The following is a 252909-nucleotide window of genomic DNA, read 5'->3' as shown; positions in this document are numbered from 1 at the left end:
GAGAAACTGACAAAAGCTTTCCTAGAGGCTGCCAAGGCTGCTTAGCCTCTTTGCCATCCCCCTCAGCCTCTTTGGCTCGGGTGGGAGCTGGGTCAAGGTTGAGCAGGGGGCTCTTTGCCTCTCCAGAAGGTGGGATAGAACTACTTTGTTAATTTCACAAGTGAAATGGAATTTTTCTTGAAAACCCTTCCTATGAAAACTTTTGTAGTTTTAACATTTCAACCAAATTTGGGACAATTTTTTTTTTCAAAAGTGTTACAATTTCACAGAAGTTATTTCCATTTTCTGGCCAGCTCTACTATTTACTGTACAAATACTTCTCACATCATACTTGTTCAACATTTTTTGAGGCTCTCAAAATGCTTATACATCAGTGATTTAGGCCTCAGCTGCCCTATCAGATAGGTATTATTATTCCTGTTTTACAAATACTGAAACTGAGGTACACAGAGTGATTAAGTTAATTGCCCAAGATCACACAGTGGTTAAGTGGCACAGCTGGAATTAAAACCCAGCTCTCCTAACTCTCTCACCAAGATACCTGAGCTGGAGCTGACTACTTGGTTCTGGTTTGTGAAGTTTAGGTCAGAACTACAGAGGGGCAGTCTTTAATTTTGTGTGGCTTATCTAGTGTTTGTTAGAGTTTTGAGTTGACTGCTCTGTTTCCCATGAAGGGAAATCAACATGAGGAGCCTGATTGTCCTCTCAGCCAATGCACACAGAAGGAAGCCAGCTAGGACTCATCTGGAGTGTGGAAATAGTTACTCTTTCACAGAATCCCCTGGAAGCTAGGTGCCCTGAAGGGAGAGGACTCTGAGTTGTGGAGGGGTGAGGCCATAGGGATAGTAGCTGTCGTGAGGCAGCATCCCTCCTTCATGACCCTGCAGGAGCTGTGATGCATAAGTTAATGATGATCCTTGTCTCTCCTTCCTTTAGCAAACTGCCATGAAGGGTTTTTGAAGGCAAAGGTGGAGGGGGGTGCGGGGATGCATGGCTTTTGAGGGGCTATTCTGCCATGGGAGAAAGGGAGTGTGTCAAGGAGTTCTGCAGATATGGCCCAAGATATGTGTGTCTCCCATCACATGTGTGGTTCTAGGAATGTGTACAGGTTTGGCGGGCCCTATCACTACTTGAACAAATGCTCTCACCTGATGCAGTGACCGTACAGAAGCTCTGCAAGTATAAACTGAGAGTTTATGTAGTTAATTTCAGAATGGGGAAGATTTCAGAATGGGGAAGACATAACTCCAGTTTACTCTCCTCTTCTCCCTTCCTTGTGGCATGACTGTTAAACACTGGATGAAATGAAGACTAACTGACTATCCTCTCTTTTGCAAGCCAAACAGAAAGGGAAGTTACTCAAAACTAGTATTTCTGTGGAAAGACACTTAAGATACTGTGAGGCAAATCCTGATGTGTTGATGCAACAGAAGTGATTGCACAACAAAAACTTAAGAAACAGTATTTCATCTCTTTTTGTTTCAGAGTAACAGCCGTGTTAGTCTGTATTCGCAAAAAGAAAAGGAGTACTTGTGGCACCTTAGAGACTAACCAATTTATTTGAGCATGAGCTTTCGTGAGCTACAGCTCACTTCATCGGATGCATACCGTGGAAACTGCAGCAGACTTTATATACACACAGAGAATATGAAACAATACCTCCTCCCACCCCACTGTCCTGCTGGTAATAGCTTATCTAAAGTGATCATCAGGTTGGGCCATTTCCAGCACAAATCCAGGTTCTCTCACCCCCTCACCCCCCTCCCAAAAACCACACACACAAACTCACTATCCTGCTGATAATAGCTCATCCAAAGTGACCACTCTCCCTACAATCTTCATGATAATCAAGGTGGGACATTTCCAGCACAAATCCAGGTTTTCTCACCCCCCCCCACCCCCATACATGTGTGAGAAAACCTGGATTTGTGCTGGAAATGTCCCACCTTGATTATCATGCAGATTGTAGGGAGAGTGGTCACTTTGGATGAGCTATTACCAGCAGGATAGTGAGTTTGTGAATGTGGTTTTTGGGAGGGGGGTGAGGGGGTGAGAGAACCTGGATTTGTGCAGGAAATGGCCCAACTTGATTATCATGCACATTGTGTAAAGAGTTGTCACTTTGGATGGGCTATCACCAGCAGGAGAGTGAATTTGTGTGGGGGGGTGGAGGGTGAGAAAACCTGGATTTGTGCTGGATATGGCCCAACCTGATGATCACTTTAGATAAGCTATTACCAGCAGGACAGTGGGGTGGGAGGAGGTATTGTTTCGTATTCTCTGTGTGTATATAAAGTCTGCTGCAGTTTCCACGGTATGCATCCGATGAAGTAAGCTGTAGCTCACGAAAGCTCATGCTCAAATAAATTGGTTAGTCTTTAAGGTGCCACAAGTACTCCTTTTCTTTTTATCTCTTTTTGTGTGGTCCTTGATTAATGCAACATAATTACTCATTCTGTGTACCATTACATTAGTGACTTCCTCAAGGGCTCTAGAGTTAGGAAGCCAGCAGATGGCAAGAAGATGCTCACCTGCTATTTAGGATCATCCTGAGACATTGTAAGGACGTGAGACAGTGATTAGGTGAACTTACTTCAGGTAAAATGGTAAGGGCCTAAGTGTATTTAATCATGTATTTAATGGATCATATATATCATATAATAGCTAGCACTATATAAGCAAGTGCATAACCAATGTTATGTTGGCCTAATTTTTAGGATGGCTTTTGAATAACCCTTTTTGGTAAGGAGTGTAAATAAAGCTATTTGGCTTACTAGGCTTTGGCTCACTAAGTATCCAGTTACTCAGTTTTGGAAATGTCCTTGGATGTAGGTACAGGACAAGGATGAAGTTAATGAGAGGTTATAATGAACTCGCCAGATATAATCAGGATAAACAAAGAAAGTCCCCAAAGTCCCTGTCAAATATTAAGAATGATAGTTCTGTTATTGTTAATAAACAAGTTATATAAACTGGTACGTAATACAGAATCTTATATTTGGTCAGAACTGTTATTAATTATCATTATGTAACAAACCGAAGGAGAATGATGTTTATAAAAAGCATGGTGTCATCTTGGGTATAAAAGGGTTTATGGAGACTTAAGTCATTGCCTTTGTTTATAAGCAGCCTTTGTCTGTATATACTCAGCCGAATCATTGGCCTGACATATCACAATTGATCACTGGGGTATGGCCCTTTGTACCTATGCTGAAATAAACCTGATCTTAGGATTTCAACTCTGAAGTTAGATATGGTTTTCGTCTGCTACAGCAGTCAGTGGCTGTCTGCTTTGCTAGGTTAATAAGGTACCCTACAGGCCTGTTGATAGGCCTGAAAACATCCTTACAGGCATATTATGCTATTTCTACAAGGGTTCTCCTTTAGGCAGATATAGTTAATTTGTATCAGAGGGGTAGCCATGTTAGTCTGTATCCACAAAAACAAGGAGGAGTCTGGTGGCACCTTAAAGACTAACAGATTTATTTGGGCTTCTGTGGGTAAAAAAACCCCACTTTTTCAGATGCATGGAAAGTGAAGAAGTGCATCCATCCATCTGAGGAAGTGGGGTTTTTTTACCCACGAAATCTTATAGTTAATGTGCTAATTTATGGGAGTTTGTTAATCCTTTTCTGGCACTTGCTGTGGACTCCTAATGGCTGCATTGCTCAAGTGAATTATTCTTCCTCTTTCCATTTTGAGAATAAAACAAGCAAGGTGACCAAAGGGTAAAACTACTCCTGTGCCATGTCATAACTTCTAATATAACCAACTGTTTATTCATAGACCTCATTTTCAGTGTGAAGCAAATGCATCCATCATAATTGCTAGGTTTGTTGGCTGAAAAAGAATTCTGAAATTCAGAATAAACCTTCTAGTAGAGAATTAGAAATGGATCTGGCAGATAATTCATCAGCAGTGATTATATTTTTAAAAGATTATATATAATTACATTTTTTAAAAATCTATATTCAAAGGACATCCAGATTGCAAAGTCAAGCACTCAAAAGTTAGGGCCTGTCAGAATTAAGGTTGCTTGTGCAAACTTAATTTTATTCCCTTGTGCACGTGCATTATGATACACAGTGTTTCGTTTCATAATTACATCCTATTTTTATTTGTGTGTATGCAAAGATGGTGCTAAGAAATGGAGCAGCTCTCATTTAACCTGGCTGGAATGGAGCTGGGGGCAGGTTTACTAGAGCATTCCTCCTCTTCGTGCACACTTGACTTGACTCCCTTGTGCTGGCTCAGGTTCAAGCACTTCTGTAAAATAATGTCACTATTGGTACTACCTACCCTCCTGTCTCAGAGAGGGCCATGGCCCTATCACCCACTTTGCCTCTACCAGCTAATCTGGCCATTCATGGAAGGAGAACACATGACACCTTGGAAAAGGGTGACTCTGTGGTTCTTTTCAACTTCTGCTTCTGAAGCCATTGTCATTCGAGTGCTGGCAATTTACATAAAGCCTTTACCATGGAAGCCTGGGCATTATACAATTTATTGGTCAATTTTAAAGTGTTATCCATCTTGTGTAAAATAAAGGATAAAAAGTACTTTGGACCAGACTTGTGCTCACCTTGTGCCAGCTTTGGGACTATCAGATAGTCAGTTGTCTACTTCGCTGCTCAGCTCCAGTTTTGGATGTAGGTTAAAGCAGCCTGGGGGCTGATGTAATATGCACCAGCTGACTGTGAGAATACCCAGAGTGCCGGACACTGCAGATATTACTCCTGCACAACCCCCCCTATCTGCAGAACACGTCCCTATGCCAGGCTGCAAGGTGGTGCTGTGGAAGCTAGCTTTCAGCATCCTGGGGATGCTGAGCTAGATCTGCTCTGTAATCCTCCCATACCTGGTGACCAAGCAGGAACACTGTTAGCTTCAGCAGGAAATTTGACTTATATGTTGACATTTTCTGTCAATAAGCAATGTAGGTTTCAGAACTTTTGCAGACCTGGGGTAGATACCAGCCAGCCAGCCCAAATTCCCCTGAATGACTAATTCCCCATAATAAGTTTATGCTCCTCACACCTCTCCAAAGCACAGCGCCTTCTAGTGCTCTGCCTGTGTTAGTGTGCCCCATACCTATCTAGCACTAAAGGATTCCTGCAACCTCAACCTCAAAGCACAGTCTAGTCCTCTAGACTCCTCCCATGGCATTTAGTACTGCATCCTACATACACGAGCCCTGGTCTCATATGGATCTTAATTTTCCATTCCTTATTCACCCAGTACCCCCTCTGAAGACAATGAGAGTTGTGACTCCAAAAGGAAAAGAGGATCAGGCCCTGAGATGGCATGCTAGCTCATTAAAAATCAGTGAAATGATTTGTTCAATAAGAAGGTTGATTATTGGAACAATATTGTTTCAGACTTGAAATACTTCCTAGTGCTCCTATGGGCCAAAGTAATGTGTATACATATTACATGCAGAGTAAGGCTTAGCTGTACAAACAACCTTGTGACAAGAAAATCCTGCTGAAATTAAATACTCAAAGAAGACAGGTGAGTGGCGATTTTATGAAATAAACAGTGATTGAGGACAGAAGAGAAAACAGTAGGGCTCTGCATGAAGCAAATTAATTCATGCTGGAGTTTTATATGCTTCAAGAAATTAAATTGCCCACTTCCTAATCAACAGAGCTCCCTGGTATATGATTTCTTTTCCTCGTACTCCTTTCCTCTCTTTTTTTTTAGTGTGATTTGTTTTGTGTGAAAACCCCATCATTTATTTTGTTACTATATTTTAAAATTATTCTATATGAGGCTGCACTTGTTTATAGTGCTTTGAGGAATTCAGTAAGCAGTCACGTCTTTTCCTCCCCTCTTTTGTTGTTATTGAGAAAGTCAGCTCTGGGCTTGGCTACACTTGCGAGTTAGAGCACATTAAAGGAGCTCCGGGTGCACGAGCTCACTACCCATCCACACTGGCAAGGCACATAGAGTGCTCTGACTCCGCGGCTAGAGAGCTCCTGGTACTCCACCTCGGCAAGTGGAATAACGTTTGGTGCGACCCCGCTGGAGCACCCTGGTGCCAGTGTGGATGCCCTGGTCTGTAAGTGCTCTCTGATCGGCCTCCAGAAGTGTCCCACAATGCCTATTCTAGCCACTCTGGTCATCACTTTGAACTCTACTGCCCTGCACTCAGGTGACCAACCGTCAGACCTGCCCTTCAAATTCTCTGGGAATTTTGAAAATCCCCTTCCTGTTTGCTCAGCCAGGCGTGGAGTGCTCTCAGCACATCTTTCCAGGTGACCATGCCTCCACGCGCCAGGTGATCCTCAGTATGGAGCAATGGCGAGGTGCTGGACCTCATCAGTGTTTGTGGGGAGGAAGCTGTCCAGTCCCAGCTGTGCTCCAGCCATAGGAATTACGATACTGTCGGGCAGATATCAAGGGACATGATGGAAAGGTGCCAGGATTAAATTGAAGGAACTGCAGAATGCCTACCGCTAAGCTCACAAGGCAAACAACTGCTCCAGTGCTGCCCCTGCGACCTGCCATTTCTACAAAGAGCTGGACGCGATACTTGGGGGCAACCCCACCTCCACTCCGAGTACCACCACGGACACTTCAGAGCCCAGTTCAACAAGGCAGGAGGAGGAGGAGGAGAAGGTAAGCGGGAGTGAGGGTGCTGAGGTGGAGGAAGACACCCTGGAATCCCTAGATGCATGCAGCCAGGAGCTGTTCTCAAGCCAGGAGGAAGGTAGCCAGTCTCAGCGGCGGGTGCTTGGGGAAGGATAAACACCGGAGGAGGTTCCGGGTAAGCAGCTTTTATTTTGGGTAGGAAGTTATTCAGTGTGGGCTCTTGGGGCGAGGAGGGTTAGGGCTGCATGCATGCCTAGATGCAGAATAGGACATTGATGTGCTCTCTCACATCGCGGTAATCAGCCTCAGTGATCTCTTCAAAGGTCTCATCCAGAACTTGGGCAATGCGCTTTCGCAGGTTTCTCAGGAGAGCCACTGCGGTCCTTGTCCCAGTGTCATAAATATAAAGAGAAGGGTAACCAAATCCCTCCTGGCCAGAGGCAACATCCTGTTACCTGTAAAGGGTTAAGAAGCTCAGCTAACCTGGCTGGCACTTGACCCAAATGACCAATAAGGGGACAAGATACTTTCAAATCTTGGGGCGGGGGAAAGGCTTTTGTTTGTGCTCTTTGTTTACGTGGTTGTTCTCTCTTGGGACAGAGAGAGGCCAGACATTAATCCATCTTCTGCAACTCATCCTAATCCAAGTCTCCAATATTGCAACCAGTATAGGTAAGCCAGGCAAGGCGGATTAGTTTAACTTTTGTTTTATGTGAATTTTCCCTGTGTTAATAGGGAGGTTTATTCCTGTTTTCTGTAACCTTAAGGTTTTGTCCAGAGGGGGATCCTCTGTGTTTTGAATCTGAATACCCTGTAAAGTATTTTCCATCCTGATTTTACAGAGGTGATTCTTTTACCTTTTCTTTAATTAAAATTCTTCTTTTAAGAACCTGATTGATTTTTCATTGTTCTTAAGATCCAAGGGTTTGGGTCTGTGTTCACCTGTACCAGTTGGTGAGGATTATTATCAAGCCTTCCCTAGGAAAGGGAGTGTAGGGCTTGCGGGGATATTTTGTGGGGAAGACATCTCCACGTGGTCTCTTTCCATGTTCTTTGTTTAAAACGCTTGGTGGTGGCAGCATACTGTTCAAGGACAAGGCAAAGTTTGTACCTTGGGGAAGTTTTTAACCTAAGCTGGTAAGAATAATCTTAGAGGGTCTTTCATGTGGGTCCCCACATCTGTACCCTAGAGTTCAGAGTGGGGAAGGAACCCTGACACCCAGTAAGGCTAACTTATTTGCTCCACTGTGCCGTGAGGGGCCGGGGGACCATTGCTGCACACAGGCAAGCTGCATATGGGCCAGGGCAGAAGCTGCATTGCAGTAGAAGACCCTCCCTTGCTTCCCAGGTCACCCTTAGCAGTGAGATATCTTCCAGGACGAACTCCTTTGGAAAATTTAGGGACAGTGTTCAGTATAGGGGCCATCTGCTGCTGTTGGCTCTCACCAAGGCACAGAAACCCAGAGGACAGTACAGCCGTGAAACAATCAGTCACTCTTGATCCTGTGCTTACTCACCACGGGGCTCCCATGGGTTATGTGTGCTCACTTTGGGATGGGCAAATTATGCTATTGTGTAGACTGCTTGCCTTTAAGTATGGCGGAATCATTGCTCTGTCTGGTGTGAACAATGCTGCCTCTGTTAAGTGTTGCATTTTGCCTTTACAGATGCAAACTTGAGATCTCAGCCGTCCATGTTACCACAGGCCGAAAGACTCCAAAGAATCAGAAAGAGGCCACGTAGAAACAAAGAAGACGTTGCATGAAGTAATGCAGCATTCAAGTAATGAAAATCAAAAAGTGCAGGAGTGGCTGGACAGTGAAAGGAGGATCCGCTAGCAGAATAAGGAGCGCCAGCACAAAAGCGCAGTGCTCCGGCAGCAAAGCAAGGATCGGCTGATAAGAATCACGGAGGGTACAGCACGCGATTATAACCGCGGGGATGCTGTCATCGGCCAGGTCCAGCTTCCCATACAGAGAATGCCAGTGGCCCTTTAAACGGCCCAAAGCACCATCCACAGTCATTCTGCACCGGCTCAGCCTGTTGTTGAACTGTTCCTTTCTGCTGTCAAGGCTCCCTGTGTAGGGTTTCATGAGCCATGGCATTAAAGGGTAAGCGTGATCTCCAAGGATCACAATGGGCATTTTAACTTCCCCTATGGCGATCTTCTGGTCTGGGAAAAAAGTTCCAGCTTGCAGCTTCCTGAACAGGCCAGCGTTCTGAAAGATGTGTGAGTCATGCACCTTTCCAGGCCAGCCTGCGTTAATGTCAATGAAATGCCCACGGTGATCCACAAGTGCCTGGAGAACCACAGAGAAATACCCCTTCCGATTAACATACCCGGAGACTAGGTGGGCTGGTGCCAGAATTGGAATATGCGTGCCATCTATCGCCCCTCCACAGTTAGGGAAACCCATTTGTGCAAAGCCATCCACAATGTCATGCACGTTACCCAGAGTCATGGTTCTTCTGAGCAAGATATGATTAATGGCCCTGCAAACTTACATCAACACGATTCCAATGGTCGACTTTCTCACTCCAAACTGGTTAGCGACCGATCAGTAGCTGTCTGGAGTTGCCAGCTTCCAGATTGCAATAGCCACCTGCTTCTCCACCGTCAGGGCAGCTCTCAATCTCATGTCCTTCCGTCGCAGAGTGGGGATGAGCTCACACAGTCTCATGAAAGTGGCTTTTCTCATCCAAAAGTTCTGCAGCCACTGCCTGTCATCCCAGACTTGCATGACGATGTCATTCCACCACTCAGTGCTTGTTTCTCCAGCCCAAAAGTGGCGTTCCACAGTGGTGAGCATGTCCGTGAATGCCACAAGAAAACTCATGTCATATGCGTTACTCGAGTCGATATCGTCGGAGCCCTCACTGTCACTTTGGATCATAAGAATAACTCGATTGCCAAACGTGGTGTGCTGGCGAGACTCGTCAGCATACTCCTCAGCAGTTTGGGCTCCATTCCCGCAGACTGAAAGGGAAGACAGATTGCGCAGTACAAAAAACTTTGAAAGATGGCACCAAACGTGGACGGAAGCACAGGGAGTGCTGGGATGTGAACCGATGCATCACGGGGCATTGGGACAGGACCCAGAATGCTCCACAACCCCTGCCCCCTTTCTACAGGCCACAGCGCTGGAATGGAAAGAGGTGCTCTGTGGGATAGCTGTCCATAATGTACTGCTTCCAATGCCGCTGCAAGTGCCGCAAATGTGACCACGCCAGTGCGCTTGCAACTCTCAGTGTGGTCAGACTGCAGCAGTTTCCCTACTGCGCTCTCCAAAGGCGGGTTTAACTCAAAACGCTCTACATCTGCAAGTGTAGCCATGCCCTCTGTCTCTGCCGTTAGTTTCTTTATTTCTTCTGTCTTTACTCTCTGTAAAGTTAAATTATGGGGCTATATCACTTCTACCTCTATCTAGTATGATAATATTTGATATCTCTTTTGGTATATCAAATATATAAGAGAATACTAGATATGGACCCAAATATCAGACTTTTTGCCCCTACCTCTGAACTTTGTGGGGCCTTGTAACAGGGAGGCTTGGAGGGGCAGTTGGCCTAGTAGTTGGAGTGCTTGACTTCCTGCCCCCTGCTTCTATGGTCAAAGTGCCTCAGTCTTTAAGGCGGGAGTGGGGTAGGGGATCCTAGCCCAAGGCCCTGTGTAAATCAATCCTTGAACAGGGCAGCTACCAGCAGGGAGTCTATGTCCACTGCCATGGACTACTTCCTACTGTTGCCCCTTCAATTTGGGGCATGTCCCCTATAGTCCAAGTGACTTGTCTCTATCAGTGCCCCATCGTGGACCCTGGGGGGCAACCTGCTGTGGTCCCAGCTTCCTCCAGGTAGGGCAACTGTAAGTTTGGTGGGGTCAGAACACCGCAAGGTCTCTGTGCTTCAGGCACCCCAGTCCCTCTTAGGCTGGGTAGTCCTAGGGCTCTCTTGGCCAGGAAGACAGTACTTGGTTCCCAGTGGCTGCCTTGGCTGGCAGGCTATTGATCCTTCCCTCACATAGGGTGGTAGCTAGCTCCTGCCTCTTTGCCAGTCAGCCCTGAATTGTGCCAGGCTCCCTCCTTTTCTCTCCCCTGCAGGCCTGGCATTGGTTGCAGGTATAATGGGGTGGGGCTAGCTGGCCCCAAATGCTCTCTTTAACCCCTTACATGCTGGTGGGTATTTTTTCTGCTTTGCCACAGGTCTCTTTCTCTTTTTATAACAGGCTTATCCACAACATCATTAAGTATTATTATCCCTCATTTGGATGATCCCAGAATTAAAGCAGCACAAGTATGTAATGTGCCACCTGGGTCAACTGGGTCAGGAGCTCTGGTCTAATGGTCGGGGGTGTTTGACAGATGGGCTCCCTCCCACCTCTGTTCTGAACAATCTAGTGGGGCACAGGTCCACTGCTCTATCTTGGCATGTACCTTTCTGCCACTGATCCCCCACAGCTGGAGAATTGGATTGACCTAGAGACCCAGGTGGATGGGGCTGCTCCAGTGTCTTTCACTTCAGGAGAGGGTGCTGGTCCTCAACCAGCTGGTCCTATCCATGTTCTGGTACTGGTTCAGCATCGTGAGCCTGCCCCTGGGAACCTGGCCAGCAGGGGCTGAACTGGATCTCTGGGTACTTGGAGCCTCATTCTGTGGGAGGGCAGACAGGGCATGGTCTGCATCTGCAGCCTGATACATTTCCAGGCCCTGCAGGTACTGCTTTACAGTGCAGGTAGTCCAGAACAGAGCACGCTGGCGCATGCCTTTCTCCACCTGCCTCCAAGGGGTCCATTGTAACTGGGAGCTCTTTTATCTTCACCTAAGAGGCCTCCCCCAAAACCTCTCCAAATTGCTGGTCTTCTATCAGGACCTCCTCAGGATCTGGAAGCTAGTTTCCGCGACAAGGTTCATAGTGGCCATTGAGGAGGATGATCTCGCAGAACCCCTGCTACACAATCCACACTTTAGTGTGATGCTCGTGGAGTCCACCTTGGTATGGCAGAGCATGGTCCTGCCTGGTGCCACCAGAGTTGGAGAGCTCCTGGACTATGGTCAGAGGGACTGGGCAGGCCCCATGATGCTTGGCCAGCCCATAGGGCTGCCCATCCTGTGCGTTTCCTGTCAAGTGCTTCAAGAGGTGAGGACAACCTTGCCTCCTGCTTCTTTTGCTTTCCTCAAGAGGGTACTGCAGGGTTGTGCTTCCCTCTGACCCCTTACCTGGCCCTCCAGACCTCCTTACCCCTGCCCCGTGAATCTTCCTGGCCACATATTAATTGGCAGCTCCTCTAAGGAGCTATAAGCATGGACATTCACCTGGCATAGTTCACAAACTCCCCTGACACCTGTTTCTTCTGTAGTGAGAAAGGGACCCTGGAGCCCATCTATGTAGGGTGCATCAGGTTGCAGCCCTTCTTACGGCTCCACTAGAATCTCTTACTGAGGTTCTGGCTGCATTTCTGCCCTCACCTCCTTATTTATGCCCACCTTATTCGTGGCCCCACAAAATCGCGAGACTGTCATCAATCTCCTCTGGGCACTGGCCAAGATGACCATCCTTCATTCCAGGAGGAGGAAGCTGGATGGGGGTTGCTCTGTGACTGTAAGGCCTATTTCTGGTCCTTTATCCAATCATGCCTCCGGGCAGAGTTTCTCTGGGCAGTGTCCATGGACTCCTTAGATGCCTTTGAGGAGGAGTGGGTATCATCTGAGGTTCTCTGCTTAGTGTTCCCCTCTGGAATCCTGATTTTCAACCTTTGACCTCACTCCTCTCTCTGTTTTTTCATTTGTCCCCAGAATTTAGTTGTGGCCTGGGTCTAATGGCTCTTCCCCTTCGGTTTGAGAGGGGGGGCCTTTAGCTTTGGATGGGCCTAGACCTATGTCTCAGTACTCACAAATAATACAAGTATGTTAAGTGCAGTCCATTGTTTTAAAATGGTAGTGGCCACCACAGAGAGAAGACATGAATACTCAGTATAAGCTATAAAGAACCTTGGGGATAAATGGCAGTACTTTGGAAATGCCATCAATGTACGCTCTGAGCTATAATACAAGCATTATGCTACAGACAATTCTTTCAATTTCTTTTGATTGTTAAGCATTCTCAAAATAAATCCTGTTATACTTGTCCTCAACTACTTTGCATAAATTACTACACTCATTATCCATTATTCAGAAGCCAAGGTGACAGTCACAAATCTTTCAGTAGACAACAGATATTATTTGTGGGCATCGATCACATGCCACTAAAACATAGGAAGCCTCTGGGTTGGTTTCCCATCAGGCCATGATTCAGGAAAGCACTTAAGCACATGCTTAAGTCCATCTCCATTCAGAAAAGTACAAACTTATACACATGCTTACTGTGGCGTGACACTCCATATTCTTCATAGAAATATGCTTAAAATATGAATATGGCATAACTAAGATATACTTCATGAAAGATGGCTCATGTAAGATATCATTGGAAAGGTTATAATTTACTGAATGTAATTATCCAACTTGCATGCATGTATCATTTCTGTATCTGAAGTTAGGAATATTGACTATGTACTCCTTTTCTTTTTGCGAATACAGACTAACACGGCTGCTACTCTGAAACCTGTAATTACAGTTGTGTGTGTACTTGGGGAAATGCCCACCAGACAGTAAGCAAACGTCCTGAATGAGCCATTTAAAGGACAATGGAACTTTGGAGATACTAATCTCCCACCATCCTGAGGAGTTTCCTGGGATGTTGCTTTAACATGGCAGGCTCATCTGATGATGTCAGGTAGTAAGTCCCACCTTAGTCATTGCTGGTACTTTTCCACTGGAAATAAAGGCTTCCTGCCTTATGTAAATGCTATTTAAGGCTGGGAAGGAAGGCTTTTAGGACTCTCCTCCATTGTCTACCCAAGAAGAAAGTACCTGAAGAGACAAAGGAACTAACCTGAAGGAAAGGCAGGGGTGAGTCCAGACTGAGATAGGGGTCCAGTCTATAAGAAAAGATAACTGGAACTGTAAGCTACAGAAACTCTGCAACTTGCCTAAAATAACATTTAGGTGAGAAATTACTTCCTGAAGACAGTCTCTTTAAGATCTTAAGTTTATATGAGTGTTTTGTTTTATTTGCTTAGTAATCTGGTTTGCTATCCCTTATACTCATTTAAAATCTGTCTTCTGTAGTTAATAAACTTATTTCTTCTTATTCTTTTCTGGTTTATAACATAACCCAGTTTGTGCAATTCATATCTGGGGTGGGGGGCGGGGGAGGCAAGGAGCTGTGCATATCTCTCTTCCCATTGAGGGAGAGGGCAAATTTTTATGAGTTTGCGCTGTTTAGATCTTTTTTATATAGCGCAAGACAATATTATCTGGGGTTTTACCTCTCCACAGTGGGTGTGCACGTGAGTGCTGGCTGAATCCTCTCACACAGATCTGATTGAAGTCTGTGTCTGCAGCTGGGTGTGGTCTTGCCTGGGTGTGTGCTGGAAAGGGTCTTGAGAGCCTGGCACAGCAACCCAGTGCAAGGGAAACCCAGGCTGGCAGGGCCGGATGGCTGAGTGGAACCTCCGCACATCAAGTGGCATCCTGGACAGGGGTGGTGGGGTCCAACCCATCACGTTATACTTAAGCATTTGTTTAAATGCTTTGCTGATGCAGGGCCAAAGTTCTGAGCAAACTTAAACCTCTTTGTTGTTTGATGGGAATACACTCCTTATGCAGCATTCATTTTTGTCTGAACTTGTGAGATTTCCACCATTCCACAGGCTGTTATTTTTAGCTGAAATCTTGTGACAACAGCTCCCCAGATTTATGTGCCTATGCATCTAACCATATTCCTGATCTGGCTTCAAGCCCAAACACTAAGCCTCATCTTAAACCTGATCCAGATCTGTATCTGCACATATCACTGCCTCATCTTGGATAATAAAATATAGACACTGAATTATTCTGTAACCCATAGAGGTAGTTTATCCAGGACAAGGATTGAGGTACATTGTGGGATACTGTGTTGTGGAAAAACAGAGCATCTGTCTCCAGGGCCATCATGATTGCATCTTCCCAGCACTAAATTCCTTTAAAAAAATTTGCACTGCTAACCTTAAAGATTCAGCGTCATAAATGTGAAATACACGACAAATGGGTTAGTTTTACTGATTAATTTCCAATTCTAATGTCATAGTAAGCCTGAAATTCCGTAAGATGTATTCAGACTACTGTAACACAAGTGACTTTTGCTAGGGACTGGAATAGTGTTAGCAGTTTTTCTTCAGGCTACTTCACCTCAACCCTTCACCTCATGTAAACCTTGTTTTATTTTTCTCAGTGAGGAGAGCTGCAACTGCCTTCACTACTTCTTCCCTTTCTGCAGAAGGAGAATAAATAAAATGGTGAATCTGACTGGTAGCCACACCATATCTCTTTGCTTCATTCTTTATTCTTCTCTGAGCAGCTAAGAAGGAGCTAGCTCTAAATAGCCTGCCTTCCCATTTCTGTGGATATACTGAGGATTACTTCAGGTGGCGGTGTCTTTTATTCTGAGAGGTAAAATAAACAAGACGAAATGATAATATTTGTATTTAACACAGTCAAAATGAGTTGACCTTCTGCTTTGACCTTTTCTTGTAGAGCAGCAAGTAAGGCACCTATCTTTTTCACAAGTACAATGCTATGCTTATAGTACTTCTGTCAAATCTTTTAAGATGAGGAACAGGCAGGCTTTTTTACTGTTGTATACAATGGCAGACTTCCCAGTTTCTTGTGCCTATACTTCATGGTGTCTCTGAAGTGTGTGAGATTTCCCACTCTGAAATCTCTTGTCAGAGGTATGATTCCTTATGGACTTATTGAGAAATTGTATAACTGAACATCTCTGACCTCCCAAATATTTTGCAGGTGGAGAAAGTAGGTGCAGGTTTACATGAATGTGTATCCTATATTTTATTATGTTTTAGTGCTAGGTGTTAAGTTCTGTTCCTCACAGTGTATGTATGAGGCTTGACTGATTCCTATATATGTGGCCCATTGATTCTCTACAGCTTTAATTTAAAATTTGCATTTCCAAAAGCACAAGTTTTTTACTATCCTCTATTTAGTCTGGCATCATTTTACTAATATCTTCATAATATGACATCAACTACTAAACAGCAATAAAGGTGTTCAAGTGGCCATCTTTATAATCTCAATAAAGGGTTTAATATTTTAGAGGTTTTGTCTTCCTTATATCTTTGGCTTGAAAAACAGATTTGTTTTGAAAATTGCCAGACTGACTGAAAGGAAAGGCGAATGGACCCGCAACAGTTGAAGAAAACTTATCAACATGTTTTTGAATCACAGGTCATTTAACCTGATTTGAAAATGACCTTTGTTTAACATTTCATTGCCTCTCTACCGTAGTTAACCTGCTTTTTACTACCCCTTTAAGCTTTCCATGTAGTTACATCTCCAGGAACACGCACCAGCTATAGTTGAAGAAAATAGATGTTATTTATGCAACATTATTCATATTTTTTGTGTGTGGATAGTTCGGTGTCCAAACTTCCTCCCACTAATTCAACGAGAACTATGGTCCTGATAATGCCTCCACTAATATCAAAGAGAGACTTTTGCTATTGACTTAAGTTGTAGCATGACTGACCATACTAGCAGTAAAGGCACAGTAATTCAGGTTAGCGGCTTGAGTTACAGTAGCGCTGCTCTGGGGGCTCAGACGGCTGGGTGGCTTAGTAGTTAGCACACCTGACTTCCAGCTCCTTGTCTCTAGGGGGAGGCACTGTTGAGGTTAGGCCAGGAGTGTTTTGACCTCCAGCTGCATCTGGGCCTTTGCCCTTAAGGGAGCTGTTGGGATTTCCTCTGAGACCTTTCCTCTTGGCTTATCCAGAACAAGTCATCCAGTTATGGAAGAACACTTCATCCAGTTCTCTGGGATCCAGAAAACTCTGTGTGATTCCAGCAAATCACTCAGGTTACTTTCTTAGGCACATAACAGCTTTTTGTCCATGCTGGTCAGGCCCAGTTGCAGGAGGCTGAGTACAGGGCGATACCACAATTCTCGTTCATGTCACACACCACACAGTTTACATACCTAGCTACTAACAGCCACACTTCTTGCATGTAAAGACCAATTGCTTTGTTTTGCGTACCCACCAATCACTTTTGCAGATTGTGTAAGGCTTGCCTATCAGTTCAAGGTTTTTCCTGACTACTTTACTATAACATACCCACAAGAGTTAGTTTAGTTAGTTTCTCTCTCCCTTATTTACTATCAACATATTCACAGTAAGCTTGAAGTTGGTCCAGTGCAAGATATTGTCTCACCCCCCTTGTCTCTCTAATATTCGCAATAGTTAGTTCTTTCACCAATTACCTTTCCACGGAGTCCCAGCCCAAGGCCCTGCAGAGAGCCTAAATCTGCCACCCTGGGCCACTGCCTAGCTATGTGCTCCTCCAGTTTGTGGCATGGTGTGACCTTGGGGAGCGTACTGTTACCCCCATATTCCTCTTTTTCATATAATCATGATCTCACATATAAAGCATGCCTTGTAAGGTACCAGGGGAAAAGTTATGATCTGCTGAAAGTCATTTCTCTATCCATATATGTGTATCATTAATGCATATGAAGTTATGAGAATTGTGTTGTATGGTGGTCATTAAAACATGCTGTAAGTCGGGGAATCAGTCAGATACTAGCTCCCCAGAGGCAACAGCAAGGAAACTAACCAACACCCAGGCAGGGTGTCAAACAACCCATCAACAGCCATTGTCCAGCAAGGGAGCTACAGTGCAATGACTCACCTGCATGAGGCCACACCAGGGGAATTGCTCAGTGTCCCCTGGAGAGAGGCGACTCAGCAATGGCCCCCAGACATGCCTGGACTTGTGCTCCCCAAGCACATGGACTGAGGGTATAAAACAGAGTGGGCACATACTGGGCCCTTCTCCTGCCCCCACCTTTGTTGCAAGCACCTAAGACAATGAGAAGAAGACAAGACTGCAACAGAGGAGACTGGCCCAGGTTTAAGGAACAAACCTGTATATTAAGGGCTGGGGTAAGAAAAACTGCTTAATCTAGATGTTGCTCAGCCTAATAGGGTTGAGAGTTTAGACTGCGTGCTTATATTTTATTTTATTTTGGTAACCACTCTGACTTTTTGCCTATCACTTAATATCACTTAAAGTCTAACTTTGTAATAAATCTGTTTATTCTACCTGAAGCAGTATGTTTGGTTTGAAGCGTGTCAGAGATTCCCCTTGGGATAACAAGCCTGGTGCATATCAATTTCTTTGTTAAATTGATGAACTCATATAAGGTTGCAGCGTCCAGTGGGCATAACTGGACACTGCAAGACGGAGGATCCTAGGGTTGTGTCTGGGACCGGAGGTATTGGCTAATGTCATTCAGTAGCAAAATCCAAGCAGCTTACATGCCAGAGGCTGTGTGTGAACAGCTCAGGAGTGGGGGTTCTCACAGCTGAACAGGATAAGGCTGGCTCCCAGAGGCAAGGATTGGAGTGACCTAGCAGATCACTGGTCCAGATAACACCAGAGGGGAAAGTCGCGCATGGCCCCTATAGTCCAAACAGTCAATAGCTTCCCAAAATATCCAGATGAGCAGAGCCCTATGGGACCTACTGATTCTCAATGGGGCCAGGAGGGGTGTTTGAAAAAGGCACTGCTGGGGGCCTTACCCAATCTATGGTCCTCTCTCAGGCTCAACCTTCTGTCTGACTTCCCAGAGAAGGGATTCATCTCTCCTGCAGCCTGTCCACCACCCTTTGCCTGAGCTTCTGGAGCTTGTTAACTTGTTCCCCAACCAGAGCATGCTCAGAAATGTGGGGCTACCTGGGTCCAGAATTGCCTTTTAAACCCTTCAGGCGTAGTATGGGGTTTGTGTACCCCATCACAGGGCTCCAATCATGGATCAGGATCCCATTGTGCTAGGCATAGTACAAAACACAGAACAAACATACAGTCCCTGCCCTGCAGCCTTTACAATCTAAGTAAAAGAGAATCTTTATTTGTTTCTAATTGCAGTCAGACAATGGCAGGTAATGTGCTCTGACCAAATGTACATACACATACACACACACACACACACGACCTCATGAAGTCAATGGGAGTTTTTCCAATGATTTCAACAGCCTTTGGCTCAGACTTCTACGAGAAACTTCCATGACCTCAATGGACTTCAAACAAGTCCCTATGTTTGTACAGTGGAAGCAAGTTACCTGCTATTGTCTGATTGCAGCTTAGAAATCAACAAATTCTCTTTTAAGGGCTTGGGGGCAAGGACTGTCTTTTTGTTCTGGGTTTGTATAGTGCTTAGCACGGTGGGATCCTGGTCTATGATTGGGGCCCTTATGTGCTCTTGCAGTACAAATACAATTGTGTAACTGAGGAACAGCATTTAAGTGACTTGCCAAAAGTTATATAGGAAGTTGGTGGTAGAAGCAGAATCAGAACCCTGATCTGATATGCCCATTCCTGATCCACTAAGGCACAATGTCTCTCATTTAAAATTGTTTCAGATATCTGTACTTGTTAAGCCAGTTGTGAAACTGAGTTAATGATACTGACTTGTGTTTGTAAAGTGCTTTGAGATCTGCAGATGAAAAACATTGCAGTATGTGTGACACATTAATAGGTACATTTTTAGCTTACTTTAGCAGTGCTTTTCCATCTGCTGAGCTGGACACATGTGCGTGGCTAAGTTGGTCACATAGTGATTGTACATATATTGTCAGAGGCATATTGAACAAGGCAGAGCTCATCAGGAGCCATTATTAGATTTGGTCAGCATGACTCACTTCTCGAATTTAACAAGCTAATGATCCATTCATCCCATTTATTTCAAATTTTAATACTATCATTATTTACCTACACAAAGGGAAATATGTAAATAAATAACTCTAGAAATCCCAACCCCAAAAGATGTCTTTAAAAATGAGTTAATGTTACAAAATACCAACAACATATTTACCTTTTACATCATTTACAAAACCCAAGCACTTAAGAGCAAGGAAATGAACATTAAGTCCTCCACTGCCCATGTAATAAACATAAACACATTATTCTCATCAAGTATAAAGAAATGCATATTTCGTCATAATGACCCAAAGGATTCCATAGAACACTGTAGCGGGATCAGTCTTTCCACGTCTTAGATGATAAGCATCTTGGCTTGACCTCAGCAACTCTTGTCCATAAATACTTTGGCACTCTCCTTGGACAATATTCTATTCCATTACTTATTCTTAACAAAGTGCTACTATAAAAGTGGCCAGCAGCAGAGGTTGGAAGTATACCAGATGCAATGCACTCAGCCACAGGGGAAGTAGGTGGGAGGGAGTGTCTGGTTAATTGCAAACCGTCCGGATGATTAAGAAGCTGAGTGCCAGTTGTTCTTTGCCAAAGGAATGGTGGCTGCAATATGAGACCTAGGAGTCAAAGTGTAATACTGCATATTTAATATTTTTGAGGACACAGGGAGTCTCAGGTTTCAGTGATGTGCTTCTATTTAACTATCACATCATTCAACAACACAATGGATGAAACCATATTCCGTGTTTTAATCACAGAACTCCTGGATTCTTCCTGTCTCAAGGCCTCTCTCTAGCCTCCTTCATGTTCTTCATATTAGATATTTGCAGTGTGCACAAGATGGCACTGGGCCACAGAGAACAATTGGAAAAAATAGGGGTAATATCCTGGGCAGATGAAAATATGAAGATTTCCCCCAAGAAAAACAGCTAAGTAATTTAATTTTGAGAAATATTTATTTTTATGCAATTTTAGAGCACTGCTGCAATATATTCCTGTTCAAAATAAAAATAATTACCAAGAGGACATTTTTTTTGCAGCAGTAGCAATTTTACACTATCTCCATTTCCACTGTAAGCACCTAATATTTCTATGATGTCTTTCATCAAAAAGAACATTTGTTTTTGATGAGGTACTGACATGCAATGGTTGTGTAGTAGAGTTGGTGGAGAATGGCTGCTGTGTTCCACCCTTGAAATGACTGCATTTCAGTGATGAGTTAGTGATTCATGCGTAACGCACTTGGGATTCCTTTACTAGAAAAGGTACAATGCAAGTTGTTGTTATTATTACTTGTGCTTGGATGCAGGACCATTCAGAATGCTATGGCTTTATGGTATGTCTATAATCTCTGTGTAACATGTCTCCAGAACTCTGCATATAGAAAACACTATTACTGTTGCATTGTTTTAGCATAAGCTCATTTCTGAATTAGAATGAATCATCATCCTCTCTTAACCATCTGATGGATGCATTCTTTTGTTATTCGGAAGAAAATCTGGAATTAGTCCAGGAAACTGGAGAAAAAATATACTCAACTTTAACCTCCTTCCCAAGTCCACAATACTGGGCTAATTCATCACTCATATAACTTCATAAATTTGGCCCTGTTCTAGATTTAAGAATTAAGAGTCCCTTAATGCAGAGGGAAACATTCTTAAAGAATTAGACTCAATTTTTGGAGCTGGAGGAAGCACAAGGTTTTGGCTATTATGTTAGCTAGAAAGCCCCATTGACCTCCCAAAGCCTTTAAGGAGGAGAGGATTTAGTGGATTTAGTGTTCCTATAAGAACAACAGCTTTGAAAAGTTATACTAAGAATGGCTGATGAAAGCCTAGTTTTCAGAGATACAAGTTTTATTACTGCATTGCAGAATCCACTTTTCTTCATGTTGTCTTAATTAAAAAATCATCCTTGCTATTCTGTATGTGCCACCTAATTTTGTCATAAGATATTTCAAGTCATGAATGATTGTCAAGGCAAATGGCTTGCTTGCTCACAGTCTGGAGGTGGAGAATGGGAGCCCATGTTAATTTATGGGCCTATTAAAATGTGTTTTTATTTAGAGACAGGAATGTGAGAGTTGGCTACGGAAGGGAGGAGAGTTGGCTCATAATATGCCAATAGGATCTGTTGCTGTAAAATTATTTAAACATTTGTATAGCTTTGTGCACTTGTATAATTAAAGACAACTGAAAAGCACTGGAAGACTGAATCTTTGTTTGACGAGTTAAAAACGGAATTAAATTTTAAGTCTGATCTATACGTCTATGAAAACGTGACTCTGCAGTAGAAATGCTGACAGCTCCAATTTGTTTATTAATGAATGATCTAGAGAAGGCCTGCACCTGGAAGATAGAAAAAATTGCTAATGACACCAAAAATGAAATATTCCTAATACCTTGAGTGACGCAGATCATTAAAAAAAAAATTAAACACAATAGAGTGGTCAATGAAAATGCTGATGGATTTTAGCATAAGTGTTCTAAAATGTGGATCTAAAATTCATTGGACCACCTACTCATTGCTGGGTAAAGAAGGAGAATGAGATATTGCTTCCATGTGGCAAACTAGTCATTAGATTTAGACACTGGCAGGGTCTGGGGAGGGGGGGCTGTGTGTGGGGGGAAATGTACCTTCCACTTCAGCACTGATTAGGAAAGGCTCTTCCAGTGCGATTAGGCTGGCACAACACCCGTTGTCAATTTCTAGTGATTGCAGGAGGTAGGCTCTGGTGGAGTGTTGTCCTTTGTATCTAACTCTTTCTAGGGTTGTTGTATCTATGTAAAACTTAATGTGTTGATTGTATCTTCAGAGTGTCCCCAGAGCTTACTACAAGCAGAGCGTACTCGACTGTTTGAAAGGTTCTTGCCAAAGTGTACTTTGGGTTAAAACAGTGAATGGAGACACAGGTCATCTGGGTTCTGTTCCCAGCTCTCCCTATGTCCTGTGTAACCAAGGGTGAACTGTTGACATTATTATTATGAATTTTATTATTATTTATTTGGATTGTAGCAGCACATAGGGGCCAGCGCCCCATTGTGCTAAGAACTGTGCAAATATCTAACAATGAAAGGCCCTTGACTCAAGGAAATTGCAGTCTAAGTATTAACCATTCTGAACTTCCTCAGCTATAAAATTCAGTGCGTGGGATTTTAAAAAATGCAGAGTGAGTTACTTTGTAGATCAATGGGATTTGTGCTTCTAACTTGCTCAGGCACTTCTGAATCCCACTTGTTTCTTTATCTGTAAATTTAAGACATGACTGTATTTACAAACTGTTATCCTCATGTTCTGAATGTTCATTGAGAGATTAATGAAAGGCACAGGATGCAGCATGCTGTTGCACTGCCCCAGGAGCAGTCCAGATGGTGACTCAGAATCACAATCTGCTTCCCAGTTTCCCACTGCTCTTTGGGGGATGAACTCTTCACGACGGCCTATAGCTGGAGTAGCATACTAGTCCCAGTATACCAGTGTAGCTAGTCAATGTGTTTGGGGACAGGTGGTGGAGTCTTGCATCAGTGCATGGGGATGCAGCAGCCCTGCGAAGGCTTCTCTCATCCCCATGCTAGTGCACCCAATCCAGATAACCAGCTCAATACAGTAAAGAAGCTCATGCAGTGTTGTCACAATGTTAACATGAGTCTTGTGATATTTGATGTTTTTCCTCAAAGCCCCAGTGCCTGGAATCCTGTGATTATGTGAGCATCTCAGCTTCCAACTTTTAAAAATAGTAAGTTTCTAACTCTCATAGTTGTGGAGAAAAGCTGGAAAACCTGATATGTGTTTACCCTAAAGCAGTACTGCAGCCACTGGGAGCTGCGGGCAGCCGTGCAAATGTAAACAAACTGTTTCGCGGCTCGCCAGTGAATTACCCTGACAGGTTGCCCACCAATGACCTAAAGGCTCAATACCTAAACAACAAATAAAAAGGACCCCAGTTTGTTTTCAATCTCATGATTTGAAAGTCAAACTCATGATTTTTGAACACTTTGGGTTAACATTAGTGTCTATACTCCATCACTGTTTCGTACTGCTGCATAAGTGAAGCCACAATCTAGCTCTGCGTACATTAATAAATAGTAACAACAATTGCTCTTGAAGGAACTAAGGGACTGTGGGTGTTTGCAGAAGTGAGAGTTCAGATTAGCAGGCTGTGCAGGCAGGGGTGCTGAAACAATTTTTATTGTGGGGTGCTGATGATGGAAACCATGTATTTGGGGTTTGTTATTCTACTACTGTGCGCAAGGCATGTAGCTACTAGTTTCTGCCCAAGTTTCTTGCATGAATAAAGATTATCTGAGTTTATACACAAGGGATTTGTGTGTGTACTGCCTCCCACATGGGTGTTGTGAAGGTGAATTCATTAATTTCTTTTACGAGTTTGAGAAAAGAAAAGGAGTACTTGTGGCACCTTAGAGACTAACCAATTTATTTGAGCATAAGCTAGAGTTTGGAAATCTTTGAAAGGAAGGTACAATATAAGTGTAAAGTATTATTACATTTACCATTTATTTCTGATTATTTTAACTGGGAGATGGTTTATATCCAAGTTAGGGAAACCAAAGATACTAAATGGCCCCAGTCCTACAAACAGAGGGACACCAGGGGCTACAGAAGGTGTCAAAATATTGACAAGAGTTCTCTCAGGAATTTTAAAACAGAAAATGATAAACCAGACACATAAATCAAGGTAATATTTTCATAGAATTAATGTATGCACTGAAGACACCAGGAAATGAATCCGGTTAATTAAATCCTCTTTGGGTTCAGCTGTTACAGAGTGGGTATTATACCTAAACAAACATAGAGCTTTGTGAGAGTAGCCTGCATGGATGTGATCCTTTTAAAGGACAACCAGGTAAACCAAACTGTCTTGAAGAGACCATGTGCAGTCAAAGGGTTAGTTATTTCCAGAATATGAAATGTGGGTAGTGACCAGGTTTTATGGATACCTCCACTGCCCATTTTTATTGGAAAATTGGCTGGTATCTATTAAAATACTTCCCCTCCATTTGGTTTATATACATTATTTGTGTATTCCTGGCTGGGAACAAATGGAGGTGTGTATCTGAGGCAATAGATGAGGCTTGACTACATCAAAATTGTACTGAGTAGATGCAAAACACACTCATTCGTAAATTACTGTAATTTTATAGCTTGTTAAAGAACCTTCTGAGAAATCATTATTCATCATCTGGCATTTAGCCTGCCTACACATATACTATATGTTTCCTTTTTCTATATCTAACCCTAGTTCAGTAACTATCTTATTCAGCGGAAGTGATAGACTGGCAGTCTAACTGTACCTTTGTAAATGCATGATGTAAAATAATATCTATGTTCTTCCTTCAAGTACCTTTTAGTAATTAGCTTCTTGATCTTTTTACTAAGCAGATTTCAGTTCACTGTTTAAATTGTAGAGAAATGAAATAATAAACATGGTGTCTGAACACTCTATTGTTTATAAACTGTAATTAAGCTGTCTATTTAAAAAAACAGTTTGCATGTAGATCTGTTTAATGTTTCACTAGTATATAATTTTAATGTGGAATAGCAGTCTTTGCAGGGAATTCAGCCTGCCGCTGGATGTTTAAATTTTCAGTGTCTGTTGTCATGGCAACTAGAACTGACTCTGGTAGTCACTGTGTTCACCATAAATTCATTTAAAGTCATAGCATTTTGAAACATTTTTTAAAAAGTCCGACTTGCTTCAGATTTCTATGCAGTTAAAATAGCTACCTTTGAAATATCATTAAATACATTTATTTTTGGCTAATTATTAGTTTTACTTGCAGGATGCAGTAGTTTGAAATTCATAAATAATGTATGCAGGGAAATTGTTTCCTGGATTTCTTGTGGAATTATAGCTTCCAAATAATGAGGCATTTATCAGTCATTTGATACTTTGAACTCTTGTGTTTGTAGATTATAGTCCAAGTACCTTAAAATCTCTATGTTAAATTTAGCAAATGAAATGTTAATGTTTACATTTACCCTCAAATTTAGTAAGTCCTCTGCAGCATTATCTTCCTTTTGTGAAAACAATATCGTATTCAAGCCACATCTTACATGTCCAGTTATCCAATTATTCTTTATGAAAGAGAGGTTTATAAAAATATATAAAGAAAATAATCCTAGGCATTTTAATGTTTCATGTTTGAGATCCATTGTGGTTCTCATGATTCTAAAAAGGATTAAAAAGGGATATTAAATGTAGGTTCTGGGGGAGGGGAGGTAGTTCCATTGGGTGTAATAAGGTTTTTCTCTCAGTATTTGTAAATAGAGGACATTTATTCATGAATTCAATTTTCCCCCTCACACATTTGCAAAAAAACAATGTTATGAAATAAAGCCACTGTTTAGCATGCCTCGATGATGGGAGATTGTCAACGATCGTATTATGCATATCACACAGTACTGCTGTCTTTTGAAAATCTCTTTAGCTCAACCGTCCCTCTATTAGTGTGTCCAGCATTTTTCATACTATATGCTTGTTACAATTAATATGACTACTGTTGAAAATGTGGCTCTTTTAAAAACTACACTTCAATCGTATTTTACTTTTAAAAGATTCTTATTCACTGATGCATGGATTTTTATGATGCGAGTGAATAAAATGTAGTCCTTTTAGAACTCTAGACTTCTGTTTTCTGCAGAAAATAACATTTTGAAACAATAAAAATGAGGCTTTCCTGGGTAATCAAAGGTTTATTCTAATGTTTATTCTAATGTCTAATGGAAACCTTTAAACATAATCCCAATTTCTGATAATTTTAATATGATAAATTTAATAATTGTCTTCCACAAATTGAGCCTCACATAATGGAACACATTGTTAAAATGCAATAAAGTAATATTTCATTTTAGACTGAGAAAGCACCCTGTGTATTAAATATTTAGAGCACCAGATATTACTGCTGAAATTCAGATGTTAATGTCTCATTGTCAGTACCATTTTCTCTGTGCGTCTAGTAGTTATAAGCTTGCCATATTGACACATACTGTAAGGAGGTATTTAAGAAAACAAGAATCTACTGCAGCTCTGCATGACTCATGTGCACCGACTGCACATACTCATTAATAAACCTACAAAGACAAAATATCTGAATCCGAGGGTTCCCATGGGGATTTGTTTTGCAACGTTTCCTACAAAAACATTTGAAAACTTTGCTTATTTGGATTAAATCTTCCAAACCCTTCTATTACTTAATGAGCATGCTGTCACTCATTATGTTAAATCTTCTTTAACAATCTTCAGAGGAGAAGTATGGCACAGATAAAACAAAGTCTTATAAATGGCTTTATTTATAGACTGCTCAACATGAAGTAAAAATGAAATATAGCCTTCTCATTTTTGTATGCTGTGTGGATTATTCTTTTATTTTCAGTTCACTAACCAGCGAGCACAGTGAAGTTTACAGGACACTTGCTGTGTGGTAAAGGAGTACTTTTTATGTAAATGCATTGATAAGATTCATGTAAGTGAACATGTCCATGTTTCAGTTGACTGAACCAATACCGTACTTTGTTTATTTTAAAGTTAATTACAGAGAGTTGAATAGCTACTTCACAAACCACACAGTCAAGGGTTGAATACGAAAGCTATACTCTTGGTGTATGAGAAATGAATTATCACAGGCCAGTTGCTAGTGGACAGGTGCCCTATATTATAAGTACCAGAACAATTAACTCTAATGACACTCTTATTGCCTGCCTTGTGGTTTAGGATTAAATAAACTGTGGAGGAGGAACTAACCTCTCCACATTTTCCAGGAGCCTAACCAAAGCCTCCCATTGATGTTGATGGACTTTGGAGTAGCACTAAAGCTGATTAATGGGACAATGTGTGGGGAGTTTGCACTGCCACTGTCTACCTGTTTTGTGACTAAAGAGATGATCTTTTTTGTCAGGGCTGTCAATTACACACCTTTCCCTTTGAAGTTCTCTGACTGGTGTTCCCCAGTGGCCCTCTACTGTTATTCCTTTGGCCTGACCCCTACTCCTACTTTTTTGTTGCTGCATTTAGTTGACAGCTGAGCATATGGCCCTTCCTCTATCTTGAGGGTGAGGCCATTGCTGTTCCTGTGATGGACACCCCTTTGGGTGCTGCACCTCCTTTCCAGAGATCACATAAAACTAACCAAAACATCTTGAGGGAAAGCTGCCAGTCTGACTTGGCAAATTCTTTCCCATTTTCTTTCTTCACTTGTATGCTTAGCTGACCATAGATTTGTTTGGTTTTCCCGGAGGGCGTGATGAGTTCCTGAACTCATTGGGCCAGTTCCTCACTTGAGGTCAAGTAGGCTGACACCTTTCACTAACACTAAATTCACATTTAAAACATCTGCACACTTGCAATCCTGACTGCACATCTGAGGTCTTTTCTCCATCTTAAATTCTAACCTCTTGTTACAGGTAAATATACAGGAGGAAGACCCCTTTTGAGCATGACCAGATTAATATCACTAAAACATGCCTTTCATTTAAGCTCTGATTTGTCTACATTAATTACCAATGCCATACTGCCAAAGCATATTCTTGATAGAATGAATGGCTTCATTCTATCGAGTGTGATGTCATGGTGGGAGTCTGCTATAGACCACCAGACCGGGGGATGAAGTGGATGAGGCTTTCTTGCGGCAACTAACAGAAGTTACTAGATCGCAGGCCCTGGTTCTCATGGGAGACTTCAATCACCCTGATATCTGCTGGGAGAGCAATACAGCGGTGCACAGACAATCCAGGAAGTTTTTGGAAAGTGTAGGGGACAATTTCCTGGTACAAGTGCTGGAGGAACCAAGTAGGGGCAGAGCTCTTCTTGACCTGCTGCTCACAAACTGGGAAGAATTAGTAGGGGAAGGAAAAGTGGATGGGAACCTGGGAGGAAGTGACCATGACATGGTCGAGTTCAGGATCCTGACACCAGGAAGAAAGGAGAGCAGCAGAATACGGACCCTGGACTTCAGAAAAGCAGACTTTGACTCCCTCAGGGAACTGACGGGCAGGATCATCTGGGAGAATAACATGAGGGGGAAAAGGAGTCCAGGAGAGCTGGCTGTATTTTAAAGAATCCTTATTGAGGTTGCAGATCCTGATGTGTAGAAAGAATAGTAAATATGGCAGGCAACCAGCTTGGCTTAACAGCGAAATCCTTGCTGATCTTAAACACAAAAAAGAAGCTTACAAGAAGTAGAAGATTGGACAAATGACCAGGGAGGAGTATAAAAATATTACTCGGGCATGCAGGAGTGAAATCAGGAAGGCCAAATCACACTTGGAGTTGCAACTAGCAAGAGATGTTAAGAGTAACAAGAAGGGTTTCTTCAGGTATGTTAGCAATAAGAAGAAAGTCAAGGAAAGTGTGGGCCGCTTATTGAATGAGGGAGGCAAACTAGTGACAGAGGATGTGGAAAAAGCTAATGCACTCAATGCTTTTTTTGCCTCTGTCTTCATGAACAAGGTCAGCTCCCAGACTACTTCACAGGGCAGCACAGCATGGGGAGGAGTTGACCAGCCCTCTGTGGAGAAAGAAGTGGTTCGGGACTATTTAGAAAAGCTGGACGAGCACAAGTCCATGGGGCCGGATGCGCTGCATCCGAGAGTGCTAAAGGAGTTGGCAGATGTGATTGCAGAGCCATTGGCCATTAACTTTGAAAACTCAGGGCGATCGGGGGAGGTCCTGGACGACTGGAAAAAGGCTAATGTAGTGCTCATCTTTAAAAAAGGAAAGGAGGAGGATCCAGGGAACTACAGGCCAGTCAGCCTCACCTCAGTCCCTGGAAAAATCATGGAGCAGGTCCTAAAGGAATCAATTCTGAAGAACTTAGAAGAGAGGAAAGTGATCAGGAACAGTCAGCATGGATTCACCAAGGGCAAGTCATGCCTCACTAATCTAATTGCCTTCTATGATGAGATAACTGGCTCTGTGAATGCGGGAAAAGCAGTGGATGTGTTATTCCTTGACTTTAGCAAAGCTTTTGACATGGTCTCCGACAGTATTCTTGCCAGCAAGTTAAAGAAGTATGGGCTGGATGAATGGACTATAAGGTAGATAGAAAGCTGGCTAGATCATTGGGCTCAATGGGCAGTGATCAATGGCTTCATGTCTAGTTGGCAGCCGGTATCAAGTGGAGTGCCCCAAGGGTCGATCCTGGGGCTGGTTTTGTTCAATATCTTCGTTAATGATCTGGAGGATGGTGTGGATTGCACCCTCAGCAAGTTTGCAGATGACACTAAATTGGGAGGAATGGTAGATATGCTGGAGGGTAGGGATAGAGTACAGAGGGCCCTAGACAAATTAGAGGATTGGGCCAAAAGAAATCTGATGAGGTTCAATGAGGACAAGTGCAGAGTCCTGCACTTAGGACGGAAGAATCCAATGCACCGCTACAGACTAGGGACCGAATGGCTTGGCAGCAGTGTGTCATTAACATATGCATGCTAGAGCAGCAAGAAGAAATCAAGGCTACTGATGATACTGCTTTAGCATTCACTTATTTGTAAAACTGAGGATTTTTCAAAGCTTAGATCAATTAGTTGTTGGGGTTTTTAAGTCTGTGTCCAAAGGCTGTGAACAAAACGTAGTCTCTTTGGAGATATTTGCATTATATTGGTCTACTGCTACAAAAGAAAAAAAGATACATCCTAAATAAATCTTGACATCATAGTTTTAGCTCAGCGTTACTGAAATTTTTATATTCTAGCAGCTAGCTTCATTCACAATTATTGAGAACATTTTACTTTTAATTACTATTTAATACCATTTTTTCTAGTATTTGAAACACATCAGTTTAAGTGAAAAGGATAGTCCAAATTCAGAAGTGAGACAGCCAATTTATTTGCAACAAATGAACTAGTATGCCTGCCAGCTTCTGTAATATTCCTTGGGAAATTCTTTAAATGGTGTCAGTTTCTACTGTGATCTGGTTCCTGAGCATTCACCAGTTATTATTTTGTCTAGTAGCACATCTTAGCTACATTCATGATAAATTTGCCATTACCTTGAATTGTCGTTTTTTTCAAGAGTCTGGACATTTAGGCAAACTAATCATATTTGTTTTGTATTTTGACTTTGCATGGGAGGGGAAAATTGCCATATTGGGTTCAGTATGTATTTCCCCCCTATTAGAATGTCTGGTCTGGTTTCCATTTTTTTGAACAGTGCAGTCATGAATGCATTTAATGCCTTGCTGAGTTGAATAGTCTGAGGGTACTAGACCGAGGGTCTGGCTGAGTTGAATAGTCTGAGGGTCAGAGTTTTTGTGTCTAAAATACATGTAACAAAAATAGTGTAGCTGTAGAATTGGTAAACCTCGGGGCCTGGGGCCTGCTTGTCAGTTTTAAGACTTATCGGTGTGTTACAATGATACCTGCCTCATGATCAGAGTTGGCCCCCTGTGCATTGTCCATTGACTCAGTGTCACATTTGATCTTTCCCTTCTCTATAGCATTAGCATTTATTTCAGGAAAATTCACTTCATTTTCTTTATCTAGTGCTCATTTTTCTCTGTTTTCTTTGAACACAGTGAGTCTGATTCTCATTTATAGTAAGAACCGTTTACACCACCCTGAAAATTTACCCACATTTTAAGGCTGTTTTACACTGCCAGCATAGTGAAAGGGGCCATAGTGTAAATAAGATTCAGGGCCACTCACTGTTTCCATTAGTCTTTATGTCCTTCAAAGGAGTGACAGTTATTGGAGATAGGAAGAAAAGAATGTTCTAATTAGCTTCTTTATTTTTTTCCTTCCCAACTTCTCAGTCTTTCTTTTGCAATCACTATACAAGACGCATGACTAGATTAAACATTGTCTCTTAAAATTACCTTAGTTATTACCATTTCAGCATATTAAAACAAAACATTTAAAAAATCTATTTTCACCTCTTAATTAATGCTATGTGTTTGCTTTTTGTATTACATTTCGCTTATACAGCTAAAAGGGGCTAGTCATTTTCCCTGTAGTTGTAAAATCTAATCACAGATGGAAAAGATTAGGACATCAAGGGTATGACCAGTGAAGCCAATGGTAAAGTTCCATTGACTTCAGAATCAGGCTACAAGTGGGTCTTGCCAAAGCAAAATTGTTCCACAATTGTACATTTCCTAATGCACTCTCCAGTCTAATTTTAAATGTCTAGTGGAATGAAGCTTCTAGTGCTTCCATTGGGAGATTATTCCACAGCCTTGTATATCTCACTGTCAGGAAGTTTTTCCCGCTAGTCAGCCTAAATCTTCCTTAAAGTTTATAATCTGTTTTGCATTCTTGCATCTCGAGCATTTTCATCATCTTGAAATTTTAGAGCTAAAAGAGTGATAAAAGAATGTTTAAAGCCAGACAAAAAGCTGTTTTATTGACATTTAAAGAAAACATGAAATATCATTGGTTAGGATTTTCAAAGAAGGCTAAGGGCAATTCCCATAGCTATTCTATTCTGGTATTCTATCAAAGGCAATTGGGTGCCTAAATACCTTAGGCGTCTTTGAGAATTCCAGCCCTTAATATTGTGTCTAGAATCAGATACTTTGTCTTTATGTTTGACAGAGTCTCCTGCTCTAATGTTCCCTTTTGTGGTGGGGTTTTACATAGTTTAACATGCAAACAGGCACATTTCGTTATACCAATTGAAATTGGTGTACTTAGGCTTATTTGCAGATAAAAGTGTAACCACACAGAAGAGCACAGCTCCTTGGAAAACAGCTGACTTGTATATTTAAGAAAAAGTGTGATAACTATAAGCTTTTCCCAGAGTGCACTTTTACTTAGACTGTAAGCTCCTTGGGGGTAAGGACTGCATTTTCTGTGTTTGTATAGCACCTAACACAATGAGGTCCTAGTATATGACTGGGGCTCCTAGGTGCCTCAATAATACAAATAATTAATAATAATATTGGTCTGTTTGTGACCAAAAAGCCAGAATCTTTCAATAATAAAAATAGAAAAAAGGGGAGGTTCATAGTAATGGAGATACATCACAAGTTAGGAATTGCAGAAAATTGATAAGTGAAGCAAAGAGACACAAAGAAATCTATGGCCAGCAGACTTAAGGGCAATAAGAAGGAGTTTAAATATATTAGGAAAAAAAGAATTCTAACAATAATATTGATTCATTACTAGATGGAAATGGTAAAATTATCAGTAATAATGCAGAAAAAGCAGAAGCGTTCAATAAATTATTTCTGTTGTGTATTTGGGAAAAACAGATGATGCAGTAATATCATATGATAACACTCTTTCCATTCCACTAGTATCTCAGAAGGTTATTAAATAGCAGCTACTAAAGTCAAACATTTTAAAATCAGCAAGTTGGGATAACTTGCATTCAAGAATTTTAAAAGAGCTGGCTGAGAAGCTCCCTGGACCATTAATGTTGATTTTCAACAAGTCTTGGTGCACTCGGCAAAGTTCCAGAAGACTTGAAGAAAGCTAATGTGCAATATTTAAAAAGGGTAAATAGGATGACCTGGGTAATTATCGAACCACCAGTCTGACATACAGCCACTCCATTATCTTGCCTGGGATTATATGTGACTCAATGAATAAAGAAGAAAAGGAGAGTAATGTAATTAATGCCAATCAGAATGGGTATACTGAAAATAGATCTTGTCAAACTAACTTGATTTTTTTTTTTATCAGATTACAAGTTTTGTAGATAAGGGTAATAGTGTTGATGTAATATACTTAGCTTTCTGTAAGGCATTGAACTTGGAACTGCATGACATTTTGATTAAAAAAATCTAAAAAGATATAAAATTAAGACAGCACACATTAAATGGAGCAAAAGTTCACTAATTTGAAAGGGTGTGTTTCTGGAGGGGCCCCACAGGGATCAGTTCTTAGCCCTATGCTATTTAACATTTTTATAACTGACCTGGAAGAAAACATAAAAATCATCACTGATAAAGTTTTCAGGTGGCTAAATAGCAAAGAGGACAAATCACTTACAGAGTGATCTGAATCACCTGGCAAACAGGGTGCAAGCAAACAACAAGTGTTTTAATATGGCTGATGTAAACATATATGTCTAGGAACAAAGAATATAGGCCATAATTACATGATGCAGGACTATCCTGGGAAGCAGTGACTCTGTGTTAATACCCATGGACCTTAAACCGAGATTTTTGGGAGTCCTAGGTGCCATCCCACCTGGCAGCTCACAGATAGCAGCTGGGACCAGGATCCATGAAGCCCAACTGGGGCACAAGCCATGCCTCTACACTCTGATTGGGAGAACTCCAAGGCTCCAGACTGGAGCATAGCACCTATTTAGGGCCAAAGAGAAAACAGAAAGTTATCTGTACAACTTGGCTTCACCTTGTCATGAACTGCTGGTCTGATGTCTGTTCCTGCTTTCTGATCTTGACCTTTTGGTATCCTATCTCAGCCTGACTCTTGGTAACTATCCTCTGGTTCTGTCACTTGATCCTGATCTCCCAGAAGCCTGAGTCAGTTTAACTCTTGATCCCTGCCCTCCAGTTTGTCTCTTGATTCTGATCTCCTGGTGTTCCAACCCGGCTTGATTCCTGCTAATCAGGTCCTGGCCCCTTGGCCCAAGCCTGACACTAACTCCCAGGCCAAGCCTCCCATCCCACTGGTACTCCGAAAAAGATTTGGGAGTCGTGGTGGATAATAATTGAACTTCAGCTCCCACTGTGATGTGGGGGCCAAAAGAGCTAATGCGATCCTGGGATGCATAAGGAGGGGAGCCTAGAGTAGGAGTAGAAAGGTTGTTTCACCTCTGTATTTGGCACTGGTATGTGTTCTGCCTGAATACTGTGTCTAGTTCTGGTTTCCACCATTCACCAGCTTGGCTGCTGGTGGGTACACAGCACCCACTAATTTTTCCCCGTGGGTGCTCCAGCCCTGGAGCACCCACGGAGTCGGCACCTACGCCTTATAGTGATAGACTGGAGCTCAATCTATTTACCTTAACAAAGAGAAGGCTAAGGAGTGACTTGATTATAGTCTATAAGTATGTACATGGGGAACAAATATTTGACAATGGACTCTCCAGTCTAGCAGCTATAACGTGATCTAATGGCTGGAAGTTGAAGCTCGACAAATTCAGATGGCAAATAAGGTATAAATATTTAACAGTGAGAATAATTAACTATTGGAACAACTTACCAAGGGTCATGATAGATTCTCCATCAGTGACAATTTTAAAAATCAAAATTGGCTGTCTTTCTAAAAGATCTGCTCTGGGAATTATTTTGGGAAAATTCTATGGTCTGTTATGCAGGCAGTCAGATTAGATGATCACAGTGATCCCTTCTGACCTTGAAATCTGTTTGTTCTTTAAACAAGTTAGAATGAAGTTTCTTAATATTAGTAGGGGATTGTTTCCCCTAGTTCCATGTATAGAGATAGCTGTTGAACATTTGTGACACCAGTCCTTACTACTCAGATCCCTGCATAAGATCTTCCATGGTTCCAGGGATTTGGCCCCAATTCTGGAAAGTATCCCCTATTCAGGGCAGCACTTGAGCACATCCTCAAGTCCCCGCAAAGTTAAAAAAGCTTAAAGTTAAGCACACACTTAAGTGCTGTCCTGAATTGGAATCTTTGTGTGTGAGGAATGAGTGGAAGGGAGGAGGACCGGGGTGGGGCAGAAGTGCACAGACATTGCCAATCACTTGACACACAGCAGGAACTCAGAAATTCTGCTGCTGAGATAAAAACAACCCAGGTCCTACCACCTTTTCAGTGGACCCTTTCTACATAGTGGAATCATTCTTGAAGGGATCCAGAACTTCAGAGTTCTTTGTGCAAATGGACCTGGCCTTTAGCAGACCATGAGGTCTGGAGTCAGTTCCACACCTCTCCTATGAAAGAATGTGGAGGAATTCTCCTCCTGTGGATTTTACCATGGGAACAGGCAGTCTGGTCCATGATAAACAACTGTCACTATGATGCATCCAAGTCCACTGATCTATTCTATTTTTGAGCACCTGCTGTAACAGAAAAATTGAAGTGGACTGATATCCTAAGGATAAATGTCTCCCAGTTTGGAAATGTTTGCTTCTCAGTGTTTATGTTCAGTAAATGTCTTTGGCTTTTTGGCATCTATCCAGCAACAAGAGACTTATCCTGGAACAGAATTATATTCCAGTGACATTATCTCTTAATTAAAATAGTGGATGGATTCTAATGGTAAACATTGTGTCTGTCTTATTTCCAAGCTGAACTGTATGGCTGACTCTGTAATTCAAAACAGCAGCTATTGCAGATCACCACTGCAATCTGTTCCTTCCCTGACATTTTATAACTCACTAAGACACAATGGATCCAATCCTGTTCTAATTGAAGGCAATGGCAAAGCTCTTATTGATTTCAATAGAAGCAGAATTAAGCCTAATATAAGAACTAAAAATTCAGTGAAGGGTATTGAATGATTTCTTTTGCACTTTTTTTATACTGTTTTGGATAATATATAGCATTCTGGCAGAGAAATAACAATCAGTCTATTGATCTTTTTTATCTGGATGGAATAAAAACACTGCATTCTACCAGCTATTTGATTATGAGAATTGCAATTAGCTTTTTCGTTCCCAGTGGGACTTTAAATAGCGAGAATTATGTTCCTGTTATGTTAAGCAAACCAAGCAATACAATATTTATTGTGGATTCAGTGACAAGGGAGATTGCATTATCTAAAACGATTGCATCATCGCATCTTGCTTGACCCACTAGATTAAAAATGGTCTCATTGACAATATAAATTTTCTTTATTGCATTTTAACCTAATGCTATCACACAAAGCATTATCCTCCAAGATGAGTTCAAAGCAATTTTAGACAAAGGCCACTCTTACAGAGCTTTTAAGAACTGACAAATGTCACAAGAAACCTATAAGAAAAGTGGTGTTTTTCCATTCAAAAATTAGATGTAAATCAGATAAATCCCACTCTCTTGTTTTCTCACTCTTACACTTTAGAACCCACTGTCATATGCTGAAAGAAATGCAAGATACAACTATGTATTGAATTTGCCTTTGCCTTAAATATAGATATCCCACAGTATCTTTGAGAAACATTTGTTTACTCATGCAAATGACTACTTGCACACACACTAATGGTTGTTAAAGTGCTGTAATATTTCTGTATTATTTTGCTTAGTATTTATGGCTATCTGCTGCCTAAAGATAATACCTGCATTACATCAGCAGAGAATGACATGGTAAAACTTGTCAGACATCTAAAGCCTTTTGAATCTTCTGAGAATCTCTTGGCTTTTACTGTTCTTTCCTACTTCACACTCTGTTTCCCAAAAGCTACTTGGAAGATCAGCTACAAATATTCCCTTTTCCAGTGAGAGTCATTCTATCATCTTATCCAGGATACCAATTTGGAGGGCCTCCTTTGAGCCACTTTATTTCATGTAGACCTATACTTTTAGGGCCTTGTCTGAGCTTAATCTGTAATATAAAGCGGTGTGCATAATTAGGGTGACCATAAGTCCCATTTTGGCTGGGCAGTCCCTTTTTTAAGCCTTGTGCTAGTCATCCTGACTTTTTTTTGGCAAAAGTGGGCATTTGTCCCATTTGCTCTTGATCTGCTGGCAAGTGGCCACTTTTGTCAAAAAAGTGAGGTGCAGAGGAACATGCAATGGTGCAAGCAGCAATGCCAGCCCCAGCCTTTGGTCACCCTAGCTAGTGTGTGCATCACTGCTCCCCCAAGCCCTGCCTCCCACCTCTCGCCCTGTGGGGATGGGGACTCGGGCTATCCCCACACAGTGTCCCATTTTCTCTTTGGGAAATATGGTCACCCTATGGATAATTGGCTTTTTTGGTTGGCTGGCCAAAGTAAAAAAAAAACTGTTTTAGGTCAACTCAAAGCAAAATGTTTCATTTTGATTTCAGGCATTTCCTCGCTTCTTTGTTAAAAGGAACAGAAATCTGAAAATGCTATTCACAAAACAGGAGGAGGTCGTCCCCTTGTCCTGTAGTTAGTGCTCTAACCTGGCTTCAAGTCCCCACTCTGTGATTCAGAGGAGGGACTTAAACTTAAGTCTCCTACATTGCAAGTGAGTGCACTAACTACTGAGTGAGAGGGCACATTAGGATGCCTTCTCAATGTCTCCAGTGGAAGCTGTTCCACTTTGTATAAATAATTACATATTCATTGGAGCAGGGACTGGAACCCAGATAAGCCACCTAACCACCATGTTATTGTCATTCTGGTGCTTCTTCTGTCTGGCCCAATGAATATTTCATTATTTATAAAAAGAACAGGAGTACTTGTGGCACCTTAGAGACTAACAAATTTATTAGAGCATAAGCTTTTGTGGGCTACAGCCCACTTTATCGGATGCATAGAATGGAACATATAGTAAGATATATATATAGACATACAGATAAGTTGGTAACTTCCAACTTATCTGTATGTGTATATCTCTCTCTCTATGTATATATCTTCCTATATGTTCCATTCCATGCATCCGATGAAGTGGGCTGTAGCCCACAAAAGCTTATGCTCCACTAAATTTGTTAGTCTCTAAGGTGCCACAAGTACTCCTGTTCTTTTTGCGGATACAGATTAACACGGCTGCTACTCTGAAACCTGTCATTATTTATACAAACTTGAACAGTTTTAGTAGGAGAGATTGAGAAAGATGTACCCTATATTACCTTAAACTCCAGTGTTTAGGGCACTCCCCTGGGACATGGGAGACACAAGTTCAAGTCCTTGCTCCGACATAAGCAGAGTTGGGACTTGAATCCTTGGTCTCCCACATCTAGGTAAGGACCCTAATTATGGGGCTATAAGGTACAAGGACAACAGTCATAGTAACACCATCATGAATAGTGTCTAAGTCACCTTGTGAATCGAGCCTCCTCAATTTTTTTGCTAAAACTATTCAGTGTGTCAATTCATATATAGTTTCAGGTCAATCCTAGATTGCATTTTTCAGTGAATAAACATATTTATCTGAAATTTCCCCCCATTCTACTGCAATGTAGTATAGAAGAGAAGGAGCTGGATTGCTGAACTGCACTTCCTGAAAAAAGGAGCTAGTCTGTAGCTAAAAGAATAAAGGATGCTCCTCACAGGTTTTAATTTGAGGTTAAACAAAATTTCTCACTCCTGGAATCACTAAAAATCTTTCTGAAAATACCACCTATGAACTATGGAAACTGCTCCAGGGGATGTTCTTTGATAAATCCTAGATTTCTCTGAAAAGCCTTTAGAAAACATTGTGTTTAAATGTTATCTGTTAACAGCAATGTAACCTGATTTTTCTCGTACACCAGTTTTACATCACTAAAATCCCATTGGGTATATCTACCCTACATTGTAAACCCAGGTCTGCGGGACCCATGCTTATGGACTCTGTTTCCAAGCCCGTCCTTGAGCATTCACAGTGCCCTGTAAACCTAGACTTTGTTTTTGCTGGACCCAGGTCTCACAACTATACTAACTCATCCATCCTTCTGACTCAGGTCTATGACCTAAGCTGCATCCACATTGCAAAACAACAGGACGTGGACCCAAGTGTCAGAGGGAACTGGCTTAGAACCACCCACACAAATGGGTCCTAGGAGCTGTGACCTGAGTGCTTGCTAAGCCAAGTCACACAGATTTGTGTGTGAACAGTAGTGAGGCTTGGGCTCAAATCTGAGATGGACCTTGGGTTTACACTAAATGTAGATATACCCACTGACTTCAAGTGGGGCTACTCCTAGTTTGCATCAGTATAGCTGTCAGGAGAATGATACCCCTATATTCTATTGAACACAGCTGTGCAGACTAGTAGCAGGCAATGGTGCACATACACACTAGACAGTTCATTATTACTGCTAATGCTATAATAATAGAGGGGGCAGGAGGAGCAGGCTCCTTTCACAGTCTACTCTAAGAAGTATCTAAACTCATCCCCTTTCTGGGGCTTGGCTTTATTAACAAAGAGCTCAACAATAAGATACTTTGCACAAGCTTTCTTTCCACATTTGGCTCCTCCTTGAGGACTGTTCAACCCATGCCATAGGATCTTCCTTGTTTCCCCATCAGCTCCTTTTCGGCATCCTGTCTTCCTCCCTCTTTCTTTTTATGTAACCACTTCCTTCCCTTTCCCTGACCTCTAATAGTACCTTTCTCTCTCTCTTTCTTTCCTTCTGACTCAGAACAGGTCTCCTATTTTCCTATATATTTGCTACTATCTCAGAAGGTTTATAAGTCTCAGAGACTTACTGTTCTCCCCAAATCTCTGACTCTGAGACATCCTTAGGGGAGAGGTGCTCCAAATGTATCCATGTCTGTGGCCCAAAGTAATCCTTGTCAGACTTGCTGAAATTCTGTCTTAAGGAATTCTTTCCTCCTCCCTTACATCAGGGGGGAAGAAAGACCAATATCTTCCTCCCTGTTCACTGTGGCCAGTCTTCTGGCTTTATACAAATCACATCTATTCCCTCACAGGTAAGCTTCCTCCTAACCAGTGCCTTCCACTCAGCTTAAATCTCCCCCATTTGCAGCTTAATTGGCTGATTGGGCCCACCTGGCCTAATTTAACTCTCTCAGGGCTAGTGCGGGGAGTACACCCCATCACAGTCATATAATAACATCTTCTAGTACTGATGTTTCCTTTTTTCCACATTAAATATCACATGTGACCTTACTTAACTAAAAGAGGTTTGAGTTCAAGGTTGTTGCAAGTTCTTATGTTTTTGGAACCAGTTTACTTATCCGGTATTTAGAGTCATTGCTTTAATGAAATTTACTGTTTTCAAAGTCCCTGCTTTACCAATGATTTGCTTTGAAAGCTTGTATGCTTTTTTATTTTTAAATAAACATGTTTGAATTAATTTCTCAAATCTGTGGACTAAAGGAATAGTTTTGAGGTTGATGTTTTGCTAGATGAGCATTTCCAAATTATTAAAACTAAATGATGCCATCTTGTGGTGAGTAAAGAAAATACAAAAGTTAATCAGAACCCTCTAGTCACATCCTAAACAGATGATATGCTAAATAAATGTGGTGGTTATTTAGAATGGGACAATAATGTTTCTATAGTTCAGAGTCTAGTAAGATTCTGTAAAAATACTCAGATAGCAAGAGGAAAAAAAACATGCACAAGTGACTAAATCAACAATCTGCAATAGTCAATCAAATTAAAATTGGACACATGTATAGCAGTTCATTCAATTTACTGAAGCCAGACTGTACAACATATTGAATCCAACATGTATAAATTAAAAGCAAACATAACATTATGGAAATATATTGTTTAATCATTAGGATAGTAGAAAGGTTGGCAAAGTGACATTGGGAGTAATTTTTCAATGTCAAATATTGTAAACAATCTTGATATCAGAAGTTCAAGTGCTCCAGGCACATACCCCGATGACCTGGGGGGGGAAAGGGTGATATTCTGAAACTATCTTTTTGTGTGTTAGTCTGCTTGTCTCAGTTTTACCTGTGTCATCTCGCTGACTGTAACCATTAGACGAACCAGGATACATTTCTAAAGAATCATAAAATTTACCTTACATTAGCTTTTGAAATTTTCCTCTCTTTCTCAGGCATTCAAAAGCTGAGTTAGTTTTCACAGTTCTCCAACTACGTCATCAGACTATCAAATTGGTAGCTTCCTCATATTTTTCATTGTATTTAAGGTGGTTATTTTTCATATATTTTAGTGATTTTGATGTCATTATACCATCATATATACAGTATCACATCAAATGCACCTTTCCTTTAAAAGGAAGCTTAGATACTGAAGAATACAGAAATGTTACCAAGGCCCTAATTCTGGGATGGGCTCTCTCATCCTCACAATAAAACCCACAAGAGAGCGTCAGGTGCAGAATAACTCAGGGAACCTTGCGGAATTTTATTCCAATGAATGTGTCTGCAGGGAAAGGATTTGCCCATCCACAAAACAGGCTGCAGGAACCATTCCTCAACCCAAGGGATCCTCCTGGGGAGCAGCAGGAAGTCAGACCTGACTGCATTCAGGTTTGTCCCTCCCTGCTGAATCTGTGCTCCCAAAACCTCTTGCCCTGACTGTTCAGCTTCGGTGCTGTTGCCCTGCCAGGTTCTCCTGTTGCTACAACTGCCCCCGGGATCTCCCTTTAAAGAGGTATCCCTACCACAGATGTGGTTAGTTTGTCAGAAAGGTAATACTGCCCTAAGCAATATTACCTTTAAAAGGAAGCTTTGTAAGCTCTGCTGGATGGAGAGATGGGGATAATATGCATCTTCCTCATTGACTTTAAGGCCAGAAGGGACCATCATGCTGATCTAGTCTGACCTCCTGCACATTGCAGGCCACAGAACCTCACCTACCCGCTCCTGTAATAGACCCCTAACCTCTGGCGGAGTTACTTAAGTCCTCAAATCATGATTTAAAGACTCCAACTTACAGAAAATCCACCATTTACACTAATTTAAACCTGCAAGTGACCTGGGCCCCATGCTGCAGAGGAATGTGAAAAACCCTTAGGGTCTCTGCCAATATGACCAGGGGGAAAATTCATTCCTGACCCCAAATATGGTGATTAGTTAGACTCTGATCATGTGGGCAAGACCCACCAGCCAGTCACCCAGGAAAGAATTCTCTGTAGTAACTCGGAGCTCTCCCTATCTAGTGTCCTATCACTGGCCATTGGAGATCTGTGAATGCTAGCAGTCACAGATCGGCTTCAAGCCATTGTAAGCAGTGTTATCATATCATCTCCTCCATAAAATTATCAAGCTTAGTCTATCAAGCCAGTTAGGTTTTTTGCTCCCACTGCTTCTCTTGTAAGGCTGTTCCAGAACTTCATTCCTCTGGTGGTTAGAAACCTTCACCTTTCAAGCCTAAACTTGTTGATGGCCAGATTATATCCGTTTGTTCTTGTGTCCACATTGGTGCTTAACTTAAATAACTCTTCTCCCTCTCTGGTATTTATCCCTCTGATGTATTTTTTGAGAGTTATCGTACCTCCCCTCAGGTCTTCTTTTGGTTAGACTAAACAGTCTCTTCTCATAAGGCACATTTTCCATTTCTCAGATCATTTAGTAGCCCTTCTCTGCACCTGTTCCAGTTTGAATCCATCTTTCTTAAACATGGGAGATCAGAATTGCACACAGTATTCCAGGTGAGGTCTCACCAGTGCCTTATCTAATACTACTAACACTTCCCTGTCTCTACTGGAAATACCTTGCCTGATGAATGCTAGGACAGCAGTAGTCTTTTTCACGGCCGCATCACATTGGCATCTCATAGTCATCCTGTGATCAACAAAAACACCCAGGTCTTTCTCTTCCTCTGTCTCTTCCAACTGAAACGTCCTGATCCCTTACTCCTCTTCTGGCTCACTGTTCCCACCCACTCCTCCCTGCAGATCCCTAGACCAAAGGAGAAGTTTCTGTGAGGCCTAAGATTAGATGGGGGGTGATGCTGCAGAGACAGCTGTACTCTACGCCTGACAATTCTGTGAAGAAGAGGGGATATCTGCATGTGCTGGGTCTCCTTTGTGTGTAGATATGGGGGGCACAACCCTTCCCCACCCTGTAATTCCATCCACCATTCTGTAAATGTGAGAACCATTGTTCCTGTTCATTACCATTTTCTGTAAAGAAAGACAAATGCCATGGCATGAAATTGTGGCCTGAAAGTACATGCAATCCACAACAGCTAATTAAAATAATATTTCAGATCTTTTTGGTCACTGATTTGCACATTGTAAATGTGGTCTAAACAGTTGATTATATGCCTGAAAATGTCAATAAGCAATTTTCCAATCAGGTTTCTGCGCCTGTGAACATACGACTGTGCAACAGGAAACATACATTGTCCTGTGTTCAGTAATTTTAAAATCGATTTCCTATGCTGCAGAAACTGGTGTCTGACTTTTGCCTTTTTCTGTGTTTAGCATTTAAACCTCAAATCATCTGCTCAGAACTCAGCCTCAGTATCTTGGCAGGGCATGACGAAATTCTGTGGGGAATGCCTAATGGCTGGAGTAGCTACCATTGCTCTAGTACCTAGGCACTATGGAGGAAGAAGGATAAAAAGATCTGCACGGTGGCAGATTTCCTGTCCAGCACTGCTCCCCAGCGTTGCATGCCGTTGTACAAGGACCTCTCATCCACAGAAGCATTATGCTTCTTTTAACACCTCCCATCCCCTTTATGAAGCAGAACCACAGCACTTCATGTGAACAGAGGGTCCTCTTGCAATAGGAGGACAGGGTAGATTTGTCCTAATGAAAACAGTAGCAATATATGTTTTATTGAAGTATGGGCTGCATGTCCTATATATCCCATACCATCTACGATATGTTCATCAATGACTCCCTGTGTAATAATAATGTACTGAAAATATATGTACAAGTGCATGTAAAATTGTAGCTCACCTTCTTTTTTTAAAACTTGAAAATGTAAAATGATTGTGTAGCAAGAACAATGGAACTTGCAGAAAAAAAATCAAAACCCAGAAAGTCTAGCAGATTCGTGTTTCCAATAACACATGAATACTCCTGATGATAAAGTCAGGATGGAGAGGGAAAGACATGTACCATCAAGAGAACAAAAGTAATCAATTGGACGGTATGATCTAGTAGGTCTTTTCCATCACTAACTTCTATGATTTCTCTTTTCATGGGACTGTGAAATTTAATAAGGCACAGAAATATGAACCTGAATTTACTATATACAGGTAGGACACATGTGAAGACATAAAACAAAGCAAGTTCTTGCTCTGAAGTCCAGGACATACTGGTAAAGTCACAGGTGGACTTGAAGTGTTGTGTTTTTTTAAACATTACCTACTTTTATTTTATATATAGTTGTTGCCTCACTAGTCAGCATAGGGGGAGTGCTACAAATTCTCAGAAAAAAAATATAAAATAATTATAGTATGGGAACATAGGAACTGCCATACTGGAAGAGACCAGTATCTGATGTGTGAAACAAAGAATATAATAACCTAATGGCTACATGAAAGAAGAGAGTTTATTTTTCCAAGAAATCACAAATTTTAATCCTGCCTGGGCTAAGCCCATGGTTTGAGGTGAAATATTATGACCTTATCTTATACTGGAAACAGGCTTTTCCTGAGCAGGAAAACCATAACCAACCCCTAGCTGCCTGGGGTTAAGATAACATTTCCCCTATAGGCATGGTCTTTCAAAATTGTCCATTGTGGGGGCTTTATACCTTCCTCTGAAGCATCTGGTACTGGATACCTTCAGAGACTGGTCTGATCTGGTATGGCTATTCCTATGTTCTTAGGAGACCAACACCACCACTATAGAGGCTGTGAAATTTCAAGGAAGATAGAATACCTCTGTTCTGGAACTGTGAACTACCCTATTCTTTATCTGATGTGGTCTATGTACAGAACTGGAGTGTGAGGGGATGGGAGGAGGTTGCATTCAATATGACTCTGATCAGGATGATTCATTAATGAACATATCTGGCTCTGGCCCGTCAACTTTGCTTATGCCAAATGACAGGTTTCAGAGTAGCAGCCGTGTTAGTCTGTATTCGCAAAAAGTTTCAGATGACAAGAGTCTTAAAGGCTGATTCTGAGGGGGTCCACCTCTGAGTTGTTTACTCTCTTTTTTATTCATTATTTTTATTACAGTAGTGCCTAACATCCCCCAATTGATATCAGGGACTCATTGTGCTAGGTGCTGTACATATATATACACACACACACTGTAAAATGGGAATAATAGCATTTCTTTACCTCATAGGGGTATTGTGAGGACAGAGGCATTAAAAATTGTGAGCTGCTCCGACACTATGATAATGGCAGCCACATAATTACTTGAGAGGTAGATTCAAAATTATCCACTGCTGGCAGGCCTCCCAATTCTGTCGTAATATAGCCTATTCCTTACTACGTTCTAAATATACAAAACAAAGTAACTAACTTGAAATCCACAATGCACTCAGCTTCTGCATCCTGCCCATTGTAGATAACTACACCTCCAAGAATTATGTCTCCCCTAGTTTACTGCAGACTTACACTCTCCATATCTGTTGTCAGGTTTTGATCTAGTTTTAAACTGTAAGTGCCTCAAGGAAGGGACATTGATGTTTCATTTTTGCTCATAAAATACACCTGCAACACTATATAAATCAGTAGTTCTCAAACAGATGTACGTGTATCCCTGGGGGTATGCAAAGGTCTTCCAGTGGGTACATCAACTCATCTATATATTTGCTTGTTTTACAACAGGCTACATAAAAGTACTAGCGAAGTCAGTACAAACTAAAATTTCGTACAGACGACTTGTTTATACTGTTGTATATACCATACACTGAAATGTAAGTACAATACTTATATTCCAATTGATTTGTAATTATATGGTAAAAAATAAAAAAGTAAGCAATTTTCCAGCAACAGTGTGCAGTGACACTTTTGTATTTTTATGTCTGATTTTATAAGCAAGTAGTTTTTAAGTGAGGTGAAACTAGGGGGATAAGCAAGAGAAATCAGACTCCTGAAAGGGTACAGTAGCCTGGAAAGGTTGAGAGCCACTGATATAAATAATATAATGCTGGGCCTTTTAAGGAGAGCTTTGGACATGCTAGAGATGGAGTATTTTAGTCTCAGTGAGAGATTCACCACTGTTCTGGCCTTTTTGTGCCTGCATCTCATACATCCCAGGCAAAGCCCTAACCCCTGGGCTGTAGAATCAGTCTCTTTTTGGCCCACTGAACATTTAATTATTTATGTGAAATGGAACAGCTCCAACAGGAGACATTGAGAGCACCCCCACCCCCAAACTTCCCTAACCACCAGGCTCTTGGGTTTCATCTGGGATGCTGGGGCCCAGCTTCAAGTTCCTGCTCAGAGTTAAGCAAACTGTCTTAACCAGCGGGCTATTACCTATTTTGGGGAGGGGGGCAGGTGTGTGTGTCTCTCTCTTTCCCTGCTCCCTACCTCAGGGCCAGCTCCAGGCACCAGCGAACCAAGCAGGTGCCTGGGGCGGAAAATGCAAAGGGGCGGCAATCCACCCTCGGCAGGGGCGGGAATTCGGCGGCCGCCCCATCACTCCACCTCTGTGTTTCGGCAAGGGTGGTTTTTTTTGTTTTCTTTTTTCCGCTTGGGGCAACAGAAACGCTGGAGCTGGCCCTGCCCTCCCTCCAGAAGTTCCATCATGAGCCTGAAAAAATGTTTTCATTGAATCTGAAAAAATGTCCATTTTGACAGACTGGTATTTTTCTGACCAAAAATGTTTTGTTGAAATCTTCCACAACAGTTCTACCTGTGACACATAGAGTCTTCTTAGTTACTGAAACCATTCTTAAGCTCTGCTTCTTCTTTTTCTACTTCCTCATTGGAAACCCTAACTTGAGCTAAATTTGTATGATATTGTTTTAGTTAAAGTAATGTGTTTGGAAATTGCATTGCTTTGTTCCTTTTTTGTGCCTGTTATTTATATGACTATCCTTATTGTCTGTCTTTATATAATTGTTCTGTGGTTCAGGAACAGCTACACTTCACTGCTGGAAGTTATTTTAGTGCACTCTGTTTCCTTTTCCAGATATTCATTTCACTCAGTAGTCTTGTGACTGTGATGTCAAAGATTGCTCAGTGTGTTAAAATATTTTTTTTGAGAGAGAAATAAATAGAGTTATACCAGAAGCCTGTAAACAAATATGACACACCCCAAAAGTTGCAGTCTTATTAGGTCTTACTGAAGTCAGTAGGAGTTGGATTGGGACCTATGTGCATAAAAACTCTTCTGCTAGATCTTATAGAGTTTATTTATTTGAATAGTTTAGCTAGATACCCAAGTAGAACAGGCAGTTTTAATGTAGACATTGATCTAAATGGAAGATTATTTGCATATAGATTTCTTTGTGGTCTGGATTAGAAAAATAATTTAAGTGCTATCTGGGAAAAGTCTAAAATGCTTTGTAGCTAACTTTTATCTGGCTCTGAAATATTTAATCAGGATCTGAAAGAATGGTGTTCCATTTCTGCATATAAACATTGTAACCTTTACTATTCACTTCAGAGAAACAGACTCCCAGAATACACCCACCACCTCTCCTAGCTGTATGATTTATTACACTGGAATTTGCTGGGAATCTACATCTCTCTTGCAGCTATCAAAATGTAGATGCATATGAGACAATGAGAACTTTCAAAGAGTCAATGAAATGGGTATGATTATAAAGAATTGTTGCTGATCAGATAAAACCATTGCTGAAGTGCTCACTGAATTTTCACAACATATCTTTATCTATCTAAATAGATATATATATAGATATGTTGTGAAATTTCAGTGTGTGTGTGTATATATATATATATATATATGATTCATTGTGTAGAACAAAAAGTAAAAATTGCATCCCTGTTGGTCTCACCTATCACAGAATAAAATGAAAAAGTCCAAGAAGATATATAAATTTTTCCAAGTAGATTTGCCTATATGAAAGTGCTGTTTTTTTTTTTTTAAAACAGTGCTCCCATTCATGTCTTTCAAAAGAGAAAAATCCAAGTATTGTCTGGGCAAATATTGAAGAAACTGTTACAAGAGCATAACACCCCACTGAAATGTTTTCTAAACATTTAATGACCCTAAAAATGATCAATGGTTTGAAAGCTCACTCTGTCATAAAGATATTTCCTCTACCCATCTTCCCACCTTTATTTTAGGAAAAAGACAATCAGCAGAGTAACATAAACCAGAAACAATTACATACTGAACATATAAACATGTCATGGTTAACACATGATGATTACAAACACTACACTATTGATCCTTGGGGTTGGATTAATTCATTCTGGCATATGGAGGTGAACTTACACTTCTCTGCATTCACTTGATCTCTCTCCACCAAGGAAAAGGGGGATGAAGGGGGGGATTTACACTGAAGGAAGGCAGAAAGTGGTATTACTTCAACACCTCTTCTGCATTTCAGATGGGTAGGCAGCTATAAATTTCTCTAGAAACCACAGATGGAAAGGGCTTGTGTGAGCCCCTTGTTAGCAGAGTCAGCGTTTGAGCCCCATAGAAGAGAGGTAACATTTTGTGCATCCGAATGCCAGCAGCATTGTTTTGATAATAGTAGCAGTTATCACTGTTCCATTAGAACATAGTGGAGTATCCATGGGGGATAAAAGTCTTTTATTTCTTTTTTGATATTTAGTGAATGTCCCTTCTGTGAGAGATATGGCAAGGAGATCTTATTGCATTAAGTTTAAAGAGCTGTGGAGTCCACTGTATTAACAATGAAAAAGTTATATATTATTGCAGGATTTTATTTAGCTTGTCTAGGAGGAGACATGGCCAACGTAAGCCCTGAGGAGTGTAACAAGCTTCCAAGGACTATTTTACACAAAGTGCGAGACAAGAATGAACTTCTGGGACAAAATTCAAAGGGGGTTCCCAAGAAATCTCAAACATACTACCTCTGATTATGCAAGAACTCAGCCTTTTGAAACTTCACCCTGAGGAGGGGACCTCTGTCTGCTGATCACCTATTACATGTGGAGAAGTTCAAAGGCCCAAACTGTATAAAGGAAAGACTGAATGATTCATGGGTGTGCTTGTTCTGAGCTAACAGCTATAATGAACTTGTAACCACAGAAAAGCCCCTTGGTGGGCAGTACTGGATTTATTAGGGCACCAATGGTGCTATCGTGCCAGGCCTGCACTGGGAAGGGGACCCTAATGTCTCTGGCTCCATGGCCAGGATGGGGGGCAGATATCTTCTTTGGCTCTGTGGCATGCAGCAGAAAGCCCACCATGGCCCTAGAGCTGTAGGAGCTTCGTCTCCCCACCATGGCCCCGGAGCCAGAGAAGCACTGTGCCCCAGCTACAGCCCTGGGTTGGAGCACCTGTCAACTCCTGCCATGGCCCTGCGACTGGAGGACATGTGATCACCCCACCACAGCGGGCAGGGTTGGAGGTGGGATACAAGGACCATGTTCGTTCCCCATCAGAGCCCACAACTATGTTTGGCGCTGGACCCACAAAAGGTTACTCTGGTCCCCTTGGTGGGATTTGAGGGACTGATCACATGCTGGAGCCTTTGTTGGTGTTGGGGGTGATTTTTGGTAAGCTTATTAGTATGCGTTCAAATTCTTTTATTGTTTTTAAATTGTTTTCTCTGTAATGCTTTCACCTTAAGAATAAATGTGCTTGCTTAGAATGGGTTGTGTGGTAGCTGCTAACTGTCGGCAATTAAACTGTTTCTAGCCTCTGGGGAGAAAGCAAAGCACGTCTCCTTTTGCAGATAGCCTTGCTGGGGAATTCCGTGTAGGCAGGGAACTGTGCAGCCTTGAAAAACCCTGGTCAGAAGGGAGAGAGATGTGGCCACCACCCAAAAGAGTTGATGGCTGGGGTGTGAGAACCCTAAAAGTGCATTCCCTTGTTGGGCCAGAAAGGGAGCTTATAGGTGCAGTGGCCCTGACCTGGGACATCCTCCGTTTCTCACCCCTAAGTGTGTTATAGTTTCAAAAACTCAGCAGCAAAGTAATTCAGCAATTCACTGACAATTCAGGAAGGATGCCACAGCAACAGCATTCTTGTGAATCCTGTGAGACAAAAGATACCTTTCAGCAGAGAGGCTGACATTTATTCCATTACCACTGACAATAAGACTATATAAAGTCAATCACTTCACTCTCATGGGAATGATGATCTATAATGGCATTTCAGCAAAAAAGATTTCCAGAAATTTTACAACTACATTCTTTTCCATCATTCTAACTTTGCTTTCTTACAGTCATTGTCTATATTCAAATGTGTACCCAGCACATAAGATGCATCTCTTATCCCTCTCATGTCTCACTATTCCCCCCATAGGATTCTTGTTTCAAAGATCAAGCAGTTTGAAGCCACCAGCCGCTGTGACAAACATTCTTGCTAGCTAATAAGGAATATGGTTGCTATGAAGTATATGTGACAGAGCTTTTGTCAACATTATTAATTCACTAGTACTGCAGCTATATCGTGAAAGATTAATGAAACACATGACCAAATCAATACACAGTTCATTTGCAATATTTAAAGATTATTTAAACAAAAGCCACACAGACTCCACATTACTAGCATTCAAGAAAAAAAGAGGGGGAATTTAATGGGATCTGATCCTTCTCCCATTAAAGACAATGGCAAAAATCAGGACTGGTCAAAAAATTTCCGTTGAAGCTGTTTTTTGATAGAAAAAGGAGTTTTTGACTAAACACATTTTTTTCAAGAAAAGTGCCTGCTTTTGCTGGAAATTTTCATTTTTTCATTGATATATTTTGACCAAAAACTTGAAAATTGTTGTGGGGAAAATAATTATTTTTGAACAGCTGTAGCAAAATTGAATTAAATGGGAACAAGATCCCATTGAATTAAATGGGAACAAGATCAAGCACTTAAGTTCTAACAGTATTTTAAGATTAAAATTGAATTAATGTTTAATTATAAAGATTTTTTTCTCATGCACTGGGTTCACAGAACTCCAGAGTCTGAAAGGATTCTTGTGCAAGCAGTTTGGAGTGGGATCCACCTTCTTCTAGCTCACAAAGCAGAGATCATCTGCTAGAATCACACAGAGGAGTCCAACACAAACAATTTCATTTCGTTGCAGGGGCAGACACTGAGGGACTTTCATTCTTTCCAACTTTTTTTATGTCTCTATTTTTCATAGAAGTAGACGTATGACCTCCCCAGCTTGCGTAATTCCACTGCTTGGAAAAGCTGTGTAATTTCATGAATTATCTCAGGCAAAAAATTGCTATTCACATAAAAATATTTTCTTTTTTCTAAAATCATCTTTTAAAAAAAAACACTTAAATTAGACACTGCCAATCCATACCTCAAAATTTAAAATCAAAGGATTAAAGTAGAAAGTCACACCCCATTTAATGAAATCTTTCCCTCCAAACCCCCTTACAAAACAGCAACATTTCTCATCCAACCATCATCTCTCTTTGAGAATCCCTCTCCTAATGACCATGCAAATAAATAGCCTCACTGCATGCTGAGAAGGTGAACAAATTGGAGGTCTGATGGACCAGGGGGAGGTGGAATAGTCAGTTTCAGTACTGAGGCCCTGGTTTAATTCAGAAAAGGATCAGGTGGTGATACTCTTTCAAGCTGTGCCCATAAAATTAACTTTGCTCATGTCAGTTACCAAAACAAGGTACCTTTCACAGTAGATTGTGTAGATGTTCAAAATATGATTGTACAGCTCTGAGATCCCTTGGGCTCCCTGAGCTTGATTCCTTTTCAGTGGGTCTTTCTTGAACATACTTGTGGGCTTTTCTGGGCTCACTCTTTCTTGATAGGAGGGGAAAAAGAGTGGTGACATCTCCCAAATACCATCCACTTGAGGCAACTGCGTGGGACATCACTCACAGTAAATTGTGCTGATCTGTGACCCTCTCCTTTCTCACTTGAGGAGAAAAATAGTTAATACTGACATTTAAATTATCACCATTGAGCTCTTTTCAAATTCACATTCCCTGCATTAGTTACACCCTTGATTTACATTTTTTGGTTTTCTTTTACAGCTTCAGAGCAGCCTCAGAGTATGGTATAGACTATGAGCATGTACCAGCCTTTTTCAAGCCCCGATGAGGCCCTTCACAGAAGAAGGCCTGCTGCTAATCCTCTCTCAATCCAGGGACAATCACGATGGGCACTTCCAGTGACTGCAAGTTAAGTAGTTCTATATAGTGAAAGAGACAGTTTATTTAAAGTTTTACAGTAGAACTTCATAGATCAGTAGCCATACCTTAAATTTCACCTGAAACTCGAAACCCAACTAATGCAGACCATGGAAACCTGATGAAATATGTTGTCAGGGAGAAATCTCAATTAGTGAAATGGCAGCCACATTCTGCATGTAATTCAAGTTTCTGAAAGTTCCATGTAATGTGCACACATATAGCTAATTCTCCAGGCAATGGTGGCACTGATAACTGCAACAAGATTGATTTGAAAAGAAAACGCACCCTTTTCACCAAGTGCACATGGGAAAAAGCAACCCCGTCCATGGCTGCTATCTGCATATACAGATGCAGCTTAGTACTTGACATGAACCACAATCAAAGAGGGTGATGAATTCTCTGACTTTTCTACTAGTGGTTGCCTCAGCCTATCATATTTATCTCCATCTTGTTTGGATTGGACCTCCACCAGCTAACCATCATCCAAGCCCTAATCCCAGAGAGACACAGATCAGATGAGCCAGAGATATAGAGCAGAATGTCATCAGCCTAATAAAGACAATACCACCAGGTCTCATTAACTCTAACAGATTCCTGTGTACATTAAACAAGAGGAGTGACTGTGACACTGAAGATCCCTGGCAAAGGCTCCCCTGTTCTCTGTAAAAAAACCTCTCACCTCAGACCTGACAAACTCACTATACCAAACACATCTTGAAGAATATTTATCCATACATGGTAACATGTAAGGTGTCTACAGAAAGCTCATAACTTATTAAGACTCATAATCATTGTGAGATTATGTATGGGTAATATTTAAGGAATATTGTATTTATATTGAACATATGCTTTATGGACTTGGAGTAAAGTCATTCACGAGGGGCTAATATGTCTTGCTGATGGCCCAGTCATACAGGATGGTTAACCAACACCAGGCTCAATCATCTAGCCTTACTCCATGTCAAGGCTTTCAGTGGAAAAACGTCAGAGACAACTGCAAACAACGGAAGCCACTTGGAGGTAAAAAGGAATATTACAACAAACAGAGGTTTGCCCTACCTATGAATAAAGACAAAAGATTGTTTCAGGATAACAGAGACTTGGAAAAGGCACTCTGAACCCTTTCACTGAGACATCTTGGGGAGCAGGGAGGTTCTCAAGAAAAATTGGATCTTGGTTCACATGAAGCCAGCCAGGTCTGCAACAGGCTCAACTTTCTGAAGAAAACTCACTTTATTAGATTGGAAAGATAAGACCCAGGTTTGCATTTTATGGTTTTGTATTGTAACCACTTGTTTTCATCATTCTCTCTTATTTCTAGAGAACTCTCTATTCTTTCTTAAATAAACCTGTTTTTCTTTTATTCTAAATGCTCACCAGTGCTGTGTGATTTTACAGGACAAATGATTTAAGGTAAAACTAGTAAACTGGTGTGTATTCCTCCTTTAGGGACAGATGTTCTGGGTTTTCTGTGAGCAGCCAGTGTCAGGGACTGGATATTACAGGGGAATGATTCAAAGGGACTTAGGGATTGGGTGCACAAGTCCATGGGTCCAGATCTAATGCATCCAAGGGTGCTGAGGGAGTTGGCTGATGTGGTTGCAGAGCCATTGGCTATTCTCTTTTAGCACATAATCTTCTTAAGCACCAATAAAACTTTTACTTTGGAAGTCCAGCTCTACAGCAGTGATCACCACTATTCCAGCATTGCTATTTCTTATTTAAGTGTTCTCTTCTCTGGTTGATGTCTAACAAATCTTCTAGAACAGGGCATTCTCTATATTTTTTCAAAGCAAAACGATATTTTTGTACCTAATGATTCATTTGTACCTCTAACGCTGGCTCATTTATCAAAAACTGGACAGTAAAACTGAAAAAAAAAGTTTCATTTTTTCCATGAATCATCAAATATGACAACTTTCTTTGCTAGTTTCATCAACAGCAAAAATATCTTTGCAAAGTTCATATCCTGAAATGCCAATATTGGTGGGCTTTGTAAGAAGTGACCCTGTTTATGCTTCAAGACATGGAATGGCAAAGAGGAAATTATACTGCAATGATATCTGTGGGGCACTCTTCTTTTCCCATCACAAACTGTTCTCTAGTTGCATAAGATAAACACAAACCAATACTAAGAGTAGGACAGCAGAAATGTACTAACAGAGCATGGATGTAACAGATTACGTATTACTGATTTTTAATTCTAACATTGTGTAAAACTATTCTATTGGCCAAAATATTCATTTATTTACTAATCACATAGTTAACATTTCCAAATTTAGCTTGATTTAAATGATGTTTTGTAGGAACGCTAGCAGGATCTTGATAAGGGCCATCAGAACCAAAGGTCAGAGCAGGGTCAAACCTGAGGCTGGGAGTAGCAGAGGAGTTTCTAGTCAGGTTCCAGGTCAAGGCTGATACCAAGGGTCAGAGTCTGGATCAGAAGGTGAAGTCCAGATTAAGCCAAGGTCAAAGCCAGGAAGTCAAGAGCAGGAATGGTTATGGTAGTTATAGGAGATTCACACTGTTGCCTTGAGAATTTCTGGAATGCCCCTTGGGTTTTTATAGGGTAGGGAGCCAATCATGAGCCAGGAGGCTGCTTTCTGTCAGACCTCTTGAGGAGGGATTTCCCAATGGTCTGTGTCCACAGCAGGTCATGGGTAGGAGTGCACAAGCTGGTTACAACTGATGCTGGGTAGCAGCTCTGAAGGCTAAGGTTTGAGACCTGCTGGGCCATACAAAGAAAATATCAGCAATCTTTTAAAAGTGAACAAAGTTTAAAAAATACAAACAAATTAGCTAGAAGTGTATGTTACTCCTTTTATGTTGAAATGTACAAAATATATTGAGGATACATGGAACTTTATATTTTTATCGAAGAAAAGCACCATGTATACTTAATAAAATGTGTATGTTGATTAAAATATGGCTCAGTGAGACTGGGGTCATTGACAGATGGCTGCGGAGTGACTTGATAAGAGACAAGGACAAATACATGTGGGGGGGGCAAAGATGAAAGCAAAATAAAGAACTGGAACGTGATGGGATAGAGAAGAGGGAACCAGTGGAGAGATTAAAAGAAGGGTGATGTGGTGAAACTGATAGGTGATCCCGGTGAGAGCATTTGGTAAGTACTAGAGGTCAGTGGGGCCAGGAGGAGGTTACAATAATTGTAATGGGAATAAAGGCCTGACTGAAAGTTTGAGTTGTAGGGTTAGAGGAATTCAGACTCATCTTGGAAGAAGAAGAAGAACTGAATGGATTTGGAAATACCCCAGCTATGTTTGTCAAAGAGGAAGGAAGAAACAAAGATGACCCTCTGGTCACAGACCTGAATGACTGGGTGGATGGTGGAGTTATCAGTAACCAGAAATGGAGAGAGAAGAGAGGGTTTAGGAAGGAAGACAAGAAGTTTGATTTTGGTTGAAATGCAGGAACAGAATATTGTTTTTAAATTCTGAAGATAAAATGTTGTTTAAGATGCAACCTGTTTCGGCCTTTAATGCTTGTTTTTACTTGGGAATAACATTATTTTACAGTGGATTGAATTGCTTCAGAGATAATCCTCCTCGCAACCAAAAACGAGCAGTTTGTGATGTCAAGAAAACTTCCTTGATGAATCATTAATTAGCAGAACATTAATATTTTTCACTTTTTATTTTAATAAAAGACTCTTTAAAAGGAAGTAGCAGCTAGATGGAAGAGTTCAGATTGTGAAATGTGTGAATGTTTTTTCAGTGCCTACACTGCTGTTGATGTTACATTCTATTTTCATCTTTCCCCACCCAGTTTCCACTGTAAGAGTTTATGAGTGGAAACCAACAACTTTACCAAATGTCAGGATAGAAAGTAAGGTTTCTCTAGTTATTTGCATGAAGAATCGAGTTATTTTTTCTTCTGAACTTGTATGATATTACAGATGATAGACAGGTAACGGGAAACAGAGTTCCACCTCTGTGCCAATGGTTCAGCTCTACCTCAGGTTAACAGCCTATGTGAAGGAGTTGATGTCTCAGTACAACCATGTACATCAATGGCCACAGCTGGCACTAGTTAATCATCTCAAAGGAGAGGCTAAGGACTGAGCAGTCATGGCAACTAATTTGCCTTCTCACCTACAGAAGTGTTCTTTTGAAGTCAGGGTTGAGGCATATTGGCGGCTAGCTTTTACTGATTCTACCTCTATTGTATTTTTTCTATGGATACAGAATCCCGTTCTTTGGAGTTGTCACTGGAATCTTTTGTCAGCAATAAGTTTACTTAAAATAAATAAATAAAAGAAAAGAAAGTATGTGGTAGACCACATGGAAATGATTACATTAAACTGCTGCACTTTATTTTACTTGTTAAATTAAATTAAGGGTCAAATAAAGTTTATAGGCCAGTTTAATATATTCACAGTAACGTCATATAATAAGCAGTTTCTTGTAGGTTTTAAGCACCCCTTTAAGAACTCAGTTGATGTATTACGTAGTTTGTGTATCATTAAGAAAACAGATGTCACAATAAACGCACTTTAAAAAAAAAAATTTCCAGCCTTGTGAATTGAGGAGTTGGACTTATTTATCTATGTTTTTAGAACACTATGGGACAGATAAGCAGCTGATGTAAATATTATGCCTTGATTGAACTATGCTGGTTTATGTCAGCAGAGTATCTGGTTCATTACCTTTAAATCTTCAAATAATTATTTTAAGTGGTTACCAATCATTAGTAACTTAGTTTTAAAACAGTAGTCCAAACAGTGGTATTGAATTTTTGATATTTACTAGCTCTGTTTCTGGCTGCTATCCAAGTAGGTTCCTGTGAAGTAGCATTGGGTAAATTGGAGCAGAGATATACAGCATTACCTGTAGTTTAAAGCCAACATAAACCAGAAGATATCTCTAAGAGCAGCTGTGGAATTGAGGAGGAGGAGCAAGTGACTTGCTTGGGCTCTAGAGGATTTAATGTGAGCCAAATCCAGAATAATGGGAGAAACAGTAGTAAATGCTTCACAGTTTGCTGCTTGGTTTAAAAAATTTCAAAAAAATCTAGAATAAATATTCTATCTTCAAAAAATATAATATGAGAGATAGTTGTTGAAAATTTCATGTTAGGGAAACTGAATTTATATTTTACAGTACCAGTAAAAATGCCATTTTTATTTAAAAAACCCATGATATTTTCTATAACAAAATTTTTTAACACTGAAACTTATAAACACTATTAGAATTACATTACTATGAAAATAAAAATAGCACATTTCAGAGTTTCTGAAGAGTTACTAAAAGAGCATAGATAAACAACCAGACACATGAACTTCGATGTTTAGAAAGTAAAAGTTATGGTATTGTGTAAAACTTTGAAGAAATTTGTCTTTAGGTGGCTGCTGTTGCTCTGCTTTACAGAAAATTGTAGTCATTTCCCAATGCAGCTCTTAAGAGAGAAGTTGCCACCATCATATCTGAAAACTGACTAAGACCAAGATTCTGTCTGGACCTACCAGGGGATTGAGAAGTGAGTGGTATAATAGTGAAGAAAAGGATGCAATGAGCCTCCCCGCACAGCACACCTGCACCTGAACCCTGACAAAATGGCCATCCTTGCGTCCCCTAGTCCACAGCTTCTGCTACAAGGGCATGGAATGATGGATAAAGAGTGAGACCATTGCCCCTCCTTTTCCTTATCTACCAGTGCAGCTTGCTAAGCACACAAGGGAGCAAGATAGTGCCTACCTAGAAAGTGGGAATGCAGCAGTCATTCCAGGGAGCCTATGGACTATGCTTTCAAGAGACATGATAGAGGCCTATACCAGGAAGTACAGTTGGCTGCATCTGGGTGTGGTCCATGCAATGTATTCTAAAATAGCTCCAGTAGAGGGCTATTGAAACCTCCTTGGTTATGTCTCTGTGTATTCTGCCTGTGTCCAATACCAAACCGAGGACATTACACTGCCTATACTCCAGAGAAATCTGGGAAACATTGTTATTTCCCAAGGCACAATGTCTTCTGAAACTGTAATTGGGACATGGTGCCCCTAAGCAGGAAATCTACCAGAAAAAGACAGTGTCAGGAAAGGAGCAGAAGTGTTTCTTTCCTGATAATCATCTCGTTGAAGGAGTTTAATCTGACACTTCCCTTTCCAAAAGAGCTTCCTATATGAATTGATTTTTCTGGAGATATGCAGCATAGCCTCTTATATAATATTGCCAGCAGTGGGAAATAAGTTAAAAAAATCCATCTTCTGTTACTAAGGACTTAATATTTTACTTCTGATGACTGAGAAGCAGAGCTACAATTTACAAATAGAACAATATTCATAAATTCACTATTTATACTACTGAACTACGTGTGCTGCATTGACAAAGTGGTTAAGCAGAAATTGTCCATAGAGGTTTCCAAACTCCAACCCTTACCTTGAGGTGGAGATCACTCCTACTGCCTTTGGGGAGGAAGGAATTCACCCAGAAATCATCCCAACGCCATTATCAGTAACAAACACGCAGCTTTATCAGCAACAGTTATTTTGACCAGCCAACAAGGAGTGCCTCCTCAGCATTACTCATCAAACATGGGCCTCCTTCATTAATAACATGCTAAACCAGGGATCGGGAACCTTTGTCCTGCGGCCCGCCAGGGGGCTTACCTCAGCTATACCTGGCAGAGCATTAAATGATCTTACAATGAACACATCTGGTGTATATAAGCAAACTCTGAAGCCAGTCCATATCTGGTACAGGACCATGACAACTTCCTTTGGGCTCTGACTGATCTTCATGTACAGTGTGGTGTGGGCTGAATGGGTCCACATGCCTATATTTTTTTCTGGGCCTGTGTCCCAAACCCAAGTGCGCACTCTTGGCCTGCTATGTCACTACTGCAACACATCCTCTCTTGCTGCCCATACCATCCCTTCTTCCCAGGAGAGCTTGTAATAGGAAGTTGGGCACTGGATTTTCTGACATCTCTCAGCCAAACAGAGATCTGTGGTGGTGTACAAAGCAGTTTCTCTTGTTTGCTTATCTCCCTGCCAATCTGGGCTCTGGAGACAAGACCAGCTTTCATAGCACTGCTGATGATCTGGGGTGTGGCTGCTCCAAAATGATCTGGAAAAAGGGGTAAACAGTGAGGAGGCAAAATCTGCAGATGATACAAAACTACTCAATATAGTTAAGTCCCAGGCAGACTGCAAAGAGCTACAAAAGGGTCTCTCAAAACAGGGTGACTGGGCAACAAAATAGAAGATGAAATTTAATGTTGATAAATGCATAGTAATGCACAATGGAAAACATAATCCCAACTATACATATAAAATAATGGGGTCTAAATTAGCTGTTACCACTCAGGAAAGATCTTGGAGTCATTGTGGATAGTTCTCTGAAAACATCCACTCATTGTGCAGTGGCAGTCAAAAAAGCAAACAGAATGTTGGAAATCATTAAGGGATAGATAAGAAGACAGAAAATATCATATTGCCTCTATATAAATCCATGGTACGTCCACATTTTGAATACTGTGCGCAGATGTGGTTGCCCCACCTCAAAAATGATATATTGGAAAAGGTTCAGAATAGGGCAACAAAATGATTAAGGATATGGAACAGCTGTCATATGAGGAGAGATTAATAAGACTGGGACTTCAGAAATGTGATGTATTGCACGGAAATAGATTGTCTTGTGATATATGCTTGCATTTTGTTAATGAAATGGCTTTGTGATGTTCTTGAAAAAATTGCAAGACACCTAATGTTTAAACAGATTGAAGCTAAACAGTAACACAAAAATACTGGGCCAGTCCAACTCCCATTGAAGTGAATGGGAGTTGTGCCATAGATTTAGATGGGATCTGAAATAGGCCTATTCCTTTGTTTTTCCTCTCTCTCGTGGGAAGGAGTTAAATATGAATAGGTAAATATTTAAGTTTTAAATGGCTTCAAATTCAACATGCAAAAGATTTTAAACTATTAATTTGTTCAAAATTAAACTATTTTGAGAATTATTTTCTTTTCTGCAACCCTTATACTGACTGACATTTACTCATTGAGTGGGACTACTTGCTTGAGCAGTGGGAGATTAAGCATTTTAGAACTTGAACAGATTCTCAGGAATATATTTTCTTGGTCATAGTCTCATCCCTATTTCCATTCCCTTTACGCTGCAGTGCAATAGCAGATGAAATCCCCAGCAGAGGGGACTTCTCAAGTGGCTTAAAGGTGGTAGAGCTAGCTCCTACACAAACCACTCCCACCCCACCCATCCACACACATACTTTCTCCCTTCCATCAGCATAGAAGATGCATCAGGGAAGTTAAAGGGAATATGGAAGTGGAATGGAGCTCCCCTTGGTAATTATCAGCTGATGTGCTTCTTTAGGGACCACAGCTAGCTGGACTAAGAATTACTCTAACCCCAGTGCTGAGGCTACAACAGCTTGAGAATCAAAGATAGCTCTATTTGGTCAAAAAGAAAAGGAGTACTTGTGGCATCTTAGAGACTAGCCAATTTATTTGAGCATAAGCTTTCATGAGCTCATGAAAGCTTATGCTCAAATAAATTGGTTAGTCTCTAAGGTGCCACAAACACTCCTTTTCTTTTTGCGGATACAGACTAACACTGCTGCTACTCTGAAACCTGTGTATTTGGTCAGTTTCACTCCAAAATGGTTCCCAAAAATTCATTTGCTGCTGCTGGTGCAGTTGTTGTGAACACTCTCCAGTAATAGGATTTTGGCCCCTCCTACCATCATGGAGAATCCCAGGCCTTCACAAAGTTCAGACCTGCTCCAGAGAAATCTACTGTGATTGGCTGCCTTCCCCATTTTCCTGTCACTTGGGGAAGAACAGCCACTCACATTTGTAGCAGGTAGTGGGCAGAGTTGTCTCTCTCCCCTCAAGAAAGGAAGGAGGTTTTTGGGTAAGGGAGAGGGAGTATCCCATGTCATTTTCACAGAGCGGTGGAAGCAAAAAGAGCCCATCAGCTTAGAGCATTCCTCCATTGAAAAATGGGTCAGCTCCTCCCCTCTATCTATGTAACACCAGGTCAAGGAAGGAGGAGAAGAGGACCCCCACTAGAATTGCCCCCTCCTGCTAAGTATGAAAGAGTGCATGGTGAAGAATTCCTGGAGTCCTACCTCACCAGGCCTGGTAGACTGGGGTGAGGAGGCCCTGAACTTGCACCCCACAATCCTAAGAGAAGGATGAAGGATCTCCACAGCTGCAAGAGGAGCAGAGGTGTGCGGAACTGATGCTTGGCTTAATGTTCAGTGTTGATACGGAGCTGAAGTGCACAAGATTAATTGATGTGGGGCTGGGGTGCAGAGTTAACATGGGGCTACTAGCATGGTTCATAGATAACTGATGTGGTCAGTGAGACAGGAAGATATTGGCATTTTGGGAGAAGGTGAGAGACCTCTGCGCCATTAGGGAGCACTTTATGTATATTTTGTGTCACAAGAGGTTGGAAGGTATGGGTTTTGATCTGTGTTCTAATTTTGGAACTCCCCACACACGGGAAATTCAAAAAGCAGAGAAGAGATCAAAAACTTTCTGATTTGACCCAATCACATGATTTTTTTAAACTCTTGTCATTCATAATACTGCTGGCGCTATGTTAGATTATGACAGTTGGCTTACAGAACTTTGCAAATGAAAATGCACTTTTTGCTGCAGATATTTGTATTGGTTGGATATAGGATTTAAATTCTGTCCTTGATGTGCATCAAGGAATAATGCCAACATTTTATTACCTTTTAAAAATGTCACTTGTAGTTGAAGCTTTAGACAGATTAGACAAAGTCACCTGACAATACTGCTTCATCACTATCTGCTTTGCTTTCAAATTAAAGGCCTGATCCCAGGAGATTCTGAGCATCTGCAATTTACATTGGCATCAATGTGAGGTGTGGGTGCTCAGCACCTCTCAGAATTTGATGACCAATGTCTTACTAAGTAATTGTATAACAATTCCATGGATTTAATATAGTAGTCTAAATTCCCCATATCCCATGTGAGTGACCTAATCACTGAGCTATTGGCTATTCTGGGCTGAAAGGTTGTGCGTCTCTGCTTTTTCATGAAATTTTTTTTGAAGGTTTGGGTTTTGTTCCACATTGGAACAGAACAAAATATCAAAACTGTGATTTTTTTTTTGTGAAACTGAGCCAAATTCAAGGCCATTAGCTATTATTTTTGAACCACAAAACACTTTAATTTCTGAAAAATTAATACATTCCAGAACTTTGGCATTTACCTTATTCTTTGTTTAGACATTTTAAATGGTGATTTTTAAGTCTCATAGGCTTTAAGGCCAGAGGGGTCATCATGATCATCTAGTTTGAGCACCTGCACACTGCAGGCCACAGAACCTCACCCACCTACTCCTATAATCTGTTCATTAATACATCACTTCCTTCTCATCTTTCAGAGCTGTCCTTATTTTCCAGTCCTCTTGACTAGTTTATAATACAAAGCTTGCTCGAGACTCCCTTGTCTCCAATCCAAAATAAGTAGGGTTTTCTAATCTCAGAACTCAACATTATGATTTCAACTCCTTTAAAAAGAATCTATCTATACTTGCAGTTCATTATAGATGCTTCAGTTCTTATTTGCATTTGGTAAGTTTGTCAGCATTTATTTCTTTATTTACATCTTATGGGAAAGTGGTGACAATGTTTCAAAACTATATATATATATATATATATATATTTATATTTAACAGGTTTATACTCCACATATATGGAATACTTTTTAAATGCAAGAATTTGTACATTCTTGATGTGGACTAGAAGTGTCTTGACTAATGTTGTAATTAGGTCTGGGAGGAAAGCAAGAATTCCAGATGGCAAAAAAATTGCAGTTTTGATATTTGTTATCAATCCACATCAGAACAAAACTAGAACCTTTCAAAATTTTTCATGAAAATAAGAGAAAGCAACATATTTCAGAATAGCCTCTCACCTTGAAGGTGGGAGACCCAGGTTCCAATCTCTGTTCTAAATCAGGAAGAGGGACTTGAAGCTGCATCTCCCACATCCTAGGCCTTAACTACTTTGGTATGGGCCCCTCTCTCCTTGGGTTTGAGAAGAAATTCCATCCTGAACCATTAAAACAAATAGATTTCCAAAAAATTTTGGTTTTGACATGCTGGATTTTTTGGATGAAAAAGCTTCAAAATATTTCCAACTGGCTCTATTGTAATCTGTTTCCCTAATCTACTCTCTATAGTCATCTATATATCTCTGTCTGTTATTGCTTTTCAGGTGTATACTATTGGTGATATTCCTTTTGAGCCAGACCACTGAGGCCTAACCTGGATAGTTCTATTGAAAAGCATGGAACTATCTGAGCTCAGAGTCATTGTGCTCAAAGATGATTGGATTAAGAGTGGAAATCCTGGCTCAGTAATGTCAGTTGCAGAACTGCCATTAATATCAGTAGGGCCAGGATTTCACCCTATGTTCTAAGCTTTGTTTTAATTCCCTGTCTTTTTAAATAAGTTCCTTCAATGGTACTTAGTTCTGCCTTATTTAAAGTGAGGATTACGATTTGTAATTGTACCCAAGAACCTAGGTAGCCCCCGTCACCCTCTTGTTTTTGCATATTTGGATTGTCTCATTTCAACCCCGCTCTGGGAGCACAGTATGCTTAAATCTTTGGTAAATATAACTGTACACTTTCAGATTCATGACTCTTACCAGAAGTGGATTTACTTCCCAGACACATCATCTATATGCTGCAGAATTTGATTTAAATTTTTCTGATGCCTTCAAAAAGTTGGATGAATGTTCTATGGAAAACTTGTGTTGCCACATTATTCCAAAGGGCAGTTGAAGTTGAACTGTATAAACATTTTTGAAATTGTCACTTAATGTCAGCTGCCAAATTCATGAGCTCTCAGCAAGGAAGCATAAAATAACCCTGGAACATTTGCTAGTAATTTCCTCAGCAGTCATGTTGTCTTTGCAAAGCAGAAGATTTACCTGTGGGATTTAAACTGACCTTCACATTTCTTGCATCCCATTAGTGACAAGCCAGTTTGCCCATTTTATGAGCTGTTGTATATCTTGGATCCCTTTCAAAGATTCTTCCACTTATTTAGAATGCTTTCCATTCTGTTTAGTTCCTTTTCAAACTTTCCCTCAGAAGGGCTACTAATTTTCCATGGGAAAATATACTCTGGCTGGAATTGATTTGATATTTCTCCAGTCTAGGGACCTAATACTATGGAAAACCTATTCATTTAGGCTTAAATACACCCTTGTTCAGAGGGCTAGGACAAAAGTCTTCCCCTAGACTCTAATCAGTCTTTGGCTCCTCCTTGTTTGGTGCGTAGCTGCGTTCCTTCACACAGAAATAGTTGAGTCTGTGCAACACCTAGCACCATGTGAGACTTCTCCCCAGCTACAAAGCATGTGATGCCATGCCCAGTCTTTACAAGGAGGTTTGTTTCCTTGACTGAGGTAAGCATACAAACAGCAAAACAGTCTTAACTCATTCTTTAGCCTCAGGTTTCTGGGCCACCGCTCCCAGAGTCTCTGGCACCACAGCTCCTAGTCTCAGTCAGCTCTGCTCCCTTCTTGAAGCAATAGCCCCAGGGCTGCTTCCCTGAGCCCCTGGTCCCTTACTCCAGAGACCCACCACAGGAGTTAACACCACTCCTCTGTATTTTTCACTCCCCATGGCACAGTCTATGTCAGCCCCTCCCTCAACTGCCCATTAGCAGATCTTTAATTGGCTGGATTGGATTCACCTGCTCTGATCCAGGAGAGCTAGGTTCAGTGTATCCACAAGGACCAATTATCCTGTCACATAGTCTCCCCTCACATTTCCAGGAGAAAAAAATATATATTTTATTCCTCCTATGAGGTGCCTCCCAGGGCTACTCTTACCCCTCTCAGTGCAAAACATAATAACATCATTTTCCACAAGTCCCACCCAATTCTCTGAGTCCTAGAGACAATAGCCAGGGTCCCCTCAAGTGCAAACTCTCAGTCCCAGTCACCTTGCATTTCATGCAGTGCAGGCCAGGGTCACATACTCAGGAGTCAAGCACAACAGTTACAGTTCCTACATAGTCTTATTGTTATCTTCTGGACCTCACGTTCACTACACACCACTGCTTTTCTGAGCTACCCTGTGACAACATCTTACACACATGCTGCTCTTATTCCCTGCAGAAGGCCTGATTAAGTCACATGACCTATCATTTGACTTTGCTTATTTTCTCCACATGGCTGTGGTGAGCTAAGTGTAGCAGTTGAGCCCCAACGTTCAAGTTGAGCCCCAACGTTCTTTAAGGGCCAGGTGACAGAGCCAAAATCTGTCCCCATCTGACAGAGCCAAATAGTAAGCCTGTAGAAGTCATTAGCAGAGTTTGGACACATGTATCTAGCATCTCGTATAATGACATGAAGTTTTGCCACATAGAAATTTTTTTGTAATATTGATATTATTCAGATCTGTAATATCTTAACTTCACTGTGTGAAAAATATGGATGCAGTCTCCTCTATAGAAGGCCATCAGCTCTGACTCATTTCTTGTGCATCAGGGCCTTTGTTTCCACATTGGAGGCATCTTCCTTAGGTTAACAGGATAATCCCAGTGCTTTGGCCTCCTAACCAAAGCAGAAGTCCTTCCCTTCTAGTGCAAAACAAGAATCTAAACAACACAAATACAAAGCATAAATGAAACTACATAATCACCCCCCTGTTAAAAAACATTATTAATGTTGCAAAGTCAATCATTCAAAAAATAAGAAATGCCCATGCAACTTTCTCATATCTCAAGCCCTTTATTTTGTGATACTATGTATTAAGTAAGAGTGATATAAAGTCATACATTCTAGGTCTCCTGCTAGGATAATTTTCTTCATAGTTTCTTATTAAAGGTAGACTCTCAGGTTAAAAACAATCTGTTTCTTTACCTACCTTATAAACAATTGCTTAAACACTAAGGATTCTTCCAAAAAATTCCCATTGTTGCTAACACAGGTTCAGCTACACCAGTTTAAGCAATGTTGATAGCTGTAGTGCATATGGTTTTCTCTGTCTTTGACTGGCTTCTGGAAGCCAAAATTCTCCCATACAAACAGTTTCTAACTCATTTTGTTTCATATACATGCAGCACCATGACTCAGCAAAAGCAAAAGTTTTTTAGTGGGAAGAAATGATTTTTTTGGACAGGGAGAGTAACAGTTAGTGAACGTCAGACCTACATCACTTACACAAATACTAGATTTGCATATATTAGGAAAGCTGGAAAATCCCTCAAAACCCCCAGTTACTCCCACAGTGATTCATAGAATCATAAAATATCAGGGTTGGAAGGGACCTCAGGAGGTCATCTAGTCCAACCCCCTGCTCAAAGCAGGATCAATCCCCAATTTTTACCCCAGATCCCTAAATGGCCCCCTCAAGGATTGAACTCACTACCCTGGGTTTAGCAGGCCAATGTTCAAACCACTGAGCTATCCCTCCCCATGATGAAAAATAAGAACCACTGTGAATTTCATCTTATTAGTTAGTTATAGGGCAACAAATTAACTCTAAAAGCCTGAACATATTGAGTGAAAAACATCTAATATGGGAATGAAGTTGCAGTTAGAACTGGTCAAACGATATATCTTCTCAAAGAAACCCAGCACAAACCCAGCAATAAATTCAGTTTTTTCAATTTTATCTGAATAAATTTCCATGTACAACTAAACATTCAACATATGACGGCTATAAATGTGAGTATATGTAACTATCCAGAATATCCTTGAGCATGCTAAGGGGTTGCAAGGAAATAAGAAGTCAGGTAACTTGCAGGATTGGTACAGAAATCACCATATAATTCTTAGATTTGGTCTACACTTAACATTTACATCAACCTAGCTGTGTCATTCAGGAGTGTGAAAAATTCACGATCCTGAATGACATAGTTAAGCGGACCTAACCGCTGGTGTAGACACAGTTAGGTTGATGGAAGCATGCTTCCATGGATCTCACTACCACCGCTTGGAGAGGTGGATTATCTACAGCAATGGAAAAATCCCTTCTGTTGCTGTAGAAAGTACAGAGCTGTAGCTGTGCTGCTATAGCATTTATAGTATAGACGTGGCTTTAGTTGAATGGATTGTTTCTATTTTGAAATTTTTTTTTTTTCCAAACTCACCAAGCCAATGCTCTGCTTTGCAAGGCCCAGGTCTGTAAATTAAGAGAAACCTATTCATAGGTCCTGTAATTCTGAAGGTAGCAGTTATAAAATAGCCACATTCTTAGGTCTGTGCTTCTGTCTAATGAGGATTAGAGTGCTCCATAGTGTAGAATTCTACAGCTGTTTCACAGTCAACCACTAGATGTCATGTATCTGCAGGTGAAACAAATTACTATTGCCCTCACCCATCAGTTACTGTTTGGTCAGACTATGAACAGAAAGAAAGAAACAAAATAATAAATACTGCCTACCTCGAGTGAAGACAGTGAGTGTATATCTACAACAGGGGTCCGCAACCTTTCAGAAGTGGTGTGCCAAGTCTTCACTTATTCACTCTAATTTAAGGTTTCACGTGCCAGTAATACATTTTAATGTTTTTAGAAGGTCTCTTTCTATAAGTCTATAGTATATAACTAAACTATTGTTGTATGTAAAGTAAATAAGGTTTTAAAAATGTTTAAGAAGCTTCATTTAAAATTAAATTAAAATGCAGAGCCCCCCGGACCGGTGGCCAGGACCCAGGCAGTAAAAGTGCCACTGAAAATCAGCTTGTGTGCTGCCTTTGGCACGCGTGCCATAGATTGCCTACCCCGATCTACAATATAGTAACTATCACCTTCAACAAGAAGAGAAGGTAATTAGCTCTTCTCTACAGACTTGTTTAATAGATTCACAATCTCAAAGACAAATATGCTGTTGAACTTTTTCTATAAATGAAAAATCAAGGACTATGTTAAATGAATTTGGTTCTGTCTAGTTAGCAATGAACTGGTATATAGATCACAGAAAAGATCACCAAACTTTACATAAATGGAAATACTGGCAGACTTGGCTGAGAAGCTAAAAGCTGAATGGCATGGAGATGGATACTCACCCACAAAAGCGGGACTGTGCTCAAGGTCAGAGTTGAGGCACACTTGTGAAGAAGCTTGTACACCTGCTACTCATGCTGTACCTGTTCTGTGAATAAATGCAAGACTTCATTTTTCATTTTGTAAGTACTAAATTTCACACATAAAAAACAAACAAGTAAATTTTGTGGTAGCAGGAAGTATGCTATTTTAAAGAGAAACCTGTATTTCCTACACAGACGGGAAGAGCACATAAAGAGAAAGAAGAGAGTATTCAACACTACTATCTTGAAATAGAAGGATAAACTAAAAATAATTACATCACTATGGTTAACTGTTGAAAAAACGTAACTTCTATCCCACTGTGCATACAGAACCAGATTCAGCACTGCTGCTTCGGATCAGCATAGCTAGCACAATTAGGTTGTAGGGAAGTGTAAGGCCCTCACCACACTGGTGAATAGCACGGGTACACGAGGCCTCTACACTAGACATGCAGACAGCTCTGTGTACCTGGTGCAGGGATTATTCTGAGGTGGGAAGGATGGAGAAGGGAGGAGGCATGTCTGGGGCTGTCATACCTGTTGATCCTCTGCTGCCACAAGATCCATCTGGGCCCCAGCAGGGCCTAAAAAGGTGAGGCAGAAGATACCTGTCCTCCAGTCTTTGCCTTAGTGCAGTTTGACTGACAGTTTTTAATTACACAATCACATACTATTTCTCAAATAATAGATTTTTTTCTAGTCTTAGATACACAGGTGTAGCATTCTATATTAACTACAGACAGCATCCATTTATATGAAAAGTACACAAACCATTCTGACAACATTCTACCCATTAAGTATAAAATATAAAATAAATGTGAACACAATAAACTCACCTAAATTTTCAGCTAAATTAGCTTCATGGGTTTTTAAAAACGTAAATTAACATTTTTTATATTCTAAAACCCAGGAAAAACGTTTGAGAAAACAAGCAGCAATTCATTCCTGCGTACAATTCCTGGAAAACGATCCACAAGAAACTTATTACTCAAAACACAACAGTAAGTCAGTTTTACAAGCTTTGTTGTGTTTCCTCCATGAAAAATTTGAAAATACATAAATAAATTAAAAGATTTACCAAAAATGTTAAACAATCCAAAATATAAGTAATAAAACAAAACAAACAAAAACAAAACAAAAAAAACTGACATGAAGAACTAAGTGGAAGAAAAGAAGGGAAATAGAAAAGGAAGAGAATAATTGTGACAGGATAAGTGGAAGAATATGGGAATCAAGAGAAGCATGACTGACATGTTACTAAGTTGTATGTGATGCTGTTGTCGCCCTGTTGGTCCCCGGATAAGAGAGACAAGGTGGGTGAGGTAATATCACTAAGTTGCCAGTACTGCAAAGCAATCCAGGCAGGCCAATCTCTTCTCCCATGAGGAGTTCCATTGAAACCAATGGGACTCTACACGCATGTGAGTGTAGACATCCAGTTCCCTTTGCAAGGTAAGGAGCTAAATCTGGAAGAGGCAGCAGTAGCTGTGTAATATTTGGTATGAGATTCCAGGTAAAATAGAATAAATTCAGGGTATCGTTTCTAGCTGATGTAGCTTTTTCTATTGTAAACATTATAGTGATCCAATATTTCCATTCACTGTGAGAAGAGCAGTAACAAAGGAGGATTCTTTTTAAAAGAGGTAGCACTGTTAAAACTGGCTTTGAAAGATAATTTGGAATGGGCGTATGCATATCTCAATCCAGAAACTGAAAATGATGTAGAGAAATGTACTGCAGTAGAGATAAATATTACATAGAACATCTCTATCCACAGAGGAGTGATTTTATCATAGTGCCAAAGTATAGGAGATAAATACGTAGAGGAATGTTGACATCTGAAACCCAGCAGAAATTGAAAGCCTGCCTGAAAAGTGTCTTGCAGGAATCCAGTAATATTTTTTCAGGAATGGAGAGAGGATGAAGATGGTGTTAACAATAAATTGGGCAAAATGCTTAGTCAGCTTCAGGTTAGGGTGAGATTGAGATCAGTATTCCATTTGGCTCTAGAGGGATGAGGGAGTGGTATTGAGAAGTGTATTTGTTCAGTCTGACAGGATCTCATCTTATCTAAAAAGGGTAGGTGTCTTCCCCGAAATCCTACTTGCTAAAGGCCAATACAAAGTAGTGGTGTAGCTTCTCTGCAATTGTCTTATCTTCCTTAACTACACCCCATACTATCCGATAGTCAACCAGCTCTCAAGTAGTCACTTAGGTTTCAGTCAGTCCAATTGAAATCAGAGGGACTATTCAGTGACTAAGGGCAGCAGAATCAGGCCGTAAGTGAAACAGGCACAAATGCAGAGGGATGTTTTGCTGAGTCTGTGTGAGGAAGGTAAAGGGATTTACTTTCATAGTATCCTACTCTGCCTTGGTCTGGTAATGGTATGGTGACATCATCCACCAACTGTCACTCTCAACTGCTATGGAACAGTTTGACTCCAACGTTCCATCTGACTTCTAAAAACAGTCCTTGCTCTAAAAAAGTATTTTCTTTCTGTTTCACAATCCACTGCTCTAGAATAGTTAGGTTGTCTTTTAAAGCAAAAAGAATTCTGTTCTTTCACTGCTTTGAATTTTCACAAACCTTCTCTATTTTAAATTGTCTGTCCTCTTGCTATGTGCTCCCTTGAGTTGCTAGGACTACTTGAAATGCCAGGCTGCTTGCTTAAGGGAAAGAAATCCTGGTTGGGGAGTCAGACATATGTCCTGAGACTTAACCAAGGCCTTTTCTAACACCTGCTGGCTCAATTTTTTTTCTTTCCTGTGAGTCTAAACTGTTTTGGACTCATGAAAGGGGATGGAGGATCCCATAAGACAAATTTGTACTGCCTGTGATGAGCACCTGCTGGTGATATTAAATAATCCCTGGACTCCTTCCAAAATGTTCTTGTTCAGAGGGGTAAGATGATTAACTCCTGTTCTTTGTAAACAAACTGGTACTACCACTAAACACCTGATGAACACCCACACTTGAACATGCCTCCACAAAAGTTTTAATACCTCTTCCTTGTTCTGTGTCAGGAATATATTTATAGGCTTATGAGATGCCAGCATCTATCAGATCCCCAACACAACTAGTGTCTGTGAGTCAACACAGGAAAAACTGTTCTCAGAGACAACATTTGGAAAATGTTTTTTGTCAAAAATTAGATTAGTGATTCAGGATGGGTTTCATCCCATCTAATTTTCTGGGTGTGAGGAAGGACAGCACCTGGAATAACTACCCTCTAGCTTTTTCCATCAGTAGCATTTGGTGTTTTGAAAGTTTCGGGTCTAGCCAGAGACTTGCAGCAGGGGATTCTTTCAGGTACTTGATTTTTTAAAATACAATGAGGTTTCTATCTATCCACCTAAAGTCCGATTTCATTGCTCTTTGCAACAAAGCCAGTCACTCACATTCACACCCCCCGGAGATTCAGTGGTTGTGGAGCCTAAATCAGTCATCCTAGCTGGGAGCTCAGGCTAGTCCCATGTCCACCGGCTGTTTTTTCCTGACTTCATGCACCCTAACATGCTTAATTACCGTAAACAATCATGACTCCAGTAACGTAAAGGAGAACTGGGTATTGAGGCATAACCATGGAAATTGCAAAAAGCTTCCAGTGGTGGTGCGGTGTCATTTTGCAGGTTCCTTGGGTGATGATGCCTTGGTAGGGCGAAAAGCCGCCGTGCAGGGGAGGGGGGGCAGAAGGCAGACCGAGAAAAGGCAGCTTTAACACGTTTTCTTTGGAAGGCGAGAGGGCTGCCGGCGAACGGCCCGCTCTGGGGCAGGGGCAGCTCTTGGAGGCAGAGACGCCGCAGCCTCCCCTTAGCCAGGGCTGTGTTGGGAAAGGCGGCAGGTGCCGGGCAGCAGCAGTCGCCGCCTCCGCTCTTCGAAACCGCCGGAGCCAGCTCCCCAGTCGCAAGCAGGGCGGGGCTGCGCGGGGGCGGCCCAACGGGAGGCAGCAGCCCCCTGTCCCGAGCATTTAGAAGGGCCGGTCCCGGGTGAGGCTGTGTCTGGCTGGAGCGGGGCTAGGGGCCGAGCGCGGCTGGCAGCGCCATGGCGCGGGAAGGTATCGTGAACCCGGCTTTCGAGCCCTCCAGCCCCGACCTCCGTCTCCACCCCAGGGCGAGCGCCAGCCGCTCCCGCCCGGTCCCCGGCCGCCCCCCGTCGGTGTGTGAGGAGGGGCCCTGCGGGTGGGGCAGCTTCACTCCTAGGGCTCTGCAGCTGTGCAACAACCCCGAGGGCTACCTGAGCGCCTACAGCCTGCTGGCCGTCTTCCAAGGTAACCCTCGCCTGCGGGGGTCGGGGGCGATCCCTGGGGAAAGGGCAGTCGTACCGTGCCCCTTGTGGGGAAGGTGGAGGAGAAGGGTGGGATGGGATCATGGGCCAGGGAGGCTGTGGAAGGGACTTTCTCTCTTGGGATGAGAGAGGAACCGGGGCTGTGAGCTCCAGCAGGGTTGGCGTTAGTGTAAAATGTGGCAATCTTGTGACTTCGTCAGGCTCCATGTTATGCATATTCAGGCTCCTACCCAAAGTGACCTAGATAATGCCAGACTCTCAGGTGCTTTCCCACTACCCCTCCCCCCACTTTTTTTTTTTTTTACTTGCTCTTAAACTTGTCTGAATCCCTGAGTGCCTCTCTGATCAATAGGTTTCATACCCTTTCCTGTACCACTTCACTACTACTTATAATATAGGGGAAATGCTTCCCTTTTTTTTTTTAAATATGGCAAATAAGAGGTACAACTCTTACTTTATATGACTTTACAAACAAATCAAATGTTAACAAAATAATAAACATGAGTTGGTGTTCCAAGCAAGTCCACTGTTTTTCATCAGCTAAATTAACCTATCTACAAACTTAAAGTATATTTTTAGCCACTTGTATTTGTTGTTTTAACAATGGCTTGGTACTGTAAACCTCCAGCAGTCAAACCTGAGAGCCTGATGCATCAGTGGGTGTGCAGTTATGACTACATACAGGCCCTGATCCTGGAAACTGTTAAGCACGTACTTACCTTTATGTATTGAAGTTAAGCATATGTGTAAACTTCTGCAGGGTTGGGACCATAGTCAGGATAACTTAACAGGTTTTTTTCTAGGAGTCATGGATTCTAGTGAAACACTTTTTCCTGGTGCTTGAGTCAAGTGTAACATTAATCACTGAGTTCTAGGCCTAAATCATAAAACAAAACAATAGCTGAAAAACTTGCAACATACAAGCTTTACTTGTAATATTCACAGTACAGTTCTGGAGATCAGGGATCACCTTCAGGGGTGGTATCAGCCTCTTCCCAATTGGGGAAGGAGGGCTGAGGCGGGATAGCCAGGAAATTGGGCTCTGCATGCTATACATCTTGTGGGCACTGGCCACGCTTCTGCAATTCTTTGCCGCCAGCAGCAGTGCATAAGTAAGGTTGGCAATACCATGCCACCCTTACTTCTGCATAACGTTTGATCTTTGGGCTGGGACATGTACTTTCAGTTAGTATTACATTTTTCTTAAAACACATCTGTGGCATTAATGATAATTTAGCCTTGATCCTGCAAAGAGCCTTGCCAGATGGCTGCCTGAAGAAAGCCCCCTTGACTTCATTTGCATGCTTACCAGATTGCACCCTCCCCCATCCACCAAAAAGAAAGCAGCAGGGGGCCCCAGCCTCTTGCCCAATATTTCAGTGGTTTGAGCAGTGGTTTTCAACTGGTACACAGAGGTCTTCCAGGAGATACAGTAACTCATCTAAAAAAGAAAAGGAGTACTTGTGGCACCTTAGAGACTAACCAATTTATTTGAGCATAAGCTTTCGTGAGCTACAGCTCACTTCATCGGATGCATACTGTGGAAAGTGTAGAAGATCTTTTTATACACACAAAGCATGAAAAAATACCTCCCCCCCCACCCCACTCTCCTGCTGGTAATAGCTTATCTAAAGTGATCACTCTCCTTACAATGTATATGATAATCAAGTTGGGCCATTTCCAGCACAAATCCAGGGTTTAACAAGAACATCTGGGGGGGGGGGGGGGGAAACAAGGGGAAATAGGTTACCTTGCATAATGACTTAGCCACTCCCAGTCTCTATTCAAGCCTAAGTTAATTGTATCCAATTTGCAAATGAATTCCAATTCAACAGTTTCTCGCGGGAGTCTGGATTTGAAGTTTTTTTGTTATAATATCGCAACTTTCATGTCTGTAATCACATGACCAGAGAGATTGAAGTGTTCTCCGACTGGTTTATGAACCTATCCTTGCAACAAAGCCCGTTGCCAACTGTGCCCACATATCTATTCAGGGGACACCATCACAGGGCCTAATAACATCAGCCACACTCGTTCACCTGCACATCCACCAATGTGATATATGCCATCATGGGCCAGCAATGCCCCTCTGCCATGTACATTGGTCAAACTGGACAATCTCTACATAAAAGAATAAATGGACACAAATCAGATGTCAAGAATTATAACATTCATAAACCAGTCGGAGAACACTTCAATCTCTCTGGTCATGTGATTACAGACATGAAAGTTGCGATATTATAACAAAAAAACTTCAAATCCAGACTCCCGCGAGAAACTGTTGAATTGGAATTCATTTGCAAATTGGATACAATTAACTTAGGCTTGAATAGAGACTGGGAGTGGCTAAGTCATTATGCAAGGTAACCTGTTCCCCCCCCCCCCCCCCCAAGACGTTCTTGTTAAACCCTGGATTTGTGCTGGAAATGGCCCAACTTGATTATCATACACATTGTAAGGAGAGTGATCACTTCAGATAAGCTATTACCAGCAGGAGAGTGGGGTGGGAGGAGGTATTTTTTCATGCTTTGTGTGTATAAAAAGATCTACACTTTCCACAGTATGCATCCGATGAAGTGAGCTATAGCTCACGAAAGCTTATGCTCAAATAAATTGGTTAGTCTCTAAGGTGCCACAAGTACTCCTTTTTCTTTTTGCGAATACAGACTAACACGGCTGTTACTCTGAAACCAGTAACTCATCTAGATATTTGCCTAGTTTTATAACAGGCTACGTGAAAAGCACTAGCCAAGTCAGTACCAACTAAAATTTCATACAGACAATAAGTTTATACTGCTCTATATACCAAAGCAGTGTTTCTCAACCATGGGACTCATGCCCCGTGAGAAAGTAAGCAATTTTTCAGTAATAGTGTGCGGTAACACTTGATATTTTTACGTCTGATTTTGTAAGCAAGTAGTTTTTAAGTGCGGTGAAACTTGGTTATGCAAGACAAATCAACTTCCTGAAAGGGATACAGTTGTCTGGAAAGGTTGAGAGCCACTGGATTAGAGCATTCATAGGGCAGTAGTTTTCCACCTGTGGTCTGCAGACGCCTTGGGGACCACAGACAATGCCTAAGATTTCCAAAGGGGTCTGCACTTCCACTCAGAATTTTTTAGGGGTCTGCAAATGGGGGTGGGGGGGGAAGGTTGAAAACCACTGTCATGGGGTATATGAAAGGCCTGGGTTAAAATCTATGCTCTTCATAATGTGGAATAGGGACTTGAACTCAGGTCTTTCATATCCCAGGTGAGTGCCCTAAATACTGGGCTATATAGACTCTTTGTGGTCCAATGAATTAACAATTATTTTATACAAAGTGGAACAGCTTCAACAAAAGCAGTCAAAAGAAACACACTCCAGAAGACTCCCACATCTTCAGTGAGTGCTTTAGCTACTGGGTAAAAAGGCATTTAAGCACAGTGGTCCTAACTCTAAGAGAGGGTTTCTGGATGAATCCTGAGCAGAGGGAGGTGTCTCTTCTCCTGGACTTGGGCACTTAACTTCGTCTTCTCAACATTTCCTACTTGCTAGCTTCAGGAGCACCCCCCTCAGTGTGCTGGCTTCAGTGAATTCCCTTTTTAGGTGTCCAACTCTATGCATTGTATAGGGAGCCTAGGTGCTGAACTTGGTGATTGTGAATGTCACTTGGCAGCATGGCACCTGAAAGTTGCCTTAATGCCCGCTATGAATCTAGCCCCCACTGCTCAAAATAAACTTTGGATTTGAAAGAAGACTAGTCAATGTTCACAAATACAGTAATGGGTAAGGTGGTTTTAGTACATACGCTTTACACTAGATTTTAAAGTCTTTCTAAATATATCACTATGGTATTTGTTTACTCTCATTTCTCATCTTGGAGTATGAATTCAGTGGCATGTGTTTCTAGTCAGTTTCATAGTGCTATTATGGTTTGTTTTTATTTATTTTGAAACACTGCAAAGGTATGCATAAAATGTCTTCCATTTGAATTGTAAAGAGTAGAAAAATTATCTGTTCACAAAGGCTCAAAACTTCCTAAATCAGGCCAAACTTAAGTTGATAATGGGTCTTTCAAATAAAAATTGGCAATGGATACATTTTGCTGAACATCAGAAAATAAAAATGTAAATACAGAATATCAGGGAGGAACACTTCAACAATTTCTAATTACATATTAAACTTGTATCTGAACTGAGGTCACCATCCATCAAATAATTTAGTACATACTTAAAATTAAGCACATATTTAAGTGTGTTGCTCATTGGGGCCTGAGGTAGTCCAGTGCCTTCGTTACAGGATTAGGACTCAGAAGTTTTCTGGCTTTGCAACAGACCACCTTTGGTAATTCATTAAGGTCTGGATCCTGGTATCAGCTCTGCACACTTCCACCCACCTGGACCTCTGTTTTTGCCTACACCGATCTGACTGCATGATTGGGCCTTTATCTTGCAAGCTATGGTTCCATTAAGAGAACCTCCTAAATTTGCCAATATTGCAGGTTGGGAATACTGATGTAGGATAAGGTTTCTGTGTTTTCAGTAGTTCATTAATCTTGTGTCCATTTGATTTGACTGCACAAGTAAATGACTGAATTTCTGCAATATGAAACCTTGTTTACACGAGGAATCCCAATGTAGCTAATACAAATGGAAACTCTCTTTAGAAAACTTCCTTTGTGCAGACAAAATTAAGTGGCTTGGGCCCCCATATGTAAAATAAGGATAACATTTCTCCTATCTTTACATGGGTATTGTGAGGATACAGCCATTAATACCTGTGAAATGCTTAGGTACTACAGTGACTGTCATAGTAAATCAAATAAATATGCATAATCAAATACAGTATCTCAATGAGACTTACAGCCAGCATTTTGAATGATTCCCTTTTTTTACAGTAGTGGGATGCTAAATGTCTTAATTAGAATAGGTCTCCTTCTACCTTCAGCTGTTAATGACATATCAAAAGCAGGAAGCTCATGATGTCCTTTTTGAAATTGGATGAGGGTAGAAAGGGAAGGAAGAGAAGACTAATCTAGATAAAGGGTATATCTTGAAATTTAGGTTGTAAAGTGTGTGTGTGTTCAGGCAGGAATGGCCCACACTTCCAAGAATACTAAAAAGTATCAGAGCCAGGAAATATAATCTTGCATTTTACAAATACTCCCTCCTACATTAGGAATATGTAGATGCTGAGTTAATGCAGTCCAAACTACTGTAACTACCTTGCCCCATTCTCCTATGGGAACAATTACTTTAATGTAGTTACAGTTAAGTATTTTAGTTTTCAAATTTCAGAAACATCAGAGAAGGTAATACATTGTAGAAATGTCCCCCTCCCCCGCTCCCCCAATACTAAAGTATCTGCCTAATTATCCAACGTAGTTTTATATCTTTTATGGAACTTGTGACTAATTAGTGATGAGCATTGCTGCTCTAAACCTTCTTCTAGATACAGTAATTCTCAACTTTCATCTCATCTAAGCATATAACATTTTTACATGCAGAATAAAACCAAAAATAAATAGCAAATTGTAAACGACTGGTGTGCATATGTATCACTGTTTTAACTGAAGGCAACGTTGGGCACACTTAGGACTCCAACTTATGAAAATTTTGTAGTCAAATAGCTGGCCTTAAAAAGATGATATTGCAATTGATAGATTCTCCTACATTTCAAGTGGAGCTGTCTGGAAAAACTGACTTTTTTTTTTTTACTCGCTATCTTCCAAGTTCAGATGAGGCCTATATTTCTATAGTATAGTCATTTATGTATTGTATATAGTTAATTTATGTGCCCTTTGATCAATATAAAAGTGCATAATTGCATCCTAGGATGCATGTCTGAGTCACCATAAATTATAACAAGAGATGCTGCAGTTCACAACTGTGGGAGGGACTAGTAATAGCTTTTCAAGTTGAGTGACAGAATGTGACAACAATGTCTTCATTATTGTTGCCAAATAAATGGCTGCCACTTCTGAGTCACTTCTTTCCCTGGACAAATGGAGGAATGGCTATTTTCACACTTTGGGTAGGACTATTATTGACACCAGGAGTAAGCTGAGAAGGATAAAATAGATACAGCCAATCCGTGTGTGGCTTTGACAAGCTTTGTGACCAGACATAACTTAATAAAAATATTATACTGCATTGTTTGTAAATTGTTTTGAGGTACTTGGATGAGTGATTAAATTTCAAGATAATATTTTTATTAAGCTATAGTTGGTCATAAAAATTGTCAAAGCCACATACCAATTGTAAAGGTTCAAGCAGACAGTGACATGATACCAATGCACATCTAAAACCCTTAGCAGTGGGGGGGTGGAATCTTTGGCCACTATGCTATATGAATGGGTAAAATGGCTGTTGCACGATTTAAAAAAAAATTGCTCAGTTTAAACATTTTTGGATGTTTTCTACAATTCAAATATTGATTTCAGTTACAACACAATACAAAGTGTACAATGCTCACTTTATATTTTTGATTACAAATATTTGCACTAAAAAACAAGAGCTATTTTTCAATTCACCAAATACAATACTGTAGAGCAATCTCTTTATCATGAAAGTTGACCTTACAAATGTAGAATTAGGTACAAAAAACCCTGCATTCAAAAATAAAACAGTCTAAAACTTTAGAGTCTACAAGTCCACTCAGTGCTACTTCTTGTTCAGTCAATCACTAAGAGAAACAAGTTTGTTTACATTTATGGGAGATAATGCTGCCTGCTTCTTATTTATGTCACCAGAAAGTGAGAACAGGCACTCTTGTAGCTGGCATTGCAAGGCATTTATGTGCCAGATATGCTAAACATTCATATGCCCCTTCCTGCTTCAGCCACCATTCCAGAAGACATGCTTCCATGCTGATGATGTTCATTAAAAAATGTGTTAATTAAATTTGTGACTGAACTCCTTGGGGGAGAATTCTGTTTCCTACTCTGTTTTACCCACATTCTGCCATATATTCTGTGTTCTAGTAGTCTCAGATGATGACCCAGCACGTCCTCTTTTAAGAACACTTTCACTGCAGATTCGACAATGAAAATGTACACCAACATGAAATTTCTAAAGATGCTACAGCACTCAAACCAAGATTTAAGAATCTGAAGTGCCTTCCAAAATCTGACAGGGATGAGGTATGCAGCATGCTTTCAGAAGTCTTAAAAGAGCAGCCCCCTGATGCTGAAATTACAGAACCCACGCACACACACCAACTTTCAGCTTGTGGCATCTGACTCAGATGAAAATGAACATGTCAGTCTACAGTGCTTTAGATAGTTATTGAACGGAACCCATCATCAGCATGGACACATGTCCTCTGGAATGGTGGTTGAAGCATCAAGGGATATATGAATCTTTAGTGCATCTTGCATGCAAATACCTTGCAACGCCAGCTACAACAGTGCCATGCAAATTCCTGTTCTCACTTTCATGTGACATTGTAAACAAGAAGCAGGCAGCATTATCTTCTGCAAATGTAGACAAACTTGTTTTTGAGCGATTGGCTGAACAAGAAGTTGGACTGAGTGGACTTGTAGGCTCAAGTTTTTTGCATTGTTTTTGAGTGCAGTTATGTAACAAAACTACATTTGTAAGTTGCACACTCATGACTGACTGTACTTGTGTCAAGGTTCCTCCCCCACTCTGAACTCTAGGATACAGATGTGGGGACCTGCATGAAAACCTCCTAAGCTTACTTTTACCAGCTTAGGTTAAAACTTCCCCAAGTACAAATTAATTTTATCCTTTGACCCTGGATTTCCACTGCCACCACCGAACTTTATCTGGGTTTACTGGGAAACTTAATTTGGACACTTCTTTCCCCCAAAATCCTCCCAACCCTTGCACTCCACTTCCTGGGAAAGGTTTGGTAAAAATCCTCACCAATTTGCATAGGTGACCACAGACACAAACCCTTGGATCTGAGAACAATGAAAAAGCATTCAGTTTTCTTACAAGAAGACTTTTAATAGAAGTAAAGAAATCCCCTCTGTAAAATCAGGATGGTAGATACCTTACAGGGTAATTATTCAAAACATAGAGAATCCCTCTAGGCAAAACCTTAAGTTACAAAAAAGGTACACAGACAGGAATAGTCATTCTATTGAGCACAGTTCTTTTCTCAGCCATTTAAAGAAATCATAATCTAACACATACCTAGCTAGATTACTTACTAAAAGTTCTAAGACTCCATTCCTGTTCTATCCCCGGCAAAAGCAGCATACAGACGCAGATCCTTTGTTTCTCTCCCTCCTCCCAGCTTTTGAAAGTATCTTGTCTCCTCATTGGTCATTTTGGTCAGGTGCCAGCGAGGTTACCTTTTAGCTTCTTCACCCTTTACAGGTGAGAGGATTTTTCCTCTGGCCAGGAGGGATTTTAAAGGGGTTTACCCTTCCCTTTATATTTATGACAACTTGTATGAGGTGAATTGAAAAATACTATTATCATTTTCACAGTGCAGATATTTTTAATAAAAAATAGTGAGCACTATACACTGTATTCTGTGTTGTAATTGAAATCGATATATTTGAAAATGTAGAAAACATACAAAAATGTAACTGTCATAAATATAAAGGGAAGGGTAAACCTCTTTGAAATCCCTCCTGGCCAGGGGAAAGCTCCTCTCACCTGTAAAGGGTTAAGAAGCTAAAGGTAACCTCGCTGGCACCTGACCAAAATGACCAATGAGGAGACAAGATACTTTCAAAAGCTGGGAGGAGGGAGAGAAACAAAGGGTCTGTGTGTCTGTCTATATTCTGTCTTTGCTGGGGATAGACCAGGAATGGAGTCTTAGAACTTTTAGTAAGTAATCTAGCTAGGTACATGTTAGATTATGATTTCTTTAAATGGCTGAGAAAAGAACTGTGCTGAATAGAATAACTATTTCTGTCTGTGTATCTTTTTTGTAACTTAAGGTTTTGCCTAGAGGGGTTCTCTGTTTTTTAATCTAATTAACCTGTAAGGTATCCACCATCCTGATTTTACAGAGGGGATTTCTTTACTTCTATTTACTCCTATTTCTATTAAAAGTCTTCTTGTAAGAAAACTGAATGCTTTTTCATTGTTCTCAGATCCAAGGGTTTGTGTCTGTGGTCACCTATGCAAATTGGTGAGGCTTTTTATCCAACATTTCCCAGGAAAGGGGGTGCAAGTGTTGGGAGGATTGTTCTCAGATCCAAGGGTCTGGGTTTGTAGTCACCTAGGCAAATTGGTGACTTTTTACCAAACCTTGTCCAGGAAGTGGGGTGCAAGGTTTTGGGAAGTATTTTGGGGGGAAAGACGCGTCCAAACAGCTCTTCCCCAGTAACCAGTATTAGTTTGGTAGTGGCCAATCCAAGGACAAAGGGTGGAATATTTTGTACCTTGGGGAAGTTTTGACCTAAGCTAGTAAAGATAAGCTTAGGAGGTTTTTCATGCAGGTCCCCACATCTGTACCCTAGAGTTCAGAGTGGGGGAGGAACCTTGACAGTAACAAATTTCAATTGGTATGCTATTTAACAGTGCAATTAATTGAGATTGATTTTTTGAGTTAATCGCATGAGTTAACTGATTGACAGTCCTAGTAAAAAGGTAAAATAGTAGTGACCTAGCTTTAGGAAAGCAAGTCAAAGATTAATGACTTGCTAACTAATATCCTAGTTCTTTGGTGCAGTACCTACTGTGGACCACACTATGGATTAGCCTTCACATACTGTAGAAATGCAAGTAGCTGAAACACTGTTCTTTAGCTAATATTTACTTGGCTGCTAAGAATTCTTTGAGTAAGACCTGGGAGTTGCCCACAGTATAGTGTCTGGATCAGCAGTTCCATCTCTGCTAAAGCAACTGTTTCTCCTTTTGTAATAAGCCTCTGACAATTATCTAGCCAGAAATTGCATTTAGTATTAAATTATTATCTTATAAAGGAAGTTCATCTACAAATTGAATTGTAATGAATTTGCTTGTCATTTTGTCTGTGAATTGAACACTGATAACTAAATCAATGACCAATTACAATAAGAATATTTAACTTTTTTTTTTTCCCCGTAATCCATTACTGACCTACTTTGCTTTTGTGGTATAGAGATATTTATTTAACTCTTGTGAGCCAGTTTCCCATTTTTAAAATATAAAAAGGCTTACCTACTTCATATGGGTGCTCAGGGACCTAAGTAGATGTTTGAAGTGCTATACATACGCCAAAAAAATGACAAGCAGAAAACCAGCTTGATATTTGCTCATTCCTTTAGGTCATTAAGGCCTCTACGTGTGTGTGTGTGTGTGTGTGTGTTCCCCTAAGTGAAAAAAACAACCTGTCATGCAAATCTGTCATAGTGGCATTGAATAATGGAATGCCTCTTCTCCCTGCTTTCGCCCCCCCCCCCCCAGTACTCCTACACTTAATTCATATGTTGTAGGTTTGATATTACAGTTCACAGGGTGAGCCCTTCTCCAGTCCTTTTATGCTAGTTGTGGTGATTGAATGGCAAGACTGAGTTTGAACTTGCACATGATCCAGTGGTAAGATTGCATTGTAGTTTTTCCAGAAAATAATACTTACTTGGTTTGTCTAATTGTTGTGTGTTTTTTTTTATAGGTATTGTGGTGAATGGCCTAGTAAATGTTAGTATTTCCACAATTGAAAAGCGTTTTGAGCTGAGCAGTTCCCTCACTGGTGTCATCTCTGCAAGCTATGACATTGCTTTTTGTGTATTGTCGCTGTTTGTATCTTTCTTTGGAGAAAGAGGGCACAAACCAAGATGGCTTGCCTTTTCATCATTTATGATAGGATTGGGATCACTTGTGTTTGCCTTTCCACACTTTGCCGGTGGAATATACCAATATGGATCTAAACTTGAAGGTAAGCTCATACTTCAGTATTTTTGGTATTTTTCTAACAAAATGAATAGGGTAACTGAATATGCACAGAGTTGTGTCTAAATAGATCCCTATGTATTTGTATATGAAAGTGTATCAAGGGCAGAGGAAGATGTGGGATATGTTCCCTTTTTTGTTTTGTATCCACACAGTATTGCTTACTGGGGTTTTGGGTGTGCTTCCAGTTGTACCCATCTCAGTGTGTGTGTGGCTTATTAAGGGCTTTGGGCAGACTCTTGGGCTCCCTACTGGTGTAGATCAATGCTGCCTTTATGTGCTGCAAAGTACTAGGCACTGTTAAATTGCTGGTGGTGCCTTCTTCATTAAGGTCCCATCTTGATGTTAAATTTCACTAACTGCTACCTTGTCTCAATTTTCTGTTTTTAGAAGGGCTGTTGATCACAGATTACTCAAGTGATTGGGGTTTTTTGAGTTAATAACAATTAATTGCACTGTTAAACAATAGAATACAAATTGAAATGTATTAAATATTTTTGGATGTTCTACATTTTCAAATGTAGGGATTTCAGTTTCAACACAATACAAAGTGTACACTGCTCACTTGATATTTTTGATTACAGATACTATCACTCTTACACTGCAAATATTTTTCAGGTCACCTCAGACACGTACTATAGTACAATCTCTTTTTGTAAGTTGTATTTTCACAATATGTAGGTGGTGTATGTGGGTTTTTTGTTACATAACTGCACTCAGAAGCAAAACAATGCAAAACTTGAGCCTATAAGTCAGCTCAGTCCTACTTCTTCTTCAGCCAATTGCAAAGAGAAACAAGTTTGTTTACATTTATGGGAGATAATGCTGCCCACTTATTTACAATGTCTCCAGAAAGGAGAAGAGGCGTTCACATGGCGCTTTTGTAGCTGGCATTGCAAGATATTTATGTGCCAGATATGCAATGCTTATTCAGCCTGTTTGGGAGTACTTAAATTGCAGTCTCTCCTGGGCAGGACTGTCTCTGTTCTGTGTCTTTACAGCACATAGCACAACAGGGTCCTGGACCATGGCCAGGTGCTATGTTAATAGAACCAAAATTTAGGAAAATTGGGCTTCTAACGAAGTATTGGACATTGACCTGGGATGGGTTGTCCTTACAATATTGAGGAGGGAAAAGGCAAACTATTTTGTGTACGTGCATGCATGTGTGGATTTGTAATTGGCTCTGGCTTTGACACTACTGCTCTGGAGGTGGTATTGACCTTCTCTGTGTGACTTTATCCCTTCAACCCTGCTCTTTGCTTCTAGCAGGTAATGCTGGGAAACTTCTTTCAAAGTGTCCATCAGTGTTGAAGTTCCTATTCTGTGTATATGTGATACACTTCTGTCACCTCATTAAATCAAGATTCTACACTTGATGCTTTCTCAGTGCTTGCTGGAGATGCACATGACACTTTCAGTGTCGGAATACCTAGCACTGTGAAGTGGCAAGAAAACCTTCATGGCAGAATTCCCGCTTCCTTCAATTCTTATTACTTTGTAGTGGAGTCTAGCGGGCTTGCTGGACTATACTGTTGATTCCTTTAAAATATGCTGTAGGCCTAGTTTTTTCACTTAAAGTCTATACTAAATAGTTACCATTTACAACTCTGCTGTTGTCTAGCATGTCCTATATTGCAAGGTGAAATGGCTGCAGATGCTGTACACAGGCTATGAATTCCTTAATTCAGGCTAAGCAAACGTTTTGCAAATTCTGTATTTCTATTTCCTGGTGCATGTGTCCTTAACTCTCTACCCTCCACCCCTCCCAGTTAGTAGCAAAGGGCTGAAGTCCCGCATCATTTGCCCAGTACTCTGGAAAGACAGTTTAAACACATCAGGCAAAAATGTTATGTGTAGGAACAAATGGTGCTTCTTGCCTTCGGGGCTGACCGTGCTTCCTCCACAGTGCCCCCATCACCTATTGGCTTTGAGTGAGATTTTTGTAGGGACATGTGCTGGCATGTCTTCCCTCTAAATGATTTGACTCAGGAAAGCAAAGTACTAAGGTAAACATAACAACAGTGAGATTAACATTAAAGTGTGGCTATGCAAAGTTGTTGAAAAACTTTCACTGATGGTGACATTCATCATGATTCATGGGTCAGACTGGAGGCTATTGCACATTAGCATGAAATTGTAGACCTATTTTTAAACTTGTATTTAGAAGATCTTGTTGCCAAAAATGTAAGCACAGTACCTCTCCTTTGACTTTTTTTTCCATGCTACATTTCTAGTAACCTGCCTCTGTTTTTGGTGTGCCATACTCAAAGGTAGAGAACCTAGTATGTGAGGACCCTGAAGCCACACATCAACTACCTCTGTGGGTAGATCAGCCCCCAGAAATAGTTGTTCATCATTAGTCTGTGCATACTTAATGCTGACTTGTACAGTCTCCTATTGATGTTTTGGAAGGGAGAAAGGTACTAGGAATGTGGTATTTATTTTTTTTTCTTGAAAAATTTTGTTTTCCATCTTTCTAAACCTTTTTTCTCCTATGCATGCTTTGACTTGTGTGCACCAGAGCTGTTGATGTCTTGATGGCCTCTTTGTTTCAAGGACAAAAATTCAATGTTTCGGTTTCTAATAACTCAGTTATTAATAAAACAAATATTTAACATTTGGAATTTTTACTATAGAGTACTGAAATCAACTTGTATATCCATACTACTGCTAAATATTCATTGTATATAGACAGCAGATATGTTATAAGATCACCAGGTTTTGAAGTGCGCATATATAAAATATTATTCTTATAAAGGGAGGGGGAAAAAGATTTCTTTAAGCCAATACAATCATCCACCCCTTGATTAAGGAATTGGGCTGATATTAAGAGTGATTCTAATTTCACATGCAAGCCAGTGCTCATAGCTTGTTTGTTCAGGAAACTATCTTTTCTCAATGCACCTTCAGCATCTGAGGTTAGAATAGAATCTGGGTTGAAGCAACATATACAAGACCTGGTTTGAGTTGACTCACTGCCACAGTGCTTACATCTTGTTTAGGATTCTACTTAAGCCTCTTCTTTGTTCCATTCATGTTTTTAGTAAACATTGATTCAAACAAACCCAAATTGATAAATTGGAGGGATTCTAAAGAAGTGTGATTTTAAAAACAAAGTATTGTATACACGTTTACTCAAGAAATCCAACACTTAAAGCCAAGAAACTAAATGTGATAGTGATGTGTAAATAATTTAGTTAATATATAAAAGTGTTTGGATACCATCTGAAACTAAAATAGAAAAGGGAAGTAGGAGAGATGTTAAAGCATTGAGTGAAATCAGTTAGACATGAACTTGCCAGAAAATGCTGTGATCATGTCTCAGCAAGATATCACCAAAAACTGGTAAGGAGAAACACTGGGTTAATGGAAGAGCAATCCTGCCCTACTCAAAGGGGATGAACATATGACTCCAGTTCCTTACTAGCCTTTGATATCTGTACTAAGAAATAGGTATACTAATGTTCATTCTAATTTCTGGTTTTGGAAACTATATGGTGTCAAAGTTGGGCTAGGCTTTCTCTCCTTCATTGGTCTATGAGCCAAATTATACCCCTAGAGATGGATGTGTAATTCCATTGCCTTAATTGGGGTTGCAAAACTACAACTAAAATTTATTACAGTAGATTCTGGAGGACTCCAACTGAGATGGGGCTGAGGGGGCACTACCATACAAGATATTATAATACAATACAAATGCATACTAAGAGTTCCTGCTCCAAAGTGTTTACCATCTAATTAGAAAAGACAGAAGATATGGGAGAAATGACTTGCTAAACATCAGAGCAGGGAGTGGAATCCAGTTCTCTTGCTAAACCTCTCTTAGATACTGCCTCTCCACTTGGTAAACAGATCTTTAAAACACAAGGAATAGAATCTAGCACCTTCCCTCATTGTTTTGTTAGCACTACAGAGATCACAGGCGTAAAAGCAGTAAATCTCTATTTTGTCCAAGCTGGTCAGATTTGAGTTCATATGATCTCTTGTAATAGCTATGTTCCACTGGAAAAAATGGAATGGCTATTAAAAGTGCTTTCTGGCCCAGAGCTGTGGAACTTTCCTCTGAAAGATGTGAAGGTCTTTATGTTCATAGTTGACATTTTGCTCAAAAGTGACCATCTTTACATCTGGGTTTTGCTTAAGAATACTGCCAAAATCACTTCTTTTGAAAAAAGAAACTTCCTACAGAATAGTGTAAAGAAAGTGAGTTACTTTCGTGTTCATAAATACACCATATCTGGAAATGTGGTCACTGATTCAATAAGAACATCCATATTTGAGAAAAGGGGCCAGACTTAGTTTCTTTTCAAAGTAGAACCATACTTTTATGAAGTCACTGTATAGTAGTAGTTTATTTATATTTGTATTTAAATGATTACCGGGTTGAGTGAACATTCTTAATGAAACTTTTAAAGGGTGTTAATTACTTAAGTTCCTCTAAAATGTTGATTAGAAATGTGGTTTGTACAAAGAGGAAACAGAACTTCTTCTTTCTTGGAGTACACAGGGCTGAGAACTCTCAAAGTGCATATTCAGCTCTGTGGCAGCATTTAACTTGGTGCTCTTCAGTATGAAGCACAAGGCTAACCTGTGTGTGTGTGTGTGGGGGGGGTAAGTAGGGGCATGCTCCCTAATAATCATGGGGGGTATAGAACTTCTCTGGCGGTGGGGTCACAGAGGCAGGGAAGGGTAGCCTCCTGCTGGGGAGGGTAGTGGGGCAGTGACCTCCTTCCTTGGGGAGGGGCCATATTTAAATTCCTGCATATACCCCTTCTAACTACTATACTTTTGAATACTTACAAACTACACATCAGTGTATGGGCATGAATACAACTGTCTGTCAAACTGTTGGATCTTTCAGGGCTATCTTAGCTTTTATTACAGTATTTCATAAACCATACATAGGTCAAGTGTGATAAATTCAGTCATAGAGACCCCCTTGGGACTGTCAGCTGGTGTGTTGAGACTACCTCTGAGCTCATTTTCTCTGCCAGTTTGGGCCTCTAGAACCCTGCCTTGTTGAGCCAGACACACAAGCCTGCTGCAACACCACCCCAGGGTCTGAACCACCACTCCCCAGCAAAGCTGCAGACTTAACTGAAAACCACTTAACAAGTGCTCCTGTCTCCAGCACCCAGCTCCCAATAGGATCTAAACCCCAAATAAATGTTATTCCCTGTATAAAGTTTATACAGGGTAAACTCATAAATTGTTTGCCCTCTATAACACTGATAGAGAGAGATACACAGCTGTTTACTTCCTCCAGGTACTAATCACTTACTCTGGGCTCAATAATAAACAAAAGTGATCTTATTAAGAATAAAAAGTAGGATTTTAGTGGTTCCAAGTACTAGACAGAACAAAGTAAGTCAACACGTGAACTAAAGCAAAAACATGAACATCTAAGCCTACTATATTAAGAAACTGAATACAGGTAAATCTCACCCTCAGATCTTCCAATAAACTTCTTTTTCACAGACTAGACTCCCTTTTAGTCTGGGCCTAATCCTTTTCCCTGGTACAGTTCTTGTTAGTTCCAGCTCAGGTGCTAACTAGGGGATTTCTCATGACTATAGCCCCCTTTATTCAGTTCCACCCCCTTTATTAGCTTTGGTCTAAGGCAGAAATCTCTTTATCTCTCTCTGGGTTCCCATCCCTCATTTTAAATGGAAAAGCACCAGGTGAAAGATGGATTCCAGTTCAGGTGACATGATCACATATCCTGTGAGACTTCATTACCCACTCTCTGGTGCACGCACCTATACAGGAAGTCTTACAAGTAAACAGAGCCATTTACAACCAAGTGTCCTAGTTAATGGGAGCCATCCAGATTCCAAACCACCATTAACGACCCACACTTTGCATAATTACAGTAGGACCGCGGTTATATTTCATATTCCTAGTTTCAGATACAAGAATGATACATTCATACAAATAGGATGACCTCAGTAGATTATAATCTTTGTAATGATACCCTTACAGGAGACCTTTTGCATAAAGTGTATTCCAGTTACATCATAGCCACACTCATAAACATACTTTTATAAAAAATATGGAGTGCAACATCACATCAAGTATGGATAAATAGTCTGTTGCCTTAAAGTGTGCATATTAAATGAGTTCTCTAAAACCAAAATTATTAGCTAAAAGCAGTTTGATTCCAGGAGGATTAGTAATGTTTCAGTAGGAGCATCTCCCAATGGAATGGCTTGTGTTACAATATTGATCACTTCACATTTTTCAGAGCATGGTAGAGACACTGACTAATCCTTAAATATCTTTGCTAAGAATCTGAGATAAATTGTGTAGATTGCCAAGGCCAAAGAGCAAGGCAGTGGCAAAGTTTGGACTAGAATATTAATTGCCCCCTGAGCTCACTAGATCATGCTGCTTTTAGAAATATAGGGGTGTGAACAAGGAGGGCAGGGTGGGAAGATAAAGCATCTGAAAAACTGAATTTTTAGAAGTACTTCAGAAATCACTCAGTCAGATCTGACTTCCTGAAAAGTAGGAGTACAATTTGTTTTGCTGCTATAGATACACAGCAGCAATTTTTTTTCAGCAATTTGTCATTTACTCAAGTGTCCAACTTGGAATAGAACAAATAGGGTACGGGGGCTGGGAGGAACAGAGGACACACTGAGGTAGTTTCCACCTCTTCCATAATACTTGAATGTCACTGTCATAACCATGTATACATCTATAATGACCTTACAATGGGGGCACCTGATAACACACAGTAGTCAAGGTTGCATTGTAAAATGGACTAAAATGGGGGCAGATACTTGCTTCCATCACCTGTCAGTGTAAAACTTCATACAGCAACACCTGGATCCAAGTTTTACAGGCAAGTTAAATCTTCTTCTTTGTACACTGCCAAACCAGCTTAACACAGATGGTCCAATGCAGAAGACTAACAAAAATGACTCATTCAAATGTGATACTGTTGTTGTAGTTACTGTGACAAATTTTCAAGTTTTTGTTAGTCCATATTTGCCTGAAAAAACTTGCTCTTGAAGTTGGGAGTCAGATGGGATGCACAGAAGAATAAACCTGTTAAGCCTTGCCTCAGTGTTCTAAAGTGTTTAATGCAGAAAAGGGGATAATGGGAATGCATACAAGACTTTGAGAATGCTCCGGGCTATTGTCTTGTGACAAGAAGAAATACTACTTGAAAGAAAGGACATCACTCCAAGGAAGAAAACTTTGTATAATACAGGGATAACTTGCATAAGGGGAGCTTTCTGGGTGTTATGTGTGCATAGTGGAGGCACACCTAACACCTAACTAAGATCCTCTTGCTGTTCAAAAGCTTTGACATTGCTCCAAGGATGTACTTTTTGCTGTCCTGATGACAGTTGGACTTCCTACCATTCCTTAGAATCATGAACTCTACCATTTCATTATCACTTTCAAATTCTCAGTTGGTTCCTCCCTATTTGTCAAAATCCAATTGAGAACAGCTTCCCCCCCCAGTAGCTTTTTCCACCCTCTGAAATAAATTGTCTCAAATACATTCCAAGAACTTGTTGGATAATCTGTGCCCTGCTGTTGTTTTCCCAACAGATGTCTGGGTAGTTGAAGTTTCCGTATCACCACCAAGACCTGTGCTTTGGATGGTTTTGTTAGTTGTTTAAAAAAAGCCTCATCCACCTCTTCTTCCTGGTTAAGTGATCTGTAGTAGACCCCTATGATGATGACATCACTCTTTTTTACCCCTTTTATCCTCTCAACCTCAGTCCCTTTTTTTCCCCTGCCTGTCCGTCCTGAGCAAGCTCTATCCTTCTGTCCAAATATTCCAGTCATGCGTATTATCCAACCAAGTCTCTGATGTCAACTATGTCATAGTTGTTTATTTACTAGGTTTTTGAGTTCTTCCTGCTTATTCCCCATTCTTCTTGCATTAGTATACAGACATCTAAGATACTAATTTGATTTTCTTCACACTCTTTTCTCTCCCTTCCCCCCCCCCCTTCTGTCTTGTCTCTTCCTTATTTCTGCTATAACAGCCTGTGCTTTCCCTCTGACCCTTTTCCCAGCTCTCAATGTTTTTGACTTACCTGTGGACTTCGGTCACCTGCCCCCGTCGAACCTAGCTTAAAGCCCTCCTCACTAGGTTAACTAGTCCTAAGCCAAATATGCTCTTCCCCTTCCTCGCTAGGTGGACCCAATCTCTGTTTAGCAGTCCTTCTTCCTGGAACAGCATCCCATAGTCAAGGAAGCTGAAGCCCTTCCTGGCAATGTCATCCTCGCAGCCAGGCATTCACTTCCAGGAAACTGGTTTGGGAAGGTGAGGGGAATTGTACTGTAAGGAGGAGCTGGGGGTGGGTGGGGAAGGAGAGAGAGCCCAGTGACAGCTGGGATGAGATGTGGTAGAAAGGGCCCCTCTGAAATGGGGAATGGTTAGTGTTGCCCACTAGAACATGCTGTCAGCCATAGCCTAGAATGGACCCCAAGATTCCTGAGTGTCACCATTCCTTGGTCAGAAAATAGCTGTGAAATCATGTGGCAAAGTGTTTCATCCCCCTTCTGGCCTACAGCGCAGCTACTATTGTGCTAACTTGCTTTATTACCTTAAGTGGCAAAGGTTTGTGTAGTAGATACAAAAGGTTCCTATGCTGCCAGTGAACCATGTGAGTGTCAGTATACCACCATGATGGAATTTGTTTGCTCCTTTTTTAAAAACAAATACAAAATCACCCACACACACACAAAATACATCTAAAGAATATTAAGGCTGAAAAGTAAAACACAAAGTTGGAAAATGCTAATATATGCTTGCTTGGGCAACCTCATTCAGTCACCTTGTGCTTAAAGGCTTTTTCATAAGGTATACACAATGATGACACTGGGGTGGTTCTTCTCCTTCCCCTGTGCGTGCCCCCACCCCAAAAAAAAACAACCCCCCCCCCACTTTTCAGTATATGGAGTGAATGGTGTTCACTCCTTGTTTTCTCCTGGTTCACTATTTGGTTCCATGCCTAATTTACAGCACACTATTCAAACCCTGCTCTGACTACAATATTAACTTCTTCATGGGGTTTTTTGGGCTCCTCCCTGTAGTACAAACTAAGTTTTGTAACATCCTTGTGACATGAGGGGGTATTACCTCTATTATACAGATAGGGAAGTGAGGCTTGAGCTTAAAAGCAGAAATATTAACTAATTCTCACAGTGCCCAATTTGAAATGGCTAGCATTATATAGCACTTTATATGTTCAAATCACAGCTTCCATTGACTTCGGGTGCAGCTCAGCATGTCTTCAAATGAAACTGTAGAGTATCATAATAGTCGCTTAACTTGAAAATGGGGAATGGATGATCTGTTCTCCAGAGGTGCATTTATCTTCCCTACTCATGAGACTATTTTTTTTTCCTATACTCCCCTGCCTAGTCACTGAAGACCTTCCAACTTCTGCAACAAATGTGGTAGTGGTCATTCAGCCAATAGTCACTGTTATTACACGAGTCTGATTTATCCCTAGAGCAGGGTGAGCCTGTGCACTGAATGAAGCGGGGCTCCCGTGGTGATCGTGTAATTAAAGACTGGCTCCCTTTTGCATATGTATTATGCTAAACTAAAACTGGTCTCGCATTTCCTAACGTTTGAATGTTTGACTTTGCAACTGTAATGATTTCTTACTGTAGCTTTTTTTTTTTTGCATGTGTAATTCACATACTACCCAGAGCACATCAGTGTGATATAAAAAGAAAATGGATTAATTAATTTGCATTAACTTTAAGTATTCTTCATGTATGCATATCTATACAAAGAATATTGCTTATTGTGCTCTAGGCCTATTTACATTTACCCTTACAGTTTCAGAGTGGTTATAACTGCACTTTGGGTTTTAATGGACTTGTGCGGACTACAAGCACAAACACTTACATGCTGTCATAGAAATGTAGGGCTCCCAGGGCCGAATAGAGTAGAACAGTTACCTTCTATTCTGCAAATACAACACTCCTGTTAATGTACCCCAGGATATTATCCTTTGTTGCCAATACATACCATGGTGATAAAATTAAGCAGACTTTATCTCCCAGTGATTTTGCATCACTTTCTCAATTTGCTAGTGGAGGAAGGGAAGAGACACACCCAGATCCGCAAAGGTATTTAGGTACCTCAAACCCAGAATTATGTCTAAGTTACAGTTTTGGCTCCACTGCTATCTACCAAACTCTTGCTGAATCCTTTAAGTGTAACACCAACAGACCCTGGTCATCATCCAACCTGGAATCTCTGGAGCTCAATGTATAAGCATCTCTTTCTCCTCCCACCCACAATCGATGGGACAGAACACCACACCCAGGGGGTGTGAGGGTTACATAAGCACCTAGATTCACTGAACACTTACGTTTTCAGGATAAAGGTAGCTGCTGTGCTTAAGTTTTTGCCTCTGGGCAAGTGCACTACTGCCTCTAGATATCATTTCCAGCCTAAGCCCCTGGATGTTTTCATGAACCAGGGGAAGATAGGCGTTAGTCTGCCTAAGTCTCAGGTAAGGCCAATTAGATAGGCATGCTCAGAGGTTGCCTACTGGAGCAGATCCTATTCAAAATCAGTCTGGAGGAGGAGGTAGTGTTCACTGCGCTATGGGATAGTCCAATATGATGCTCCCTCAGTCTCTCCTATTGAAGCTGTTCCTCTGTGGATAACTAGCAGAAGAGTGGATTGGAGCAGGGGGGACTGGACCCTAAGTCTCTAAACCACTGGGCTATAGAGTCAGTCTCTCTCTAACTATGAATATTTAATACTCTGTATCAGACTATATCATAACTCAGTGGTTAGAGCATGCTCCTGAGAAATGGGAGGTCATTGTTCAAATTCTTCCCTTTGCAGCTAGGGGAATTGAACCTAATGTCTTCCACATCCCAAGTATGCATGCTAACCACTAGGCTAAGTATTGTAAGGTGGCAGCTATACCAGTTAGTTTTCCTCTAGCTGTTTTGTGTGGAGCAAGGCAGGAGCCTAATTTCAGGCCTGGTCTGCATTGGGAATTTACTTCAGCATAGTTACATCTTTCAAGAGTGTGAAAAATCAATACCCCTGTGAGATGTAGCCATGCTGACCTAATCCCCAGTGCAGACGGTGCTAGGTCCATGAAAGAATTCTTCTGTCAACCTCACTGTTGCCTCTTGGGGAGGTGGATTATCAACACTGATGGGAAAATCCCTCCTATCAGCATATTTAGTTTCTACACTGAAGTGCTACAGAGGTGCAGCTGTGCCGCTTTAGTGTTTTAAGTGTAGACAAGCCCTCATTCCTGTAAGAAACACCTTTGTACCTAAGCCACCTAACTCCAGAAGATGAGTTCTCATTGCTAAGCAGAGGTAGGTGCGTTCTTGCAGGCGGACATAGGCTCCTATCTCTGTGAGAGGGGTAGGCTGAAGACACACCCCTGTCATTAGTATTTTCATTCGTTAGCCCCCACCTACCATGTTGACTTTTGTGAATCACTTTCCTAGGCACCTGTTTCTCCCCATTCATTCTATAGGGAGCCTAGGTGCTTAACTCAGGCTTTGTGGATCACAGTGGTATTCCTGTGATTTTGTAGGTGCTCAGCATTGCAAAGCCTAAGTCCCTGTGTAGATCTGGGCCAGAAAAGAAAACTTGTCCCAGGCTATACAAGAAGTCTGTGCCGGAGCCCAGATAATCTATGCCCATTCTAATGCCACTATTCTTCCCCTCTGTCTGGCAAAGCAACCTTCAGGCCTCAATCATCTACAAACCCTACAGAGAGTCATGGTATCTCACCTGTGAAAATTTGTCTCACTCTGAGTAGTGCAGCATCAAAATACATTGCGTTGGCTGTGAGGGGCCTATTGAGGTTAAGATCTTGCTTTCATTATTATAGCCCTGAGTGGGGCACATGAAAAGTGTTCCTTAACCAATTACTTTCCTTTCACAACCCTACTAGTTTTGAACACGCTATTGAATTCCCTCCTGAGGTGACATAGCATATGAGTTTGGGGAAATTGGGAGTCCAGGGATGAAAGTAAGTTGCACAATGAAATGTGGGGTTTATTGTTGGGAAATCTAGTCCAATGGTTCTGCAGGAGGGCCTACATTGCAAATGGCTTTATCATGCTTGTATACTTACTCAATTTAGACAACATGTTTCTTCTTGATTTAGTTTTCTGGGTAAATCACTAAGTATTTATGCTTGTGAGAATAGTGTCTGAACAAAACCAACAGCTTCATATTACAAACCATATTACTCCTTCTGGGACTGCAGTTAAAATATCCTTCAGAGATGGTTCAGAAATTAGGAGACAAAGTGCTCCTTACACAGGGGGTTGGTAGTATCACCATAGTTAGGGTTGAAATAAGTTTGTTTTAGCATCCAGTTTTTCTTGGTGCTCTAAAATCAGTTCAAATACATGTATGATCTTGAAAATTGCTTTTTCACATGGGAGGCTGGGGTAAGTTCAGTGGTGCAATTTTAGTCATTTAGCAAAGGGGCTCCTGAGATATAACACACCAGTAGAAAGACCTGAGTAAAATTTTCTGATTTAACATCCTCCCATAACATAAGGGTCAAATTTATTGCACTGCTTTGCCCAAACTGATGACACTTGATTGAGTTTGAACTCTAACTAGCACTGGAGCAATAACCAAAATGTTAGTATAGAGCCTGACTGATGTGCTACAGACAGTGATCTGCTAATGCTTTGTGGGAAGTAAGAGAGTGTCTGAGTAGCTCAGGGAAATGTGCTGTATCCATACTGATTGTGAGTTCATATCACACCCTTGGTAGACTTTTGAGGGTCTGTTGTGCACATTACTCTCTGCCTTTAGCCTCTGCCCTGAAGCAAATGCAAAGGAGCTCCATCTGGAAGTTTTTTCCCCAAGGGCAGAGCTTTTTGTTTAAGGAACAGTATTTCAAGGGGCTCAACAATGCATCTGAATACTTGAATTGTCTCAAATTTCTATGCCATATCAGGGCCATTGGTAGAGTCACAGGATCTCAGATGTGTACCACCAAGGAACTGCTTTTAACTTTAAAAGTGATCTAAAATCCATCTATATTGGGACTTTGTCCTGAAAATTGGGGTGCCACAACAGGATTGCAGTAGATTTGGGTGAGAACACTCACTGATGAATGAGGCAATGAACACCTCTGTAGAGCCCCTTTCCTAAAATGGAGTAGGGAGTCTAGGGTTTCCCTGTCCTACCCCTTGGTGCCTTAAGCTGACTGTGAGGAGTACTTCTGTTATCACTTTACCTCTTCCCCATGGCTGCTGCAGCCCTACTGGGGTTATCAAGGGGTCAGGAGGAGGGCAAAGGTCATAATGGAGTGGCAGTAGGGTCTTCACAGGAATATTCCCTCAATCATGCTCCACTATCACTACCCCCATATCCTAAAAAATAAAAACAAAAAAAAGGGCCATTCACTATACCAAACTCCATTAATAGAGTTAAAATTTGCTGACTGTGCTTTGTACCCTTCCAAAATGTCAAATGCATTTACCCTTAAATGGTGCACCTCCCCCGCTGCAATTAACAGTAAGCACTAGTGCAAAAATCAAACTTGGTTTATCAATAACAAACTCTACCATCTTCTGGGGTGTGACTAGCAAAATTCAACACCATGCTTCTGCTTCATACATGCCTTTTGACCCTCACTGTATCAGGAGAAGCTACAATGATCATGGGGTTAGCTGCAGCAAGATGCTAGTGCTTGCAATGTCATCTGATGAGGGATGAAGCTTTCAATAAAAGAATTAGAGATCTTGCTGGCCTTTGGCATGCAGGAGCTCCAAGTAGATGATCACAGGAGCCTTCTTGGCTCCAGAAGTATGAAAGGCTTTTCAAAATGCCTGTGGAGTTTTAGGCCTGCTAGAAAGCCTCTGGAAATAGCAACCAGACATTCCACTAGGTATGTCAGGAAGATGGGACAACACAAGTTTCATCCTCTTCAAACACTTGCAAAATCTCAGTGCCCTTCAGAACTTCTCTCCACCAGCATCCACACAGTGTTATGTACACTCTATCTGCTGGGCAGAAACACTGCCCTGGTGAGTTCTATTGCATCGCAATGCCACCCAAGGCTAAGTTGGGGCTAACAGAAGGTGACACTCTAGGGGAAATTCTTAGGACATGGTTGTGAATAGGTGTTAGGATCTAGCAACTCTTTGGCCAGTCTGGTGTAGATAAAGTGGTTGTGTGTAGGTTGTGCATAGCTAAATCCTGTTTGCTATGGGTGATGTCAGTTCTACCTTTTATCCTAGTAAAGGCAAGGCCTAAGACTAGTGGATGTGTGTAGGGACTCTTGTACAATTTTCACACTTCCCTCTAATTTCTTGAGGGTACAGATGTCTCTTATGGGCTCTGGGCTTCACTCAGAGAAGGCAGAGTTAAGGTTTTCTGGGGATGTAGAGTGACATTACCTTAGCTCAATTTTTTGGTTTTCAGCAAACTAAATAGAGGTACATTTGAGATTCTGAAAGGATACAAAGCACCGATTGTCAACTTTAACTCTATCGTAATGAAGTTTTTGGCTAGTGAATTGTATTTGCACTATCCCTGGATTTGGAGGATGAGGTTAGGACCTTTTTTACTGAATCAGTTCCCACACCCGTTGTGGTGAGTTATTTTAACCCAAGGGGCTCTTATTCCATTACAGTAAAGTATGTTCTCTGTACTACATGAGTTAGTACTTGCAGTTAAAGGTACCTGTTCTCTCTAGGGGATGGCCTTTACTAATCATAAGCTTCCCCATGGCAGCTAAACTTTGTGTTCCATGAGCTCTGTTTGACAGCTTTTGTGAACATTGGTCGCTGTGGGAATGTATTTGAATGGTTTTCACTACATGCCAGCTTTCAGTATTCTTAGTGATGGTGGGGGTGAGGTAATTTGGTCAATTATTTGAAGTCAATGAATGCTGCTTTTGAACTTTAACTCCAGTTTATTGTAAAACTACATAATGAGAGAAAAAATATTCTAATAAGCCAGTAAAAGGGATATTTTTAAAAGTGAGCCTATTATGGGGTTCAGGAGAGGAAGCTGCTACACCAGATTCTGAGAGAACAATTGACCCTTCTAACCTCTATCCCCACTCTCTTCCTTCTTAAGGTCAATTTCCTTGTTATACTGCAATAGTTGTCAAATAACTCTTTTCCCCATCCCAGAACGTCCTGCCCAAATTCTTTACCTGTTGTGGGGAGATAAGAAGAAAAGAAGCGCTCATTCTCTGGAACCTTGAACCATTCCAGCTCCTGCAGTGCATGCAGGTGTTTTGTAAATCTATTTTTGATTTATTGAATTGACCAGATCTGACAGAGGCAGGAATTGTGTGGCCCTAGCTGTGAAGGATGCAGTCATGTGAAGCCTCATACAAAAGAGGTGTGTATGAACATGCCAAATCAAACTGTTAATGAACAACTTTCCCTGGTACTTTCCCAGTTCTGTTGGGCTTTCAGAGAGTGAAGAAATATAATTAGTTTTGAAGTGATGTGTGTGTGTTTGGAGGTTACTCCATCTCCAAGAAAACTTTTCACCTGCTCAGTGTTTCATTTCACACTAAGATTAATGAGGATATGTAGTCAGGCAAGCATTAAAGTTAGAGTATGCAGCTGTATGCAGCCTTATGCAAAATTTTAATTAGATGTTAGCTAAAAATACTAATCCTTCTGTGGGTTTTCTAGTTCTGAGAAGTAAATACAAAGTCCAAATTATTAAGAGTTTTGTTTAGAAGTCACACACATACATGTTCTGCAGATAAAAATGTGCGTGTACATACCCAGTGATTAGCTTCAAAATTATTTCAAAAGTAGATCTGCTGACTCTAGTCTCCCATTTTCTTATAGAATATACTAACTAAAGATGGATCCCTTTAAAAAAGTCATTTTTTTAAAAAAGGAGACCTTTTAAAAACCCTTAAGTGACCTGAGTGAAATCTCTGTTTCTTCCAGAGCTACTGATTTCTGTGACTAACTTTCCTGAGAAACGGGCATAGGAAAAGAAAGGAAAAGTGAAGACTAAACAATGGAGATGGCAGTGCAAAAACTAAGGGAACATTAAAGATGATCAGACAAAAACTAAGCATATAACCTACTATCTGATACAATATACTTTAACATTTGTTAGCTTTGCAACCAAGCAGAAAGAATCTCTGTATCTAAACACCCACATAAGATGTTATGTCTGACACATCTCATCCTTAAACAGGCAATATCCATTCTTACTCATATTCTTAGTCCAATCCAGACCACAACATACACTAACAACTAGAATTTCCTACCCTAGTGCTTTCAAAATACTAGTCATGCTGATGTATTTACACTGAACTAAACTTACGTGTTCAATTAAGTGTAGAATGTATTTTTTTTTTTTCAGTTGCTTGCATGTAAGTATTTGGAAAATCTTGTGTATTTGATATACTAACCAATGCTGCCTCATGAAGCAAACCCATACTATGCTCCCTATCCCAAAATAAAGAACAGAAATTTTGAACGATACTAGAAAAATTATAAGGGGAGTTTTGAGAGGGAGTTCTCCAGATCAAAGAGGAGTCACTACTTAACCCTTCAACTATCCCCATATTGAGTGGTACAAGTCATCTCTGCATCCTGTCCTGTGGTAAAATTTCTAGACACCATTAATGACTGCTGCTTGGAGCAGCTAGTCCTAGAACCCACTAGGGGAGAGGCAATTCTTAGGCTAAGTCGACCTACACTACACAACTCCAGCTATGTGAATAATGTAGCTGGAGTCAATGTACGTTAGGTCACTGCAGGGTCTACACCACAGGGTGTTGATGGGAGAAAATCTCCCATTGACTTACCTTACTCTTCTCAGCAGGGGTAGCGTACAGGGATTGACTGGAGAGCGATCTGCAGTTGATTTGGTGGATCTTTACTAGACCGCTAAATTGACTGTCAGTTGATCAGTAACTGGTTAAAAGATAAAAAGAAAAGGAGTACTTGTGGCACCTTAGGAGACTAACAAATATATTTGAGCATAAGCTTTTGTGACCTACAGCTCACTTCATCGGATGCATTCAGTGGAAAAATACAGTGGGGAGACTTATATACACAGAACATAAACAATGGGAATTACCATACACACTTTAACAAGAGTGATCAAGTAAGGTGAGCTATTACCAGCAGGAGAGCAGGGGGAAAAAAATCTTTTGTAGTGATAATCAAGGTGGGCCATTTCTAGCAGTTCACAAGAACATGTGAAGAACAGTGGGGGAGGGGGAGGAAATAAACATGGGGAAATAGTGACCAAAGAGATTTAAGTGTTATCCAACTGGTTTTTGAATGTTATAATTCTTGGCATCTGATCTGTGTCCATTTATTTTCTTTTACGTAGAGACTGTCCAGTTTGGCCAATGTACATGGCAGGGGAGCATTGCTGGCACATGATGGCATATCACATTGGTAGATGTGCAGGTGAATGAGCCTCTGATAGTGCAGCTGATGTGATTAGGCCCTATGATAGTTGGATAGGTTTCTGGGTTGGTGGTTTTGTTGTGTGGTGTGTGGTAGCTGGTGAGTATTTGCTTCAGGTTGGGGGGGCTGTCTGTAAGCAAGGACTGGCCTTTCTCCCAAGATCTGAGAGAGTGATGGGTTGTCCTTCAGGATAGGTTGTAGATCCTTGGTGATGTGTTGGAGAGGTTTTAATTGGGGGCTGAAGGTGATGGCTAGTGGCGTTTTGTTATTTTCTTTGTTGAAATCATGGTGGAATTTCTCAAGGGCTTCTTTTCCATGGGTACAGATGATGAAGTCATCAATGCAGTGTAAGTAGAGTAGGGACGAGGGTATTAAGGGACGAGAGCTGAGGAAGCGTTGTTCTAAGTCGGCCATAAAAATGTTGGCATACTGTGTGGCCATGCGGGTACCCATGGCAGTGCTGCTGATTTGAAGGTATACATTGTCCCCAAATGTGAAATAGTTATGGGTGAGGACAAAGTCACAAAGTTCTGCCACCAGGTTTGCCGTGACGTTATCGGGGATAGTGTTCCTGACTGCTTGTAGTCCATCTTGGTGTGGAATGTTGGTGCAGAGGGCTTCTACATCCATAGTGGCCAGGATGGTGTTTTCAGGAAGATTACTAATGAATTGTAGTTTCCTCAGGAAGTCAGTGGTATCTCAAAGATAGCTGGGAGTGCTGGTAGCGTAGGGCCTGAGGAGGGAGTCTACATAGCCGGACAATCCTGCTGTCAGGATGCCAATGCCTGAGATGATGGGGTGCCCAGATTTCCAGGTTCATGGATCTTGGGAAGCAGACAGAATACCCCTGCTCAGGATCCTAGGGGTGTGTCTGTGCGGATTTGTTCTTGTGCTTTTTCAAGGAGTTTCTTGAGCAGATGGTGTAGTTTCTTTTGGTAACCCTCAGTGGGATCAGAGGGTAATGGCTTGTAGAAAATGTTGTTGGAGAGCTGCCTAGCAGCCTCTTGTTCATATTCTGACCTATTCATGAGGATGACAGCACCTCCTTTGTCAGCCTTTTTGATTAGGATTTCAGAGTTGTTTCTGAGGCTGTGGATGGCATTGTGTTCTGCACGGCCGAGGTTATGGGGCAAGTGATGCTGCTTTTCCACAATTTCAGCCCATGCATGTCAGCAGAAGCACTTTATGTAGAAGTCCAGTCTGTTGTTTCAACCTTCAGGAGTCCACCCAGAATCCTTCTTTTTGTAGCGTTGGTAGGAAGGTCTCTGTGGGTTAGTATGTTGTTCAGACGTGTGTTGGAAATATTCCTTGAGTCGGAGATGTCGAAGATAGGATTCTAAGTCACCACGGAACTGTATCATGTTCGTGGGGGTGAGGGGCAGAAGGAGAGACCCTGAGATAGCCCAGCAGAAGAATCTGTCCTAAGAGTATAGTTGGATAGATTAACAATATTGCTGGGTGGGTTAAGGGAACCACTGTTGTGGCCCCTTGTGGCATGTAGTAGTTTAGTGTCCTTTTTCTTTTGTAGAGAAGCAAAGTGTGTGTTGTAAATGGCTTGTCTACTTTTTGTAAAGTCCAGCCACGAGGAAGTTTGTGTGGAAGGCTGGTTTTTTAATGAGAGTATCCAGTTTTGAGAGCTCATTCTTAATTTTTCCCTTTTTGCTGTAGAGGATGTTGATCAGGTGGTTCGGCAGTTTGAGATTTATATACACAGAGAACATGAAACAATTGGTGTTACCATCACTCTTGTTACAGTGTGTATGGTAACACCCATTGTTTCATATTCTGTGTATATAGATCTCCCCACTGTATTTTTCACTGCATGCATCAGATGAAGTGAGGTGTAGGTCACAAAAGCTTATGCTCAAATAAATTGGTTAGTCTCTAGGGTGCCACAAGTACTCCTTTTCTTTTTGTGAATACAGACTAACACAGCTGCTACTCTGAAACATGGTTAAAAGATAGGAAGCAAAGGGTAGGAATAAATAGTTAGTTTTCTCAGGGGAGAGAGGTAAGTAGTGGGAACCCTTGAGGATCTGTACTGGGATCAGTGATGTTCATAAACCATCTGTGAAAAAGGATAAGTGGCAAAGTTTTCAGACAATACAAAATTACTCCCAAAGTCCCTTTAAGTCATATGATTCTATAATTCTACTCAAGATAGCTAAGTGTAAAGCAGATTGAAATGTTACCCAGTTTTGTGAGATCCTTTTGTAACAAAATGGCAAATAAAATTCAGTGTTGATAAATGCAAAGTAATGCATATTGGAAAACATTCCAACTGTATATACAAAATGATGGGGTCAAAAATAGCTCCAGTTACTCAAGAAACAGATCTTGGAGTCGTGGATAGTTCTCTTAAAGCATCTGCTTAATGTTCAATGTCAGTCAAAAAAGCTAACAGAATTTGGGAACCATTAGGAAAGGGATAGATAATACGACAGTAAATATCATAATGCCACTATATAAATCCATTTTGTGCCCACTCCTTGAATACTGCTTGCCGTTCTGGTCGCCTCATCTCAAAAATATATATTGGAACTGGTAAAGGTACAGAGAAGGGCAACAAAAATGATAAGGGTATGGAACAGCTTCCATCTGAGGAGAGATTAAAAAGACTGGGACTGTTCAGCTTGGAAAAGAGATGACTAAATAGGGTTATGATAGAGGTCTATAAAATTATGAATGGTGTGGAGAAATGGAATAGGGAAGTGTTATTTACTGCTTCACATAACACAAGAACTAAGGGTCACCCAATGAAATTAATAGGCAGCAGGTTTAAAACAAACAAAAAGTAGTATTTCTTCACACAACAGTCAACCTGTGCAACTTGTTGCCAGGGGATGTTGTGAAGGCCAAAACTATAATTGGGTTAAAAAAAAGAATTAGATAAGTTCATGGAGGATAGGAACATCGCGCATGGGGTTGCATCTTGGCTAATAGCCACTGATGGACCTAAGCCTCTGACTGCTGGAAACTAAGACTAAACAGGGGGTGGATCACTAAGTAATTGCCCTGTTTTGTTCACTCCCTCAGAAGCATCTGGCAGTGGCCACTGTTGGAGAGGATACTGGGCTAGATGGACCATTGGTCTGACCTAGTATTCTCATGAGAAAATAGTATTCTTATATAAAACCTTGTAAAGCTGAGGTTACTAAAATGTAGTATAATATGGTGCGTATCTAGTAGCTAAAAAGCTACTTGTGTAAACGAGACTACATATAAAATTTCACTGCATTTGAAAATAGAATTGAGAGTGTGAGATCCAAATAGGGTCTTAACTCTCATTCCTTTCTCCAACTGTCAGTTCTTATTAAAAGTGAAGCTTCTTATTCTTAAGAATTCTGGAAAAAGCAAAGGACATGGGGAGGGAAGAAGGAAGAGTACATGTTCACAGTGGTCTCACAGGCTGTTCAAATATGAACCTTACAAATGGTATTTTTAATGACTGGAATCCTATAACACAGGGATTAGCAACCTTTGGGATGTGGCCCCTCAGGGAAATCCACTGGTGGGCCGGGATGGTTTGTTTACCTGCAGTGTCTGCAGGTTCAGCCGATCATAGCTCCCACTGGCCTGGAGCCCAATGGGGGCCATGGGAAGCGGCCGCCAGCACATCCCTCAGCCCTCACTGCTTCCTGCAGCCCCCATTGGCCTGGAATGGCGAACCGCAGCCAGTGGGAGCTGCAGTTGGCCGAAGTTGTGAACGCTGTAGGTAAACAAACCATCCTGGCCTGCCAGCAGATTTCCCTGATAGGTTGCCGATCCCTGCTGTAACACCTTGGAAGAGGTTATTTTGGGCTTAGTAACAGGAAACGTGGTCATCTAATGTTTAAAGCACAAGAGTTGGAAGATTTGGACTATTTCCAGCTTGGTCCCAGTCTTTCACTGATCTTGTGCACATCATTTGGGTCTCTATTTTCCCTTACCCCCACAAAATGAGTACTGGCAACTCCAAATGAAGAGAATGGAGCAGCTGGTCGTCAGAATACCTTGGAAGAGAAAGCCCTTAGTTTCTCCATCCATGGTTCTTTTGCCTTGCAAAAGAGAGCTATTAACCACAGTATCTCATAGGTGTACTATAAAGGTTAATTCATGTTGGTAAAGTGGAAGATGCAGTAGAAATGCAAATTATTGTGTAGTATATACAGGGTGAGATTGCCAGAAGCATTTAGCATTGACTTAATTTGTTAGGCATTTTCTCATTGATTTTAATACTATTTGGCTTTAGTGGGAGCAAAGTTAGGCCAACAAGGAATATTCTGGGAAATCTCTCCCCCTTCCCTCCCACCAGTGTATTATTCATCCTCTGAGCAAATCCCCATGGCTGATGCCTGAAGATTCCAAAAATGTGACATCCCCCCAACACACACACACACACACACACTGTCTCCCATGTTCTGCAAAAGGTGTCAATTTAAATTAGATTATGAAACCTAAACCATAAATTCTTCTGACCATTTGTCTAGACAAATAGCCTAGTCTACCTAGCCTAGTCTACCTGCTGCAGCACAGGAGGAGGCGGATGTCTGAAACAAAAAAAAAAAAATCAAATAAATTTTCTGTTCTTTCCAAGTCATGCTAAATAACTGTGGGGATTTCATATTTTGGATGCATGTTTTTCCCCCTCCAAGGCTATTTTGCCCCAATCTGAAATCTGCCACCATGAACATATCATACCAGTCTCTTGGTGCCTCCCAACTTCTGAATTTGACATTCACCATTTTATGTAAATAATCAAATGCTGACAAACTCCTAATATAAAGTATCCCTATGGTCAACTAGGCCTCTTTCCTCCCTACCTCTAACACAAAGAAAATTACATCACCTGAAGTTCTTCTGGAATTTTAGAGGGCAGGTAAATAGGATTCATTTAAACTCTTTACTCCCCAATCTGATACAGGATCACATTACCAGACTTCCATTACAAGCATTCCTTTCTCTTGCTATAAGCTTATGTTTTATTGCTATCTTCCAGCCAAAATTAGGAACAAACTCCCTTTCATGAATTGGAAATTGTCTTTACCTACTCTAAATTAGGGATACCATAGTAGCAACAAAACATGCTCTCAGGTGGGTTGATAACATCACTTCTGGGATTCTCCCAACTCCTTGAGGCCAGCGGAATCAAAAAATTGATGATCAGTTCAAATTCTGATCTTGATGGTAGTGCAGGGCGTTAATTTTAAGTAGCGAATAATAATGGCCATGGCCACAAACATAATTTGCTTTAAAGGCAGTCTTCGGACTTATGACACAATTGGTTCCTGAAATTTGTATTGTGAATCAAAACGTCGTAACTCGGAACTGCAATCCACTCCATTGTGGGACCGAGCATTGTAAAGTCAAAACTAATTGTCGTAAGTTGAATCAGGTGTCAATTCAGAAACATTGTAAATTCTCATGTGTGGGAACATAACTTGAATGTAAAAATAGTCCCATGTAATTGCCCAGATAAACTTGAACGTTTGTTGCCCACCTCTGAAGTATTTGGAATGAGAATTTTGTTTGGATGCATTTCTTAATCTCAAATTCCCATAGAGGAATTTCCCATAGAGGTCCTTGCTAACAAGGACCAACTCCTAAAATCTCATTCCAACAATTTTCAGTCAGGCACTTATGTTATGGCATCATCTGCTAACTTGTGAATGAGTACATATCTAAAAATACATGTATACAGTAAAGTATGTGAAACTTTTGTAATATTGCAAGTGGCAGCATGTCATAGTAATATACATAGTATATTTTTATGGCTATGGGATATAGTGGTGATTTTCTTAATCAAATCAGGAAACAATCTATTTAGAAAAGTAGCTAAAACCAGCATCCAATACCCACTCTAAAATTCCTGTTGCTAAGTTTGCAGACTACCTCAGATTTGATATTAGACAATCTGAAGTTTGAGTGCTCCTTGCCTTGTGATCCATTGGATATTCTGTCCTTCATACCTACATATTGTATATGGAAATGGATTAAAACAAGTTCTTAATTTAAAGTGAAACTAAAATTATAAATTTCAGCTTGTACAAAAGGCACAAGAAAGGAATTTCTAGATAAAATCCAGAATCTGTGACCTTGTCTAGAAGTTTTCAAACACAAGCTTTAAAATGATCTAGGGTAATCACTTATTCATTGGAATTGCTGGTTTAAGTTACCTGGGTCTGAAGCATAAAAAAAGAGGAGGGGCAGTGGGATGGGGTGGTAGAGCTGAAGTACCTGAAACAATGTTACAAGTATTGATTAAGTTAGGAGCTCCCTCTAAAAAAAAAAAACCAAAAAGGAGTACTTGTGGCACCTTAGCCCTGGTCTACACTAGGACTTTAGGTCGAATTTAGCAGCGTTAAATTGATTTAAACCTGCACCCGTCCACACAATGAAGCCCTTTATTTCGACTTAAAGGGCTCTTAAAATCGATTTCCTTACTCCCCTCCTGACAAGTGGATTAGCGCTTAAATCGACGTTGCCGGCTCGAATTTGGGGTACTGTGGACACAATTCGATGGTATTGGCCTCCGGGAGCTATCCCAGAGTGCTCCATTGTGACCGCTCTGGACAGCACTCTCAACTCAGATGCACTGGCCAGGTAGACAGGAAAAGAACCGCGAACTTTTGAATCTCATTTCCTGTTTGGCCAGCGTGGCAAGCTGCAGGTGACCATGCAGAGCTCATCAGCACAGGTGACCATGATGGAGTCCCAGAATCGCAAAAGAGCTCCAGCATGGACAGAATGGGAGGTACAGGATCTGATCGCTGTTTGGGGAGAGGAATCCGTGCTATCAGAACTCCGTTCCAGTTTTCGAAATGCCAAAACCTTAGTCAAAATCTCCCAGGGCATGAAGGACAGAGGCCATAACAGGGACCCGAAGCAGTGCCGCGTGAAACTGAAGGAGCTGAGGCAAGCCTACCAGAAAACCAGAGAGGTGAACAGCCGCTCTGGGTCAGAGCCCCAAACATGCAGCTTCTATGATGAGCTGCATGCCATTTTAGGGGGTTCAGCCACCACTACCCCAGCCGTGTTGTTTGACTCCTTCAATGGAGATGGAGGCAATACGGAAGCAGGTTTTGGGGACGAAGAAGATGAGGAGGAGGAGGAGGTTGTAGGTAGCTCACAGCAAGCAAGCGGAGAAACCGGTTTTCCCGACAGCCAGGAACTGTTTCTCACCCTAGACCTGGAGCCAGTACCCCCCGAACCCACCCAAGGCTGCCTCCTGGACCCAGCAGGTGGAGAAGGGACCTCTGGTGAGTGTACCTTTTAAAATACTATACATGGTTTAAAAGCAAGCATGTGAAAGGATTACTTTGCCCTGGCATTTGTGGTTCTCCTAGATGTAGTCCTAAAGCCTTTGCAAAAGGTTTCTGGGGAGGGCAGCCTTATTGCGTCCTTCATGGTAGGACACTTTACCACTCCAGGCCAATAACACGTACTCGGGAAACATTGTAGAACACAGCATTGCAGTGTGTTTGCTGGCATTCAAACAACATCCGTTCTTTATCTCTCTGTGTTATCCTCAGGAGAGTGAGATATAATTCATGGTCACCTGGTTGAAATAGAGTGCTTTTCTTCAGGGGACACGCAGAGGAGCCCATTCCTGCTGGGCTGTTTGCCTGTGGCTAAACAGAAATGTTCCCCGCTGTTAGCCACAGGGAGGGGGGAAGGTTGAGGGGGTAGTCACGCGGTGGGAGGAGGCAAAATGCGACCTTGTAACGAAAGCACATGTGCTATGTATGTAATGTTAACAGCAAGGTTTACCCTGAAAGACTGTAGCCACTGTTTTATAAAATGTGTCTTTTTAAATACCGCTGTCCCTTTTTTTTCTCCATCAGCTGCATGTGTTTCAATGATCACAGGATCTTCTCCTTCCCAGAGGCTAGTGAAGCTTAGAAAGAAAAAAAAACGCACTCGCGATGAAATGTTCTCCGAGCTCATGCTGTCCTCCCACACTGACAGAGCACAGATGAATGCGTGGAGGCAAATAATGTCAGAGTGCAGGAAAGCACAAAATGACCGGGAGGAGAGGTGGCGGGCTGAAGAGAGGGCTGAAGCTCAAATGTGGCAGCAGCGTGATGAGAGGAGGCAGGATTCAATGCTGAGGCTGCTGCAGGACCAAACCAGTATGCTCCAGTGTATGGTTGAGCTGCAGCAAAGGCAGCTGGAGCACAGACTGCCACTGCAGCCCCTCTGTAACCAACCGCCCTCCTCCCCAAGTTCCATAGCCTCCACACCCAGACGCCCAAGAACACGGTGGGGGGGCCTCCGGCCAACCAGCCACTCGACCACAGAGGATTGCCCCAAAAAAAGAAGGCTGTCATTCAATAAATTTTAAAGTTGTAAACTTTGAAAGTGCTGTGCTTTAAGTGCTGTGTGGCATTTTCCTTCCCTCCTCCACCACCCCTCCTGGGCTACCTTGGTAGTCATCCCCCTATTTGTGTGATGAATGAATAAAGAATGCATGAATGTGAAGCAACAATGACTTTATTGCCTCTGCAAGCGGTGATTGAAGGGAGGAGGGGCGGGTGGTTAGCTTACTGGGAAGTAGAGTGAAGCAAGGGGCGGGGGGTTTCATCAAGGAGAAACAAACAGAACTTTCACACCGTAGCCTGGCCAGTCATGAAACTGGTTTTCAAAGCTTCTCTGATGCGTACCACGCCCTCCTGTGCTCTTCTAACCGCCCTGGTGTCTGGCTGCGCGTAACCAGCAGCCAGGCGATTTGCCTCAACCTCCCACCCCGCCATAAACGTCTCCCCCTTACTCTCACAGATATTGTGGAGCACACAGCAAGCAGTAATAACAGTGGGAATATTGGTTTCACTGAGGTCTAAGCGAGTCAGTAAACTGCGCCAGCGCGCCTTTAAACGTCCAAATGCACATTCTACCACCATTCTGCACTTGCTCAGCCTGTAGTTGAACAGCTCCTGACTACTGTCCAGGCTGCATGTGTACGGCTTCATGAGCCATGGCATTAAGGGGTAGGCTGGGTCCCCAAGGATACATATAGGCATTTCAACATCCCCAACAGTTATTTTCTGGTCTGGGAATAAAGTCCCTTCCTGCAGCTTTTGAAACAGACCAGAGTTCCTGAAGATGCGAGCATCATGCACCTTTCCCGGCCATCCCACGTTGATGTTGGTGAAACGTCCCTTGTGATCCACCAGAGCTTGCAGCACTATCGAAAAGTACCCCTTGCGGTTTATGTACTTGGCGGCTTGGTGCTCCGGTGCCAAGATAGGGATATGGGTTCCGTCTATGGCCCCACCACAGTTCGGGAATCCCATTGCAGCAAAGCCATCCACTATGACCTGCACATTTCCCAGGGTCACTACCCTTGATATCAGCAGATCTTTGATTGCGTGGGCTACTTGCATCACAGCAGCCCCCACAGTAGATTTGCCCACTCCAAATTGATTCCCAACTGACCGGTAGCTGTCTGGCGTTGCAAGCTTCCACAGGGCTATCGCCACTCGCTTCTCAACTGTGAGGGCTGCTCTCATCTTGGTATTCATGCGCCTCAGGGCAGGGGACAGCAAGTCACAAAGTTCCATGAAAGTGCCCTTACGCATGCGAAAGTTTCGCAGCCACTGGGAATCGTCCCAGACCTGCAACACTATGCGGTCCCACCAGTCTGTGCTTGTTTCCCGAGCCCAGAATCGGCGTTCCACAGCATGAACCTGCCCCATTAGCACCATGATGCATGCATTGGCAGGGCCCATGCTTTCAGAGAAATCTGTGTCCATGTCCTGATCACTCACGTGACCGCGCTGACGTCGCCTCCTCGCCCGGTATTGCTTTGCCATGTTCTGGTGCTGCATATACTGCTGGATAATGCGTGTGGTGTTTAATGTGCTCCTAATTGCCAAAGTGAGCTGAGCGGCCTCCATGCTTGCCTTGGTATGGCGTCCGCACAGAAAAAAGGCGCGGAACGATTGTCTGCCGTTGCTCTGACGGAGGGAGGGGCGACTGACGACACGGCTTACAGGGTTGGCTTCAGGGAGCTAAAATCAACAAAGGGGGTGTCTTTACATCAAGGAGTATTTCAGGCAGGACTTCACGGAGGGTTCCAATAAGAAATGGTGCACCTAAGTTATCGTTCTTATTGGAACAAGGAGGTTAGCCTGGCCTCTGATTGATACATGGCTAGATTTACCTTGCTGCACCTTCTCTGTGAGTGACTGCAGTGTGACCTAGAGGAATGAGTCCCCTAGACAGGGGAGGAGGCAAATGAGTACAAAACAAATCTGGTCTATTTCTTGTTTTGACCCACTCCATCCATCTTTTACATCTTTGGCTGGCAGCAGACGGTGCAGAAGGACTGCATGCCATCCTCATCTCTTGCCTGCCCGGCAGAAGATGGTACAGTACGACTGCTAGCCATCCTCATCTCTTGCCTGCCTGGCAGAAGATGGTACAGTACGACTGCTAGCAGTCCGTATCGCCTGCCCGCTCACCATAAGACGGTTCAATAGGACTGACTGCAGGACTAAAGAGAATGACCTGGTCAAGTCACTCCAAATTTAGTCCCTGCGCCCATGTCTGCCCAGGCGCTCCCAGCCGACGTGGCCAGGAGCACCTCTGACACGATGAGGACTACTACCAGTCGTATTGCACCGTCTGCTGCCAGAAGGCAATGGGTTGCTGCTTCTGTGCAGCAAAGCCGTACCGCGTCTGCCAGCACCCAGGAGACATAGGGTGACTGTTACCTGAGCGGGCTCCATGCTTGCCGTGGTATGGCGTCTGCACAGGTAACTCAGGAAAAAAGGCGCAAAACGATTGTCTGCCCTTGCTTTCACGGAGGGAGGGAGGGAACGGGGGCCTGACGATATGTACCCAGAACCACCCGCAACAATGTTTTAGCCCCATCAGGCATTGGGATCTCAACCCAGAATTCCAATGGGCAGCGGAGACTGTGGGAACTGTGGGATAGCTACCCACAGTGCAACGCTCCGGAAGTCGACTCTAGCCTCGGTACTGTGGAAGCGCTCCGCCGAGTTAATGCACTTAGAGCATTTTCTGTGGGGACACACACACTCGAATATATAAAACCGATTTCTAAAAAACCGACTTCTATAAATTCGACCTTATTCCTTAGTGTAGACATACCCTTAGAGACTAACAAATTAAGTACTCCTTTTCTTTTTGTGGATACAGACTAACATGGCTGCTAATCTAAGCTCCCTCTAGTGGCCTGTCATCTTTTTGTAAGCAGTTTCATTTTACAGTTAAATAGATTCCCATGGTTTGCATCATGTCATTCCCTGATTAATGACAACATTGCAATGTTAATATACACAAATTTAAACAGAGGATTAAATATCCTTCTAAAACTTTGTCAGATGTCTCCCTTGTCATCTGAGAAATTTAAAATATTGGCATTTTAGATAATGTATTTAATGGTCTGTTCTGGTCAGTTTAAAAATAATCACTGATGGAATCTTCCCAATTAATTATGTGTGCACTTAGTGTGATGGAGTTCAGTGGTGAGGGTACTAGCTAGGACCATGGGAGATGAGGGGTCAGGTTCCAGCTCTGCCAGAGATTTCCTCTGTAACCATGGACAAGTCACTTAACCTCTCTGTGCATTAATTCTCCATCTGTAAAATGGACAATGATGCTTCCGTACTTCACAGGAGTGTTGTGACAATAGCTAAACTTAAAAAAATTGAGACATTCAGACACTGATGGGGGCAATATAAGTACTTTAGAATTCCTGTAATTGAAACTAGGAAATTCTAGGATAGCTTTTCTTTTCTTTGTTATTAAATATGTGCATGTTGAATCAAAGAGTATAACTTCAAATGAACTAAGTTACCCATCTTCAGGATTGTCAATTTAAAATAGTATTTAATTATTATTAATATAGTATGTGGCTTAAGTCAAATTTCTCAGATCTCTTTCTAGTGGACAAATATCTTAATCCAAAAAACTACTTCCAAAACTGTCAGTTGATTACCTTTTTAGAAGACTCAACAAGGACACCAAGAACTGAAGGGGAAGAGAATGAACTCCTCTTGCCCCTCACATTTTCTTACCTCAGATACTATGTTGGCTATCCCAGTTTACAGCTGGGATACTTTGGAGTGGTGTATCTTTTGTATGGCTGTGAGTCTTCACATTTCTGTGCTCTATATTATAAATGCCTTTCAAAAGAAATTCACAGATATGTAACAAAAACCTAACCAATCTATCAAATAAAATAAAAGATGGGACTGAGGAGGAGGAATAATTTCAACTTTCTGATTCAGTGTTTTATATAAAAAATTACTTGGACCATATTGTGGCAGGTGTTCTGTAGGTTTTTTTTTCCTTTTTGTTTCGTAATGAAATGCTATGGTAGCTCTGTTATCAGACATTTCATTTTGCTTCTGTAAGTAATTTAGAATTCCGGATGACCTTCCAAGGGGATATCATGGGTTTAAACATAAAGAAAGCGTATATTGAACTATTGCATGGGGCAGCACTGTAATCTCAAGAGTCTGCCTCTTCAAGATATAGATTTAGTGCAGTGGTGATGGTGCTGCTTTTGAATTATGAGGGCAGAAATAGATGTTATGGAGAAAAGGCAGTGAAAACTGGCAAGTAAAACTAGCTGTACGATTTTCAAAAAGGTTGGCTGATTACTTATTTTAAGTAATTATCTTGTTTTAGTCTCAATTTTTAAAATCTCTCTTCAGAATACAATCTATAAGATGTACTCATTAACTGTTCAAGGTGTGTGTGTTAACTCAATGATTTACTGATAAGGAGTGCCATGTGACATTCCTGACTGCATAAATATACAAGCACTTCCAGCACACATACCCTCTTGCAGATTTTTAGTACAGACCTTGCCAGTGATCTGAGTGAAACTTTGATGGTTGAGTCACAAATTCCTGAAAAATGACTCCTATTAGAAATGCTGATAACCTTAAATATATCTAAATAATATAATTACAACATAGTCTACTCCTGTGGTTCTGAAGATACAAAACTGGAGCACTGAGACTAACAGTCAAGATAAATTTCAGAGTAGCAGTCGTGTTAGTCTGTATCTGCAAAAAGAACAGGAGTACTTGTGGCACCTTAGACTAGCAAATTTATTTGAGCATAAGCATAAGCACTTCATCGGATGCATAGAATGGAATATATAGTAAGACTATATATAACACACACAACATGAAAAGATGGAAGTAGCCATACCAACTGTAAGAGGCTAATTAATTAAGTTGAGCTATTATCAGCAGGAGAAAAAAAACTTGTAGTGATAATCAAGATGGCCCCTTTAGACAGTTGTCAAGAAGGTGTGAGGATACTTAACGTGGGGAAATAGATTCAATATGTGTAATGACCCAGCCACTCCCAGTCTCTAGTCAGACCCAAGTTAATGGTATCTAGTTTGTATATTAATTCAAGCTCAGCAGTTTCTCGTTGGATTCGGTTTTTGAAGCTTTTCTGTTGCAAAATTGCTACCTTTAAAGTCTGTTACTGAGTGGTCAGAGAGGTTGAAGTGTTCTCTGACTGGTTTTTGAATGTTATGATTCCTGATGTCAGATTTGTGTCCATTTATTCTTTTGTATAGAGACTGTCTGGTTTGGCCAATATACGTGGCAGAGGGGCATTGCTGACACATATCACATTGGTAGATGTGCAGGTGAACAAGCCCCTGATGGCATGGCTAATGTGATTAGGTCCTATGATGGTGTCACTTGAATAAATATGTGGACAGAGTTGGCATTGGGCTTTGTTACAAGGATAGGTTCCTGGGTTAGTGTTTTTGTTGTGTGGTTGCTGGAGAGTATTTGCTTCAGGTTGGGGGCTGTCTATAAGCAAGGACTGGTCTGTCTCCCAAGATCTGAGAGAGCGAGGGATCATTTTTCAGGATAGGTTGTAGATTTTTGATGATGCGCTGGAGAGGTTTTAGTTGGGGGCTGAAGGTGACAGCTAGTGGCATTCTGTTGTTTTCTTTGTTGGGCCTGTCTTGTAGTCTGTGACTTCTGGGTACTCTTCTGTCTGTCAATCTGTTTCTTCACTTCAGCAGGTGGGTATTGTAGTTGTAAGAATGCTTGATGGAGATCTTGTAGGTGTTTGTCTCTGTCTGAGGGATTGTCAGTTGTATCTTAGACCAGTGGTTCTCAAAGCCGGTCTGCCGCTTGTTCAGGGAAAGCCCCTGGTGCGCCCGACCGGTTTGTTTACCTGCCGCATCCCCAGATTCGGCTGATTGCAGCTCCCACTGGCCGCAGCTCACTGCTCCAGGCCAATGGGGCTGTGGGAAGCGGCGTGGGCCAAGTGACATGCTGGCCCCCATTTCTGCAGCCCCCGGTGGCCTGGAGCGGCAACCGTGGTCAGTGGGAGCCGCAATCAGCCGAACCTGTGGACGCGACAGGTAAACAAACCAGTCCTGTGTGCTAGGGGCTTTCCCTGAACAAGCTTTGAAAACCAGTCTTAGAGCTTGGCTGTAGACAATGGATAATGTGGTGTGTCCTGGATGGAAGCTGGAGGCATATAGAAAGAAGAAGTGGGACTGCTAAACACCGAGGATGGAGTGGAGGTCAAGGATAATCTAGGCATGGCCCAATATCTAAACAAATACTTTGCCTCAGTCTTTAATAAGACTAAAGAGGATCTTGGGGATAATGGTAGCATGACAAATGGGAATGAGGATATGGAGGTAGACATTACCATATTTGAGGTAGAAGCAAAACTCAGACAGCTTAATGGGACTAAATCGGGGGGCCCAGATAATCTTCAAAGAATATTAAAGGAACTGGCACATGAAATTGCAAGTCCATTAGCAAGAATTTTTAATGAATCTGTAAACTCGGGTTGTACTGTATGATTGGAGAATTGCTAACATAGTTCCTATTTTTAATAATGGGGAAAAAGTGATCTGGGTAATTATAGGCCTGTTAGTTTGACATCTGTAGTATGCAAGGTCTTGGAAAAAATTTTGAAGGAGAAGGTAGTTAAGGACATTGAGGTCAATGGTAAATGGGACAAAATACAACATGGTTTTACAAAAGGTAGATCGTGCCAAACTAACCTGATCTCCTCCTTTGAGAAAGTAGATTTTTTTAGACAAAGGAAATGCAGTGTATCTAATTTACCTAGATTTCAGTAAGGTGTTTGATACCGTGCCACATGGGGAATTATTAGTTAAATTGGATAAGATGGGAATCAATAGGAAAATTGAAAGGTGGATAAGGAATTGGTTAAAGGGGAGACTACAACAGGTCCTACTGAAAGGTGAACTGTCAGGCTGGAGGTTACCAGTGGAGTTCCTCAAGGATCGGTTTTGGGACCAATCTTTTTATTACTAACCTTGGCACAAAAAGTGGGAGTGTGCTAATAAAGTTTGCAGATGATACAAAGCTGGGAGGTATTGCCAATTTAGAGAAGGACAGGGATATCCTACAGGAGGATCTGGATGACCTTGTAAACTGGAGTAATAGTAATAGGATGAAATTTAATTGAAAAGTGTAAGGTCATGCATTCAGGGATTAACAACAAGAATTTTAGTTATAAGCTAGGGACATATCAATTAGAAGTAATGGAGGAGGAGAAGGACCTTGGAGTATTGGTTGATCATAGGAGGACTCTGAGCTGCTCATGTGATATGGTCGTGAAAAAAGCTAATGCGGTCTTGGAATGCATTAGGAGAGGTATTTCTAGTAGGGATAAGGAGGTTTTAGTACTGTTATACAAGGCACTGGTGAGACCTCACCTGGAATACTGTGTGCAGTTCTGGTCTCCATGTTTAAGAAGTATGAATTCAAACTGGAACAGGTACAGAGAAGGGCTACTAGGATGATCTGAGGAATGGAAAACTTGTCTTATGAAAGGAGACTCAAGGAGCTCGGCTTGTTTAGCCTAGCTAAAAGAAGGTTGAGGGGAGATAGGATTGCTCTCTCTAAATATATCAGAGGGATAAATACTGGAGAGGGAGAGGAATTATTTAAGCTCAGTACCAATGTGGACACAAGAACAAATGGTTATAAACTGGCCACCAGGAAATTTAGACTAGAAATTAGACAAAGGTTTCTAACCATCAGAAGAGTGAAGTTTTGGAATAGCCTTCCAAGGGAAGCAGTGGGGGCAAAAGATCTATCTGGCTTTAAGATTAAACTCGATAAGTTTATGGAGGAGATGATATGATGGGATAACATGGTTTTGGTAATTAAATATTTATGGTAAATAGGCCCGATGGCCTGTGATGGAATATTAGATGGGGTGGGATCCGAGTTACCCAGGAAAGAATTTTCTGTACTGTCTGGCTGATGAATCTTGCCCATATACTCAGGGTTTAGCTGATCACCATATTTGGGGTTGGGAAGGAATTTTCTTCCAGGGCAGATTGGAAAAGGCCCTGGAGGTTTTTCGCCTTCCTCTGTAGGATGGGGCACAGGTCACTTGCTGGAGGATTCTCTGCTCCTTGAAGTCTTTAAACTACGATTTGAGGACTTCAATAGCACAGATATAGGTGTGAGGTTTTTTTGCAGGAGTGGTGGGTGAAATTCTGTGGCCTGTGTTGTGCAGGAGGTTAGACCTAAATATCTATGAATCTAGGTAGGTATAGCAGTCAGTAGGTTTCTGGTGTAGGGTGGTGTTTATGTGACCATTGCTTATTAGTACAGTAGTGTCCAGGAAATGGACCGCTTGCGTGGATTGGTCTAGGCTGAGACATCCCACCATCAACCTCAGCCTAGACCAATGAGAAACTGCTGAGCTTGAATTAATATGCTAACTAGATACCATTAACTTGGTTTGAATAGAGACTGGGAGTGGTTGGGCTATTACACATATTGAATCTATTTCCCCATGTTAAGTATCCTCACACCTTCTTGTCAACTGTCTAAATGGGCCATCTCGATCACTACAAAAGTTTTCTCCTGCTGATAATAGCTCAACTTAATTAGCCTCCTACAGTTGGTATGGCTACTTCCACCTTTTCATGTTCTCTATATGTATATCTATCTTGTTACTATGTGTTCCATTCTATGCATCCGATGAAGTGGGCTGTAGCCCATGAAAGCTTATGCTCAAATAAATTGGTTAGCCTCTAAGGTGCCAAAAGTACTACTGTTTTTAGTCAAGATAAAGCATCTTGGAGCATGCAAGTTCAGAAGAGCCAACCGACTGAAGGAGATATGTTCCTACTGAGTTCACAATCACTGACAGACCATATGTCATTAGATTGCAGCATTTTTACTTATCAAGGGTGGAGATGGAAAAAGAAACTTACATCCTTGTCATATAGTGGCAAAATACTTATTGATTTTGTTTACATTAAGTACCTTCAGGCCACCCACACTGTTTGAATATCTCCTGATCTCTACTCATCCTCTCAGCTGATGGACTTTTGTGTCCTACTGTGCTTCATCAGCTTCCTACTAAGGAATCATTTGAAGCTGAAGGTCATGGGTTTAAAGATGTGAGCTTTACTCCTAAGCACTAGAAAAAAGTATATAGTGAAAGGGATGCTAATCCTAGAATAGTACTTGGTTGAACATCTATCCATAGCCTTAAATATTATATAGCTCTTTCATATTATAAGGGAACAGAATTACTTGGGACAAAATTTATAGAGCATCCACCATTTACTCTAGTCGAAACCAGCAAGTGGCCCATTTATGTCATGTCCCGTGCTTCAGAGGAAGGTAAACTCCCCTGATGGTCCCTCCCAATCTGATCTGGGTGAAAATTCATTTTTGGATTGTTCAGAGGCCTATGTGAAATCAGTTTAGTAAGGTTTTAAAATCATAAACAAAACCACCACCAAATGGATTTAAACCCCTTCCCTTGCTTTCTGCCTCCTCTCCACTTCTCAGTAGTGTCATTAGAAAAGCCACAAATTCATAGAAGCAGGAGAATGAACTCCCTCTTAGCTTCATGATTGCCTTTCTAGAAAATGGATGAATCCTATTTGTTGAGCATTGTGGAGGAGCTTGCACTAGCTTTGCCTACTCAAAGCTGTGTGTGAAAGGGAGGGCTTCATTCTCTAGGTCTCTCAATGTTGACAATCTTGTTTTTTACAAAAAGGAAGAAAACAAAACCAAATGTTAGTGAAAATGCAATTAGATTTAGTGTCAAATTGCTAAATATTATGAAAGCCTGATTGTGTGAAATAAATGTAGGAGTTAGTCACCCATGCAAATGATTAATGTGCCTTAAGATATTAAAAAAGCTGCAAATTCTGTAAAATAGTTCCATTAAAAAAGTGACTTGAGGGTAAATTTATTTAAATCCAAATAACTACAGTGAACATCTTGATGTTCATTTGGGTGAATTTTCAGGACCTGCTAGGCACAAAACTAAAATTTTTTTTAGCAGTATCCCATAAATAAAAAGTGGGTCATTGTATGGCAGATGGTTGCAAATAAAAATGCAGTTTTTGATATAAGCAGGGTAACCAAAATATTTTCCTAAAGAACCCCAGGATCTTGGCTCCCCTTTTGTAAATGTTTTAATAAATATCAATGTAGATTTTATTGATTAAATATTTTGATTGCAACAGTTAATTGGATATATTTAAAGGCAATGATTGTGCATTACCAAGTAGTGAAATGTATATATTGCTTAAGCTATTGGAATCCTGGGTATTCAAATGGAAATTGTTCTTACAGCTTATGATGTTCTTTAAAGAATTGACCACAAAACAGCATCTGTAATGGATAAACAGAACAATGTACTTAAGACAGAAAATTACATTTAGATATCCCTTTTTGGCTGAACTGACTACATAGACAGTTCTCCCAAAAGTAAAGAAAGCAAAGAACAGACTGGTGTACATTCCTTTGCCCTGTTCACATAGAACTATTCTGGTGCTAGGAACTTTAGGCATGTGAATCTTTGAAAGGGGAGAACTTGTTTCCTAATGCTAGTTCATGGTGTAATAAAAGCTCTAACTTTTTTTGGCCAAAATTTATGTACATGTAATGGGAACTGCATATGATCTGGTGTCTTTCATTTATCTCTTGTGCACAGCTATATGTATTGTGCACTTTAATGTGCCTTCAAAAAAATCTAAATTTAATGATTTTAGTATCCTCTTTCGTGTTTAATTTACTTTGATGTTAACTATATACAACGATGCCAGTTTCCAACATCCCTTTGTGTCCTTTGTCCACTCCTGTCTATTTGGTTTTCTCCTATCTTGCCTCTGTGTGTGGAATGATCTAGTTTGTCTCAGGCCCCATTTTTTTCATTAGTCTTCCATAAAAACCTACTTCTCCATGACATTCACACATGGATGGTGGAGGTGGGGAAAGGAGGATATTTTTTTAAAGTAAGTATCTTAGGTAGGTTTTTTTTTTATCTTCGAGGACATCTTGTGTCTCTTAAGTCTGTCTCCTAGATTATTAGCTTGCTCTTAGTCAAGGACTCTTGATTATTGGTCTTGAATAATGCCAGACATGATCTGCTGTTCATATATAAAAAAATAATTCAATTTGCATACGACTGAGATCAGTGTTCCCTCTAATTTTTGACAGGCTGTGTGCCCCAAAAATTTCTTCTGTGCAAATTTTTGTGCACGTGGTATTTCGACGTGTGTACAGGGTTTAGGATCTGTGTGCCCACGCACACATCTTAGAGGGAACAGTGACAGATTATCTTTCAATTCGCTAGAACTCGGATAAACTTTACCTATTTGCTGTGTTTATCTGGCATTAATGTACAACTACAAATGTTTTCTGGGTCATCACATATGAGGAATATTGCAGTACTTATGAGCTGTTAATGCATACTGTAGAAGTAAAATCTCTACAATGTATCCTGCCATAAAAACACTTCATGTACTATAGAATAAAGTTTGACACATTGTGTGTATTCATTTTGTCTAAAGTTAGCCAGAAGTCAGTTGGACTTTAGATAGAAAAAACTATATACACTTTCATAAAAAAGGCTTTGAAAAGTATTGAAATGTATTCATGTGCTGTTTCTAATATCTTTTCAAATGCCAAGAGATCTTTTTTCATGGTAAAGAACACAAGATCTATTGCTAAAAACCTGGGTTATTTTGGGTTAATTAAAAGGGCTAAAAAGGTTTCTAATGCTCTGCTCCTGTTCAAAACTACTACAATAACTTAAAATATGGAGGCTCACTGAGGCCTGGTCTACACTATGGGGGGAGATCAATCTAAATTACACAACTTCAGCTTCGTGAATAACGTAGCTGAAGTTGATGTATTTAGATCTATTTACCGCAGGGTCCACACTATGCTACGTCGACGGGAGACGCTCTCCTATTGACTCCCCTGGTGCTCCTCATTCAGGTGGAGTACAGGAGTTGATGGGAGAGTGACCTGCGGTCGATTTAGCGGGTCTTCACTAGACCCGCTAAATCGATTGCCAATGCATTGATTGCCATGTGTTGGTCCCCCAGTAAGTGTAGACAAGCCCTTAGAGGAATTGGTGCTGAGTTCTTCCCTCCAAGTGCAAGGATTTGTCCTTTCAAAGAGGGAAGGACCAGTTATTCCCAGCTGCCCCTGAGGTTGCCTTACTTTCTACAGCAGCTTCCCCCTACAGCAGCTTCCTTAAGAGCCTTACTGCCATTGAGTACTCTACATCCTTCCACCATGGCTGCACGCTCTACCTTCTACCCTAAGGAGAGAGGGATGGTAATACCCATACCATTTTTATTAATGTTAACTTCTGCATGGGTTTCTGGTCAGAAACTTGCCATGCCCCAAGAGCTCCTGCCCCTCTCCTACAGTGTAAATTGAAAGTAGCATTGGGTACAAAGTGTGTGTAGGTTTGTTAGTAACAAATTCTCTAAAAACTGAAAAATTGCCTCACCTGACTTAATGGAAAGTAGTAGGAAAATACTGCTCATTGACCAGACTAGTGTATGAAGTTTCAATCTGAAGTGAATTTATATGGCATCTTAAACTTTTTTTTCTTTTAAAGAAAGGCGTTTATAATGGAAAAGGATGACAGCCTTCATCATAGTAGCTTTTTCTGCCAACTCTTCAAGAATTCATGTTTGGTTCTGAATGATCACTAGATAATTTCTGTTCTCTTCTGATGCTGAATTTATGGCTTGCTTGTTAATGAAATACTGTGCCAGCTACATTGCTCCTTTGCTAGCATTGGTAGGGTCAAAAAGTACCCTTTGGCTTAATTTATAAAACAGCACTGTAGAAACTGGTATTTAGTCATGCTCCTGGAGGGATGATTCTGTGTTTGTTTTGCATTCTGTGGATAAACATAACCTACTTATCACTTTCTCTTTACTGTAAGCATTCTAAAACATTTTTTACAATAGCTGAGAATTACCCAGTACAGCCATTCTGTCAAATGAGTGGGATTTTTCCTCTTCAGGATTGCACGTGTATATACAGACATTTGCAAAGAACGCTGCACATACTCTTGTTCTGTTCTGTCAAATAAGATTAAGGCTGTTTGATGTCTGTGGAAAATCAGTAATACCCCAGAGGGGATGAAAAGGGGAGAATGCATGTAAGCAAGGAAAAGCGATTACATATAACTAACTTAAGTATCTGAAAAAAGTTGTGCATTAACAATTCCTTCTGCTGTGTGTGTGTGTGTGTGTGAGTAAGAAAGAAATTCCAGTAATGTAGTTTCCTCATTCTAGGAATTAAATCAATGACATTTGTTGTCATGGGGAGATTGCTAGGGTGTAACCTATTAAATAGGAACACTTTTTCTTACAAACCTAATTCTTTTTTTTCTCTCTTTTCAGGAGAGGAAGGTTGTTGAATCTTTTAAAAAGATATTTTTCTTCTATCCCCTTTCCTCAATCTTCTAAGACTTAGTTAAGCAGTGGAGGGCGTTTTAGTGCCTATCAGTATTGCTCCATATCAGTTGGAGCACTGATTAAACAATAACCTCGATTTTAAATTATACATTTCTCTATATTCTTTAACTTGGAGCATTGCAAGTTACAATGGTATCAGAGAATTCTGTTTGATATCTTGTTGCATGCAGAACTCATCCTCTAAACAAGAGGATTAATTCAGGGTATTTGGGCAATCAAAAATTAAAAAGGTGCCCACTTTTATGAGCAATTTTCCCGCTTTCCCTTGTCTGGTAGGGAAATATCCTCATTTTTCATATGGGAATATTGTGGCACAGAGACGCTCAGTGACATGTCTGAGGTCTCACAGGAAATTGTAAAAGAGCTGGAATTAGAAGACTAGGAATAGAGTAATCCTGTGCTATTAACTACAGAATGCATTATATACATGGTGCTTCCTTACCTTTATAAACAAGCTATATGATGAGTCAGTCAACTGTACTTTATTAATGTCTCTATAAATGTGTTTTTTAGATACCTGTCAATTATCAGGAACTAACATTGCTAACTTCAGTTGCAATACCAAAGAGTCTTCACTCTCCAACTACCTCTATGTCTTCATCCTGGCACAGCTGCTACTGGGAGTTGGAGGAACTCCCCTGTACACCTTGGGCACCGCCTTCATTGATGATAGTGTCCCAAAATACAAATCTTCTCTCTACATAGGTAATATTGTTTTAAAATTTAAATTGGTAGCAAGAGATTGAATGAATACTTTGATATTTATAAAGAAAATGAGTATTTGTGGCACCTTAGAGACTAATACAAAAATTAATTAGTCTGAGGTGCCACAAATACTCATTTTCTTTTTGTGAATACAGACTAACACGGCTGTTACTCTGAAACCTGTCTTTATAAATATTGTAATTTAAAAAATCTGCTAGTAGAAAGTGATAATAAATGTTGTAAACACAACACTTCTCATTAAGGAGTTGAAGTAACAGATTTGCTTGCTGATGACTTGATATAGTAGTCGTTTCTGCAGTGGTTGCTGTAATGGTTGGCATGTAGATGTTTTGGAAACAGACAAGGCTATGCTTATTGTTTCAGCAGGATGGAAATTTGCTGAATAGCTATTTTGTGTGTTTAATAGGGTGGGTCAGGACGAACCCCACAGTATCTTGAACACTTCACCCAACCTCTTATTTTCATATTTCAGAGTAACAGCCGTGTTAGTCTGTCTTCGCAAAAAGAAAAGGAGTACTTGTGGCACCTTAGAGACTAACCAATTTATTTGAGCATACGCTTTCATGAGCTGTAGCTCACTTCATCGGATGCATACTGTGGAAAATACAGATGTTTTTATACACACAAACCATGAAAAAATGGGTGTTTATCACTACAAAAGGTTCTCTCCCCCACCCTACTCTCCTGCTGGTAATAGCTTATCTAAAGTGATCACTCTTACAATGTGTATGATAATCAAGGTGGGCCATTTCCAGCACAAATCCAGGGTTTAACAAGAACGTCTGAGGAACAGTGTGTGTGGGGGGGTGGGAATAAACAAGGGAAAATGTTACGTTTTATAATGAATCAACCATTCCCAGTCTCTATTCAAGCCTAAGTTAATTGTATCCAATTTGCAAATTAATTCCAATTCAGTAGTCTCTTTGGAGTCTGTTTTCGAAGTGTTTTTTTGTTGAAGGATAGTCACTTTGAGATCAGAAATAGAGTGACCAGAGAGATGGAAGTGTTCTCTGACTGGTTTATGAATGTTATAATTCTTGACATCTGATTTGTGTCCATTTATTCTTTTACGTAGAGACTGTTCAGTTTGCCCAATGTTCATGGCAGAGGGGCATTGTTGGCACATGGTGGCATATATCACATTGGTGGATGTGCAGGTGAACAAGCCTCTGATAGTGTGGCTGATGTTATTAGGCCCTGTGATGGTGTCCCCTGAATAGATATGTGGGCACAGTTGGCAACGGGCTTTGTTGCAAGGATAGGTTCCTGGGTTAGTGGTTCTGTTATGTGGTTGCTGGTGAGTATTTGCTTCAGGTTGGGGAGCTGTCTGTAGGCAAGGACTGGCCTGTCTCTCAGGATTTGAGAGAGTGTTGGGTCATCCTTCAGGATAGGTTGTAGATCCCTCATAATGCGTTGGAGGGGTTTTAGTTGGGGGCTGAAGGCTAGTGGCATTTTATTTTCTTTGTTAGGCCTGTCTTGTAGTAGGTGACTTCTGGGAACTCTTCTGGCTCTATCAATCTGTTTCTTCACTTCAGCAGGTGGATATTGTAGTTGTAAGAATGCTGGATAGAGATCTTGTAGGTGTTTGTCTCTGTCTGAGGGGTTGGAGCAAATGCGGTTGTATCGCAGAGCTTGGCTGTAGACAATGGATTGTGTGGTGTGGTCAGGGTGAAAGCTGGAGGCATGTAGGTAGGAATAGCAGTCAGTAGGTTTCCAGTATAGGGTGGTGTTCATGTGACCATAGTTTATTAGCACTATAGTGTCCAGGAAGTGGATCTCTTGTGTGGACTGGTCCAGGCTGAGGTTGATGGTGGGATGGAAATTGTTGAAATCATGGTGGAATTTCTCAAGGGCTTCTTTTCCATGGGTCCAGATGATGATGTCATCAATATAGCGCAAGTAGAGTAGGGGCATTAGGGGACGACCTGAGGAAGTGTTGTTCTAAGTCAGCCATAGAAATGTTGGCATACTGTGGGGCCATGCAGGTACCCATAGCAGTGCTGCTGATTTGAAGGTATACATTGTCCCCAAATGTAAAATAGTTATTGGTAAAGACAGAGTCACAAAGTTCAGCCACCAGGTTAGCCGTGACATTATTGGGGATAGTGTTCTTGATGGCTTGTAGTCCATCTTTGTGTGGAATGTTGGTGTAGAGGGCTTCTACATCCATAGTCATCAGGAAGATCACCGATTGATTGTAGTTTCCTCAGGAAGTCAGTGGTGTCTTGAAGGTAGCTGGGAGTCCTGGTAGCGTAGGGCCTGAGGAGGGAGTCTACATAGCCAGACAATCCTGCTGTCAGGGTGCCAATGCCAGAGATGATGGGGCGCCCAGGATTCCCAGGTTTATGGATCTTGGGTAGCAGATAGAATAACCCAGGTTGGGGTTCCAGGGGTGTCTGTGTGGATTTGTTCTTGTGCTTTTTCAGGGAGTTTGAGCAAATGCTGTAGTTTTTTGGTAACTCTCAGTGGGATCAGAGGGTAATGGCTTGTAGAAAGTGGTGTTGGAGGGCTGCCTAGCAGCCTCTTGTTCATATTCCGACCTATTCGTGATGACAACAGCACCTCCTTTGTCAGCCTTTTTGATTAGGATGTCAGTGTTGTTTCTGAGGCTGTGGATGGCATTGTGTTCTGCACAGCTGAGGTTGTGGGGCAAGTGATGCTGCTTTTTCACAATTTCAGCCTGTGCACGTTGGCAGAAGCACTCTATGTAGAAGTCCAGTCTGTTTCAACCTTCAGGAGGAGTCCACCCAGAATCCTTTTTGTAGTGTTGATAGGGAGGTCTGTGGATTAGTATGTTGGTCAGAGGTGTGTTGGAAATATTCCTTGAGTCGGAGACGTTGAAAAGAGGATTCTAGGTCACCACAGAACTATATCATGTTCGTGGGGTGGAGGGGCAGGGGGAGAGGCCCTGAGATAGGACAGCTGCTTCTGCTGGGCTATTAACAGCAGGAGAGTAGGGTGGGGGGAGAGAGAACCTTTTGTAGTGATAAACACCCTTTTTTTCATGGTTTGTGTATATAAAAATATCTTTTGTATTTTCCACAGTATGCATCCGATGAAGTGAGCTGTAGCTCATGAAGGCTTATGCTCAAATAAATTGGTTAGTCTCTAAGGTGCTACAAGTACTCCTTTTATTTTCATATGTAACCAACTTGAGATGAGAAACTGAGGTTTTAACATTGTATTAAACTGCTTAAGTTTAAACTCTCTTTAGCTAAAGTTGGCATCTGCTCTCAAATAAAAGTCAGGAGCTAAAACTGTTAATTCAGCAGCCACTTCTTACTGTATTGTTTAATGGCTGTATTATGTTCCCCTGTGAGTATTTGGTCAGTGTGGGAAGGATTGCTTCCCCTGAACATAACATTCTACAATTGTTTTTTCAGGTGAAGGTTCTATATGGGGATTACGGCAGAGCAGGCCTTTACTTCAGGCATAGAACAAAGATTGTTTATGCACACTTTCAGTATTCACCATCCTCCCTTTTAACTCTCATGTCTAGTGTTCTGTATAGCATTTCTTATGCACCTACTGGTTTTAGTCTCTCTCCAGATAAAGGGCAGCTTTAGCATGGGTTTGTGGTTTCAGCTGCACCTATGGGAAACCAAGGGAGCAAGCATGCACTTTTCTCAGCCCAGTGTGGAAGCGAAGCCCTGGGTAGGGAAGGAGACCGGAGAGCGAGACTGCCCTGCACTCACGCTGCAGTGGCTCCTGTCCCCCGGGGCTGGGCCCAGCTCTGGGTGTTGCGACCTGGTGCACTGAATTGTAGCACCACTCAGGATTAGCTTGACTCCCCCCCCCCCCCATTATGAATAAAGAATGGCCAGGCGAAACCTGCGTGGTGCTACGACCTGTACACAAGGCCGTAATGCCACTTGCTCAATTTGGCCCAGCCACCATTCCATCATGCTGGAGGGGTGGGTTGGACCAAACCTGAATGGTGCTATTACCCCATATACAGGGTTGCAATGCCCAGAGCAGGGATCTGGGACCAGCCCTGTGGAACAGGAGCTGCTGCTTCAGGGTGAATGCAGGGTAGGCTCACTCTCCAGACACATTTTCCCTCTGCATCATGCTGGGATTAGGGTTGTGATGCCATGGTGAAGGGTGCTTCTGTGGGTGTTGGTGTCTCCTCAGCAGCTTAGTGTAATCAAGTGACTACCTCTGCTCCAGACTGTACTTTATGACAAGGCAACTCACATTTTCTCTGTACTTCACACTGGCTCAAGCCTTCCTCCACATTTGCCCAAAGAATTCTTTCGTTCACCATATTTTATCTATGCATTCAGCAATCATTTTTCCCCTCAGGTTAAAAAAGCAGTATATTAATTGTGTTGAAAAATTGCCCAAGGTTCCCTTAATAATCTGCTACAGGACAGTTCGTGTAACTCTGTAATTAGATTTAATTAAGGTTTCAGTTCTGTCTCCAAACTTCCATTCAGAATACTTAAATCTATAACCCTTATTCCACTGGCTCTAGGCAAGCCTTTGAAAATTACTTGATTTCCTCAAAACTAATCAGTCAAACTTGTACTGTACCTTGAACTTTAAAGTGAAAGTTCAGAATTGTTGATGATTACATAATTATTCAATAGAATGATTGAGTACTCTAATCCTGTAGATTTGTCAGACCTGTTAGTCTATTGGGCTGCTCATGTGATTAAGGGGGGAAAAATGTGACCCACACTAGAATATTTAACAAATCTCTGTATGGCAGGAAAGTGTTGCAAAAATATTCTAGAGTAGTTTATTTTTAAATCAAAACAAAATGTACCTGCTCGTTAAATCTCATCGCTAGCTCTAAAACCAAATCTAAAGTGCCAACAGTGTGTGTGAAGAGTTGGTGACATGGGTCTAGAAGACTTCAGATTAACATCTGGACTTGTAGAAGAAAAAAAAGTAGCGTCATCTTAAAAAGCAGCCTATTTTAGCACAACAAAACTAGAAGGTAAATGTAACAAATGGCTTAGTAACTAGGTTAATCGTTCCATGTTTGAGCTGATAATTTATTACTCTACACAGGGATGCATTAATTTATTACAGGATGCCTGCAGGATATTTTTGCTATTCCTGACAGATTTAGAGTGTTTTACATTGTGTTTGTTTTTGAATTAAGGCACCTGTTTTTAGTTAAACTTTTGTTCAGCACAAAAAATGCAGGGCACTCAAGCATGATTTTTTAGGTATTTACCAAATTTATTTTAAGAGTTAAGTTACATTCTTTCCTTTCCATTTGCACATTTTAAATGCATACCAAACCAGCAAAACCAAAGTTCAATCTAGTATGAAAAGGAAAGTAACTTGATTTCCGCTGACATTTTAGGATGTAGTCCAGCAGTTATTAGGCAAGTAAAACTCCCCACCCCACATGCTCAGAGTTGAGAGAGTTCCCATTCATGATCATTGGTCCTTAAAATTTTATCCTAAGTCTCCTGGAATTAAGGGTCCTACCAAATTGGGGAGAAATCCTGGCCCAACTGAAGTCAATGGAAGTTTTGCAGCTGACTTCAGTAGGGCCAATATTTCACCCTTGGAATCTAAGGGGATACTCAGTGTTGAATAGTTAAGAAACCCAATCCTATCCCTAACAAATTCAATCCAGAAATTTCAGCCTACAGGGAAGTTGCACAGCTGGGCCAGATCACCAATGCAGCAAAATGGAAAAAATTATACAGATTTTAGCAAAAGTCCTTTCTGTGTAATCAGTCATGAATATCTGGTTGAAAGTTAGTGTCTGTCTCTGTACTCCTGTGCCTATGATACTGATATTGTCGCTATTAGGCCTAAAAAAACTAAGGGTATGCTTATACCGAGTAGAGGAAAAAGTGTGTTAACTCAGGTTAGCTAACTTGGGTAAAATAGCAGTGAAGACAAAGAAAAGGAGTACTTGTGCCACAAGTACTCCTTTTCTTTTTGCGAATACAGACTAACACGGCTGTTACTCTGAAACCAGTGAAGACATAGTAACTTGGAGACATAACAGCCCAAGTTGAAGTATATAGGGATGAACTCAAGCTGCTGACACAAGTTAAAAGAAGAGTTGTTGTGTCTTCACTGCTATTTTAATCAAGTTGACCAACATGGGTTAGCCAACCTGAGTTAAGAAAGCATCTCTTTACGGTATAGACATGCCCTAAGGCAAAATCAAGGAAGCCTGTTGCTTGTTCTTCTCCTCTCTAGCTTTGCAGGGAAAGAGAACCATCTGTATTGCTTCTCTGGGTGGACAAAAGAGCCGTCTTCACTGAGACTAGTTACCCCTGACCCCTCCCCCTCCAATGACTTTGCAAGATGTGTTGAAAACATACAGTGCCATTGCTCTTGAATCAATCAGATCTAAAGGAAACAGGGAGCTGTAGTCTTTACTTTGCTTCAAATGTTTGGGATATTACTACTGACAGAGCTGCTAACACAGACACCTGACTTCTGGTCATGGTAGTTTTAAAAAGTACTTTTGTTTTAGTTCTATAATGCTTTTATTTAGAATTTCCAGGCTACATGTTCTCTTAATTTAAGCACTCAAACAGATTTGGTATTTACTTTAAAACATTTATGTTTAAGGCTAAAAATAGTAGACATGCTACCTAGCATGGCAAGGTTCAAGTGCTTTGAAACACAGAGAGAAGTGGCCATATAATTCAAACACTTAGCTATTTGCTGTGTAATTCTTTCACAGTTGGGATGCAAGCTTTCTATTCCATATAACACAAATCTTTGTAGGCAAAAATGCATGCAGTAATATAAATCTGGTATTGTGTAAAGGCAAACCTACTTTTACAGATTTGAAACTCTTTTGAGGAAGAAGAAAGCCTTTAATAGGTGCATGCAGTGTATTTGTAGCTGTATCGGTCCCAGGATTTTAGAGAGACAAGGTGGATGAAGAAATATCTTTTACTGGATCAGCTTCTGTTGGTGAGAAACTTTTGAGGCACACAGAGCTCTTCTTCAGGTCTAGAAAAGGTACTTGGAGCATCACAGCAAAATGCAAGGTATAACAGATTGTTTAGCATAGACAGCTAGCACATATTGTAAGGGACAATTCAAGGTAGGATGGCCTATTAACACCTCTGCAGTCATAGAACAAAAAGAGAAAGTTAGTAAGGGTATGACTACGCTTACAGATGTAGAGCGCTTTGGGTTAAACCAGCCTTTGTACAGCGCAGTAGGGAAAGCGCTGCAATCTGTCCACACTGACAGCTGACTGCGCAGTGGCGTGGCCACATTTGCAGCACTTGCAGCTGCATTGGGATCAGTGCATTATGGGCAGCTATCCCAGTGTTCAAGTGGCTGCAACATGCTTTTCAAATGGGGAGTGGGTGGGATGGAGCATGTTGTGTGTATGTGTGGGGGGGGAGAGTGGATTTTTGGGGTGCTGAGTGTGCGTCAGCATGCTGTCTTGTAAGTTCAGACCCCTTCCTCCCCCTGACACTCTCACTCAAAGCAAACAGTAACTTTTTTCTGGGACCAGATAAACAGCCCGGTGATTTAAATGCGGATCGGTCTTGCTTTGAGCAGGGGGTTGACTAGATGACCTCCTGAGGTCCCTTCCAACCCTGATATTCTATGAAACAGACCTTTGGAAAGGCACTTACTCATTTCTGAGGATTTCACAGCAATGAGAAGAGAGGCCACTTGATTTAAGGGGATTATGGGAAGTTTCCGGAGGTCAGAGCGCTGTAATGTAACTCCTCATTCACAGTGACGCTGCAGCGTCTCACCCAATATGCAACAAATGTTATCCCTCTCGGAGAGGTGGAGTACCAGCAGCGCTCTAGCCAGGGAGAGAGCTCTCTATGTGCCTTGCCAGTGTGGACTGGGAGTGAGGTAGAGCGCTCTGGGCGGCTTTATTGCGGTATAACGTGCAAGTGTAGCCAAGCCCTAAGTTACAGTGGGGGTCTCATTGTAGTCCTCAACCATGATGACTACATTAATGAGGCCAAAAGACTACTCTTCCATACCACCAAACTGTGAAGAACAGAAAGATGACTCCAACATCACAATTTACCCAGGAATTTAAGGATATCCACTTCTTCCCCAAACTACTCTAAGAGAAACTATACCAACTCATCTCCCACGACCCAACCCAGGGACCTTCTATATGTTTCCCAGCATGCACAAACAAGGGAACCCAGGCAGACCCATCCTATCTGGCCACGACACTCTTACTGAAAGAACATTGGGACTCATAGAAACTATCCTCAAACTACTCATCACACAAGGGCCAGTTTCCTCCAGGACACAACTGTCTTCCTCCACAAACTGCAATATTGACAGCCTCCCTCAGAACACCATCCTCGCCAGCATGGATGCCACTTCCCTTTACACCAGCATGTCTCACAATGATGGCATAGCTGCCTGGCTCAAATATTTACAAGACAATGGACAACCCTCAGATATCTACCTCAAAACACATTACCAAACTCATACATTTCATCCTCACCCTTAATAGTTTTACATTCACTAACACACACTTTACCCAAACCATGGGAATAGCCATAGGTGCAGGATGGCTCCCCAATATGCCAACCTCTTCAATGATGAGCTTCAAGAAGAGTTTCTGGATAAGTGCACCATGAAACCAGTCATGTACCTGAGATATATCAATGATCTTTTTATCCTCTGGACAGACTGTTTAAAATCTCCCATAGATTTCCACCAACTTCAACTACCACCATCCATTCAACAAACTTTCTCTAGAATACTCCCACACTAGCATCAACTTCCTGGACACCAAAATCAGCTTCAACAGTGAACCCTACTGACCATCATATACAATTATCCCACAGGTCACCACACCTGCCTTCATTGATCTAATAACCACCCCAAACATTTTTTATCTACACTCAAGCACAGAATATGCTCGGAGGAGAAAGTCTGGGATATACACCTTAACACACTTAAAACCACCTTTACCAGACAAGGACACTATAGAGAAGTAGATTGCATCATGGAATGGGCCACTCAAATACCCAGAAGTTGATCCAATAAAAACCTATTACTTCACCCACCTTGTCTTGTGACTAATAGCTGTAAGAGATCATGTTAAATATATTAATAATATAATTAACAAATGTATATTTTGGTTTCTAAAAATCTTGCATAAATCATTACACTGAAAGTATAAATGTAATTTTTCCTTCCCCTGCAAATGCCATGGAGTCTTTTGTATTTTGTGTATATGAACCGTTACTGTTACCTGAAACAGGCTTAATTTATTCTTTAACCTTACATTTTAGAACTGTATGTTCTGCTGAGACATGAAATGAAAAACATTTCATCTTTTTATTTCCCTTTAGGAATTGGCTATGCCATGTCATTGCTGGGTCCTGCCCTTGGCTATGTATTGGGAGGGCAGCTGCTTAATATCTATATTGATGTCCCTCTTCAAACAAGGCAAGACAGTGTTCTTGTTTTCTTCTGTTCAACCAACAGAGTGCTATTTTTATTGATCCCTTGTTCCCAATGGTAATCTACTAAAATATTTGGGTACTTCTTATGGCTTTATTGAGGGTTATGAATTTTGCCATGAGGAGGGAAATAGCTCAGCTCCACTCCATATAATAGCTCTTTCAGAGAACATAAAGGTTGTTTTTGTGGACTTTTTTGAGAAACCCTCTGACCTGTTAGGCAATAATCTAGTCTTCCCTGAGAACTTCCAAGAAAAGAGACCTAAACGCTAACCTTTTCTGCAAGGAAAAGTTACTCCTTCATTATCGGGAGCATGAGTTTAGTTCCATCTTTTGGAGATGGTGGTTACTACTTCTTTTGTTTATCAACCTTAAAATAAGCCCAAACCTGCCTTCTCAGCAAATGAACAGTTTCTGTCCAGAGACTGACTTTAGTGGTAATATGAGGAATGGGATCTTCTTTCATTTCAGGGGTTATGTTGCAGGATTTCCACAGTAATATTAGATACAATAAAAAAATCTATATGGGTTATCATTCCTCAATGATTTAGGACATAAACGACTAACTTCTTGGGATTAGGAAGAAACCTCTCTCCCGGGCATGTCATTGCATAATTTTCCATTTCAGGGGGGATTTCTTTGAAGAATCTGTTACTGAAATGCAGTAGGATACAGGACTAGATGATCATTGAACTGATCCAATATAGCAATTCCTACAATCCTGATTTATCTGAGTTATGGTTGCCGTTTGCTTTTGCATTTTCCTGACTTTGTGACTTCAGTTCTGCAACTTCAACGTGATGGGACTAGTATCTAATTCACATTTGCCTTGTGTAAAAATCCACTGATGGTAAAGACATTCATAATTGTTTTGACATAATTAACATATATTTAGTGATCAGTGATGTGGTGGTGACATTGCACCTTACAAAGACCTGATTTTTTCATTACTCCCTTATTAGTCAGTCCAGTACATTCTGGTTCAAGGGTCTCCATTTTGACCTGATTATATTTATAATATGCTGAGTACTTTGTTATACAAAAAGTAAAAGTGAATTTAATAGGTCTAGAAAAGAATGAGGAAACACCTAGTACTTGGAGGCTCTCTCCTAATGCCATGGGAGAAACTGAGTGCATAGCTTTTAAAGCCGCAATATTCTATGTGACTATTAAGATGTTTATGTCATTAAATCTGCGTTTTCCAAATATCTTTTCTAGCACAGAGATTGATTCAGATGACCCACGGTGGCTTGGGGCTTGGTGGATAGCATTTCTCTTGTGCTGTTTTGCAACATGGCTTCTGATAGTACCTTTTTCATGTTTTCCAAAGCACTTACCAGGTAAGTATTAACTATCAATCAACTCTTAGGAGGGAGATTGGGCTTGCGGCTAGATCAGTGGAGTGGGAATGGGCACTCTGAGATTCTGTGCCACTCACTTGGCTTACTGTGTGACAGTGGCAGACCTGGCACTGCACCGCCCCTTTGTGGCAGGGGTGGGGTGGAGTGTCAGAACCTTGCCATGCCCAAATGCACATGCTCGCCTCTCTGTGGGTGGCCCGATGCGGTCTCATGGCCCCCCTCCACACAATCACCCCTTGGTCAGGTAGTGTGCCCTAACGGCTCAAGTCCATATAACTCACTCCCAGCATTGGAGCAGTGTGGCCCAATGGCCAGAGTACATATAACTCCCCCAGCCTCTCCACAGGCAGGGTAGTGTGGCCTAGCCACCAGAGTCCATGTAACTTGCCCCAAGTGTCAGGGCAGTGAGGCCCAATGGCCAGGGTCCATATAAATCTCTCCCAGCATTGGAGCAGTGCAGCCCAATGGCCAGGGTCCATACAGCTCCCCCCTCAGAAGTGGGGTAGTGCAGCTGGAGACACTTGCCCCAAGCATCAGGGAAGTGTGGCCCAATGGCCAACATCCATATAATCACCCCTTTCTGACAGTGTAGCATGGCCAGAATCCTTATGATTCCAATGGTGTGTTTTTAGGGGAGGTAGTAGGGGGACCCAGTCCCACTCTCTTCACCAGGTCCCAACCCAGGTCCCTGGTAGTGGCAAGTTCTCCTTGCCACCATCTTGGTGGGATCTGCCCAAAACACAGTAAGCCTCTGTGCAACTCAAACACCATTTTCCTCTAAAGTTCCCCTGGGTCACTTCCTATCATAACCTTCAGGTTCTCCAATTCAGGGTGGGTCCTCTGGTCAGTTCACCTCCTGTAACGTACTCCATCTGGGCACCAAGGTGCATCCCAGCTTGGCTGGCCTCTGGATCCTAGAGCACAGGCTGGCCCTCCTCAGGAGCTGGCAGAATGCCTCCTTCCCCTCTGGTGGTCAGCCCCAACTGAGCAGCTCTGCAGGCTTTTATACCTGTTCTCCAGGTGGAGCATGCCCAGCAGAGCCTCAGGGGCGTGGCTGTCTCTGCTAGGAAGGAAGGGTTAACTCCTGCGGTACCAGTGCAGGGCCGCTCTGCCCTGTCATAGTGACATTGAGCAAATAATTTAATTGTTCTGTACTTTCAGTGTACCATTTGTAAAACAGGCATAATGCCTTGTAGTTAGGGTATTAATTAATCCTTGTGTAACAGGTAAGCAGTGAAATCCTAGAAGGTTTGTTGGGTAGGAGGAAGACAATTGACCATGGGAGGGTTTTTGAAAGGTTTAATGGGAAATAGGACTGGGGGGAGGATTGAGGGTCTTGTTGAAATAGGCTGAGGGCAGGGGAAGTAAGAGATGTGATGGCTAAAGTTTTTAAAAGAAAATATGCCTCACATTAGGCTCCCAAGTCTGTAGTTAGTCCATAGTTAGGTGTTTAAATAAATGACCTGACTTTGAGTGCTGAACACCCAACAGTTCCTACTGACTCAGTCTTGCATTGTAGCCTTTGATTCAGATTCAACCTCCTGCCTTGCTCTATGGGTGGAGCAGTGAGGCATGGATCCAAGTATCCTAGGACAGGTTTATAGACCTTATAAAACCTTTTCTGTTAGTACAGCTAGTATTACAAAGAGGATAGGCTCTTCCCAAAATATTTTTAAAAAAACATTCTGTCTGTGTGGGGAATGACAGAAAAAAGGAGAGAAGGAAGAGGTGAGTTATAAGTATGGGGGCAGAAAGGAGATATAGATGGGGTAAAATGGGCAGGACGGGGTTCAATGAGTCTGAAATTTCTTTTGCTGGGCCTGATAACACCAACAACTCTCATGCTTGCTGTTGACGTTTTTGCTGTGATTTTTGCTGTGTTTTTGCTCTCAGCAGAGCTCTACTTTCCATAGGAATGCATTATTGATCTGCTTTTTCACTGTGCATTGTTGCAGTGTCTAGCAAAGTCTGCATGATGTCTCCTCTTTTGGGAAATGGAGCATTTGTTGTAATACTGTACTTTAATTAAAGATAAATTTGTTACAAGCACTAAGTTACTCATTATTTTCATTGTGTAAAATAAACTTATTCTTCTGTAGGTACAGCAAAAGTACAATCTGAAAAAATTTCTGAAACTCATCATGATGGAAGTGAGGCATTTGTTGAAGACAGGAATATTGGGAAAAATTTTAAAGATTTTCCAGTGGCTCTTTTGGTAAGGTAAACAATAAAGTCAATGCAAGATTTTTAGCTGTTCTTTGCATGTTAGTTTACATAATTTTGAGGTACTTTGACCTACTCACAAATGAGCTAACAGCTTCATAGAAATGTAGAAAACTCACTTCCTTTTACACAGAGGCTTGCATGGGAAATAATTCCAGTACTGTTTTGGGACAAGACTATAGGAATAGATACTAGATAGTGGCAAAAGTATACATGTTACATAGTGATCTTCTATTTGTACATAGAGTATAATTTTAACCACAGTCAAGTGGTGTTCAGGGCACTTCCACTCCTTCAAAACATGGAGTCTTGAATGAGCTTCCGAGTCTGTCACTGAGCCATGTAATCAAAGTATCTGGTTTACTCTTGGAGGAGACTGGAATCTTCGAGTCATGTTTAGAAAACCTCACTCTGAAAACTTTCTTCCAGTCAAAATAATTTGTCGGGAAGGAGAGGCAGTCAACAGTTGAAAAGAAAATCAAACTTCAGATGTTCGCTACAATAGAGCTTGAATGAACTATGACATTCCTCCTTCTCATGGGAGATTTGGATGTCTGGTGATAAATCATGGAAAGACTTTCGCAACACATACAGATAGCAAACTGCCTTTGTAGGCTTTTTTATCTAAAGTGCGTTAAAAGAGCTGAAAGAGTTTTTTTTTCTGTCAGTAGTCAGGCTTATATGAACCATCCCTGTATATCTCTGGTTACTTCAGGAGACTAATTTTAACGTGATGTGACTTCTAAGGTTAGACTGACTATACTTTTTCAAAGCATTACTCTTCCATCATACATTGGGCATGAATCCAGGTTTGACCTTTCTGTTACAGATGTACAGCAACCTATATACCTTAAATTATGGGATCTCTCTCTAGATACAACATACGTATTTTGGATGTACTATGCTTTGGAGTTGCCAAAAGAGCATTTTACTGTTCACTCCTGTTACTACTGCACCATGAGGAATCTTTGCATTTAACTGACCTTTGGCTAATTCTTGACCACATTAGAGACTCACACCTGAATCTTTTGTCCTCAAGAGTGAAGACTGCAACTAGTCTGTTTTTGGAAACATACAACTATTAATAACTTGTTCTCTGAGGATGAATGGTGTAATGGATTTACACTCTCCCATCCACTTTCAGTGCAGAGGTGTGGATACAGCTTTACAATTTTTTTAATGCTTTCCCCCTTTTGCTCAGAATAGGAACTGATGGACTAGAGCAATGATAGTGTGTGGTAAGAGTGAGATTTAAATAATCTTGTAAAATATAATGTTATCTGAGTTCTCACTGCCCTTGAGCCAAGCATAATCCCAAATCTGTAATTCTCTTGCAGATTAGACAACAATATTGGACATGTAATAAATCATTAGACAACAACATCAGATATGTAATTTCTCCTTCCTGAGACTAATACCTATGTTTTACAATCTCATTCTTGATTGAAATGCAGCCTGGGAGAGGAAACATGTTAATGAGTTCCAAGAAGTTAAATAAGAAATGGAACTAGTTATACACCTTTTCTTCTATAATTAAAAAATGAATTTTTAAAGACAATTTCATAGAGCATCTCTCAATATTGCATTATTTGATGAAATGCTGGGTTTTTAAAAAAATACCATGGAAGATGCTGTTGTCTAGTTGCCTTTAGTGATGTGTTTTCTTTAACAAAAAAGGTATGCCTTAGAAGGGCTATCATTTCACTTAAAAAGTTCATTTAATAAATTCATTTAGTGAAAGAACTTGAGTTCTTTGCATTATTGCACATGTGGGTCCCACTAATTGTGTCCATTGTGCCCAGCACAGCGGTTTGGAATGTTGACTCTAGCAGTATCTAGTAGGGATTGCGCATGCTTCTGCTTCTGCCACATGTCCCCCCGCTTCCCCCATTTGAGGTCATAAAGGGCACAGTGACCCCAATCGCCACTCAGTTCCTTTGAACTGCCATAGGCAGTGAGTTGGAACAACATAGTGTTAGTCTGTAGGAACCTTGCTACTTAGTAATTAAACTGATCGTTGGTGATTCTTTTTTTTATAAATAGGAGTTAGTGTTTTGATTACTATTTTATTTAGCTTGTAGGCAGTAGATTAAAAATAGAAAGAGTGAAGAGCACAGTTTATATCAGAACATATATTTCTGGGTTTCAAGCCATGTCCCTCCTCTAGGGGGATTTTTCTTCTGACTAACAGCCATAACATTACTGCCTGGGTAAGGAATATATCATTGCTAAGTGAGCGATTTGAAAGTCCTTCAAGAAGCAGCCTGAACTGACTCTTTTTCTTATAGAAAGGTCCATGAGGGCTATGTTGGACTCAGGTCACAGACCTGATAACAGAGGCTTCTTTTTTCATAACTCATTCTGCCAGCACTCCTATGACTAGAGATGTGACATCTGATTCAGGAGCAGTTAAGAAGACAAAAGGAACTCAGAAGAATCCACCAAAGCAGTCAGGGATCCTTGCTGCCTGAGGACTGAGTGGCTCTGACTTTATGCAGAGTTGTTGTAGCTTTGCTGGTCCCAGGATATTAGAGAGACAGGGTGGGTGAGGTAATACGTTTTACTGGTGAGTTACCTTCTGTTGAATTACCTTCTGAATTACCTTCTGTTGGTGAGTGACACCTGAAAGCTTGTGGCTCTGACTCTGTCCTTTTCCTGGTACTGAGCCCTGTCTCTGGGACCAGGACTCAGGAGTGCAGAGGAGTTCTTCTGAGGAGCCCTTGCAGCCAGTGAGAGAAAAAAGCAGGACTTGGGCAGGTGGTGCCACACTATAACAGAAGGCCAGTTCAGACACCGTCTCTATGTCTTCGGCAAGGAGATCTTTAGGGAAGATCATCTACTTTATTTATTTTTAGAACCAGCTTTAGAAAAGCTGTTCCTCTCAGTACTGGAGCGCTCAGGATGGTCTTCATCAGTGACTCCTTTGTTGGTACCAATGGCTTTTATCAAAGCCTGCACTGACAGTTTCAACCACAGGACAAGCTTCAAAGCATAACTACAGCATCCTCAGCGATGGGAACTTTTACAATTAAATTTGAGCTCCAAAAGGTTCCTTTGTGCCTTCACCAGACATCAGCATCACTCCAGAACCTGAGTCATCTTTCCTGAAGGTTTCCCCAATTTTGGTGACAGACAGATTCCCTCCATGAAAAGATGCAAGGATACTTGTAATGCAAATTTCTTTGAACCAACATACAAATACAATTAAGGATATGAGTCCCATGCAGGTCCTTCAATCTTCTGTTGTGCCTTCGGTGTTAGAAACTTTTTCATCCAAAAACTTTGACTCCTCTTCAGACTGATAGGAGTTCTCTGCAAAAAAAACCCCCCAAATCCTATTGATGGAAAGAAAATAATCTAAGGAGGCATACGGGGTAGGACCTCTTAATAGATCTGAGGATGCTAATTCTCACAATGCTCTTTGGTTTCCTCCATATTGGCCAAATGTCCCTTTCCCAAATGGTCTGAAACTGTGGTCTTATTGGCCTTCATGGATCACAGTTTTCATGAAATGTTATCCCACACTATACGGGATCTATACATAAGTCACCTGTGGCAAATTCTCATGGTTTTATCATTCTCCTTGTCATGTTTAAGAAAGAACAACAAATTGTAAGCAATCGTGAAATATCTGCTCATCAAGAGAGTCTTCCCAATTTATCACTTGGTCTTTCTCCCTTGCTTGATTAAACTATTTCATGATCCACAATTTTCAGCTGATGATTTAAACCCTGACAGGAATTATTGAAGCATATTGCAAAAACACCAAAAGTTCCTTTGGAGACTATTCAGGAGAAAGTGTATAAATTGTTTGATATCCTAAAACCAACATCCCAAAGCAGGGTTGAACTACCTATTAATGAAGGGATGTTGCAGCCATCAAAAGATCTTTGGGCTACCCCTGCTGTGAGGCAAACCTGCAGCCAAACCAGGGCTGCTCGCTCAGCTGCCCCTCCAACAGACCTGAGGTGAGTAACCGCTCAGGCATGCAGGAACAATTCAGTTTCACTGACTTACCCTTCCAACAGAGCCTGCAGTGACTTAGCCCTCAGGCATGAGGCAGCAACCTATCCCTAAGCCAAGACGGGGTCAGATGACCCCCAGGCTCAGGTATATCCCCAACCCTACTAGAGCTGCAGATCAATCTATGCAACAGCACTACCTGGCCAGGAATCCTCCTGCTACCTTGCACTGTATCAGACTCTCGAGATTCCCAGCCTGCTCTTGATCCTGTTCCTGCCCCAGCCTTGCCTGAGCCCTGTTCCAGTCTAGTCCATGCTCTACTCTGACCTTGCTGAAGAGCTGTTACTGACTCTCTTTAGCCTTGCCTCTGCTTTCTGACCTTCTCTGGACCTTGGCTTCGACCCTCCTTGTATCTGGACCGTGTCTACAGAACTGACTTGGTTTGTCCCTGGATTCTGACTATCCATTTTTGATCCCTGGCTTACACCTTGACTCCAGCTATAGTACTGATTCTGGTTTGTCTACAGACTCTGATGTTTGTTCTGACCTTGGCCTGTCCCCAGATCTTGATTCCAGTGCTACCCTTGGCCCAGTCCGGACCTTACCTCTGGCTTCGACCTCTGCCCCAAATATTAGGCCTGACTAGATCTCGGGAATCTCAGTTAATACATTCAATGTGCCAAATTCCATATGGTAACTTTTGTTTCTTGTTATTCCTGCTGTAGATCCCATGGATTGATTCATTACCCTCAACTTACAGGATGCTTAATTTGATGTGTCTATACCCCCCACCACAGAAAGCACGTACATTTTCTGGCTCTGGAGAGTCATTACCAATTGAGAGTGCTGGAATTTTATTGGCACTGAGCATATTCACAAAGTGTCTATCAGTAGTACCAGCCCATCTACTCAGCCAAGGATTCTACATTTACCCTTACATAGATGTGCACGGGAATTCATGAACACAAGCGTAGTCACAGCAAAGAAAATGATTCATTTAGTTTCATCCCTGGGTTTGAGGATCAATTTTAAAAAGTCAACTCTGATTCCATCTCAATCTACAGAGTTCGTCAGAGTTCTTCTGGACTCAGTAGCAGCAAGAGCATTCCTCCATCAGAGATTTCAAAAAATAAAAACAAATATGATTTCTGTACTGACCTCAGAAGACTTAGCTTTACACATTAGTGTCAGAGAACTGAAAGTTGCCAGACTGGCGTGCCAAGTATTTCTATTGCAGATTAGGGGAAGCAGTCTATTAGTCCTTACACACAACATGGCAGCAGTGTTATAACTCAGCAAGCAGGGGTAGCCCACTCTTCTTCACTCTGTCAAGAGGCAATGTTGGGAGCTCTGTATTGCCAGCTCAATAGATCTAGAAGCATTTTATCGGCTGGATGTACAAAACAACCTAGCAGACCCCCTGAGCTGATTGTTTATGAGTCACCATGTGTGGTCTGTTCAACCAGATGTGGCCAGATACATCTTCCAGTTGTGGCGGTTTCCCCAAGTAGACATATTTATGAAAAAGTCCAACAAACTGTCAGCAATTATGCTATCTATGGGGTCACAATTCTGTGACAATTGCCTTTTTAATGGCTGTGGTCAGGCAGACTCATGTACAGTTTGTCATCAATCCTGCTCATTCACAGGTTATTACTAAAGATGAGAAAGGACTAGGCCAGAATCATACTTATAGCCCCAGCATAGTCCTGTCAACACTGATTTTCCACTCTTCACTCTATTGTCAAGACTATGAATTCCCCATTTGAACTGTTGGCTACCTGCTCTCTACTGCACCTGTCAATGAAGGTGGCATTTTTGGTGGTCATTACCTTGGCCAAAGAGTAGGGGACCTGCATGCCTTAATGCTGGAGCCTCCATATACAATCTTTTTTAAGGAAAAGATTTACCTGTGTCTTCATCCAAAGTTCGTCCTAAAGGTGGTTTAATATTAGCATATAAACCACCCAATTTATTTGCCCATATTCTATCTGAAGCTTCATATAAGCAGGGAGGAAGAACACTTGAATACCTTGGATGTCAGAAGAACTATACTGTTCTACCTCAACAGACCCAGGCACTTCTGTAAATACTCCCAGCTGTTCATAGCAGTGGCAGACAAAATAGGAGGACAATCAGTTTCCAGCCAGAGAATTTCTTCCTGGATGGCATCCTCTATATGCCAGAGTTCTCTTGCCAACAAAATAAAACCACCCGCAATTGCGGTGGTAGCTTTGTTGGTGGGAGAATGTCTCCCACCAACAAAGCGCTGTTCACACTGATACTTTTTGTTAAAACTTTTGTCGGTTAGGTGTGTTTGTTTTTTCACACCCTGACCGACAAAAGTTTTAATAACAAAAGTGCAGTGTAGACATAGCCTGTCTCCTTGCTTCTCCCTAATCACTCATTAACTTTTGGCCCCAAACTTCCTCCCTCCCCCCACAAGAGAATACAGTTAGAAATAAGAGGATGCAAAATATTCTGTTCTCTCCCTTTTTGGGTGTGTTTGTCTTTGCTTTCTCTTGTTATTTAGCTCTCCTGACAATATGATCTCTTTCTTTGGGAGGCTTTAGCACAGTCTAATAGATGGAAAACGTATCTCTCAAACATCTAAAACTAGAATGGACAATACATGTGCACTGGAGAAAAATAATCCTTTGAGGCTAATTTCTGATAAATCTATTTCAGTTGTGGAAGAGTAGAAAATCATATTCAGGATTTCAGGGCTTGCAATACTTTGGTTTAAAAGTCTTGGGTATCAGCACACATTTAAAACGTTATTTTTAAACACACTGTAGTTTCTATTTGTATTAAATAAATTCAGTAAAAGTAATATTATAATGAAGTAATGTACAGAATACTAAATAAGCTTTTCCCTCCTAGATACTGCTGAAGAATCCTGTGTTGATGTGTTTAATAGTAGCTGCTTCTACAGAAGCTTTAGTTGCCACTGGCTTTGCCACATTTCTGCCAAAATTTATAGAAAATCAGTTTGGACAGTCATCCAGTTATTCAGCTACACTAGGAGGTAAAGGGTGTTTCAATTTTTTAAACTCTTTAAATAAAAATATCTTGTGCTATATATATATTGTACTGCCTATGTTAATTAGCTGGTAGAGGAGAGAAATTAATTTGGGATTGGTATGTACTTGCAATTGTAGAGTTTCTGTAACCTTTAATACATAAATATTTTTAGCAAAAATTGGTCTTTTTATTACAAAATGCGAACTTCAGAGCAGCAGTGGACTCTTTCCCACACCGTTCCACTCAGTGGCCTTGCCTACACTAGGAAAACTATCACCTGTGATTCACTAGTGGTGCAACTCTGCTAGGAGAAGCTGTAGCATCAACAGAACTCCAGGCATTTTTATCACTCATTGTAGGGATAGACAGTGTTGTAATAATTTGGCCTACAAATTTACCCTAATTGAGAGCTCAATTGTAAAAAAAAAAGAGTGTAAATTCATAAATGTCACAATAACCTGTAACAACAAATGTTGATGGGAAATGGTGCAAAACAGAGACAGACTGAATTAGTCAAAACAAAAAGTGAGGCTGATCCTCAAGTACTGTATTAAGATCATGCTTGATGAACAAGGAAAGTATGGAACCAGGAATCAGTGAATCAAAATTGGTATGTTGGAAATTAACTGGTGTCCAAAATAATGGGGGAATTGTTAACCACCACTCCATTTCTGGCTCCTTCAAGGAAGATTTTGGGAAGAAAAATTGGCCACTGGCCTGAGCTTCACCAGCATAGTTGCCACCCCCACCATCTCCAGCGACCCTAGACCATCTTCATCCTAATGCTGAATGATGTCCTGAGCAGATCAGGCTGGAGGGAGGGAGTGAGATGACACTACTACCTCCACCAGCTGTGGCTGAATTCTAAATACCACCTGGGATGTGAGACTTTGTTTGTCCCACCTCTCCACAAATGTATACTTTTTCCTTCTCTACCATATTTCTTCTCTTTCCAATCTCTCTCCTTTTTACTTCTGTCTAATTAGAATCTGGCTTACCTGGCCAAGACTGCATATTTGGCCACTCTGCTGCAAGCCTGTGACCAGAAAGAGGCAGCTAAAAGCAATAACCTAACAGCTTGATGCTGGTACAAGTTTGACAGGTCTTAGAGTAGCTGATAAGACTGTGTGCCTTGCCTGTGTTTTTCCAGCTGTGAGGTTGCAAGTGAAAGGCAATTAGATTTTCTATCTTTATTATTCTGTTCTCTCCCTTTTTGTGTGTGTTTGTCTTATTTTGTCATCTAGGAACTGGGACCAGACTTTAACAACATGAGCAAGAACAACAGTTCCAGCCCATCTCAATTAACTGTATCTCTTTTCTCTAAAAATCTTTAATACCATCTAAGTCACTGTCAGAAAAGGTTTTTTTTTTTTCTTTCTAAAGGCCTCAGTTGGCACGTGACCAGGATTTATCACCAAATTTGGTCAACTGGTTAGATCATTAGCTTCCCTGGCCTGTGCCGGGTACTGACAGGGAGTGCGATGTGAACGCTGATCCATGCCCCTCCATACTAAGTAGGCTGAAGTCTCCATATACAAAACTCTGAACCTTGTTTAAAACTTATGTTGAACAGTGACTGGGTTATATTAACACCTTTGATTCTTTGGCCCCATATATTCTATCTCACTTAATTCAACAGACAATATATTAATAAAAATGTCTCGAGTCCTGTTGACATGACAGTTTCCACCTTTGCTACCTCTGGTGAATACCGTTTATGGTTTTCTTAGGATAGACTCAGCTAAAGTGTTAATCCATAGGAAATTTAGATATAGTCTGAATGTCACTTGAAGTCTGCTTAACTTCAAAGTTATTTTAGGGTAGAAGGGAAGAAAAGGCAATTGGGAATTTTGTTTGCAATGACTACCACTTTGTTCCCGATCCAACTGCCCTTGACCCCTGGCCTGGCAGCTCCCTGACTCCTGTTATTGGCTCTCTCCTTCCATGGGACTCTCATCTTCTGTGCTGCCAGCAGTTGTGGGATGTAGAATTTTTTTGTGATAGAAAAGAGAAGTGGAATTGGTGTTGGGCTTATTTTATGCCACCACAATGATCTGTGTTAAATCTGGTCTTTAATACCAGTATGTTTATTAATGGCCTAGAAAAGGGAGTAAACAGCATCTTAATGAAATGATGATATCAAAGTGGGAGGACTGAAACAATATAGAAGAACTTGGGTATACAGATTAGAAAGGGATGGAAAATAACAATGAATGAACATGTTGAGAAGAATAAAAGTTAAAATACCATGCAATAAATTAATTGAAATCAGATATTCAATTGCATGGAGCAATCTGAAAAGCAGTGTGGTTGAAAAAGACCATTAGGCTTCTGGTGTGCTGAGTCCACTGCCTAATTGTTAAGATTTTGTGGGTATTCTGGGAAAGCAGAGTTTTAAGGTGGTTAATAAGAGAGTTTTGCAGATGTTGATGGGAAGCTCTTATAAAACACGAGGGGCAGAATGGGAGAAAGAACAAAGGTGCTTGTTTGAAAATTTAACAAGTGTGTGATGGTGGCTGGCATCAGGGCTGAGCAAAGGGGAATTGGACCCTCTTGGTTATCAGTGAGCTACCCCACACCACAATTACTGCCCTTGGAACCTTTCAATCTATTGCTTCTTTGACAGTGAAGGAATTCCCTGCAGGAGTTGCTATTTCAGTTGTTGCTGTGATTCCACTTATCCCAGTTTAGCTATGACTGCTGCAGGTACTTACTTCTACTGCTTCTTTGCCTTCCTGGAAGGTCTTATCCTTTTATTTCTTCTGGGTTTATTTTTAACCCCAGAAATTGCTCAGAAAATGAGGTAGGGAGATTGTCTGACAAGGGGTTTGGAGGACCAAAAAAGCCCAATATCTGCACATCGTTGGAACTCATTATGGAAAATCTTGTGCTTAAAGTAGCAGTAGACTGTGTGGAGGAAGGTTCCCAGCTGACTGAAGGGTGCCCTAAAAGGAGTGCTATATTAATCTGATGTGTCTACCACACAATCTAAGATTGGGCTGTGCCTTTGGCAATAAGAAGTTTGAAACAACAGCTAAATAATGTGAGGTCACAGATGCATGCATCTAAATCTAAAGAGAATCATTTACGTTATTTTTTGTGAGAACTGTTATAAAAGTTCATTCATGCCTTTTGAAATTCCAGTAATATAGTTTGGAAATGACAAAAAATCAGGATACACCCTAAATTTTGATTGTCTTGCATTTTTGTGTAATTGATGGTGTCTCATTTTACTCTAGGGCTTGTATTAATTCCAGGAGCAGCACTAGGTCAAATCATAAGTGGCATCTTGGTTTCCAAGTACAAACTGGATTGCAAAAACATAATCAAGTTCATATTAGGCACTTGCTCAGTGGCTCTAATATTAAACACGGTGTTTGTGTTTTCTAAATGTGGGAATGAACCATTCGCAGGTGTCTCTGAAACATATAACAGGTAAATATATTTTAATGTACTCTTGGGCTTGGTAACAATGTTCAAAATGAGTAAACTGTTTTACAGTGCATAAATACACTTTTCAAATTGTCTTGTTTAATTTTCTTTAATGTATGAAAAACATACTTCGAGAAAGTTGAGAATCCTCTCCATAGTTAAGTCCTGCTAGCAGTAGATGAAAACAGGAAAGTTCTTGTGATGTTATATGTTCTGTAAAAGGGTCTGGCAGACTGACTATGCTCAGCTATTATTTCTCTGTCTCTTGCAGATGTGGGCAGCTGGTGTGGTTCCTTAGGTTAGATGTCTGTGTTTCTTTGGAGAATGTTTTCCCTCAACCCTCTTCAATTTCTGTTAGAGGTTGATTAATTTATGCAGGTTTCTTTCTTGATAAGAGAGTCCTATCCCCTGCTCTTTTATTGAAGCACATTGAAGGATGGCACGGAGGTTGAAGTCCTAGCTTTGCTGCTTTGGCAGCAAATGGTCTGCAACCAGTGGGCCTCCAATTCTGTTGTGTACCATTCTTTCTTAAAAGACTGGGAGGCTTCAGCTCTCAGAGTAGAGAGAAACTTAGCCCTGTAGTTTTACCTTTGCATGCATACCTGCTTCTTAGCTGAAAGGCATTTTGAGCCCAGCAACTTAACTGGTAAATTGATCTTGCTTTAGGTGGTGTGAGGTAGGCCTCATTTGAGACCAGGTACCATCATGTCAATCATATATGCCAGTCATGCAAAGGGCCATGGCCTTCCTGGATAGAGAACATGAGCTGCATCGGTCTTGCCTTTTTGGCCAGGCAGCAGGATAACCCTAGTTGCTGAAATCTAGACAAGGGTGTTTTTGCTTACTTGGGGTATATCTACACAGCCACAGGAGCAAGCCTTCCAACCTGGGTTGACAGACTTGGGGTAACATGGCTCATGTTAGTGCTCTAAAAATATGTGTGTAGACAGCACTTTGAACTTGTGGTTTGGGCTGGAGCTTGGGCTCCAAAGTCCATCCCCCCTTCCTTAGTTTCAGAGCCTGAGCATCAGCCTGAACCAACTTAAAAGTGCTGTCTTCACAGCTATTTTTAGAGTACTAGCACAAGCCCTACTAGCCCAACTCTGTTAACCCTGGCAGGGAGTCTTGCTCATAGGGGCTATGTAGATGGTGTCACTCCTTCTGTGTAGCTCCCTTAGTTGTCTGAACTGCTTTCTGGAGACAGAGCTTGATTCAGCCTTCCTGGCCCTGATTTAGGAATTCTTTCATTTTTCTGAAGTGTCCATACCTCCTGTGCAGCTTAACATTTTGCTTCTAATTTTATCAACTGTTTTTCTTTACTTTGGGATGGGTGCATCAGTGAAACATGGTCTCTTGGGTCAGATGCTCCTCTTGAATTATTCTTCCCCTCTTTTATTCTTGCATATCCTCTACTGGATACTGTCCTGTAATATGGTCAATAAAAAATCCAGGTACTACAATGCTAAATTGTATTCAAATCAAATGAGAGCTACCTTTTTTCTATCCAAATTAGACAAAAATCTGACCTACATGGGATAGAATTCTAGTCTTAATGTGGCTTCTTCTGAAAAAAAATATGGAGGAAAAAGGATCAGTCAGAACAGTGTTAAACACTAAAAAATACATAAAGTTATATTTTAACCTTACTTTCAGAACAACGGGTTCCAGAGAGTGTACTTATAGGAGTTGTTTTAAATTCCAGTGGGTAAGTAAATCTACACAGGTAGATAGTGATAGCAGTATTTTAGAACACTTTTTAATTGTGGTTGGGGAGTGTGTTCACAAATAGGTAAAGAATTTTTGTTCCTTATTATCACAGTAGTGCTTAGATACTGCAGCTTGGATGGGGCCCCATTATGCTACAAACACAATAGGAAGTGACAGCTCCTGACCCAAAAAACTTTCATACTGAGTAGATCAGACTGACTCTGAATGTGGGGGGAGGGTGGAACAGAGGTGGAGTGACTTGTCTAAGTAGAGTCCAACTCAAGTGTCCTATCTACTGGACTACATTAGCTGTTTTTGAAACTTCCAATTAGTCTGATTCTATGCTTGTATCTATAAGGATTCTGGTCTCTTTCTGTTAATGGATTTTGACTTCTTGAGCAACTTCAGCATTTCCATTTGACATCCAGTCTCCATGCGGCCCTTCTATAAGGATAATCAGCTTGCCCTTAATGTATAAGAAATTTTGTTTCATTCCAGAACACCAGTGTGTGTGTGTGTACACACACACACACACTAGTATGTGCAGGTGGCTGCATGCAGTGAAGAGAAAGCAAGTGGTGTATCCTAGTGTGCCGAACTACTTTGGTGCAAAGCAAAACACCTCAAAATGATCATCGTTGGTGATATCTACTTTATCCATCTTGTCATTGATACATTTGAATGCGAACAAGTTTAATAAATTCTAACCTAGGATAAGGGAGACAAAAGTTACAGCTTACATTGTTATACTTGAAAATTACTCGGTGTTTCAATAGCCTTCTAACTTTATATTCTAACTCTGTTGGTCTTTACAAACGTATAATGTATGATACTTTAAAAGAATAGTTTTAGTATTATTTTAATTTTCTATTCAGAAAGCCCTTTTAAAAATGCAGATTTTTTAAAATGCTATCCATTTAATGAGAGATTTTCAAAGGCACAAATAGGAGATGAGAACATAAGAATGGCCATACTGCGTCAGACCAATGGTCCAGGCCCAGTATCCTGTCTTCTGATAGTGGCTGGTGCCAAATGCTTCAGACGGAATGAACAGAACAGGGCAATTATTGAGTGATCCATCTCCTGTTGTCCTGTCCCATCTTCTGGCATTGAGATTTAGGGACATTCAGAGCACTGGTTATATCCTTGACCATATTGGCTAATAGCCGTTGATGGATCTGTCCTCCATGAACGTATCCATTTTATTTTGTGAACCCAGTTATAATTTTGGCCTTCACAACATCCCCTAGCAATGAGTTCCCCATGTTGCATGTATATTGTGCAAATAAATACTTTGTTTTAAAATTGTTGCCTATTAATTTCATTGGGTGACCCCTCATTCTTATGTGAAGGAGTAAATAACACTTCCTTATTCACTTTCACCACACCATTCATGAATTTATAGACCTCTATCATATCTCCCCCACCTTAGTCATCTCTTTTCTAAGTTGAACAGTGCCAGTATTTTAAATCTCGCCTCAGATGGAAGCTGTTCCATACCCCTCATCATTTTTGTTGGCCATCTCTGTCCTTCTCCCAATTCTAAATTATCTTTTTTGGGATGGGATGACTAGAACTTCATACAGTATTGCAGATGTGGATGTATCGTGGATTTGTATAGTGGCAGTATGATATTTACTATCTTATTATCTATTCCTTTCCTAATGATTCCTAACATTCCATTAGTTTTTTTGACTGCCACTGCACATTGGGCAGATGATTTCAGAGAAACCATCCATGATGACTCCAAGATCTTTCTTGAGTAACAGCTAATTTATAACTCATCATTTTGTATGTACTGTTGGGATTATGTTTTCCAGTGTGCATTATTTTGCACTTGTCAACATTCAGATATTCAATCTTTGATACTACAGTTTAATTATGATAAAGATTTTTTGGTTTGAAATGCTTCTTTGAACATAAGTACTCTTTACAATTTTTTTGCTAGTTTTTAAAATATTTGGAATTGATACATGTTTTAAGAGAGAAGTTGAGGACCTGCTGTAGGAAGAAATAGCTTATACAAATGTTTCTGGCAATCTGCATATGGTACTGCTGATTAGCCAAAAAAATCCTATTTGATTAAAGACAGTACCAGCAAAGGGACCTTTTAAATTTGCAGGCTTTCACAGAAAGCTCAAGTGGTAGTAAAAACACTCATTTCTGTCACAGAGTCTCCGAAGAGATTTAAATTACTCCTGTTTCATAAACAGATAAAAGGACACACATTGCTGTGAATCGAGCAGAATGAAAAAAGAAAATATCAGCTATCCTGAAACTCAGACAACTCAACAGCAGCCAGTTATTCTATCATGCAGTGACAGAGCTAGAGGCAACTCCAATTGTTTGAGGGTCTGCCAAAGAGCCAGATGGTGTTGTGGAAAATAAATTCCATGCTCTGGTACCTAGGGATTCTAGCTTCCATTTAAAGATAAGCATAAACATGAGTGATATGCAGTGCAACTGGGTAAATGACTTCTCAATATTCCACTCCCAGTCCTCATTCTTTAATTTTAGAAAAGGACTTAATATGTTGTCAGAACAATATGGTGACAAAAATAGGACCTTTATTTTGATTAGAAAGTGCAGTTCTAACTTTTGTCTTTTGCTCTTGCTGCCATAAATTGAACTCTTTTTTGGCCCCTAGTGGCTCTAAACCAAGTACACACAAGTGAACCCATGCGCTCCCTACAACGTGCATGAAAGAGGTATTTGTGTCCTAAATGGTCTGGGAGAGCAGGGATCTTAAATATCAGATTTAGTCACCTCTTATGTGCTGAGGACTGCCCAGTAACAATGTCATGCAACTGCAAAAAGTGGACAGTGAAGAACATCAGAAATTGTAGCATAAGCTGGAAACTGAGAAATTGAGATACATTAACCTAGGACAGATATGCCTCATTCACTTTATGTGAATTATCAGGTGGAGTTCATTTTATATGAATTATTTTGGGGCAGTTCTTTGGCCTGTGGTATACATGAGGTCAGACGTGATGATTGCAATGGTCCCTTCTGGCCTTGGCATCTATGAATCTATCTGTATTAGTATTCATGAATTAAAGTCAAAACTCTTTCTCTCACACATATAATAGGAAAATGACACAAAACATGGAGTTTGAGAGGTAGGCTGTTTCAAAGTAGAAACAATACTAGATTCATAACTGAATAAATCAGATACTTTCAGGATACCGTAGTCGAGTGAAATATTCTTACTTTTTAAAAATAAATTAAAACATAAAACAAGACACACACACACACACCATGAAATGGTGACTGCCCACAAACTACTAAAGAAAAATGTGAGAATAAGAGCAAAACATTGGTATGTCATACATGGTTAAATGCAAAAACACAATAATGCAAATTTAAAGTCACACATGTAAGGCCATGGGCTAGGATTTTCAAAGGAGCTGAAGGGAGTTGTTGCCCACTTGCTACTGAAATTCAAAAGAGTTGGACACCTAAGTCCATCTTACTGCATTGAAAATCACTGGCTTAAAAGTCATGAAGTGACTTTTAGGGTTTAAGGTTAAACAACCTTAAATTTCACAAAACCTGCTTCCTTGCACATATCACCATAGTGTCTGAGTGCCCCACAATCTTTACTCCTCAGCATCCTGTTAGGTAGGGAAGTACTACCATCTCCATTTTACAGATGGGAAACTGAGGCAGAGAAAGACTTGTCCAAGATCACACAGGAAGTCTGTGAAGGAGCAGGGAATTGAAGCTAGCTCTCCCAAGCCCCAGACTAGTGTCCTGTCCACTGCAAGGCTGTTTTAAAAATTCTAACTCATTTTCTGAGCTTTCGATTCCTAATTATATAATCTTAGTGCTGCATCAATTTACAGTAGATTTGAAATTAATAGTTCTTTTGAATATTCATTATTAAATTTTTATATTCACATAGGTTTAAAGTAAAGAAAATTGCTCCTGTGAGCTAACTTTAAACTTTTTCTTCAAACAAGGCATTTTGCTGGTTTTGCTAAGATCTAAAGTGAAGCCACCCTCAAGGAAAATTTGTACAGAAGTTTTAAAATTTTGAACATCTAACATAAGAAACCTGGATTTGGAAAGTGCACACTTAACTATGGGAAGAGATTATACATGCAAAACTTTATCCCGAAAGGAAAAGAGAATTTTGTTGAAAACTGAACATGTGAAACAGAACTGTACTGCAAAATCTTTTGTATCGATAACTCTGCAGTATCTTTTCACTAAGATAGTGAACAGGTGGAACCAACAGATGCAGCTGAACCATTGGTGATAATGATTAGCAGTAGGTCTATAAAAATCCATGCTCTCTTCAGCATAATTTCTGCAACCATGGTTGAATCCCGCATAGTTGTTGCAATGATGTCAAAGACTTCTTGTCTGTCTCAACCCTCACAGCTAAACTTATCAGCACCATTTCAACTACACTCATTTATGGCATCCATTGGCAACAGTTCATTTTTATCTTGTCCATCGTGTTACCTCTCAGAGGGCTTGACATACAAAATGACTGGGAAAGAAAAGGGGATTTAATAAAATAGCACTTCTCCATAGGTTCTTCAGGAAACTTTAGAACAATGCACAGCTAAATCTGTAGACATGGTAACTGGTAGAGATTCTATGAGCTTGTGGGAATTTAATCACATGACTGACTCCCACTTTGAATGTGGTGTGGCTAAATTCCTAGGTACTGAACTGATGACTCATTTCTTTGAGAATCTCTCTTTACAAGAGTGGTTTGACTGATGCTTGAGTTGAAATTCAATATAGTCCCATGAAGTTGGGAAGTAGGTGGGTGTTTATTGTTTTGTTTGGAAATTTTGAAGGCAGCCATCATGATGAACACTACATCTTTGTAGAAGATAAGATACTTTTATGCTCTTTTCCTTTGTATCAGCATAGTACCAACCTTTCTACACCTATTAATGTTGAAAATCATTTATTGTAAAACTTTTGAGTTCAGACACAAAGAAACAATCCTTGACATGGTGCTGGTATCATTTTGTGCTCTGATTCTCACCAAGAAAACTTAATTAGCAATAGTGGTGATTTTGAACAGTTGAAATGTCAGAATGGTTCACTTGAGAACATGGATGGAAGTAATACACTGTACATTCTTGAATCTATTATGATAATTTCTAAGGCGCAAAACCTCTCCCACCAACATTCCCTTCACCTCCTTGAGCAGTTGAAGAGCAGGAATGCAGTGAAATCACTGCCGTTCTGCTGGCACGCTGAATGGCAGTCTTTGTTTTGCAAAAAACTACATATTCCCTATGAAAAAAGCAAAGGAGTACTTGTGGCACCTTAGAGACTAACCAATTTATTTGAGCATAAGCTTTCATGAGCTGTAGCTACAGCTCATGAAAGCTTATGCTCAAATAAATTGGTTAGTCTCTAAGGTGCCACAAGTACTCCTCCTTTGCTTTTTGCGAATACAGACTTAACACCGCTGTTACTCTCTGAAACCTGTCATATTCCCTATGAGGATTGTGAGGGTGTATCAGCTGGTTCCACCAGTCAAGCTTCCCTGGAAAAGTCGTGGAGCAGCTGTGAAAGCTTCCCCCACTTGCTTCAGTTGCATTACAGTCCATGTGCACCAAATAAACACAATAGCCTTTTCTCTGTGTGTCTGGATTTGCTCTTTGATAGAAGCATTGCAAACTCAGTTTTCAATATATTTTTGAAAAATGTAAGATGTCTGCAGAAGATTCTGAGATCTGAGTTACCCAGGAAAGAATTTTCTGTAGTATCTGGCTGGCGAATCTTGCCCATATGCTCAGGGTTTAGCTGATCGCCATATTTGGGGTCAGGAAGGAATTTTCCTCCAGGGCAGATTGGAAGAGGCCCTGGAGGTTTTTCGCCTCCCTCTGTAGCATGGGGCACAGGTCTCTTGCTGGAGGATTCTCCGCTCCTTGAAGTCTTTAAACCACGATTTGAGGACTTCAACAGATCAGACGTAGGTGAGGTTTTTCACAGGAGTGGGTGGGCGAGATTCTGTGGCCTGCGTTGTGCAGGTCAGACTAGATGATCATAATGGTCCCTTCTCACCTTAGTGTCTATGAATCTATGAATAAAGAATAAAGGCATTTTACCACTCAGTAAAAATGACTGAATGCTTCTAGATTTGTAACTTTGATGTAGCATTCCACATGCACTTTGAATATTGTGCATAATAATTTCATTTTACAGCTAACTGAACTGTCACTGGCAGAAGTGAATTGCCCTTTTAAAGATATAAATTATCTTTAAAGGAGCACATAATAAAAATAAAAGTTTATAAACTGACCCAAATTTCTCCCAATTGAAATTGGAGGATGTTTAAGTGATAGTTTGGACGCTAACATACTACCACTCACTTTACAATATAGCTTGATTTTTAAACTGCTAAAATTGCAGCATTCCCAATTTCAGTAGAACTAGCTTTGAAACAACTTATGATGCAAAAGTTGTGTAATGCGCGGTTTCCATCAGGAAATTCAAAATCATTGTCATCCTGTTCCATCCTCGTGCATTGTGGGAAAGTCTTTAATTTACTTCTCATATAACTTAACATTTTAATGTTATAAGGCTGTGCATGGTTACTTCAGCTATAGATCTATAGTACCTTTGCCACTCTGGAAGTGAGAGGACTAAACCTAGGATATGCAGCTGTAGTACACAGGAGTTAAAGAACTCAGTTATCTATGTTACCAATTCCCAGAGCTGCAAAGCTACTCTGGGACATGACTTAGGTGTTATCTTGTTACTATATAGTTAGCACATGTAGCCTTCTTGATGTTTGAAGAAGCCAGATGTCATCTGGCTAAGGGACTAATAAAACAGCAGATATCTGAGAGATGGCTCATGAGTCAGATTGAGTTAAAGGAATAAAATCAATACTTGATCAATAAAAGTAGTTAAAATGGCTCATTTTACAATATCATTTCCACTTATCTTTAAAATGTGTTTTTTCTCTTATCTGTAGCTGTGTTAATGATCCACAAAAACACCTAGGGAAACTGAATATACAGAGTATGTAATAAAAATCACTAGACAAAGTGCTGTCAGATGCACTGAGTATACAGACTAGAATTTTCCCCATAATATTTCAGTATAGCAATTTTAGGTATTACAATAAGTATAAAATTTTCAAAGAGAAGTGTGATCTTTACATTTGTTATTAGTTTGAACTTTATAATGGTAATAATGTATGTTTGTGTAGAACTGTAGATTAGTGAACATATGAGCATTCCATTACTGACTCATGTTTCTCTATTCCCTATTGTAAATTATTCTTAAACCGAGTTAATGAAATCTATTGTTTACTCATTGCCTGTTTAATCTTTACCTTACAGAACAGGCAAGTTAAGGAACTTGACTGCACCATGTAATGCTAACTGCAACTGCTTACGCTCCTTTTATTACCCAGTTTGTGGCAGAGATGAAGTCCAGTATTTTTCTCCCTGTTTTGCAGGATGTACATCTTTTACTGTTCAAAAAAGGAAAAAGGTATTTTTTTATGTGATGTCTTTAACAGGAAATAAATGCACAGTTTATCCTGTATCTTGGTTTCTTAGCAAAATTTGTATGCCATTTTCAATTATTATTAAAATGTAAGAGAATTGTTTCCATTACAACAAAACAGTGAATCAGCATTAGCTTTATAATACATAATTGTGAACTAAAAAAAAAAACCAAACCCAAACAAAAACGCCCCTTTGAACCTATAAGTGAATATTAATGTCAGTGGAATGAGGGGTCTAGTGTCTCGTAGTTGTTACATGTCTGTAGTGTTTTGTTGCAAATGTAGTTCTCTGTGACAATTCTAGCATTGTACTCATTCTGTAAAACGATAAGTGGACTAAACAGAAGGGGCTACTACTGTTAATTTTTACTGTCCAAAACAGCCAGTGGCTTTAAATGCACACCTGGATTTTGGGATTTACTTAGGTATCTAGAAATTATTTTGAATTTTCTTTGCTGACATTTTGTCAGATAATTTTGTTTTGTCTCTGAATCAGGCTCTAAATGAGAGAAATAAATGTTAGTCTCTAAGGTGCCACAAGTCCTCCTTTACTTTTTGCGAATACAGACTAACATGGCTGCGACTCTGAAACCTATCACTGAGAGATGAATTCCGGCACAGGATTACATGATATTGACTCATATACCTTAATATAAATTACTGCTGTTTTAATAAACTTCATCCCTGTAATATATTCCAATAAAGTAAATTTTCGAACTTTGAACAGGATGGATTAATCTTTCTAAAATTATCTAAACTCCTTTATTTGGGGCTCAGATGATGATAGGACTCAAATGGTGGGCTAAAAAAGCAGCACTTCAGTCAGTGTTAAATTAATGAATGGATCCTTATCCATTTTTATACAATAAGGCCCCAAATGCATCATCAATTCATGCAGATTTGTTAGGATCAAAATAATTCCAAAAGCTGCTGGCTTTCTGTGCAAGGGTGCCAGCGCAGTCTGGGAAGGTGGGGGCAAAAACATTTTGCTTGTGGTGGAGTCTTAAGAGTGATTATTTTGGTACCCCCTAGAGAATGAATCAAATGTCAAGGTGAGATGACAGGTTTCAGAGGGGTAGCCGTGTTGTTCTTTTTTGCTGATACAGACTAAGGAGTACTTGTGGCACCTTAGAAACTAGCAAATTTATTTGGGCATAAGCTTTCATGGACTAAGACCCATTTCATCAGATGCATGCAGTAGAAAAAAATATATATATATATATTATACACACACACCCACACACACACAGAGAGAACGTGAAAAAATGGGTATTGCCATACCAACTCCAATGAGATGAGAGGAAGGGACTTGGGATTTCAGCAGAGGTGGCATTGAAGTTGTTTCCTTTAATAGGCAGTGTTGCAGAAGTGGTTCTGAGCAGGTTTATAGACATGCAAGTAGAGAAGAATTCAGAGTCAATTATAATGCTATGGTTACAGCCAGAGAAGGTGAATTTTAGGGGAGAGAGAGTTGTGCTGGGGCATGCTGCTCTTGCTCCAAAGCAGTTCTGGTTTTGAGAGTTAAGTCCTGCTTTGCTGAATTTCTTTCACTAAATTCATGCAGCTTGGGCAATGGGGAGAATACAGTGCTTCAGTTCCTTCTGTACCAAAAGGATGCCTGCAGGAGATGGCAGCTACACTTAGCCACGTGGAAGTATAAGAACTGCACCGCAAGAGAAGGAAGGAAGCTGTTGTGTGGAACTTTTAAGACCAATACATATGGAAACCTGGTCATGTTTGGTTTATCAACTCTAGGTGGTAGTTGCTTCCTCCTGATCTCCCCAAAACAGTGCCCTTCTGCCCCTAAATCTGAACCGGGTCATTCTTGTCCATGCTGTCCTGAATTGAGAAGTATCATCACCTTGCCGTGTCCCCTCAGCACAGTAAACTCTTAGATTCCCTTGCTGTGGAAAATGCTGAAAAGTGCACAGTGGGAGAAGGCAGGCAGAATAGCAGCCAGTCAAGGTAAGCTAGAAGATGGCAAGAAGATGGCCTCTGTCAAGGTTCCTTTCCCACTATGAACTCTAGGGTACAGATGTGGGGACCTGCATGAAAACCTCCTAAACTTATTTTTACCAGCTTGGTTAAAACTTCCCCAAGGTACAAACTATTTTCCTTTTTCCCTTGGACTTAGATGCTTGGTGGTGGCAGCAATAAACAGATATATAACCGGGAAAGAGCCTGCTTGGAAACATCTTTCCCCCCAAAATCCTCCCCAAACCCTTACACCCCCTTTCCTGGGAAAGGCTTGATAAAAATCCTCACCAGTTTGCATAGGTGAACACAGACCCAAACCCTTGGATCTTAAAAACAAGGAAAAAGCAATCAGGTTCTTAAAAGAAGAATTTTAATAGAAGAAAATAAAAGAATCACCTCTGTAAAATCAGGATGGTAAATACCTTACAGGGTAATCAGATTGAAAACAGAGAATCCTTCTAGGCAAAACCTTAAGTTACAAAAAGACACAAACAGGAATGTACATTCCATTCAGCACAACTATTTTATCAGCCATTTAACAAAACAGAATCTAACGCATAGCTAGCTAGATTACTTACTAAGTTCTAAGACTCCATTCCTGTTCTGTTCCCGGTAAAAGCATCACACAGACAGAGCCTTTGTTTCTCCCCACCTCCAACCTTGAAAGTATCTTGTCTCCTTATTGGTCATTTTGGTCAGGTGCCAGCGAGGTTATCCTAGCTTCTTAACCCTTTACAGGTGAAAGGGTTTCCTCTGACCAGGAGGGATTTTAAAGGTGTTTACCCTTCCCTTTATATTTATGACAGCCTCTTTCATGGATTTACCTACCCCAGAGAGACCATGTAGAATCTGGATAAAAAGGTAAATTAGAGAGGAATTTGCACAGCCATATAACCTCATTATACACAGGGATCTACGTGAGGTTATGGCTATTCCTGGTTGAAGGAATGTTAATCTTTTTTTTAAAGAAAGATTTTGAAGAAAAATCTGGAGGCTCTATTAAAATAAAATACAACTAAAAATCACTCCATTTGTTCACTTGATTATAAAAGCCTCTGATAGTTTACTGTTAATTACATTTCATTCTCCCGTTACTTCATTAAACATTAGAATGTGCTTACCAAAGCAGGAAGGTTGATGTGGATAGTTAGCCGACTTCAAAGTGAGTGAGTTAATTGAGTCCACATGAAAGTTAATCATATTACCTCTTTGACACCAGTTCAAGGTTATTTGACTCTCTTTTCAGGGGTTTATGCCTGAGTTGGAGTGCCGTCAGACATGAACAAAACAGTTGGTCATAGTATCACCAAAGTAGCAGTGTGGGATGTCTCTAATTCTTCTTATGTAGGCAGTGCTGGGACACATTTCCTTCATCTGTTTTTATTGTTTTGTTTTTTGCAAAGGGGTGGGAAGGAAGGTTGAAATCTTGTACTTCTTCTTGCAAATGGTGTGTGCTACCATAGGCAAAGGATGCTATTATGATACTGCCAGTCATCTAGCCCTACTCACCAGTACCATATGTACACTAGGACTAACAATGATGAAACTGCTCTAGTGGTAGTGAAAAGGCTGGCTAATGCAGTGATAACTTTTGTAGTAGGGAAGCCTTCCAGCTTTTCATTTGATATTGTACTAGTCATATACTCATTCTAGCGAATATTGGAAAGCTGTGCGAGTGTTTTTACTGGAGGGCATACATTCAAGTTATTTTTTACTCTGGTATAAAGCAAGTAGACAAGAACTGTCATGAGGGAAAAGAATGTCATGTTTTGATTAAAGTTTATATGACAGATGAAGCACTTGTTGGACATGTCTGGCTGGAAAGGTTAATTCAAACTGCTCTTTGGGCCAGAGTAAGTGACAGGCCTTGAGGCTGGAAGACCATGGTGATGACAAGGCTGGATCTCATCTCATCTTCATAAAGTACAAATTCTCTTTTCTTTTCTATATCTGTTCTCCATTTTGTTCCAAAAGAAGAGTGTACAATTCTTTTTACATTACATGTTTTCTGTGTTTTAGTGTTATGCAGTTAGCACAGTGTGTTTTATTATAATTTTCACATTCTGTCAACTACTTCTTCCATCTATAGGCTGCTGAAACTTATGCTGGAGCAAATGCAGCTTGTGAGCCAAGAAGCCATATCTGTATCTCCTAATAGCTCCACCCATTTCTATGCCAAGGGCATCACTAATTCACCTGCTTCCCTCAGATCCTTCAGTTTAGCTTGTATTTGTAACAAACATATTTTAAACAAACACCATTCACCGCACCCTCCTCTCTCCACAAAGTATGAAAAGGAAGTGGAGGAAAAGGTCTTAAAATAGTGTGTGCCAAACACACACGCCCAGTACCTTTGCTTCTGTATCCTACCTTTCCCTCACTATTCACCCCTCCCCTACACAAACACTTTGTGTATTTAGATTGCAAGTTTTTCAGAGGCTTTGCCTTCCTTCATTTAAGTCATGCACTATGCCCAATAATAGTGCTATATAAAGTATAATTCATAGTTGACCGCACTGGAATTTACCAACATTCTTCTGAAGAATAGGAATTTACCAACATTCTTCTGAAGAATTAGAAAGAGCATTCTACAGTTTCTAGTCCCTTCTGTTGCTAATGAGTGGAGAATATGGAAGTAGAGACTGAGAAATATGAAAGTAATTTAGTGAGTATTGTACTTGAACAAAGACAAGATATTTAGATTAAGTTGAAACAGGACAAAAGCTGAACAGGCACAACACTGGAGAAGAAGGTAACCACTGCTTATCACTACGAAAAGTTTTTTCTCCTGCTGATAATAGCTCACCTTAATTGATCACTCTCATTATAGTGTGTATGGCAACACCCATTTTTTCATGTTCTCTGTGATATATATCTCTTCCTACTGTATTTTCCACTGCATGTATCCGATGAAGTGGGTTTTAGCCCACGAAAGCTTATGCTCAAATAAATTTGTTAGTCTCTAAGGTGCCACAAGTACTCCTCGTTCTTTTTATTGCAATAATGCTATCCTTCAAGTGCCATATGTGATACTATCATTATCTTTAAAATATGGCCTGGAGGTGCCAACTGAGCTTAGTACCCCATTGCACTAGCAGCCACTATATAAGCAGATAAGAGACAGTTTTTGACTTACAGTCCAAATAGAAAATACAAATTGGGGGAAGTTTTTGGCAGAGCTGGGAAGTGAACCCAGATATTCTGAGTCCGAGCGCAGTGCCTTAACCATAAAAGGCTGTCCTTCTTCTCTAATGTACCCTTGGGAATTATACGGATATAATTAATTAGTGGAAGAGGAGAGGTTTGATCAGGAATTTTATTGAAAATATTAATACTAAATCAGCCAATGCTGACAGAACAAGTGGCTCTTTGAGAATCTTGCTGGATAAAGTGTGTATATGTGGGAAACCTTCCAGGTTATAACCAGACAATTGTAATTTAGGAATAAGGGTTTGTTAAGCCAACTGTTAAGGTTATTTAGAAATTAGGACTAGCACATGAAAAGTGTCCAGACAAAAAAGCATTCATACTTTCAGAATTTTGAATAACTTGTAACAAGAAGGTATATTTATGGGAGTACAGGACTCTCCCATTTTGGGTTGTTTATTCTCAGCTTTACTTTTTTCTATAAAGTGCTTGAAACTATCCACTGATTAATTGAGGGACACCAGCAGAATATTCAACTTTTCATGTTTTTTTTTTAAACTGGAGTTTGTGTATAAATCAAGTGTTCTCAGTTTACTTAGTCTCTCCTTGAGCTTATATTTAGTGCAAAATGAAGTAATGCCTAATTAATAATAAAAGGGGAAATTTAAATTTAATCTAATCTAATAATTAGTCTGGCAAAAAAGGTTTAATGTCTAAATACCCCTGAACTCTGTTTGGGATATTTTGTAACTCCTGTTCGGGTAATAGGAGACCTCTTTTGGTAGCTTGCCAGCCCAGGAGGAAAGCAAAGTGGAGGAGAGAGTTAGTCTTTACAGTTGGAGGAATGTAAGTGAGCATAGTTATTTCAAAAGTAGGTGGAATAACCAGGATAGTATGGCTGAAAATATCACAAAATAAATTAAGGGTTCACTAGGTCATGCACTGTCCTTGAAATAAGTATGTGTTAATGTGGGATGTCTGATCACAACTTAATCTCTATCAATTACTATAATTTACAATTTTACATATTTTGAAATAACACTGTTTGCTGTGTGCATTATTTGTAGATTTACCAAAACTGTTCCTGTATTGGGATGCCAAAAAGATTACTTGACGCAGAAGAGGTCCCTTTTGAGGCTCTGGCTGGGAAATGCCGAACACGATGCACGTTCTTGCCTGTATTCCTGGGCTTTTTCTTTTTTGCTGTTGTTTTCACTTTTATGGCTGTTACTCCAACTACTGTGGCCATCCTCAGGTATTTGGTTTTCATACTTTTCAACAACATATTCCTGGCTCCACAGCAGAGTATAAACATAGCATGGCATGCTTTCTTCTCCAGACCTGAAGAAGAGCTCTGTGTAGCTCAAAAAATTGTACCTTCTACCAACAGAAGTTGATCCAGTAAAAGATATCTCACCTACATGCATCCGATGAAGTGAGCTGTAGATCACGAAAGCTTATGCTCAAATAAATTGGTTAGTCTCTAAGGTGCCACAAGTACTCCTTTTCTTTCTGCATATACAGACTAACACGGCTGTTACTCTGAAACCTGTCACCTACGTTGTTGCTCCCAGTGGCAAGGAATGTAACTATTCTGACAACTTGCAAAATAAAGATTAAGTCGTTTTTATTCTTTTTATACAGGATCAGCTCTATAATCAAAATATGTAAGGAGTGCTTTGCACCCCCGTCTGCTGCTCCCTAGACTCTAATATCACCGTGTAGTGTATAACCAGTTTTAAGCAGGTTAAGCCCTTTGAACATTAGATGAAGAGATTACTGTCATCTGTAGATTCTCTACTTTTTCACAACACCTTTTCTCTTATAAAAATAGAAATAGCTTCCTTTCCACTTGGTGGCACTACTTGTAGCACAAGGTTCCTTTTTAAAGGGCAGATCACACTCCATCAATATGAGAGGAAAGCTAAAGTCTGTTTATCCTTACACCATCCATAATCTCATTTTTGATGAAGCACCTGGCTTTTCCTGCCTCACTGAGACATGGAGTGCCGCGTCCAACCCTATCTGAACACAGCTAATCTTCCCATCTGTACGTTACAAGCCAAGACAGTATCCAGAATGCACCAGATAAGAGAAAGTGGAGTAAATCCTGTTCCCCTCCAGCCTCTGATAGTGAAGACATTTCATACCAGAAACAAAAAGTGCATTCATGTGGTCTGTGAGGATGCAAAAGGACAAAAGGAATTTAGGAATTATATTGGTTTACAGACCTCCAGGTGAAAACCTCATCAACTTCCTGGATGAACTCTCAGATTACTTGTCTTCAATTATCTCAATGTTCACATGGACAATCTCAATGATACAGTAGTACTTTGATCTCATGACCTATACAGAACCCATCAGATTCTTTCAGGTAGTCTCTGACCTATATATGTAACCATATATGGTATGTATGTTGAATCCTGTCTTCCAGCTAGGACTGCATATTGGAGAGATCACCAGCATACCTCTCTCCTGAGCTGATCACCACCTCTTCCAGGCAGAGATCAAAGCCTTCCTGCTTTCCTTTTTTCCTATCAGGATAGAGAGCAATCAAAATTGATTTTCCCCCAAAGACTTCTGAACTCCCTAAGTTTTCAAATCTCCTTAGAACAAGTAACCCAAATACAAGGCCAAGGTGCTGATGAGTTGGTACAACAGTACAAATCACCTGTTGACTTTTACCATCAATGCTTTGGCCTCTCCTCCTCCTTCCCAAACTGACCAAGAAAAATAGTATGCTTCACAGGTGAACTACTGCCAGTGAAGTTAGAGTACCAGTAGTACAAAAGACACTGAGTCCCTCTGCTAGCACACAAACTGTACCGAACTTCACCACTGAAGCAAAGGAAGCAAAATGAGCCTCATTCTCTTCAATCAGCATGGCAGAATTGGAGCCAGCAGAACTATTTCTCATAGTTCTCACATATTTCTCATTGAACCAGCTAATCAACCCAGATTGCATAACTCAAATACCAGACCCAAGCATCAACCACTTTGAAGAGCTGCCAACATACTTCATTGATAAGATGGAATGGAAGATGATGATATTCATGCTGTCCACCCTATTATGTCATCAAACTGGTGACCAAATGTTGATTGTCAACTTCCCCATCGAAAGACCAACAAAATACACCTACCCGTTCAGGGCCAATGTACTAGGCAGATTGCTCTAGGGTAGAGATCTGCCCATTGAATGTTGAAGGCCTTTCACAGTCTATATGCGGCTTCCTGGAGAAAGTGCTGAAGACGAACAACACCAACATCCTCTCCCTCCAGGAGACCCATATTGCAAATGAAGAAAAAGACCATTGCTATAACATCAAGAGCTATAAACTTATAGCCAACAATTACCACCCAAAATATGGGCTGGCAATCTACATAAAGCAAGAGATCAATTAATATTTGGTCCTACCTCCTACAGAGTACAATGAAACAACTGGAATCTCTGTGTACATTGACAAGCTTACTGTTCTTAACATATATACATCAGCTCTGCCAACTGCATAGGATCTATGCAGAAAATGTTGCAGACGAAGAACTGACACACTGGGCATCGGCAAATGATATGCTCCACCTTTTTGGATGCGAAACAGTATGTCACTTTCCACTCTGCAAGATGGGGCAGAGGATACTGCCCTGACCTGATGTTCATTTCTAAAGAGACTTTTGACCATTTTCCTGTGCACCTAATCACCCCTGCAAAGAAGAACAACTCCCATGGACAACTCATTGTACACCGGTGTTTCTCAGCAACTGGTCCATGGACTGGTGCTGGTCCCTGAGATCACCCTGATATAGTTTAGCAAGCTGGTCCCTGGTATCAAAAAGGTTGAGAATCACTTTTGTACACTCCTTTCTGGACTTTAGAGATCCAAGATCTCTTCTGAAAATATGACGTGTGTAGGGACCCAGAAATTGTAAAATCTCTCCTGGTATCACTGGATGTAGCAAGACGGAAACTGTGGCTCAAACAAACATGCCTGGAATCTGTTGAGACATCTGGGGGCTGCAAATCCCACACATGCCACTAGGTCGCAGTTGAAAGTCAATGCCATTGCTGCTAAACTTTTGTGGACATCAGAACAGCCAGTGGATAAACAGTATTACAGACAAGTCCGGCATCAACTCTAGCAGGTGTTCACATGTGCTTCATTGTCCCAATGGTCTGGATTATTCACAAGAAGGAGATTGATCCAGCCATTGCAGCCATGAAACTGGGAAAAGCAGTGGGAAAAAGAGGACATCTACCACAAGTTCCTATGTAAGCTGGGTTCAGTGGCATGGAATTGACTGATGCAAAATTTCACCAACATCCTGGAGACTGGTAAAATTTGCTGCTTGTGGAGAGAAACACTCCTAAAGCCTGGAAAATCTGTGGATGACCCTTCTAGTTATAGGCCAATTTCCCTCTTGAGCACCAGCTACAAGGTGATGGAGTGTATGATTCTGAACTAAACTGGGACCACATTTCAAAGACTTCCTCTTTTGAGAAAGTCTTCCACCATAAGTGACACTCAGAATTTGAACATCCTTCTTGTTCCCAAATCCCTGCCATACACAGTCTTCCTACCCTACCCCAAGCAGACTCCTGATCCCATAAAGGGAGATATGCTAAAGACTCCTAGAAATCCTCTGAGGACTTTGTGTTGCTATTGATTTTTATGTGGAAGGTGCTCTAATTCTGTGATGATGAGTGGCAGTATAAAATTCTAAGATAGGTACGTGCATGTTAACCACAACTCGGTTGTCTTGCCAGTCTCTGAAACTCAGATGGTCTTTGATCCTGAACACACTGTGCTAGAGACCCACTAGATTCCAAATTAATAGGTCGTCCTATAAATGTGTGGGGCTTACCTTCCCATTGAAATGAGACTTCATTAATATCTCGTTAAAGCAGCTGTTCACCCATGCAGAGCTACAATATGGATGTTACTAAAAGTCATAACATTCAGAGCATGATAATTGCATCCCTGTTATACAACTTTTAAAGCCTCATGCCCAAATTTAGAAACAGTGCATTCACATTTTTACTATTTAAAGCTCACAAGTTACTTTAAAAGCACACCTACTTATAGAATAACTTTTTATACCAGAAAAAGTACTATTGTAAAGCTGAGATAGTGGTTTAACACACTGCACTGTATTATCATGCTTCATTGCATTGACCATCTGTTCTTGATGCTCCAGTGCGAGTCCACATGGAAGTTGCATTGACAATTTGATTGTGTTAGTCTGGAGGCAGAGAAAGGGCAGCTGTGTTTGGATTGGGGAGAATAAGGGGAAAGCAATATTTGGTGTTTGTAGCATCATACTTCTCAAAAATTACTTGAGATTGCTCAAAGCCTGTCCCTTTCAGTCGTCAGTGATATAGATTTTACTGGGATGCTGGACTGTTAGCAGTAAGGTTCAATTAAAATGGTTTATTTATTATGCTTGCTGCTGCTTTTTGTGTTACCTTATGTAATGCAATATGCTGATGCAAGACAATCTACAAATAAGTGCAATATCTACTGATTATACATTTAAGCATTAAAAAAAACCCCTATACCAGTGTTTCCCAAACTTGGGACGCCGCTCGTTCAGGGAAAGCCCCTGGCGGGCTGGGCCAGTTTGTTTACCTGCCGCGTCTGCAGGTTCAGCCGATCGTGGCTCCCACTGGCCGCGGTTTGCCGCTCCAGGTCAATGGGGGCTGTGGGAAGCAGCACGGGCCAAGGGATGTACCAGCTGCCGATTCCCACAGCCCCCATTGGCCTGGAGCAGCAAACCGCAGCCAGTGGGAGCTGCAGTTGGCTGAACCTGTGGCCATGGCAGGTAAACAAACCGGCCCGGCGAGCCAGGGGCTTTCCCTGAACAAGCGGCATCCCAAGTTTGGGAAACGCTGCCCTATACTATGTACTTAAGCATAGTCCCCTGCCGCATCTCCACTTCATTATGGTTAACCAGGACATAAGTAATGTGTGTGATCTTGAGCTGAACCCCTTGCTTTGATTATCTTGTGTAAACACATTGAGAAAAGGACTATGATGATTTCTCCTGCCAAAGCTCTCTGTACTTTATTGCAGAAAACTAGTATAGTATATAATGCATAATAATATATTATGCAAGTTGATTTTTGTCTCTTCTGTCAAGTAAATTCTATTTAAAGTTTTTAGGTTGTTTAGACTCCAGATATAGACCAAAAGTATTAATAGATAATGTCAATGACTGACTTTTTCAAAAGTCCAAGTGTAACTTACCAAGATGAAAAACATCAGTTTAAGGTAAATTTATGTTTGATAAAGCCCTTAAACTGCAATTTTGTTTGCAGGTGTGTGCCAGATAAACAGCGTTCATTTGCTCTGGGAGTGCAGTCAGTGTTTCTACGATTAGTAGGTATGACATTTATTATCTGTTGCTTAAATACCTGTCCCAGCATAAAATGTCTAATTGGGAGACTTCCTTTTCAAATACTCAGATTGACTAATTTTAAAGAACATATGTATGAATGAATTTGTTGCAGTCTCTCTGTCTGAAAGATCAGGCCAAACTCAATCTCAAAATAGCTTAGAATTCATCATAGGAATTCAAATGTGGTACTTTACTCATTTTTAGCATTGATGCTGTCTTCTCTATAAATAGTTGTGCAAAGAGGCTAAACAGGTATGCCAAAGGAAATGAATCCCAGCTGCAGAAGAATATTTAAACTTGCATTCTGTTAACAAAAGCAACCCCACTCCTCCCCAAAAAAATGCAACTCCATTCTTTGAAAATTTTCAGGGATTTTAAGACTCCACCAGTCAAAAATTTGGTGACTCTGTAACACTTAACTTGATGATATTGAGTTCCTTTAGCCATGTTTGTTACATAATTTAACACTGATGAAAATGACAGCACCTTAGAAGTTACAAGTAAAATGGTAAAGAATATATGAAACCTGCTGCAGTGTTTTGTGTCCTTATTTCTAAAGGGCATGTATGTACGTTTTAGAGGTCTGGCAGATAGATAATTTGCATAATGTAGTCATTCATTTAAAAACCCCTTTTAAATAGTCTTTGCTGACTTTCTATTTTCTTTATTAAATTATTTTTTGGGGGTAATTGATGTCAATGCAGAAACAGTGAGACATGCCAGAGTATGGTTAAATGTGGAAGACGCAACTTTTACAAACTATTACACAGCAAAGAACCTCTCCAAGTACTAGCAAGTTCTACAAACCTGAGGGTGGGTATGAGCGCATTGCTCCCCTATACTCCAGGCTTGCATGAGGACTCTGGCAGGAAGCCAATGTCCCAACCCATTTACCTCATCAACACTGGAGGTAGGAGAGAAGATGAGGGGCGCTCTACCCTGCATGAGACATGGAGGCATAGCCTCTTTCCATGTGATGTTGTACTCAGGGACTGTTGTAATAACTGAGTCTACAAATTTACTTTAATTATAAACTCAGCTGTAAAAAGTAAGTGAAAGTTCATAAAGTGTCACAGCCTTTCAAATTAATGTTGATGGGAAAAGTTGCAAAAGGGAGATGGAAAAACTAAATTAATGCAAACAAAAAGACCTACTAATATAATTCAAGGACTGTGTTAAAATCATGTCTGGTAAACAAGACAGTGGGAGTGGGAGTGGGAGTTAATGAACCAAAACTGGTGTGTTGGAAACTACTTCTAATTGATGGATAAAATAATGAGGGAATAGGCTGTTCCATTCACAACTCCTTTTTGAGTCCTAAAAAAAAAAAAAAAAAAAAAAGATTTTGGGGAGAAAAATCGGCTACTCGAGCAAGCTTCATCATCTGGCTGCCACCCCCAATGTCTCCTAGGATCCAGGTCCTTCATCATTCTGATCCCAAAAAGATGTCCTGACCAGCCCAGCCCCTCCCAAAACACCTCCCAAATAACATTGCTCCTGCTACCAGCTCTAGCTAAATGTGAAATGCTACCTAGAATAAGATGAAATAAGAATTTAACAGACACCACAACTGCTCCAACCAAGCTCAGCTAACTTTTCTCCCCGCCCCCAACAGACAGTTATTATCTTTAATAACTTCTAATAGACTGTTGCCAAGGAATCCCCCCCCCCCCCCCCCAAAAAAACCAACCTGTGCTTCTCAGAGAATAGGGGAGTGAAAAGATGTGATAGAATGGAGATGGCTAGTAAAAATAGCATCAAGGAATTGGGGTTCCCTTCCCCCCACCAGGTAACTGTTTACTGAGCTACATTTCTTAAGATCAATACACCAGATCGTTTGGAACTGGAGTGATTGAGAGTACATGTGTGATACAGTGTTCAGTTATATATTGTACTGTTTGTTGTCACTTAGGAAAATCTGTTTCCAAAAACCCTGTCCATGTCTATCATGTGAAAGGGGATAGCTTATGTTTCTACATGAGCACTGTCAGGATTGATTGTTTAATTAAAACACTAATTTTCATAATGAATGAAATACCTCAAAGGGCTTAAAATCTGTACATATTGGATCCCTAACGTATAGCCGCCTCTTGGGTGGGAGGGGACAACAAATGAGCACACAATATTGCAATGGGAAAGAGTAAATATTGATCAAGGACACTAGGACAAACTCCAGTTCTTATAAAAAGTACTGTAGTATCTTTAGCAGTCACATGGAGCAGATGGCACCTTAGTTTTTAAGGTGTTCTTTGCAAGAATATACAGCAAGTTGCATGGTCCTCTCTCTATCTCAGAAGACCAAAGGGCTAAAACAAGCTGATGAGATTTGAATGTCTGGTTCTATAATTTAGCTACACCACACTTGATGCTTCAATCATCAACTTGACCCACCATCTTACTCTGTGAATTCTGCTGATTCAGTTAAGACTCTTTCAATTATCTTTGTACACTTGTATCTCTTCTAGGCACTATTCCTGGACCAATTTTGTTTGGTGTGGCAATAGACAGTAGTTGCACTCTGTGGGATGTTAATAAATGTGACATTAAAGGAGCCTGCTGGGTCTATGACAACTCAAAAATGGCCTACATGCTGATTGGTATAAGTAAGTGACTGCATATTTGATATGTACATTACACAAATGAGTGTTAATCTTTAATAGCAAAAGGCATAGCTATTTTGAATTTCACTGCCAGGTGACAACTGAGTAAGAAAATAGTCTAATAAGACTATGTAATAAGTTTACATAGTACTCAGCACTTTGCAAATAGATAAGACAAGTTTCATCTTCTGAAGGAACTACTATTTACATAAGACATGACAGTCAAAAACCAGGCAAGACACAGGACAACAATTTGGTAGGAAGTTTGTGGGGATTCTTGACAATTAAAATAAATGAGGAGGGATTGTTTGAAGAGTTAGGTTTTTAAAGGTAACCTGAAATGGAATTTTTTTCTTAGGTGGTTTGTGCCCTTTATAGCTTCCTTATGGATGAACAAGAGCCTGAAATATAGTAGGATTTGTGTGGTTGCCCTCCACCTTCCCCCATTTTTTTGGGGCAGGAGGGGGTTTCCTCTTGCTGACTTCCCTAGTTTAGCTGGACGATTTTTAGAGGCATCAGATAAATATTGGCATTTTCTCACCCTGTAGTTATAATTAAACTTTTAACAAATACATATATTTTCTCCCCAGTGTTAGTTTGGCATTGCAGTTGAATGAGAGTTCCAAAGAAGAACAAAAATAGACCTTTGAAGATTCTGACTAAAAGTCATTTCACCTCTCAATTAAAAGCTTTTCATCTGATTTTTTTAAAGGTACTCAGGTACCTTTTGACTTCAATGATAGCTGCAGGTGACCATCCCCTTTGGCAATGAGGCTACCTATTTAGGTGTTTAAGTTTAACTACCAATATTTGAAAATTAAAGAAACAGAAACAAAAAACCAAACCCTCCCCACCAACCTTAATACCTTTCAAGCATTTTCTTTTTAAGCTATTGATTTTATTTAGGAAGTTTTATCAAGTTTACAAATCCTTGCCCTATAAATGACAGAAACAAAACCATCATTACATCAGCTAAGTCTTGTCTATACAATGTCTCTTTAAACATCAGATCTTCCTATTTAACAAGGTATTACCATCATTATGACATTTAGATCAGGCATATCTATCAAATGTTAAGTAAAAAAAAAAGTATGTGGTTTTTTTTGGCAGGTGAATAAATTTTGAGTATTGAATAAAAAGTAACCAAATATCTAAATATCTATCGGTTCTCTGTCTATTTTGCTGGGAATATGATTAGTGTGTTAATCTGTGTGTCTCCGTGACTTCCACCTCCCATTTTTAAAAACCATTCCTCTATGGTTTGGCCTTTTTTCTTTTCCAATGAGATGGTACTGATAGCCAACCAGCTACCAACAGGTGACAGAATAATTTTTCATTTCTTCTAGTGTGACCATTCCCACTAGAGAGCTGCAGGAGGAGTACTAACAGATCATTTGGTAATAACTATCCAACATTTAATATTTGATTACGGATTATATCCCAGGACTCTCTAATGAATGGACATGCCCACCATAGATGCATAAAATCTCCTTTTTCACCACAATTTCTTCGACATTTATCCCTATTCAGTCTGTCTATATTTTTTAACCTGAGTGGTGTGAGGTACCATTGAAACAGTATCTTCAAGAAATTTTCTTTTATTTTGCTACAGACTGAGGTTGCTGGTCCTCTTTTCCAGATCAAACCTCATTCCTCTGGGATAATTTCCCTGTTCAGGTGCTTTCTCCCCCCCCCCCCCCCAGTGTGTCAAATATGGACTTTTTTTCTTAGAAAAATTGTCTGCAAAGATTAATATAAATTAATCTTATTTTCCTAATTGACCAGATGCCATTGCTTCTAAAGTTCACTTTTTAGAAAACCTGTTTTATACATAAAGCTGAGAAACAAAGCCTGACTTGACAGTACTGGTATCATGGGAGAGTGGGCCAGTTAAAGTTAGTTTTGATCTCTAAATAAGTTAGACAACTTTCTCTCCTGAATAGCTGGCCAACTTTGTGTGCCCCATTGTTCTAATATTTGAAGCTCTCTGCTTCATGATTTGGATTGCGATCTGGATTACATTGTACATCAAGAGGAGTGAGGAAAGAAAAAGAGCATTGACGCAATAGTTTTCCCTTTGCACATCACCTTTAAGGAGGGAACTGAGGGAGGAAATAGAGGACACTTGATGAATGAGGACATGAAGCTAAGAATTGGAAAACATGGTGAGCAGGAAGTCAAAAGACCTGTGAAGAGTGTACTTGAGAGGAGGATGTGTATTCAGGAAGATTATTCAGAACATCTTAAATGAGAATGAGTTTCAGTACAGTGCAACAGGTGACAGGAAACCAATGAATGGACATAATCTGGGGCACTGTAGTTAAAGCAAGAAGGGAAGATTTTATTGTCTTGAACAATCTGGAGTAGAGGAGGAGAACAGAATTCCAATGAGTATTAAAGTTCTCACAGCAAGCGAGGACCAGAGGGCAGATGAAGGACCTGATCCAAAGCTCCTGGAAGTCAATGGAAAGACTCCTGCTGTTTTTAAGGGTCTTTTGATTAGCTATGTGGGTTAGCATGCTTTCTGCCATCAAGGGTACCATAGCATGGAGCCAAGTTTACAGTAAGACTTAACTAAGAAGTAAATATTTTTAGTTCTTTGCTTTATACCTTTGTGGCACTCTTATGAACTATGGAGTCACACATTTATAGCTTCCATAGGCCAAATTCATTGCACTCATTAGGAGATCATTACATCCCTGCATTTCCCCTTACATTCCTCTGTGTATGAGGCTCTGTATGCCCCCTCACCGCCCATTATTATTTGTTTGGGAGATAAGTCATTCAAGTCTCAACATATTAAATTCTATTGGGAGGATGAACAGTGATGAGACAGGTATTGTTATAGGAATTAATGGGTGCTGTGGGCCAGGTGTTTGATCTGTAGACCGTTGCAGAGGTGCTTGAAGCTCGGGCTGTGCTGAACAGATGACAGGGTCTCCAGATGTCCCCACCTTTTGGTTGTCTGATTTCCCCCCCCAAGTCAATAGTTTTGTAGTCATTGATATCTAGATAATTTTGAAATTGATCAAATGAGATGTTCAAAAGTTATGGCATAAGAGACAGAGATGCCATCAAGTTGAATGTAAAGCTTTCACAAGCGCTGTCAAATAACATTAACTACATTTATTGAAAATTGATCTTCAACAATAAACAATTTCACTTTTCTTCACATAAAGGTGCAGCTTGTAAAGTCATCACTATCCTTTTTACTGTCATTGCATTCTGCTTATATAAACCGCCACCAGACAGCTCTGCGACTTTGCAAAAGGATGCTGAAATGGTGTCTGCTGTGCACATGTGAAACTGTTATGAGAAAACCAGGAACTTTAAAAGAAACCAAGAATATACACAGCTACTGAAAGATAAGCTGTCCGAGAGCTTCATTTGCAAGTGCAGCATTATCTGAACTTGATTTAGATCTTAAACAGCTTTAAATGATTTTAAATATTGGTGGATATTTTGTGTAACATTAATTCAAACTGAGGAAATTTTATATTTCAACAATGTATCCCAATCAAAACTACTGTAAATAGAGGAAATGTCTTACAATTCATTGAGTTAAGCAAATTGCAATATTATCAGTAGAACACAAGAAAGAGGACATAAAAAGCTGAACTGGAATACCAAAAAAACGTGAATAATTGTTACTGCCTATAAAGGCAACAGTACACCCTAAGAAGACAGACTTTAGGACAACAAAATAGTAAATGGGTGTGTTAAAGGGAGCTGTCAATGTTTACTTTAAAATGGTAGGAATAATATGCGCCAATGTTTTGGGCTACTAAACAACATTTAAGGTTTGATTGATGTAAATTTATTTATACTGTAGTTTCTTGAGTAGGAAGAAATAAAAAAACAGGCACTTTGTTTTCTAAATCTATTTTGTACAAGTTAGGTTAAAAGTTTAAATTGTGATTAAATTTGTAATCTTTACTTTTTTCCTACAAATATATTTAAGAATAGTTTTCATTATAGGAAAATGAACAAACTTGTAATTAATAAACATTTGTTCAACTGGGTGCCTTAGTATTTGAATTCAGACTATATCCAAAAGGATGATGTCAAAATATTCTTGTTACATTTTTTTTTAGAAAGCTTCATCTCTCATAATATACACTCTGGAAATTAAAATGAAATCTGTTTTCTTAAAATGTTTTACTTGTTAGATGTGTGCTAGCTCATTATTTTGAGGTTACTCCTAAGTGCTTCTGCACTAATTATTTTCCAAAAAAGGGATTTAATTATTTTTGTTGAATACAAATGAAAAACGAAAGACTATACAAACACATTGATAGAAGAAAGTACATCCAGCCGAGGCCTTGCAACCTTGAATAAACCTTTAAAATAATAGGATGTGTATCTGTAGAAAACTTAAAATAAGGTGTACATGTCTTAGTAAACAATTTTTTAGTGTTAAAATTTTATTACATGCAAATCTATTCTATTTAAATATTGTTTAACTGCTGTGAAATAAATCTATTTTTAAATCTGGTATATAATGCTGTTTTTTTTGTAAATGCATATGAGATGTTATTTGCTGGCTTCAAAGGTGCTGCTTAACTTTGAAGTACCAATAATGAATTGCATCTCCTCCTTCTACGTAACTATGTGCGTTTGTGTACTTTCTGTGTCTTGGTACTATGATGGGTACACTGACCCTTTGGGATTCAGAGGAGGAACACTTTTGTGTCAACAGCCCCTGCCACCCTGCGCTGGATCCTGGGGAAGGAAACCCACTTACCCTTTCTTATGGGCCTTTATCAAAGACCACTACTAGTTGGTAAATAAGAGGGTTTGTTTGGCAGATGGAACCTATTAACCTGCCACTGAGTAACCATGTAACCTGGGACTAGCCAGGCATCCACAACTAAGGACTGTAGCTCAGAGAGCTGGAAAGTGTAATTCTTTGCTTTAGACTAACTCTTAAAGACACAGAAATGGAATCTGGAATCCAAGATAGAAGATCCACCATGAGACCCTCTGTTTTCTGTTGGACTATTCTATTAAAATAAACACAGCAACCAGGAATGTGATATATGCCATCATGTGCCAGCAATGCCCCTCTGCCATGTACATTGGCCAAATGGGACAGTCTCTAGGTGAAAGAATAAATGGACACAAATCTGACAGGAATCATAACATTCAAAAACCAGTAGGAGAACACTTCAATCTCTCTGGTCACTCAATAACAGACCTAAAAGTGGCAATTCAACAAAAAAAAAAACACTTCAAAAACAGACTCCAGTGTGAAACTGCAGAACTGGAATTAATTTGCAAACTGGACCCCATCAGATTAGGTATGAACAAAGACTGGGAGTGGTTGGGTCATTACAAAACCTAAACCTAATTTCCCCAATACTAATTTCCCCCTACTGTTACTCACACCTTCTTGTCAACTGTCTGAAAAGGGCCATTCTCATTACCACTTCAAATATTATTTTTCCTCCCTTGGTATCCTGCTGTCAATTGAATTGTCTCGTTAGACTGACCTCACACCTTTTCATGTACTTATACGTGCTCCTGTATTTTCCACTCCATACATCTGATGAAGTAGGTTCTAGCCCAAGAAAGCTTATGCCCAAATAAATTTGTTAGTCTCTAAGGTGCCACAAGGACTCCTCATAGTTTTTGCTGGTACAGACTAACACGGCTACACTCTGAAACCTGTCAGCCAGGATGTGGAGAAGATACCTTCCACCCCATTTATTAGCCACAAGCATCCAATGTCTTTGTTGGGGGGATGAGAGTGTTTTTGGTCTAATACTTGCCCACAGGATAATGTTTACATAACTTTTTGATTTGCATAATTATCAGTAGGGACCATATGGTCCCTATGTTCCCTTGCACATAGGGTGTGAAGGAGCAAAACCAATTCTGAGCAGAAAAGGGAGAGGCAGGGATGTACTTGTGGTTAAGGCAGTGGGCTGCGACTCAAGTTCAATTCCCAGCTTGGCTATGGACTGCCTGTGTGAACTTGGGAAAGTCACTGAATGTGCCTCAGTTCCTCATCAGTAAAATAGGGATAATGCTACCTCTCTCCCTCCTGTTTGTCTTGTTTATTTAAACTGTGAGCTCTTTTGGGGCATGAGCTGATGCTTACTATGGATGTGCATACTGCTTAGCACATTGGGGACATGGCAATACAAGGAATTAACAATAACTAAATGATAAAAGTGCAGGTGGCTGCACTAGATAAACTTATCAAGGTCCCTTCCAGGTCTACATGTCTATGATTCTGTGAAGCATAGAGGAGAAAGTGGATCACACCTTATATTCCCCTTCTGAGGAAGCTACCTGCACCTTCAGTTGCCATGGGATGAGTTGCCCAGGCAGAGAAGGAAGGAGTTGTACTGCAGATACACAAAGACTCTTTCTTCTCAAAAGTGTATAGCTTGTTGAATATTTAATCATCAGTTGCACTGCAGTAAGTTCCCAGTACGTCATGTGATCAGACAGAGACAGTGCATATGCACTACAGAGGATGAATGAGTAGCAGCCCTCCAGTTCTGCAGTAGTGCCTGAAGTAGCATGGAGACCCAAACTCCATGAGATCCCCCGGGTTTAGCTGTCCTTTTCCTTTTGACCTTGGCTTCCTTGGCCAGGCCCTCTCTACACTGACCCACTTCCATAGTTACAGCTCCACACTTCGAGGGGACTGTAAAGTTACCACTCCAAAAGCAGTGGAGCTTTCCTGCTAAGACCTCCTTTTCTGTGTGTTTTTGTGAGGGAGGGGGAAGGATGATCCATTGTTTGAGCTGATTCATTCTTTTATATCTTGCTGTAACTCCCATCTGCCCTCTCCCCATTTGTTGTATCTAAATGTAGATAGTAAACTCTTTGGAATACCTTAACTCTTGCTATCTGTGCTACAAGTCACCTAGCAAACATTTTAGATAAATGTAACACGAAATTTCATTTTTTAAACATGTCACAGATCTTAGTAAGCATCCCCTCCTGGTAACCCACTAGGATTGTTATGAAGGGAACACAAACCGCTGTGCTCTGGACCCCAGGGTATTTCAAGCTCCTAATCTCAGGGACCCTCGGCACACACTCATGGCACAGACCTTTTTTCTGGCATCCCCACCCTCTGAGTGTTGGAGCTTGCTGTCAAACTGCATAGCCCCACTTGGCGCAGTGCTGACCCTTCAGCACTCCCTTCAGATTCCCTACAAACACATCCCTCTCCCAGAACACTATCCCAGAAGTGTGAGGCTTCTGGTTTACAGTTTAGCTCTCCGAGGCATGCAGTAGTTCTGAAGCAATCAACACCCATGCACTTTTCCCATCTAACATCTTAATCATGTAAAGCACAGGAAATTACAGATCACACAAAGCTATACAAAACATCCTAAGCATAAAGTTCCTCATTAGCTCACCCTTCACTTGTGAGTCCTTGGGGGAACCCTCTGTGTTCCATCAGCCAGGCAAGTAAAGTCCTCCACCCCCTTTCCTACCCTGCTACTACCCTTACCATAATCTGGTGCAAAGGGCACTCTTCCCCAGTTCCTCCCTATGAGTCTCTTTATAGAGTGCTGTGGTCACCTGCTTCTTTTCTTCTGCTCTAGGTAACTTCGCATTACTCCTCCCATCTCCTTCAGACAAGAGGAGGAAGTGTCTTCTCCCATCTAGAGTGAACCCATTGTCCTCAGGTGTTTTACTTTGAATGGAGAGAGGATTGACAAGTACTGTTCACTCACCCTTGTCAATGGCCTGGCAGAAATAGGACAACCCTGCAAATGCATGGTGGATCTACATACATATATGCTTTCCATGACAGTAATTTCATTATTCAATTTCATCAAATCATCCACAATTTAGAAGTGGATCAGCCAGAACTCCCTAATCATACCATATGACAATTGACACAGTTGGGTGGCTTGTAAAGGCTGCTTGATGTATCGTGCTTTTTGTTAAGCTGCTTTGATCCCCAAGAAAGGTGAAATCTGCCAAAAACAACTACTTTTTTTTGGTATCTGGAACTTCAAAGTCCCATAATTTTTGATATATGGGTTCTTGACATAAGATTTCTTAATGAAATAAAAATCTATACTATCTGTAGATATGTTTTTAGGGGCTCAAAAATTGTCCAAAATTTGCTTAAATCTGTGGCTATAATTTCTCCAAACTGAAACCTTAAAATTCTGCACAGACCATTTGAAATAGTTCTTGGGGCATATAGTATTTTCTGGTAAAATAAGCACGGTCTTGGACAAAGAATGTTCTTCCTTTCCCTAAAGCAGAAAATAAATTTGTACTTCACAGCATACAATTCTGCACTCTTAGCTCAAGAAAAACCTCATTAAAATCAGTGGAGATTTTACCTGTTATGGCTCCTTATCACTTAAAAAAACCCTTTCAGTCTTGCAAAAGCCAATCTAAACTGTTTTGTACAATAGATAGAACTTAATGTATTGCAAAAATGCAACTTGGTACCTGTTGAAATTACTTAATATTTAAAAAAATATCCAGCTGGTGTCCACAATAATATGTTCCATTTTTATGGTGTTCGTTTGGCATCCAAAGTTACACTTGAAGGGACAATAAAACTGAGAAATAAATTTGGAAGTATTTGTAAAGTCTCTTGTTCAATTTGTGGGATAGGGCACCACCATCAGGAATTTTAAATGGTTGCAATATCTACAGCATGGGGGGAAATTTACATTTTAATTATTTGCCAAAAAAAAAAATCAAACAGAAAAAAACCCAGTTGTTATGTGCCCATAGTCTTGGCACTTTACACCTTAGGGGAAGAGGATATATGGCTTGGTTTTGAATATCTGAAACCCTAGTGTTACTTTCTCAGGTCGAGTCCCTCCCTTAACTTTAATTAGTAAATGAGGAGAGAAAGCAAGCCTTCAACAGCACTGCTGATTAATTGCTATGTGCTAACACTTTAGCTTCTCCTATGCTTTGGGTTATCTCATCATGGGTCAATTCTAAGAGCACTCCATATATTAAGCCCATCAGTTCAGTCAAATCCTTTGGTAGCTAGCAACTTATTTTAAGGCAAGGGAAAATTGCTTGCTGTGATGGGGTTTACAGACTCTACAGTAAGGTAAAAGAAGTAGAGAAACACTATTTGGACAAGAAGACCACCACCCCTTAGCAGCTACTGGACATGCTCCCCATGGAGCACCTACTTAAAAGTAAGCTCTGGCAGGAGAGACTAGCTGCAAGAAAGCAGACAGGCTTCAGCTGCGGAGGCAGAGCAATCTACAGGGAAAAGACTAGGACTATGAATAAGGCCTGGCTGGAAGCCCTCTGACTAAAGAGGGACAAGGAAACTCTGAGGTGAGTTGGGAAACCTCCCCACACCTTTAGTTGAAGCCCTGAACTTTTGAGACCATGTAAACAGAGGGCTGGGACCATGTCCCAAACTGAAGGGGAAACAGGGAAGATAGGAAGTGGCCCAGGGGAGTCTGATCTGAAGTGGTATCCAGTAGTGAATGAACTACCTCTCACTTTTCTCCCCTGGGGCAGGAGCTGGTGGAGAGCGAGAGCTGAGGTCTCACTATCTGTTCCCTCTTCTCCAGCCTCCTGAGAGCCAAACGGGGGAATGAACTGTGGCTTGCCTTCCAGGCCCCTGGGCTGCTCAAAGAGCCACCTCAGGGTTTGAGGAGAGTGTTTGGCTATAGTCTGCCTGCCCCTGAGCAAAGCCTGCTATGCCCACCTGGAATGTTAAGAAACTTAAGTGGGAGTTATTTACAAGAAAATGTATTTGTGAATACTCATTGTGTAAGTGATGACAGAGAATGTCAATGATAATGTGATAAAGGTATTAATAGCAGCAGCTACTGTAGTTGTATCCTAAGGTTACTGAAGTACTTCAGAACTAAAATCTCACTTCCATGGTGGAATGAGGAGTGAAAAGTGGCAGTTAAAGAAAGGAACCAAGCCTATAAAAGAGCAAAAAATACAATGTATAGTGAAGATCTAATGAAGTATAAAAGAAGAAAGACAATAGCACAAATTTTTTTAAAAATCAAAGTTGGAGAAAGTACTGTTGGGGTAAATAAAGATACAAATATCAGAAATATACAGGCACATTAAACAAACAAATGAAATTCAGACTAAGAGTAGCTACATTCTAGGTCTTATTAGGACTGGCAACATGGTTAGAAGTTCTGATAACAAGAAAGCAGAAGTTTTAGCAGAAACTTTTGAGGGGTGAATGATGACAATCAAAGTACAGTTTTCCACCAGATTAAAAGACAATTCGTTGAAGAGAATCATGATCTATTATGTAGTTGAGGTAAACATGAAGATGCTATTGATATCAACACAAATACTTTCCAAGGTAAAGAGAATATATGTAACAATATTTAAATATCTCTCTGAAAGTAGTTTGAGGATTATCTTGGAATTATGTAACACGGGGGAGGAGGAGCAATACCAGTAGAATAGAAACTGAAGTAGTAATTCCAATATGAAAACCAGGCAAATTATTCACAAAAGTGGAAGCCTATAAACCAATAGACGTCCTGTCTGGGTAAAATTATGGAGAAAATGATAAATGAAAGATTGGTTGCCTCCTTGGAAAATAATGACATTATAGATAAGGTGCAGAGTGGTCCTCGGAGAGGAAGTTGCACCATTGGTCACATTGTTAAATTAGAAACAAATACAAAGAAGTATGAGGCACAAGGGTTTCATGATAGCTGGCTTTCTAGATATTGAAAAGGTGTAAGACATGCTATCAAGGGAAGGCTTGTTGTACAAAGCAGGTGCACTAGGGATAAGGGAAGACTGTCTGACTGGATTAGGGAATTTTTGAGTAAAGGACCATGCAGGTCAGAGTTGGGAAAGTTATGCTACTATATACAATATTAAAACTTCCTTGTGGTATACCCTTTTTTTTAATCAGCGCAGCCTTATTTAATATTAAACAGTCTCCCAAAACAAATAAGCACCAGCATTGGTTGTCATTCTATTCACGTGTGATTGTACTCTGTGGGTTAGGTGCAGGACTATTAGGGTGGCAGAAAAGAGCATCAAAGCATTACAAGAAATCTCTGACTGGGGAAATGCATGGGGTTTCAAGTTCTCCATTGCTAAAAACAAAGGATTGATATTTACAAAAAGGAAACTTACAAAGGAATGTAAACTGTATCCATATGGAAAACAACTACATACAGGTAAAAGGCTAATTTCCCAGGGGTAATATTTGATACTAAATTACTTTGGAAAGGTCATACGAACTATGTTAAAAATAAATGTACAGGAAAGATTCACCTGCTTAAAAGTCTTTCTGGACTAATTGGGTGGGGGAAGAGAGATTGCCAAATGCTATACAGAGCCTTAATCAGACCAGCTGTTGACTATGACTGCCAAGCTTTTGGGTCAACATCAAAATCATAACTTACAAAATTAGATGTAATATGAGCCCAGGCACTATGAATGGAGTGTGCTGTATTAATTACACCACCTATATGTGCTCCGTATAGCTTCTAGTGAAATGCCCGTTTGGACTACAAATGAAACTACTGGACCTAACTTTCTGGGCCAAAGTTAATGGGAACTGTAAAACAAAAGTACAAAATATGATTAGTACATCAATAAGACATTTGTAGGGTATTTGACTTGGTACTGTATGACACTTTGATTAAAACACTAAAGATATAAAATTACTATGGCACATTTAAATGGAGTAAACCCTGGCTAACTGATAGGTCTCAAAATGTAATTGTAAATGGGGCATCATTATGGAGTCGTTTTTTTTTCCTAGTGGGGATATTGGGGATTATTCTTGGCCCTATGCTAATTAATATTTTTATTAATGACATTAATTTATGAAGAAAACATAACTTCATCACTGATTAAGTGTGCAAATGACACAAATTAGAGGGGTAAATAATGAAAAGTCAAGTCATTGATACAGAGCAATTTGGATGACTTAGTAAGCTGGGAGAGAGCAAATAATATGTATTTCAATATGGGTAAATATAAATGTATTCATCTAGGAACAAAGAATATAGGCCATATTTACAAGATGGGGGAGCCTATGCTGGGAAACAATGACCCTGAAAATTATTTGGGGGCCCTGGTGGATAATCAGTTGAACATGAGTTCCCAGTGGAATGTTGTGGCCTAAAGGACTAATGTGGTCCTGGGATGCACAAACAGGGGACTTTTGCGTAGGAATAGAGAAGTTATTTATATTTGGGACTGGTGTGACTGCTGCTGGACTACTGTGTGCAGTCCTGGTGTCTATAATTCAAGAAGGATATTGATAAATTGGAGAGGGTCTAGAGAAGTGCCATGAGAATGATTAAGGGATTAGAAAATGCGCCTTATGGTGATCGAGCTCCTTGAATCTATTGAGCTTAACTAAGATAATGTTACATGGCAACTTGAGTACAGGCTGTAAGTCCCTACATGTTGAATAGGTATTTAATGCTGGGCTCTTTCGTCTAGCTGAGAAAGCTATAACATGAATAGATGACAATTTGTCTGGCTTCAACTTCCAGACTGGAAATAAGGTAAATTTTGGACAGTGGGTAATCAATCATTGAGAATTTTCAGATGTTGTGGCAGATTCTCCATCACTAACCATTTTAGAAAAACATTCAATCTTGATTTAAAAGAATTATTTTTGGGGGAAGGTCCTGGCCTATGTTAGACAGAAGTCAGATTAGATGATCACTACAATCCCTTCTGGTCAAATAATCTGTGAAATCTTATTGCAGTTGGCAAGGTCACCCTTCTTTGGCAATTTTACTATAAAACATCTCTTCCACTGGGCTGTGTTCTTTTGTTCATTACATATTCTATCCAAAAACATAAGTGAAGTCTTAAGGGCTGTTTTATCACTTGCTTTAAGCATCTCTCCAGTAATATCCTGTCCAGCTGCTTTCCCATTTTTGAGTTTACTGCTGCGTTTTTCAAACTTCTTCCATTGTAATATCTTTAAATCAATATCAAGCTCTTGTTGTTCATCCTCACATATTTCTAGCCATTTGATTGGGCTTGGTCTATTTAAGACAGCCTGCCAATATTCTGCACATCTTTTCTTTTGTTTTGCTGCTTTTCTAATACGGCCTCCAGTACTGCTAACTCTTCCTGTTAGCTGTTTGGTTGTCTTACTCAAGGTCGTAAGATTACCTGTTTGACTATCACCTTCAGCCTCTTGAGATTTTTCCATGAATATATGCTCTTTATCTTTTAACACTCCTGCTTCTCTATCTAGAGTTCTGTATTCTTCTTTTCACTAGCTTGCCTCTTCATGTCTTAGCATTCAGGAGTTGTTTGCTTTACACTTCTTTTCCACTGCTGCCCAAGTAGCATCACTAATTCATTGTTCCCTTTTAGATTTTTTTTATTAGAACTGCATTGTACTTTCTAGATAGTACCTCCATTTTTCCACAGAGTATCAGTTTCTTGGTTTTCTTCAATTGACTCCATTAGAACACTAGTTTTCAGCTTGAACACAAGGACAGGTTCACTTTTTGTGTTTAGGTCTTTCAGTTTTGTGCTGTTGATGCATGGGCTTTTAACCTCTTTATTCTCTTTAACTTGATCATCAGTTTAGTGATGCACAAGTTACGGTCGCTGACCACACCTTCTCCTCTGTATGCATGTACATCTGCCAATGAGTTGCGAAACATGCTTAAAATGGAGAAGTGATCTGTTTTTGTTTTTTCTTTAAAAATACCATCTGGGGAATTCCATGTTGCTTTGTGGACTTTATGAGTAAATATTATTCCACCTGTCACTAATTTGTGCACATTGTACATTTCTACTAATCATTCACCATATTGTTACATGTTCAAACCCATGCCACGCTTTCCTATAATTTTATCCAACCCATCATTGTTACTTCCAACCTTTGCATTAAAAATCACTCATAGTAACTATGAAATCATGTTTTGGGACAGGATGTGTTCACAGAGGTAACAAATCATAAAATATCTTCCTCATCTTCTTTTTTGTTGGTTGGTGAATATCATTGCATTACCTCAAAGAATCTAGTCTGAAAGTGAGCTCTGAATTCTTTCATTGACTGACTGATTCCCACTCAGTGCCTGCTTTGTATCATTCCATATTAGGATTGCTGTGCTGGCTTCATGTCTACCAGCTGTATTTCCAGAATAGATGGTTTTGTTTCTCTAAAGGGTAGCTTGTTGAAATTTGTCCATATACACTCACTGATTCCAAAGACATCAAGATGGTATCTATCATTTTTTCTTGAGCTGCTTAAGTCATTTAATACATTTTTCTCATGTTCAAAATCTGATTTTTCATTACTGACCTTGTGCAAGGGACTTTTCAGAACATGGACTTCCTTGTAGATTTGACTGTTGTCCATAGTATTCTTCACTTGAAGTTGTTCTTTTGTTTGAGGCTTCTGCATACTGATAGGACTCCTGACGTTCATTTCTGGAGTAAGTTTTTTACATGGTGGGTTACTAGGCCCAAGCACAACCTTATGGCTGCTTGGTCATTATTCACCCCCGGGGGAACACTTGGTAGCTTTGGATGCCCTGAAAGTTTATACCTACCTAGCTTGAAATGGAAAGGTGAAATTTATGTAGATAAAAACATCAGTAGGCTGTTCCAGGTTTCATGGTGGTCATTTTTGCTGTGTAAATAGTAAAACTGTTTAAATATTCCACTGCATAGATCATGTAATGCTTCAGGGCCTATCTTTTCTATAGCCTCACTATCTCGAGTCTTCAGTTTGTCTTTGCCTTTTCTCGTCTCTTCAGCTACTTATTCTTCTTGTGTTCCACTCACTGTTTTTTCTGCAGCTCCTCTTTTTTTCTCCCATTCCAATCCCTTCCCTTTTCCTGCAGGTAGCCAAATAGCACCTGTGTGTGTATCCATGTGGATGTTTCCTATGAAAAGAAATATTACTAGCTACGAGAATAGCATATTGAGTGAATGTCCAAATAAAGGATAACAAGTTGTGCGGACTAGAAGAATGGAAATAATGTGATCTCAAAGGAACTGTCTTTCAGGAATGCTAGAACTTGCCAGCTGGTGTTACACACCAGAGGTCCTGTTGAAGGACATAACTGGACTCAAGAAACATGTTTCAAATTAATTCTTAGTCAAAGATCTATGTTGGTTTGGTCTGATAAAGTATAAAAAGATGGGAGTGTCCAAATTGCAAAAACTAAGTAAACAGAGTTTTGTTTCTATTGTGGAGGCCTTGAGAAAGGTGGTAATATATGAAACAGCCTTACTCTGTGGAGAGAGGAACCAAAGCGTACTACCCTGATACTGGAGAGCAAGTGTGAAGTGTGTGTAATCTACTGAATTTAGAACCTTTTGTCACAACAGCAGCAGACATCCCTGATTAACAGTTAACTACCTTTGCTGTTCCTTTTGGTTTGCCAATAGATGGCTCTGTTGTTTCTGCTAAACACACAATCTTATTCTGCTTTGGATGGAAAGTTAAGGTCTTTGGAACTCTGAGTATAGACTGCAGCAGTCACAAAAAAACTCCATTATGAGAGGTATGACTTCTGTCAGGTTGCTCTCTATCCTTGCAGTAGTAGCTGCTTTTTTGTTGCAGTAAATACATATATACTTGGTTACATGCTTTTTATTATTATGCCTCCTTTGCAGAATTTCGTCTCTCAGAAAAAGCACACATGCACATCAGAGTAAATTTTAACTCTCTTCATATTGTTTAAACTTAGTAGCATTTTTGATACAAAAATCCCAGGGCATAGAAATTTAGAATTCTAAATACAGGCAAGCATGCATACTCAAACCAGAATTTATACTGGCAAACTGGAAACTGCATTTTTAGGAGCTTGCATTAAAGAAATTGACTCTTTCTATGGGCTAAAATAAAACTTTGAGGGAGTTAAGTTCAGTGAAAGACAATAGAAAAACTTAAATATCTTGTGCCTTGATGTGCATGTACAACTTGCCTTTGTGAATTTCATCAAAAGGACAGTTAAGAACATACAGGTAAATAATAGGGGCCAATTTACTTAAAAATATTTGGAGATCCACACATACCTGAAGAATAGCAGACAAGCACATGCACTCACCCAAAAGTCCACATGCAGGTAAGGCATATGTAACTGAGTTGAAAACACGCACCCATGGCTGCTTCTCCAATTTGCAGACATGCCTCTAGTAAGTAGGTGCACAAAAGCAGAGACTAAGGAACACATGCAAAATGTGACTGAGGAATGCACGCATCATTAACCTTTAAGACCTTCCCTAAAATATGTGCTCGGTCAGAACCGCCCTCAGAACAACACTTAGTTAAAGTTAGAGAAGGGCTTATGTATAAAAGGAGTGTAAAAAAAACAAAACAAAAAGTTCAAGATATTAGATCCCTAAAATTAAGATTTTAAAGTCTTAGTAAAGCACCTAAATATGGATTTAGGATGCTAACTTGAGACACTCACTACTGAAAATCTTGGCCTTGGATTGTTTTGTCTTGAAAGGAACCAGATGAGAGAGAATTTAATTGAGATATTTAGGATTAAAAACAAACACACACACACAGTCCTATAACAAAGAAACAAGAATATTTAATTTAATGTTCTATTGGCCTGACCCTCACTGAAGTCCCATGGAATTTTTGCTGTTTATTTAAATAGGAATAGAACTGGGACCTAATCAGTAGGTGTGTTTTTTAAAACCAGTAAGAGGATTTATGCTACCACTTCATATGGCTTTATTCAGCCAGTGGAATTCATTGCTGCAGGAGGTTGTAAAAATCTATTTTTATCACCTGTTTTAAAAGAAGCAAGGTTTTTTTTAAAGTTTATAATTATGATTCAGGAATCAAATGCAATGCTTCAAAGAATCAGTTGGTTCAGCACATGCTATAGACCAAGGGTGGGCAAACTACAGCCCAGGGGCCACATCCAGCCCTCCAGTTTTTTTAAATCCAGCCCTCAAGCTCCTGCTGGGGAGCAGGGTCAGGGTCTGACCGTAGGAGATTGTGGCTCCATGTAGGAGCCAAAGTGGGGACATGCCACTGCTTCTGGGAGCTGCTTGAGGTAAGCACCCCCCAGAGCCTGCATCCCAGACCCCCTCCTGTGCCCCAAACACCTGCTCAAGCCCTGATCCCCCTCCTGCCCGCCGAACCTGTTGGTCCCAACCTGGAGCACCCTCCTGCACCCCAACCCCTCATGCCCAGCCCCACCCCAGAGCCCTCACCCCCTCTGCACCCCAACCCCCGATTTCATGAGCATTCATGGCCTGCCATACAATTTTCCATACCCAGATGTGGTTTGCCTTCCCTGCTATAGACCATTAAAATATAGTGAGCCCTGTATAAGTGATCACTGTTACTCAGATTTGTTTAGCATCCTCAGACATACTTCACTGCATCCTCAGTTGGTATAGCTCCATTTGAAGGGATCTGGTGATCTATAAAATAGGTGAAGCATAATAAAGGTGTGACAGAACTCCACCCTAGGGTAGAGAAGAGGAAAGGAGAAGCATTCTAAAAAGGGTATCAACCAGTAATCTAATCATCTACTTTTTTTTTTTTAGGTTCACAATTTTTTCCGCTAGGCCAGGAAGTTGGGCCACAGATAGGAGAAGCAGTTTTCAACAGCTAAATTAGTTGTCACTGCTCAAAAATGGAAGGAAAAAAAGACTAAAACTTTTGCACACCAAGAGGCACTAGTAAAATTGCACCAGTTTGCCATCAGGAGTAAAGTTTCACCTGTGGTCAATGTTGCTGAATATTTGAGAGATTTTTATATCTGTGCATTAAAGATGCAGCTTGGATTGAAATATGTCAGGACACTAAAACCTGAATTCTATTTGAGAAAAAGGGACTTCCTAATGTCTTTCAGTGGTTGCTTACGATAATCATCCCAAACCTATTCAATTCTAATTAGGTTTGTCATACCCACCACCATACAGTGGTGTGTTCTCTTCACCACTTCTCCTGTCATATCACTTACCTGCCCTCATTAAGCTTTATGTATTGACTGAATTTAAACGAGGTGGGATTTTTTATTTATTTTTTAAAGACCAGCATTGCATTGATTACTTCATGCAGCCATTTTGTTCAGGTCCATATGGGACATCCACAACTAATTAGCTCTAAAACAAGAAATTCAGGCATACAAATATGTACTAACATGTAGCTCTGATATCTTAGAGGCAAAGATTCAACCTCTAATTAATAGACTGAAGACACAGAATGTCAATCTATAATTGTCTTCCTATGGGCTCATGTAGTTCAAACAGTGACTTATAAAGCTCTTGAGATTGTTTGAGCTCAGGTTCATTCCAAATATGCTTAGATTTTTTTTTTCTGTTCAACATATTTTGTTAATCACATGTATGATGCATACTTACCTAACTCATTCTACCTTTTTCTGATTTACTTTGCTCATGACTCTTATAGGGCACCTACCACCAAGTTTGTTTCCTTTTCCCATGAGTGAAACAGAACGATGAAGTGCTTAAAATTAAAGCTGGGGGAATAATGGACTTTTTTGCTACACTGGCAATTATGAATAATTGAAACATTCTGTTTCAAAAGAAAAGGAGTACTTGTGGCACCTTAGAGGCTAACATTTATTTGAGCATAAGCTTTCTAAAGCTTATGCTCAAATAAATGTTAGTCTCTAAGGTGCCACAAGTACTCCTTTTCTTTTTGCGAATACAGACTAACATGGCTGCTACTCTGAAACCTATTTCAAAAGTGTTGACAAACTTAGATTTTTGGGGGATTTTTTAACTGAAATGATTCAATTAAACTGACAAGAATTAGCAAAATTTTGGTGTTGCCAAATCTGTATTTTTCAGCTGAAATTTTTTTTGCATGAAAAATGTTGCCTAGATTTACTTAAAATGACAAACAGGTCAAACCCCACAATCCTTAGCAGGCATAGATCTTGTCCTGGTTCTCTCTTTAACTGCATACTAAGCAGAAGAATAGCAGTAAAAGATTCTGCAGCAAATGAAACAGGCTGAGCTACAGATAACAGACTCCAAGACACCAAGCTAATTACCTACAGTAAGTGAATTGAAGCAGGTCCAGTGAGATACTGGTGAATAAGCATATTAAAACCGCTCTAATAAGAGACATGAAATGAGGGATGAAAATGTAATGCATGAAAGGAAATTCATACAAGAGATTAAGGAAGTATACATTGCTATTGTTTCATTCTCAAAGTGGATGACCTTCATTTGAAATGTTTTAAGGCAGTTATTTGTACCTAAGGGAACATAAGCAAGCACAGTTGTTGACTGCACTGAGGCGTAATTCCCCCTCCCCCAAGCCTTGGAAATACATTAGGTACAGTATAGATATCATAGTGCATAATGTGATAACTAGGAGAGAGAAGAAGCCATAGACTAGATTCACCAAGACATTTCATTTTCTGGTGCTGTAAAGGTGATTTAAAATTTTGTAGAACTTCATTTTTCATAGTTACACAAGTTCCAAGTTAATATTTCACACTGCCACCAGGTGATGAGTTCACATGGTGGATTTTTCTGCTAACAAAGCCTACTTTTTCTATGTATTTCTGTAGAACTGTTTAGGATTTTCTCCTGGGTGAGACTGCTTTTGTTTGGCTCTGTATTTTTCTTATAGTATGAAGCAATATCATACTGAAGTATTCTCCCTTCTGGCTGAGTTCCTGCGCTTTCCTTCCTTTGACCCAGAAATTATTTCTATTTATCCTCTTGTGTACCCATTAGAGTCTCTGTTGTTGTTGTTCATTCTTGTAGCCTTCTTGGCCAAATGCATTTTTCCAATACCTTTGTAAACAGCAAATATATCTATACACTTGCCAAACTGTTATCTAGGAACTGGATGCCAGATTTAAAATTTCTGTCTTAATCATCGATATTATAACCACAGCCAGTTTAGGGGATCAAATCAAGTTTTAAATCTAAAAAATCTCCACTCAGACAATACAACGTTTGAAACTAAGCTACTTAGCCCAAATTCAAAATGATTCTGGTTTACAATCTATTATTTCTTTCCTGGTAAAGTTAATCTTATTAACCAAATAAAAAATTCAGCTGGACAGCTTTTTTATTAGTACTTATTGATGGTGGCTAATAAATAAAACTCTGTGCTGCACTGTGCAAGATTTTTAAAAAAAGACAGCACCTGCCCAAACAGCTTACAGTCTTGGTTTGATCCTGAAAACTTAAGCAAGTGCTTAAGTGCATAATAGCCCCTCTGGCTTCAATGGAAGTGTTCACAGGTTTACAGCTGAGGATGTGAATAAGAGTTTGTAGGATCAGGCCACAATATGTAAGTCTTGCAAGCTGCTGAAGTGAAGGTAGGGCCTGCTAGCTTGGAGCAGGTTACAACCTCAGGGCCCAGACAGACACATGTGACATGAATGAGGAAACCCAAAAGGAAGAAGTTTCTTTTAAAGAAAATTATCAAGTCATTCCTCAGGAGAGAAATTAGTCTCTTGTGCAGGGGAAGGGAAAGCAAGAATATATTTTAACTTTTTGGGAGCAAATTTTGCCTTCTACAACACTTGTTCCAGCTGTTAAGAAAGATTTAGTCTTCTAGTTACAAACTTCTGGGAACTACATTTTTACATTGGTCTATTGAAAAGATTTTTAGATCTAGTTCTTTGTTCTCTTACCTTCTTTATTAGCAATGTCTCTGAAGAAGTATACTGGACAGTCTCCAATACTGAAGCTATTGCCTAATTTAAGTTAAATTTCCATAATATTGTAATTTTTTACTTTCTGTGCCAATTTGGCAAAATTTTATATTCTACAAAAGAGAAAAATACAACTGACAACCCTCCTCACCTGAGCTGGAAAACTGCTTTATATTAGGTTAGGTGTAAGAGAAGATAACACTGCAGGAGGCATTAAGCCTTTCAGGCCTGGTTACCTGGTTCTTACCTGATTCTTTTGTTCTCATCTGCCAGCTATTGTTCAGGCACTCAAGTGGACATAATCCATTAGCATCTTCCATTTTGTGGCTGGACTTATAACATCTGCAGTCTGAAAATCTAACTAGGATGAGCATGCTCTAGACTAGCTGATGACGAGAACCCAAAGAGTGCCATTGAATGGTGAGACTATTAAGATCTGCACTCTGAATATCTCAGCTGTAACTCATTCTTTCCATAGCCTTCATCAGGAGGTCCCCCAAATTAGCTAGTTTCAGCTACAGCTGAGGGTGAAGGAGGTAAATCAGGGTCTTCCTTTGTCTCCCTAGACATAGAGAGATCTTCACAAACTGCAAGCCTAATGACCTCCTTTCCCCCTCCACGAGGAAAGCAGCAGCCTTGGGAAACTCCATATGCCCCACACGCAAACAGAATGTTGGAAATCATTAAGAAAGGGATAGATAAGACGACAAAAAATCATATTGCCTCTATATAAATCTATGGTATGCACACATCTTGAATACTGCATGCATATGTGGTCACCCTATGTCAAAAAAGATATATTGGAAAAGGTTCAGAAAAGGGCAACAAAAATGATTAGGGGTATGGAATGGCTGCCATATGAGGAGAGATTAATAAGATGGGGACTTTTCAGCTTGGACAAAAGACTACTAAAGCGGGATATGATAGAGGTCTATAAAATCATGACTGGTGTGGAGAAAGTAAATAAGGAAGTGTTATTTACTCCTTCTGATAACACAAGAACGAGGGGTCACCAAATGAAATGAATAGGCAGCAGGCTTAAAACAAACAAAAGGAAGTATTTTTTCACACAACACATAGTCAACCCGTGGAACACCTTGCCAGAGGATGTTGTGACAGCCAAGACAATACCAAGGTTCAAAATATAACTAGATAAGTTCATGGAGGATAGGTCCATCAGTGGCTATTAGCCAGGATGAACAGGGATGGTGTCCCTAGCCTCTGTTTGCCAGAAGCTGGGAATGGGTGACAGGGATCACTTGATGATTACCTGTTCTATTCATTCCCTCTGTGGCCCCTGGCATTGGCCACTGCTGGAAGACAGGATACTGGGCTAGATGGACCTTTGGTCTAACCCAGTATGGCCGTTCTTATGTTCTTACACTCACTACTCCTTTCCCAAAGAACAGGGTCTAGGGGTAAATTTGGGGCTTTTCTGCCCTCTTATGTATTCAGAGAGACCAACACTGAACCTAGCAGGTTTCTCTCCTCATTGGGAATAGTAGCTGGGAGGAGCTTTCTGAAACATGGACTGTAGACTCTCATTTGTTCACAGCTTCATTCTTCCCCATCCTACTATTGCGGCCACCCAAATTCCCTCTCCTTGCCTACTTTCATCCTACTTTTGTCTCCCTCTCCATTGTTTCTTCTGATTTTACCCACCTTCTTTCTTCCTTCCTCCTCCCTACTGTAACCTTCAATGCTCTCCCACCTCATGTCAGTTTGGCTGCATGAATAAAACAAATATCCAGTCAAAGCTTTAAGAACATTTGGGACGAACATAGCCCGTACGTGCATCCCCATGTTCACTTTGCTTGTGTAAGATGGGAGACCCTCCATCTGTGTCTTGTCCTTTCAGATTGAAAGCTTTTCAGGTCAGGGATTTTGTGTGTGTCTCTCTCTTTATATGTCCCTTAATCTTTGGCTTGTGAGAACTACTGCTGTATACATGATTAATAATAATGCCAGGACTTAGGGACCTATTGGTCAAATGAGTGCATTCTTAAATATGTAAGCAAAATAGCTCGGATTCTCTCCAACACTGAGATTTGCTTGGCATAGGAGTAGCAGGAAAGACCCATGAGGGATCCAGTTGTAGCTCCCTAATTCTCTGGCTCATTGGCCCTGTCCCCGACCTACATTACAGCTGCCTGAGGAAGCAACTCACAAGATTATACATATTCTGGCCATGACCAACCCCTCTCTTCACCGTGGCCAGATGGCGGCTGTTGTGAGAACCAGGTAGGCCAGCTCTGCATCAGCTGAGAGTTCATCCACCCCAGGGTAATTCTCATGTGGCTGTATCCAGATACTTTCTAGACCTTTTGTCCTGTTGGTGTGGCACAAAGGGGCCAGGATACTAGACAGACTCTGGCCTAACAGTACAATCATTCATAGAATCATAGAATATCAGGGTTGGAAGGGACCTCAGGAGGTCATCTAGTCCAACCCCCTGCTCAAAAGCAGGACCAATCCCCAATTAAATCATCCCAGCCAGGGCTTTGTCAAGCCTGACCTTAAAAACTTCTAAGGAAGGAGATTCCACCACCTCCCTAGGCAACGCATTCCAGTGTTTCACCACCCTCCTAGTGAAAAAGTTTTTCCTAATATCCAACCTAAACCTCCCCCACTGCAACTTGAGACCATTACTCCTTGTCCTGTCCTCTTCCACCACTGAGAATAGTCTAGAACCATCCTCTCTGGAACCACCTCTCAGGTAGTTGAAAGCAGCTATCAAATCCCCCCTCATTTTTCTCTTCTGCAGACTAAACAATCCCAGTTCTCTCAGCCTCTCCTCATAAGTCATGTGTTCCAGACCCCTAATCATTTTTGTTGCCCTTCGCTGGACTCTCTCCAATTTATCCACATCCTTCTTGTAGTGTGGGGCCCAAAACTGGACACAGTACTCCAGATGAAGCCTCACCAATGTCGAATAGAGGGGGACGATCACATCCCTCGATCTGCTCGCTGTGCCCCTACTTATACATCCCAAAATGCCATTGGCCTTCTTGGCAACAAGGGCACACTGCTGACTCATATTCAGCTTCTCGTCCACTGTCACCCCTACGTCCTTTTCCGCAGAACTGCTGCCTAGCCATTCGGTCCCTAGTCTGTAGCTGTGCATTAGGTTCTTCCATCCTAAGTGCAGGACCCTGCACTTATCCTTATTGAACCTCATCAGATTTCTTTTGGCCCAATCCTCCAATTTGTCTAGGTCCCTCTGTATCGTATCCCTGCCCTCCAGCGTATCTACCACTCCTCCCAGTTTAGTATCATCCGCAAATTTGCTGAGAGTGCAATCTACACCATCCTCCAGATCATTTATGAAGATATTGAACAAAACCGGCCCCAGGACCGACCTCTGGGGAACTCCACTTGACACCGGCTGCCAACTAGACATGGAGCCATTGATCACTACCCGTTGAGCCCGACAATCTAGCCAACTTTCTACCCACCTTATAGTGCATTCATCCAGCCCATACTTCTTTAACTTGCTGACAAGAATACTGTGGGAGACCGTGTCAAAAGCTTTGCTAAAGTCAAGAAACAATACATCCACTGCTTTCCCTTCATCCACAGAACCAGTAATCTCATCACAGAAGGCGATTAGATTAGTCAGGCATGACCTTCCCTTGGTGAATCCATGCTGACTGTTCCTGATCACTTTCCTCTCATGCAAGTGCTTCAGGATTGATTCTTTGAGGACCTGCTCCATGATTTTTCTGGGGACTGAAGTGAGGCTGACTGGCCTGTAGTTCCCAGGATCCTCCTCCTTCCCTTTTTTAAAGATTGGCACTACATTAGCCTTTTTCCAGTCATCCGGGACTTCCCCCGTTCGCCACGAGTTTTCAAAGATAATGGCCAATGGCTCTGCAATCACAGCCGCCAGTTCCTTTAGCACTCTCGGATGCAACTCGTCCGGCCCCATGGACTTGTACATGTCCAGCTTTTCTAAATAGTCCCTAACCACCTCTTTCTCCACAGAGGGCTGGCCATCTATTCCCCATGTTGTGATGCCCAGCGCAGCAGTCTGGGAGCTGACCTTGTTAGTGAAGACAGAGGCAAAAAAAGCATTGAGTACATTAGCTTTTTCCACATCCTCTGTCACTAGGTTGCCTCCCTCATTCATTAAGGGGCCCACACTTTCCTTGGCTTTCTTCTTGTTGCCAACATACCTGAAGAAACCCTTCTTGTTACTCTTAACGTCTCTCGCTAGCTGCAGTCCAGGTGCGATTTGGCTCTCCTGATTTCATTCCTACATGCCCGAGCAATATTTTTATACTCTTCCCTGGTCATATGTCCAACCTTCCACTTCTTGTAAGCTTCTTTTTTATGTTTAAGATCCGCTAGGATTTCACCGTTAAGCCAAGCTGGTCGCCTGCCATATTTACTATTCTTTCGACAAATCGGGATGGTTTGTCCCTGTAACCTCAACAGGGATTCCTTGAAATACAGCCAGCTCTCCTGGACTCCTTTCCCCTTCATGTTAGTGCCCCAGGGGATCCTACCCATCCGTTCCCTGAGGGAGTCGAAGTCTGCTTTCCTGAAGTCCAGGGTCCGTATCCTGCTGCTTACCTTTCTTCCCTGTGTCAGGATCCTGACTCAACCAACTCATGGTCACTGCCTCCCAGATTCCCATCCACTTTTGCTTCCCCTACTAATTCTTCCCGGTTTGTGAGCAGCAGGTCAAGAAAAGCTCCCCCCCTAGTTGGCTCCTCTAGCACTTGCACCAGGAAATTGTCCCCTACGCTTTCCAAAAACTTCCTGGATTGTCTATGCACCGCTGTATTGCTCTCCCAGCAGATATCAGGAAAATTAAAGTCACCCATGAGAACCAGGGTGTGCGATCTAGTAGCTTCCGCGAGCTGCCAGAAGAAAGCCTCATCCACCTCATCCCCCTGGTCCGGTGGTCTATAGCAGACTCCCACCACTACATCACTCTTGTTGCTCACGCTTCTAAACTTAATCCAGAGACACTCAAGCTTTCCTGCAGTTTCGTACCGGAGCTCTGAGCAGTCATACTGCTCCTTTACATACAGTGCTACTCCCCCACCTTTTCTGCCCTGCCTGTCCTTCCTGAACAGTTTATAACCATCCATGACAGTACTCCAGTCATGTGAGTTATCCCACCAACTCTCTGTTATTCCAATCACGTCATAATTCCTTGACATAAGCAGGGAGAACTGGAGGTCCTGGTGGTTTCCAAGGCTTTGTGCATTCGTATATAAGCACTTGAGATAACCTGCTGATCGCCCCTCATTCTCAGTATGAGGCAGGAGCCATCTCCTCAGACATTCCTGCCTGTGCTTCCTCCCGGTATCCCGCTTTCCCACTTACCTCAGGGCTTTGGTCTCCTTCCCCCGGTGAACCTAGTTTAAAGCCCTCCTCACTAGGTTAGCCAGCCTGCTCGCAAAGATGCTCTTCCCTCTCTTCGTAAGGTGGAGCCCGTCTCTGCCTAGCACTCCTCCTTCATGGAACACCATCCCATGGTCAAAGAATCCAAAGCCTTCTCTCCGACACCACCTGCGTAGCCATTCGTTGACTTCCACGATTCGACAGTCCCTATCCAGGCCTTTTCCTTCCACAGGGAGGATGGACAAGTACACCACTTGCGCCTCAAACTCCTTTATCCTTCTTCCCAGAGCCACGTAGTCCGCAGTGATCTGCTCAAGGTCATTCTTGGCAGTATCATTGGTGCCCACGTGGAGAAGCAGGAAGGGGTAGCGATCCGAGGGCTTGATGAGTCTCGGCAGTCTCTCCGTCACATCGCAAATCTTAGCCCCCAGCAAGCAGCAGACTTCTCGGTTTTCCCGAGTCATTCTGTAGACACCCGCAGAGCTGACATTGATACACAAATGCACATTGAAAAGGATTTGTCCATTTTGTTACTTTTGTTTAGTTTATGAAATCTAGTAAAATGACACAAGTGCTGGGATAAGAGAGATAATTTTGAAATTGTAAAGCGACAATTTTTAAAAGAGGCTTTATGTATCTGTTATTTCATCACAGAGAACATGGTGTCTGACAAATATTCCTAATTAGAACAATAGTTTATCAAAGGAAATTCTTTGAACTTATAAAATAACTCCTCTGCATGTAGGAGAGAAAAATCTTGTGCTCCCAGAGTTATCAGTTTTCCTAACACCAGATATCCATTTCCCTTTAAGTGCTGCTACCTAATAGTTCCCAGTTATCTTGATTTCTTGCATTTTGAAGCTTTTTTTGTCAGTACCATGCAGTTAAATTTGTTTTTTAAATAGCTGATGCCAAAATGAAGAATGAATTTAAAGAACTTCCCCAAACAATCCAGCAGTTTTGATAGAGATATTGGTGTAGTTTCAAAATAACTTTTTAAGGAGTGAGAAAGGTAGCCTGATTGCAGAAGTATATCCTGACTGTTCTATTATAGTATCCATTTTCCAACTAATATGCTTTTGCTCTGCAGTAGATATCTAAACCAAGGAGGGGGTCAAATGTACCCAACTTTGGTCTTTTGCTTGACTAGCATTTTAGAAATACATAACTATTTTGGTGAGCAGGAAAGAACCCTCAATATGTCAGATTGAAAAGTAAATTCTATAAACAGTATGAATAGAAATGCATGTTTTATGTAGGGTGCTTGGGTACAAAAGAGCATTACAATGTCTTTCTGCAATTATTTAATGTTGTGCACAACAAACTCTTCCTATCTAACTGCTTCCACAGGATTTTATTTTACTTTTTTAGTCCAGTTTTGTTTTAGCAAATCTTCCCACTGTAACATAAGAATCAAAGTGAAAATTGACTAGGAACTTGTTTATGAAGCTAAAGTGGAGCTGACTGGTCTATTTGTCCAAGCTTGAAGAAATGCAATAAGGCCAAAATATTCAGATTGGAAAGCTTAATGTTAATATGTATTTGGACCAAATTGTACTTTCTAATATATCCGTGTTAATGCATACTAGACCCATTGAAGTTATATTGTATTGAAACTGATGTGACATGGAAGAGAATCTGTCCCATTGATTTTAATGGAAACTGCCAGTGTTTAGCTGCACTTCTAAAAAATCAGACTCCTTCAATTCCTTAGCAGCCAAGCTTGAAAAATTTGTACTTAGTGGGGGGAAAAAAGCCAGTATAAAAGTCAAAAAGAGGATTCAATATTTAGAAATCTTTCACTTTTAAAATCTAAGATGCTACTTTTTGTGGTTTTAAATGGGGCAGTGTCTCTAATTGTCACTTCTCATACATTACCTATACGTGGTTAGTGCTTCCCTAGTACAGTGTTAAGTAAAAGAGTGATCATTGATTTTGTTCCATACAATAAAAAATACTCCATTAATGACAGACCAAATACATCATCACCACTCTAACAACACTAGAAATAACTGGAGGCTGAAATCTCTCCAAAGAGAGCCTCCCATTGAGAAGCTTTTCAGAGACAAGGCCATGCATTTGCTCATGTGCCTTTTGAGTCTTCCAGTCACCTTATTGCATCATGCTTTCACCAGTCACCAATTAGCTAATCTTCTGCTGTACATGAAAGCTGGGATACTGACTGGTGTCGTAATAGTTGTCTTCCTGACCATGGATTTATCACATTGGCATTTTGTCCCTTCTGAGTTAGTACAAATTAAAAAACTGAGATCTGTACAAAAAGTATATAAACAAAAATAATATACCCAAATAATCCAAAGCATGTTATTAAATAACATGAAAGCTGCTGTTTGACTTTAATCAATAAAAGGTTTTAGACTAAACCTCTTGCTACAGGCTGAATAACAAGTAGCAGAAGATTCACAGTCCTCTTAAAACTTGTATTAATGGTGTAAAGCCAAGAATTATAATCAGTTTTCTGAGCTTGTATAGTTTGCATGCCATGCCAAAGATGTACTAGATTTAAAGTAATGTTAAGCTCTTTGTAAGTCAAACTTGACTTACAAAGTCCAATAACTATTATGGCCAATTCATTCAGAGTGATACTTGATATGTAGAACACACAATATTATTTAAATAATAGACTGATAACAGAGATTCTGTTCTCTATGCTTTATGTTTACAGTAGTGCCTGCATTAAGTAAAATGGCTGAGGTAATTTGTATTACCTGAGAAAAAGGGCTTTGCTTTCTTCTTTAATCATAGTAACCAACAATGTTCCCCCTAATTTTTGACAGGCTGTGTGTGCAAAAAATTTCTTCTGCGCAAATTTTTGTGTGCACGGTGTTTCGCCGTGTGGAAGGGGTTTAGGACCTGTGTGCGCGCACACAGCTTAGAGGGAACAGTGGTAACCAACATATAATACTTTTGGGCAGTGTGGGACCTTTTTTCTAAACTGTCTGTAAAACTCAAAAGACATAGTGAGCAGCTGCTGTGATCATTGCTTGAAATATTTATGGAGGTATCACTGCTGAACTGGAAACTTTGTATCATGTAATGGGACGATTTGGTGTGCACACTAAAGCCCTTAAGCTACAGTGCAACAGTTTGCTGACAATAAAATGTGATGGGAATTAATGGCAGCTGGAATAGAGTTTGATCCAGTAGAATGTCTGTCCTGAATTCTAAAAGACATATATGCTCGTGTCAGTGGACTGGCACATAAAAGCTATATGAACTAAGGACAGAAATTTATGAAGTTAGAGATAAGGAAGATACATATTAAGCAAGGACCTAAGATCAGGAAGTTCATTCAGAGGAAAATGTAATTAAATAAGTAGAACAAATTATGCGCATTTATGAATTAGTTATTTCATTCAACTAGCTGTATGCTATGTTAGAGATGCTCCTTATTCAACTGGAGTGTGTTATTACTGTTCACATAGGCCTATAGCACCATAAATGTGAAATTCAAGAATCTTAAACACAGATACTGGAAAATTCTACATACTGCAACAGCATGCTGTCATAAATATAAAGGGAAGGGTAAACCCCTTTAAAATCCCTCCTGGCCAGAGGAAAACTCCTCTCACCTGTAAAGGGTTAAGAAGCTAAAGGTAACCTCACTGGCACCTGACCAAAATGACCAATGAGGAGACAAGATACTTTCAAAAGCTGGGAGGAGGGAGAGAAACAAAGGGTCTGTGTCTCTCTGTATGCTGCTCTTGCCAGGGACAGAACAGGAATGGAGTCTTAGAACTTTTAGTAAGTAATCTAGCTAGGTATGTGTTAGATTATGATTTCTTTAAATGGCTGAGAAAAGAATTGTGCTGAATAGAATAACTATTTCTGTCTGTGTATCTTTTTTGTAACTTAAGGTTTTGCCTAGAGGGGTTCTCTATGTTTTTGAATCTAATTACCCTGTAAGATATCTACCATCCTGATTTTACAGAGGGGATTTCTTTATTTCTATTTACTCCTATTTCTATTAAAAGTCTTCTTGTAAGAAAACTGAATGCTTTTTCATTGTTCTCAGATCCAAAGGTTTGGGTCTGTGGTCACCTATGCAAATTGGTGAGGCTTTTTATCCAACATTTCCCAGGAAAGGGGGGGTGCAAGTGTTGGGAGGATTGTTCATTGTTCTTAAGATCCAAGGGTTTGGGTCTGTAGTCACCTAGGCAAATTGGTGAGGCTTTTTACCAAACCTTGTCCAGGAAGTGGGGTGCAAGGTTTTGGGAAGTATTTTGAGGGGAAAGACGTTTCCAAACAGCTCTTCCCCAGTAACCAGTATTTGTTTGGTGGTGGTAGCGACCAATCCAAGGACAAAGGGTGGAATATTTTGTACCTTGGGGAACTTTTTGACCTAAGCTGGTAAAGATAAACTTAGGAGGATTTCATGCAGGTCCCCACATCTGTACCCTAGCGTTCAGAGTGGGGAGGAACCTTGACATAGTGGCAGAGCGGTGGGATTATCCTGAAATCATTTTGAGATCCAGTTGAGATTTTTTGAACTAAAAACACAGATTTTAAAAGAGGAATTTTGTTTTCCTTTGGAAAGGAAGTCCAGAAAGCAGCTGAAATTGAAAGCAGCTTGTTTTTTTCTCTGATTTGTGGCCAAGGGGATTATCTTTGTGAATTGCAGGTTTTCTTTGCCTGGAGGCAGGGTACTTAACTCTTGCAGGGAAATTCAGTCTTCCAACCCAGAGTTTTTTTTCCCTAAAAGTAAACGGGGTGGGGGGTTCTACCCATTTGCCTGGAGACAAAAGTGGCAGGGTTTTTTTTTTAGGATTTTGATTTCTTTACAAGGAGCACTGGTTTGAAAAGGAATTTGTTTTTCCTTTGGGCTGCTGGCAAGCAGGTTTCCAAGTAGTTGGAGGGTTTTTGCTTTGATTTGGGGCCAGATCAGAGACAAGAGAATTGTCTTTTTCTGTAGGCTGACAATCACTATCAGAGAATAGGTATTCTATTCCAGCACAGCAAAATTTTACAGCCAAGTTGTGTTTGTTTATTTCTAAACCTCGGGTGTAAAGTTAGTTAAAAACAGAGAGGTTAGAATGACAAAATCCATGGCTCGACAAAAGCTGGAATTAGCAAGATTTCAGGCTGAGGAACTACAAAGGGAACATGAAAGACAGATAGAACTCATGCGGCTGAAGAAGGAGGAGAAGGAACAAGAAAGGGAGGCAGCGAAAGAGGCAGCACAACACCAAGCAGCTGCTCACAGGAGAGCTATGGAAGCAAGGGACAAAGAAATGGAGGAGAAGGAAAAAGAGAGGAAGTATGTGGAGGAGATGGAGAAGATAAAGGCTCAGCAGAATATCCCAACAAACCCTAGCAATCCTTCTCCAAGTACCACTTCCCATCCCAGAAAGTTCCCCACCTACAAGGCAGGCAATGATACTGAGGCCTTCCTCGAAAACTTCGAAAGGGCCTGCCTTGGGTACAACATCTCTACTGACCAATACATGGTAGAGCTGAGGCCGCAGCTCAGTGGACCCTTAGCTGAGGTGGCAGCTGAAATGCCTAAAGAACACATGAACAAGTATGAACTGTTTAAATCCAAGGCGAGAGTCAGAATGGGGATAACACCCGAGCATTCTCGTCGGAGGTTCAGAGCCCTAAGGTGGAAACCAGATGTGCCATTTACCCGACATGCCTACCACATTGTGAAACATTGGGATGCCTGGATATCAGGAGCAAGTGTTGAATCTCCAGTAAATTTGCCCTTCCTAATGCAAATGGAACAATTCTTAGAGGGTGTTCCTGAGGAAATAGAAAGATACATCCTAGATGGGAAGCCCAAAACTGTAATCGAGGCAGGAGAGATTGGAGCCAGATGGGTGGAGGTGGCAGAGAAGAAGAAAACTGGTCGCAGTTGGAGCGGAGACCAGAAGGGACAACCCCAGACCACACCCTATTACTGGGGGCCACCCAAGGCCCCACCTACCTCCCAAAGAACCCTCCAGACATCTTATCGTCCCACCACCCCGTTCTCCAGCAACCCACCTCGCCCCAGCTGGACGATGTTTTAAATGTAACGAGCTGGGGCATGTAAAGGCCAACTGCCCCAAGAACCCCAACAGATTACAGTTCGTTGCACCGGAATCACACCAGAGGTCCGCAGGCCCAGATACCTCCCAGATACCCTTGGAGCGGAGGGAAACTGAGTGTGGGCAGGAAGAAGGTCACCGCGTGGAGGGACACCGGAGCACAAGTGTCAGCTATCCATGCTTCCTTAGTGGACCCCAATTTAATCAACCCAGAGATCCAAGTGATGATTCAACCCTTCAAGTCCAACTCTTTCAATTTGCCTACGGCCAAGTTGCCTGTCCAGGACAAGGGCTGGTCAGTAATGTGGACTTTTGCAGTCTATGATGATTATTCCATCCCCATGCTGTTGGGGGAAGACTTGGCCAATCATGTGAAGCAGGCCAAGAGGGTGGGAACAGTCACCCGCAGCCAGGCTAAACAAGCCGTGAGGCCTAGCTCTGTTCGAGAAACTTCTATCAGGACCCGGTCAGAGGTGATGGACCCGGACCCCAGGCTAATGTCTGCAACAGCAGTAGTGGATCCAGTCCCAGAGACCCAGACGGAACCAGTACCAGAACCGGAACCAGCCGAACAACCAACACCAGACCCATTGCCAGCACTGAATCCAGTACTTGCAACCTCAACGTCAGAAGGCCCTACCAAACCTGAACTGGCAGCAGCCGATAACCCTATACAAGAGGCTCAGCCGGAGCCTGAATCCCAACATAGTGCACCCGTGGAGAGCAGTTCACCGTCAACAGAAACAGCTCCATCCCCTACATCGCTTCCAGAGGGACCAAGCATAGGTCCACAATCCCATGAGGAACTGATGTCTCCAACATCAAGGGAACAGTTCCAGACCAAACAGGAAGCAGATGAAAGCGTCCAGAGAGCTTGGACAGCAGCACGGAGCAACCCACTGCCTCTCAGCTCTTCTAGTCGATCCAGGTTTGTTGTAGAAAGAGGACTTTTATACAAGGAAACTCTTTCTGGTGGACACGAGGAAGACTGGCATCCTCAGACAGTTGGTAGTTCCAACTAAATACCGGGCCAAGCTCTTGAGCTTAGCCCATGATCACCCTAGTGGCCATGCTGGGGTGAACAGGACCAAAGACCGTTTGGGGGGAATCATTCCACTGGGAGGGAATGGGCAAGGATGTTTCTACCTATGTCCAGTCTTGTGAGGTGTTCCAAAGAGTGGGAAAACCCCAAGACCAGGTCAAAGCCCCTCTACAACCACTCCCCATCATTGAAGTTCCATTTCAGCGAGTAGCTGTGGATATTCTGGGTCCTTTTCCGAAAAAGACACCCAGAGGAAAGCAATACATACTGACTTTCATGGATTTTGCCACCCGATGGCCGGAAGCAGTAGCTCTAAGCAACACCAGGGCTAAAAGTGTGTGCCAGGCACTAGCAGACATTTTTGCCAGGGTAGGTTGGCCCTCCGACATCCTCACAGATTCAGGGACTAATTTCCTGGCAGGAACTATGGAAAACCTTTGGGAAGCTCATGGGGTAAATCACTTGGTTGCCACTCCTTACCACCATCAAACAAATGGCATGGTGGAGAAGTGTAATGGGACTTTGAGGGCCATGATACGTAAATTTGTAAATGAGCACTCCAATGATTGGGACCTAGTGTTGCAGCAGTTGCTTTTTGCCTACAGAGCTGTACCACACCCCAGGTTAAGGTTTTCCCCATTTGAACTTGTATATGGCCGTGAGGTTAAGGGGCCATTGCAGTTGGTGAAGCAGCAATGGGAGGGATTTACACCTTCTCCAGGAACTAACATTCTGGACTTTGTAACCAACCTACAAAACACCCTCCAAACCTCTTTAGCCCTTGCTAGAGAAAACTTACAGGATGCTCAAAAAGAGCAAAAAGCCTTGTATGATAAACATGCCAGAGAGCGTTCCTTCAAAGTAGGAGACCAGGTCATGGTCTTAAAGGCGCTCCAGGCCCATAAAATGGAAGCATCGTGGGAAGGGCCATTCACGGTCCAGGAGCGCCTGGGAGCTGTTAATTATCTCATAGCATTTCCCACCTCCAACCGAAAGCCTAAGGTGTACCATATTAATTCTCTAAAGCCCTTTTACTCCAGAGAATTAAAGGTTTGTCAGTTTACAGCCCAGGGAGGAGACGACGCTGAGTCGCCTGAAGGTGTCTACTACGAAGGGAAAAGTGCTGGTGGTGTGGAAGATGTGAACCTCTCCATGACCCTTGGGCATATGCAGCGACAGCAGATCCAGGAGCTGTGCACTAGGTATGCGCCAACGTTCTCAGCCACCCCAGGACTGACTGAACGGGCATACCACTCCATTGACACAGGTAATGCTCGCTCAGTTAGGGTTCAACCTTACCGGGTGTCTCCTCAAGCTAAAACTGCTATAGAACGGGAGATGCAGGATATGTTACAGATGGGTGTAATCCGCCCCTCTGGAAGTGCATGGACATCTCCAGTGGTTTTAGTTCCCAAACCAGATGGGGAAATACGTTTTTGCGTGGACTACCGTAAGCTAAATGCTGTAACTCGCCCAGACAACTATCCAATGCCACGCACAGATGAACTACTAGAGAAACTGGGGCAGGCTCAGTTCATCTCTACCTTGGACTTAACCAAGGGGTACTGGCAGGTACCGCTAGATGAATCCGCCAAGGAAAGGTCAGCCTTCACCACACATCTCGGGCTGTATGAATTTAATGTCCTCCTTTTCGGGCTGCGAAATGCACCCGCCACCTTCCAAAGACTTGTAGATGGTCTCCTCGCGGGATTAGGAGAATATCCAGTCGCCTACCTGAAAGGTATCTACCATCCTGATTTTACAGAGGTGATTCCTTTACTTCTATTAAAAGTCTTCTTGTAAGAAAACTGAATGCTTTTTCATTGTTCTAAGATCCAAGGGTTTGGGTCTGTGGTCACCTATGCAAATTGGTGAGGATTTTTACTAAACCTTCCCCGAGAAGTGGGGTGCAAGGGTTGGGAGGATTTTGGGGGGAAAGACATGTCCAAACTACATTTCCCAGTAAACCCAGATAAAGTTTGGTGGTGGCAGTGGAAATCCAAGGGCAAAGGGTAAAATTAATTTGTACCTTGGAAGTTTTAACCTAAGCTGGTAAAAGTAAGCTTAGGAGGTTTTCATGCAGGTCCCCACATCTGTGCGCTAGAGTTCAGAGTGGGGAAGGAACCTTGACGTGGTGGGGGGGGGGGGGGAGAAAACCTGGATTTGTGCTGGCAATGGCCCACCTTGATTATCATACACATTGTAAGGAGAGTGATCACTTTAGATAAGCTATTACCAGCAAGAGAGTAGGGTGGGGGGAGAGAAAACCTTTTGTAGTGATAAACACCCATTTTTTCATGGTTTGTGTGTATAAAAACATCTTCTGTATTTTCCACAGTATGCATCCGATGAAGTGAGCTGTAGCTCACGAAAGCTTATGCTCAAATAAATTGTTTGGTCTCTAAGGTGCCACAAGTACTCCTTTTCTATTTACAGCTAGTTTACAAGGGCTTGTCTAATCTTTTTTGGGATCTCCACAAGCTCTGTTTTATCTTGATGCTCAACAATTACTACTTCCATCCTCCATAAGCCCTGCCTCCAAGCAAATCCTTCCCTCCCCACAAACAAGGAGGACTAGGCACAAGTCCCTCTGAAGTGCATAAACAAAAATACAGGAAAGTCACTCAAGAATTTAGAGCTAAGACTTTTTTTAAGTAGATGCCCATTGTAAGTTCTCTTCTAAGCCCATAAATAGGTACCTAAATAGGCTTGATTTTGAAAAGTGCTGACTTCCTAAAATTCCCATTGACTTCAGTGAGTTGATCATCAGTTTTTCAAGGCAGAACGCCATCAAAATATAATTCAAATGGAAAGAGTCATGAGGCAGCTCTCCTCTTTAAAATATTCATCACTGTGAACTGCACAGCAAATGACATGGCCAATGAAATCTGCTCTTATCTCCTACATATACAGCTATTATGTTAGAAAAAAACACAGATCATAGTGTGTTACAATCATCATCAGCGCTGGGGTGGGAAATAGGTTGGAAAAAAAAAGAATCACTTGTCATCTAAGTAATTGAATAGGATTCAAAGCTATGGTGTAAATTGATAAAAATCATTTCTGTTTTGTAATATATATTCTAGGTCTGGTTACTTTATATAATAATTTCTCCCTCCCTTCTTCCCCCCCCCCCCCCACAGTTTTTATAAACATTCAAAATATTTCTTCTGGCAACTACAGTGTGACTGGAAAAATTGGGAGACAAAAAGAGTAATCACTGCATTCTGCTTCATTTATTCCAACAGAAAAATGAGGAATGGCAAAATATATAATGGATGCATTAGAACCAATCTGTGCACACTGCTATGTTGTTCACAATCCAATAAAATACCATTAATAATAGCAGGTCTGTACCATTCAAATAACAGTTATACAATTTAGAAAATTATAAACTGCTGGCTTTAGAATATAAAAGATTTCAGACCCCTTCTGTTCCAACTTCCTCCTCAAGAACCAAATACTAATGATTATTGATCCCCAATGGTCAGTATGCACTGCTGATTGTGAACTCAATTCTTTTGAAGCAATCGGAGGTAATCATGTGCAACCACAAGCTATATAATCCATCAAATGAAAGAAGGATTTAATTAGGAAGTCCTTGTCAGTCCAGTTCAATTTGTCCATTTTTTAGACTGAAGAAGTCTTGATCATGGTGTCCATTTTTGGTGAGAGGGATATTGCACTGTTTATATAAAAAGGAAGATCATATTGAATTGTAGCTATTTCATTACTGAATACAACCATGCCATAAGACAATGAATAAAACTTAAAATTCCCTCAGACATTGCAAGCGTAAATTTTATAAGCACATCAGTTCCACATACAACAAGACACTGCCCAGCATGTCACTTCAACTCACTGCATTCCAAGATTCTCCGGATTTGCTCCTGTAATAGTTGTTTCTTTTTCCACAACTAATTCCTAAGTTTTGTTTTAAAAATCTATAAAATATTTTTACTGGACATATTTTTGTTTATTAATATAAGTAATGCACAAAACAGTACTAACCTTTAGTGTAGATGTGGTCACACTTAGTTGGATCTATTCTAAGTGTTACCACAAACTTTATCCTGTAAAGTATGTGTCAAGGTTCCTCCCCCACTCTGAACGCTAGGGTACAGATGTGGGGACCTGCATGAAAACCTCCTAAGCTTATCTTTACCAGCTTAGATCAAAAAGTTCCCCAAGGTACAAAATATTCCACCCTTTGTCCTTGGATTGGCTGCTACCACCACCAAACAAATACTGGTTACTGGGGAAGAGCTGTTTGGAAACATCTTTCCCCCCAAATACTTCCCAAAACCTTGCACCCCACTTCCTGGATAAGGTTTAGTAAAAAGCCTCACCAATTTGCATAGGTGACCACAGACCCAAACCCTTGGATCTGAGAACAATGAAAAAGCATTCAATTTTCTTACAAGAAGAATTTTAATAGAAATAGGAGTAAATTGAAGTAAAGAAATCCCCTCTGTAAAATCAGGATAGTAGATACTTTACAGGGTAATTAGATTCAAAACATAGAGAATCCCTCTAGGCAAAACCTTAAGTTACAAAAAAGATACACAGACAGAAATAGTTATTCTATTCAGAACAATTCTTTTCTCAGCCATTTAAAGAAATAATAATCTAACACGTACCTAGCTAGATTCCATTCCTGTTCTAGCCCCGGCAAACGCAGCATATAGATACACAGACTGGAGAGCTAAACTCCACCAAATAAGTGTTTTTTTTTTTTTTTTGTTATTTCCCGTGGCAGTATGAAGCCACTGTAGCGCAGCATGGTCGGTTTGCAGGTGGAAACACCGTCCCCAAACATATGGGCGTAGCTTTTCCAGGGCATAGACAATGGCGTAACATTCTTTTTCAGTGACTGACCAGTTGCTTTCCCTCTCAGACAGTTTTTTTGCTGAGAAACACTACAGGGTGGAATTCTTGATCAGGTCCTTTCTGCATTAAAACTGCTCCCACACCACGCTCGGACGCATCTGTGGTTACTAGGAACGGTTTGTCAAAGTCTGGGGCCCTTAGTACAGGGTCAGACATGAGTGTCGCTTTAAGCTGGTTAAAGGCCTTCTGACACTTTTCGGTCCACTGAATGGCATTTGGCTGTTTCTTTTTGGTTAGCTCTGTCAGTGGGGCGGCGATTTGGCTGTATTGCGGCACAAATTGTCTGTAATAACCAGCCAAGCCAAAGAAGGATTGAACCTGTTTCTTTGACTTTGGGATAGGCCACTTTTGGATAGCATCCACTTTGGCCTGTAGGGGGCTGATAGTTCCTTGACCCACCTGGTGTCCAAGGTGAGTCACCCTGTTTAGGCCTATTTGACACTTCTTAGCCTTAACAGTTAGTCCTGCCTCCCTTATGCGCTCAAGGACTTTTTGTAGATGTTCCAGGTGTTCTGCCCAGGAATCCGAAAATATGGCCACATTGTCAAGGTAGATGACTACATATTCTCCTAATCCCGCTAGGAGACCATCTACAAGTCTTTGGAAGGTGGCGGGTGCATTTTGCAGCCCGAAAGGGAGGACATTAAATTCATACAGCCCGAGATGTGTGGTGAAGGCTGACCTTTCCTTGGCGGATTCATCTAGCGGTACCTGCCAGTACCCCTTGGTGAAGTCCAAGGTAGAGATGAACTGAGCCTGCCCCAGTTTCTCTAGTAATTCATCTGTGCATGGCATTGGATAGTTGTCTGGGCGAGTTACAGCATTTAGCTTACGGTAGTCCACGCAAAAACGTATCTCCCCATCTGGTTTGGGAACTAGAACCACTGGAGATGCCCATGCACTTCCAGAGGGGCGGATGTCCTTATCCATAACTATTTTACATTTGGGGAAAATGTATACCTTCAAATCAGTGGCACTGTTATGGGTACCCGCATGGCCCCACAGTATGCCAACATTTTTATGGCTGACTTAGAACAACGCTTCCTCAGCTCTCATCCCCTAATGCCCCACTCTACTTGTGCTATATTGATGACATCTTCATCATCTGGACCCATGGAAAAGAAGCCCTTGAGGAATTCCACCATGATTTCAACAATTTTCATCCCACCATCAACCTCAGCCCAGTCCAGTCCACACAAGAGATCCACTTCCTGGACACTACAGTGCTAATAAACAATGGTCACATAAACACCACCCTATACCGGAAACCTACTGACCGCTATTCCTACCTACATGCCTCCAGCTTTCATCCAGACCACACCACAGCCAAGTTCTACGATACAACTGCATTTGCTCCAACCCCTCAGACAGAGACAAACACCTACAAGATCTCTATCAAGCATTCTTACAACTACAATACCCATCTGCGGAAGTGAAGAAACAGATTAATAGAGCCAGAAGAGTTCCCAGAAGTCACCTACTACAGGACAGGCCCAACAAAGAAAATAACAGAACGCCACTAGCCGTCACCTTCAGGCCCCAACTAAAACCCCTCCAACGCATTATCAAGGATCTACAACCTATCCTGAAGGATGACCCAACACTCTCACAAATCTTGGGAGACAGGCCAGTCCTTGCCTACAGACAGCCCCCCAACCTGAAGCAAATACTCACCAGCAACCACATACCGCACAACAGAACCACTAACCCAGGAACCTATCCTTGCAACAAAGCCCGTTGCCAACTGTGCCCACATATCTATTCAGGGGACACCATCACAGGTCCTAATAACATCAGCCACATTATCAAAGGCTCGTTCACCTGCACATCCACCAATGTGATATATGCCATCATGTGCCAGCAATGCCCTTCTGCCATGTACATTGGGCAAACTGGACAGTCTCTACGTAAAAGAATAAATGGACACAAATCAGATGTCAAGAATTATAACATTCATAAACCAGTCAGAGAACACTTCAATCTCTCTGGTCACTCAATTTCTGACCTAAAAGTGACTGACTCCTTCAACAAAAAAACTTCGAAAACAGACTCCAACGAGAGACTGCTGAATTGGAATTAATTTGCAAATTGGATACAATTAACTTAGGCTTGAATAGAGACTAGGAATGGTTGATTCATTATAAAAAGTAACCTATTTCCCCTTGTTTATTTTTCCCCCTCCCCCCCACTGTTCCTCAGACGTTCTTGATGATAAACCCTGGATTTGTGCTGGAAATGGCCCACCTTGATTATCATACATATTGTAAGGAGAGTGATCACTTTAGATAAGCTATTACCAGCAGGAGAGTAGGGTGGGGGAGAGAACCTTTTGTAGTGATAAACACCCATTTTTTCATGGTTTGTGTGTATAAAAACATCTTCTGTATTTTCCACAGTATGCATCCGATGAAGTGAGCTGTAGCTCACAAAAGCTTATGCTCAAATAAATTGGTTAGTCTCTAAGGTGCCACAAGTACTCCTTTTCTTTTTGCGAATACAGACTAACACAGCTGTTACTTTGAAACCTAGCTGTAAATAGTGGCTATTTTGATCTTGCTGTTCCTGCATATCCCTTTCTGCATCCATTCTCTCTTATCAGATCAACAGGACCATGGGCCTGATTCTACTTCCATTGAAGCCAATGTAAAAGTTCCCTTTGATTTCAGTGGTGCAGGATAAAGGCCAGGAGAACAGTCATGATATCAGCACTCTTCCACCCCCTAATGTAGTGCAAAATGCTTCTTACAGCACCAGAGTGTGAAAGAGAAAGCAACGATTGTGAAGGTTTTATGCACAATAAAACAGGCAGATCTTTGGTGACTGTCCTCCATTTCTTGGCAGGGGTGTCTGCCACATAAGACTTGGCATTAACTGTGGATCTAGAAAGAGGAGGAGAACAAAGGTTTAATCCTCCTCTCAGTGAGGTCAGTGAAGGAATTCCTATTGGCTGTAGCTGGGCTTGATCTCTTATTTCAAAGTTCATTATGGTATTCTTGCTTTCACAATACAGTATTAGCCACAATTTCTATGGTGGGCCTTGTAATAGGTAGTGAAATGTGCCATGAACTAAATTCCTACTTCACACTCAGTGTAGTATACAGTTGCAAGAAGCAGAAAAGTGAATAGATCTTCCACCCTCAGTTCTGTCCTCAGCATGGTGTATGAGTGAAAGATGGCTTTAGGCTCTCCCATATCCTGGAGTGGTCAGGGACCATTTTGGCTCTGTTGCAGGCTAGAGCACCCTGAGGGAGTAGCTGAGGTTTAGGAACCCTTCAGCCACATCCCTCAGTTCTCCAACACAATGCCTTGTATCCCCACCTCCTACTTCACCGAAGGAGGTGTTGCAGAGGCAGAGTGTAACAGAGCACAGCAGGCCCCTTGGCTCCTGCCTCTGCTAGGTCCACAAAGTCACTCTGAGTCCTTTAGTCACCGCTGGTGCAGTTAATTCATACGATTGTTCCCACACCATTTCACCATGTACAGTTGGCCCTTCACCATCTGCACATAGGACAGGGGAAGAATTACTTCCCTACTTCCACTCCCTGCTTTTCCCCTTTCTTTCTGCTCTCCCCCTGGCTTCCTTCCCTCAAGGCTTTTATACAGCCCCAGGCTAATTAGGCGACACCTTATCTCTGCTTCCCCAATTAGGGCCAGGTTATCACCAGCCAGCTAGAATTTATTCCCCTAACTGGGAGCTGTCATGGCAGAAGGCTGAATCAGGAACCCTTTGCCCAGCACTCTGCCACACACAGCTTATGTCAAGTAGTCACAGGACAATGCAAAAACTGTCTACTTAGCTCATGCGCATGAAGCTTTTTGTCGCCTTAACTTCACCTTAGCATTTTACTTTTGTGAGGTGCATTTTGCACATCACTCATGACAAGAACAACTAAATCTGACAAGAACAATGACACTCTAACTGATAGTGTTTGTGTATGCCATCTTGGCTGCCAATCTGGGGATTGCCAGAGCTCCTAGAGCTTCAGTTCAAGAGCCAAGGCTCTCTATTTGGGATCAGCAACACATCAGACCAGATCCTCTGTTGAGCAGCACATGCTCACCAGTGGGTTGCAAGTACATTTAGTTAGAAAAGATTTTGTTCTATCTTATGTCATGAACCATTTTCCAAACTGCCCTTGCCAAATATGTGGATTCAATGTAGTAGTAGTAATAGTGTGTTAATTACAGTGGTTATAATTTTAATTATTAGCCTAGGTCTCTGTGTTTGAAGGAGGTGAGGAAAGGCACAGCACCTCTCAGGGCAAAGCAGTGCACAGGGAGATCACCACCACTGCTATGCACCTGTGCACACTTTCCTTTATGGTCTGCTAGCTCTGCTGGCTGGTATGGAATTATGGTTTTACCTCTATTAATTTAGATAGGGGTTAAAGTTATTAACATAACCCATTCACTGTCCAACATTAAACAGTGTTAAACAAGGTCCAGGGTTTGGTAAACAGAGTCCTTAGTACCATGGCAAAATCACTATTAAAATGTTTAAACCTTTTTATTAGGGCTGTCAAACTATTAAAAAAAGTAATCGCCATTAATCGCACAATTAAAATTGCAATTAATCGTGTTATTAATAATAGAATGCCGTTTATTTAAATATTTTTGGATGTTTCCCACACTTTCAAATATATTGATTTCAATTACAACACAGAATAAAGTGTACAGTGCTGACTTTATATTTTTTATTACAAATATTTGCACTGTAAAAAAGAAACAAAAGAAATAGTATTTCAATTCATGTACTGTAGTGCAATCTCTTTACTATGAAAGTTCAATTTACAAATTTAGGATTATGTACAAAAAATAACTGCACTCAAAACCAAAACCACGTAAAACTTTAGTGCCTATAAGGCCACTCAGTCCTACTTCTTGTTCAGCCATTCGCTCAGACAAACAAGTTTGTTTACATTTCTGGGAGATAATGCTGCCTGCTGAAATGTCACCTAAAAGTGAAAACAGGCACTCTTGTAGCCAGTGTTGCAAGATATTTACATGCCAGATGCACTAAAGATTCATATGTCCCTTCATGCTTCAACCACCATTCCAGAGGACCATGTGTCCATGCTGATAACGGGTTCTGCTTGATAACAATCCAAAGCAGTGCAGACCAATGCATGTTCATTTTCATCATCTGAGTCAGATTCCACCAGCAGATGGTTGATTTTCTTTTTTGGTTGTTTGGGTTCTGTAGTTTCTGCATGAGAGTGTTGCTGTTTTAAGACTTCGGAAAGCATGCTCCAGATCTGGTCCCTCTCAGATTTTGGAAGGCATTTCAGATTCCTAAACCTTGAGTCAAGTGTTGTAGCTATCTTCAGAAATCTCACATGGATACCTTCTTTTTGTTTTGTCAAATCTGAAGTGACAGTGTTCTTAAAACGAACAACGTGCTGGGTCATCATCTGAGACTGCTATAACATGAAATATATGGCAGAATGCGGGTAAAACACAGAGTAGGACACATACACTTCTCCCCCAAGGAGTTCAGTCATTAATTTAATTAATGCATTTTTTTTTAATGAGCATCATCAGCATGGAACAGTGGTTTTCAACCTGGGGGCCACTAGCGGCCCAACAAGCACACAGCTGCGACCTATGTGACAACCTCAGGGCCATACAGGTAGTACATACATGGGCCGCATTTACACAATATAACACAGAGAGCTGCATATGCGGCCAACAATGGTAAATGGGTTGAGAACCACTGGCAGCAAAGCATGTCCTTTGGAATGGTGGCCGAAGCATGAAAGGGCATATGAATTTTTAACATATCTGGCACGTAAAAACCTTGTAACGCTGGCTACAAAAGTGCCATGTGAACGCCTGTTCTTGCTTTCAGGTGACACTGTAAATAAGAAGCGGGAAGCATTATCTCCCGTAAATATACTTGTTTGTTTTAGCTATTGGCTGAACAAGAAGTAGGATTGAGTCGACTTGTAGGCTCTAAAGTTTTATATTGTGGTGTTTTTGAGTGCAGTTATGTAATAAAAAAAAATCTACATTTGTAGGTTGCACTTTGATTGCACTACAATACTTGTACGGGGGAATTGAAAAATACGATTTTTTAAAATTTTTTAAAAAACATCCAAAATATTTGTTTCAATTGGTATTCTATTATTTAACAGTGGAATTAAAACTGTGATTATTTGATTAATTTTGTGTTAACCACATTAGTTAACTGCGATTAATTAACAGACCTACTTTTTTATTAAAGACACAGAAAAGAAAAAAGTTAAAACATGAAAGTATTAAATAATGCTTTTTGTTTTAACCACATCCCTTGCTCTCTCTAGTTGGAGAGACGTTTTTAGAAGGGAACCTCCGACCCCTCTTGTTTTCCAGTCTCTTAGATTGTATCAAAAGGTAGTAATAACTGTCCTTTTGGAGAAAAGAGAAGTTAGCTGATATGAGCAGGAGCTGTTGCTGTTAAGGTCTGATCCCATTTCATGCCAGGTGGTGGTTGGGCTTCAGCTGGTGGAGGTGACAATGTCATCTGGCTCCTGCTCCCTGGCCTGCTCTGGTCAGGGCCATCTCTGAGAATCAGGATGATGAAGGCCCATGGCTCCTAAGAGACCATAGGGGTGGCAGCCATAATGGTGAAGCTTGCTCCAAGAGCCAATTTTTTGCCTAAAATCTCTTTGACTCTGTGATGAGATGTACAAACCCCACACTGGAGAGAAAGTGGTTAAAGAGCAGCTCTGGGCCCAAGCTGCCCTGCACAAACTGAGGTGGGGCTGAAAGAAGAGCAGAGCAGCTCAGAGGAAGGCAACACAGTGGAAGGGAGCAGACCACTGCTCTGAATAGGAAGAACTGCCCAGGAACTCCTTGCCTGAGACCTGACAACACCAACCTGTGTAAACCTACAAAGGGGAGGCAGGTGGCTGAGAATGCAGGTCAGAGACTTCATTGAAGACTCTGTGACTTACTCTGTGAAGCTAAAGGAGGCTGAGATAGGAATTGGTCCCGGGGGGGAGGGGTCTGCTTAGCACCCCAAGGTGGAGACTGGAGCCCACTACTGGGACCTGGACTGGAGCCCAGTGGACTGGTTGGGCCTGGGCTATCCTATTGACTCCAAGAGGACATTACAACAACAGGAGCCTTCACCCTGGGCAAGAACAGCTGGAAAAGACCTTGACTGTTCAAGGGCCCAGACTCCAAAGTCCCTTTGCTAAAGAGGAGGAGGATTGGAAACCTTTGAGGTAGGTGCTCTGAAGAACACGACTGTCTTCAATGGGGAGATGATCTTCCACCTGCCCTAACCACTAGGCAGCACTTTTGGTGGTGGTTCACCTTCTACAGGTCCCCCACCCCCGAAAAGGGAATGATGGGCAGAATAGACCCTCCCCTCCATTATTTTGTCCACCAGTTAGGCCTAATTTCTGACACCCTCATTTTGACTCACTGATTTCTGGTTCCACACTTACTTTTGTTTACCAAGCATTATCTTAATAGTGTCTGAGTTATATCAGTAGGCCTTTTAGTTTGGACTAACTCAGCCTGTCTCTCCCTTTGGTGCCTTTTCACATCAACATTTGTCTTACAGGTTATTTTGACATCTTATGAACTTACTCATTTTTTATACTTGAGCTCACAAATAGGGTAAACTTGTAGGCCCCAATTATCACAACACATTATTGTTAGGATGACATATCAGTGCTAGCTTCAGACACTCTTTATACTTTAGTGGTCCCCAGAACTGTGACTGCAACCAGAACTTGAGTGGGGAATAAAGGGAAGGCCCCTTGCCGCTGCCACATATACCTTGTACATGGTAGGTTGTGGGGTTTCTACTAGCAGGTGAGGCTTTTGTACCAGATATGGATGGGCTATGGAGCTTCCTTCCCAGAGACATATACCTGAGATGTCTACACTTTAGTGCACTGCCAGGTATCTCTGCTGTATGCTCAGATAAGGTATATTACAAACTGCCACCTAATGGCTGAACAGTATAATACAGTTTAGGAGTCTATTACAGTATCCTTCTGTACCTTGTCAGTGCAGTGGTCACTCTCACATTCTGTCTCCTAGTGACTCAGGACTTGAACTGAGCCAGCAGTTGACAGAGTGCACCTCTCCCAGGCTGCTGCCTTGCCGTCCACCATCTTACGTTTCATTTTTTTAACAATGGAATCGCCAGTTATGGTTGTGAACAAAATCTTGAAATGTGAACTGAGTAAAACTGATGCTCTCTGAAATCAGTCATTACTGCTTGAAACAATAGCTCTGATTGGGAATTCATCTCTGTAGGAGTCACCCCAGAAAAATGATCCCTCAAATGTTCATATTGTGAACTACTTCAGTACAAATCAACACACAAAATAAAGGAGATCTAATCAGAACCTACACAATCTACAGAGTAACCAGTCACTCTGGCACCATGAATGGGTGTGGTTGGGAAATGCCACTGCTTATTATTTCTCCCTTCCCCATCAAGAAGAAGCCAAGCCTAAGGATCCCAGGAGGGCATCTGAGCCCTACTATAGAGCCCAGGGGGTATTTGAACCCCACTGAGTGGCAGCCAAGCCCAAGAATTTTAGCAAGCACACGGGATTGCATTTTGTACACCTGTGCAATCTACCGAGAGTGGCATCTCCTTTCTGCATCTTTAGTGGGCAGAGCTTGGAAGAGTATCCCCATCTCTCCCAGCTATCTGCTGTAGTGACGACATGATCCAACAATACAATGTAAGCAGTTAATGACTCATCAAACTCACTGGAGCTTATTTTCTCAAGCAGCAATTTTTCTTCCCTGAGATCAGCATCAGAGTAAGAAAAGTAAAATAAAGGTAAACATTTCTCAGTCAGTATTTGATGCAAAGGAATTTACCAGTATCAATTAAGTCTTATTGCATGCTCTGCAGGGGAAGGAGGATTTTTTTTTAACTCCCTGCTTCACCCAACTGTTGTAGTATCTGGGTCCCCCCCCCCCCACAGCATGTACCAATAGTAAGCTGTCTCTCCCTCCAGCTTTCTAGTCTGCTCCAACGTTTTCTTGGTTCCGATTCTCCTAGTTCTTCCAGTGTTTTTCCTCTGGCAGTAAATACTAATTTGCCTAGGGGTTTCTCAGTTTGCTAATTATGTGGATTTATTTCCCAAGAAAAATGGGATCCAGTTTTGTGAGGCTTTTAACTGTTCCATTCTTCCACTCTGGGTATGTTCTTAGTTCCTTTTGACTCCAGGTACCTTATAGTGTTCAATGATCACTCTGTGCTTAAAATGTTTGCAAAAGCTCTGCTTTAGTCTCAGTGGCAGCATTTGCCCAGTGATGGCCCCTTGTAAAATTCAGTTCCAGCCTCTTATCAATGTTGCTGCTCATCACTCTGGGCGGGGTTCGCATCCCTGCATTAGCACACTGGGCGGAGCTTGAGTTTCACTTTGGGCTTTCCCTTGGTCACCAGAGACATGTAACTGAGTCACCATACCCTTGCTGCGTTGGGGGCCCCATCTGATTGTCTGGGTTATAGGTGCCTAATACTGCCACTGTTTAGTCTATGTCCAGTTCCCACTGGTTGTGTATAACCACAAGAACATCACAATGCTCTGCCCAGATTCCATCCTTAAAGGCACCGTTCCCAATAACACAATATGTTTTGCTATATCTGTGTCTATTGCTGTGTTTCGAAAAGCCTGCTGCTTTGTGCTAATTTGCCAGCATTGGCTCTTCATGACAAACTAAGCTATGATTTACATTGCACATATTATTTTGTGTATTTAAAATTTTACTGACTGGATTAGTAGCATTACGTGCGCGCGCTCTCTCTTTTTCTCTCTCTTCTTTTCAGAGCCCAAAGGGGCAGAAATTGTGATTTTTTTCTCTCTCTCTTTCTCTCTCTCTCTTCCCCTCCCCCCCTCCCCTGCCCATACTCCAGAGTGCTTCTTCTAAATCAGCAGTTGATTTTGGTTCTCTTTACACTGACAGTTTCTTTCTTTAAATGGGATCAAACATTTTCTAACCCTAGACAGTGGTGTTGTATGGTAGTTTTAGTTGAATAGGTAGCGTAGTCCAGCTCTCTGGGGCAGTGGGGAGGTTGAAAGCTTGATCATCTTAGTCAGTTTTAGCACTTTAAAAAGGAAGCGACAGCTTGAGTAAATGGCACACTTGCTGTCTGTATTGGCTAAAACTGAAAATAAATATGCTGTTGCCAAGCTACAAACACACTTTACAATGCAGTAAACCAATTTTGCTACCTTGGCCTGGAGAGACTTGTCCCATTAAGCTGACTGTAGAGGTCCCAATAATGGGTCCTGAGATGATAAAGTACAAATCTGCAGCTGTTTCTAAAATGACCAAAAGTAGTAGCAGGCTGAACTAATGCTTCCCTCTATCAGATACGTGTACAGATTTTTTTCCCTTGCTTTGTGCCTCCCACTTATTCCTGGGTTTCATCCTCTAGGACTGTCTGCACTACAAATGTAACTGCTAGTGCATAGGTAGTGGCCTTTGGGTTCTAACACTGTTCTTTATTATTGTGGTTTGTGTGACAGGTATGATGAACACAGGTGTATCCTGAGACTACTGTATTCACTTTATAAATGCATCTGTATCTCTGTAAGGCAGGAATCATGTGCTGGCTGGTTGGGGAGGGGTCCAAAGCTTTGTCCAGGAACTAAAGTGTATGTATGTATGTTTTTACAGCAGATGCTGGTACAGGTAAACAACTCCAGAGAAGTACCATCCCAGGGGAGGGGAATTGCAAATACAGGTTCTGACTGTGTTCAAGAGACAAAGGCTATTGCATGTAAAGGCTGAGTTTAAACTGAGTCAAGGAGCTCTCATTTTGATCAAGCAAACTGACATGAACTTTTAACCAAGGGCACAAACCATACTCCAAGGGTTTGAAGCTCTGGAACCTGCCAGGGTCTCTCTCTAGGAAACATATGGGACCTCTGGTAAGCTTAAGCTAGCAGGTAGTTAATCTGATTATATGTTTCCTCATGGTACAGTACAGACTTCCCCTTATGGACTTCAGAATGCAGAGACCTTGGAATCATCAGAACCTTTGGGCACTAGAGAGGCCTAAGGGGTGGAAACTTTAAAGATGGGAATAAAAACATTTTCCAGCAAGGAGTAACATACAGATTTCTGACTATAGACAGGGATGTGTGGAGAACAGCTGGCACAAACTAAAGTTAATTTGGCTGGAAATGGCACATGATGTTCTAGGAGTAATGAAATCACAGTGCCGAAAACCATAGGAAGGGAGACTTGTTGGAATCCTCAAGTTAAAGAATTGGGGGAAGGGGAGCGTAATATTAAGGAAAAAGTAATGGCAAGCTAGCATCTTGATTAGTGATAAGAAGGCAAACAAAAGCCAAAAGAAATGCTGTACCAGCTAAAAGTATGGCTTGTGATGAGCTATATAATGGACTAGGAGGACATGAGGGAGAAAAAAACATTTATAGACTCACCAAAAGGCAAAAGAAAAAATGATGAGATGTGAACGAGTTTGCTTAAATTAGAAATGAACATAGTATATTGCATAAATGGTGAATCAGTCATCAAAGTGTGGAGCTGACTATTTTGAAAAAGCGATGAATGAGGAAAACCCAAGAGAAAACATGTAAGCTGAACTGGGACAAAATAAATTGCATATAGAAGGAAGAGGTTGCAGGGGCACTTCAGAAAATGAAAAAAGAGACAGCATCTAGGCGATGAAGTGCCAGTGGATGCGCTGAATCATTGGGAAAGGAAGTCATCAAGTATCTAAGTCTGTTCAATAATAATAATCAGCATGAGGAAAATATCAGATGAATGCTATAAAACCTTTGTGGTGCCTATTTTTAAACATTAAGGAGATAGTACACTGTGTGGTAACTATTGCCCCATTAAGATGATATCAAATGCTACAAAAGTATGGAAGAAGATTATTGAAAAACATTTGTGTGTAATAATTGAAATTTGGAAGAGTCAGTATGGATTTATTCTGAGAAGGAAAACAATTGATACTATCTGAGCACTCTGAATCCTTGTGGAGAAGTTCAGAAAAAAAGAGATGGCAACTGGTCATGGTCTCTGTGGGCCTGGAGAAGGTATACAATCATGTACCATGAGAATTTGTTTGGTGGTGGTTGTGATGGAAAGAGAGGTCCATCTTATTGAAGATATGTATGATGGAGTGACTACTGTAGTCAAAACTAAATGAGGCTATTGTAGAGAATTTCCAGTAAACCTTGGCCTGCATCAGAGTCAGCATCAAATCTTTTTGTTTGCAGTTGTCATGGATGTGATAAGTGAGACCATGGGACATGGTGTGCATGGTGAGACCCTGCAAGCCAGTTTTTAACAGTGGCAATATAGTTTTGAACAGGCTGCACTTAGAGTGAATGTAAGTAAGACTGAAGTGATAACTGGAGGAGGAAGATTCACCATAAATGATATAACTGGCAGACCGCTTAGAATGAAATTTAAATACTTAGGATCAGTGGCTGCTGACAGTGATGTCCTCTTGCATGCCACCTAGCATCATACTACAGCTGCTTGATGCAAATGGCAGGAGCTGATCGCAGTTCTTTGTGACAAAAAGATTCCAATAAAGTTAAAAGGTACAGTATATAAAACTGTCACGTAACGCATCCTTATGTACAGGACAGACTTGGCTAGGCATGAAAAAGAAAATCAGCATGCCGTCTATCATGGAAATGAAGATATTGAGATGTTCAAATGGCAGGACATGCCATGAAAGGAAATAAGGAGGTTGTAAGGGGCCTAATGCAGGTTGCTCCAATTGAAGACAAGTTGAGGGAGGCTAGGTTATGTTTGTATGGACATGTCCAGGGGAGACCTGAGAGATATATAGCAGTAAAATGGCTCTTGCGATAATCATGGATGGAAGACTATTAAGGGGGAGACCAAAGTCTCGGTAGACTTCAGAGACCAATCTGTATGACAGCCTGGCATATGATCATCAGCTTTGGAAGAAGGCAATATAAAGTTGCTGACCCCAAATACGGAAGTAGCAAGGAAGAAAAAATGTTTTCTCTATTATGATTTTGTCCCAATGTAAATGTACTCTTTAAGGCTGTCTGGTCCTTGGTAAACCACTGTCTTATTCCCTCAGTTAAATAGTAACCTCAGAAGACTCACTTCTTTAGTGGAGTTCTGGGAAAGGGTGTGTTTAAGTTATGAGACTGAAGGGGCTAGACAGGTGGACAGCATGTTCCAGCTCTTAGGAGGGTTGCTAGATGGAGGGTCTTCACTCCAAGAGCATGTGTGGGGTTAGAGACCATGGCAGTGCCTGGACTCCATTTAGGTTCTAGGAAGCTTAAAACATCTGGGGATCCAGAGGTTTAGACTCGTCTTGCAGCATTCTACTGAGCCACCACCAGGGTAAGCCTGACCGAATCTGTGATAGTTTGTACTGTGGGATAACATGGTTATAGAATTGCTTTGGGAATATGTTAGGTCATGATCTAGGCTTTAATATGATTCCCTAGCATAATTCCACAAAGGTGGGTGTAGTGTCCAGTGGCATAACCAGGACAGGACACTTGGGTGGGCCACTATTTCGGGTGGGTGGGCAATGATAGGGGGCAGGAAGGATTGGGGCCACTTCCCCGCCACCCTCTCCAGCTGGCCTTGCGGGGGGCAATGGACATGCTGGCCAGGAGCCCCCAGGGCCCAGGTGCACACACGAGGTGCAGGGTCAGGGCACAGGAATTTGCCCTGCTCAGCCCGCCCTCCCAGCACTTCAGCCGTGGAGCGGAGTCAACTTACGGGTGCTCGCCACAGTCTGCCTGCCTGGAGCTCCAGCCAGTGAGTGGGGTCGGGGCGCAGTGGCTTACCCAGGAGCAAGCCTTGTGCCCCGCTCCCGCTCCCTGGCTGGTGCACCGGGTGGGCGGAGCAGGGAGAGCCCTGGACCCCACTCCCTGGCTGGAGAGTCAGGCGGGTGGAGCGAGGCAAGCTTTGGACCCTGCTCCCTGGCTGGAGAGTGGGGCATAGTGGGGCAAGCTGTGGGGCCAGAGCAGAGCTTGGACTGGGAGGCTGGATGCTAAGTGAGTGGGCCATGGCTACGCCACTGAATGTCCACTCCACAAACTGAAGTGTTATCACATGGACACCTCTCATTGGGTTAGGCCAGGGGACCTCCCCAGGAAGGTGCAGGAATGTGTCAAGGGAGGCGTGAGCTGCATGCTTTTTTTTTTTTTTTTTTTAAAGAGCTGTGACTGTCAGCACCGGGTGGCGGGCGCTTGTGCAGAAGGGCCATGTACATACAGGAGTCGGGGATAAAGAGGACAGCCAGAGTCCTACTGGGCTCTCCTCCCTCCCTCACCTAGCAGTGGCGGGTCCCCAGGGTGGCAGCAGCAGTGCAAAAGTAAGGGCGGCAATGGGGCACTAAGTGATATTTGTCAATCACTTTTCACACTGCCACTCTTCTGTGCTGCTGCTGGCACATGCTGTCTTCAAAGTTGGGCACCCAGACTGCAGCCTTCAGAGCTGGGTGCTGGCGCAAATGACTACAGACACAAAGAAAGGGGGCCCAATCAAGTAAGTCTGAGAATCATTGTGCTAGGCAAATTTGTGTTGGAATGATTAAATTTAGAGTGTAGGGTTGGCCCTAAAAGTCATCTTTTTATAAACAGAGAACACACTGAGAAGTTAGGGACAGACAAGACATGGTGAGTTTTTTTTATTTGGTACAGAGAAAGGCCTGGTTATCTCAGAAATGCTCCCTCAGCTTGTTCCGTCACCATTAAGAAAACCTGATTATGTAAGCAATCCTGATTCATTCTCTCTGCTGGGTCAAAATGATTGACCTGTCTAAATCTCTCATGCTCTTGGAGGGAGTTTCTTTGCTAGAAACGAAACAAAGCCGGAGAACATGTTAGAAACACCTACAGTTGGTGCGGGGGAGGAGGAAATTGAGCCACTGTGGCAGCAGAAAAGAGATTAATGTCTGCTGGGTCCAATGAAGTTTTCTTAAAATAGAAAACTCTGAAAGCAGGCTTATGCACATGGCTTGTACACATATAACTATTTTGGTTACATGTGTCATGGGTTGTGGTGTTTTTAACCAAGATAGTTATACTGGTATAATCTGTAATGTAGATACAGTAATGTTGGTATGAATGCATAGTAATTAAACACCTTTATATCAGTATAACTCCATTTACACTGTGGGGTTGGGAGCTATACCTCTTTAGCTATGTAAAGGGGCTATGCCAGGGCTTGACCCTCTCTGGGCAGCGGGGAGCCACACCGGCTTGCTACACACAGTTAACTTTGGGGAATTAGTCCGGCCATCGGAGCCTCCCTCGGCAGCCCTTGCAGTAACTGGACGTAGCACCGTAGGCTCGGGCCCTGAGTCAGGGTGGGGCACCGAACAGTCAGTAGCTCAGGCCCTCAGGCAGGGGCTGAGCAAATAGCCCACTGTTAGCAGGCCAGGCCCTGGGCCAGGGCGGGGCACCAAATAGTCAGTAGCTCAGGCCCTCAGGCCGGGGGCCTGTGTGAATTAGCCTAGGCCTCTAAGGACCTGGGAGAGGGGGAGACTGCCACCCACGAGTTGGGTGACGGGAGGACGCAGGCCCACCCACTCCACTGCGTCCCAGCCCGGGGCCCTAGCAGCGGTAGAAGACCCGCTGCTGGGTCAGTGGGGATCCTGGCCGCAACACACTGACATGGGCTCTGGCAGTGCTACAGCCAGACTGGGATCGGCTGCCCCCGGGCTACTTCCTGACTCCCCCTCTTGTGGTAACTGGGTCCCGGCAGTGTTCTCCGGGGGTCCAGCACCATGGGTTCCTCCCCTGGATAGCTGGTGCAGGGCAGGTCCGGCCAGTCTTGGCGTGGACCTAGGGCTGTGAGGTTTTCCCAGTCGCGGGCTAGGCTCGCTATCTCTGGCCTCCCCGGCAGCTGGTCCTCTAGTGAGTGCTGAGGGCCCTCCTTTCTACTTCCGGGTCGCCGCCTGTCCCTCTGAGGGGCGGGCTCAGAGCTTCCTGGCTCCGCCCACTCTGGTGTCTGGAGGGGCTCGACCCTCTCCGGGGCTGCAGGGAGCCACACCGCCTCGCTACAAGCTATGATGGAGTCTCCCATCAAATTCAACAGATGACCCACGGTAAATGATTTTAAGTCCTGAGATGAGACCAAAGACCAGTTTTGGACCTACAGCTCTCTGTGCAAGTACTAGATGTGAAAACAATTGTAGATGAATGTGCACTGCTTTTCGCTCTCAGTCTTTCACTCCTAGGTGGCAGAGCTGCCACCATCGGATCTTGTCATCAGCTAATAGCTACCCAGGTGTTGAGACCAACATTGTAAGGATGGCCTTGAGTGTCTTTGTAACGTTTTCTTCGTCTGCCCCTAAAATGAGTTCCAGTCTGCAATTCTCCAGAAAAGACAGCCTTCAGTATTCCACTGTCAGGCATACTAACCAAATGACCTCATCATCTCAGCTATGCTTTCAATATACACGCTTCAATGCCTGGGATGTTGCAGCACTCAAACATTTCAGTGTTTTGGAACCAAATCTTACCATTTAATTCCCATTATCTGCTGTAGACATTGTAGGTGGAATTGATCCAAGTGTTTTGTGGTGTTGATATAGTTATGTATATAGTCCATGTATCGCAGCCATAGAGGAGCATGGTGATGATGATGATGGCATGGTAAATATCCATTTTTGTTTGCAGTCTGACACTAAGTTTGTTCCAGAGATGATACTAAGGTTTCCTGAAGGCATTGCTGGCTGTACCAATGCTCTTAGTAATGTCATTGTCAGTCACTGCATCTTGTGAATCAAAACTGCCTAAGTAGCAAAATTATAGTTACTAGTTATCAGTATAGTTAAAGTGGTACAACTATCCATGTGTACAAAATGAGCAGTATTGTGTGGGGAGGTCGGAGGTTGGGGAAGAAGGGGCCTGTTGAGGTGGGGGAGGAAAAGATTAACTTGAGATTTAGATCTCTAATATGTCTGAAATTTGATAAAAATCTTAGTTCCAAATACTGCTGTATTACTGCTTTTCATTTTAGTTTATGCATCCCATTACGGAGTGAAAGAAATTCTTGTTGCTTTTGGAGAAAAGAAGCAACTATATACAATACCAATAAAAAAATAACAGTTATACTAAAGTATAAAGTGTGGTTATAGTCAGACAAGTTACTCTGTAAAAATAGCATCATGAGGTTCCATGTTTATTCTCATCAGTGACTCCAGATCAGATTTGCTCAGTTAATAAATCAAAGTAAAATTTTTCTAAAGCCAGCCCTGCATACATGCTTAATGATTTATCTGAAATTCAAGCTGTGTGGATTCCACCTTCTACATCATTACTAACATAAACATTCTGGAATCAGAATTTAGCTGGTAATTTTGTCGATGCAGTTTGCAGATTGGACATCTTGCTCTTCCTCTCTTATGTTGGCTCTGCAGTACTGACAGCATTCATTATCAGAAACTTGATTTGGACAGTAAGGTAAACAGCTGTATCTCTGAAGACACCGAGGAGGCAGTTATGTGCAAATAACAAGGTGCAATTTTTAGTCATTCTCTGACCAGAATCATAAACTGGATAAACTGGATCACCTGTAAAGTAAGCACCTCTTTGCACAGACACACAAATCTCAAATCTTCATCCAAATCTCAAATCTTCATCCATCTCCAAAATCTTCATCCATCTGACCAGATGTCCCAATTTTATAAGGACAGCCCCGATATTCAGAGCTTTTTCTTGTGTAGGCGCCTATTACCCCCCATCCCCTGTCCCAATTTTTCACAGTTGCTATCTGGTCACCTTAATCCAAACCTTGAGTCTCACCCCACTCTTGAAATTAACCTCAGCCTTTTTGGACATCTGAAAACTCTGGTAAAGATCTTTTTCTTCACTTTTTCTTTTTGGCTTAGACAAGAACCAAAATACCAGGAGGGTGACTATTCTCAGGATAACTTCTTCCCAGTCCACTATTGGGAAGTAGTGGAAATGTTCAAAATGATGTGTATATAATGTGCATTTACGTGGTGCTTTTAAAACATACATTATTGCTATTTTATGTTATAATAGTGCCCAGAGGACCTGAACAAGATCAGGACCCCTTTGTGGTAGGTACTACACAATCACAGCAGTAGATAATCTCTGGCTTGAAGAATTTACAGTCTAAAATAATTCCACTTCCCCTCCCTCTCAGACTTGAGAGGTTTCAGCAAGTATCTAAGCCTTATCTCAACAGAATTGAAATGGTAAATCTGTTCAACTGACCTATCATGTACCATCTTTAATCTCATTAAAACTATCAAAATAGGCTTTTATAAATGCAAACATTTAGCAAAAACATCTGTTTTACACAGGTGGAGTCTAAATATTATCATCATGTTATAGATGGGGAAACTGAGGCACATGTAATGTGGTAAAATGACCTGTCCAAGGTCACACAGTAAACCAGTGGCAGAACTAGGATTAGAATACAGGTATCTTGACTCCTAGGCTATGTTTAAACAGGGATAAAAAACCTGCAGCTGACTCAGGCTTGTGTAGATGCTCGGGCTTGGCTGGAGCTTGAGTTCCAGGACCCTGCAAGGGGGAGGGTCCCTGGGCTCTGGCTCCAGCCCAAGCCTAAACATCTGCATGGTGATTTTTAGCTCCACAGCCGTGACTGTGCCGTGTTTCTTTTATCCCCATGTAGACGTACCCTTAATCTTCTAGACCCCATGTGTTTAGTAGCTCAAGGTTAGCCTGTCCCAGCATTCTCTGGAAATCTGACAACATAATCTCTAGAAGTAGTTTTGTCTCTATTCATTTAGATTCTCTTCACTTGATGCCTTCTTGTGAGGCATAGGTGAATTCCAAATTTTGAGAAAAGGGAAATTAGTGTTTCATGTATTTTCCTTACATATATTTCTTCATTCTTTTCAACCACACGTAAAGTGCAGAAATAGGCCATTCACATTCTGTGCATTTTAGTAGTTGGGTATAGGGTACAGGCAATTTAATGTGCCGAGGACTAAGTAAATGGCACTTAAGTAATAACAATCGAGGTGCTGAGCATTTCCTGCCAATTAATGATCAGTTGGGAGGAGCTGATGGCCCATGACTGAATCTTGGATCATTAACCTTACACATGATGATTTCCCAGTAAAATGTCCTGTGCTGAGATAATTTTTGCTCTTACAAGCTAAATCTATTTTTAATGGCTTCTGAAATGGCTTTACTTTGATGAGGTTCTGTTCATGTGTGTGCATGCATGTGTCGTCACTGCCATGAGTAGTACCATGAATGGTTTAGGATGTAGATCCAAAAGGACTCGTTGTTTTTGCTGATACAGACTAACATGGCTTCCACTCCAAAACCTGTCACCACAGATGGAGCAGGTTATCTGGAGACAGGAATCTCTCTCTAGGCTAATAAGGCATAGCTTGGTGAGTGTGACTGCATCTGCACTTACGATCTGGTGAGCCCCAAATGAGCTAGCTGCTGTTTTTCTCACCAGTGGGTTTGGTACTGTGCAGAGATATAATTAAAAAATATAATTCAACTACACTCTGACACCATGAAGGTCAAATAATTTCTTATTGTTTTGTTAGTCGTGTCCGGGAAGGAACCAGGCATTACAATGCTATACAGCAACGTGAGCCCCTTATTGTAGGCAAGTCATGTATATTTAAAGTAAGCTTACAGTTGTATTTAAACACATATAGTAATTGAACTAGACAGAATATAAACTTCTGCCTTCTAATCTATTTTTATATACTTCCATGGTGAAATTAATACAATAATTCATACCAAATGTTTTCACTAGATGCACATTTATCTCTTAAGAAAATGAGGTGGTGTATTGATGAATTTGTTATGGAGGTATGAAAAATGCTTCATTTGCCACAAGGCTGGAGTCAGGTATCTGCATGTTTTCTTTTGGTGAGTAATCCTAACTGACCACATAAATGGCTTTTCTGCTAACATTCTCTTGATTTTTTTTTTTAACAATTCGCCTGTATTTCAAAACCCGTGTGTTCACTTGCTGTTAATAATATAGCAAATTAGTTTGCTGGCAGGACTATTTGCTAAAACAGAAGATTTTAAATACTGTATTTGAATGAAAAGTGAATGCAGAATTAATTGTAATTATTTACATTCGAAACATGTCTTTAATAGCCAAGCTCATCAAGGAACAGAATTATACCATATGATCTATATGTGCAGTCAAAACAATCTGAAAATTGAATACTCACAGCTAATACCTTGTGAATAATTTACACATGAGAATATTTCTGAATAAATTAAGCAAATAATTCTTTAGAATGAATAGAACGAAGAAAATCTTAACTACTACACACAGTTCATAAACTGAAAAGTGGGGTGGAATTCATAAAAATGAATTCATTTGCTACAAATAATTTGCCTAGCTGTTACTTTGTATTCAATTGGATGCTAAACTATCCTGGAATGTTTTAACAAATGTTGAGTCATTTAGCTGCCACAAAAGAGAGTAACTAATCAAAATACAGTATAATTGTCTATGAACCTCTCAAGTGCCTAATATTTGGATGTGGATATCAGGTTATTTCTGCTTATGTAGGAAGACTGAGACATAGTGAACAAGAGACTTATAGCTATGAATCCTTCCTCTTATGTTCAGAGACAGGTTGCATTCCCATGTTCCTCCACTGAAGTGGTAACAATGCATCTGTTACTATATTCTACCACCACATTTTTGGAGGTAATGAATTTTAAACCAGGGAAAAAAGTTGAACTTCCAAAGTCCATGTTGAAATACCATTTGCTGTAATGTTGACAGAGATGTAAAAATAGTGACCATCTTACACTGATGTGCAGTGTCTTTCTTCAAAATGGATCGCAGCTGATGCGTCAGTTATACACAGGGATAATTTAAACCACTAAATTCCGACTACCAAGCAGCCCCTCAGATTAATTGGTATGATAGTCTCTTCTGGTAAGTAAACAAGAGAGCTTAAGCAGAGTCTAACCAGTGTTTTTATTAGGAACTGCTTCATTTGTCAGTTTGAAACAGTCCAAAGACTTCGTAATTAAAATGTGTGTGTGTACAGGGCAAAATTTTAATGCAGAACTACTGAACCTTGACTTATTCTTTTGACTAGCAGATATCTACAGAAAGCTGTATTTATGGTCATGGCAAGTAAATTTTTAAGCAGATAGTTATCATAGTCAGTAGTGGTAATTTAGAGTGCAAGAGTAACTCTAGTGAAGCTATATTGCTCAGATAATTGAAAGAAGGCATAAATCTGTAAATTACATTGTATCTTCAATGGCTGCAGTAAAATAAATGCCATAATGAAGCTAACTGCAGGAGATAGCTGTGAAAGATAGCCCTCTTGTGGTTAGCATCGCTTCAAAGTGTCTATTTTGACTACCTCTGATATAGTCATTGTGCTTTTACAACTATATTGAACTCTATAAACTTTATAATGTAAGTACATACCACATAAGAGTGTGTGTATGTTCTGTAATATATAACAGTACTTGGGTTGTGACTCAAACAACTATATTTTACAGATTTTTTAAAAAAATCTCACTGGCAGTTAATGACTAATAAATGCATCATTTGAGGTTAGAGGGCCACAGGTTATGGCTGTGAGGTCATAGCTCTGAGTCTCAGAGATCTTTTAAAATGAACATAGAGTATCTCTTTCAAATGACTAAACAATAGGACTGCCAGTTCCTCAGGTTCACATAAGCCCCACTCAGCACACCCAAAGGGGTAGGTGAGGTAGAATCAGTTGCTTCCACAACCTTTCTGAACATTTGGTATTTGGGTTTGTTTAGCTTCCTGTATGAGTTACCTAGGCAGCTGAGGATCAGCCTTATGTATGAAGCTGATGTCACTGACTGTATGTCAACTGCTATGTTCTCCTAATCTAGGGTCACTAGAGCACAGCATGCTCCAACTATACTTTCTCCCACTCCTTTCCATCCTTGGAATGCTCTGTATGCTGAGGGGTGGGGCCAGCAGCTGGTGACATAGAACCAGCTAAGCCAGCTTTAATCCACCTGTGAATTCCCCTGTGCAAAGAGAAACAAAACAAAAACCTAATCCCACAGTCAGAATGTGTGCTAACTGGTACAGCTGGTCAGTAAAATTCCAAAGAAGCAGGCTTTTGCTGGAATTTGCCAATTTGTCAATTTCACTGAGAGATGAAGTTCCTCTGGAAACCAGGTAGGATTCTGATGGGAATCTGCCTGTCAGTAGTTTTTGAAAACTGCCACCTTTTCTGCCAGTTCACCTGGGATTCCAGCCAGGATCTGTGGTTCAGGGGGAGGCTGTCAGATGTACTGTCTGAGTTGGGACTCCAGGATTTTCCCTTTTTGTGAAGAACTTTGAAGTTTGGGGTTTTTGTTCTGAACTGGCTCAAAACCAAATTTTGAAATATTGAAATCTTCCCCAAAGCAGAATTCCCTTTTGCCACACAGTTCTACTAATTGGCACTTTGTTGGACGTCCCAACCAAGAGGCCAAAGATCAAATAAGCATTGAATCTGAACTATTTCCTCTTCCCTCTAGGTATGAGACTTTGATGGAGCAGCGTAGAAATGCAAGCTTCCCTGGTGCTCAGGCTGTACCCATTCAGTGGATAAAGAAAGCACTTCAGTCTCCAGGCCTGTCTGGGGGTGAGGTGCTGTGGGTGGTGTCCACTGACTCCTTGGACTCCTTGTCATTGCAATGGGCAACATCTGGGATTCTCTGCTCAGTTTCCCATTCTGGTTTCCTCATTTTGACCCTACACTCCAGTCCCTGCTTTTCATTCTTTGTCTCCCCGTAATTGCTTATAGTCTGGGTTATGTGGCTCCTGCCTCATCTCAGGGGTTGGCCATTTGTGCTGGGTTCTACCCATCATCCCAGGATTTAAATAGGCTAGGACCTTTCACTAGCACTGAATATCCTAAAAATATTCTTAAGGGAAAGACTCTTCCTGATTAAGCACAAAGCTTCAGAAATGTTTAAAATTGTGTGTATATAACAGGATAATAAAATGGGATAAAGTACCAGCCCATAATGTCATGGTGGCTAAAAGAAGAGATGGGGCTGATACCACTCAGGGACAGAAAGGATACAGAAATGCCCCTATTTAGACTCTGAAAAGGATAGTGGAAGTTTTCTAGCTGTCAGTACATTGTGGAGGTGAAGCAGCTTTGAAAGGTGGTCACTTAAGTCAAATATGTCATGACACAGAATGAGGCTAGTTATATTTTGTAATAGCTTGAATTTCCACTGGATGCACAAACTACCTTTATGAAAAGAATATTGGCCAGGGCTTTGAGAATGTTTATGAACATTAGGGTTGTTAGGGAGCCCTATTTGGTTGCCATTTTTCTGAAGGTAAACAGCTGTTAATAGAGAGCTTGTGAATTATGTTTCTTCAGTGCAGTGGCAATTTACATTAATGATTTCTAATTTTCAAGGCAAATGAAATAAAAAAAAACAAAAACAAAAACAAATGCAGACAATAGAAGAAATAAAAGAGCTGAAATATGCCAGCATTAGGAACCTTGCAACAAGAGTCTATTTTCTAGTTAATGAGGCTTAAACTGAGCCTTAATATTCAGCACTCATGCTATTTGTGTTCTTTGTTTACAGCGCTTTTTATGAAGGGTATGTGCTTAACACACCTACTGAAGCAGATGGGTGAAGAAACAAGTGTTTCATGGAACCAAGACAGCTGGCACAAATAGACAGCTATTCGCCATCATGGGGGAAAAAGTCCTTTAAAGTTGAGTCCTATTTTTTTAGAAAAAACATTATGCACAGAGAAGCTCTCCCAGAAGCAGTAGAACAGAGGCAGGGGATGAAGCTGAAATGGGTCCCCTAGATCTGATTGGGATGATCCCGTTATGGACACTGTTATGACTCAGCTGGTCCACTTCCCTAGCTATGTGGGCAAGCCACAGAGAATCCCATCAGCAGCTGTAGCAGGGGGCAGAGAATAGAGAGTATTTGTTTTACTATGTCTAGTGAAGCAGATGGCACCATGAAACACTGGTTTCTTCACCCAGTGCAGCTGGCATTAATACTGAGTATTAGAAAAGCCCATCATTGCTGAGTCCTATTGTTTCAAAAATGTTTTACACAGCCAGACTTCCTTCAATAGCAGCCATAGCAGTAACAGTGAGTGAAGGAGGTAATGCCCAACCAGTGTCCCCTTCCTCTCTTCCTGGGTCTGGATGGGATAGAAATGCACCACTCAGGAACATCAAGCCTTGCATTCTCCCCTCAGGCATGTGGGCTAAGGGAAGGTAAAAGCAGGAACTCCCAGGATCAGAGTAATTCCCAAGAACCACAGAGAACTCTCCCAGCCCTAACTTGAAAGCAGCTGGAGTAGCAGAAGCTGAGATAGAGGATGAGGCAATCTTGGGCAACAGTGATGTCTTCCGACTTGGTCCTGTATAGAACCATATTGTCCCAGTCTGAAGCTGGTTTTGACAGTGTGGTGTGACTCGTCCCCTGCTGTGCGAACTCTAGTGAGGATTGAGCCATGTATCTGGGTCCAAAAATGTAGATGAGTCTGCTGGGTATTTTACATGTCTTTTGAAGAGCATGATAAAAACATACTGACTCCTTCTGTTTAGTGACTTTAAAAATGTATTTAGTTTAACTATATGTTGGGTGGGAGGCACAGTTGTGTATTTGGAATGTGGCCACATAGAAATGGGTCCAGTGATCACAAACTCCTGTGTCCAGGGACAAATGGATTATGGAGGAGCATCAGCAAAGGGGTTGCCCTGTGCCCTATATGCAGTCTTGGAGGGCATTCCACTCTCCTAACCAGCATGTAGTTCCCCTGTATGGTACTCATTTACTTTGGCTTGTGGGGAATTCTGGATATTGCTCTGCACATCTGTATTTCATTCCACCTGAATTGCTATTTTCACTCTAGTCTCTTCTTCTCGTGACTCTCTTACTGGCATATCGGTCTTATTTACTGGCCAGTTGAGGTAACTGTCATAATGGGAATTCAGCTGTGTTCTTAGTTCAAGTTCAGTGTTGCCCTTTGCTCTCTTCAGTTTTGATAATTGTTTCTTCGTGTCTTTTCTCTAATATTAAAACAAAGAGAACATTACCAAGAAAACACAAATGGTGCCTTGGAGTTTTCATATTTAGCAGTACTCCAATGCCAATGAATATTGTTTTATTTACGGTATAGAGCAAAACTGCCTTCATTAAAACATAGGAGGGCTTTAAGGACTGCTTTTCCTGAATGTTAGTTTGAAAAAGTTGTTCTCTAATAACTCTTGGAAATATATAATGATCAGCAGTTTTCTTGCATAGTAACCTAAATGTGATATATACCCCTGCCCTTATTTTAACAAGTATCATGAAGACCTGTAATTTTGTCTCTATTTCCTCACCAGTGTCTAATACACCATATTAGTGCATTAATCAGCTATACAATTGTCCTAAACTCTGTATTAAATTGTGTCACACTTCAGAGTCTTTGAAACCCTTCATTAACCTCTTGGTAGCACAGCTCATTAGATTTATAAGTAATCTTGTCCTTTCCTGACTTTCATGTACATACAAAGCTACCATAGTTGGGTTGCACACAAAATGAGACATGCTTTATGTCTTAGGATCCAATATCCATAGATAGCATTCCTGTTTTATAATTATAAAATAGGTTTTGAGCCTGTTCTCTTTGGAAAGACAAACTCTTCTGAATTAATTCTTACATTCAGTGAATTTAGTGTGAATTTTGGATAGGCAAAATCCAGGCCTTATTACATTTCCGGTAGCTGTATACTCTATAAGAAACAGGAAAATACAATTGAAAATAAGGGCCTGACTCTGCAAACTTTGTTCACAAAAGTAGTACTTTCTTGAAGCCAGTGGGACTATTTCTGTCAATGAGTGCATGTAGATTCAGATCCTTAAATTATAGTTTAGTTTTACTTAGATTGTGAGCTCTTTGGGACAGGGACTATATTTTTGTTCTGTATTTCTACAATGCCTGCACAATGGGGTCCTGGTACATGACTAGAACTCATTAGGTGCTACGGAAATACAAATACTAAATAATAAGGAACTAAGACCTTCAAGCTTTTAAAACTGTTTATTTCATGCACCATGTTATAATAAGTGTTGAGAGCAATTCTATTTAATTTCCTCTTTAAACTACACATTCCCTGAAGATGACATTCGTTCAGTTTGCCTGGATGTTCAAGCCAAACCCTTCAAAATTGCAGGCTACAAAACCAAACCACCACCAACAAAAAACCTTTTGTCATATAAACATAATGTTTATCAGAATTAGCTAAAGGTTTAAATAGATCCTACTTCTGCAACTGAAAGATGCCATGTGTGGATTTATCAGTCCTAGGGGGTTTAGGTTAATGATCAAGGTAGTTCACACCATGTTAAATCTCTCTAACACTTTACAGGTGTATCTGAAAATTTTATATGTGTGTGTGTGTGTTTTAAAATATGTTTGCATGTTGTTTCCATATAAAGGCATCTAGATGCATATTCCCTCCTTTCTGCTGCCAATGCCAATCTCTCATGTTGAAGCTGTTTCACTGTGGATAAAGAGAGTGACGGAGCAGGGGAACTTGCCCCCACCCGCTAGGTGAATGCCGTAACCACTACTCTACAGAGTTATGCCCACATACACCCTTTCTCTCTCTGGGCCAGTTGCTCTTTCTTTATCCAGGGTGGAACTGCCTCAACAGGAGGAATTGATAGTGCTCCACATCTGCATATACAGCAGGTAATGCACTCTCCTGAGAGGTGGGATTTGAACAGAGGTCTCCTGTCCCTCCCTTTGGCAGAGTAGGGGGAAATTGAACCTGGGTCTCCCCATCCCAGGTGAAAGCTCCAGCCACTGATTTATAAATTATAAGATGGCCGCCTCCTCCAGCCCACCCCATTGTGTGTAGAGTGAGGCAGGTACCTCACTCATTCCCACAAGAAAGTATGTAGTCACCTAAACCAGGAAAGGGGTTCCCATCCATGCATTGCTAGCAGAGCTAGCAGTCCATCTCTGAGAAAGGGATGGGACTTAGTACATTCACATCTCCCTTTGGCTAGCTGAGCTTAGCTTTAGGTGGGGTGCTGCCTAGCATGCTGGCTTTTGTGGGTTGTACTCTTAGGCTCCTGTCTACCTGCATTCAGAAGGTATAGGTATAGGGAGCCTAGGAGCCTAACTTGGCTTTATAGATCAGTGTTCCTGTGACTATTTTTTTTCAAGGTGCCTAAAAGTTAGGTATCATGATGATCAACATTGCAACACCTTATTTTTGAAAATAAGACTTAGGCTCCACAGTTACTTGTGCTTGATCCTGCTCTCATTTAAGTCAATGGAAAATGGTGCAGGATCAAGCTCTCAGATGTTTTTGAAAATGTTTTCCTTGGTCTTTTTTTTTTTTTTTTAAATGGTCCAGTGAGATACAAACATTATTTGTGTGATCAAACTGCATATGTGTGTGATTAGCTCTGTTTGCAGAAACTGCACTTCAGAAAGTACAAAAGCAAATATTTTCACCATTCATAGCGAAGGGCACAATTCTCCAAACACATGTTTGTGGGATCAGGAACAAAAGATTTGATAGAATACTGTAGGTGCCTTTGCTAGAAGCAGTCATTTGCTTCAGCAGTCCTTCTCCTTCTCATTAATTTCTTTCACGCCATATATGTATTAACCTAGTCTGTGTATGGAAACTGATATTATTTTTTAGACTAATTAACAGCATGACAAGATTCATTCTGAACTGTGCTTTACTCTCAGTACAGTTGGTCTGTTAAAACCATTAAGAGCATGTTGTCCCTTGTGACAAGGGAAGCATTTAGTCATTTCTCATTGGTGTTTTGTAGCACATACTTCTCATAACTTTTAGTTGCATGACTGCTAAGAAGGAGACATTGAGAGGAAGCTGATTGCACTTTAGTTTTATTAATTTGAGCTTCAATGCCTATTACAGCTAGCATACAACATACACTTTGCTGCAGTAAAAGCACTGGGTTTGATTCTTAGACTACTGTAAATCAACAGCTCATCAACTGGCATTACACCAATACAGAATCTTATTCTGTAGGAATGTTATCAGATTTCTCAAATTTGATTTGTAAACATATATGTCCAAATCTGGTCCTTAGTACGCTGGTGTAATTTCTGCAACACCAATAGACATTTCACCAATGTAGCTGAAGGAAGAATTGGCCCCATAGATAATATTGCATTATGAATATGGAATATTCATAGTCAACATTGTGTTGCAACTTGCATATTATATATATATGAATGACTAAACCCCATCTATTTCTCACTCTAATGATTGCATTTAATCTCCCAATTTGGCACAATAATGTTTTGGTTCTTTGGTAAGTCTACTCTTTTCTCACAATTCTTTTGACTTTTCTAGTCACAAACTCCAAACTTGCTTTCTCTGTCATGTGCACCATGCTTGCCCCCTCACCATGCTGATAATTATGTACAAAATGTCTATGTTAAGGTTGGAAAGTCAAGTACGCAAAAATCAGGAAATGTCAGATTTATGATTGCCTGAGCACCTTTTAATTCTGTCCCCTTTTATGCAATAAAAGAGGCAGGGGAAAAATATTATATAAGCATGTAATTAAAGACACTATTATAATGCATATGTACAAAGGAGCTTAATTAAGGCTGCATGGGCACTGTAAATCTGGCATTTCCAAACTTTAGAATGCTTGACTTTTCAATCTTAATAACATTCTTGTATTGTACGGTTTTTTGTATGTGTATGAGGGAAAAAAGTTAAAACAAATTATACTACGTACAATTGTAACAACACACCTATTGTGCATTATCAGTTTGATTTGAATACTGACCCTTCATCACTGACTTCTACCATTTGAACGATAGGACTGACTACATTACCTGGCAGTAGCAGGAGAAAGCTGATATTGAAAAGGTAGGGTGTGTGGGCCTCTGGTGCCATGGGATAGATCCAGGGGGTGGCCAGAGCAACATGGCTCAGCTCTTTCCCCTTGGGCCACTAATCTGCTCAAGTAAGAAAAGGCAATGGTGATTTCCTCTCCCTCTCCCAATTACTTATCTCAGTTGAACCCAAATGGAATTTCATGGGGCAAGTGGAAAAAAATGGCTCTAACCCAAGGCCTTTCTCCTTGTTAAATTTCAAAGGTGTGCATCAAACAATGGATATATTAGTGTCTTAAAAAGGGTTACAAGAATCTTTTATAACAGAAAGCAGTGTTGCTAGTTCTTGCAATTTTATCACAAGTCTCATGTTTTGTTTGGTTTGTTTGTTTGTTTTTTAAAAAACCTGCCTGCTGGAGTTGAGTGATTATGTCAGAATCTCAGCTTTCGTTTTTAAAAGAAGTATCTAGCCCTTGTGCATATGAAGAAAAACTTGAAAAACCCAGCCCAAGTGTACCATAATGACTCAGAAAATAAAGCAAATAAATTTGAGGTTCTTTTATTATTTTTAATCCAATTTCATGATTTTTTTGGAGGCCTGACTCATGATTTTTTTTTAACTATTGAGGCTGGCAGTGTTGGGAAAGTGTAAGGCAACCTAAATACAGAGATCATTATCAGCTACCCCTATAATATCTTGGGCAAGACATAGACATAGAGGAATTTTGATATGATATTATTAAACATTAGGAAAATATTAAATATTAGGGAAAGGGTTATTTCCCTAGTTCATGCTGTGCTCAAGATTAATCTACAAAGCAGTCACAATTATTCAGCTACTTTAGTTTTCTGGTGTTATGAACTTGCTTCCATGGTTCACAAGTTCAACCCCTCACCAAGTACATGGGAAGGCAGGAGAGGCAAAGCAAATATAGGTTGTGTTCTTTGGTGGGGGGAGGGTCAAAGGGCACTGAGTGAGGATGCGAAGAAGCAGCAGAGTGAAAGGGAACTAGCTGAAGGAACATGAAGGAGTTAGTATGGAGGTATGTCGAGAATAGGAGGAAGACGATTATCTGTAGTGAAGAGAGGTTGAGGTGGGAGGAAGACCTCTGTGATTGTGCTGGAGGCTTTTGGGGGGAGGAGGGAGAGGGAGGGGCCATGTAATGCATTGACAAGACTCCTTTGGTGTTGCTGACTTAGCATTCTGGCACAGGAGCATAGCAAGGAGTCCCCCCAGTGCTGCTGCCTTGGGCACTGGGGAACTGAAGAACTAGCAGTGTGGAGGGCCCAGAATCACTTGATGAAACTTGTTTCATTATTTTCCCTGCTCTACTCATGAACGTGAGGAGGTGGAAGTCTTTGTGGGATCCATACTGTTCTGGAAAGTGCAGTTACCACATATTGACTGATAACCTCTGCTCTGGCAGGAAAACTGGTCTGAAAGTTGAATCAAGTTTAGCTACTAGATTAAATATCGTACACCTGGACTGGAAAAGTAATTGGTACTTGCATACAAAACTATTAATTTGAGCTGGTTGGATACTTTTTGGTGGGATATTTTTCTGTCAAAAAATGTCAGTTTGTTGAAATCAAAATGTTCTGTGGGAATGTGTGTATTTTGACAAAACTTTCACCAGAAATTTGGCAGGTTTCCCCTGCCTCCCCCAGTCCCTGGCAGCCAACTTGATCCCTGAAGGAAATAGCTCTGAGGAAACTGAAACTTTGACCATTATCTGATGCTAAATGGTGGAATATGATCTCCTTGCCTAAGTGAGCTGTTTTCACTTAAAGCCTGCAGGTTTGGGGGCGTGGACCGGACCTTGGGTCTGTGTTGTAGCAGGCTAGTGTGTCTGGCTCAACAAAGCAGGGTTCTGGAAGTCCCAAACTGGCAGGGAAAATGGGCTCAGAGGTAATTTCAGCACATCAGGTAACCATCCCAAGGGGGTCTTTGTGACCGAACCCGTCACAACGTGAAAAGGTAAAAATATAATGATTAACAAAATATTCTAAATTACATATTATTGATTTGTCTGACAGTACCAGCTTCTACACACACATTGTTCTCTCTTTCTGAATAATCATGCATTTGCTGCATCATAATGTTATTCCTGGATGTACTACTTTCTGTGGTAACACTTTTAGAACTAGAATTTGCCATACTAGATAAGATTAGTGGTCAGTCAGTTCTGGCATTTTGACTCAGGACTAGTCCTGATGCTTCAGAAGAAAGTGAGCTGCAGCTAGCCAGTTGTCCAGTGCCATAAAAAGGGGAAATGGTATTTCTTCTATTTGTAGGTAGAGATGGGTGCAATCAAAATAAATACTAGTGTACCAGTAATTGGAAACAAATGTATCTTTATGTGGTACCACAGAATGTCTAATGTCTATATATTTTATTGCAGGAATGGATATATATGTACTAGATTCCATTTTCTATACTAAATATCATTGTAGTTTACGTGGGACTGTTGCCAGGAAAGAGACTCAATGTAATACATTTCTGTAACTTGAAATAATGGTTGAATGGAATACTTAATGTTTATGATGTCACTGTATTTGGAAGGCTCTTCTTAATACTCTACAAATCTACATTTCTATCTGATGACGTAAGTTTCCTTCTCTGTGTTCCTTTGTTCACTTCCAGCTTCTTCCTTGCTGCCTTATAAACAAGTCACAATTAGAGCTAGATGACATTTTTTGGCAAAAAAAAAATTCAAAGAAAAATGGAAATTCGACAACACTGAAATGTTTTGCAAATTTATGTTGGTTCTGCTGAATTGTTTGTGTTGGGGGAAAGGGAAGCAAAAAACTTTCTAAAAAGTTAAAATGATTCATTTTAAAATGTCAGAATGAAAGTTTTCGATTTTTTTAAATTGGAAATGACTTTAGAATTTTTTAAATCTTATTAAAATATTTTTAAAAGTTCAATTGAAATTAAATATTTTGCTTTTGATCAAACTATTAGTTTTAACATTAGTACATACCATGTACATTTCTTATTTTTGAAAACTATTAATAAACAACCTTTCAGCACAATGTAGTTTTATGACCATGTGTATTCCTGATAACTGACAAATTTCTATTTCCCTCTGGGATTATGCCGGTTTTCAGGTTTAAGAGAAGTATAGTTGGAATAAAGTATTATCATGCCTCAGTGGAGGCAGAGTTGTCTAGTGGATAGAGATCTATGTGCTTCTTACTCAGTGTGACCTTGATCAAGTACTTAACCTTTCTATGCCTCATTTTATGACATGGTAAAATGGGGATAAATACCTTTTGTAAAGAGAAAACTACATATGGATGGGAAATATATACAATGGTAAAACTGGAGCTATGCCAGTTTACTGAAAGTCTGATTCTGACCTTATGTATGTCAAATTCTTAGCCAAAAAACTCTGTTGAAACTGATGAACAGCTGAATTATTTTTCACCTTGAAAAAGATGAGGGTGGGGGGGATTGGATCGTTTCTGTATCTACTCAGTGCCTCATTCAGAATCTTAAATGAATTGGTACTTTGTAAAACTGGAAATAAATAACATAAAATTAAGAGGATATTTGGGAATGAGGCTAGAGAACACTTCGTCCTCCACCTCACGTGACCCCCATCTTCAGTTTTAATGACTCCACTCCTTCAGTTGAAGTCAGTGGGAATTCGGGTGACCAGATAGCAAGTGTGAAAAACCGGGATGGAGGTTGGGGGGTAATAGGTGCCTATATAAGAAAAAGCCCCCAAAATTGGAACTGTCCCTATAAAATGGGGACATCTGGTCACCCTAGTGGGAATTTTGCTGGAGGACTGAACCATTCCCTGCTTTTCTAGGGACATGATGCTGGAATGGTTTTATGTGCAGTGTCTCTGTACCTCCATGACTTTTTTTAGAGTTGTACACCTGTATTGAAGAGAGAAAAGATCGTACAATTAGGATGTTTCCTGATTTCCTTTTTACAAAGAAGTTAGAAATGCTGGGTGCATTTAGCTCACATCAAGACAACAAAAATCGCTCATTGTTGTTGTGTTTATAGGAAAAAGCACCAATTCTCTGTTCACCTACATCCTGTGCATCTTGATTGATGTCAGAGGGGATGCACGGAACATAACTCAAACCATGTCTGTACTACAAACACAGCTATTTCATGGAACCTGGTTATGACACAATTGTCCCATAACCTGGTTAAAATATAGTTAAAATTTAGTGTAGACTTTTAGAGGGTTAACTGTAAAGGCTTTAAAAAGAAAACAGAATCTGTATGTAACCTGCTTAGGGGACAGTGGTATTTTAACCAGGTTGCCTGATGTGCATGAGTCTGCAGGGTAGACAGAGCCTTAGCTGGATGGATTTGCTATACTTGGTTGATTGTGTAAATCTCTTCATAACTCTCTGCTGCTACTGTAGTCTGGAATATCTGAAAATGTCAGACACTGAAAATGTCTGAAATGTTTACTGTCTTCCCTTCTGCCTGGCTTCATTGCCAACCCTTTGCGTCCTTGCTAAAACATTGACATGACATTGTTTTTTTGTTTTTTTTTTGAAAGTTTTAGTTTTGTCTATTATTGACAGTTTCATTTACTGGCATGCATAAAAACTTGAAATGCCTGTGCTTGAAAACACCTTCATTGGAACCGTTAATCAGGAGGATGAAAAATGACACAGCTTTCAGCATTTTGCAACTACAACATTGAACTGGGTTAGAATAACTGTTAAGAGGATGAAGTGGCCAGTTCTTTTCAGTGAGAATGACTGCAGTGCTTATCATGATTTTTAGCACTGTTTTACCGTATAAATTATTGTGACCATATGTGAACTGTTTTCTCTTATGTCATAAATATAAAAGGAAGGGTAACCACCTTTCTGTATACAGTGCTATAAAATCCCTCCTGGTCAGAGGCAAAATCCTCTTACCTGTAAAGGGTTCAGAAGCTCAGCTAACCTGTCTGGCACCTGACCCAAACTGGACCTATAAGGGGACAAGATACTTTCAAATCTTGAAGGGGGGGAGAAAGGCTTTTGTTTTGTGCTCTTTGTTTACGTGGTTGTTCTCTCTTGGGACTGAGAGAGGCCAGACAGAAATCCATCTTCTCCAACCCATCCTAATCCAAGTTTCCAATATTGCAACCAGTATAGGTAAGCCAGGCAAGGCGGATTAGTTTATCTTTTGTTTTATGTGAATTTTCCCTGTGTTAAGAGGGAGGTTTATTCCTATTTTCTGTAACTTTAAGGTTTTGCCCAGAGGGGGATCCTCTGTGTTTTGAATCTGAATACCCTGTAAAGTATTTTCCATCCTGATTTTACAGAGATGATTTTTACCTTTCTTTTTTTTAATAAAGCCCTTCTTTTAGGAACCTGACTGATTTTTCCATTGTTCCAAGATCCAGGGGTTTGGGTCTTTGATGATTTTGTAACCAATTGGTTAGGATATTATTCTCAAGCCTCCTCAGGAAAGAGTGTGTGTAGGGCTTGGGGGGATATTTTGGTGGGAAGACGTCTCCACTTCCCTTGTTCTTTGTTTAAAACGCTTGGTGGTGGCAGCATACTGTTCAAGGACAAGGCAAAGTTTGTACCTTGGGGAAGTTTTTTTAACCTAAGCTGGTAAGAATAATCTTAGGGGGTCTTTCATGCGGGTCCCCACATCTGTACCCTAGAGTTCAGAGCGGGGAAGGAACCCTGACATCTTATATAACGCATTTCACACGAGGCTTTCAAATCAATGACTCCTAAAAGTGAGAGTGTTTTTGTTTGTTTGTTTGTTTTTATGAGTATAGTATGGTCACTGGCAATATTGATGCTTTGGAACAACTATACCACTTAAAAGTAATGTAAAATAGACTTTTTTTTTTTGGTTAATGAAAATGTGGTGGTTAGTTTGGATTGTTTTCAGGAGCACTAGAATTGACTGGAAATGTTTTATAAAGGCTAATTATTAAACAAACTCCAATGTTGACGGTGTAGACAGAGGCTTGGTGATTCCATAACTGTGACAGCTGAAATAAACTCAAATCTTTGTATTAATGGTTCTAATATCTCACAAGCTTTTATAGCCATGTGGAGGATGAAATTCATCCTGCTCTCACAAAAAGCCTGAATAACCATGGTCAGGGTAGAAAACTAATGGCAGTTCATGATGAGGATTGCGAATGTGATCTCTTTCCCTGCAACTCATAGATGGTCTCCAGGCCATGTGCAGGGTTATGCATGTGCACATCCAGTAGCCCCTCCCTCAACTTTGTTCTTCAGTGTAGCTTACTCAGAGTCAGTGAGGAGCAGCTCTGCAGAACGTGCTGAGTTTGTGAGCACCTTCCCTATCCACAGCCACTCTGTTCACACTCCCTTCCACACCCACAAAACCCTAGAGAAGAACCATGAAGGGTGTGGACTTTCAACACCTGTGTGAATTGCACTTCGCATAATAGTTAGCATATTAAGATTAAAATACATTTAAAGTAATTATTAGAAACTGTTACCTGTAGGGAAGTTTTAGGAAATATTCAGTCTAATATGAGCTGTTAGAACAAATACGTAAATTACTTGACTGGCAATAATCATTTCAAAAGCATGTATTTAAATTCATCTACAAGAGAGGGTGTTTTATCTATTAATCTGCTTGCATGGTGATACAGATGCAAATCAGTGTATAGACTTCAATGCTCTTTTTAGGATATTATTCTAAATAATTCAATTCATGCATTTCTCTGAGTTTGAAAATATTGCTGTGTTGTTCATAGATCTTTGTGTCTCTCAGTAGTTTTAGACAGTTGCAGAAACTGGGCTAGACTTCAATCACTGAGTGAAATTCCGTAGGCTGTGCTGTGGGATTTAAATCAATCAGAGAAATCTTGGATTCACTGAAGGCAATGGAAATTTTGTCACTGTCTTTAGTGGGGCCAGGATTCATCCTATGAATTATTCTTTCAGTGCAATTAACATTGTAATTTTATCTGTTTTCATAATAATTTTATACATGAAACAACCTCCTAATCCTGACTCTCCAATCTGCCAACAGACTCAGCATGTTGTTCATCAGAATTATAATAACTTGGGAAAATTATTGGGGTCAGATTCTACCTGTTCCAATGTGGTTTTTTTCCCCAGGGTGTGTGTGTGTGTGTAATATTCTCCACTTCTTGTACCCCTGTACAGAGAGAAGCTGTGATTTTGGTGTTTGTTCTTTTGGTGGAAAATCTTTGAGGAATGCCATGTGTCAAATCCCTCAGTGTAGCTGTAACCCACTGGTGAATGAGTGTTACAGGTCCCCTCTGTGCTAATCCATAGACAAGATGTAGCAACTCATGCTTTTAGCACTGGAAGTCCCTGGTATGTCAGTCAAGGAGACAGCCATTACACAGACACACAACTGACCATCACTACAGACTGATTCCTGTCTTCAAGGTAGTCTAGAAAGCAGTTTTAGACACACGAGATATCCTTTGGGTGTTGTTCCTATGACTAAAGTCAATGTTGACTTATCTGTTGACTGGGATAGTATTCAAGAATGACAGATTGACTCTGACTGTGCTGTGTAATCAGCAGGAGATCACTGATGACCTTTAAAAGTAAGTGCTCCTTTTGGAGAGGAAAAAAAAAAAGCAGTAAACCAGGTGGGATCTGGAATGTCATTACAAATAGCAATGCTTTGTGTTTGTTGTGTTCTTCTGCATTCCTTGATAACGCCCTGACATGTTGGCAGCATTGTCATAAGATTGACCTCTGCACTTTGAAAAATCTATTTTGCAAACTTGGCACAGATAATGCAGTACTTGATTTGCCATTTCTTCACCAGTGGAGCTTTTCAAATTGAGGAATGTTATAAATCATTCAACTGGTTTTCTGTCTGTGGGAGACACATATCTTAGTACAACACTCAGTTGATTAATATGTGAAAGATCAGGTGGAGAGTCGACAGATAAACTGAAGTACCCAGCAGTACTTATTTCATCCACAATAGCTGAACGAACTTTGTTACTCATTAGACCAATGAGTTCATCACATATTGTCTTGGATAAGTATGATGGGTTACCTTTGCCAGCAGTCCCATATTTTGAGTTATGGCCTGCTAAAGATGGGTCAAACTGATCCACAAGCTCCAACGGAAATTCCAAGAAATTTCCATTCTGCAATGATCCAAATGTGTCATTTGATCCCCGGAAAGGCAGACCACGTTCAGCTAATGTTTGAATAACAGCTATAACACACTGCAAGACATGTTGCCAGTATTCACGCTCCCCTTTAATTTGTTCTTCCAATTTTTGTGGCAATCCAAAGCCCTGTCTTCGATTTAAATATGTCAACATTGAATCTCTGTGAGTAGTGCTATTTTCATGCTGTTCAATTAAAACAGTATTCCACCAGTCACTAAATCCATCTGCAGCAAACCAGGATGTTGAAGGTTTATATGCAAAAAGTTTGCAAACAAAACAGTATACAGATCCTGTTGCTGGTGAATACAGTAGCCACTCTCGAGTGTATTTCTCACCATTCGCTTTCATGCCGAAAAATATTTTTTGTGGACAATATCTTGTTTGCCATTGGTAAAAGTCCGACGTTGGTGTTGACAGTCATTTGGTCCACGATCTATCCAGTAAGCTACATCATCAGTACTGAAATCAACCCACATACCAAGATCTTTTCTCCTATTATTTACAGCATGAGCAGGTTCAGTCTCTGATACATCCACACCTTCTAGAACAATGTCTGTTTTACCACCAGGAGTAGGATGATCAGTTACAGTCTCTGACACATCCACATGTTCTGGAATGGTGTTTGTTTCACCAATAGAAGAAGGGTCAGTCTCTGAAACACCTATAGGTTTTGGAACAATGTCTGTGCTACTGAGAGAAGATGTTGCTTCTGATGGATTTGCTTTGAAAAATGATGTCAGCTTTGGAAGATTTTGGAAAATTTCACTAGTTTTTTGTTTCTTTTCTTCCACCAGTTTACATTTCTGTGTTCCAGTCAGTTGGTTATGTTTCATCCTGCTCCTTATCTCAGTTATCTGAACTTAAAAAAACAAATTACACAACATACACTCTGTGTATGTGTGTGTGTAAGGAAAAAAAATGAATTAAGTACGTATAACTCAGAAGAATATATCCATAATAAAACATAAATTTATTGCAATACATGACAGGATCTGATTTCCTCGCATTATTTCAATCTAGGTTAGTAGGATGCCCCTTGGTTTAGGTGGGGAAAAGTAGAAGAGAACAGAAAAACAGGGGAAGAGTGTGTAGTGGAGTGTAAGGAAGTCTAACAAAGTTCTGATTTTTTCCCATGATGACTACTTCAATGTTTTTTTAATAATATCAAATCAAATTTTTCAAAAAAAAAAAAATCTTTTGTGCCCCCTGCTTTGCTGGTACCCTAAGCACGTGCTTAGTCTGCCTATTGTGTAATCCAGCCCTGCATGTATCAAATGCTGAAGGTACTGAAAATTAACAGTAAAGTACTTGCAGATTTTTGAAACAAAAGAATGGGATATATCACACATCCCCAGAGAAATGTTTGGAACGTACACTCTTGGTATTAATGGACTTGACCATAGGATGTCACTGTTGCTGCTCATAGGGGACGTTGCTGTAAGTCTATTACTGTCAGTGATAGAAAATATTCTTGAAAAAGAAGGTTTGGAAATGAATTCTGGGGTTCATGTTCATTTCATCAACTGCTGCTCTTTGCTTTTCTTGGAGGGTGGAAGGAGTGGGAACTAAGAAAAAAATTCAAACAGACAAGATAGTGACTGATATATGTTAAGGGGAAAAAATATCCACTCTGACTGAGATGTGGTCTGCATAGATATTCAGCAGGATCTAATGTAGCAACTTGTATTGTTAAAAGCATTTACTTAGGAATTATATTGACAAAATTATGATGCATTTTTTCCATTATGGGACCAATTTTCACTTAACCAGTTAAATCAAGTACTGGCTTGGTAGCTAGGGGAATGAAGGATTATGCTGTCATGTCACATGTCTCCAAGTGAAGACAGTGCTTTGGAAAAATACTGAAAATTATGCAATTGAGAAACAACTAGCTTGTAACTGTTCACATACATCATCAATTAGCATGTCTGGGAGCAGTGGTGCTTAGAAAATGCTGTATTTCATACTGAACTATCCTTGTGCTTATTGTCAAATACAATTTTCCCATTGGTTAAAACATAAGGCCCCAATCCTGCAAACACTTACACATGTGCTTAACTTTACTGCTGTTAGGCTCCGATCCTGCAAGCTCCTCCACACAGGCCACTCTTCATACCTTTACAGAACCCCTGTTGACATTAATTTTAATGGGGCTCAGCTTGGATCGGTTCTAGACATGCAGAACCCACGGCCGAAGTTCAGTTCTAGATTAGTAAGAATACTATCTTCCAGGTAAAGTATTTTCTTTAGCATGCCAAACCCACTTTCTAAGCAATCACTTCTCATTTTTGTACCATAAACATCTGTAAAATATCAGCAGGAAGTGTGGTAATGGTGTCTTTCTAATCCTGTGAGGTGATGAACCCCCGCAATACCCATTGAAGCAAATGACATACTGTGCTTATGTAATTGTACAGGGGGTTACATCAGTTTGATCCTGATAGTTATATTCACCATAAAAAACTCTTATAATTCTTGACATTATTTGCAAGTAGACTTCAGTGAAATGGAACTTTCTTAGCAGTTTAACTTCCTGCTAATTTCCCCCTTTGTGCAGAGATGTGATGCTCATTTGCTTATCTAAAGTTCTTGGATGGCCCCTATTACTGTAGTATCTGAGCAGCTCACAATCTTCAATATAATCTAGCTTTGCAACACCCCTGTGAAATAGGGAAGTGCTATTATCCCCATTTTACCAATGGGAATTGGAGCGCAGAGAAACGAAGTGACTTGCCCAAGGCAGAGCAGGGAATTGAACCTGGATTTTTCAAGCCCTGTGCTATTGTCCCAACAACTGGGGCATACTTCGTATCTCCACATAGCACAAACAATAACAAAAATCACCATTTTTCTCTGGTTTTCACTAAGTAAATGGCAAAATGTATAGCAATATGTCCTTTAAATTTTCCATGTTGTGATATTGCTATAATTCACCCCGTTCTACAACTGTTGGAAATGGGCCATCCTGATTATCTCTACAAAAGATTTTTTTCTCCTGCTGATAATAGCTCACCTTAATTGATCTCTCATTATAGTGAAAAGGAGTACTAGTGGCACCTTAGAGACTAACCAATTTATTTGAGCATAAGCTTTCGTGAGCTACCGCTCACTTCATTAGATGCATTCAGTGGAAAATACAGTGAGGAGATTTATATACACACAGACCATGAAAAAATGGGTGTTACCATACACACTGTAATGAGAGTGATCAGGTAAGGTGAGCTATTACCCGCAGGAGACCTGGGGGGTGGGGGGGAGGGAGAAAACCTTTTGTAGTGATAATCAAGGTGGGCCGTTTCCAGCAGTTAACAGGAACATCTGAGGATCAGTGGGAGATGGGGGGAAATAAACATGGGGAAATAGTTTTACCTTGTGTAATGACACATCCACTCCCAGTCTCTATTCAAGCCTAAGTTAATTGTATCCAGTTTGCAAATTAATTCCAATTCATCAGTCTCTCATTGAAGTCTGTTTTTGAAGTCTTTTTGTTGTAATATTGCGACCTTTAGGCCTGTAATCGAGTGACCAGAGAGATTGAAGATTCCTGGACACTACGGTGCTAATAAGTGATGGTCACATAAACACCACCCTGTACTGGAAACCTACTGACCGCTATTCCTGCCTACATGCCTCCAGCTTTCACCCAGACCACACGATCCATCATCTACAGCCAAGCTCTACGATAAAACCGCATTTGCTCCAACCCCTCAGACAGAGACAAACAGCTACAAGATCTCTGTCCAGCATTCTTACAACTTCAGTACCCACCTGATGAAGTGAAGAAACAAATTGACAGAGCCAGAAGAGTACCCAGAAGTCACCTACTACAGGACAGGCCCAACAAAGATAATAACAGAACGCCACTAGCCATCACCTTCAGCCCCCAACTAAAACCTCTCCAACGCATCATCAAGGATCTACAACATATCCTGAAGGACGACCCATCACTCTCACAAATCTTGGGAGACAGGCCAGTCCTTGCCTACAGACAGCCCCCCAACCTGAAGCAAATACTCACCAACCACATACCACACAACAGAACCACTAACCCAGGAACCTATCCTTGCAACAAAGCCCGTTGCCAACTGTGCCCACATATCTATTCAGGGGACACCATCATAGGGCCTAATCACATCAGCCACACTATCAGAGGCTTGTTCACCTGCACAGCTACCAATGTGATATATGCCATCATGTACCAGCAGTGCACCTCTGCCATGTACATTGGTCAAATTGGACAGTCTCTATGTAAAAGAATAAATGGACACAAATCAGATGTCAAGAATTATAACATTAATAAACCAGTTGGAGAACACTTCAATCTCTCTGGTCACTCGATTACAGACCTAAAGGTCGCAATATTACAACAAAAAGACTTCAAAAACAGACTTCAATGAGAGACTGATGAATTGGAATTAATTTGCAAACTGGATACAATTAACTTAGGCTTGAATAGAGACTGGGAGTGGATGTGTCATTACACAAAGTAAAACTATTTCCCCATATTTATTTCCCCCCACCGTTCTTCAGACGTTCCTGTTAACTGCTGGAAATGGCCCACCTTGATTATCACTACAAAAGGTTTTCTCCCTCCCCCCCCACCCCCCAGGTCTCCTGCTGGTAATAGCTCCTCTTAAGTGATTACTCTCCTTACAGTGTGTATGATAACACCCATTTTTTCATGGTCTGTGTGTATATAAATCTCCTCACTGTATTTTCCACTGAATGCATCCAATGAAGTAAGCTGTAGCTCACGAAAGTTTATGCTCAAATAAATTTGTTAGTCTCTAAGGTGCCACAAGTACTCCTCATTCTTTTTACTAACTAGTAGTTGACCTCATCTTTTAAAGGCATTGCTAAGATGCAAAGCTGGTTGGAAAAAATGAAAATGGAATGCTAATAAGTCCTGAACTGACATCGTAATTCCCTCAGAGAAATTAACTTTTATAGGAATCTAAGTAGTCATATATTTATCTTTTGTCTCATGAAATAATTCATGATATCCTTGCAGAGTGAGTGAGTGTTTTTTTTTTCCTGAAGAAATTTCATTCTGTTCCAGATTTAAGAAAGGTAAATGCCTAATCATGCCAGCAATTAATGTTAGAATTGCAGATTTCTCTCCAAGGTATTTACCTTGTGTTGCTCTTGTCTTCTAAGTAACACAAAGAACCATGCTGTACAGAGACAGTTTAGTCAAGGTGGTTTGTTTCTGAAGAACTGCATTCTAATTTTTCAAAATTCTCATCTGAAAATGCAAGGATTCAATGTAGCATACTATTTCTGAATCTTATCCAACTGTCTGGGTACACTGCAAGAAGGACAGGAGACTTGTTATAGGTTTAATCAGGCTGCAACTTTATTATATAGATGTCTGGGACTACACGGCAGATAAAGTGTACAGTGCAGGCAAATCCATGCTTATTCAAATCAGTTATCCACCAGCCCCACTTTGTTTCCATCCAGGTCCCCCAGCCGACCCATGGCTTGGACCTTATCATCCACCACCCTCGTAAGAGGTTTAAGGAGGGCTGAGAGAACGGAGGGAGAGAGGGTTGACTCCATGCCGTACCAATCAGAGGAGTCCCCAACCCCCTCCCCCATTCTTTTCCTTTATCCAGTATCTCCTTTTAAGTCCTTTACCAGGCCATTGATGTGGTCTCTGGCTGCCCTCCCTATGGAGTACCTGCACTGACTGCCTCCCACCCAACCCCGCCAGATTCCCAGACATCTGCAATTGCCCTCTTGGCTCGCAGCCCTACTAGGGAGACAGAACCCATTGTCCCATGTGTGATTGTCAAGGGGCACCAGCAGCTGCATTATCCTTGACCCGGTATTGCAACAACCAACAGCCCTCCATGGACAGCCGCATAGGTGACCCATTATCTGGCTCCTTGAATTGACAAGACTCCTTAAAAAAAAAAGGAAAATAAACAACTTGTAAGCTGGAGCCAAAAATCTCCATTCTGCTAACCACATCATATTCCGAGGTTCCAGAGAGCCAGCAGCATCTGCTCCGGTTCACTGCTGGCCTCTGATGCAAGCTCTTGAAATCTGTCAAACTGGAAATGAGACAAGGCGTCTGCTATGCCATTATCCATGCCCGGCACATGCTTGGAAGAAAAACAGATATTAAAGGTTAAGCATTGTAGAACAAACGCCCTTATCAACTTCATACCCTGTGCGATCTGGAAGTTTGGCGATTGATAACCTGTACCACGGCCATGTTGTTGCACCAGAAGCACACCCTTTTATTAGCTAGCTCTGATCCCCAAATGACCACCGCAACTAAAACGGGGGAAATATTCCAAGAAGATCATGTCATGCACAACCCTGTTTTGTGTCCAGGCAGCGGGCCATTTTTGTGCACACCATTTGCCTTGATAAAACACCCCAAAACCTGCGCCCCCTGCCGCATCCGAGTGGATTTTTAACCCCCTTTGAAATAACCATTCCTCCCTCCACGATACCCCATTAAATTGACTCAGAAAACTTTCCCACACCCTGAAGTCTTGCCTTATCTCTTCAGTGACTCATATGTAATGGTGTGGCCTGGCTACGCTGGCTGTTGCCACTGCCAGCTGGGCACAAAACACCCGCCCTGGGGCAACAACCCTGCAAGCAAAGTTCAGGTGCCCTAAAATAGATTGCAGTTTCTGCAGCCTGAGTTTTTTAGCCCCTAGTGCACTCTGGAGCAACCCCAATAGATCCTGAAGCTTATTCTGTGGGAGACGCGATATGCCCTCCCTGGTGTCCAGCTCGATCCCCAGGTAGGTCAATGTAGTGGAAGGGCCCTCTGTTTTCTCCTCCACTAGGGGTACCCCCAACTTTTTAGCCAGGGCCTGACATGTGTCCAACAGGTGAACACACTTATTTGACCCGGCTTGCCCTGCGAACAAAAAATCATGCAAATAATGCACTACTTGGTTTAGTCCTGCTGACCGCACCACTGCCCAGTGCAACATTGTACTGAATTTCTCAAAAGCTACACAAGATACTGAACAGACCATGGGCATAGCCTTGTAGAAATAAAATTGCCCCTCAAAACAGAAACCCTCCAAGTCCAGTGGATGCGCTGGCAGGAGTTGGAAAGCAGACTTGATATCACATTTAACCATTAGCACCCCAGGGCTATATGCCCTAACGATACGAATGGCTTCATGAATGGAGGAATAGCTTACGGAACATCGTGCTGGGTCTATTCCATCATTAACAGAGCCAGCTTGCGGGTATGACACGTGATGAATTAATCAGTACGTCCCTGGGGTCTTCTTGGGGACCAACCCCAGGGGGGAGACTCTCAAATGTGCTATAGGCAATTGATTAAATGGCCCAGCTATCCTGCCCCCCTTTAATTCTTGTGCAATGTTTTTTTGAACAATATGTCCCATCCCAACTACTGACTTTAATTTTTTTTTTTTACATCAAATGAATTCTGTTTCCCACAAAAGGGATCTGAAATCCTGCTGTAAACCCTTCCCACAAATATGCCCCATCTGCCCTGTTAAGGGTTCTCCTATAGGATTATCCTAACACGTCTGGCCTAACTGGCATTGGAGCCCCTATTCATTGCACCACCCCCAGCTTGTCCTCCTCTCCAGCTTGTACTCTATGTTCCAGACCCTGTTCCACCCACGCCAAACCTGTGGTTGATGCTTGCACCACACACATTCCTGTTTTCTCCCTGTGATCTTCCCTTTCTGCCCTGGCAAGAATGGGCTGAATGGGTCCCAAAACATGTTTCACAAACATGCCTGTATCTACAGGAGTTGCAGAAACAACCACCATCATTAAATGCCCAGCAAATACTATTATGTGCCTGGGGCCCTTCCCGAGCTTATTGCGGTATGAACAAACCACTGTCAGTGTGAACTCCTGGCTCCCTTGGTGTCATCCACTCCAACCAGTGTGTGATGAGGTGTGTCCCACCTTATCCCAGTTTGTGTTGCTGCCTTTAATCGAAACTGCTCATAATAATTAAACCAGGACATGACTCCCAAACATAGTGTGTGCCTGCCTAATTATATCCATATAAAGAAAAGGAGTACTTGTGGCACCTTAGAGACTAACCAATTTATTTGAGCATAAGCTTTCGTGAGCTACAGCTTCATCCAATGAAGTGAGCTGTGGCTCACAAAAGCTTATGCTCAAATAAATTGGTTAGTCTCTAAGGTGCCACAAGTACTCCTTTTCTTTTTGCGAATACAGACTAACACGGCTGTTACTCTATATCCAT

The 252909-nt window shown here is 41.0% G+C and overlaps 1 protein-coding gene and 1 long non-coding RNA gene across 2 annotated transcripts; one reads left to right on the top strand and one right to left on the bottom strand.

The window, feature by feature from the left end:
- The first annotated feature begins 71759 nt into the window (after positions 1 to 71759).
- On the top strand, positions 71760 to 174300 carry SLCO4C1 (solute carrier organic anion transporter family member 4C1). Its single transcript, XM_048851191.2, has 13 exons — positions 71760 to 72352; positions 82933 to 83196; positions 122875 to 123066; positions 132378 to 132474; positions 133707 to 133828; positions 135949 to 136064; positions 142919 to 143063; positions 146299 to 146494; positions 155527 to 155680; positions 161888 to 162075; positions 167131 to 167195; positions 169676 to 169813; positions 172990 to 174300. The coding sequence occupies exons 1-13, from the start codon at positions 72127 to 72129 to the stop codon at positions 173112 to 173114; spliced, it is 2028 nt and encodes a 675-aa protein (XP_048707148.1). The 5' UTR covers positions 71760 to 72126; the 3' UTR covers positions 173115 to 174300.
- LOC125637100 (uncharacterized) lies at positions 153587 to 158294 on the bottom strand. Its single transcript, XR_007356826.2, has 4 exons — positions 158252 to 158294; positions 156978 to 157070; positions 155597 to 155660; positions 153587 to 154256 (listed from the first exon to the last, which is right to left on the bottom strand). It is a non-coding gene; the product is annotated as an uncharacterized LOC125637100 (long non-coding RNA).
- Positions 174301 to 252909: the final 78609 nt, after the last annotated feature.

Source organism: Caretta caretta, chromosome 5, assembly GCF_965140235.1.
Source record: "Caretta caretta isolate rCarCar2 chromosome 5, rCarCar1.hap1, whole genome shotgun sequence".
NCBI classification, from domain to species: domain Eukaryota; kingdom Metazoa; phylum Chordata; order Testudines; family Cheloniidae; genus Caretta; species Caretta caretta.
Note: the sequence above shows the minus strand (reverse complement) of the source record. Positions and strands in the feature narration are given on the sequence as shown.

Excerpts from the sequence above, each read along its gene's own strand:
- SLCO4C1 (XM_048851191.2), top strand. The coding sequence starts at position 72,127 with ATGGCGCGGGAAGGTATCGTGAACCCGGCTTTCGAGCCCTCCAGCCCC. Across the intron at positions 143,064-146,298 it reads TTATTCAGCTACACTAGGAG|GGCTTGTATTAATTCCAGGA; the intron begins GTAAAGGGTGTT and ends ATTTTACTCTAG. Across the intron at positions 146,495-155,526 it reads GTCTCTGAAACATATAACAG|AACAGGCAAGTTAAGGAACT; the intron begins GTAAATATATTT and ends TTTACCTTACAG.